This window comes from Neofelis nebulosa, chromosome 2 (genome assembly GCF_028018385.1).
Source record: "Neofelis nebulosa isolate mNeoNeb1 chromosome 2, mNeoNeb1.pri, whole genome shotgun sequence".
In the NCBI taxonomy this organism is placed as follows: Eukaryota; Metazoa; Chordata; class Mammalia; order Carnivora; family Felidae; genus Neofelis; species Neofelis nebulosa.
In genome coordinates this window covers 61,744,708-61,995,162 of record NC_080783.1, presented here as the reverse complement: position 1 = coordinate 61,995,162, position 250,455 = coordinate 61,744,708, and the positions used below count along the sequence as shown (strand labels likewise).

The following is a 250,455-nucleotide window of genomic DNA, read 5'->3' as shown; positions in this document are numbered from 1 at the left end:
GACTGCTCTATAATATTTTTTCCTACTTTTTTGATTCATACTTTTTGATTGCAACGTATGACACCAAGTTAGAAGTTCATTTTCTATAGGGATTAGAAAGATAGTTCATGCTTTTCTCCAAAATAGTTGATCAATAAGTTTTCTATTACTGGTAATTTTATTTTATTACTAAAATTTTTTTTTAACATTTCCTTATTTTTGAGAGACAGAGAGAGAGAGAGAGAGAGAGAGAGAGAGAGAGAGAGAATGAGAGGGCAAGGGGCAGAGAGAGAGGGAGACACAGAATCTGAAGCAGGCTCCAGGCTCTGTGCTGACAGCTCAGCACAGACATGGGGCTTGAACCCACCAACCATGAGATCATGACCTGGGTTGAAGCTGGATGCTTAACTGACTGAGCCACCCAGGCACCCCTCTATTACTGGTTATTTAAAAAAGTATCTTTCAGTTTCCCAACTCATTACTGACAAGTCATGTACATTTCTAGGAATGTTGTCTAATTTGGGAAAACCTCTTAACCAGGTTTCTCTCATATATAGGCTGATATTTCAGGGCACTTCAAGTTTCATTTTGCAGTCACTAATCTTTTTTGTTTTTTAAAGTCTATTTTCATTTTGAGACAGACTTAGAGAGCAAGCAGGGGAGGGGCAGAGAGAGAGGGAGACAGAACACCAAGCAAGCTCTACGCTGTCAGCTGTCAGCGCAGAGCCCAATGGGTGGCTCAAACCTAAGAATCATGAGATCACGATCTGAGCTGAAATCAAGAGTCAGACGCTTAACTGACTGAGCCACCCAGGCACCCTGTATACTGACTAATCTTAAATATTGTTTGAATTGACCATGCTCTCATTTACCAGTGGATGTATCATCAATGGTCCCGCACCTTCAGGTCACAACAATGGTGAGTTGGCATAGTGAAGGGTAGGAGTATTCCTACAAGGCATTCCTCAGCTGGGATGGCCAGCAACAACTGAACTATTCACAGAAATGACTGCCAACCACATAAACATATCCCACTGAACCCAAACAAAATGTATTCCTAACTTAACTTCCCTTAAATGGGTCCTTAAAGTGACCACGGACTTTATCCAAGGCCATCAGACAAAAGGGAAAATTGTGATAGAGGGTATGTCAGACTTGAAAGAGATAACAGCCCTAATCAATTGTGGTTAAAATATTTCACTTCTGCAAATTCTGTAAAAACCTATGACCACATGAATATATTGCTAGGTGCCACATGAAATAGCGAGTCCCTGAAGATCGAGCTTTTTGGGCTTCATATCAAATTCTCCTCTGCCTAGCACAGTGCCAGGCACAAAATAGGTCCTTAATAAGCACTTGAAGAGTGCATAAGTGAGAGAGGTCATCTGTGTGCTGCCTGTCAAAGGGAAGTAACTACACACGAGTGGGGAAGGAGGAAGGAAGCACTCTGAGTTCATTATTCTAAGTCAGGGACTGTCTGAGCTTTCCTGTTAAATGTTTGTTTCAATGTAGTAAAAGTAATAATAGGTTCCTCTGGTTGAAAACAGTGAAGTGATTACATCCCAATAGCTCTGAAAATAACTTTTGTAGCACATACCTCATGGTCTCTTCTTGCTACGTAAAAGCGAAGAGAGGGCTGGCAAATCCACTGGGGGATAAGAAGTTTTTCCAGTTCCTTGCTGCCTTGATTCTGAATATTCCTCTAGTCACTTAGTCTCATCGCCCTGGTGAGCATAACCATAATTTGGGGAAAAGTTCTTTAAAAACTTTGATATGATAAATTGTTTCTCATCATCAGATTAGGGCTTACATTTTATATTCGTCAAATAAAAATGTGAAAACAAACTTTAAAAAATTTAATTGGCACTCATAGGCACCATCAGGAAAATGCCTTCACAAACTGCTTAGGGAACATTTCTGATCATGAAAATAACAAACATTTCCAAAGTTTGAAAAAATAATGTTAGAAGTTCATAGAAAATTATACCCCATCCTAATTATTTGGGCCATTAATATTCTAGCTGAAAAATGAGCTATGTGCTAATATTATGGAATACATTAAAGGTCTATATTGCTGTGTAGCTTATTGTTTCTTTTATAGTCTCAATTCTGGGTTGTGCTCTAACCTGTGACTTATGGGGGCAAACAGTTGTGACCTTGTTGGGAGTCAGACAAGTCCAAAGTTGGAGAAAAGTAAAGCTAATAAAAATGAAAATAAAAATAGGCTATGTAAAGGATAAGGGCTCACAGACAGGCACACTGGGAACATACCCAGGTTAGAGGCCGATCCTTTGGATGTGTGCTTGTAGTTTGTCCAACACTAGGTAGTCAATCCTCTTTAAAGACTCTACATAGGAGATATTTACTATCGTTGGGGTGCTACTCAGCATCGGACACCCCCTCCTATGTTTGGGGATTGAATGTCCTTTTGTGAGTCTTAGAGGGAAACAGTGCCTACTTCTCACTTTAGAGACAGAAAATTCCAGATGCTCACGTCCCAGCTTCCATACCGGAAGACTGTGTCACAAAGTGGGCAAAGCCAATGAGAAATACCTTATACTTTGAATCAGTGGTGGAGAACATACAGATTGCAGAGAATCTTTGTGTGTGTGTGTGTGTGTGTGTGTGTGTGTGTGTGTATGTGTGTGTTGGGGGTTAGAGAGTGACAGTGTCACCACCTAGACCCCAAGACCTGGCTTTTACAGTCCACCTGCTTGTACTTGCTAACCTTTGTCTTACGTTTTCCCCTAAACTCTTCTTTCCCACTTTCCTCTTTAACTCAGGCAAATGAAACCGGAAACCACCCCCAGATGATGGCAAGTGCTCTAACAAAAATCTCTGGCCGGCCCAGACCTCCCAGATGGGTGCCTAAACTAGTGCCTGTGCAGATAGACCACGAAGTGACCTCTGGGATGCCCTTGAATTACCTTTACCTGATTATAGTACAAAAATCTCTGCCCAAGGAGGAGCACAAGCCTCACTTACATAACATACAATGTATGTACAGAGGCATATTTCCTTAAGGTGCATGTGTGACATTATGCCTGCCTCCACATAGGATGACAAGGCTTCCCTGTCTAAATAGTTGCCCTGGGCTGCCTGAGTGGCTCCGTCTCTTGATTTCAGCTCCAGTCATGATCTTGTGCTTCATGGGTTTGAGCCCAACATCAGGCTCTGCACTGACAGTGTGGAGTCTGCTTGGGATTCTCTGTCTCCCTCTCTCTCTCTGCCCCTCCCTCTCTCTCTTTCAAAGATAAATAAATAAAAAGTATACAAAGTATAAATAAATAAATAAATAAATAAATAAATAAATAAAAAAAATATTTGCCTTAACCCTAAACAAAAGCAACTCATCCACTCACCCACTCTCAGGGAGTCATGGCTTTGGAAGTCATTGTCTGTGATCTCCTTATTGTTTTCAATACAAGTTTTCTTTGTGTCACAGCTCAACCTGGTACAGTTTCTGACTCACCAAGGGGCCAACCCACGTTAGTTTGGTTACAGCACCACTGAGGCGGGGACAGTGTTGGGTGACATGGTTTTGGCCACGGTCCTGGCTGCTTTGTGCCCTCCTTGTTCTTACCCATTTTTCAAGCCTGGAAATTGTAGGAGTTACTCAAAATGGTTTCCAATTACTTTTTTCTGTCGCGCTTTCTTAAAAAAAAAATTGTTTTTTGCTTAAATCAGCCAGAATTAATTTCTGTCGTGTGACATGTGTGACCAAATTGTAGCTCTGACAGCTTGGTCACAAGTAAATTGTTATTTTAGTGGGCTTGAAGGGCACTTTGAAAATTTGAGTAGTCTCTTTAAGTACAGTAGAACCTTGGATTGAGAGTAACTTGTTCTGCGAATGTTCTGAAAGACAAGCAAACATTTCTGATAAATTTTAACTTGGTAAACAAGTGATGCCTTGCAATAGCTACTAGTACGTGATGCCAAAGGCACATGATCACAACTGAGTCAATGGGTCTTGAAATTCACTATGATACACAAGTGCTTTGGATTACAAGCATGTTTCTGGAATGAATAATGCTCACAAACCAAGGTTTTCCTGTATTTAAATATAACTTTGTCCTGAATTTTAACCTTAAAAAAAATGGCAACATCTATTATGATCACTGACCCTCATGGTGACTAATTGGGGCACATATTGTGAATACAACTTTACAGCTTTGGAAACTGAGGCACAGAGAATTAAGTGCTCTGCCCAAGTAAAAAAGCCCATTTAATAGCAAACCTGAGAATGCTGAAATCCAGTCTTAGATCCTCTTTTTTCTTTCTTTCTTTCTCTTTCTTTCTTTCTTTCTTTCTTTCTTTCTTTCATAATCTTTTTTAAAAGTTTTTATTTATTTTGAGAGAGAGAGAAAGTGAAGGTGGGAGAGGGGCAGAGAGAGGGGCAGAGAAGGTGGGAGAGGGGCAGATTGAGTACCCACACTGTCAGTGCAGAGCCCAATGTGGGGCCCCAACTCACAAACTCACAACTCACAAACTCAGGTCATGGCCTGAGCCGAAGTCCAACACTGAACTGACTGAATCACCAAAGCACCCCACTTTCATAATCTTTATTGTGAAAGCAAAAGAAAAGCAAAGAGAAAGGTGCAGTAACAGAACTCAATTCATATAAAGAGCAGAAAGATGAAGATCAGCATATCTGGAGGTAGCTGATAACTTGAGGTAGCTCCTTCTGTCAAGGCAGCCCCCAAACTCTGAAACCAGGATCTGAAGGCAGCAGAAAGGGGATTGCAAGTCCCTCACTCGTTTTGCCGCTAAAGAGGCAAATCCAGAGATTCCTCCTTTCTCTGTGGCCGGGTGATGTAGACTGTGACCAATTGGCGGAGGACAGTCTCAAGATAATCAATCATCAGTTCTCTCTGTTCAAGAATGACCTCTGTAAGGTTATGTTAAGTGGAGCAATCACTTCTAAAAACACAGCCATGGAGTAGCAATCAGAAAGGTTTTCTCTCGCACAATTCCCAAAGGAGATATTTGTACCGTATAACATATTTAAAACAAACCTACTCTGAAGAATACATTTTGGTTCCCTCCTAATGCTTCTGCTTTATATAAAACTCAACTCTGTACAGGGTAACGTGAACACTCATCGCTCCCAGGATATCAACCCCCAAACGGTAATGTGCATTTAATGAGAATTTCAAGGAACGTTCCTTAATTTGGAAGAGGTGCTGTCTACAGGCAATGGTTGTAGTTATTGCAGACAACCACTGAGAGTTCAGCTGTTGTGTTAAAAATAAAAGGTCGGATTCCATCTTGGAGTTTCTCACAGATGATGTTCTATTCACACTGACACACAACAAAATGGTTTGGGAAGTTATTCTTTTGTGTACACTGCTCTAATTCCGGTTTTTGTCTAGATGTAGTTTAAAAATGTACGGCTGCTCATTTATATCCTCCATTATCTAGCTGCAGATGATGAATGGCAGATTGAACGCCACGTCAATACAACTGCTGTCTCTGCTTGTGGCTGCAGGGCCGGGGAAGAAGTCTGGCGAAAGGGAAAGCCTACTGTTTTCTTTTGAATAAGCTTTTTATTTTAGAATAGTTTTACATGTACAGAATTGTTGTGAAGAAGGTACTAAGAGTTCCCATATCCCCCCCCCCCCACATAGTTTCTCCTCGTGCTAACATTTTATGTTAGTACATTTGTTACAATTAATGACCCAATATTGACATATGATTGTGAACTAAAGTCCATAGTTTACTCAGACTTCCTCAGTTTTTCCCTAATGTCCTTTTTTCTGTTCTAGGATCCCATCTAGGACACCACATACTTAATTGTCATGTCTCCTTAGGCTCTTGGCTCTGAGAGTCCCTCACCCTTTCCTTGCTTTTGATGACCTTTTGAGGAGTACTAGTCAGGTATTTCATAGAATGCTCCTTGAGTGAGATTTGTCTCATGTTTCTCTCACGATGAGACTGGGGTTATGGGTTTGGGGGAGGAAGACCACAGAGGTAAAGTGAAATTCTCATCCAGTCACATCAAGGGTACATGCTATTAACATGACTTCTCATGTTAAATGTTAGGGAAGGCCTACTCTCTCTCCCACGCTTTGGTACTTTTTTCCAGGCCCCCAAATAACACTGACTTGATTTCTCTCCTGATTACTTAATTATTGTAATTTAGAAAGTAAAATTGAAGATCTAATATTCAAAGGTAGAGAGAGTCCCTAATGCAGGCAGGAAGTCTATAAATTCCAAACCTGCACCCGAGGAGAAGGCAGGGAGAGGCTTTTTTGTCTGAGCCTTTGTCTTCTCATTGTTCCCCTGACAAATCAAATCACCCCAGACTGATGAGACTCTTCTCACATCAGAATATGAACCAGGCGATACTTGTCAGTAAAGGACAAGAGGAATTGCCAATTGTGTCAATCATATTGTCCAGTAGATTTTTATACAGCTTTGGTCTAGCTAAATATAGTTGTAATCCATTTCTGTTGCTAAGCGTCATATTTTTATTAGACAAGTTTCTCTATTTGAAAATGCAAACAGAGTCTGGGTTTTGTAGTGAGGTGCCTGGAAAAAAAAAAAAGGACTAAATGTCAATGACTTTGGTTAGTTGGGCTTCCAGAATGGCGTGGTACAGTTTCCTAAATCCACCTTACAAACGAGTCCAGGGAATGACCTGCTTTCATCTTGCAGCCTACTTTATTTTATTGCCATCTCTGTATGTCTTATTTCACATATCTTTCCTGTCAGCTACAGAAAGGCTGAGCTACGGCTATGGCTGCTGAGCTCTGTCTATCCACAGTCATGTGGTTCAGGTGACAACGGAAGAAATAGCTCACTCAGATGAGCGAGGGCTCTCCAGAGCAGAGTAATCTATAGGAGAGGGAAACAAAAAGCTATTTAAAATCCTTCCTCATGAGGAGACTCTGGAAATATATTAGACAGTGCAAGGAGTCTATGGGTTGCTAAAAATTGCAGCAGGTGACCCACGGAGGTTTATGTAGAAAATTCTTCTTTGGCAGTTGAAGAAAAGCAGAGTGGGTATTTGTCTATCTCAGTGGCTTAAGAATAAGCTTCTCTTAAAGCAAGCATAGACTAAATGTATTAGTCAGTGTTCTCAGTTGCAAATGAGAAACCAATGGTAGGTTGTTTAAGCGGAAAAGGAATGTTTTTACAGAGGTCAACAAACGTGACCTGCCATTTCTTTCTGTGGCCCACAAACCAAGAATAATTAAAAAATTTTTGAAGAGTATTTCATGACCCGTGAAAATGATATGAAATTCAAACTTTAATGCCACAAGTAAATTGTTACTGGAAAACAGCCACACTCATTTGTTTATCTATAGCTGCTCTCATGCTATCGTGGCAAAGCTGAATAGTTGTGACAAAGACTGTATGTCCCATAAAGCCTAAAATATTTACTAATGTCTTAGCCAGTTTGGCTGCCATAACAAAATACCACAGACTGACTGTCTTAATAACAGAAATTTATCATCTCACATTCTGGACATTAGAAGTCCAAGATCAAGGTGCCAGCATGGTTGGTTTCTGAGGCGTGCTTTCTCCTTGGATTGCAGATGGCTGCCTTCTTGCTGGTCCACGCATAGAAAGAAAGAAAAAAAGAGCAAGCTCTCTGCTATCTCTGATTATAAGGGCACTGATATGGGCCCCACTCTCACCACCTCATCTAAACCTAATTACCTCCCCAATTCCCAATTTGAAATATCATCACATTGGGGGTTAGGGCCTCAACATATGAATTTGGGGGTGGGAGACATAATTTAGTCCATAGCCCATTCTGTAAACTATCCCTTTACAGAAAAGTTTTGCTAATCCCTGTATTAAATGATACTAGGACACACACGGATTGTCCAAGAGGGCCAGAGTATCATGCTACACACTGTTGGTGTCAACACAGCCAGGAAATTCACAAAATCACACTGTAAACTTGTTCAGGGAGACTCCATTTCCACCACCCCAAGGTACGCTAATACTTCCAAACCCAGGCACTGGACGGAACTCTAGGATCCTTGGCAGTGCTGCCTCTGTGAACTGGAATGTTGCTCTTAGCACCTCATCAAAACAGATGCAGCCAGTGCCTGCTACTGGCCCACAGACATTTGATTTAAAGTCTGGTGTGAGTGGGGGTACCTGGCTGGCTAAGTCAGAGGAACATGTGACTCTTGATCTTGGAGTCATGAGTCTGAGCCCCACATTGGATGTGGAGATTACTTTTTTTTTTTTTTAATGTTTATTTATTTTTGAGAGAGACCGAGACAGAATGCGAGTGGGTTAGGGGCAGAAAGAGAGGGAGACACAGAATCCCAAGTGGGCTCCAGGTTCTGAGCTGTCAGCACAGAGCCCGACGCAGGGCTCGAACCCACGAGCTGTGAGATCATGACGTGAGCTGAAGTCAGATGCTCCACCGACTGAGCCACCCAGGCGCCCCTGGGTGTGGAGATTACTTAAATAAATGAACAAACAAACAAGCTTTAAATAAATAAATATTTAAAGTCTGGTATGGGTAGATCTGATTAGTGTATTCCAGATCACATGTCTATGTTGCCCACAGCTGCAAGGGAGGCTGAGACAATGAGTGTCTGGTTTTTGCAATGATGGGGGTAGGGAACTCATAATGTGGGGAATTTCCTAAATACCTTATGATACTATCTAATAGCAGCACATAGTGTTAAAATGACTTGTTTCCCTTCCCTTCACATTGTTTCCCTTCACATTGTTTCCCTTCATTTGTTTCCCTTGTCATTTCCCCTGACAATTGTTACCTCTTAGATGAGCTCCTGTTCTCTTTGGGAAGTATCCCCATGTGGTATCCCAATAGGACAAGTCTTCGTGGATCCAGAGATTGTTCTTGACAAGATGAGAAATGGAATAAAATGGGGACTTGGTGATTAGGAACCCCTCAGCTGCGGCATGACACGCTTGTGTCTCTCCTTCCTTTCCTTTCTAAATTCTCTTCACCGCAGATGAGCTGCTATCAGTCTTTCCCACTTTGGAATTAGGATTTTCTCCCTCATTCTGGGCCAGAATTTACTTTGATTCTTTTTGATCAAAACAACATGGACATTTGGGAATAACTAGAAAGGAAAAAAATCAGAGGACCTCTTTAAAATCCCATGTCAGGTGAATTTCCACTTTTAGCCAAGGTAGGGTAACTAACAGACCAGCTTTGCCTTTGTGCCCAGAACAACCAAATCTACCCCTCCACCAAAACAAGAACAACAGCAACAATGACAACAAACAAAACCTCAAACCACAAAACCCCACATGAAATATATAAAACAATAGGTTTCAAAAACTGGACATCAGGCATTGTAAGACACAAGATGAGCCCTATAATCTACCTAGCTTACTGCCTTGGGAGAGTTTCTAGGTAACAGTGCAGGAAGGGGGCCCTGGGAGGACTCTGGCCCACTCTTGGTGTTGAGGACGGCCAGCTGAGAGTCCTGGGTGATCAAGAAGTCTAGTATTCCAGGGACGAAAGAGCTGCACAGCCAGAGGACTCTGGCAATCTGCAAAGAGTACCACATGAGCACTAAGCAGAGTACTTGTCAGCCCAGATGAGCAAGAGAAGTGTCCCAGGCCAGAGAAAGAGCAGTCTTAATGATTTGAAAGAACGGTGCCCATTGGTAACACAGGCTCAGGAATACTGCCTGCTCCCACCAGCTATACTGGTAAACCTCAAAGTTCACAGGGCATTTAAGAGAGTATGCAGTAAGGTCTTAGTGGGGAACTGGTCTCACCTAACAAAACTTAAAAGCAAGATAAAAAATGTTTAATCTGTTTCCAAGTAATTTAACTGTATCCCAGAACAAAGCTCAAAAATATTTATAAGAATACAAAAATATCCAGCACCTAATAGAGTAAAAATCACAATATTTGCCTCTATTGTTAAATAGTTAAATAGTTAAAACCTACTAGGCATACAAAGAAGCAGGAAAATACAGCCCCTGATAAGGAGAAAAATCAACCAATTGAAACTGATACAAAATTGACACAGATAAAGGAATTAGCGATAAGGACATTAAAACAGTTATTATTATATTCCAGATGTTCAAGAAGTTAAGCAGATACATGGGGGAAAAATGAAATTTCTAGAGATAAAGACTATAATATCTGAGATGAAAATTACACTGATGGGATTAGTGGCAGAAGAAAAGATTAATGAACTTGAGACACAGCAATAGAAACGAAACAGAGAAAAGAGGATTACAAAAAAAAGTGGAAAGAGAATCAGTGAGACAACTTCAAGCTTCCTCATATACCTGTAATCAGTGTTCCCAAGTGGGGGAGGGACAGAAAAACTATTTGAAGAAATGATAGCAGAAAACATTCCAGTTTATTCAAAAACTATAAACCCAATAGATCCAAGAAATTCATTGAATTCTAAGCCCAAGAAACATGAAGAAAACTACACTAAGACACCTCAGAACCAAATTGCTCAAAATCAGCAACAAAGAGAAAATCTTAATAGCAGCCAGAGAAGAAAAGATACATTTTATATAGAAAATCAAAGATGGGGTGCCTGGGTGGCTCAGCTGGTTAAGTGTCCAACTCTTGATTTCAGCTCAGGTCATCATCTCATGGTTCATGAGATCAAGCCCCACATCAGGCTCTATGCTGATAGCACAGAGCCTGATTAAGATTCTCACTCTCTCCTTCTCTCTCTTCCCCTCCCTCACTCTCTCTCTCTCTCAAAACAAATAAATAAAACTTAAAAAAAAATAAACTCAAAGAGAAGAATGACAGAAACTTCATGGGAAACAATACAAGGATAAGATAGTGGAGCAAAATCTTTAAACTGTGGAAAAAAACCCACTAAACCATGACTTAGAAATTTATACCCAGAGAAAATATTTTTCAAAGAGGAAAGTAGAACAAACACTTGTTCATATATACAAAAACTGAAAGACTTTATCACTAATGGACAATAAATTATCACTACAATAAATTTTAAAGGAAACCTTTCAGGCAGAGGGAAAATAACACCACACGGAATTATGGACATACATAAGAATGCAGAGCAACAAAAATGGTAACTACATGAGCAAATATGTAAAATTTGCTTTTTTTTTTTTTTTTTTTTTTCAGTAGGCTCAATGTTCAGCATGGAGATTGAACTCAGGACCCCAAGATCAAGAGTTGCATGCTGTATGTACTGAGTCAGCAAGGTGCCCCCTAAGATTATTTTTTAATGATTTGAATATCTTTAAAAGACAAAAATAGGGGCGCCTGGGTGGCGCAGTCAGTTAAGCGTCCGACTTCAGCCAGGTCACGATCTCGCGGTCCGTGAGTTCGAGCCCCGCGTCAGGCTCTGGGCTGATGGCTCGGAGCCTGGAGCCTGTTTCCGATTCTGTGTCTCCCTCTCTCTCTGCCCCTCCCCCGTTCATGCTCTGTCTCTCTCTGTCCCCCCCCCCAAAAAAAAAAAAAAAAAAGACAAAAATAATTCGGGGTGCCTGGGTGGCTCAGTCGGTTAAGCGTCCGACTTCAACTCAGGTCACGATCTCGCGGTCCGTGAGTTTGAGCCCTGCGTTGGGCTCTGGGCTGATGGCTCAGAGCCTGGAGCCTGCTTCCGATTCTGTGTCTCCCTCTCTCTCTGCCCCTCCCCCGTTCATGCTCTGTCTCTCTCTGTCTCAAAAATAAATAAACGTTAAAAAAAAATTAAAAAAAAAAAGACAAAAATATTCAATGTATTGTGGGGAATTATAACATATGCATGAGTAAAACATGAAAACAATAGCATAAGTGTTGGGAGGGAGACATGGAAGTATACCATTATAAAATTCTTAAAGCATATGTGAAGTGTTATAATATCACTTGAAAGTCAACTGTGATACACCTCCTATCTATCAAAATGGCTAAAATCAACAACACAAAAAACAACAGCTGTTGGTGAGGAACTGGAGAAAAAGGAATTCTCTTGCACTGTTGGTGGGAATGTAAACTGGTGCAGCCACTGTGGAAAACAGTGTGGAGGTTCCTCAAAAAAGTTAAAAATAGAACTTCCCAACAATCCAGCAATCGCACTTCTAGCTATTTACCCAAAGAATATAAAAACACTATTTCAAAGGGAGACATGCACTCCTATGTTTATAGCACCATTATTTACAGTAGCCAAGATATGGACCAAGTGTCCATTGGTTGATGAATAGATATTCATCATATCATGATGGATATGGATGGATGGATGTCATATATATGGAATATTATTCAGCCATAAAAAAGAATGAAATCTTGCTATTTGCAGTGATATGGATGGGGCTAGAGAGTATAATAAATGAAATAAGTCAGTCAGAGAAAGACAAACACCATATGATTTCACTCATATGTGGAATTTAAGAAACAAAACATGAACGAGGGAAAAAAAAGAGAGACCATAAAACAGACTCTTGGGATGCCTGAGTGGCTCAGTTAGTTAAATGTCCAACACTTTTTTTTTTTTTTAATATTTATTTATTTGGGGGAGAGTACAAATGGGGAGGGGCAGAGAGAAAGGGATAGGCTGACAGCAGTGAGCCCAGTGTGGGGCTCAAACCCACGAACCACAAGATCATGACCTGAGCCAAAGTCAGATGCTCAACTGACTGCATCCAACTCTTGATTGCAGCTCAGGTCATAATCCCAGGGTCATGGGATCAAGCCCCGAGTTGGGCTCTGTGCTGGGTGTGGAGCCTTCTCAAGATTCTCTCTCTCCCTCTCCCTCTGCCCCTTCCCTGCTCTCTCTCTCTCTCTCTCTCTCTCTCTCTCTCTCAATAAATAAATAAATAAATAAATAAATAAATAAATAAATAAAACAGATTCTTAACTATAGAGAACAAACAGATGTTGGCTGGATGGGTGGTGGGTGGGGGATGGGTGAAATAGGTGAAGGGGATTAAGGAGTGTATTAGTTGTGATGAGAAATAGGTATTGTATAGAAGTTCTGAATCACTATAACATATATCTGAAATTAATGTAACACTGTATGTTAACTAAGTGGAATTAAAATAAAAACTTAAAAAAAAGACTGATACGTTAAACATATACTGACAACCCTAAAACAGCCACTAAAATAACAAAACAAAAAGTTATAGCTAATAAGTCAACAAAGGAGATAAAATGAAATCAAAATACACTCAATCCAAAAGAAGACCAAAAAAAAAGAGGAATCAAGAATATAGGGGTCAAATAGAAAACAAGTGGCGAAATGATAGATTTAAACCTAACCAGGCAATAGTCACATTAAATATGATGGACTAAACACCCTAATGAAAAGTCAGAGATTGTCAGGTTGGATAAAAAGGCAAGACCTTCCTTTACGCTGCCTAAAAGGAATCCATATTACATATAATGGACACAAATAGGTTAAAAGAAAAAGGAGGGGAAAGTATATACCTTATTAGCCCTAGTGAAAGAAAGCTGGAGAGCCTGTATAAATAAATGAAAAAGAAAATTTCAGAACAAAGAATATCACCAAAGATAAAGATTATTTCATAATGATAAAGGGATCAATTCATCAACAGACCAAAATGATGAGCTGCAAGGAGAAATCAACAATTACGTCCAGAGATTTCGATAGTCCCCTTTCAATAATTGATAGAGCAATACTAGCATCCAAGACTTAACTGGTTCAACAACCATCAGCAAAATAACATTCTTTTTAATTTCATACAAAATATTTACCAAGAAAGAACTTGGTATACATCTATATAACAGGTCTCAATAAATTTAATAATTTAAATATATTTTCTCTGACCACAGGGAAATTATAGTAGAAATCAAAAAGTTCCCAAATATCTGGAAATTAAATAACCACCTCTAAGTAACCCATGGGTCAGAAAAAAAAAAGAGTCAAAAGAGAAATTAGCATTTTGACTTGGATGTAAATCCAAGCATTTTGACTTGGATGTAAATACAACACATCAAAATTTGTACAGTGCTGTTAAAGATGTACTTAGAAGACAATTTATGGCTCCAAATGCCTATATTAGAAGAGAAAAAAAAGACCCAAATTAATAACTTCACTTTCCACCTTAAGAAACTAGGAAAAGAATGGGGCTCAGAGCCTGGAGCCTCCTTCGGATTCTGTGTCTCTCTCTCTCTCTGCCCTTCCCCTGCTTGTGCTTTGTCTCTCTGTCTCTCAAAAATAAACAATTAAAAAATTTTTTAAAAAATTTAAAAAGAGAAACTAGGAAAAGAAGAGCAAATGAAACTCAAAGCAGGAAGAAAAATGGGAATAATAAAGATAAGAGTGGAAATCAATGAAATAGAAAATCAATGAAACCCAATACTGGTTTATTATCCTTATTCGGAAATAGAGTCTTGCAAATGGGATTTGCAAGGCTTATATCTGATAAAGGACTTGCATCTAGAATATATATATTTTTTAATAATTTTTTTTTTTTTACGTTTATTTATTTTTGAGACAGAGAGAGACACAGCATGAACGGGGGAGGGGCAGAGAGAGAGGGAGACACAGAATCGGAAGCAAGCTCCAGGCTCTGAGCCATCAGTCCAGAGCCCAACGCGGGGCTCGAACTCGCAGACTGTGAGATCGTGACCTGAGCTGAAGTCGGACACTTAACCGACTGAGCCACCCGGGCGCCCCTAGGATATATTTTTAAAAAGACTTCAAAGCTCAACAATAGGAAAATAACCCAATTAAAAAAAAAAAAAAGGGCAACAGATTTGAAAAGACATGGATGGCAAATAAGCATATGAAAAGACAGCATCATTAGTTATTAGGAAAATTCTAATTAAAACCACATTTAGGGACACCTGGGTGACTCAGTCAGTTGAGTGTCTGACTTTGGCTCAGTTCATGATCTCATGTTTCATGAGCTCGAGTCCCACATCCGGCTCACTGCTGTCAGGGCAGAACCCACTTCTGATTCTCTTCTGATCCTCTCTGTCCCCCTCTCCCCTGCTTTTGCTCTTTCTCTCTCTCTCAAAAGTAAATAAAACATTTAAAAAACACAATTAAATATCAGTATACACTTACTGAATGGCTAAAATTAGAAAGACTGACCATACCAAGTGTTGGTGGGAAAATAAAATCGTACAACCACTTTGGAAAGCAGTTTGTCAGATCCTAAAAAGTTGAACATACACCTACCATATGATCCAGACATTCATTCCTAGGTATTTACCAAAGAGAAAACAAAACATACATCTACAAAAATGTATGCATGAATGTTAATAGCACCTTCATGTGTAATGACTCCAACTGAAAACAACCCAAATGTCCATCTATAGATGAGTGGCTAAACTGTGGTATATTTACCCAATGGAATACTCCCTGGCAATAAAAAGGAATCTACTATTGACACATGGATGAATCCCCAAATGATTATGCTGAGCAAAAGAACCAGACAAAAAAGACTACATACTGTATGAGTTCACTTATATAACATTCTAGAAAATTCATACTAGTGTATGAATTCACTTACATAACATTCTAGAAAATTCATACTAATGTATGAGTTTACTTATATAACATTCTAGAAAATTCATACTAAATTCAAACTAATGTAGATCAGTGGTTTCCTGGTGGATGAGGAGATGGGAAGGTACAAGAGGAAGAGATTACAAAAGAGCATGAGGAAACTTTTGGAGTTTATGGATATTTAAACTATCTTGATTGTGGTGATGATTTCATGGGTGTATTCATGTCAAATTGTGCACATCAAGCATATGTTATTTATTTTATGTCAACTATACCTAATAAAAAATGAAGTATAAAAATAATAAATATCAGTTATGAAAAAAATCAGTGTTAGGCATTGCCCATACCGTGTTTGACCTCTTAGCTCTTTGAAGCTGGGATTTTTAATCATCATAATGGTTCAAGCCCCAAACTGGTAGTTCTTTTGTGGAGTTTTGTCTGTTCTCTTACAGCCATGTCGCTACAAGCCATCCAAGGTGATAGGAAGGGGTGGGGGGCTATAGTGTTGAGCTTTTGTATTTCTCTCTTCAAGGCAGAAATTAAGGTCTCTTAGGGTCTTCCGATCACAATTCTCTTATCTCATTCAAGTCACTGCAGTCAGGTTTCTTTGTTTTATTTTATAGAAACATAAAGAGTGAGCATGATTCCTAAACAAAGTAGTATATTTGTAGATGTTCTTGTCCCTTGATGCAGATATAAAGCCTATCTTGTGAGAAAGGACAAAAAGATTCATATGTGCCTTGCTTGAGAACAATAGACAAATGTCACAGCCTGTTAATTCCATCTGCTTTCCAAGAGAAGAAAGAATTTGTACAATGAGGTGTCAGAGGGTCTTCAGGCCCCATGGTGGAGATTTTCCTGAGGGGATCCCTTAACAACCTTTTCTGTGTATTTAAGCCAATATGCTCTACCTCCTAGGGTAGTTTGCCTTATCTCTAACTATGGAATAAAAGGCTTTGTCTTATTAAGAGAATTTGAGGCATGGGGAGAATGGAAAGTATTTTGGTTGGTGGGGGGGCGGGGGTGAAGTCACATGGTTGCATACTTCACCCGGCCATGATGAAATCATTCGTGTAGGGAAGAAACATTCAAAGTACCATCATCTACCATATTCCACAGATCATTAGCTTTCCTGAGGCATTCAGTGACTGGAGCAGATAAATTGCTAGCAGAAGATAGTAAGGATAAAAAAAAAAAAAAAAAAAAAAAAAAGCAGACAGGTTCAACTTTATAGGCCATACTTCTCCATTCTTTCTTTTCTGGATTTGTGGGGATATGTCTGCATAGCAAGGGGTGCCCCTTTCCTCCCTTGCCTAGCAAAATTTCCCAAGCCTCAGCTGCTTCCCAGTCTCCAGGATCTCTATCTCAGCAGGTCAATAGGCAGGCTACTCTGCAATGTGATGTGTGGGTGTCCAAAGGGCTCCCACCCAACAAACTCTATTCCTTCGGGATGATTCTAGCATTTTTTCTAGTCTGCTGCCCATGTGGAGTGTGTCAGAGGGATCCTCGAAGGGGAGTCAGGACTGCAGACCCTACTCCTGGCAAGTTTTCCTGACAGGGAATTGGGCTTTGGTCCCAATCAGCTGGATGGGGCTGGGATGCATTTTGTATGCCCAGGCCCCCAGGATATGGGTTCTTGCTTCATGAGACTACAGAACTGAGGGTCAGTTCCATGGCTGGGGATATGTGTGAAAAGTAGTGTGGGGATTTCGTATTATGCCTGAAAATGACTATGGAACTCTAGGGAGAGCCTCAATAATGAATAAAAATAAAAATATTATTTCAGCAATGTAAGTTCTCCTCAGAGGAAGCACCTCAGAGAATATTTTCAAAGGTAAGATGGTAAGATCAGAATAAAGTGAAAAGTGTTACTTTTATCTCTGTTACTTGATGGGCAACATTAAGCTATTCCATTCTTTAAGGCCTAGTCATCAGTCCCAGAAATCTACTGAGTACAGGAAAACTGTCAGTGGACATAAAACATTAAAATAAACCATATTGTTCAACCTTCAATAAAACTCAACTCTACATTTTGTTCCCCTTTAAAAAGTACCTAGTGAATTAGTTTGAACAGAAACGAACCCAAAACGTAATTCAATTGAGAAATAAATACACAAACGTGAAAAATATTCAACAATAAAAAAGGAGACTACAATGAAAGTAGTTTCTCGTCTAATCTCTGTCCCTTGTTCTCCTGTCTCCTCCATGGAGCCTTGTTAACAATGACTTAATCTATACATAATCTATACCTGATATTTATGTATACATTGTGTGCATACATGTATACATACACATACGCAGAGCACATAGAGCACTAGGTAGATATACAGATATCTCCTATGTCCTTTTTATGGTTGTCAATTTCTTGACAAATATATATAATGTATAAATGATGGACAAAGATTATGACTAACATGAAGAGCCATGGTACTGCAAACAGATGGCATGCTTAAATGGGGAAGTCACCGTAGACTTGAATAAAATAAGTATTTACAAAATTGCAAGCAGGTTTAGGGAAACCAATAAAGGATAATGCAGTACTCAATGGTCTATACAGGTTTTGTGTGATTTTGTGTCTAAGGCATACTCAATTTTTAAAACCTTTAAGAAAAAGAAGACAAAATCATTGATACAAAAAAAAATGTAGAGTTTAAGATGAGAAAGAAAGCATATCAAATCACAAATCTATAAGACTATAAATACCACATGTCATAAAATCTAGGTAATACTATCCTCTCATATCACTATTAAATGTATCACATCTCTTTAATACTCTTTGCCTACTTTTTTGTTTTTGTTTTTATTTTGCTACATATTTTGTTTTTATTTTGCTATTTTGCTCTTTTTTTTTTAAATATATGAAATTTAGTGTCAAATTGGTTTCCATACAACACCCAGTTCTCATCCCAACAGATGCCCTCCTCAATACCCATCACCCATCCTCCCCTGCCTCCCACCCCCCATCAGCCCTCAGTTTGTTCTCAGTTTTTGTTTTTTAAAAAAAAATTTTTTTTAACGTTTATTTATTTTTGAGAAAGAGAGAGACAGAGCATGAACGGGGGAGGGGCAGAGAGAGAGGGAGACACAAGATCAGAAGCAGGCTCCAGGCTCCGAGCCATCAGCCGAGAGCCTGACATGGGGCTTGAACTCACAGACCGAGAGATCGTGACCTGAGCCGAAGTCGGACACTCAACTGACTGAGCCACCCAGGCGCCCCTATTCTCAGTTTTTAAGAGTCTCTTATGCTTTGGCTCTCTCCCACCCTAACCTCTTTTTTTTTTTTTTTCCTTCCCCTCCCCCATGGGTTCCTGTTAAGTTTCTTAGGATCCACATAAGAGTGAACACATATGGTATCTCTCTTTCTCTGTATGGCTTATTTCACTTAGCATCACACTCTCCAGTTCCATCCACGTTGCTACAAAAGGCTATATTTCATTCTTTCTTATTGCCACGTAGTACTCCATTGTGTATATAAACCACAGTTTCTTTATCCATTCATCAGTTGATGGACATTTAGGCTCTTTCCATAATTTGGCTATTGTTGAGAGTGCTGCTATAAACATTGCTCTTTGATCACCACTTCACATGGCATTGACATTATCCTCCATGGAAAGGATAGAAAGTTAAATTAGTCTTTCCTCTCACATAGTCTCTTTCTGGATCAATTGGTCCATGAGTTCCTCCCTACAAAAATGAAGAGAGTCTGGTGTCACAGTTAGAAAAACAAATCATAGCACATGTCCTGCCAAGCACTGGTCAGAGACACCGTTTTTTTTTTTGTTTTTTGTTTTTGTTTTGTTTTGTTTTTTTAGAGAGAGATACCTTTTATTTTAAGTGCAAAGGCCAAGGCATTTTACAAAACTGGGGAAACTCAGTCCACCTTCCATGCCTAAGAATGGTTTTGTCACTTCCTTCTGCCAAGTACTTCAGTTGCTCCTTATCCCTTCAGGATAAAATCTAAAATTCTCTGCACCACAAGGAAGCTCTGCATCCTCCTATTCCTTCTCACCAGCCTGGCCTCACCCCTTACCACCTTCCTTGCACCACCTCCGCCCGTTCTGTACAGGTTTAAATAATTTGCCTATGGCTACTTCAACCTGGTTCTGATGCCAGAAATTCGTGTTTTTTACCACATTATGCTATTCTCCTCGCAGGTAAATTGTGTAGTTTGGGTAGCACTCAAGCCAGCTGCATATGGCATGCTGATCTAACTTTTTCTGAAATAATGTACTGGTCTTCATTTCTTGACAGATCAAAACGCCATTATGTTTCTGACTCATCCCCACCCCCCTCCCCCACTGAAATTGCTCTTTTTCAAGGTCACAAGTGATCTCTTTGCTGCCAAATCTATTGGCCACTTTAATCTTTTTGACTCTCAAAAGTTTTCCACAAAGTTGGCTGTCTGTTCATTCTGGAAATAATTTTCTCTCTCTTCTTTTGTGACAAACCATCCTCTCAGGTTTTTTTCTTGCCTCACTGGGCACTCACTCGGTCTCAGTTCCCTTTTCTGACTCTTTCTCCTCTTACCTACCTAAATACTGACCTTTTTCAGAATGAGGTTTTGAACTAGACTCTGCTTACCCCCTGCCCTGAGTGAACTCACCCAGTCCCAGGAAAGTAGATAGGATCCATATGCTGTTTGCCGATTAGCATGTCTCCGGCTCAGTTGTCTGCTTACGCTCATGTGTCCAACAAACTACTTGATCTCTCTACTCAATTGCTTCACTTTTATGCCCTCAGTTTTCACTGGCGTCTCTTCATTTCTCCCTTCAAATATTTCATTTCCTCTTCTAGTGGTCCAGTTTGTGTGACAAACCACTTCAAATCTTAATAGGTCAGGAATTCAGACAGGGCATAGCGGGAATGATTTATCTCTGCATCAAGATATCTTGGGTCTTCACCTGGGAAGACTCAGGGACTGGGGGGTGACCTAATAATGAGGGGCTAGAATTTTCTGGAGACATCTTCTATCACACATCTGACGGTTGATGCTGGCTGTCGACTTGGACCTCAGCTGGGGCTGTTGACCCGAAAATTTACACAGGGACGATTTATGTGCCCAGGCTCCTTCATAGCCTAGGGAAGCCTCAGGATAGGTGGACTTCTGACATGGTGGATCAAGCAAAGTTCCCACAGAGACTGTATGGCTTTCTGTGGTCTAAAGGCAGAAGTCCCAGGGTCAACTCCAGTGTTACTCTATTGGTAGAAGTAGTCACAAGCCTGCCCAAACTCAGGAGAAAGGGATGTAGATCCTACTTCTTAGTGGGATATATCTATCTATCCCTCATACAATTTACTATTACCTTGCACCTCCTAACTGGTCTCCCTGCTTCCATTTTGTTCCATTCCAATACACTTTCCAATATCACAAAGTGATCTTACTAAAATGTCAAATTTTTTTCTCTTGCTTGAAAGCCATCAATTTCCCAGTGCACTCAGAATAAGATCTTAACTTCCTGTCTCTCCAACCTCATCTAATATCACTCTTCCCTTGACTCATCATACTACACCAGATGTATGCTCCTTCTTTTCTACTTTATGGCCTTTGTACTTGCTGTTACCTCTGCCTGAGACATTCTTTGCTTCCCTGTTGTTGTTTACATATGGCTAGCTCCTTCTCATCCATCAAGACTTGGCTCTATGTGACCTAACCACTAATTATAGTGAACTTTATTCGCTTTAGTGACCTTTTTGTTCACTCTCTTATCACCCTGCTTATTTTCCTCAGAGCTCATTTACAATATTTAAGTATAATATTTATTTGTGTTATTGTTTATTTGGGGACTTCTCCACTAGAATGTAAGCTCCATGAGGGTCTCTTTAACTGTTTTATCTTCAGCACCCACAGTGCCTGGCACATAGTAGATACTGAGAAAATATTTGTTGAATATAATAAATAGATAGATGATGGATGGATGGGTGGATGGATGAATGGATGAATGATCTATTTATCCAATGGCAGCAAAAGAAGACACACTTCCTCCTGAGTGCCTTTTTAGCCAAGAAGAAAAACAGTTTCCTTAAGAAGTCCTTCCCCCATGAGATCCCAGGTCCATTTCCCAGCCTTCTTAAGATTCCCAGTCTTGAGATTCTAGACATCAGATCCAGGACCTCGAATGGACCTGCCATCTTGGATCACACTCTGTCCCTGGAGGAGGTATACTTATCAAATGATCAAAGCAATAGGTTACCTGCTCTCTCTTAGAGGCAGTGACATTAAACCATGCTGGTTTCTGGAGCTCAGAGAGGTCTTTAATGGGTTTCCTAACATCCTCATTTTCATTCAGGCAGCCATTTGAGGCCAGTCCTGACCATCTACTTTTAGATCATCATCTTTGTAAACATCTTGCAATTCCAATCATTCAAAAACACAGACACAATGATTTCCAAATACTTTGAGCTCATTACAACACCTCATTTATGCTTTTAATTCCCGCTCATGTAAGAGCTATTGGCATCTATTTGATTTTCTCAAACAAAAGAGAATCAGAATGAAGTAATTTCAAAAGCATTTTTTGAGACTTTGGGTATTTCCTTAAATTTAGTAAACACCTTCAGGTGTCAAAAGACCAGCACTCCAAATCACTCATCTAAAGGCTTTTTTTTTTAATGTTTATTTATTTTTGAGAGAGAAAGAGCACGAGCAGGGGAGGTACAGAGAGAGAAGACACAGAATCCAAAGCAGGCTCCAGGCTCTGATTTGTTGGCACAGAACCCATTGCGGGGCTCAAATTCATGGACCACAAGATCATGACCTGAGCTGAAGTTGGACGCTCAACCGACTGAGCCACCCAGGTGCCCCTACAGGCTTCTTGACAATCTCATCAGTACTGAAGGTTGGTTTACCCTTCCATTTGGCCTTATCAAGATGTTATTTTTTTCTCTTTTATTCACACTGGGTGTTCAGCCAAGGAAATGTATTTCCAGTTTCCCTTCAAGGAAAGTTTTGTTTTTATTGTTTTCACTGCACTTCTTTTTCTTTATTTTTTTCTTACTTTATGATAGCTTGCCATGTTCTCTCTATAGTTTATTCTTAAAACAGCATTTAAGCTTTTTACAACTTGCTACCTTTACTGATAACAAAATGGAAGCTTATTTGTCTTCTTCCCTTTGAAACTCAGGGTGGATTTGTCAAGTGTGATGTTTAAAAAAAAAAAAAACCAACAAACCAACTGTATCTGTTTGGCAAAGATTCACTGCTGCATTTGGGATTCTCCTCTCTAGTACATTTCCTGGGACTGACAGTTTTTTGGTCTATTTCACTGGCTGCTGTTAACATGTTCCCTTACACTGTCTCATTCCCAATGGTTTGGTAGCGATGTCTGCGATGAATGAGTTCTGGTGAACTGGAAAATAGATTTAACACCTGGAACTCTCCACACTGTCCCTCAGCCCTTGCATAAGCCACTTCTCATCCTTTACCTGTTGCAAAGAGCCAGGCAACTTACTCTACTACCAATTCAACTGTCTACAAGTGGAGATTGTGAAACGTTTACGAGCGCAAAGCATGGCTGCTGTGTATGGGATTTTTCTCTGCTACGTTTTCCCCTTGGAAAGTTTAAAATTTAACTTTTCTGATCGGGAAAAGTTTTATGGTAAGGGATAGTGTTATGGTAAGGAAAAAGAGAGTGAATGTTAACGAGCAACATTTTTATCAGTTCTCTCAGGCTTTACCCAAACTATTCAACTATCTTATTTCTAAGAAGAATTCTACAAATCCTTTTCAGATGGAAATCCTTTGGACAGGTGCCTTATAGACCAACCTTGAGAACAATTTAATGTGACTGGGCTTTTATTGTTTTCAGTTCCTTCAAAGAAAGACAAATATTTACTACATCTGATACCTTGTCTCTAGTCAACTGATTTTCTAAAAAGACAAGGTCTTTTTGAGCACTTTATTTTCTCCTAAGTACTCTGAAAAGTATTCTGTTTTGCAGTGCTCTTCATAATGTTCCATCTGTTCTGATTTTTCAGAAGCTTTTTTTTTTTTTAAATCTCCTCAGAAAATTCAATGAAAAAAGGTAAAGGCTTTACTGCCAGTAAATTTTTGTTTCTCTTCTTTCTGGGAAAGAGCCAGTGTGAGTTTAAAAATAGACCTGAGAAATGTCTACAGCTTGAGATTCATTCAATCCACTAATATTTGCTCTAGAATAATAAGGATATTTGATACATCTGAACTAAAATGATCCCCATATTTGTCACCTTTCCATTTCGCATCAGATAAAACACCATAGCAGCCTTCTGTCAAAGCAAATTCCATTATGTTAACCACCCCCTCTCTCTTATTTTTAATTTATCCTGAAAAATGTGAAGCTGGTAGTTTAGGTCATTCTAAGCACCCTATGTTAAACATTTGCCCATTGATGCTGTTTATTATTAATTTCCAATAGCAGTTACTGTGGTCCTAATATCAGATACCCACTAGGATAAAAATATTGGGGCAATAAAAAGAATAACTTAATTTTAAAGTTTTTTTTTAATCAGCAGTATTGAGCAATAATTTACTACAGTAAAATTCACAAAAGTTGAGTGTACAATTAATGAATTCTCATAAGTGCATATATTTGTTTAACAACCCTCACAGTTATGGTATAGAACATTTCTGTCAAACCTAAAAGATTCCCTTCTGCCCCTTTGCAATTCTCTTCCTATCTTTGGCACCAAGGAACCACTAATCTGCTTTCAGTAACTCTAGCTTTGACTTTTCCAGTATGTTACATAAACGAAATCACACAGTGTGTGGTCTTTCATGTCTGTCTTCTTTTACTTAGCATAACACTTTTGGATTCATCCATGGTGTTGTGTATATGAATAGTATGTTCCTTTTTATTGCTGAGTAGTATTCCACTGTATGGACATGGCAGACATTGTCTATTCAGTCATCAGTTGGTGAACATTCAGGTGATTCCAGTTTTTGACGATTATAAATAAAGTTGTTAGGAATATTCAAGTACGAGTGAAGTATATTTTCATTTCTCTTGAGTGACTGTCTACGAGTGAGACTGCTGGATCGTATGGTAAGTGCACGTTTCATTTTATAAGAAATAGCCACATTGTTTTCTATAATGGATGCACAATTTTGCATTCCCACTGGCAATGTACAAACATTGTGTCTGTTCCACATTCTTGCCAACACTTGGTATTGTCAGTGTTTTGGAATTTTAGCCATTTTACTGCCTGTGTAGTGGTATTTTATTGCCATTTTAATTTGCACTTCCCTAATGACTAATGATATTAAACATCTTTTTATGCACTTGCTATGTTCTTCTTTGGTGACATGTCCTCAAATCTTTTGCCTTTATTTTATGTATTTTTAAAAAGATTTTTTTTAACATTTATTCATTTTTGAGACAGAGAGAGACAGAGCATGAACGGGGGAAGGTCAGAGAGAGAGGGAGACACAGAATCTGAAACAGGCTTCAGGCTCTGGGCTGTCAGCACAGAGCCCGACGCGGGGCTCGAACTCACAGACCGCTAGATCATGACCTGAGCCGAAGTCAGACGCCCAACCGACTGAGCCACCCAGGTGCCCCGTATTTTATATATTTTTTAAAAACATCTATTTATTTATTTTCAGAGAGAGGGAGTAGGGTACAGCTCAGAGCATCAGCACAGAGCCTGACGTGGGGCTCAATCTCACAAATTATGAGATCATGACCTGAGCTGAAACCAAGAGTCAGAAGCTCAACCAGCTGAGCCACCCAGGTGCCCCTCAAATCTTTTGTCTTAAAAAATAAATCAGGTTATCCCCTTGGTACTGAGGTTTAAGAGTTCTTTGTTTTGGATATAAGAGCTTTATCAGATTTGTGTTTTAGAAATACTTTCTTCCAAAAGAATGATGTAGGTTAGCCAAAAACCAGAGGATTTCTGATAAGTTGGTAAACCTAAAATTGCAGCTACTTGGGGCGCCTGGGTGACTACTTGGTTAAGCATTTGACTTCGTTTCAGGTCAGATCATGATCTCAAGGTTTGTGGGTTTGAGCCCTGCATTGGGCTCCATGCTGACAATGTGGAGCCTACTTGGGATTCTCCCTCTTCCTCTCTCTGACACCCACCCCTCCACACTCGTGCTTGCACTCTCTCTCTCTCAAAATAAATAAATAAAATTGTGGCTTCTTGAATTTCTAATGTCAAATTAGGGTTCTATATATTAATACACTGATACTTTGATGTAGACTTAGGAACAATGTCGAAAGACCTCTATAAAAAGATGATTTGGATGCTTTGCCCTTGAAGCAGTTCATCTATGCATACAAAATCAGTTCTAAAGGAGCTGTAGGTAAATTCCCATATAAAATGCTTCCAGACTGAAGTAAATATTCCCCACAGTGGGGATGGATTTAAATTATGGCAGCTCTAATGCTTACAGGAAAAGCAGAGTATACTCTAGGAAGGGAGGGAGATAAAGGACACTTAGGTAGGCAAGCTCCTGTGTGTCCTCTTCTGGTTTTTCTCTTACTCTCCTTAAAATACATTTTTTCTCTTTTTCTTGGTAGCTTTTAAGTTTTACATAATTTCAAACTTACAGAAAAGCTGAAAGAAAAATACAAGGAACTCCTAAATACTCTTTATTTAAATTCACCAATGTTTACATTTTACCCTAACTTAAATGCATTTTACATTTAATTTTTTAAATATTTCATAGAGAAATTATGGTCTAGTTCTTTTTTTAGTGTTAATTTATCTATTTTTGAAAGAGAGAGAGAGAAAACATGCATATGTGGGGGAGGAGCAGAGAGAGAGGGAGACAGAGACAGAGATTCCTTGCTGTCAGCACAGAGACTGACTCAGGGCTTGAACTCATGAACCGTGAGATTATGATCTGAGCCAAAATCAAGACTTGGACACTTAACCAACTGAGCCACACAGGTGCCCCAAGGCCTAGTTCTTTTTGAAGTTTTTATTTCCATTCGTCTCTAGCCTAAGTGGTAGAAAAAGTAGCAATTAACACCCTAATTTTTTTTTTTAATTTTTTTTTCAACGTTTTTAATTTATTTTTGGGACAGAGAGAGACAGAGCATGAACGGGAGAGGGGCAGAGAGAGAGAGAGACACAGAATCGGAAACAGGCTCCAGGCTCCGAGCCATCAGCCCAGAGCCTGACGCGGGGCTCGAACTCACAGACCGCGAGATCGTGACCTGGCTGAAGTCGGACGCTTAACCGACTGCGCCACCCAGGCGCCCCAATTAACACCCTAATTAAAATCCTGAAAGACAGAGACACAAAGAATCCTGTCACAGAACGCTGGAGACCCAGCACTATCCATAGCCACCGTCATGAAGCCAACCACCATTCAGCCGTGTAGTCTAGCTTTGCAGCCCGTTTCCTGACCTCTTCCTGGTATGGTTGGCTCCTACTACAGGCCATTGTACTTGACTTTTAGTTTTGATGACTGATATTGCTTTTAACAACCTAATCTTTGGTGTGTTCTCAACCATTGGTAATTCTGGGAAACGGCCAACCCAGTTGAGCTCACCAGGGACCTTAACCTGGTACCCTGCTTTGCCTAAGCCCTAGCAGCAGGCAACTTAGCAAGCAGCAGTATTTGCAAGTAGGCACAACTAGTGATACTAGGTATCCCAGCACTGAGAACCAGAGAACCAAGACATACGAGTGCTGAAAGGACCTTGAAATCATTCAATACAAACTTTCATCTTCAGATGAGGACACTGAGACCCCAAGAGATTTAATACTTTATCCAAGGTCACAAGTAAGTTGGTAGCCAAGGCATGACTAAAATTCTAGTTTCGTGCTTTTTCTACAATATAATGCTGCCTCTAATAGTTATTACTACTAATAATTAATTTTCAGCTGAAAAACTCATGTGTTCACTCATGCAGTTAACATATATCTATTGAGCATTTACAAAGTTCGACGTACAAGGTATACAAGATATTTAATCTGCCTTCCCAGATCTTACTTTCTGGCAGAGAAATAGATGATTAAAAAGTGATTATGCACAGCAGAAAACAGTAGAGAAGTTCCTCAAAAAATTCAAAGAAGTTCCACTTCTGGAACTGAAAGCGGGGACTCGAACAGATACCTTTATACAGTATTAGTTCAAACTGCCATAAAAAATACCACAGACTGGGTGCCTTACACAACATAAATTTATTTTCTCACAGTTTTGGAGAAGTCCAAGCCCAATGTGGTATCAGGGTGTGTTTCTGATGAGGTCTGTCTTCCTAGCTTGCAGACAGCTGCCTTCTTGTGTCCTCACCTAGCCTCTTCTCTGTGCATGCAGACAAATCAATCTCTGGTGTCTTTCCTCTTCTCTTAAGGACATCAGTCGTATCAGATTAGGGTCCCACACTTATGATGTCATTTAACTTTAATTACCTCACTAAAGGCCTTATCTCTAAATATAGTCATAATGCGGGCTAGAGCTTTAACATGAATTTTATGGAGACACAATTTAGTCCATAACATATACCAATATTCAGAGCAGCACTAATCATAGACAAAAGGTGGAAACATCTAAATGTCCAGTGATAGGTGAAGGGATAATCAAAATGTGATATATACCTACAATGGAATATTATTCAGCCTTCAAGAAGACATATTCTGACACATGCTACAACACGGATGAGGCTTAAGGCTATGACGCTAAGTGAAATAAGTCAGACACAATAGGATACATATATGATTCTACATACATGAGGTACCTAGAATAGTCAAATTCATGGAGACAGAGAGCAGAACAGTAGTTTTCAAAGACTGAGGAGAAGGGGAAATGGGAGTTATTGTTTGATGGGTACTGGATTTCAGTTTGGGATGATGGAAAAGTTGTGGAGGAGGATGATGGTGATGGTGGCACAACAATGTAGATTTACTTAATGCCACTGAACTGTACAATTGAAACAGTTAAATGTAAGTTTTGTGATATGCCTATTTTACTATGATAAAACAAAAATGTAATTTTGACTTCAGTATGTGGCCATAATACTGAGAAACTGGATTTACTCTCCACTTAAAATTGAGAAGCAAGTGTTTGCTTCAGCAGCACATACACAAAAATTGGAATGATACAGAGAAGATTAGCATGGCCACTTTTGCAGGGATGACACCCAAATTCACGAAGCATTCCATTAAAAAGAAAAATTAAGGGGCACCTGTGTGGCTCAGTCAGTTGAGCATCCAACTCTTGGTTTTGGCTCAGGTCATGATCCCGGGGTCATGGGATCCAGTCCTATCTCAGGTTCCATGCTGAGCATGGAGTCTGCTTGGAATTCTTTCTCTCTCTCCCTCCTCCCTCTGCCCCTTCCCCTGCCCACCCCTCCTCTTTTTCTCTCTAAAATAAAATTAAGAAACAAGACAAAATATGAAGCAATGGTTTTTAGATACTGGACACTCAAAACCTAGGACAATAATCCCTCAGAGAAAAGAAATAGATGAGGTGGCCCTACGATAGCTAGTTTAATGCCTACAGAGTTTCCAGGCTATAGCACAGGGAGGAAAATCCCAAACAGAGCCCAGAAATCTCCCTGAGTTGAGTAGCCAGGGTTGTGGATTTGGAGGAACCAAGGTATACAGAATTCACAGGGTAGGGCCAGAGAAGAGAGAGCTGCACAGAGAGAGAGAGCAAGGGCTTCAGAAAACTGTGGTTCCTTTTTAGTCTTCAGGCAAGAACTAACTGGACATGTGAATGAAGAATGTACCCAAATAAGGGAAAAGACCCACTGGAAAGGAGCACACAGACAATCATCAGACTTCACACACGGCCTGGAATAATTTATGTTCCCAGCACCCTGAGTGGACCCTGAGTGGACAAATCTTGTGCTACACTGGTCATCGAGAAGAATGCTCATAAGTGTATTGGTATTTGTATGGCCAAACTCAAAACCCTAATCTAATCATTTAAAAAATCAGGAAATCTAATAAAGGAGCATCCTGTTATAACCTAACCAGTGTCTCTGAAAACCTCAAAGGTCATCAAAAACAAGGAAATTCTAAAAAACTGTCAGCCAAGAGGAGCCTAAGGAGACATGACAAATAAATTTAATTTGATATACTAGGAGGATCCTGAAAAAAAAGTATGTTATGGGAAGGTTAAAGGAATCTGAATAAACTTTAGCTGATAATAATATATCAATATTGTATCAATATTGGTTCATTAATTATAACAAAAATACCATACTAATGTAAGATGTTTATAATAGGGGAAACTGGATGTCAGGTGGGAGTGAGTGCCATGGTTAATATGAGAACTTTTTATACTGTTATATCAGTCTTCTATAGTTATAACAAAATACCATAGATTGGGGGCTTAAACCACAGAAACTTATTTTCTCACAGCTCTGGAGGCAGGAAGTCTAAGATCATGGTGCCTTCAGGGTTGGTTTCTAGTGAGATCTCTTTTTGGCTTGTAGACAGTTGCCTTCTTACTGTGTCCTCACTTGGACTTTCCTCTGTGCATGCATGTGGAGAGAGATTGATCTCTGGTGTCTCTTCCTCTTCCTACAAGGACACATGCTATGGCCTCACCCTTACGACATCACTTAACCTTAACTATCTTCCTAAATGCCCTATTTCCAAATACAGTCACATCGGAGTTAGAGCTTCATATGAATTTTGAAGGGACAATTCAGGCCATAACAGAAGAAAGAGATGGGTGGGGTGCCTGGGTGGCTCAGTTGGTTAAGTGTCTGACTATTGATTTTGACTCAGGTCATGATTTCACGGTTCATGAGATCCAGCCCCACATTGGGCTCTGTGCTGACAGCACGGATCCTGCTTGAGATTCTCTTTCTTCCTCTTTATCTGCCCCTCCCCGACTTGTGCTCTCTTCTCTCTCTCTCTCTCTCTCTCTCTCTCAAAATAAATAAATAAACTTAAAAAAAAGAGACAGAGAAAAAGAGATGGGAGTACAAGACATTTTGAAGAAATAATGGCTGAAAAATTTCCAAATTTAATGAAAATCCTAAACCCATAGATCTAAGAAGCTCAACAAACCCAAGTGTAAGAAACAAGAGAGAAGTACACCAAAGTACACATCCGAATCAACCTGTTCAAAACCAGCAAAAAGAGAAAAATCTTAGAAACTGCCAGAAAAACAAAGATAAGAATGACAGTAAACCAGTAAAGTTCTTGTCTGAAAAAATGCAAACAAGAAGACAATGAAGCAACATGTTTAAAGTACTGACAGAGGGGCTCCTGGGTGGCTCAGTCCATTAAGCATAGGACTTTTGATTTTGGCTCAGGTCATGATCTCACAGTTTGTGAAATCGAGCCCTGAGTCAGGCTCTGTGCTGACAGCATGGAGCCTGCTTGGGATTCTCTCTCTCTCCCTCTCTCTCTGCCCTTCCTTCCCTTGCATGCACATGCACCCTCTCTTTCTCTCTCAAAATAAATAAATTTATTTAAAAAAGTACTGAAAGAAAACAAAAAACGACCAAAAAGCAAACAAAAAAACCCTGTCATCCTAGAATTTTATACCCAGTGAAAACATCTTTCAAAGCTAAAGGACAAATAAAGATTTCTTCAGGTATACAAAAGCTGAAAAGATTTGCACCAGTGGATCTGTACTACAAGAAATGCTAAAGGACATTCAGGAAGAAGGAAAATTATACCGGTTGAAAATCAGGATTGCACAAAGGAAACAAGACCACCAGTAATGGTAACTCTATGGGAGGATATAAAAGACTGTTTCTGGCTGTTCTTTTTAAACATCTCTTTAAAATACAATTGATTATTTAAAGTAAACATAACAGGTTATGGTAAATAATTACAATAAAAGTGAGTTCAGAGTGATGCTATGGGAATGACCTGAAGCTATGAAATAGCAAGAGATATAGGAATTTTAAATAAATCTGCTCACTTATTCCGTCAGCTTACCAAAAAAGCCATTTCTAAGCTCTTTCAGCATGAGTTTTATCACAAAGTAAGATGATTACATTTCATCTGATCTTTTTACCACTTCATACCCTTAGTGATCCCTAGGCTCACAGTTCCTCTGGGAATAAAGTCTCTTTTAATAAATAAAAAATAAAGTGTCCTCCCTTTTAATAAAGTCTGTGTGGGAAAACTGGGGCAGCTCAGAGTCCTTTCTTCATTGATTTCAACTCAGTCATTTAAAAACTAAACGTAGGCTTAGTTTCTAGTACAAACGTTCTTTCTTTCTTTCTTTCTTTCTTTCTTTCTTTCTTTCTTTCTTTCTTTCTTTCTTTCTTTCTTTCTTCCTTGAATAAATTAAGAAAGGGAGGTAGAAGTATCTCTTTAAAAAACTAGAGGCAGACATTTGATCGGGGGATTGTACATGGCACAGCTAACTGCACTCTTTTTCAAGCAACTTGAGGCAATGGAGAGATGGAGGGGAAAATTGGACACAATATTCTGGGTTAAAGATAGGATAGAGGAAGGGTGCCTGGGTGGCTCAGTTGTTAAGCATCTGACTTTGGCTCAGGTCATGATGTCACGGTTTGTGAGTTTGAGACCCATATTGGATAAGCTCGAGCCCTGCTTGGGGTGAGCAGGAGCCCCACTAGGGGTGAGCATGAGTCCCATTTGGGGTAAGCTCAAGTCTCATTTGGGGTGAGCCCCACTTTTCTCTCTCTCTCTCTCTCCCTCTGCCCCTCCTGGGATTCTTTCTCTCTTTGCCCCTTGCTCACTTGTGCCCTCTCTTTCTCAAAAAGATAGAGAGAGGGTCTGGATTTGTAAAATGATCTGTATTTCCCTTATTCCCACATATGTCCTTATTGGAAGCACCACTTTGGATCACTTTTTTATAGCCTTATCTTTTTGTCTTTTTTCCAAGAATGTGGGTCTTACTTCCGCAAGCAGAAGGCAGACTCCTTGATGGTAGGGGCCCTACTCTAAACGTAGAGCACTCTAAAAGTACTCCTTCATGGTAGGTTTGGCAAAATGAAGAAGGAGAAAAAAAATGCTTCAAATTTATATAAAAATAAATGAGTTAAAAAGTGATTTTCTGTATGGATCAGCCCTCTGGGTTGGATGAGGTTTGAGAAGAAAGCAGTTACTATTTGGTAGCTGTTTGTTTTTTCCAGCTTTATTGAGGTATTATTCACAAATCAAATTGTAAGATATTTAAAGTGTACATCGTGATGACTTCATATATGTATACATTATGAAAAATGTAACATGCTACTTAATAAAATAAGCAGGTTGCAAGATAGTGTATAGTGCAGAAAGAGAAATATTCATCAAACCGAGTGGTGAGATTTTAGATCTTTTCTTCCTTGTTTACTCATGTGTACATTCTACTTTCTTCATAAGATATATGTTTTATTTACAAAACTAGGAAGAAATTACACAGAGTGTTTTTTTAATTGAATGAAATTCTGGACTCTTATTGAGAATTTGGATGCTCTCAATTCTCACCTGTTTTCAATGGTTCAAGGGCGTTCTTACCTGGGAGAAGTATGTGAGCACATTCCCTTCATTGGAAGATAAGCTGCTCATCCAATAGCCCAGGCAGCTCTTGAAAATGTGAGGCTAAGGAATCCTTAACAAACCAACAGAGAAGTCTCAGAGAAGTCCCAGGAACATTGGAAACAACCTAATGGTCCAGTGGTATGAGATTTTAAAAGTAAATCATGATACCTCCAGATAATTGGAATATTTGCAGGCATCTATGTTCCTAAGAACATTTAGTAACATGGGAAGATGCTCAAATTTTAACATTAAATTTAAAAATTTATATGCAGCATTATGCTATTTGAAATGAGTATTATATATGTAATTTAATTTCTTAAAGGAAATAGACCCAAATATTAATAAACCTTATCCCTGGGTGATAAAAATATGAATAATTTTGCCTTCTTTACTCCTCTGTTCTCAAAATTTTCTACCATGACTTACTTTTATAATTAGAACACATACAATGTTATTATTATAATTATTTTTAAAGAAGTTGGCTTATAGGGTTGGAGAGTGGTTCATTACATGGGCCTTGAAGCCCATCTATGAATGTAAGTCCTGGTTCTGCCAGGCAGGCAAGCCACTGTCCCTTTCTGTGCCTCAATTTCCTTACCTTAAAATAGATATGAAAGATAGCACCTACATTATAGGGTAATTGTAAGACTAAATTAGTTAACTCATAATAAAGTGCTTAACACAATGCCCGGTGTATAGTAAGCACCCTCAGATTAATCTGTTATTATTATTATTATTATTATTATTATTGCAGGTTAAAAGTTCTAGCCTCCTACCTATTTACCCGTTCAGTTGTTTCAATAAAGACTATTTTCTGAATATAATCACAGCCCTCCAAGACTCAGCAGGACCTGAAGACACTACTTATTGCAAAAAACCCTAACAATTTTCTTGAGGATCAGGTATTTAGAGCAAACTAGTTAGAGACCAGCCTCTGGCTGCTTTTTCTCTTTCTCGATGGCTTTAATGCTGCAGTTGTGGTCACTGAGTTGCACCTATTTATTCATAGAAGGATAAAGGAGCCCTCTTTGAATTTTTCTTTGGTGGGCTCCAAATTTAGAACTGTATCTCCACTTCTCAGAGTTTGATTCGATCTTGTGATCCAAATTTGAAGAGATTCCATGTCCAACATCACCCAGCTAATAAGGGGCAGATAATAGGATTTGAACTTAGGTCTACCTGGCTCCACACTTCAGCATTTAACTTGTGTCTTATAATACCTTCCAACTAAAAGAAGAAAAGCTTAAAGAAGGCCATTTTATCCATCAAAACCAAAGAGTGGGACATAGAGAAGATCAGTTTGCTTCCCATTTCTTATTTCTAAGTGTCATCAACATAAAATAAATCAAGATCCAGCGTGGCATCGGCGCAAAGATCAGTTTCTGACTCTAAAACAGAGCACAGAGCAGAAGAGACCTACTTCCTTCATAAAACGGAGCATGAATTATAAAAAAGGCCCCATGTGCACCATGAATTGGGCTAGAAATCTGTGTCCCAGCATCATTCTCTCAGGGAAATCAATTTTCTCAGTTGAGGCAACAACTCTAGGTGAACCCATAGGAAGGGAGGGGTAACTCGGTGCTCTGAGAGCCTGGAGTTTCCCTAGCTTCTGCAGCACTTATAGTCCATGTTATCAACCCCTATCTGTCTGTTGTCTGTATCCCTGCCTGCTCAGTAGTATCTCTTTGACGTGTTTGATTTCTGCTTTAAAACTAGAATGCCGTCACCTCTGCACCCACTCTCTCAGGACACCTAAACTATTCCCCCCTGTACTGAGCTTACCAGCCCTGGGCCTGTTCCTTCCTGACATTGCTTCTCACACTGTGTATGGTTGTTTTCTGTCCTGTCATACCCCAGCTAACTCTTTGAGGTCAAAGATTACAACTTAATTTTTAGGGTTGATGGGAGAATAAATCGAGATGATGTAGGTAAAGTGATAGATCGTGTCTGGTACGTAATAGATGTTCAGTAAATATTCTCCTGCTTTGTTGGTTCTCTCATTTGTAGACCCAGGACTCAGTGCAATTCCTTCAAGGCCATGGTTACTAAACAGATTTTTCTTGAATGAGTGAATGAGTAAATTAACAAATGATTCCACCTCTTGCCTCCAGGGATGGTGTCACATCTTACACTGATCCATATCCCCTCAATATCCTCTTTTATTTATATCCTCTGAAATATCTGTAACAACACTGGCCACATGGCTGGCTACAGTAAATAATTTGATCGATTTTCTCTTGTTGTAAAGGATATTGATAGATGGACCATTTACCGCTGGGGCAGCTACAGGAAACATGTCCTCTATTGTCTGTTTCATCTTGAATAGAGTGAAATTGCCAGGGGTCTTATAGAAAGAGCTTTCAGTCTCTCTAGTAAAACTTTAGCTTAACTCACTTGCCAAGGGCTGTTTTCTTTTTTCTAAACAGTAAAGAGCCAACATAAACTCTAGAAGAATAAGCCCTCCAAAGCAAGAACCCTGCTGAAATCCAACTATTTATTGTTATGATCCTAAGTAAGGCCTGGAGAGTCTCATTTATTTCTATATCCCTAGCGCCAGCCTAGTATTTAATACATAGTAGGTACTCAAAAAGCATTTCTTTAATAAATGAAGTCCCTTTTAAAGAAATAAAGGGAAGTTATGAGCTCTGTGGTACAATTTTGTGATGGTCTGTGGCTTTAAAGCCATACAGTACAGAGAAGAGATGAAAAACTAATTCACCTATCTGGATAGCATTATGCAAGCATAAAAGCATTTTCCCACATGTTATATAATATTATTTACATAGCGTTAATTGAACCCCTACTGTATAATAAGTGATTTACATACCATTGTGTCAAATCCTAACAGATCTTGAATTATGATAATTCCCGCTTTATAGCTGGAAAAAATAAGCTGAGATGAGCTAAATGATTTGCTAGTGACACAGACTAATAGTGATCCCCTCCACACCAAGTGCCTCTCTACTGCCTAGAACAGTACGTGGCATAGAGTAGATGCTAAATAAATATCTGTTGAGGAACTGTTGAGGTTGGATGACTCCAAAGCTTTCGCTCTTTCCATAACATTGCCTGCTACCCCGGAAAATGGTCTTTTGAATCATCCAGAGAAAGTAGTACATCTTTTCACACCCATGAGGAACTGAGGTTATGGGAGATGAAGTTAATTTGCTTCCAGCTCACAAGGGTGGCTGGGCCAGCACTAGGACTCAAGGGTCCAGTTTCCTAGTAGTATTTCCTGTTGGCCATTCCACAGAGAGGCCATAAGGCAGGGACAGGTTGTGGTCCACTTCCTTTCCCCAGGAAAATCCAGGGAGCCTGGCCTAGAGGTACATCCAAGACTTTCTGCCTAAAACACCAACAGGCATGCTAATGTTGGAAGAAAGTGATGTTCCCCAGTAGATGGGTGGCGATTTTAGGGTTACTTTTGATTATACCAGAATCTGATGTTTTCAGATAGGGCTAAGTCTTGTGGTGATGTCCAACCAGGCAGCTGCAACCCGACAGTAGCTACTTCATCACGCAATTGTTTTTTCCTCTTAATCATAACATTATTTTTTCTCAAGATTTTAAGTAATCTCTACACCCAGAGTGGGGCTTGAACTCACAACCCTAAGATCAAGAGTCCCATGCTCTACTGACTGAGCCAGCCAGGTGCCCCAATCGTATCATTTTAAATAGTCGTGGGCCTTGAACTTGACAAGGAAGAGATGTGTATTTAATTAAACATCTTAAGGTTATACACACCTCTTATATATATGTTTTGGCCAAATAACTTTTTTCTACTCTTTTTCAAACTATTTATTTCTTTTGAGAGAGAGAGTGCAAGCACGATAGCAGGGGAGGGTCAGAGAGAGGGAGGGAGGGAGAGAGAGAGAGAGAGAGAGAGAGAGAGAGAGAGAGAGAGAGTCCCAAGTAGGCTCCATGCTGTCAGCGCAGAGCCTGATGCGGGGCTTAAACTCACAAACCATGAGATCATGACCTGAGCGAAAATCAAGAGCTGGGTGCTTTACTGACTGTCTTCTCTTTCTTTCATTTTATTTTCAACACCAAAGAAAATGTCTATGCATATCCTACTGTTAATGTAAGTTAGAGGCTATGGCAACCCCTATATCTATTTGTTAAGTGCCCAACTGGGTATGACCCAATGCTGGGTATAGTATAAAGTCAGTAAGTAAATATATACATAAATAAGTAAATGTGTACAATATTCCATATAGCATTAAAGAGGCCATGTAAAAATAGGCAAACATATATCAAGCCCACAGACAACCAAATAAACCTATTATTATCTGATATAATGAACAATGAGGTTTTTATAGATACAGTCAAGGCAATAGCTCATCTCAATGTCATTTCTTCTTTGCTTTGTTTATCTTTCCTCTTTTCTTCTTCTTCTCCTTCTTGTTTTAATCTCCAAGTATTTTGCCCATTAATCTTATCAAAGCATCAGAATCCATGGAGACAAACCAGAGCATATTCTGGTCACATTCATCTCTGGAATCCCCAAACTGAAGTTTCTCGCCACAGTTTGCAGAAGAACCACACAAACTACTCCTGGTGGGGAAGGAAGTCATTGACCTCCTCAGAAGCTCATGTGCTGACAAAGGCACGAAAGGGGAGATTATATATGTGGTTATCATAGCACACAGACATACCATTTGTAGCCGACGCATCGGCCCCTGTATTCTCACACCGTTTCTGTCATATGCCCTGGCAAAGCTAACTCTGAGGACGCCATGGAGTACTGGATCCATGTTTTCTTTGGCTATTGTTCCATTCCTCATCTCCACACTTAATAACTCCGCATTGTACAGTGAAATACTTGGCAATGCAAGAAAGAAATCAAGCCTGGGTGCCAGGGGCATCTCTTATCATTGAAAAGGATCTGTGACTAGCTCTTGCCCTTCTCGCTCCTCCTCCGTGCACTTTTGCTCTCCTCTAATTTTTCCATCTTATACATCTTTTATTGTTTTCTAAATATAGACATGCTAAAACCTCAGTGGAAAGACCATCTATTGAAACCAGAGTGATAGCAAGTAATGTGCCCAGCAGGCAAATCGCAAAACAAATAGAGGGTGCACTCAGCACTTTTGCTTCTGCTGCACAAAAGAACCCAAATAAGGCTCCTGGAAACATGGGTTGAGTAATCAAGTCCTTTTCCTGGTTGTACAACAGCACAGCTTTGGGAGATAACGAATTCAGCTCGTGTAATTGTACACCCGCCTAAAAGAGTAAAAGGAAGCACAAAAAGAGAAAAAGAGGCGAGTGGGCCAAACTCTTAACTGCTTGCCCTCCTTCTGCACCTGCCATGACTTGCAAACATAATATCGTGTCCCAGCTGGCCACTTGTCCTGAATTCTGAGACCCCAAGACACCCATTGCCCTTGGAATTAAAGAATTACAAATGGAATTTTTGCACCTGCAAATAAAAAAAAAAGATAGTGAGAGAACTTAGAAAAGATCCTTTGAAACATTTCTATCACCCTTGTCAGGCTGTTTTCTGCCCCCGGTGAATACTAACCAGACATATGAGCAAGGACTCCGGAGGACCATTTGGCTGTTTCACTGAAATTAATTTTGGTTCCTACACATTAACCATAAAGACACGCACTGGCTGCAGGTGTGCCAAAGCCAGCATCAGAAGCAAACCCAGCATATTTTGCAGAGATGGTTAATGACTCCTGCAAAATTAATTTAAATTGAAATAGGATAAGAACATATGGAAAAAATCAATCATTCCCTATTTTGAGTGAATATTATTTTAGCATGCATAGATTTGATATAATTTTCTTTCTTTCCCTTAAGGGTCAGGATGGACTCACACCCTAAGTCTTTTTGCAAAAGAGGTTTTTTTCCTCCCCAGGAAAGAGGAGATATGTATTTCATAAATCTTTTTCCATGTCTAATGCTGAAACATTCATCTGGGGCTCCACACACTCTGATAAAAGCCCTTCCAGAAAACCTAACTCTGTTCTTGGGGTAATTATGCTTTCCTAGTGTCTGGACGCTGGTTCTGGCTTCCATTTAGAATAAGATCTGGGCCCACTTATTATGCATGTCCACATTAACTGGACAGTTTACAGAATTTAAATGTAAAATGAGGAGAAAGCACAGAGGCAATGGCAATAGGATGGAAAATATAAAAGAAAAATATTTTTCAAGTGTTTGGAAGGAAATGACTACATTAACAAAAACCCCACAGCCACATGTTCACACTCTTATACTCCCATTTCATGTGCAAAGCCATCTCCGAAGTTCAGCTCCAGTTTCTTTGGGAGGAAAAGAAACAGAAGTAGGCACACCCATTCTAAGGGATGGGTTCCCAGAGCAGGAGTTACACCAATGTAGTCTCATCTCCATAGACATTCTTCTAATGATATTTATAGTTTATTTACCTAGGTTACTTATACCTTGTTCCAGGGAATATTCCAGGTAATATTATTAATATAAATCCTCATCTATATCATCCACAGATATTTACTGATATTTATTTAATGATATTTATTCATTCTTTATTCAACAATGTAAATTAAGATCTGTTCTGTACCAGATATTGTGTTAGGCACGAGGTAGCAGATGATACAAAGAAGAACAAAAACCAGTCCCTATTCTTTTTTTTTTTTTTGTCTTAATGTTTATTTATTTTTGAGAAGGAGAGAGAGCACATGAGCAAGGGAGGGACAGAGAGACGGGGAGACAGAGGATCTGAAGCAGGCTCTGCTCTCTCAGCACAGAGCCCGATGCAGGGCTCAAACTCACAAACCGGGAGATCATGACCTGAGCCGAAGTTGGGCGCTTAACCCACTGAACCACCCAGGTGCCCCAAGACTCGTCCCTATTCTTGAGGACCAGGTAATTTAGGAATAAAACCTATACGTAACCCCCTCAATTTAAATATAGCAACACTCTTCATGCAAAAATGATATACTGATTTTTTTTCTCTTTTTTCACTTTGGATTTATTTTCACATATACTTACACATGTACTTATCAGACATCTATTATGTACCAGGCAGTATGCAAGGAATTGGGGATATAAATTGGGCCAAACCAAAGAAGAATTTCAAAACAACATTCCATAACTCTAGAGATAGCAGAAAAGAAGTCAGAAGACATCTATTTGTAAATATGTGTGTCAGTGGAAGTGGAGCAGAGAACTAAGAAAATACCAAAAAAAGATTATATATATATATATATATAGTTCCTATGTGGCTTTGGAAGAGATCCTAAATTTTGTGGCGCATAGCGGGGAATAGGGAATAGTGAAGAACTAATGATTGTCTAATTCAACTTTCCTCAGGCTAATGTTACAACTAATCCCTGAGTATTCATTAGCTAGGGGCAGGAGGTGGGAATCTGGAGGGGAAGTTTAAATCCAGATTCCACTATTTGGTTCAAACATTAATTGCACAAAATCCACAAGAGATAATCTTGAATTAGCTGTAATTATTTATAAATAATAACACACAGGGGAAAAAAGTGGACACAAGACAGCTAGAAAAGGTAGTCCTCAAGAGAGAAGGAAAGCTGGAGGAGAGTAAAATAAAAGACAAAATCAGATAGTAACAGACCAAAAGAATAGCACCCTTTTTCCAGTCTTGCTGATTAGAATCCCGGTGTAAGGGGGGCGCCTGGGTGGCTCAGTCGGTTAAGCGTCCGACTTCGGCTCAGGTCATGATCTCTCGGTCCGTGAGTTCGAGCCCCGCGTCAGGCTCTGTACTGACAGCTCAGAGCCTGGAGCCTGTTTCACATTCTCTGTCTCCCTCTCTCTGACCCTCCCCTGTTCATGTTCTGTCTCTCCCTGTCTCAAACATAAATAAAACGTTAGAAAAAAAAAAATTTAGAATCCCAGTGTAAGCAAGCTTTAACTAATTGGTGTCATCAGTTTATGTACTCTATCTGCCTAGCTAATCCCTATGGAGCTGTGACGGTGTTCTGATCCTCGTATCCCCAAACCTAAGCACCGCACCTGGCCCAGAATTGACCTTCAGTAAGTGTTGGTTAAATAGATAAGAAAGTGAATCAAGGGGCACCTGGGTGGCTCAGTTGGTTGACTGTCCAACTCTTTTTTTTTTTTTAATGTTTATTTATTTTGAGAGAGAGAGAACAAGTAGGGGAGGGACACAGAGAGAGAGAATCCTAAGTAGGCTCTGTGCTGGCAGTGAAGAGCCTGACAAAAGGCTGGATCTCACAAACTGTAAGATCGTGACCTGAGCCAAAATCAAGAGTTGGACACCTAACTGACTGAGCCACCCAGGTGCTCCCCAAGCATCCAACTCTTGATTCAGCTCAGATCATGATCAGTCGTGGGATTGAGCCCTGAGTCAGGCTCTGTGCTGAGTGTGGAGCCTGCTTAAGTCTCTCTCTCTCTCTCTCTCTCTCTCTCTCTCTCTCTCTCTCACTCTGCCCCTCTCCCCTGTTCATGTTCTTAATCTCTCTAAAATAAATAAATAAAATAATAACAATAATAATAATGTGAATCAAATGAAGAAGATAGAAATAAACATGCACATGTGTTCATAGGAGGCTCTAATTGTATCTCCTAAGTTTCGGGATACTGTATCCTCATTTTCATCATCTTATTTCTCATTTCTTCCGTGACCTATTGGTTATTAAGGCACAAGGTTGTTTAATTTCCACACATTTGTGAGTCTCCCAGATTTTCCATAGGGAAATGATAATGTTAAACATCAGTTTGGGGAGCCCAAGATGAACACAATTTGGAGAGGACATGAAAACACAGATTAAACACAAAGTTTCCTGGTGATCTCTACTCAGAATGAACTCGTCTATATAAACCTGCCCTCCAGCTCTCCATCCGGAGAACACATATGAGCTCAGCAAGTACATATTCTTCCAAAGTACAGCTGAGAAATATATGTCCAATTTATACATGGTACCAGACACAGTGAGGTGGGGCATGTGGCAGAATCAGGATTCTGAGCAGGATTCCAGGCAGGATTCCAAGCTTAGGTTCAAATTCCTATTCTGCCATTTTTTGGCTGCATGAGCGTTGGAAAGGTACTTAATCTCCTTAGGTTTCGATTTCCTTCTTTATAGAATGGGGATAATAGTAGTACCTATCTTATAAGGTTATTGTAATAATAATAAGAATTCCTATAAAACACTATAGTAACACCATTGAAACACCATTGAAAGCGCCATAGTAAGCTTTCAATAAATGTTAGCCAGTATTATTTTACTTATTTATTTTGAGAGAGACAGAGACAGCACAAGTGGGGGAGGGCAGAGAGAGAGAGAGAGAGAGAGAGACAGAGAGAGAGAGAATCCCAAGCAGGCTTCTCCATGTCTGCACAGAGCTGGACGCAGGGCTTGAACTCATGAAACCATGAGATCATGACCCGAGCTGAAAGCCAGAGTTGGATGCTTAACCGACAGAGCCACCCAGGCGCCCCAGCCAGTATTATTGTCATCAGTTTGGGCCCTGAAATCTGAAGCTTGTAATATCAACTGTGCTGCTGTACCTCTGGGTTCCCACTGAGTAGAACTGGAGCCAGATTTCTGGTCTTGACTCCTGGTTCTCCCGTGTAATGGCTACGTGACCTTCATCAGATTATTCATCTCTCTCTCTCAGTGTCTTCATCTCTAAAAGGGGGTTCAGAAGGACTCTCACAAGGATTCTATGAGCAGACGGATTAATATAGGTACATGTCTCTACAGTAGAGCCCACTCATGCTAAGGAGGAACCCCGTCCTAGCAGTGATGAGATTTAAATTTTTGCTAAGGAGGCACACAAAAACCAAATGAGGAGGAAATGAAACAAAACAGTTACAAATTGTGAAAAGTACTATGTGAACAATAAAACAGGGCTGAAATAGAGAATGGAGGGGAGGGGGAACTAATTAAAATATTAGGTGACTAAGGAAGCCTTTCCTGAGGAGGAAACATTTGAGAGAGCTAAAGGAAAAAAGGATGAAAAGGACCAAAAATATCCTAATCTCAACGTTGCTGAGAACTGAAGGAATAACTTTCCAGGAATAGGGAATGGGAGGCGCAAATGGCCAGAAGTGCATTTCAAATGGAATTCCTAACAATATTTGTAATTGTGTAATTCTTTTTTTTAATGTATATATGTTTGTTTATTTTAAGAGAGAGAGAGAGAGAGAGGGAGGGGCAGAGAGAGGGAGACACAGAATCTGAAGCAGGCTCCAGGCTCCAAGCTGTCAACACAGAGCCCGACCAGGGGCTGGAACTCAGAAGCCATGAGATCATGACCTGAGCTGAAGTCGGCCACTTAACCGACTGAGCTACCCAGGTGGCCCTGCAATTGTGTAATTCTTTGATAAATATATCATATTTACAGAAACATGATATAAAATGATATAACATGACTAGACATGAGAACATGGGCAGATACATCTGCCTGAAACTTGGCATTTCACTGAGCTCTGCACATGTGCTACACTGGCATACTAATGTGTACAATTTTATGTAAGGGGACATGTGTAGACCTGAATTTTCATAGAAGACTAATGCAGACCTAAATCTTCCTAATTAATGATACATTTGAGATATTCAAACAAGATATAGATATAGATATATAGATATGTAAAATCACACGAAGAAATGTCTGTGAAGTCCTGAAATAATTTCACTAAACTCTCAGTGCCACAGAATCGTATGAAAAGCACCGCTGCAAAAAGATCCCAGGTGGGAAAATATTATCACTGTCCGCCATTCTCTCCCCACTGGCTGGTTTTGTTTCATTCAGTCATTCAACATTTACTGAGCCCTATGCTGGTTATTCTTCATCTCCTGCCCCCTTCTTGCTCTGATCAATTCTCTACTCTGCTCCACACTGCTTAGTGCCCTGGAAGGTGAGAGGTGACCTCTAAGGACGGCATCATTCAGGATCCTTTGCCCTCTGGCTTTTGATTCTCTACGGCCAGTGGAGCGCAGAAGAAGATGAAAGGCAGGTGGTCTCCCTGCTTGGCTCCACAGTTCTGGCGGTGACTGGCTCCCTCTATAAGTAGAGCTCTTCCTAGCTGATCCTCTAACGTGCCTGTAGTGCTCACCAGCTCTGGTGACATCATCTCCTTCCCTTGTTTAGGCTGAGTGTTAACTGCTCCCCTCTGTTGCTAGTCTCTTGATGCTTCAGCATCTTTTGTGGATTTCCTGCCCATACTTCTATAAATCCTCCCTTTGTTAAAATTTCTTCAAAGTCTAAACCGAGTAGATTTTCTTTTTGCTGCTAAGACACCGACTTGGACAAGCCTCTACGATGTTCGAAACCAGTCCTTTCCAATAAAAAACATAAAGGGCGTCACATATATAATTTTAAACTTTCTAGTAAGTAAAAAAAAAGCAGAAAAAATGAATTTTAAAAGGTTTAACTCAGTGTCTCCAAAGTATTTATCATTTTAATGTAAAATTAATTAATGTGATCAATATAAAACTTTATCAATGACATATTTTACATTCTCTTATTCCTATGTCAAACTCTGTATTTTACACTCAAAGCTTGTCTCAATTTGAACTAGTCACATTTCAAATGCTCAATAGCCGCAGTTCTAGATACCGTGTTAGGGCTGGATATATAGAGATGAAGGATACTGTCCCTATATCACAGAGTTGATGGTCCAGTAAGAATGATGGACAAGCAAATCACCCCCAAACAATGTAGTAAATGCTTAATTAGTGCTATGAACAAGATCCTATGGAAGTAGAGCTCTTTCTAAACACCAGTGGTGCTGAGAGAGGAGACAATTGTAATACGAGTGGCTCTTGCATGCTGATTAGGATTCCACCAAGAAAATGAGAGTGAAGAGGGCAATACAAGCAGAGGAAGAATCCTTGCCTTTCCATCTTCTCTAGCTATGTCAACTCTTCTTTGCCTCTACACCAAAGATGGGTATCCTGACCACCTAGGGTACACTTGGGTCTCCCTTGCTATCCTGGTCTGGATTTGGGTAGATCTCCACAGACTCAGCACAGGCTCTGGAATGAGGAGTTTTTGAAGGGAACTCAACCAGGACATAATGGAGAGGGTGCTGGTGAGACATGTGTGAGGAGAACGCCTATAAACAGACATGTTGAGAAAACCTGGATCCATTTTCCTATGGTAATGTAAATCTGGCCACTGACAGGTTCAGTTGGTGCAGGTTCCTGGGCACAAAGCAGAGCTATAATTTCATCTCATCTGTTTGCTCTGCTATTCAATAAGTATTGTCACTGGACTGATATTAGAACTTATTTGTTGCAATCCTTTGGAGATGCTTCATTTGTTGTTGTTTTTCATCTATTGTCCTTAGATGAACCTCATTTCTCTAGTGGTTCTGAGGATTTAAGGACCAAAACTGACCTTCTCAAAGTCTGTCTCTCTTACATGAAAATTCTACTGTCTATGTCCGTCTTCCCATTTCAAAACACAGATTCCCTATAGGACAGCTCAAGAAGTTCTTATCTCTTGTCTGAGAGACACTGGTGGTTCTCTGCCCTTTGAACGGAGAGTAGAACTTAAATGACATTAAAGGAATGGTCACATCTTTCATGCCTCACGTTACCTTCTCCACCTACGTTGTTAGATATCTTTGGAAGATTCATCTGACTCTCCTGAATCCCCTGACTTCTGTTTCCTAGCATAAAAGCATTTCACACATATAACATTAACAAAATAGAGCCCCCACCTTTCAAACCCAGGGCCTCAAGTGAAGTTCCTCTTTAGGATAGTAGGAAATGATGCTCCTCAGGAAGCATCTGATGCTCTTTAGGAAGTAAAGTACCTACTGATCTCTTCAGGTGACTCCATAGTGCTTAAAAGCTGGTGATATCAGCTTAATAGGTTGCTTTTTGAAGGATACCCAAACAGTAACGGGAGAGAAAAGGAGGATGAGGCACTATTCTTAGATACTAAAAAAGAAGTATGCACTTAACTCAGACAAACATTCTGGCGCCTTTCTGTATGAGCAGAGCTCTGATTTCCAGGAGGTTGGAAAGCTACAGCTGTTTACATCCTTTGTCTGCCACAGTCAGATGGTATACACTGTAGCCTTATTTTCCTTGTCTCCTTAAATCAACCATAAATCATTTTCAGTGCTGAGCTTTCCACAAAAATTCCCTGTGGTTTCTTTCGGTCTCTCACTCCAACTATCATATTGCGATTCCCATTGGCAATAATGTCAGCATCTGTTCTCCATACCAGCACTATTTGCAAATACTTTGAGACCAAGTCCTTGATTACCACTCAAAAGTTCAACTTCTGTTTTCTCAGAGCCAAAACACATACTGTAATATCCAGTTTAAACAGTTTCCAATCCTCATCTGGGCAGCGGACTTCTTCAGTCCTCCCATTACTCATATACATTTTTTTTTTTATTGCTCTTTATCCTTTTCCTTCAAGTTGCTCATTGTATAGATGATTAACTTTTGTCTTGAGCATCACTAACTCTGCCATTCTGAGCTTTGCTTCCTTCCCTCCCTAAGGATCTCTTCCATCCATGATGTTGTAGAATCTAAGATGTTCTTTTACGCCCAAAGGCAATTTATTTATTTAAAATGTCCTTCATTTTAAGTAATCTCTACACCCGGTGTGGGGCTCCAACTCATGACCCTAAGATTAAGAGCCGCATGCTCTTCTGACGGAACCAGCCGGGCACCCCCCAAAGGCAGTTTATTGATGCCACCTTTTTGTTTTTCTTTTGAGTGGTCTAAGACCTCAGCATGCCAGGAATCGGGGCACAGTTGCACACAAAGAATCAATTACTCTTAAAGAGAAATCTCCATGGCTTACATCTGCCTCCCTTTCATTTTTCTGGCTTAAAACAGCCACCGTTTTGTTTGTTTGTAATGTGCGTGTAGGTACATGGCTTGTTTTTGGTTTGGGTTTTGTGGGTGAGTGTATGTGTGCGGTTTGCTTTTGCTTTTGTTTATTTGTTATTTTTCTAAATGACTTGGTTGAACCATTTCTTCCGCAGAGCTGGGCGTGCCCTCCTGAGAACTGGCCACAGCCAACATTTTTGTTTTGAGCTGCCCCTTTTGCATAGACACTGTGTTTCTGGACTTCTGAGAAAACACTCATATGCTCATGTGTGCCTATGTACAAACACACCCAAAACTAATATGGAAATTGAAACAATGATCTGGGATTAAATACTTCACCAAACCCAGCAGACCAAAGGGATCACATCTATATTATATAAAGAGCTCTTTTATAAAAGTTAATCAAAGATATGTATGTATTTATGCAAGAACTAGAAGAAATCATGTAAACTGTAAAGAAAACCACTACTATCCTATTGTATAACTAATACCGATGCTACTAACGCTAATACCAACATTTTTTGAAGATTTTCCATGTGCCAGATCCTGTTCTATATGCTTTACATTTAGAAATCTATTTAATCCTGGGGCGCCTCAGTGGCTCAGTCGGTTAAGCATCGGACTTCAGCTCAGGTCACGATCTCGCAGTCCGTGAGTTCGAGCCCCGCATCGGGCTCTGGGTTGATGGCTCAGAGCCTGGAGCCTGCTTCCGATTCTGTGTCTCCCTCTCTCTCTGCCCCTCCCCCGTTCATGCTCTGTCTCTCTCTGTCTCAAAAATAAATAAACGTTAAAAAAAAATTAAAAAAAAATATTTAATCCTTACAACAACTCTATAGGCAGGTACTATTATTATCCTGTGTACCGATGAGAAAATGGAGCCACAGAGAGGTTGAGCGACTCACCCATGGTTACACAGCCAGATAGATGGCAGAAGGAAAAATGGGACAATTCACAGAAGATAAACTGCGATCACAAATGGAAAAATATTCAAGATTTCCAGTAATCAGAGAAATGTGCATTAAGACAGTAAGTGTAATTTCATACCTCATTTTTGGTGAGGCTGTGGTTAAGCTGTCACTCTCAGATATGGTGGCAACCATGTAAATCAGTGCAAGCTTTTAGGAAAGCCATTTGTCAACACTTTCAAACAACCATAAAGAGGCTCCCTTTAACTCAGTTATGATACACCTAAAAATTTATTCTTAGAAAGTTATTCAAATGACAGTCATGCTAATAGAAAGTTTGCTGCAGCATTCTCGGTTATCAAATATTGAAAGCAATCTAAATGTCCAAATACAAGAAATAACTTAGGTAAACTATGGTACATTAACGAAATGGGATATTATGCAGCCATTTAAACTATAATTATGAGCCATAATGGTAAAATAAAAATGTTATGTAACATCAAGTAAAGTGAGCCAGATATAAAATTTTACCTATTTTATGGTTACAACTATGTAAAATTATGTATACATATGTTCAAGGACCAGAACGGAATATAAAATGATAATAATTAAGATGTTAGGATGGCACCTTAAATCCATTTAATCATGTTTATTTATTTTTGAAAGAGAGAGAGAGTATAAGTAGGGGAGGGGCAGAGAGAGAGGGAGGCACAGAATCCAAAGCAGGCTCCAGGCTTGATGTAGGGCTCAAACCCAGAAACCATAAGATCATGACCTGAGATGAAGTTGGATGCCCAACCCACTGAGCCACCCTGGCGCCTCTTAAATCCATTTTTTAATCTAATTTTAATTGCCTTTATTTCTGTTGTTTTCCATATGTTGGCAAAGCCCAAAGTTGGGAAAAAATAAAAGATGATGTTTTTGCCCTTTGATAATGCATAATTTAGCTGAGAATTCAAAGAATCATTGACTTTTAGAGCTGGAAGGGACCTTATCAAACTCTTGGTACAACTTCCTAATTTTGCAGCTAAATATTCTGAGGCAGGAAAAGACTGACTTACTCAATGACACATATTGAATTTGGAGCCAGAACTTACAACCCAAAAATGCAAATCAGCCTTGCGTATATTTAGGGTACAATTTTCAATGAGAAATTAAATTGTGAGGACCCTATCCTGAAATATATCATGTCAATAAAAAAAAGACGATTTTTATCTAACTTTACTTTCTTACTACACTATCAGCTGCTTCCTTTCCCCACCTAAAACAAGCTTTATGCCAAAGCAAGATCCCTGTCTAATTCTTGACTATACAGTACACATCATGCATATTTTTGGCATTTAAAAAATGTCAAAATATTTATAAAGAAGATGAGTATTTCAGTAACAATGGGAAAGCTGCTAGTCATTCTCCTGTGATGGTAACAGCAGGAATTCAATTGAGATTGATAAATCAATTAAATTGAATTTCACTTTCAAACATTAAAACAAAGTTTTTTTTCAACAGTGACTAAAAAAATCTATCCAAACCTCTTCAAAACTAGTTTCTGGGATAGAAATGAAGAATATGAGTGAATATATAAATGTTTACTAAGCCTTGCTGAGAGGCCCTCATCTACTCACCTGCGACCACAGAAGGAAAGTATGTCTTCAGGAAGCGACCCATCTGTCAGGTGAAGCTTTTTACTCTTAAACCCATTTAGATTATGATAGATTTTGGCTGAGCTCTTTGAAAGGGCACGTGGAAAACAATAAACACGGGAAAAGCCTAAAGAAAATTTGGAAGTTGCAGACTGGTGTGGGGGATACTAAAGTTGTTCTAGTTTGGGGGTGGGTGTGGTTTACATGGTATCTAAATGGGATGTGGTTTACGAGGTATCATTTGGATGGGGGCTGCCAAATGTGTGGCGGTGATTGGATGGAAGCTGGTGGTGCAGGCGGTGAAAGAATTCATCTGAGGTGAAACAAAGGAGATGGAAGTTTATTGAACACACCGCAAGGAGTGGCGGGCAGGCCAACAGAGGAGAGGCTATCTACAAGGAGCCCTGGGCGGGGGCTGTTTTTAGAGGTGGAAGATGAGGAGGTATAGGGACAAATGGAATCTTCCCCTTTTTTGGTAACTGTACCTGGTTGTAAGTAGCCCATTGGCAGGTAGGGCCTGTGGATACTTTGGGGTGGGTCCCCTGGTGGGCTTGTCTGTAGTCAGCCAGGAGGTTGCTGTGGCCCTTGCTACCTTCCATTGATCAAGCCTATTTGCCTAAAAGCAGCCTCTGTGGTTTATACGAAGCCCACAAGGCTGATTGGGAAAGGAAATCTTGAGGCTACGGTGTGTTCACTAATGGGATTCAAACATGTTTAGGTGGACTGGCTTATAGCACAGTGAGCTCTGGGGCATCGACCCAATAACGCCAGTGATAGTGATGGTTGCTTCCACCAGTAGCCTGTACCTGAGCCTCAGCAGCAGTAGGAACCTGCACTGGCTTTGGGGACTGGGACTGGAGGGAGGCCCTCTCACTGAGTTTGGTGGAAAACGCTGGATGCCATTTAACACAGGTTAAGAGAGCTGTTGAGACCCCTTTAAGGTCTAAGGAAAGAGAAAGTAGAGAAAACTAAGGAATAAGAAAGGAAGACTTTTTTTTTTTTTAAATATTTATTTTGAGAGCTAGAGAGAGAGAGAGAGAAAAAGAAAGAGCCCGTGCATGTTCGAGCAGGGAAGGGGCAGAGAGAGAATTCCAAGCAGGCTCCATGCTGAGTGTGGAGCCGGACTCTTAGCTTGGCTCTCAACACCTGGAGATCATGACCTGAGCTGAAATCAAGAATCAGATGCTTAACCAACTTGAGCCACCCAGGCCCCCCAAAAAAGGAAGACTTTTTTTTTTAATGTTTATTTACTTTTGAGAGAGAGAGAGCATGAGCAAGAGAGGGCCAGAGGAGACACAAAATCTGAAGCAGGCTCCAAGGCTTTGAGCTGTCAGCACAGAACCAGATGTGGGGCTTGAACTTACGAACTGTGAGATCATGACCTGAGCCGGAGTCAGATGCCCAACCGACTGAGCTACCCAGGCGCCTCAAGAGAGGAAGACTTTTAAGGAGAAACTACTTATACATACAATCTGTAGTTTCAAGTTAATATTCACATATTTATGTTAAGAAATCTATTCAAATTTAACAATTTTACTTTGCTTTTTTACAACTCTAAGCCAGTTGAAAATTCATGGAATTCTCTGGGATATTTTTCTTTCAGTTACACTCTAACCCAGTGGTTCTCAACTCTGGCTAAATAACAAAATCTCTGAGAGAATAAAAAACAACCATCCAGGTCGCCTGGCTGGCTCAGTCAGCAGAGTGAGTAACTCTTGATCTCTGGGTTTTGAGTTGGAACCCCACATTGGGTGCAGAGATTACTTAAAAATGAAATCTTTTGGGGTGCCTGGGTGGCTTAGTTGGTTAAGTGTACGACTTCAGCTCAGGTCATGATCTCTCAGTTCGTGAGTTCAAGCCCCACATCTGGCTCTCTGCTGTCAGCAGGAGCCTACTTTGGATCCTCTGTTCCCCTCTTTCTCTGCCCCTCCCCCACTCAGTCTCCCTCTCTGTCAAAAATAAAATAAACATTAAAAAAAAGTAAAATATTTCAAAAAACCCACAACAACCAATCAATGCAGATGCATGAAATCAGAATCTGGTGGTGGAACCTCGGGATCAGTAATTTTAAGAGCTCCCAGATGTTTCTAATGAACAGCTAAGGTAGAGATCAATTTGCTCCAATGGGAACAGATAGAAATTTTCTAGAACACTGGGGTGCTTGAATGGCTCAGTCGGTTGAGCATCTGACTCTTGATTTTAGCTCAGGTCATGATCTCACGGTTTGTGAATTCAAGCCCCACATCAGGCTCTGTGCTGACAGCGCAGAGCCTGCTTGGGATTCTCTCTCTCTCTGCCCTTCCTGTGTGCGGCTGTCTCTCTCTCTCTCAAAATAAATAAACTTAAAAAAAAAGGCAAAACAGGGGTGCCTGGGTGGCTCAGTCGGTTGAGTGTCAGACTGTTGTTTTTGGCTCAGGTCATGATTTCAGGGTCATAGGATCTGACACTAAGCATGGAGCCTGCCTGGGATTCTCTCTCTCCCTCTCCCCCCCTAGCACATGTGCAAATGCACTTTCTCTCTCTCTCTCAAAAATGAAAAAGAATGAGGGGTGCCTGGATGGCTTAGTTGGCTAAGCATCCGAGGCTTGATTTTGTGAGATCGATTTTTCTCATCAGCACAGAGCCTCCTCGGCATTCTCTCTCTCCCTATATTTCTGCCCCTCCCCCACGCTGTTTCAAAATAAATAAAAACTTCTATTAAAAAAAGATAAGCATGAACTCTGAAGGGAGATGCAAGGTCAGAAAAAGGAAAATGAATACTCTGGTCAGAAGGCAGGAGGCTGGAAGTTGGAAGAAACGTAGTGCCTAAAATTCCAAACAAAGGCCCTCAACAAATGCTGGAGTTCTTATGTCATGCCAGCACGCTGTGTGGGGAAGTCAGATGTTAACAGCTTTGCTTCAGGCCCTCTCCACTTACCCATCACTTCCAACCATGAGGATTTGTGGAAGGCCTGAAAGGTTCCCACGTTTGCTTGGTGAAGGGTTTTGATGATCCATACTTAGGGGTGGAAGCTTATGAGAAAGTCATGCAGTGGGGGAAGCCCAGCATCTCCCGTCCTTAAGTCCTCTCTCCTGGACCAGGCAATGAATGTGTACGGAAACTGCCAGGCCAAGTCCAAGTGGGCGGGCATAGTGAGGAATAGCAGGAGGCAGGGTGGTGTGTGTGGAAAGCAGGTGGGAAGGGCCAAGAGCTAGAGCCAGAAGGCGGCAAGTTCAAGATTTTGGAAGGCTGAGCTGAACATAAGGGCTGATTTTCTTTTTCCTTTTTAAAAATTGTAGTAAAATATACCTAACACAAAATTTACCATCTTAAACATTTTTAGTATGTAGCTCAGTGACATTAAGTGCATTCATTCACGCTGTTGTGTTACCATCACTACCAGCCATCCACAGAACTCTTTTCATCTTGCAAAACTACGACTTTACCATTAAATGCTAACTCCCCATTTTCCCAGTCCCTTGCAACCACAATTCGACTTTCTGTCTCTATGAATTTGACCATTCCAGGTACCTCAAATGGAGGTGGGATGGAATCATACCATATTTGTCCTTTCGTGATTGGCCGATTTTACTTAGCATAATGCCCTCAAGGTTCACCCATGTTGTAGCATGTGTCAGAATTTTTAATTGTTAATTTTTTTTTTTAATTTGAGAGAGAGAACATGAACAGGGGAGAAGGACAGAGGGAGAGAGAAAAAGAATCTTCAGCAGGCTCCATACTCATGGAGCCTGAAGTGGGGCAAGATCCTATGACACTTATATCGTGACCTGAGCCGAAATCAAGAGTCAGACTCTCAACTGAATGAGACACCCTTCTTCCTTTTTAAGGCTTAATAATATTCCTTTGTGTGTATGTATCATGTTTTGTTTACCCATTCATCTGTTGATGGACACGTGCGTTGTTTCCATCTTTTGCGAATAATGCTGCTATACACATGGATGTACAAATATCATTTTGGGTCCCTGCTTTCAATTATTTTGGGTATATAACAAGAGGTGGGATTTCTGGTCATATGGTAATTCTATCTTTCATTTTTTGAGACACCACCATCCACCATGATGTTTCCATAAGTGCTGCACCATTTTACCTTCCCATCAATAGTGTATAAGCATTCTAATTTCTCCATATCCTTGCCAACATTTATTTTCTGCTTCTTGGTGGTCTTCATCCTAATAGGTGTGAGGTGCCATCCCACTGCTTTTTTAATTAGTGATGTCCAACACCTACCTGCCATCTGAGTGCCTTCTCCAAAGAAATGTCTATTTAAGTCCTCTGCTTATTTTATAATAGGGTAGTTTTGGTTTTTGTTGTTGAGTTGTAGGAGTTCTTTATATATTCTGGATATTAACCCCTTATCAAATACACAATTTGTGAACATTTTCTCCCATTCTGTGGATCACCCTTTCACTATGTTGAGTGTGTCCTTTGATGTACAGATTTTTTTATTTTGATGTAGCCCAGTTGATCTTTTTGGATTACAAAAAGATTCTTTTGTTGTTTGTGCTTTTGGTGTCATTTTCCAAGTAATCACTGTAAAACTTGTGTTATGAAGCTTTTCTCTTGTTTTCTTCTAAGAGTTTTATAGTTTTAGGGCTTACGTTAAGTTTTGTTTTTTTTTTTAATCCATTTTGAGTTCATTTTTCTGTTTTACAAATGAAGGGTCCAACTTAATCCTTTTGCAAGTGGATATTCAGTTTTCCCAACATAATTTATTGAGAAGATTGTCCTTTCCCTATTGAATGGTGTTGGCACCCTTTAAAAAAATCATTTGATCATATATATGCAAGGTTTATTTCTGGGCTCCACAGGGGCTAATTTTTGAGTTTGTGTGAGACTCAGGTGATAAATGTGACCAAAGGTAAGCCAGACCGGGTTCCCTGCTTGGAGGATCAGGTGAATGGTGTACGTGCAAGGAGTGGGGCTTTGTAGCACTATTACTAGGGAGAGTCTTGTAGATCTCTTGAAGGCAGCCCAGATATCATCTCAGTCGTGACCAGTTAGATGGATTGTGGTGATGCTGAATGGTGCTGAGAGATACGGTGAGTGGAAGCCCTAAATGCTGTGAAGGAGGTGGTCTGTGTAGAGTTATGGGTAGTATTATTAAAAGTGATCTTGGACAACAGAGGGTATATGGTACAGGGGCTACATCTTGAGGACTTTTTTTCACATGCTTTGTTTGTCTTTCACTGGGTATCACACGACTAGATTTGTTCATGGAGGGCCTTGGAAAGGGTCTCAAACATGAGGATGTCAACTGATATGGTACAGTAGGGTAGACTGTGGCAGTGCTGGCCAGTGGAGCCAAGAGGTTTAAGTAGGTGCCTGGAGCTAGGCAATTTACGTGAGAGATAGTTGCCACAACTCAGACAAATGGGCATCCGGCCTAAGTTGCAGGCATCTAAGAAGCAAGGGCCCAGGACTTATTCACCCTAGTATTGTCAGTGTCCAACACAGTTTCTGGAACACAGTGGGTGCTTAATAAATGTTTGAACGGAATTGAATCTAAGCCAAGGAAACAGAAATGACTTTCTGAAATAAAAAACTCAACTCTTCATAGTTAGGAACAGTTTCTTATGGCTAATTTATTTATATTGCAGAAAGAGTCCATTTCTCCTCCTCTCCCCAAAAGAGACAAAGACTTGATCACCATCCTTTGTTAAAAAAAAAAAAAACACACAACTATTAGTGATAGATTAATAATGATCACTTATTAAGCACCAATCATCTCCAGGCACCATGCCTTACATTTGATGTGCTTTGTATTTTGTATTTGCAACAATCTTCAGGTCAGCAATATTGTCTCCAATTTATAGTTTAGGACACTGAGGCTCAGATACCCAGATGGGTCCCGTGTTTCTTCTCTGAGAACCCTTTTTGCCTGTTCCTCCCTGGGAACTATCATTCTCATCTTCTAGTGTGCTCTTCTAGGACAAATCAACATTTTCTTTAGCTTCTAAACACAGCCTTATAAATAAACTATTAATAATCTTATCTATCTCCGGCCTTCCCCAAGTTCCCCACGTTCTTTGAGTTTGGCATCAACTCTGTCTTTAAAACACCATTCAGTGGGGGGAAAAAAATCGCAAGTTTTGACTTCAACACAAGAATAATAGAATCATCTCCCTTCCCTTTTAAATCGGGATAGAAACTATTAAGCACCTGTTCACATATTCACAAAAAGCTATTTTTTAAAAAAGGAACAAGTAAAAGGAACAATAATCACCAGAAATCCTGGTGAGAGCTGGGTGGTGTGGTGTGGTTTTGGGTGCTTAATACAACCAAGTGTGTAAAAAGGATACCAGGCAACAGCACTGAGCACCTGAACTACACATTTTCTAGGTGCACAAGCCGGGTCCTGGTGCTGTACACCCAAAGGTGAAGGGACACAGGGTTCAGGAGGTGAAGCAGAACAAATAACGTGATGTGGGTTTAGTCGTCTCCCGTGGTCTAGAGTAGGGCAGCTCAAGGTGTGGGCTGTGGGCAGATGCTAGTCTGTTTTATTGCCAGCCTGTGTCAAGGTAAGTAGAGAAACTGAATAAATTTACGTCTGTTGAATCTAATAAAAATCTTGGGCTTGTATATTACCCATCTTTATTTTCTCCTGTTCATCCCTTTATTTCCAAACACCAGAGCAGCGCTTGACATGTAGCTGGTATACACTGGCTGTCTGGGAGATAATAAGGAGAGATTGCTGGGGAGAGGGCAGAGACTAGGAAACACAATGCCAGGAACTGGAGGACGTCTTTTTTTTTTTTTTTCCTAGTAATTTATCTTTGAAAAGTATTGGTCTATGACAGGTTGCAAATAGGCAAAACAAAACAAAAGGCAACAACTCATCCTTTACCTCAGATAGTTTGAGAAGTGCTGGGCTAGAGCCATTTATTTGTTTTGCAAGTCAATATAGAAGCGGGGCTTGGCAGAGTTGTTAGATCTCCTGACCATTTATTTAGCAGTCTAGTAAAGATTTAAGTGTAGTAGGGTTTCCAGAATAATTCACTGGTAATACCTTTGGAAACTCACTTTTAGTTCCCAGCATTCCAACCGTCTACATGTGTCAGTGCATACCCTGAAGATTCCATCCATCACCAAGGCAGGTGCTCATAGACCTCGTCCACTGCCGCAAGATTATAGGTAAATGCTGAACAACTAGTGAAGGGGTAGCTCTCTAAGCCTACTACTCAGCAAGTCACAAAGGGCATAGTAGAGTCCACTCCACATTGCTCTAGCCTCAGTAGATGTGGCATAAGTTTACTAGGCACTTATAAACATTTCAGGTAACGCCCACTCCTGTTGTTTCTCGCCATGTGGAGGGACCCACCTGGTTTCTTTAATCCTGCTTTCTTCATTCCTGAGAGAGGTAGAGTACCTTATACAGGTGAATTTGGGAAACGAATTAGGCATGCTTAACCTAGTCCTCCTCCTCTCTCTCTCTCGGAAACTGGCTACTCTGTAAGAGGCTGTACAGGGGCAGACCCCCATGAGCACAGTCAATCTGTGGGTCTTGATTCCTGGATTGAATAGTAGGAAGCCAATTTTTCCCATGTACCCTGGGCCATTTTTCTCCAGTATCAGCTTCTCTCAGCTGGTTTGAAGTTTGGGCAGGAACACAGAGATATTTTGGGGGCTTCTCTCAAACCTAACTAAATGGTGGTGACTATACATTGAGGCCTTGTCTCATAGGCTATGCTGGCCTGCATTCTTCACGTGCCTTCCATTAGTCTTCTCGCAGAGGGTCAGAAGATCATGAATTACTTGGTGACTACATCATATTGATATGTAATCTGTACCTTCCTCTGTCATACTGGTGAATGAGGGCAATCTTCTGGCTCAATGTCCCCTTCTGCCTGCACTTCTCTGGGTGTGTTTCTCCTAAAGCTGTGTCCCATCTTTCCAGGTTTTTGAAGATCAATAAATTCATACTTTGTGACACATCATGATGGAAAACATAAGGGTCCTGGAATCAAAAGGAAGAATCAGATAAAAGGGAGTCTTTGCTCTTCCAAAAGGTATCAAGAACAAAATGTCTTACTAGCTGTTTCTATGGTATAATTTAGGTAAACAGGAAAAAGCTCATGGCCTCTCCAGCCTTTCCATTTCCAAAGCCAACTTAGGGCTCTTTTTTGGCTCTTTCTGAGCTAGGCCAGGGGGCATTTAAGTTTACAGCCCATTTCTCTGAGATTCAGTTACAAGTCACTCTTGCTATAATTTTCTCTGCCCTTGCATTTTTCTTTGGGTCACTGGAGCAGTATTTGGTCAATCTGCCTGTGAACACTGCTTACTTTCTCTAAGCCAGAGTGTGGCTTGCTTCTTCTGGTAGCCCTTCCTAGTGATGACTAGCTATGCCTGGCTGAGGTTGAGAAATGACTGACCCTAGATTCCTTGTCACCATATTGACTCTGTCAACTAGACCCTATTTATGCCCATGGCTTTGTATTTCTTTTCCCCACCCCCAATTATGGCCTTATTACTTTGTATTACAGATTAAGTCCTTAGGGGTGCCTGAGTGACTTAGTCCAACTGTCTGACTCTTGGTTTTGGCTCATGGTTCATGAGTTTGAGCCCCACATCGGGCTCTGCGATGACAGCCTGGAGCCTGCTTGGGATTCTCTGTCTCTCTCCTTCTCTCTCTGCCCCTTCCATGCTTGTGCTCACTCTCAAAATAAATAAGTACACTTAAAAAAAGAAAAGACAGTACCCACCCCCTTGATGTAGTTCTTTGTCAGTGTTTTCTATTTTTATCATTCAACTTTGCTAGTCCAAACATATTTTAATGTAAAAATGCATTAATATAGAAAAGCATAGGCTTCAGGTTTGGAAAGTGGTCCCTTTGGAAAGTTACTGACCTCATAGAACTATAAACAAATTCCCCAAGGTAGGATGAACCGAAAGTAACTTATATTCATATACAAACATAATTAAGTATAGATACAGTTGCATAAGTAAAATAAGATTTAATGTAAATGTGCCAAAGAGAAGAAAGAACCAAAAAAAAAAAAATGCATAAAACTTGAAATAAGAAAATGTCCAGAGGCACCTGGGTGGCTCAGTTGGGTGAGTGGCTGACTCTTGGTTTTGGCTCAGGTCATAATCTTACAGTTTGTGAGTTCAAGCCCCACGTCTTGTTCTTCACTGAGCATGGAGCCTGCTTGGGATTCTCTCTCTCCCTCTCTCTGCTCCTCCCCTGCTCACTGGCTCTTGAAATAAATAAACAAACATTAAAAGAAAATGTCCAACTGGATAATAACCAAAGCTTCATTAACTTAGCAGTCTTGGGGACCCAGAAAGTGAGGCAGCCCAAGCCAAATTCCTCTGGTGTTGCAGGTCCTTCTATACCAGCCCAGGCAACTGGCGATGGAACCAGAGCAGGGGCAAATGTTGTGCAGCACACTGTATTGTAGGTAAAAACCAGCAAACAGGGAATTCATTATTCTTGAAAGTTTCCCTGTGTACATGATCAGCTTCTGCGTGCACTTGGAGGAGAGACAACCCTATTAAAATGCCTTTTAAAAAGTCAGAGCTAAATGACTATAAACATTAAAACTTTGAGGAATGGGGGTAAAATCTATGAGGAAAACATCAGCTTATGTATCCAGGGAATGAGCAGAACTTAATTCCCATTCCAGCATGGGGCTGCTGGGCACCAGGCTCCTTCCACTCTGGGTAGAAAACAAATCCCCAAGTTGCTACTGAGCCAAACTTTAAAGGCCAGTCAGGAAATGAGCAGCACTCCCGAATGGGAAAGACTGGATCAGTGTTTTTTCTAAAGTAAACAAAAGATCTGCAAAAGTATTTCCTTGCACTATTTGGCAAGAGAAAGAAGCACCTGGAGAGTGAGTTAGGATGAGAAACCATATAAGACATGGGAGTAAAACAAGGATGGTTATAATGAAGCTTTGTCTCACTAATCTCCAGAGCCCAAGTGTTCTATTAGGAAACAAAGCTGAAAATGAAGAGACACTCAGAAAGACTAGTTGATTAAGAATATATTCAGGGAAAGGATAAATAGAATAAATGCTTTTCTGGATCTCGAATTGCATCCTTCATTTGGATTTCTTAAAAACTTTAAAAATATCTTCTAGAGAGTCAAAGTGGAATATATACATTAAAATAAATGAGGGCTGTGAAGGAAGAAGTATGAGCAATGAAAAAAGCAATTATCCTTGGAGACAGAAATTTCCTTGCTTCAATGCAGCATGTGACGCTGGCAATTTCAGCCATTCTCTTTCAGGTGCTTTTCAGTGTGAGTTCCAAATGCTGCTTGAGGGGACTCGGTCTCAGTTACCTGAGGGACTGGGGCATAACTAAAGATGTATGGAGAGCTATCACATTCTTTACGCCAAACATTCTGTTCAGTAGGATAGCCTCAGGAGGAAGATAAGTCACCCTTGGGAGACAGGTAAGAGAAATGAGGCAGCAATTGCATAGCGTTGACTGTGGTAAGTACATAGCATTAAAACAAAACAGAACAACAACAAAAACCCCAAAAAACCTCAAAGGCATCTCATCATTAATTTTACGAAGTCACACAGTTTTGGCTCTTTTTCCCAATGAAAAAGGCTGAAAGACTTGAAGTGTGATTGCCATTCCTCAATGATTCTGAAACAACCAATAATCAATACATAAAGATTAACGGAGAAAGAAAATTCATTTCTGCTCTTTGTGCAAGGAGCTAGGAAGTGTCACATAAGGGAGCAATGGATTGAAAAAACTGCCAAAAAACTTGTATAAGCCTAACAAAACTTACAATTTTCCTGGACCAAACCCATCAGCCCAAGTAGGAGAGATGGTGCTTGGGGCTTTTAAGGAGGCAATCAATGGCTCACTTCATTTGATAGGCAACATCTGATAGAAAAACATGTATTTTCTGGGGCCCAGGCTCAACTTGGTGCCTACCTGCTGGAGAAAATCAAAGATAAGATGCAAATCCCTGGGAAGCCAGGGACACAGCTAACTGGACGCTTTTTGTGACTCTCTGAAGTCCATGTGCTCCTAAAGTATTGATTTTTTTTTTCTCCTTATGAAATGTTAACATGTATTTTTATTCATTCACCTGCCTCTAGCTGTTCCTTACTAAAGGTTAAGTGGTTGTGAAACCACATGCACTAGAGAATCCAAAGCAGCTGTTTCAAGCTCTTGAACAAGTAGTGGTGCCTTGTAGTTCCAGGGGAAGAGGCCGGGGGCTCTCTTTGACCACCTGCAGGTTTTACTGTGCTCCATCCATCTCATGCCAACCTGGCTTGCCAGTGTTAGGGTCACTGTGCTCTGAGACACTTCAGAATGGTGCTCTGGGGAGCTCTGTTCTGCAGCCTCCTGGGCCTCTCCGGCAGGTGCACTTGCATTTTCAATTTGATGCTGTTTTTCTTACCCTCTGCCTGCACTCATACACAGAACTATTATTACTTGTTACTGCATGTTGCTGATTCATACTCGGAGGAAAAAGTAATTTTGTCTTCAACACCTCTTCCCTGTCATTTAAGGCATATGTTAATGAAAGACAGATTTTGGCATCCATTCTCTTTTGCAGCTTTGAAGCCACAATATAAGATTCATTGTAACTGAAGATGCAACTGTTATTTTACTTCTATTTATAACAACACCAAAGTCATCTTGCAGGTACCTTTGTGCCTCTCAAATCCCAAACCATATTCCAAGAAATGCTCAACATTTTAGGCTTCAATTGGCATTAATGTACATACAATGTTTTAAATAAAGATGTTTCCACTTGTATTTTATTACTGACAATCCCTGAATTCACATATTTTAGATTATACAAAAGCTGAATCCCTTTGAAGACATGTTAAGGGCTTTTTCAAACTGATTTTTTTTTTCTTTAAGTGAGGAGTACGCAAGTGATGGGTGCTCTGCTCACTCGGAGGGGAGCCAAATGGAAGCCTGAAGCCTGAAGCCTGAAGCCTGAAGGGGGTGGGGTGAGAACAGAAGTAAACATATGCAGAATGCTGAAAAGAACTGATTGAAAGCTTTTGCTCTGTCATTCCTCTCTTTCCTTTCCTGCTTTTCCTTCCCAGTTTGTGACTGTGGACCAAATGCAACCTACTTATTTCAAAGAATCACTGGATCTGGAATGAGCTGTCACCTTGTAGATTGTCTCATCCAAACTCCTACCCATTGCTATAATTCTCCGCTTGATTCAGGAGCACTTTTTCTCCTCCAGCAGCTTTCCCAGCAGCATTTGAGCCTATCAATTAAAAGTGTGCTGAGGAGACTAGAGGTTTTGCAATCAGTTCTGGGTCCAAACTGTGGCTCTCTCACTGACTTGTGATATCCAGGGCAAGTTATCCCAAATCTCAGGGCCCCTGTCTTATCTGTTAAATGGTTATAATAGAAATGAATTCACAGCAGTCTGAAAATTAAATGAAGTAATAGTTTAATATATAAAACTGTAGTCTATAAAAGACTCAGCACTCAGAGCTAAATTAAGAGTAGCTAAGTGTTGGGGCGCCTGGGTGGCTCAGTCGGTTGGGCGTCCGACTTTGGCTCAGGTCATGATCTCGTGACTTGTCACGCGATTTGTGAGTTCGAGCCCCGTGTCAGGCTCTGTGCTGACAGGAGCCTGGAGCCTGCTTCAGATTCTGTGTCTCCCCCTCTCTTCGTCCCTCCCATGCTCTTACTCTGTCTCTCTATAATAAATAAATGTTAAAAAATTTTTTTTAATAAAAAAAAGAGTAGCTAAGTGTTTCAAAAGGAACTAAGACCCAAGCTTTCTGTTGACTCCAAGGCAATATTTTTCCACGGCATCTTACTGTCTTTCTCACAAGGTCTCATGAAACCGCTGAAAAAGTTTCTGTTGCTGGAATACTCTGTATACTGTCTTATAGACTGTAAATGTTGTTACTAATCACAATACCTCACACATATTCAGTGCTTTAGAATTTACAATGCACTTTCACATGTGGGGAGGGAAAATCCACGCCAACATGTCGTCTACGGATGACTAATAGAGGCAGGAAGCAGAAGGAGCAGAGGCTCTGAAAGAGGTCTATTAGTGATGCAAATGTGAAGTTATCTGCACTTGTGAGGAGCATAATAAACATTAAAACCAATTAGAAGTAACAACGAGTGATAAGTTCCAGTTTCAGAATTCGGCTTTGATGAGTTAGAAAACCATAGGAAGACAGCATAAGAGTTTGGGGGCAAGAATTTAGCTAACCTGAAGTTTCAGTCTAAATGATTCAGATGCCCAGGGGGACATCTCTTTGCCTATGGGTGAGGTTTCACAAACTAAAGTAACTATTTAGATTGCATAATGGTAGAAACCTCCGTGTGTTCATAATTCAGAGACAAAGCTTATGGACCAGAGTCAAGCAACACAAATAATTTCTCAGAAGTCAACATTAACTTGGTGTTTCAATACAACAAATGTGTCATACTGAATGCAAAACTTTTAATAACAGAAACCGTTACCTTGGCTTTTTTGCAAACTTCTGAGAACAGTTTGTGTAGGAGAGTTTTTACATTTGGAAAATACTCAAAAGCGAATTTTTAGAAGTGTGGAAAAATAGAGGGTGCATTTTTAAATACAGAATATTTCATTGTTTCTATCTTGCAAGAAGATGAAGGAACATCTTTTTCGATTAGAAAGAAAACTGTCCTTTTGAAATTCAGCTCCCTCAGAAGAATTTTTAAATATCAAACTCTGCCTAACTGGTCCTAGCTTTATGTTTATGAAGAAAAAATTAGAATTTCATGCAGTTATCAAATATTTTAAGCTAATACCCAAGCAGATATATTTGCAACACTTCATGATTTTAAAACAACTCAAACTTATTACTTTCTGGAGGTCAGAACTCTGAAATGGGTCTCACTAATCTAAAATCAAGGTATCGGCAGGGCTGCTTTCCTTCTGGAAAGGCTCCAGGGAAGAATACATTTCCTGTCTTTTTTTTTTTTCCTTTTAATTTATTTAAATCCAAGTTAGCTAACATATGGTGTAATAATGATTTCAGGAATAGAATTTAGTGATTCATCACTTACAACATTCATTCACCGAGTGCTCGTTCCCACAAGTGCCCTCTTTAATGCCCCCTGTCCATTTAGCCCATCCTCCCACCCAACACCCCTCCAGCAACCCTCAGTTCATTCTCTGTATTTAAGAGTCTCTTATGGTTTGTCTCCCTCTCTGTTTTTATATTATTTTTGCTTCTCTTCCCTTATGTGCATCTATTTTGTATTTTAAATTCTACACGAGTGAAATCATATGATATCTGTCTTTCTCTGACTTATTTGGCTTAACATAATACACTCTAGTTCTATCCACATTGTGGATTGGATTGGAAAGAATTTCATTCTTTTTGATCACTGAATAATATTCTATTGTATATATGCCACATCTTCTGTATCTATTCATCATGAACATGTGGGCTCTTTCCATACTTTGGCTATTGTCGATAGTGCTGCTATAAACATTGGGGGGCATGTGCCCCTTTGAAACAGCACTCCTGTATCCTTTGGATAAATACCTAGTAGTGCAATTGCTGGGTTGTAGAGTAGTTCTATTTTTAATTTTTTGAGGAATCCCCACACTGTTTTCCAGAGTGGCTACACCAGTTTGCATTCCCACCAGCAGTGCAAAAGGGTTCCTCTTTCTTTGCATCCTCACCAACATCTGTTGTTGCCTGAGTTAATTTTAGCCATTCTGACAGGTGTGAGGTGGTATACCTCATTATGGTTTTGATTGATATTTCCCTGATGATGAGTGATGTTGAGCATCTTTTCATGAGTCTATTAGCCATCTGGATGTCTTCTTTGGAAAAGTGTCTATTCATGTCTTTTGACCATTTCTCCACTGGATTGTTTTTTTGAGTGTTGATTTTGATAAGTTCTTTATAGATTTTGGATACTAACCCTTTATCTGATATGTCATTTGCAAATATCTTCTCCCATTCCATTGACTGCCTTTTAGTTTTGCTGATTGTTTCCTTCACTGTGCAGAAGTTTTTATCTTGATGAGGTCCCAATAGTTCATTTTTGCTTTTGTTTCCCTTGCCTCCAGAGACATGTCAAGTAAGAAATTGCTGCAGCCAAAGTCAAAGAGATTGTTGCCTGCTTTCTCCTCAAGGATTTTGATGGCTTCCTGTCTTACATTTAGGTCCTTCATCCATTTTGAGTTTATTTTTGTGTACGGTGTAAGAAAGTGGTCCAGGTTCATTCTTCTGCATGTTGCTGTCCAGTTCTCCCAGCACCATTTGCTGAAGAGATTGTCTTTTTTCCATTGGATATCCTTTCCCGCTTTGTCAAAGATTTGTTGGCCATACATTTGTGGGGCCATTTCTGGGTTCTCTATTCTGTTCCACTGATCTGAGTGTCTGTTTTTGTGCCAGTACCATACTGTCTTGATGATTACAGCTTTGTAATACAGCTTGAAGTATTGTGATGCCTCCAGCTTTGGTTTTCTTTTTCAGGACTGCTTTGGCTATTTGGGGTCTTTTCTGGTTCTATATGAATTTTAGGATTGTTTGTTCTAGCTCTGTGAAGAATGCTGGTAGTATTTTATAGGGATTGCCACATGATTTTTTATTATCTATAGGCAAAAGGTTACCCCCCCCACTCCTTTTTTTTTTCCCCTCTGCCAAAAATCTGTTATTTTGTCTAGCAGCAACTTTAAGTAGGGGGCTGATTTAGGTGGGCTAAGCAAGAGAAAGACTGACCAGACAAGCAGAAGACACTGGTAGAAATGACCTATTGAGCAGCCATGTGGATTAAGAGGTCTATGCTAGACGGAGCCCAAAAGAGCCCAGTTTGTGTCTCACAGTCCAAATTTGGTTGATGTATTTTTGAAGTTTCTAAAGGTTAACTACATGCTATAATACATTATAGAAAGACACAAAGCTGAATTTTACTGTGCCAGTCAAAAGCCTGGCTTGAATCTGCTATTTAGGACTGAGAGAGAGAGAGAGAGAGAGAGAGAGAGAGAGAATGATTTACATGTGTGAGGATGTGAGAATGATTTTATCTTCTGTTGTTTTTAAAACCACCTTAGGCCATGATTTTTAAATTGAGACACAAGAAGATCTACTGGGGTTCCCATAGCAACATTAACTTATCTAACTGCCCTTGTTGTATGTAATACGTTCATTAGTTTGGCTTTAAATGTACACTTTAATTATGAAATACAACAGAGTGAAGAGTCTCAGGCAAATTTCAACTTTTGGATTATTGACGTAAGCATATTTAAACAGAAACCTTAATATTGTACTTCTGAGGAATTGCTACCAAGGCAAGTATATGCAAAAAGCTTGTGATCCTCCTTGCTCCCACGTCTGACCTCACTGCATTCCATTCTACATAAGATGCCCTAATCTCTCTAAATATATTCATAACATGCTATCAGTAGGATAAAACAGAAACAAAGAAACAAACTTCAGATTGCTCCAATCCAGAGACTAGAACCCAATGTGTCCCCCCCTTTTTTTCAAAATTTATTTATTTTGAGAGAGACAGAGAGTGAGTGCAAGCAGGGGAGGGGCAGAAAGAGAGAATCTCAAGCAGGCTCCGTGCTGTCAGCACAGAGCCCGACGTGGGGCCTCCATCCCACAAACCGTGAGATCATAACCTGAGTAGAAATCAAGAGTTGGATGCTTAACTGACTGAGCCACCCAAGCGACCCCCCAAAATGTGCTCTTCTATTCAAAGCTGTCTATAAGCTGACCTCCCTATCTTCTGTCCATGATTCCTCATCTCGAATGGTCCATACCAAACACACTTGTTTTTCATCATCTTCTGAGAGCACATGTTCAAGGACTAGCCTCACACCCACCTCCCCCAGAATGCTGATACTTCCCCTTTCCTTCCCACCAGCTAATCTTTCTCTCTCTTTGGAACCACTATTGCTGCTGCTACCACTACTATGTGACATGTTTATGACTAGGCAGCATCCCTCTTCTCTTTTTTTGATAACAGGGTCTTCATTCTCCTTTGAGGAACTTTTCTCCACTCCATACATTCAGTCGCATCGTCAATGAAGCCACCCTGCCCCAACCTGTCAAGAGATGAATCCATGACCCAAGTGGGACCAATCACATTCTTACAGAAAACTGAATTTTAAGTGAATTCAAAAAGGAAAAAACAGTGGGAACTAAATTTTTCCCATGGTGGTCCTTCAAGAGACTATCCATTTCTTCCAGATTTCTGTGGCTCATAACCAAAGTCCACTAGCTGATAAGTTCCCTATTTGAGTACCTGTTCATATATTATCAGAGATTGTGATTGAGAGGCTTGGGATGTGCACATTTTTCTTTGCCAGCCAGATCCTATTTATGCTCCCTGAAGACAGGACTGAGTCTTTGTTGTATTACTCCATATAATTTCACACAATGTAAGTACCCAGTAGATGTTGTATAACAAACGAAAAACCAATCTTAGAAACTCTGTTTTTACAAAGTACAATTTGAAAGCCAACTTATACCCTTTTTGAGGCAAGGTGGTAAATAAATTTTTAATTGCTACAATTTAAGAATTTTCTCGTGTATAGCAGTTGTCTTAAAGAGAGATTACAACTTGTATGCCTAAGAATAGCCTGAAAATAATGTCAGCTTGGGTCATACTTCCCCAATTTTAGGAAAGGAAAGAGAAACTAACATTCTATTTCAGACATTAGTTTCTGAATCAAAAAAAAAAAAAAAAGAGTTTTGGGAAAAAACAGACAACAACAAAACAAACACCTTAGTCTTGGTTTTGTGACTGGCCAAGGAAACGAGGAGAGCTGCCTTTCCGCTATCAGATAAGAGAGGAAGAGAATTTAACTGTGTTAGACTAATGTATAAATAGATGTTTTTTTCCCACTTCTAAAAAATGGCAGGGTATAGTTTCTCAGAATCATCTGACTTATATCAGTCATTTAACTGAATGCTTATAAAATTCAAAGAACAAACAAAATGGTTAGACACAATAAACCCAAACAAGCTTGAGCACAGAATATGGTATACTCTTCCAAATCATTTACAAGTGCTTAAAATGAACAAAAGAGCTCACCCATGATAAACAGCAGGATATACAAATTCTCTTGTCTTCCCTTTCAAAAATGAAAGATTTACAGAAGTCTTTGAATAGTGTAATCCTCTGGTTTGTACCTTAACATGATACATAACTCAGCCATGAGAAAGGAGTGGTGATACCAATTTGGAGGGTTTTTGAGTCAAGTGTAATGGTTTCTGGAATTTGCCTTGAACCCACACTCGGTGCATTTTCACTTGTTTTTTCCTATTAACTTGTAAGCGACGATCAACCAGATTTTGCTTCTCATCTAACCCAGCCTTGCAGAACATAGTGTGGACTTCCCCTGTTGAGACAAAAGTGGCAATCAAATGTATATGTGACTGGGGCTTGGTGGGGGGAAAAGGAGACAGTCAAGAACAATGGAATGACTGACCATCTAAATTGCATTTAAACCAAGAAACTCTCTAGTACAAATTAGTTAAGGAAACCTTTGAAACCAAATAGGTTTCTTCTACTTCACAGAAATATACCAATATACACAGTTTAACATAGCAGGCATAAATAGATATACATTACTTACTACTGGTTGCAAATTTAAATATTTTGAAAGGTGCCCTCTGTTCTGAGTTTTTGTTAGTTTGCAGAGACCCCAAATGGCACATTTTAAAAGTGCTCACATAAGTTTGGAGAAAATCCTTGCATGCAGAATTCATTTTAAAAGTTTTTTTTTTTTTTTTAAAGGAGAAATTGACAAGAGACAAGTAATTTTCTATGGACTCTTAAAATCAAATTCCCTCCTTTGGCTGTGGTATGTCATCAGCTTCTTCATATCTGGGCTAACAGTACTTCCAAAATGGAACAGACTACATCTTCATTTGGGTATAAGATGAAACAAGTGATTCTTTTAAAGTAGTTTCAGCTGGGAAAAGATTAAAAGGCAAAAAGGCCATTTTCAAGCTTTCATGTAGAACAGCTACAGTGTGGTGACAGACTAACCAAAGAGTTTTTTTCTTTTTTTTTTACAGCTAATTATTTCCCCTTATAGATAAGCATACCTTTCGTAAAGAAATATGCTCTGGTACCATCTCCTCGCACATAAAAATTTTCAGATAAGCAATGACCTAAAAAAAATAATTGCGATCAGAGAAACCTAGTATTCCTTCAAACAAAACAAACAAAACCTTGAAATAAAATATAAACAAAGCATTCTTTAAAACACATGAAAATAACTCCAAGCTGAATATACCCCTTTTAAAACGAAGCTGAGTCTTATCATATCTTCCATAGTCCCGAAATAGCAGCATTCCCCCAGGCTTCAGTAACTTGGACAGTCGGTTTATAACACCTTGCATCCTTTGAAAACAAAGCAAGACACTGTTTACAGAAATCTTGTTTTACATGCCACATCCTAACCTTCTTAGAGATAAAATAAGGAAAGCTCGATGGGGCCAAAAAATCTAACCCACAAAAATAAGGGCAACAAAAATATATATATTTTGTATAGAAAGGAAAAAGGGTACCAACTTGCTAAATGATAAGAATCAAAAGGCCTAGAGTATCAAGTAATCACCCAAATGACAAGAGTGGTGACTTCAGAGAGCTTGATATATGATGTCAAAGCTGCCCTGCAAAACCACAGATGGCTCCTGATATTTACATCAAGTTAAGGTAGTTCCAAGGCAGATAAACACTGAAGTTGCTTCATTTTCCTTGAAGATAAAAAAATATTGTAGAGCTATTCCAAATTGCACATATCTAAACAGAGATCATCTTTCCTCCCAGACTAGCTCCTTCTATTTAGTTCAAAGGTACCATCATTCATCAAAGTGTTAACACCTCAGAGACATCCTTAACCCCTTTCCTTTTTCTCCTCTTCCACTAACCTCCCCATAACCATCTAGTCATCCAATTCTAGGTGTTCTTTTTTTAACTGATGGCTTTTTTCTCTTTTTTGTTTCCCTTTGGTGCTCCTTTAGTACAAACTTCTACCTCCTTAGGCCTGAAAACACACTATTTAACATGCTTTATTATTCCCCTTGTTAAGTCTTCCTGTATATTACTGATGAATTATTCTGCTTAAAATGATGGTTTTGTCAAATCATCCCTTTGCTCAAAAATGTTCATGATTTTAATCCATAGGATAAAATCTTAATTTCTTAGTTGGGCCCTTCAGATCTCCTACAACTGGTCTCAATCTCTCTAACATCTTTACCATTACTTCTCAATGTGAAGCATCAACTCTCGCCAAACTGTTATATGCTTGGCTCTGAAGCAGTCCATGCCTTCGTTCACATGGTTTCCCCTCAAAGAATTCTCTCCTTCTTACTTTCTGCCTATTTAAATTCTATTCACACTCCACCCCCAGCTCAATACTGGGAAGCCTTTACTTTCTTTCTTTTATTATTTATTCTTTTCATTTGGCTCTCAATCAAATATGACCCCTTGTGACTGCTCTTGACTTAATGTTTTTGGTTAAGTTTATGTTTATGGTCTTATGTGTGATTATGGGCCAGAGATGGCAAAGATTTCAGATCTCATATTAATGCCAAGTGACTGACACTGGCTGCCTACAGAGCTCTATTGAGAAGGGCTCTTAGGGCTCACTGGGAATGACAATCAGGGTACAAAATCAGTTATCAGTGTCTGCCCTGAGCAGAGAATGGTAAATGGCAGCCTGTGTGCTAAGTCCTCCCCATCTCTGCTTCATCCATGCTACTTAAAGCTTCTAGATTTTTCTTACTTTAAAAATGAGGGTTTTAGATTAGATAATCTGTAAATCCTTCCAGTTAAAACACTGTTCAGTGGAATAATGGAGTGAAAAGCCAGATTTATGTCAGGTTTTGAAGGAAGTAGTGAAGAAATTAAAGTAACTATGAAAACAAGACAGAAATATAACAGAAAGAGGTGGCATAATTAGATGAAATGCTCTTTTAAAAAACTGGAACATAAGTACATGAAAGGGAAAAAAGAAAAATATTTTTCCTTGTTTATTTTATTACAGGTTATTTTCACACTGTGCTTATGGCCTTAGGCTTTGGCAATTAAAGAAAACTGTATCTAATCCTTAAAATATCCACTTTCAGAAGAAATGTTTTATGTACTGAGAAAAATATCTTTCTGCAACGATTACTAAAACAAGCATGAAACAAAGATGCAGAAAAACAAAGGGCCAAATACAGCCATCTCCGTCTGCAAATCCTTTCTTCCCAATTATCCTTTAATGTCTGGGGTTGTGAGTAAAGGCAAGGGTGGGGAGCTGCTTTTCTTCATCATCCCATCTTGCTTGGCTCAGCGCCAACTTCCAGAGCCACTTCCTGAGAACTGTCGGTGGGAGAGGGCTGGGGGAGATGGACAAGACAATAATGGGTGAAGGCTCCTTTTCTTTCTTTATTCCACTCAGGCCAACTCTGCTATCCTCATCTGCCTCTAGTTGGAGGGTGAGGAAAAGGAAGAAGAGATTTTAAAAAGGAGTGTTTATTGACTACCTACTCTCTGCTTGGATCTGTGGTAAACATATTATACTGTATTTTATTTTAATGATAAGGACAGTTAGTTCTTCTTTTGTAGCCTCCTGTGGTTTATTCCCATTTAGGCTAGGATGCCCAGACTCAAGGTCTAGCAGAACCGCTTGCCATTCGTTTGTGCATGGATTTTCCAAGCTGTCAAGAAGACACTTTTCCAAAACTTTCACGGGGCTAAATATATCACTGTCCCAAATGACTCTAAAGATACTGTCCTGCCTTTTCACTTACTACTGCCCTCCTTCTACGCATTCACCCTTTTTTTAGGTCATTTAGACCATTTTAGGCAAGAAAATGGCTAGGGACATGATACATGTAAATTTATTTTATAATAATTACATAGAATAAACATACTATAGAATGACAGTAATCCTTCCAAGACATCTGCTTCCCCTTCTTTTTAACATTCAGTTCAAATCATAAGAAAATACATTATCTAAACTAATTTCAAGTAGTGGTTTTGTGGTCTTATTTGGAATTTAAACACTTCCTGTTACAGGTGTCAAATAGAAAATCTTGTTCTCTATCCACCTACTCCATCCTTTTAACTATTCATTCTTTTAACTATGAGACAAAATACATAGATGACATCTTTCTACCAGTACCTGAATGATGCCAATATTCTACCCAGATTAGTAGAAAGACATAGATTATAGAAACTGGGAGGAAATGTAGCTTCATGGAATGTGATATATCTCACCAGGTACAAATATGTTTCATTTAGATTTATTTGAAAATTTAATTTGTCTTTCAAAAAGCAACCAAAAAGCTCATCTCTGAATGAGAAGTAAAAGGACCGTAAAGGGTCTTAATGATTTTATAATTGCAAAGGAAAACGCACATATTAACCCACTTTCTTTGGGAAAGTGTCACACTCATCAAAGAGTGGTTGATATCAAGTCTGTATCTACCAGCAGAGGAACATTCCTGGAGCTAAATCTACTACCAGAGCAGAAAACCCAATTTTAAGAAAACTTACAAATGCACAACCCTTGACACCACACATGTCTTAATATACATGAGGTGGCAAAATTCTAAGAGAAGTGATCATTTTAATAGCTGGTAATATGTCTTTCTACTTCCTCTCTGAACAAAAGCTATGTTTACTGTTTCAAAACATTGTGTGAACAGGGCACCTGAGTGGCTCAGTCAGTTAAGCGTCCAACTCTTAGTTTCAGCTCAGGTCATGATGTCGCAGTTCATGGGATCAAGCCCTGTGTCAGGCTCTGCACTGACAGTGTGGGGCCTGCTTGGGATTCTCTCTCTCCTCTCTCTCTCTCTCTCTGCCCCTCTCCCACTCCCACTCCGACTCTCTGTCCCTCTCAAAATAAATAAATGAACTTTAAAAAAAAAAAAAACACTATGTGAACAAAAAATCTAAGTCATAAATATTTAAATGACAGCATTAGGCCAACCTTAGATTATAAAGGTCCAAGGTTAATCTGGCAAATCTTGAGTACCCCTAATTCCCTAGAGGGCTTCTTTAAAACACATTCTTTTTTATTAGTTTTCTTTATTTTTGAGAGGCAGAGAGAGACAGAGCATGTGTAGGGGAGGGGCAGAGAGAGAGGGAGACACAGAATCCCAAGCAGGCTCCAGGCTCTGAGCTGTCAGCCCAGAGCCTGATGCAAGACCCGAACTCACGAACCGAACTGTGAGATCATGACCTGAGCTGAAGTCAGACGCTTAACCGACTGAGCCACCCAGGCGCCCCTAAAACACGTTTTTTTAAAGTCTTGTGACAGACTGGTATGAAGCCAAACAGATTCACAACCCACCTCTTCACGAACATTCAGTAAGATGCTAAATCAAAGAAAGATGTTTGTTTCTGATCACCAAGTACAATTTCCCTCTTGGGAGTCTATTAGGCTGTTCTGAATTTGTAATCTCCTTAAAGCACTGTCACTTTTAATAGGTATGTGTCTTGCCAGAATATGCTCACTTCACTCTGACAGTGATAGAAAGCTCACTAATGAAGCAGTTTGACCGGTTTCTTTCTAAAAGTCTGAAGAAAGGAAAAACTGCACTTAAAAGGCTGCATGTTATATATGGTATAGTTCACTAAATAATAAAGTCAAGAATTGTCACTTTTGATAGTTCTGAAAACCATGATTGATAAAGGTGCTTTACACATTTGCTTTGCCCTTTCTCGTGTCTTCAGTTACCTGTCAGGATGAATAGAAGAGAGCACAAAGACAAGGAGAATGACGTCCAGGATCCCATCTGGAAAAGGGTACGGTGAATCTTCATCACAAACATCATGAACAAAGGCACAACACTGAGCTGCTCTGTAGGATGAGTGCAACTATCATGATAAAGGAACAATAATAATAAAAAAGCAGTTAGCAGACTTTTAGCATTTTTCTTAAAATAAAGAGATCAAATTTTATATTTCTCCCCAGTGCCTTCCCTCTGTAAATATGAATGCATTTTATTTCAGATTCCATATTCTGTTAGCTTATTTCAAGCTGCTATAAAAAAATTAAGTCTAGCACTTGGACTCAACAACAAGTATTCTTCACAATCCCTTTTTAATTTTAAAAGTGGAATAGGGCAGGCTTTTGAGGCAGCGTTGCTGGAAGCCTACCCTATGTGATTTTGGAGGCACTGAGATCATCCTGTTTTCTCTCCCACTGCTTGTCCATGCCTCCTTTGGCTTAAGATACAAATATTCTCTAATACACAATCAGATAATAGTAATGACTGTACAACTCTGTAAATATACTAAAAATCACTGGATTGTATACTTTATTTTTTGAAAGAGATAGAGAGAGAGTGAGCGTACAAGCTGGAGAGGGGGCAGAGGGAGGGAGAGAGAGGGATAGGGAGAGAGAGACAGAGAGAGAGACAGAGAGTCTTAAGTAGGCTCCGAGCCCAATTCGGGGCTTGATCCCACAACCTGGGATCATGACCTGAGCTGAAATCAAAAGAGTTGGATGCTCAACTGACTGAGCCACCCTGGTGCCTCTGAACTGTATAACTTTAAAATGGTTAATTTCATGGTCTGTGAACTATATCTCAATAAAGCTGTTATTTTCAAAAAATTAGAGCAGGGGTGCCTTGGCTGGCTCAGTTGGTGGAGCATGTGGCTCTTGATCTCAGGGTCATGAGTTCGAGCCCCATGTTGGGTATAGAGATTACTTAAATAAATAAACTTAAAAAAAATAAATAATGAAAAAATTAGAGTACACACACACACACAGACACACACACATACACAAATGCACATGCACACAGTTTGAGTACAAAACAACACTAGAAGCATATATACCAAAACAGTAACCTCAATTCACCATAGGACTCTAGGAAGTGTGATTATAGGTGAATTTTATCTTTCTCTTTAGGTTTTTTAGTATTTTAGAAAATGTCTACCATGAATAACTATTACTCTTGTTATCAGAAATTAAGTTCCATCTATTGACTACACATTTCTGTTAGCAGAATTTCCTTTCCTTTCCCATTTCCTAAAAGTACTTTTTGCTAAGGTAATGCTTACTAGCTTTTGGGGATTGGTCAAACAAACCCAGGCTCCCCACTGTTTTCCAAATAGTCTAGGACATTTTACATTTGTATCATATACTTTCTCAAAATTTGTTTTACTTTCAATAGTTTCAATTTAACTAGTGCCTACTATGTATCAGTCTGTGCATAGGGCTCTAGGGACATAAATATGAATAAGATCACCTCATAGGACCTGCTGACCTTTCTAGGTGTACCAGTCCCTTCATTTTTATTTCATTTTATTTTCCTTTTTTTTCCCAGCTTTATTTTGAATTCAAAATAACTTCTATCATTTTAGGGTAATATCTTAGGCATCAGGTGATGATGTGATTCCCAGAATTAGTAAAAGCTCAGTTAAACATGGTTACAGATAACACTGAAACATTTAAAAAATATCACTTCAACAACAAATAAATTATATCCTTACATGGCTCTCTTTAAAGAAAATATGAGGCATACCTTTACTAGTTCCACAGCTCCGGAAGCAAAATCACAACAATAAAGAAAGGACTCTGGAGCATTCCTATGAAAATGGAAGAAATATTTAAATTTAGAGTTCACATATGCTCAGGTTACAAAAGAAAGGAAACTGTAGGCTTGAACTTGTTAAAAGGTATTTCTTTAATAAAATTTTGGATGACACCTGGCTTACTGTTTCTCCTTTTAGATGGTGTTCTCTATAATGGTGTATGGGTGCCTTCATGTTACTTCTGAAACAGCATTGTCTCAAATACTTATTAACTACAAGGTAACTTTCAAATTCCTGTCCTGGTTTTTTTTGTGTTTTTTTTTTGTTTTGTTTTGTTTTTTAATTTTAGAGAGAGTGTACATGAGTGAGGGAGAGGGACGGAGGGGGAGAGAGAGAGAGAGACTCTTAAGCAGGCTCCATGCTCAGCACAGAGCTCGACACAGGGCTCCATCCCAGGACTTGAGCCAAAATCAAGAGTTGGACGCTCAACAGACTAAGCCACCCAGGTGCCCCTTCCTGTCCTGGTTTTAAAGCTCTCCGTTGCTTGGGCCTACCTGCCTTACGTCCTATCACACTCTCACACAGGAACCCTCCAACGCCATCCATCATCATTGCTCCATCTTCCTCCCCCCGAGTCTTTCTTCTGTGCCTCCAGCCAGCAGGGCCTATAGTTCCTTGTTGCCTAGTCAAGTGCTACCCTTGTGCAAGGATGCTCAGACCCTTGTGTTCTTTGGTGCTTCAGTCCCCTTTCTGTGTGTACAACTCATTTGGTTCTTGAGTTTCTCACAGAGGCTCTGATGCCCTAATGGGACAGGAATACATATTTATTTTAATAGCATGTAAATACAACTTCTAAAAAAGAGTAAAAAAATACTAATATATTAACTCCTAGTTATCTTTTCAAGTTTTTTCAAACATTTATTAAGACTCATGTATGTATCAAGAATTAGAATACAAGTTAGTAAATGAAATTGTCCAATAAAATAGTAAGAGTATGGATTTTGAAGCCAAACAGACCTGCGTTTAAGTCCTGAATTTGCCATTTATTAACTCTGTGAATTTGACTCATCCTCTCTAAGACTCAGTTACTTTATTTACAGATGTAAATAAATACAGTTATTTTTTGGTTGGAGGATGTTTATTCATATAAAAGTCTTGAGTAATCTTAATTGGCCTCCACTGAACTTAGACAAGTTCTATTTGGCTTTTTACCTGAAATTCAGTAACAATGTCTGGACCATGGTTACTCATGGGCATGCATATACTTTGAATTTTGTGGGTCAGTACTCTTCCCGGTCATCCCTCATATGCTTGTATCAAATAATTACTGCATCATGTTGCTTAGCACCATGCCTGAATCACAGAGACTGGCATGTTATGAAACAACAATTATAACAATTATAACTATAGTTCTGGCTCCTGTGGGTTTTATAGCCTAGTTGGGGATATGATCGGTTTTATCTAGCTTCTACAGGGTTATGGATAGGGCAGACTTCCTAAGTCTTACCTAAGGTGTAAGTTTTAACAATTCTGAAGAAGGGGGATAGCAATGCTGAATGGGGAGAAGGATAAATGGTATAGGGCTTAAAGGTGGGAGTCATGTGCCAAGGATGAGAAGCAGAGTTGATCCTGAGAGCTCAAACCAGTATGTGGCAGGATATATAAGTGGGCCTTGAAACACATAATTAGAACTTTGATTCAGGAGACATTTCAAGCAAGGAGAACTACTAAATAAATATGGGATACAAGCACAAATATGAATTCCACAAATAAAATCTCACCCAGGCTCAGATAATACTCTTAAATGCTACTCATGGATGAGTACTGTGAGGAGTCCTTCATTCTGTGGCATTTGGAGATTTGCGTTCAATTTAAGATCTGTCCAAATAAGTTAAAGTATAATGAACAGGATTTGGTTATGACTTGCACTGCTTGTTTTTTTTTTCGTCTGTCCCAAATAAAAACAGTATTTAGGGGCACCTGGGTGGCTCAGTCGGTTGAGCGTCTGACTTCGGCTCAAGTCATGACCTCACAGCTCGTGAGTTTGAGCCCCACGTCGGGCTCTGTGTTGACAGCTTGGAGCCTAGAGCCTGCTTCAGACTCTGTGCCTCCCTCTCTCTCTCTGCCCCTAACCCACTCGCATTCTGTCTCTGTCTCTCTCAAAAATAAATAAACATTGAAAAAAAACCAACAGTGATTTATTGCAGCCTGTACCCCTACTGCTTCCTATGAAATCCATATATTCATACTCTTAATTTGCTGGGTGGTCATATGTGTTTGAAAACTTTCCGTAAGCACTCAGATGCACGATGTAATATGATGGCTAAGGGCAAGGGCTCTGGAACCAAACTGTCTATGGTTTGAATCCTGGCTATACCACTTAGTTGTGTGACCTTGGAATAGTTACTTAATCTCTTTGTAATCCTGTTTCCTCATCTATAAAGTAGAGATAAATATGGCATCTAAGGTCACTGTGAGGATTGAAGGGATTCTTAGAAGTTTCTAGGAAGGTTCCTAACTCAGAGTAAGCACCTAATAAATGTTAGTCATTATTATAATTGTTGTTGCTATTACTATTATTACTATTATCATATTATAGGAAGATCTGCCTTTGCCTTCTAGGAACTTAAAAACTTAAGAAATTATCATGGTTCTATAAAAACTTCCATATAACTCAAAATGCTTCTCTGGACACTGGCACATCTAGCTCATTATAAAAGGTATGCAGTCAACCTTTGGGCAGTGGTTACTAAACACCCACAAGATATAGAACAGTCTAGCAGTTAAAGAAAGTATGTGCTATTTGCCATGTGGTCCTACCAGGACAGCAGCATGACCTCTGAGACTGAATTCCCATGCATCAGCAGCCCAAGTTGAAGTCTTGTGACCACCCAATGACTTTCCAGAGCTTTTCTATAAAATCAGCTGACTGCCTTGGCCCTTCTCCCAGCAAGCAGGTGTAAATATCACTACTAACACCACACCACAAAGCACTCCCTTGGCAGGGGGTTTAAGAATTAAATGATCCTTGGAGAATGATATGACCTCTCAATTCCAGAGGTCTAATTATGGTAAAATATTCTGAAAATGTAAAACACTAATCCTGTACTCTCCAAAAGTAATAAAACATAATTTCTTAGGTGGGAAAAAAAAGTCTAATCCTCCCTTTGGAAGGCTAATCACTGATTGCCTTTTAATGATGAATTAATTATCTTGCGTTATCGAACTACAATGACTTTTTAAAAAAAGACAGAGCCACAAAGAATCAGGGAGCAAGGAAGCAAAAGATTGCAATTATTAGCTGGCGGGAGAAGTAAAAAGGGAAAAATATTACTAACAAGTGGGGATTCAGAGATATTAGTCAATATGTATTGAGCTCTAACTATCTGTATTATACTGTTGGGCTACCTGGAAAATCAGATTAGGGTAAAATATGCTTTCTACCTCAAGGAATACAAGCAGTGGCTGGAGACACAAGACATAAAGAAATGACATGCTAAATAATACCTTGGGATGAGTCATAAAGTAACACATTATCAACTGCCAAGGTAGTAAATTTCTGTGTACCGTAAGCTCAGAGATAACTCGGGTGAAGGAAACTGGCTACGTGGTATAATAAAACAGGAAACATTGGACCAGAAATGAGGAAAAGGGAAAACAAAGAGAATAAAGACAAAAGGAGAAAGGCCATTCAGACCTGCAAATGTGCAGTTCTATCACTTCTGCCTGGCCACTTTAACTGGTAATCTGATGGTATTTGGAAATTACTATTTACTATGTTAGTAATGAAGAATATCCTGATTTTTTTGGCGCTACATCATAAGTATTTAAAAATAGTGTCCTGGGGGCACCTGGTGGCTCAGTTGGTTAACTGTCCAACTAATGATCTCAGTTCAGATCTTGATCTCAGGGTCATGAGTTCAAGCTCCATGTAGGGCTCCACACTGGGTGTGAAGCCTACTTACTTACTTACTTACTTACTTACTTACTTACTTTATTTATTTATTTATTTATTTATTTATTTATTTATTTATTTTTAACATTTATCTATTATTGAGACACACAGAGAGACAGAGCATGAGCATGGGAAGGGCTGAGACAGGGAGACACAGAATCCAAAGCAGACTCCAGGCCCGGAGCTGTCAGCACAGAGCCTGACGTGGGGCTTGAACTCACAAACTGAGAGATCATGACCTGAGCCAAAGTCAGATGCTTAACCGACTGAGCCACCCAGGTGCCCCTGTGTGAAGACTACTTTAAAAAAATAAAATAAGGGGCACCTGGGTGGCTCAGTTGGTTGAGCATTTGACTCTTGATTTTGAGTCAGGTCATGATCCCAGGGTTGGGCTTCATACTGAGCGTGGAAGCCTACTTAGGATTCTTTCTCTTTCTTCCTCTGTCCCTTCCCCCTGCTCACAAGTTCTCTCAATAAAAATAAAAATAAAAATAAAAATAAAAATAAAGAAAGAAAAAAAAAGTGTCATAATGTTGGCATTGTGTTAACTGTTAAATTGAGGTGGTGGGTATATGAGAATTCATTGTATTACAAGGAAACACTAAAAAAATAGCATCATTAGAATTTAAAATACACATAAAGACTGACAGGAATTATAACAAACAGTAGCTATGTTAGGATGATGGGTGATTCCCACCCCTCTGTCCTCTAATGGAAATGTTCTGCAATGTGCTCATGTTGATTTTATAATGGAAAAAATAATGTGAAAGTTATTGTATCAACTTAAAAAAAAAAAAACAACAGAGGGGCGCCTGGGTGGCTCAGTCAGTTGAGCATCCGACTTCAGCTCAGGTCACGATCTCACAGTTTGTGAGTTCGAGCCTTGCATCGGGCTCTGTGCTGACAGTGCAGAGCCTGGAGCCTGCTTCAGATTCTGTGTTTCCTTGTATCTCTGCTCCTCCCCCACTTGTGCTGTCTTTCTCTGTCTCTCAAAAATAAATAAAATGTAAAAAAAGAAAAAAAAAACTAAAAAAAAAAAAAAACAGAATAGGTAAAAGGTGCTAGAAAAGCTTTGTAAGAAGTGTCTTCATCATGGAAATACCACAACATATACGTGAAGCAGTGAACAGGAAGGATGTGTCAGGAAAACACCTCTGTCCCTATCATCTCTGTCTGCTTTTTTGAGTTTTAGTCTAGTCTTAGACTAGTTGCTGTTACCTTCAAACATTTTCAAGTTATTTGACAAAAGAAGGTCTTCTACTGGGTGTGGCTCCAGAAGTGATGACAAAATGAGGGTTAAGAATAAGCTTTAAACTCAATTCTGTGTGTGTAAAATGGCACCTACATACCTGGAGGAACAAACAGATTTCTGAAGTTAGCAATTCACAGCTTAGTGGAAGGGTCAAATCCCTTGCTCTTTTCTTATTCTCTCATCCATGCAAACACAAGCTTTAAAAATTACTTTGACCCATGGTGGACAACCCATGGGTCATTCTTTTCATAGTAATTCCTAGTTTACGTGAAATTAGACACTGAAACAATTCTTTGAAATTTGCTTCAGTGATTGTTTATATGAGAATAAGAACACTACCAGCATACACGTGACATTTTCCCAGAATTTCTCAACACCCCATACATATGTAAAATTTTGTAGGAGAAAACTTTAAAACTCACTGTAAAGTGTTCAAAATTGGAAAAACACTATTTCCGGCACCACAGCCAACCTAAAAAATTGAAAGAATAAACAAATATCATGAAAAGAAGGTTAAATTTTCTTCACCAATGTTAGATTTTTTTCATTAAAAAAAAAACTAGAATAAATTTACTGGATCTCTAGGTGTAGGAGAGTTTTCTAAACTCAAAAGCAAAGGAATAAGCCACAAGAATAACACTGATTAATTTAACTATGTGAAATTAATTAAACATTAATTCATTAATTAAACATGTGAAATTTTTATACACCAAAACTCAAACCAAATTAAAAGGTGACCAATGCACTATGAAAAAAAATTGGCAATAAATATGATAAAAGGGTAGAATTCATTAAAAAAACAGTAACAGATAAATTAGCAAAGGAAATAAATAGAACACAAAAGAAATACAACTGTCTTCTAAACATCTGAAGAACTGTCTGACCTAGTTAGCAATCAAAGAAATGCAAATTAAAACAAGGTGTAATTTTCATCTGTCAAAAAGGAAAGCACTTAAGTAAGAATATTCTAACCAATGAGAGTGTGATGAAACAGACATATATTGCCGTGAATTGGTATTAATACAGCTTCTTAGAAAATTATTTGGCAATATATTTTAAGAGCACTAAATTTATTATTTTATTATTTTTTTAAGTTTATGTATTTATTTTGAGAGAGAGAGAGAGAGAGAGAGAGAGAGAGAGAATGAATTACAAGCAGTCTCCACGCTGTCAGCACAGAGCCAGATGCAGGGCTCGATCCCACAAACCATGAGATCATGACCTGAAATGAGGAGTCGAATTCTCAAATGACTGAGACACCCAGGTACCACTAAGAGCATTACATTTTTAAAATAAATTACGAATTAGTAAATCTGACCCAAGATAATAAAAGAAATACAGAAAAGTCTATACCCAAAGATATTTTCTGTAGAAAACTGAAAACAATTTAAATGCTCAGTACTGTAAAAACAGATAAGCAGAATTAAAGTACTCCACATAATAAAATATTTTGCAGCCACAAAAATGTTTATAGAGAATTTTTAAGATAGAAAAAACTGCTTATGATATAATGTTAAATAGAAAAAAACCAAAACCTCAAAATACAGGTACAGTATAGCTCAACTATATAAAATAGTATAAATGAAAAAAAAAAAGTTAGTAAAATGTGAAGAGTGGTTAAATCCCTTGTATAGATACCTTTATAACCCAAAGGAGGAGATTTACTTTTAAAAACAGAAAGTCAAGGGGCACCTGGTGGCTCAGTTGGTTAAGCGTCCAACTTCGGCTCAGGTCATTCTCTCACAGTCCTTGAGTTCGAGCCCCATTTTGGGCTCTGTGCTGACAGCTCGGAGCCTGGAGTCTGCTTCAGATTCTGTGTCTCCCTCTCTTTCTGCCCCTCCCCTGCTTGTGCTCTTGCTCTCACTCTCTCTCAAAAAGAAATAAATACATTAAAAAAAGAAAGAAAGAAAGAAAGAAAGAAAGAAAGAAAGAAAGAAAGAAAGAAAGAAAGAAAGAAAGAAAGAAAGAAAGAAAGAAAGAAAGAAAGAAAGAAAGTAAGTCAAGGTCTACACTGGATTATAGCTAATTATATCTCACTTATTTCTATTTCACTTAAAAAGGGGTAATAACAGAAAGAGACAGAAATTAAGGCCAAAACTTTACTGGTATTTAAAACTGCCTTCAAATTAGAAATGAAAACAAATTAAAAAAAAATTAAAATCACAAACTTAGAGCCTGATTATACATGTGAGTCCCTTCAATATTTTTTATGCACAAAGGCATACTGAACCCTTTTCTAGTTAGATTTGATCATTATTCCCCCTAAAAAATCTGGATCATTAATAAAGTAATATGCAATATACATTTTAAAATTATTTGCCACCTCCCATCTTTGCCCCTGCAGGACAGTACCTCAAGGATTCTGAAAGTGGCACTGCTACCAGGAAACAATTCGGTCTTCAGAGGTCCTTCGCTGTGTTCTTCAGAGTCTAGGTTGGAAAAATGAGATCTTGCTCTGCTTGGACCATCTGATGAACCACACCTTTTCATACCAAGATTTTTTTCCTCAGGCATAATAGGGCAGTGCATTCTTGAGAAACAATTTGCAGCACCAGTTTTCACATTATCCCATGATGATTCTTGTGTCTTCTCTTCAGTTTTTTGATCAACTGGAATAATTTCAGGAAATTCCCTCAACAGCCAATTACGATCCTTGAAAAACTTATTCTTATGAATCTTATAAAATGTATCCCAATATTGACTAGCTTCATTCTCATACTTAACTAAAATAAAGAGAAAAAAAAAGATTTATTTTACTATAAATGATGTTTACTATTAGTTACTACTTTAATAACTAAATATATTTAATAATTAAATACTGTTGAATATATTACATACATTTATAACAATTACATTTACTACTGAATAACTTTAATATTATAATTTTTATTTATCTGATTTTTTTTTTGGCCTCTTACAGGTTAAAACTACAGAGTATTATTTTTCTCAAAATGTATCAGTGTATGGGGTATTTAGTTCTATCCCCTACAAATCTGCTTGTGTCTTAATAGTTTGGCCGATACATTTTTGTGAGGAATATAATCATTGCAAACTACTTTTTATAGTTTATATCTTGAATTTATTTTTATTTATTTTTTTAAGGAAGATAGATTTAAAAAAGTTTTTTAATGTTTATTTTTGTAAGAGAGAGCGCATGTGTGCACACAGGCACAAAGGGAGGAGGGGCAGAGAGAGGGGGAGACAGAGGATCTCAGGAAGGCTCTACATTGACAGCACAGAGCCTGATGAGGGGCTTGAACTCATGAATCAAGAGATCATGATCTGAGCCAAAGTTGGAGGCTTAACCAACTGAGCCACCCAGGCGCCCAGATTTTTTTTTTTAAAGTTTATTTATTTCTTTTGAGAGAGAGAGAGAGAGCACACACACAAGCAGAGAAGGGGGAGAGAGAAAGAATCCCAAGCAACCTCTGTGCTGTCAGTGTGGAGCCCAATGGGGGGCTTGAACCCACGAACCATGAGATCATGATCTGAGCTGAAATCAAGAGTCAGACACCAAATGAGCCACTCATTTAGGCACCCCTAAATCTTGGATTCTTAATACTCACATTTTTACCAATAACTTGTAGGACTCTTAGAGAAAGGACACCATTTTTTATGTCTCTGTATATGCAGTTTCAACACAATGAATATCTTGGTAATCAGACAGGAAATTGCAGAATTATAAATTACACAATCTTAGAGCCAGAATGGCCCATTGAAATAATCTACTCCCAACTCCCTTGTTTTGCGTTTGAACAGAAGATAGCACGGATATGAACCTACTTGTTCTAGGCCCCAGAGCCCAGTCACAGCAGAGCTAGGACCACCTATCTTAACCCCTGGAGCTAAGAGCCATCCCATTCTCCCCCTACCTCCAGAGGAATCTCTTCCTATTGACATCTCCTACTATGAAACCTTAAAGAGATATGCCTTTTTAAAGGAAATTTGCGTTTCATGATGTTATCCCTTGGATTTCCCTCTGTCCAGTGTCAGCATTAGTTCAACCATCTCAGAACTTCAGACAATTCTTAGCTTTCCGCCTCTTTTTTTTCTTAGCCTTATTTATTTATTTTTTGAGAGAGACAGAGTGAGCGGGGGAAGGACAGAGAGAGAGAGGGAGTGAAAGAATGTCAAGCAGGCTCCATGCTGTGGAGAGTCTGTGTGAACATGCACTGCAGAGTCTGATGTGGGGCTCAAACCCACAAACCATGAGATCACGACCTGAGCGGAAACCAAGAGTCGGACGCTTGACCAACTGAGCCACCCAGGTGCCCCAGCTTTCTGCCTCTTTTTATTTGTACCTTAAATTAATAAAATAATTCACTCACTCCTTCACTCAACAAACATTTCTTGGACACTGTTATGCATGTACCAGGCCTAATCCCTGGGTTAAGAATTATTCTCACCTGGGGCACCTGGGTGGCTCAGTCGGTTAAGTGTCCAACTTCGGCTCAGGTCATGATCTCATGGCTTGTGGGTTCTAGCCCCACATTGGGCTCTGTGCTGACAGCTCAGAGCCTGGAGCCTGCTTTAGAGTCTGTGCCTCCCTCTCCCTCTGCCCCTCCCCTGTTCATGCTTTCTCTCAAAAATAAAATAAACATTAAAAAAAAAGAATTATTCTCACCCAATATAGACACATGACCTTTTTTTTTTATTTTATTTTATTTTATTTTTTTATTTATTAAAAAAAATTTGTTTTAATGTTTATTTTTGACAGAGAGAGAGACAGAGCATGAGCGGGGGAGGGGCAGAGAGAGAGAGGGAGACAAAGAATCTGAAGCAGGCTCCAGGCTCCCAAGTTGTCAGCACAGAGCCCGATGCAGGGCTGGAACTCACAGACCACGAGATCACGACCTGAGCCAAAGTTGGTTGCTCAACCGACTGAGCCACGTAGGTGCCCCGACACATGACCTTTTTAAAGTGCTTTCAAAGAATAAAAAAGATCTTCTATTGATATAATTTCCAAGATCTAATGTTGGGCAAAAAAGCAAAGTGTAGCACAGTGTGTATACGATACAATCATTTGTTAGGAAAAATGAAGATAAAGAACACGTGTGTGCATACACAGAAACACAATGCATACACACACACATATTTGCTTGTATATGTACAGAATACCTCTGGAAGGATAATCATATAACTAGTAATACTGGTTGCCTCTAGAAAGGGGAACTGGGTTGGCTGGGGCCAGGAATAGAAAAAGAATTTTCATTTGGGGGTGCCTGGGGAGGCTGAGTCGGTTAAGTGTCCAACTTCAGCTCAGGTCATGATCTCATGGTTCGGTTAGTGAGTTCAAGCCCTGCACTGGGCTTTCTGCTGTCAGCATAGAGCCTGCTTTGGATCCTAAAGCCTGCATCAGATCGTCTGTCCCCCTTGCTCTCTGCCCCTCCCCGCTTGTGCTCTCTCAATATCTCTCTCAAAATAAATAAATAAACAAACAAACAAAGGCTAGGAAAGAAGAAATTAAAAAGAAAGAATTTTCATTTGAATTTTGATCTGTATGAAATTACTATCCCCTAAATAAAGTTACAAATAAAAATAATGGAATCATTTCTTTCATAATTGTAAAGAAGCCCCAACCCTCAGAACAAGCAGTTGCCAGCAGTTGCCAGTTCATCTTTGTTGTAGAACCCTGTCCTGAAGCCTTTATAGTTTTCCTTTTCTTTCCATTTTTATCTTTATGGCCTTGTACATGGATCTCCACCCATCTGGCCACAAGACTTCCTTCCCATCAAGGCTGAATTGTATCTGGCAGCAGGACTTGCTATAAAGACAGAAACTCCCATCTGTATTTAAGGTCTGAGAAATGAAAGTAGATCTCTGTAACAAAAGAATTATATGATGCTGAAGTCCAAAACATGTTCACATCTGCACTAATGGAAGGAAGCCCATTTGTGGTTAATCTGAAAATTTTATATATTATCTTTAAAATAGTTCTATCTCTACTTTTAAGAACTGGAGTGTGCCTGGTATACTGTGTGAGGAAATAAAACAACATTCTGAAAATCAGATTCAGGAGGAATTAGGAAACTATCAAATTTCCCCAGGGTTTTCTCACACCTCCCCTGTTCCTTTTTCCTTAAAAACTCTCTTTGTAACTCACTCTGTGCTGGTAAAAAATGTTTCAGTTTAATAAAAAGCAACCACCTAAGAAGACCTACATTTAGTAAAATCTCTAGTATCTGAGTTTTCATTGCCAAGCTACTTGTGAAGTGAGTTTGAACCTAACTATCAGTAACTAGAATGTAACACTACATCTCAATTAATCTGTGGAAATATTCCCCTCGGAATTAATTGGGAGGAAGGAGGTAAATAGCAGGACAGCAGCTTGGAAGAAAAAATGTTCATAGTAGTGCTATTTAAAATAGGGAGAAGGGGGCAGCTCCTGGGTGGCTCAATTGGTTGAGTGTCTGACTCTTGATTTTGGCTCAGGTCATCATCTCATGGTTCATGGGTTTGAGCCCCAAGTTGGGCTCTATGCTCTCAGCATGGAGTTTGCTTAGGGTTCTCTCTCTCTCCCTCTCTCTGCCCCTCCCATTTGTACTCTCTCTCTCCCTCTCTCTCTCAAATATAAATAATTTTTTTAAAACATTAATATTTATTATATACTCATTTATAATAATCAGATGAATATTTAGAGTGATGGCAACAATTTAATGATTATTAAGTAGTTCTTTCTTTTTGTAAAGTTTTATCTATATCATATACACAAAACAAGAATTTTAGATGAATTCTTCATTCAACTTGCCGACAGTTTCCTCATTTGATGAGGGGTTGAATTAGTGTTTCTCTATGTTCAAGGTCTAAAAGTCTATGTACTTTTCTTATTAAACCCCATGAATTTATGGAGAACATTAAACATTGTCAGTTCTACAAACTACAAAACCTTGGGTCAGATTGCTGTCTTAAATATGAACTTGTACTACTACTGTTTTAATTTCTACAGTTTATAAAGATGAATCTTCAGTAAGGTGACTGGAATCTGGTTCATTGCAAATACATCAAGCATCTAAATTCAACCCTAGATTATGCAATCTTTAAAAAGGATATGATTACTATGAGAAGACTACAGTCAAGGTCTGCTAATACGTACACTTCCAAGCCTTTTTCAAGTATTTCCCACTATTCAGGAATTAAGAGAAAAAAACATAAATCATTATATCATTAACAGCAATAACACATACTGAGTGTTTGTTATGTGCTAGGCACTATGTCAAATGCTTTATTTGGATTTTTTCCCATTTTAATCCTGATGATACCAATCAGACATATTATTACTCCAATCTACAGACAAAGAAATTCAAGGTCAGAGGGGATAAAAAATTTTCCAAGGTCATCCAGCTAGAGCCAGGATCTGGACCAAGTCTACTGGACTTTTTTTTTTAATATTTATTTATGAGAGAGAGAGAGTGTGTGAGCACAAGTGCACACAAGCACGCATGAGTGGGGAAGGGGCAGAGAGAGAGAGGGACAGAGGATCTGAGTTGGGATCTGTACTGACAGCAGACAGTGCAATGCGGGGCTCAAACTTATGAACCATGAAATCATGACCTGAGCTGAAGTCGGACGCTTAACCAACTGAGCCACCCAGGCACCCCCCAAGTCTATTGGACTTTAAAGCTCATGCTCTGGGGTATCTGACTGGCTCAGTCAGAAGAGCATATGACTCTTGATCTTGGTGTTGTGAGTTCGAGCCCCACTTTGGGTGTAGGGATTACTAAAAAATATAAATTTAAAAAAGAATAAATAAATGAAGCTCATGCTCTTAACCATTACACTATATTGCCTTCCTAACACAAAATCAGAAAAATTTTAAAGTTTATTTATTTTGAGAGAGAGAGAGAGAGAGAGAGAGAGAAAACACCAGCAGGGGAAGGGCAGAGTGAGAGGGAGAGAGAGAATCCCAAGTGGGCTCTGCATTGTCAACACAGAGCCCAACCCGGAGCTCCATCTTAAGAATCCTGAGGTCATGACTTGAGCCGAAAATCAAGAGTTGGATGCTTAAATCAACTGAACCACCCAGGCATCACAACACAAAATCAGTAACAACCCCTCCAAAATATCTCTGAAAATAACCTGTTTTTCTGATTTTGTACTTTCCTCTCATTATAAAGCATCCAATTGAAATTAAAACTTCAGTATGACATAATCAGTATAAATTGTAAAAATGCTAATTGGAGTGAACCTTCATAAAAACAGACAAAAAAAATACAGAATTAAACACCATTTGATTTATATAAAATATAAACTATGCAAAATTATATGATGAAATTATGATGAGCAATGGAAACATAAAATGTTCTATGAGAATAGGTGGGTTTGTGGGATAGAAACAAAACAGAAACAGCACCCAGCATGGGCTGGGGTAAAGGCTAATGGGCTGGAACTTTCTTGTTCTTTGTTTTTTAAAGTTGTGCTTTCAGCAGTATCTCAATCAAGGCTGGCAATTCATAGTTCCCAGTTATGTGTGATGGCTTCTGAGACCCCACCAGAAGCTCATTCACACTCACAGATCTGGTTAGAAGCAAGGTAAACACCTTCAGCATACGATTTAATTTCCTGAACATTAAAGGTCTCTGATAACAGGGAAGTGGAAGAGCTATTTTTCCTGACCATGAGTGAAAAATTTAGTTTCAACCTCCTATTAACTCATCTCAAGTTCAGGCCAATAATGATAAATATAGTGTGGAGAATCTGCCCTTTCTTAATCTTGTCCAAAATACATACATAATGTATGACCCTGAGATCAAGAGTCACATGCTCTCCTGACTAAACCAGCCAGATGCCCCAACCAACTGATTTTTTTTTTTTTTTTTAACCAACTGATTTTCTAAAGAGGTATATTAATGATCAGTTTTTCTTGGAGAAGCAGTTTTTCCTTTCATATTCCTAGGCTGTGGACTCAGAGTTAATTGCTCAGTGCCAATGGCAGTAAAAGGGATGTAGTGATGTGCTTAACCACAGACAGATGAAGCAAATTCTCAATTATTCATTTATTAAATTTAATACTGCTGAGGGGAAGAAGGAATATGACATACTAACTATACTTAAATATTCAGAACTCACCCTGAATCACACTGAATATCACAACTAAGAAACTGAATTAAACCATTTATGTATCTGACATATGAGATATGATTAGTATGAATTATGAAAATTTATCCTGTTACAGTGAAACAAAAGGCAATTTAGAATTATTTTTGCACATCATTTACACAAACACCTGAGCTCTCAAAGTTAGAAATTTCCATATACCACTGATAAAGTTCATTCTCTAATTAAGAAAAAACTCTTACGAAAAGTATATATATGTATATATATATATACTATATATATATATATATATATATATATATATATATACACTATATACAAACACACACACACACATATTTTAAGATTTTATTTTTTATTTTTTTGAGAGACAGAGCATGCAGATGGGGGAGAGAAGCATAGGGAGAGACAGAGAATCTTAAGCAGGCTCCATGCTCATGTGGAGCTCATGTGGATCCCACAACCCTGAGATCATGACCTGAACCACAATCAAGAGTCAGAAGCTCAACTGACTAAGCCACCCAGGTGCCCCAAGATTTTATGTTTAGGTAATCTCTACACCCAAAGTGGGGTTCAAACTTACAACCCTGAGATCAGGAGTTGCATGATCTACTGACTGAGCCAGCCAGGCGCCCCATGAAAAGTGTATTTCTAAGAGCACAGCATGAACTTTTAAAAAAACAAAGCTGATTTAAAAATAAGTACCCTATGGGCACCTGGGTGGCTCAGTCGGTAAAGCATCTGACTTCAGCTCAGGTCATGATCTCACAGTCTGTGAGTTCAAGCCCCACATCGGGCTCTGTGCTGACAGCTCAGAGCCTGGAGCCTGCTTTGGATTCTATGTCTCCTTCTTTCTCTGCCCTTCCCCAGCTGGCGCTCTCTCTCTCTCTCTCTCTCTCTCTCTCTCTCAACTATAAATAGACATTTAAAAAAAAAAAGTACCCTAAATTTATCAGCACACGAAACTTTTAGCTACTCTTTTTTTTCACACAGGACACTTTCAAGTGGTAAAGGTATTCACAAGTGACAAAGTTATTCTTTTACTATTTTGCTTAACATAGATAACTCACCCTAGATAGGTAGTTATTTGAAAGTATATTTTAAAGTAAAAATAGCAGCTGCTTTCGTTATTGAGTTTTAAAAGCCCATTACATTTGCTAAATGATCAGCTAAGATATAACACACTGGAGATGTTTTTAGGAAATTATAAAATATAAACATGTTAACTCAAAAACTGCCAAATGTGTTTTTCTTATTTCTCTGAATTAATCTGCTTTTAAAAGAAATATGAACTATTGTAATATTTAAAATAAATTACCAAAAGGAAACGTGGAATTAAAACTATTAATCTGGGCACCTAAGTGGAAGAAATATTGCTAATGAGAGCTTGGAGGTTATACACTTTAATCACAGACATGAAATGTCAACCATCTCTCAGCAAAAAACTACACTATTTGTGATGCTTAAGTTCCTATTTTTAGAACTGTGAGGGTGTTTCCTGACTTCAGTTCTCACAACATCTGAGACAATAGGTGAGAAATGAGAAATGGGAGTGACAGGAGGGAGTGACACACACAAGACCAAAAGAAGTGTGCTAGAGAGTAGGTCAGCATGGCAGAACAACTAGTATTTCCTCCCAGGGACATTAAAATAAGTGAGATAAGATCAATAAATAGTCCTTATGCTATATAATGATCTGCCAATGGAATCCTCTGTGATGGGAGAAAACAGGCTCTTTCAGAGACTTAGGGCTCTCCTGGAAAAGGAGGGATAGTGGTTAACAGAAGCACCAGAATAAGAACCGGGTCAGAGCCTCCTTTGGGTTTTTACAAAGTTTACGAGCAGAGCTTTAAATGGATCCATTCACCTTGACCTGTATTCATCAGAGACGCTAGATATCAAATTAGAAGCTTCCCCCCGGACTTCTGCAGGCTAGCAGGACCTGGCAGAGACCTGGCTGATTCCTGGCAGAGACTGGCTGGGTGGCTGAGAAGGTATTTAGTCTCACTGTAATGTCTTGTCACTGAACATAGCTCCTCAGAACAGAAGTTCTCTTTCTTTGCCATCCCCACAGCAGCCTCAATTGCTGCTCTATGCAATCTTACTTAAATGGCATAAATGGCCACTCTCCCTGTGTGGTCCCCTCCTTGTGGCAATTCCCTGACATGTATGCAGTCCACCGCACCATGTTCTATTCCAGGGTGGGGAAACCTCAATCACTTTGAGTCATTTTATTTCATTTTACTTTTATTACTTAAAACAAAATTTTAAGTTTATTTATTTTGAGAGAGACAGAGACAGCACGAGTGGGGGAGGGGCAGAGAGGGAGAGGGAGAGAGAGAAACCCAAGCAGGCTCTGTGATGTCAGCATGGAGCCCAGCACGGGGTTTGAACCCATGAACTATGAGATCATGACCTGAGCTGAAATCAAGAGTCAGAGGCTTAACCGAACGAGCTCCCCAGGCTCCCCATTTTGAGTCATTTTAAAATGGAGTCTTTAGTTCTGGGTCTCCACAGCAGCCAGAAAACTTGCTCAGAAAGAGACTGTATGCGCTAATAAGCAAACCAAATGCTTCAAAGCAGTATCATCAGTCCTCTCCAGCCTGCTTTTCCTGCTTCTGTAGAGAGAGGCCAGTCACCACCTTTCTATTTCAGTCACACTATGGTTCTGTGGGAACTGTCATTTTCCTTTACTGCGGTTTCCAAGCCCTAAAATAACCTTCTCATTAGCTTCACTCAAGTTCATTGTTAACGTAAATAGGCCAAAATAGGCAGCCTCAGTACAGAGCACTTTAAGGGAACATTATCAGCACTGCTCATCTATTTATGTCCTAAACAAATATTCAAGAGAGCATGAAAAAAATTCTTGGTTTTTCATATCAGGAAATATACTGTAGATAATTTTTAACTTCCTGGAAACGAATTAAGATGACTGATAACTTTTAATTCTGTTTAGGCTTGACTCTCTCTGTCACATCCAGGTGGCCACTAGCAGAAGCTTGAGTAATGTGGAAAATATGTCTGTGCAGCTGCTGGCAAAGAAGCAAAATTATACTTCCTCAGAAACAGTGTGACAGAGTTCCTGCAAAGGAATGCAATGTTGGCTGATTTGTAAGCAGAACTGCCACTGGTATGCACCCTCAAATCCAGCCCCAACACTCCCTGGCTACATCCCACTCTGGGACTGCATGGCTGGAGCTCATAAAAATAGAATGGTTCCATCGTGGATCAGGTGCTCTTCTATCCTGCCCACCCTCCAGGACATATTCATGCTTAAGATAAGGAAGGAGAACTAGCTCTAAGGAGTACCAAACAGTGCCAGAGGATAAAGTAAGTCATTAATGGTGGCAGAGAATAAGATACGGAAGAAATGCCCCCTTCACTGGTTAAAAGCTGTCTCATTAGCTCAGTTTTCAAACCTTAGCTACAATTGTATACTAAAGTCACTAGAATAATAGTTGACTATTGGTGAGATTAGTGATTTTCACCATGTTTGGCTTGCACAGAGGAATTAAAACATCTTTCCCTGGGGGGTTTCAGAACATAGGATTGATCTGGAAACCAAATTCTATCTCAGGAGTTGGCAAACTTTTCTGTAAAGGGTCGGACAGTAAGTAGTCTTTGTGGGCTATGTACAGTCTCTATTACAACTATTCAACTCTGTGTATATAGCTCAAAAGCAACCATAGACAATATGTAAATAAATGATTATGTCTGTGTTCCAATAAAACTTTATTTATAAAAACCGGCAGTAGATTGGATTTGCCCCTGGCCATAGTCTGCTGACACTTGCTCCATCTATCAGGTACTCTGATACTGCTACAAGAATGATTGAGAAATCATCATGACCAAAACCAAGCTGTTCTGGCAAAATTAATCTAGGGTATTAGAAGCCAGAATAGTGGTTGCTCTTTGTGGAGTCGGAGGGGTTGGAAAAGTATTGTTATTCGTTCAGAAAATGAGGAGGTTTTGGGGTTAATGGTAATAATCTGTTTCTTGACATGGATATTGGGGAAATTCAATGAGCTTTGGGACAATTCATTTAAGAGTTGTGAAAATTTCTCTATGTATTTGGTACTTCAAACAACTTTTTTTTTTTTTTTTTTTTAAAGAAAACAAACCTGTTTTATTTTTATTTTTTTATTTTTTTTTTATTTTTTTTTATTTATTTTTGGGACAGAGAGAGACAGAGCATGAACGGGGGAGGGGCAGAGAGAGAGGGAGACACAGAATCGGAAACAGGCTCCAGGCTCCGAGCCATCAGCCCAGAGCCTGACGCGGGGCTCGAACTCACGGACCGCGAGATCGTGACCTGGCTGAAGTCGGACGCTTAACCGACTGCGCCACCCAGGCGCCCCAGAACAAACCTGTTTTAAAGGAGAAATCACTTTAGGAAAAACAAGGTAGAAAGTCTTCTCGAGAGTACATGGGTTGGTCAAAGTGTATATGGGTTGGTCAAATTGTATATGGGTTCCTAGCTATGAAGTGAGAATGACACAGACCAAGTTTTTTCTAGTGTGGTTTAAAAAAAAATATGGTAAAAGACACATCACATAAAATTTATCATCTTAACAATTTTTTAGTGTACAGTCCAGTAGTGTTAAGTATATTCACTTTGTTGTGAAACAGAGGTCCAGAACTTTTTTATCTTGCAAATCTGAAACTCTGTATGTTTTAAAACAACAACTCTGTGTTTCCTCCTCCCCCCAGCCCCTGGTAGCCACCATTCTACTTTTTGTTTCTATGAATTTGACTACTTAAGGTATCTCATATAAGTGGAATTATATAGTATTTGCCTTTTTTGTGACTGACTTATTTCACTTAGCATAATATTCTCAAGGTTCATCCATGTTGTAGCATGTGATGGGATTTTCTTCCTTTCTGAGGCTGAGTAATATCCTCTTGTGTGTATACCACATTTTGTTTATCCATTTATCCGTCGAGGGACATGTGGATTGCTTCTACCATTTGCCTATTGTGACTAGTGTTGCTATGAACATGGATGTGTGAATATACCTTCAAAACCCTGTTTTTAATTTTTGGCTATATATCTAGAGGTGGGATTGCTAGGTCATATGGTACTTCCATTTTTAACTTTCTAAAGAACTTCTATACTGTTTTCCATAGAGGCGGCACCATTTTACAATTTCACCAATTCCACAGTGCATAAGGGTTCCATTTCTCCACATCCTTACCAATGCTTGTTATTTTCTGTTTTTGTAATAGTAGCACTAGCCAATTTTTTTAGAAGCCAGATTCGAAGGTTGGCAAGGTCTTACCTCAATTAAATTCTGAATATCAAAAGGCCTCCAAGAAAAATACCTTGATGTTTAGCCTAAAAGGTCACAACATTTTAATACTTTACCTTTTTTGCTCAAAGTTTCTGAATTTATTAAATATTCCTGGCCAGTAAAATGCACAACAGCATACTAAAAGATGCATAGTGAGGCACCTGGGTAGCACAGTCAGTTAAGCATCTGGCTCTTGATTTTGGCTCAGGTCATGATCTTACGGTTCATGAGATCAAGCCCTGGGTCTGGCTCTGCACCGACAGCATGGAGCCTGCTTGGGATTCTCTCTCTCCCTCTCTCTCTGCCCCTCCCTAGCTTGTGAGCTCTGTCTCTCTCTCAAAATAAATAAATAAACAACAAAAACAACTAAATAAATAAAAGATGCATAGCAAGAGGGAAATTTCAAAATTTCCTTTTGTGTATCTCTCAGAAAAATGTAATATTATGATTACCAAAAAAGCAAGTAAAGAGTCAATACATGATTTATTTCACTGACTTTGTCCCACTACACTAGAATAATGGAATTCTCCCAAATGGAACAAGTGGATTGGCGTAGGTAAAAGCTAAGAACTCTCCAAAGTAATGACACAGGAGGAAAACAGACTAACATGTGAACTGAATCAGCGGAAGGTCAAAGAGAAAAACCAGGCTCCAAAAGCTACTACATGTAGTTGCCGACCTTGTTCTTCCAGAAGGACTCGCACAGCTGAGTTTTCCTCTACTCTTTTTCTGGCTGCTGCTTCTTCTTCTTTTGACCACTGCATGTGATCCCTACCAAAAAATGAAAAGATTGTAAAACCTGCTTTATAATTAAAATCAGAAAAAGAGTGACAAAGGATACATCTTTCATTCTAGCAGAGTCAAAGACAAATGATACAAACTAATTCTGTGTTGAATGAATATATTTTGTGTCAGATGTTTCTTCTGATAGTGCTGGTACAATCCTGGAACTCCTATAGCTCTTGTGTTTAAATCTGGCTGTGTTGCAAGCCCTAGCCACCTTTTGGAAATGACTGAGAAGTAATGTCCCAGGAGCACTATGGTACATGACTGAGTGCTAGTATGGTTTGCTCTATTTTACTCTAAGGCTAAATTTATTTGCCCTTTTGTTTATGAATATGGCATTCTTTAACAGTTTTAAAATCTCTTTTATAATAATTGTATTCTAATACTTCACTGTCAAAGAGATATAAGTTTTAAAATATTTTGCACTTACCTTCAGTCTTTTAAGTAATTTTATATTTTTCTTATTAGTTGCCTTAATTTCTGTAAATGGATTCTTTTACATTTAAATGATAGAATAATTCACATAGTATATGAAGGTCAGCTTTTCAAGATCTTGCGCTTTCTATAAGTATTTTCAGTTTCAGAATTTATACTTCCTATATGAGAAGATATTTTCCACTGCTAAAATGTTTTCATGGAATAGAAGCAACATCTTTATACACAAAAGGTGAGTTTTTTGGTTTTTTTTGGGTTTTTTTGTTTGGTTTTTACAAAGTTTGCAATGCTTTTTCACAATTGGTAAGACTACGAATGAGTGATGTAATTTTCAGGAATAAACCGTTTTTCTAAACAACAAAGAAACTACATACCTAAAATTCAAGTTCCATGTAGCTTATTGATAATTGTAAGAAAAATTAACATTAATATCATATGATATTTGTAGCTACCTCATTGATTATAAAGGGGCAAAATATCAACATTTTGACATGCATCATAATGGTGGCTGATAAACATTAACTGAGCACTTAGCCTGGTCATAATTATTATACTGATAAGCTACTATTATTTATTATGTGCTAAGCATTGTGCTAGTAAGCACATTACATACATATATGTCTTACTTAATTCTCTCAAAAACCCTATGAGGGGGTTATAATCATGCTCATTTCTCATAAGAGGAAAGAGAAATTTAGTAACTTAATCAAGGTAAGATAGCCATTAAGTGACAGAACCAGAATTCAAATCCAAGTCCGTCCTCTTGGCAAGTAAGTAGTCTATTAATGTCTACCAAGACAGTGGGGGATACTGAGAGATTTAAGACTTATCTTTGGCCATAATGGGGTTTATATTCTCCTGAAGCAGGCAGATTAACAGAAGTAAATGAGAATACAAGGTAGTCTACTTGGTTAGCATCTACTGTATGCAAATATAGCCAATTAATGCTAGCTGGGGCAAATAGGAAGGCTTGAGAGGGAGGGGAGTTTGGGCCCAGGTTAGAGGGAAAGGAGGTGGGGCAATTATTCATGTCATTATGAAGCTGGGAATATGGACAGTATATACAGGAAACAATAAAAAAATCCATTTTGATTGGTTCTCTTGGGTAACGGCAGATGAAGTTGGCAGCTGGGTCATGGTCAGATTTCAGAGGATCTTAAGTGTGAACAGTTTAGTAGTGTACAAGAGAAAATGACGTGGGGAGGTGGAAGGGAGACCAGTGAGAAGTCTGTTCAGTGGTCTAGGAATAAGTCCCGGGACTAAGGCGGTGGCAACAAACAGAAAGGCAGAGCAGAGGGAGAGACACCGACAAAACCTGTAGCTGTGACCTAGAGGTTAACTAGCTGCAGGGAGGAGAAGAACGACAGAGTCAAGAATGATTCTAAGGTCTCAAAACTGAATATTAATCAAGTAGGGGTAACCAAGACAGAATAAGGAGTTACTTGGGGTGAAATGATAAGCTTGGTCCTATTTTAAGTCATGTTTATGCAATCAGATATGAGAAGGTATATTCCAGTGACCTGGCTATAAATACACCACTGGAAGGTGAGAAACTGCTTTCCTTTAAGTAGGATCAAAACTGGTCTACTGAAATTCTCAAGAAAAGTAAATGATAATGCAAAAAAAATCAGAGTTCCAAAGATGAAAATTTAACCACTGTCGTTTCAAATAAAACCCAGTCATTCACAGCCCAAATAATCATTCAGCAGCTTTGTTCACTTGCTTCAATGAATGAAATTAGAACAGATTTTTGTTTTGACTTAACTTATGTGAGCAATCGCATACATAACTTGGACCTGGCAATTATACTTTATATTCTGTATATATAAATCCATATAGAGCATTATTAAATGATAGTTATGATATTAAAGGCAACAGGTCATTTATTGAAAAAATAGGTTTACTAAGTCTGGGTACAAGCTTCTCATCTATGAATTTCTACAGCATGTAAGAAAGAAAATAGAACAATCCATTTCCCTGTAACAAAAATCAAGCTCTGAGACAATGAGAGTCTTTAGCTTTAGCTTTAAGCATTTGTTTTAAACTGTTAGTTTAACTTGCTTCTTCCTGAGTATTTAATAGATTTAGTTATTTCTTAAATTGCTCTAACTTCCTTACACTGTTCTTTATGTTGCTTCATTTTCTTAACTGCTAAGTGAGGGGAATATTATACCCTAAGCCCCGGCAGAACAGATTTTCCACTGTACAGTTACCAAATCCCCACAGAAACCTATAAGATATTTCTACTGTATTTATGAGAACTTCCTCCAGACCTGCTGCTTTATGGCATTTCTTTATATTAGAAGAGTCTGATTCACATATACTAAAACCCAACAGACGGCAATAAGAATCATTCAGGTTTGTAAGTAATAAATACAATTACAATAGAATTTAAGCATAGAGACAAATAACAAACAAGCTGAAAATAGTCAGGTATTACAACCACCATCATTAACAACAAAGGAAAAAAGTGTTCCATACTGTTTGACCTATGAATTGCGCTTCTGGGAATTTATTGTAATAAAGTAACTCAAAAGAACAGAGAAATACCTATAAAATGATATTCACTAGAATACCAAATATAATACCAAAAAATTGGAAATAATCTCAGTGATAGGGTAATGAAAAAAAATATGGTAACTTAAAGGAATATTATGCAGATATTTAAAATTATAAATATAAAGTTTACATAGCAACGTGGAAAAGTATTTATGACACATGAGGTTAAAACAGCAGATCCCAAAATTGTATATGTATTATAATCAGAACTAAATAAAGTTATAAAGATATTGGATGAATAAAAACAATTGTGTTCAAATAAGAGAACTGAGATTACTGTTTTAAAATTTCCTTGGGGCGCCTGGATGGCTCAGTTGGTTAAGCATCCAACTACTGATAGTGGCTCAGGTCACGATCTTGCCCCACGTCAGGCTCTGCACTGACAGTGCAGAACCTGCTTGAGATTCATCTCCCTCTTTCTTTGCCCTGCTTGTGTGCTCTCCCTCTCTCTGTGTCTCTCTCCCAAAAATAAACAAACTTAAAAAAAGAGAGAGAGAGAATTAAGCAGAAAATACAAAATACACTTAACATTTTTCCTGGAAAGTTGAATTTGAGAAAAAGAAATCTCAAAAATAGGGGTACCTGGGTGGCTCAGTCGGTTGGGCATCTGACTTTGGCTCAGGTCATGATTTCATGGGTTTGTGAGTTCAAGCCCCGCGTTGGGCTCTGTGCGGATAGAGCCTGCTTTGGATTCTGTGTCTCCCTCTCTCTCTGCCCCTCCCCACTCATGCACTGTCTCTCTCTCCTTCAGCTATAAATAAACATTAAAAACATTAAAAAAAAGAAATATCAAAAATAAAAGAATTTTTGAGTAATAAATTTTTACAATATGGCTGGTAGAATTTGTCTTATAATTTTGTAGTAGTCATAAGTCTTATGACCTCAGTTCATGAATGTGCATATGTCCATACTTCTTATTCCTTCTATACGTAAAGTGTAATCAAATGATGATTCCTTGCTTCAGCTTTAAGTTGATTGCAGTTAACAGTCTAAATAATTGTGTATTTGGTTTGGAAAAGTTAAACACAGACACACACACACACACACACACATACACAGACCTCAATAATTTAGCTTGGGTACTAACATTTTTGGGGATCCTGCCTATTGAAAATTCTGCTAAATGTGGTGCCACTATTATAATTTTTAATAATCAGATATAAACTAAAGTACCCAGTATAAGCTATATGAATAGAATGCTTTTCTGTCTTTGTTACTTGTTGGTATATAAAAGCCTCATCATAAGACAAAATTTAAAGACAAATTTAACAAATTTACTAGGTGACTGGTGAATTAAAAATAAAATATTCTTCCAAAAATGAATAAACGTTGAAAAAAAATAAAATATTCTTAGGTAAAAAGGAAGAAATGGAGGGTATTAGTTTCAGCTTAAAATTATATTAATAATCCTTAATTCCATGACAAAATCATATGTATTACAGTTATCATTATAATAATAGAAAATTTTAAAGAGAAAAAGTCTTTCCTTTCATTTAAATATCCTAACAGATTAATAGTTCTTAAGTTCCCTTCCTGTATTTGTATATATACATATACACAAACATTTTTCTATAAAGCTAAAAAAATCTTCATAATTATGACTTAAAATTGCTGAATAGGACTTGTAATTTTGGCCATGACACAGTACGTAGTAATGGGCTTACCCTTCTACCATAAACAATGATAAAACTGGATAAAATATATGAAGGAATTGTTTTTAGGCACTGTATTACACCTCAGACAGTGCAAGACTGTGATCCCTAAGAGAAGAGAAACACAAAAGGTCAGTCCCCACATTTCACCCTGGCCTTCTGTCTAGGTCATGTTCTAGACTATAGTACAGAGGTACAGCCCATCAGAGAGTGGCTGTCTTACTAAGTGGCACTTTTGTAAGCTGAGAAGGCAGAGATCAGGGTTCAGAGTTCCTGAGGTGGTGCAACTTTGTGCAGCAGAATAATGAAGAGAAGACTGGACAGAAGGGTAGGCTCCTGAAATCTGCAAGGAGTTCTCCTAGTGTTTAATTAGTTCTGGCTATTCACTAACAGGACAGACTCCACAGGTCCTGATGGATTCTGGAGGTGAAGGCAGAGAAAAAAAAAAAAAAAAAACCTGACTGGACATAGGCAGTGCAGTACTCAGAGTTATTGGAATTTTGGCTAAGCCAGAGTGGAAAGACCACTCTGAACACCTTCATTATTCAGTTAAGACCCTAGAAATGCCATGCGATAGGAATAAGACCCAAACTGGATTCAGGACAATATCAAAACAGTCTCACCCTAACAACACTTAAAATTAAATCTCACCTGGGGTGCCTGGGTGGCTCAGTCAGTTAAGTGTCTGACTTCGGTTTAGGTCATGATCTCACAGTTCGTGGGTTCAAGCCCCAGATCAGCTCTATGCTGATGGCTCAGAGCCTGGAGCCTGCTTCGGATTCTGTGTCTCTCTCTCTCTCTGCCCCTCCCCCGCTCATGCTCTGTTTCTCTCTCTCTCTCTCTCTCTCTCTCTCTTTCTCTCCTTCAAAAATAATTAAATATTAAAAAACAATTTTTTAAAGTTAAATCTTACCTGACCAGAGAGATTTGGCAGTAATTCAACCACTTGCCAGAAAAAAAAATCCAACACCTTTAAAGTTAGAAATAATCCAGGGGCGCCTGGGTGGCTTGGTCGGTTAAGCGTCCGACTTCGGCTCAGGTCATGATCTCATGGTCCATGAGTTCGAGCCCTGCGTCGGGCTCTGTGCTGACAGCTCAGAGCCTGGAGCCTGTTTCAGATTCTGTGTCTCCCTCTCTCTCTGCCCCTCCCCTGTTCGTGCTCTGTCTCTCTCTGTCTCAAAAATAAATAAACGTTAAAAAAAAAAATTAAAAACATAAAAAAAAAAAAAGAAAGAATCCAGATCCCATAAAAGATATCATCCGCAATGTCCACTACACAATCAAAACTATTTGCATTTGAACAATCAGGAAAACGTGATCCCTAATCAAGAGAAAAGGCAGCCAATAAATACTGACTAAGAAAACTCAAAATGTCAGAATTAGTACACAAGAATTTAAAATAGCTTTTAAAAAAGGTTCAAAGGTTTAGAGGAAAAGATGGACTGAATTGATGAATAGATGGGGATACCTCAGCAAAGAAAGGGAAACTATTAAAGGGAAATGCTTGACCTTAACCCATATACAATATCTGAAATGAAAAATTCACTGGCTAGGCTTAACAGCTAATGGACACTACAGGAAGAAAAGGTCAGTGAACTTAAAGATTTACAGATATGGAAATTATTCAAACTGAGAACAGAGGGAAAAAATTGGAAAAAAAAAAGGTGCAAGTCTTCATAATCTATGGTATAATACAAATTGGGTCTAAGAAACACACAAGTTGAAGTCCCAGTAATAGAAGAGACAGAGTGAATAGGAAAAAAAACTGAAGAAATACTGTCTAAAGTTTTTCCAAATTTGATTAAAAACAAACAAACAAATAGTAACCAATAGTAAATCCAGGAAGCAAAGCAAACCGCAGGCATGTTAAATACACAGAAAAATTCTAAAAAACAAAGGTAAAAAGAAATCTTTAAAAAAATTATAGAGAGGGGAAAAGCACTGCAAACAGCTGACTTCTCATTGGAAACAATGGAGGCCAGAACGCAAATGAACATCTTTAAAGTACTGAAAGAAAAATCTCTGTCAACCTAGAATTCTATATGCAGTGAAAATATCTTTCAAAATTTAAAAATAAAAACATTTTCAGATAAACAAAATTTAAGAGAAATTGTTACTAGCAGAATCTATAATATAAGAAATGTTAAAGTTCTTCAGGCTCAAGGAAAATGGTACTAGATAGAGACACAGAGCCACAGAGTAGAATATAGAGATGAGAAGTGATAAATATGTGGGTAACTATAAGACAATTTTTTTATACTTTGTCTTAATTTCTTAACAAAATTACTAACTGTATGTAGCAAAAATAATAATGAATCATAGAGCTTATAACATACAGAAGTAAACCAAACAGCAACAATATAACACAAGTTGAATACATAAGTAGAATCATATTACTGTAATCTTTTTAACATTTTATATTATGTGGTACAATATTAATTCTAAGTAAACTGTATCAAGTCAAGGAAGCACCTTAAGATAATGACAGTAACACTGTAATCTCTAGGACTATAGTTATCAAAGTGTTGCCCACTGTGTCAGGTGGTTCACTAAGTCAAAACTATATAATACTGCTATTTGCCTTTTTCACTGATTGATGTTTACACTGATAGTATAAAAAACAATGGTAGGTAAAAGTGCAGCTGCCCTAATATGAAATAAGACAGTGGTACCAAAATGTGCTAGTAGTTGTTGATTCTACACCACCATCCAGTGGGTGGTAAAGAATTCACCAGGTTTTGTTCTAAAAAACAGAATTCACTGGAGAATGTGTCTGATAAAGCAATAAAAACTATTTTATAAAATATTGACCCTTGGGTATACATATGTTTAATATTCCATGTGACAAAATGGGAGGCATACATAAAGCATTTCTGCATTGTGAAACGATGACTGACTTATAGAAAAGAATTTGTATGGTTGTTTATGTTGTGAACTGAATTATCTGCTTTTTTGTTTTCAGGGAATCCTATTTTTAGTTGAAAATGCAACTATAGACAAACTTAGTTATTCAGACTTGGGTATCTGACATATCTTAAAAGTAAATGAAATGTGCTTCCACTTTAAGGAAAAGAAATGATAATATTTGCTGCCAAAGATAAATTTTGTGTTTTAAAACAAAAATTAGGATTTTGCAAAAGTTGTGTCCACCCATGAATTTGATAGCTTTCCAATCAATACTTCGAGATTTTACTGATGAGAAAGTGGTGATATTACAAAAGCAATTCTTAAATGTTGTATAATGAAATGTGTCAACATTTGAAAGATTTACATAAGACAGAGAATCAAACTACTCAAAATTATCCACACATAATGTTATAAAATGATGCAGAAATAAAATATCCAAAGTGTAAAATGTATCAATGAATTATAACTAATATGGTTTCATATTCTGTATTGTAACTAAGAAACTACCATTGCTGAGATTTAGTATAATATCAGGAAAAATACCTACAATTATTTTTAAATGCTATGTGAAAACTCCTCTCTTTTACTAGCACATATCTGTGTGTGGCCAAATTCTCTTCATATAATTCAACTGAAACAACATATCACAACAGATGGAATGAAGAAGCAGATATGAGAATCTAGCTTTTTCCATTAAACCAGATATTAAAGAGACTTCCAAACATTTAAAATAATGCCATTCTTTTGGGGGAACAAATAGATATTTTCATTAAAATATGTAATTTATATAACATGTAATGGATTGTTGTTGTTTCAAAATGAATTAAATATTTTTAATGGCTCAGTTTTAATTTCTAACATGGAAAACATCACTAGATATAATTCACATGAATAAAAGTTCTTTTAGTGTCCTCAAAAGATTAGAGTCTAAAGAGGTTCTGAGATGAAAATGTTTGAAACTATTTTCTAGAATAGTATCTAAAAAATAATGTAAAGATGTATAGCCAAAAAGCTAGTAGAGGAAATAAAAGAACAAATGACACAAATAAAAAAAGAAAGATAATTAAACACATCATATTAACTTACAATGCTAACCAGAATTGAGTGTTATCTTAAATTTCTCTCTCCTTTTCTTTTTTGATACTATTTTAATAGATATAAAAAGGTACCTTATTGTTTAATTTTGTATTTCTTTTACTCTTGTGTATTTCCTCATATGCTCACATGGACTTCCTCCTGGATCAACTCTCTATGTCTACTGCCCATTTATCTGTAGAGCAAAAACCTTAATGATTTTTTAACAATGTAACAAGTATTCTATGTGTTCTATATGTTAACTTTGATATATGGTAGTGAAAAGTCATTTAAATTTTCTGTGTCTCTCAGTTTGTGTATTAGTAAAATAAGAGCAATAATTCTCAAAACAATATATAATTAAGATTAACTACTTCGGAATTATAATTATCCTAATTCGTCAAATCTAAGACAGTTATTTTCTGTACCGGTAAGAAAGGAAAAAAAACATTCCAATTATAATTATAAGATGTCATCAGTTGTAAGAAATATCATGATTTCAGAGATGTTAATCAGTGAAACAAATGTGAGCCTCAGATGGATGAAATACAATTATTACAGGTATATCAGCTAATAATTTAACTAATTTCAATTAAATCTTTTCTACTATTGACACTAACTTATACTTATGACTCCTGGCTGCCCACTTGTCTTTTTGGCTATAGTTAAGTATTTCCGTTGATTATTTTTATTAGTAAATCTGTTTCTTCCTTAGGAATGAATGACTTACAAAAGACACACAGAAAGAAGTGATGCCTTCCCACTTCTGCATATTCTGCATATTCTCTATTCCATTAAATAGAGGTCACAGCTGCTGGAAGAAACTAATACCCACTTCCATCATTAGACATTTATTGAGAACCTGTATCTTTCAACCACTGAAATGTGAATTGGAGACATAAAGATGAAGAAGATTTGGTAGAACTCAAAATTTTCATAAGATGAATTCTAATCAGCTTTAAAGAATAAAGAATTTATCAGGTAGAAAGTAAGATGGGAATAGGTGTATGGAGGGCATTCTTTTAAAATTGCAACAGTAACTAATGCATATAAAATGTAAAGTTTAATCTCTACCTCTCATCCTCATGCCCATTCCTGAGATAAACAGTATGATGTAGACATTTCTAGACTTTTCTCTGTGTATATAAAAACAAAGATATATATACACACATAGCACATGCACAAGAATTCCTTACTAAAATGAGACCTGCGATACTTTTCTGCAACTTGCTCTTTTTGTTGTTGATATCTCTTAATATCAACATACGTAGATCTCTCTTTTCTTTAAGTAGGTTTTATGCCCAGTGTAGAGCCCAGTGTGGGACTTGAACTCATGACCGTGGGATTAAGACCTGAGCCGATGACAAGAGTCGGATGCTTAACTGACTGAGCCACCCAGGCACCCCAGATCTCTCTTACTTTTATTAACTACTACATTATTTTCCAATGTATGGATATAACTATATTTTAATGGGTTTATTGAAGTATAAATGACATATGGTAAACTGCACATATTTAAAGTGTACAATTTGAGAAGTTCCGACATATGTTGGCACTCAGGAAACAATCACCACAGTCAAGACAATGAATATGTCCATCACCTTCAAAAGTTTCCTTGTGTGCCTTTAAAATTCCTGTTTTCCAGCCCTCCCCTTCTCATCACCACCCCCAATTCCACTGACAACCACTGATCTACTATCTGTCTCTATATATTAGTTTGCATTTTCTGGTGTAGCACTAAGAATACAATACATAGTCTTCATTTTTAGCTTCTTTCACTCAGCATAATTATTTTGAAATTCATCCATATTGTTATGTTTATCAATATCTCATTCCTTTTTATTACTGAGTAGTATTCTAATATATATATATATATGAAATACACAATTTGTCCATTTACTTATGGACATTTGGGTTGTTTCCAAATTTGGCTACTACAAATAAAGCTGCTATGAATAATCATGTATAAGTATTTGTACGGACATATGCATTCTTTTCTCTTGGGTAAATATCTAGGAATTGAATGGCTGAATCATATTACAGGTTTATGTTTAGTTTTTTAAGAAACTGCTAAGCTGTTTTCCAAAGTGGTTATACCATTTTATATTCCCACCAGTAGTATATGAAAGTTCCAGTTCCTCTACATCCTCTCTAATATTCAGTACAGGATTTTGAATTTTAGTTATTCTAATAAGTTTGTAGTAGTATCTCATTGTGTCTTTAGCTTTTTTTTTTTTTGAAAGCTTTTTATTATTTATTTATTTATTTATTTTTAAAGTAATCTCTACATCCAACATGGGGCTCAAACTCATGATGGGAAGCTCAAAAATCACATGCTCTACTGACTGAGCCAGCCATATGCCCCTCATTGTTAACTTTAATTTTCACTTTCCTAATGACTAATGATGCTGATCATCTTTTCATGTGCTTATTATCCGTGTATCTTCTTTTTTTAATCTGTGAGTCTTCTTTGGTGGAGTATCTGTTCAAATATTTTGCCCATTTTTTGGGGCTCTTGTTGAATTTTGGGAGCTTTTTATATATTCTTATTATGAGCTTTGTTTACTGAATTTTGAGAGCTTGTAAAAAGCTCTCATGAGTCTTTTATCTACAACGAAAATGAGCGAATTATTGATGCATGCAACAACATGGATAAATCTCAAAGTAATTATGCTTAGTGAAAGAAGCCAGGCAAAAAACAGAATACATATTGTGACTTCCTTTAAATACTGGAAAATGCAAACGAATCAATAATGCATGCTATGTTCTTTCTCCCTCTTCTGTCTTTCCTTTCTGTTTTTCTGCAGATAAATTCTCTTGACGCCCAACCTTACTCAGAGACCTCTTTATCTTTCTCTGTAAATTCCCAGTTTGAAGGCTCAGCGTTATAGATTGTATCCACTTTCCTATATTCTGAGGGTCTTAGAATTGAGCGAGATGGAGGAAACTCCACTGGGTAGTGGACAGCCTTTATGAGGGTGTGAAATCCGTTTTCTCTTCCCTCCCCTCCCCATGCCTCCTCTCTCTCTCTCTCTCTCTTTCTTTCTCCCTTCCTTTCCCCTTCCCTTCCCTTTCCTTTCATTAAGTCCTATGCTAGGTTTCACTCATCTAGTTAAGATGTGTCCTATTCCTAAAAGGGTTTCACTTGGGCTTAGGATAGTTCTCCCAATTCAGCATGGAACCCCAGAAAATGGTGAGCCTCAGGATTTTCCCTGCTCTGCTGAGACCTTAAATTCTGCTGCCATAGGCAAAACCATTTATTTTCAAGAGTTCTTTTTCAACCTTTACTGGGCTGCTAATGAGTATTAGTAATGATCTGCCAGCTGATCTTCTTTTCCTGGTACTGCTTCTGAGAGATGAAGGTGAGGTCAGGAACCACTCTGAGCCACATATGAATCTACAGTTTCTTTACTTGATCACTAATTTGCCATGTTTATGGGCTTTTCTGGTTGCTATTGGTAGTTTTGCTTGCTTTTATTACTTTTTATTCATTTTGTTGAAGGAAGAATACTTTGTTTTTCAGATTCATTCCATCTTCTTTATCTGGAGAACTCAGGCTTCTTAGTGAAATGGGCTGGAGGGCAATTCTTTCTCAGGATATCAGAAACTGAATAAAAAGGGGTATATTTATTTTTTCCTCAAAAAATATTTGTAAAAAGTGGGTCACATATAGAGTAAATAGTACTTACTAACTAAATTAGAGGCTAAACAGAAAAATAAACTGTAGACAATTTTACGTCTCTGAGAAAGAACTGACAGGTACAGTAGTTTTCTAAAAACATCTTTTAAAAATCAAAGTTCGGCAAGAGAGGAAACATTCTTAACTACAAAGGAGGAAATGAGGAAGTCAGAACTTTTGGACAGAACCTGGACTTGAAGGAAGGGGAAAGTAAACCAGTCTTCTGGTTTTCAGTTTAATTTACAAATCTTCTCTTTAAGCAAAAAACAAAAACAAAAACAAACAATAAAAACAAACAAAAACCAAAACCCAAAAAACAAACAAAAAAGCAACCACGGCAAAACAGGTACATGAGGAGATGATAGGAAGCAACTACTTTTACTTTCCTCTTTCTTTGGAGGAAATTATTTTTATTATTACAGTATGAATCCACCTTTGGAGAGAGTTCACTACAAGTATCCTGGCATGGGCTGCACAACCTTTTAGGGAGTATGCTGTGGAGAAGGACAGCTGTCGAGACTAGATTAAGGTTTTTCGAACTTCAATGAACAGAACCCTAAGAGGCCATGAGGCTTCTACAGTGAGGGAGGCACGGTGGGAGAGGAAAAGGGAGGTGGAGCTGTTGGTGCCTCAGGCCTCTACATGCTTCATTAAGACCAGGTTTGTTTTTACCGCTTAAATATTGGGATTCCATGATAAGACTTCACCTGGAAAAAAAAATTCCACTGCTAAAGAAAAGTTTGAAATCCACTGGACTGGATCAAAGATTCCTAAACCTGGCTGCTCAACAGAATTACTAAAAGAGCTTTTTCAAATTACAAATTCCTGGGCCATACCTCTAGACCTAGTGAAATAATAACTCCCCAAGGGATTCTTGTACTAGCCCACAATGCTTGAGAGGCATTGACCCAGAGGAACCTTGCTTCCCTGAGAGTCTATGACAAAACAGAACATAAATGGGTAGGCAGGAACCTTGGACAAAAGAGCTGGTGGTAGCAGATGGAAGAAGAGAACATAGACCGCTAAATCACGAGACTCTAATGAAGAATAAAAACTTGGTAAACGAAGATCTTGCCTAGGACCAGAAGTTCCTGTGGAGGTTTAATTGCAATGATCTCACAGCCTACTCTAACTGTCCATACTGGTAATGGCAGGCAAAGTAGTTTAATTCAGCAACTGTGCAAAAAAAATATAATGTCAATCATAGATGTAATTTAAGATTTTCTAGTAGCCATTTTTAAAAAAGCTAAAAGAGGGATGCCTGGGTGGTTTAGTAGTTAAGTGTCTGACTCTTAATTTTGGCTCAGGTTGTGATCTCACGTTTCATGGGATCAAGTCCCACGTTGGGCTCTGTGCTGACAGCACGGAGCCTGCTTGGGATTCTCTCTCCTCCCCCCTTCTGCCCTCCCCACCCCCTACTCATACACATGTGCATGCATACGCTCTCAAGATAAACAAACTTTAAAAAAAGCTAAAAGAAATGAAATTAATTTTAATATATTTTATTTAATTCAATATATCCAAAACAATATCATCTTAACATGTGGCTCAGTATAAAAAATTTTTAATGATATATTTTACCTCTTCTTTTTGCACTTTCTTTTATTTTAATGTTTATTTATTTATTTTGAGAGAAAGTGTACATGAGCAGGGGAGGGGCAGAGACAGACAGAGAGAGAGAGAGAGAGAGAGAGAGAGAGAGAGAGAGAGAGAAAGCCCAAGCTCCACACTATCAGTGCAGAGCCCGATGTGGGGCTTGAACTCACAAACTGTGAGATCATGACCTGAGCCAAAATCATGACTCAGATGCTTAACTGACTGAGACACGCAGGTACCCCTGTACTGTTTTTTTTTCTTCAGCTAAGACAGCAGAAGAGATGATTTACTGTACACATGTTACATTCAGCCACAAATGAAAACAGAATTATTTCTGAAAGTCTCAGGTCCAGGGCAAAGGACCAAAAGGAACTGTTTTGGTATAATAAACAAGGTGGGTCGCTCAAAGGTGGTCCTTGTGATCAGATGGTGATGGACATTCTAGACCCATTGAATCAAGTTCTAGAAAGTTGGTATGCAGTTCAACAATTTGTAACAGCATCCCCGCCTCTGTCTTTCCTTATTTCTGCTCCTGTGGCTTCCATGGGTTCACAAGCTAGTGGTTTCTTTGGACCTCTACCTCATCTTCTTTTACACTTCAGCCTGAACATTTGCTTTTTCCTCCTCATGGTGCAGAAGTTTCCAAAAAGATGGCACTAAGGCTGAGAGAGCCCATACTAAGTCTTCAAAATGTTACAGCACATATCACTTGAGACTAATTAGGTTTCAAGTGCTCAATAACCACATCTGGCTAGTGGCCACATATTGTATAGTGTGGAACTAATTAATAACTTTCAGTCAGTCACCTTGGATCAAAACTTCAGAGTCAAATGCTTTCTTTTCCTTTACTCTACAAAAGCATCAAGTTCTATTTATTCTTCCTTTGAGATCTCTCTTTCATTGGTCCTTTCCTGCTTCTAGTTCTACCTGCTGATCTATCTAGTTAGTATACTGTTAACCAAATAAATATACAATAGTTAATAGCCTATGTATGCTGCCATTTCTCTTTAGTGGCTCTTGGATGCCTTCCACTTCAGCTGTGAATTCCAGAACTCACCCAATCCTGCTCCCACCCCCATACCTGCTCTATATCATTCCAACCTTATCATTTATAAATCTTCTAAGAGTCCTTATTTTAGGAAAACTATCCTGTTAACAGTCTCCTGAATATGTCTAATACTTTTCAATCTCTGTGTTTTATGACTTTTTACACACCTAGAATGCCCTTATTCCAGCTTTAACTATCTAAGTCATTACTTCACAAATATTTATGTGTCAGGGACTGTTCTAGGTACTGGAGACAGAATAAATAATCCTGATCTCAATTTCTCCACTTAAAGAAAGCTTCCTTTATATATCAGTGATACATCAATAAAGCTGAAATGGGGGGGAAGAATCTTCCAGCGTCAAAGGAGAAGTGGTTTTGCACTACTGAGTTGTTCTACTTAGAAGACATACAGTGTATATGTCTTATAAGAACACACTGGGCCCTTACAATCTGCTGCTATGTATTGCATCTATTTTTTTCCTAGAAATATCTATCTTTCCAAACAGAGGCTGGATTTCCTAAAAGCACAGACTAGGGTCATACCAGTGTGTTCTCCCTGCTCAGTAAGCAGCAGATGGTGAATATACAGTTTGCTGACTGACAAGTACTAAGGACCAGAGGTGAGCAGGAAGGGTCTGCAAGAACACCAAAGCTGAGGAAAGCACTTGGGAAGTCATTTTTCCAATTCCATTTGTGAAGAAATTCAGAATTGGCAACACTTAAGTTAGGATGAGTTACCCTGCCTTTGGACCTTAACAACACGGATCAAGTTTAAAAATCCTTTCTTGGCACTAAATGAAAATAATACCACTGTTAATGTTTAACAGGCATATATATTAGACCTTGAAACATAACTCACCACATGTTGTGTTCAAAAACTTTGGCTGGGTCAGTTAAAATCCTTGATCCCAGAGGGGCCGCTGGGTGATTACCACTTTGGTATCTACGTGGCACCTTTCTTATCCTTAGACAGGAAACAGAATTTCTCCAAATCACATTCATCCTAATCAGTACCTGTAAAGTTACAAATGATTAATGAGTCAATATGGATTACACAGTGTATTGTTTTATCTAAGAGCCAAAAACTATTCTAAAAGGTTTGGAATCTAAGACATGAAAACTGATCATTTTTAAATGAAAGATGGGTATGATAGCTTCTCTCCTGAAGTATTTTCAGGCCAAGAGAAGGAAAAAGAATATTTAGGGTTGTACCATTGGCTGGTATTCTTCATAAGTCATAGCCTTGACCAACTTTGCTTTGTTTGGTATTTGTTTATTTAATTTTTAGCACACAGCCAAAGCATATCAGCCCAGAATATGAATTTTGTGTATTAAAAGGTTTTTTTTTTAAGTGATTTTATTATTTTGTTTTGGGGATTCTAAGCAAACATATTTGTAGGGAATATTTCACAACCACTAGACCGAAAACCAAAGTATAGTAGTATCAGAATAAGAAAGCAAACCTACTAAATCTCCTTCCCTGGGCTGAGCTGAATAATATGAAATTTAGTCAAATAATAAGTAAATACTGTAGTAGTAGATAAGCCCAGCAATTCTTAATTATAACAACCCTGTATACATTTATTTGTAAGAATAGTCGGTAATACATTTGCAAAACAGATTTCCCTGTACAAAACATAAATCATAGCTCAAGAGGAGAATCATCAGTTGGTTAGTCAATTCCATCTCCATTTCTGGAAGAATAATTTTAACATTAAAGAGTATGCCATCTTAATTATGTACTGGCAAATATGTTGGCTTACAATCTTTACAGAAAAGTATCAGAAAGAAGCTGTGAAGAGCTTACTTTTTATAATAAAAATCCATTGTTCTACTGCTCAGCATTTCACCCCGACTCAGTTGTTCACCAAAACATTCAGCCTAATGCTATAAGCTGCCAGATAGAAAGAGATGCTAAAAGCTGTGTATACATAATACACATTAGAGACTATCTAAGGTACTATTACGTGTAAAAATGACGTGTATTATATACATCCTTTACCACCTTACTGAAAGGCAATGGATTTTGACTGTGATTTTCAAAATGAACTGCAGAATGTCAAAAACATCTCATTGTGCTTTTAAACATAAAATTCAAGATCTTCTTTTTGGAGGAAAAAGAAAGGCTTAGTTATACACCAAAAAGACTGTAATGGTTCCATTCAAATGTGACTAACAGTGATGAGAAATGAAACATTCAATAGCTACTGCAGATCTCCTGTTTCTTGTTTGTTTTTCCTTCTCTGCTAAATGCAAGCTCTTTGGTGGAGGCAAATGAAATTAAATGCTCTGCCTACCACTACCTTTCCTCTGATGTGCCTTTGTTCTTTTCTCCTGCCTGTGTTCCATGTAAGACTAACAAAACCCTACCTGCACAATTATTTTTAGAGCTCTCTTTCTGCACTGAATATTATTCATAAAATCTGTATGCTGAAGAGTAGAAACTGATTACACCTAGAAAGAGAGGCAATTCATGCTCAAAAGTGTAAAATGATGTAAACGTTTTCCACCCAGGAAAGCCAAATCAAAATGAAATTTCAATCTTCAAAAAATCATGTGATACTTATCGATATCTATCTATATAAAAGAGGAAGACAGGGGAAAAAAGATATGAGTTTCTCTCACTATAAATGATCAAGAATCTCTATAGGCAGCTGTTTAGGCAGCTTGTTTTTCTAATTAACTACATAAACATCTTTACCTCATTTATTTATTATCTGTAACAGTTACACACAGCCTTGTATTGCTCTTTATCTTTCTTATTATATAAATATGATACACTTACATAATACAACATAGAAAAATACATAATAAAATTATATAAATGCCTTAACCAAATTGCAAGCTTCTAAGGGCAGCACCAAGCTGCTCATGAATTAACTGTTTGACTGATAATACAAAAATGATCCTTGTCTGACATAAATTTCATAAGAAGGAAACAACTTCATATCTTCCAGGCTGGCTCCTAAGCAGCATACAGCATGGAAGAAGGACATGACAGAAGAATGTGGCAGTATACAGACAGCTATCCAGTTACATTGATTACAGTGATTTAAAAGTGTGTGTCTTATGTTATAACTATCATGTTAGCTTAATGTCTACTAGGTCTTGGTTTCATTTTGTGATGGGAAAAGAAAAGATGGCCAAGGTCAACCCCAGACAGAATTCCGGTACAGAAAGCTGTACATGCGGGTACATAACAGAGCTTCAAAATACATGAAACTGCATGAATAAGCAGTATTTTTTTTAGTGTTTATTTATTTATTTATTTTGAATGCGAGCAGGGGAGGGGCAGAGAGAGAGTGTAAGAGAGAAATGAGAGAAATGCAAGCAGGCTCCGTGCTGTCAGTGTGGAGCCTGACAGGGGCTCGAACTTATAAACTGTGAGATCATAACCTGAGAGGAAATCAAGAGTGGGATGCTTAACTGACTGAGCTACCCAGGTGCCCCAAGTAGTATTTTTATTTGAAATAAGACAAAGAAGTATAGCTAAAAATATTCCATTCACCCAAAAGAGGCAGGAAAGGAAGCACAGAGAAACTAAAAACAAAAGAGACAATTAGAAAACAAATACTAGGATGGCATATTTATCTTTTTAAATTTATTTTTATTTATTTTTTTGTTTTAGAGAGAGAGAGAGCATGCAAATGGGGGACACAGGCAGAGGGCGACAGAGAATCTTAAGCAGACTCCATGCTCAATGCAGAGCCTGATGCAGGGCTTGATCCCATGACCCCGGGATCATGACCTGAACTGAAATCAAGAGTGTTATGCTTAACCGACTAAGGCACCCAGGCACCCCTAGGATGGCATATTTAAACCCAACTATATCAACAGTTACATTAAATGTAAATGGATTCCCATTAAAAGACATGGATTGTCAATTTGTATGAAAAAGCAAGACTCAACCACATATTGTCTATAAGAAAAGCACTTTCAATATAAAAATACAACTAAATTAAAATAAAAAGAGATACTAAGCAAATGCTGCATGAGAAAACTGGCAGAGCTATATTAATAGTGTTAAAAATAAAACCACAGACCCAAATGGCATCACTTAAGGTAAGGCCCCAAGTCAGTAAAATAAGACTTAATACCTAACCTAACTGTAGTTTTAACCCCCCAGAAATGTAACCTTTAATCAGTCAGCATGAGACTTTTTCCTTGTCAGCACTAGGGACTTTATTGAGACACCCTTTCACTTCTCCTTAGGAGGGCAACCTTGCCTAAAACAATTTGCTAATAATTTGCTAATAATTTCCTTTTTTCTGCTCCCTCTTTACCTTCAAAAACCTTTTCCTTTCTGTAGCCCTTCAGATCTTTCTACCTGCTAGATGGGATGCTGCCTGATTTGTGAATTGGTTAATAAAGCCAACTTGATCTTTATAATTTATTAGTTGAATTTTTGTTATTTAATAACAAAGTAGACTAACACAAAAAAGAGTATTACAGATATAAAAAGGGACATTTAATAATGGTGAGCCAATTTATCAATACATACAATCCTAAATGTGCATGTACATAATAACAGAGCTTCAAAATACATGAAGCAAAAATGAACAAAACTTTTTAAAAGGATAAATTAACAAATTCACAGTAATTCTTCAAGATTTCGATACCCCTCTCCCAGTAATAAAAAGAACATTCAGAAACAAACTATCAAGAAATCAGTAAGTATATGGAAAAATTAACACCTAAATGACACATATAAAGAACACTATACCTAATAACAGCTGAATGCACATTTTTTCTTTTTTTTTTTTTCTTCCTTTCTTTTTTATTAGTGTTTCCCCCCTTGCGGCTAATGATTTCCTCCTACATGGAGTGCTCCTCCTCTTCCTCTTTGTCCTTTGCCCTATCTACTCTCGCGTCTTAATGGATCCCTTATAACCCTGTCCCACCTTCTCTACAGCGTCGTCCTGAGCCAGCCCAATACACAGAGACATCTTCCTCTGACTGTTGGGGGATCTACCAGGCTACACCACTCAGGAGGCATTAACTTGTTAACTTTTGATGTGTATTTGCATGATTTGACCATCTAGATTTTGATGTTTTGAGAGTAAGGATTCTGTTTTATTTTATTTGTATTTTTTAAAGACTGATTATTATTTTTATTATTATAATGATTTTTAATTCAAATCCAAGTTAGTTAACAGATAGTGTAATAATAATTTCAGAATAGAATTTAGTGATTCATCGCTTACATATAACACCCAGTGCTCATCCCAACAAGTGTCCTCCTTAATGCCCCTCACCCCTTCCCAAAACCCCTCAAGCAACCCTCAGTTTGTTCTCTATATTTAAGAGCCTTTTATGGTTTGTCTCCCTCTCTGTTTTTATATTATTTTTGCTTCCCTTCCCCTATGTTCATCTATTTTTTTTCCCAATGTTTATTTACTTCTGAGAGAAAGAGAGAGAGACAGAGGCGTGAGCAGGGGAAGGGCAGAGAGAGGGAGACACAGAATCTGAAGCAGGCTCCAGGCTCTGAGCTGTCAGCACAGAGCCTGATGCGGGGCTCAAACTCACAGACCGTGAGATCATGACCTGAGCTGAAGTCGGGCGCTTAACTGGCTGAGCCACCCAGGCGCCCCATCTGTTTTGTTTCTTAAATTTTACATATGAGTGAAATCATGTATTTGTCTTTCTCTGATTGACTTATTTCACTTAGTGTAATACACTAGTTCTTTCCATGTTGTTGCAAATGGCAAGATTTCATTATTTTTGATCACCAAGTAATATTCCATCATAAATATATACCTCATCTTCTTTATCCATTCATCACTAGATGGAAATTTGGGATCTTTCCATACTTTGGCTATTGTCAATAGTGCTATTAACATTGGGGTGCATGTGCCCCTTTGAAACAGCACTCCTGTATCCTTCAGATAAATACCTAGTAGTGCAATTGCTGGGTTGCAGAGTAGTTCTATTTTTAATTTTTTGAGGAACCCCCACACTGTTTTCCAGAGTGGCTGCACCAGTTTGCATTCCCACCAGCAGTGCAAAAGGGTTCCCCTTTCTCCACATCCTTGCCAACATCTGATGTTGCCTGAGTTGTTAATTTTAGCCATTCTGACTGGTGTGAGGTGGTATCTCATTGTGGTTTTGATTGGTGATTTCCCTGATGATGAGTGATGTTGATGTTGAGCATCTTTTCATGTGTCTATTAGCCATCTGGATGTCTTCTTTGGAAAAGTGTCTATTCATGTCTTTTGCCCATTTCTTCACTGGATTATTTGTTTTTCTGGGGTGTTGATTTTGATAAGTTCTTTATAGATTTTGGATAGTAACCCTTTCTCTGATATGTCATTTGCAAATATCTTCTCCCATTCCATTGATTGCCTTTTAGTTTTGCTGATTTTTTTTTCCTTTGCTGTGCAAAAACCTTTTATCTTGATGAGGTCCCAATGGTTCATTTTTGCTTTTGTTTCCCTTGCCTCCAGAGGCATGTCAAGTAAGAAGTTGCTGCGGCCAAAGTCAAAGAGGTTGTTGTCTGTTTTCTCTAGGATTTTGATGGTTTCCTGTTTTACATTTAGGTCTTTCATCCATTTTGAGTTTATTTTTGTGTATGGTGTAAGAAGGTGGTCCAGGTTCATTCTTCTGCATGCCACTGTCCTTTTCCCAGCACCACTTGCTGAAGAGACTGTCTTTTTTCCACTGGATATTCTTTCCTGCTTTGTCAAAGATTAGCTGGCCATAGATTTGTGGGTCCATTTCTGGGTTCTCTATTCTATTCCAATGATCTATTTGTCTGTTTTTGTGCCAGTACCATACTGTCTTGATAATTACAGCTTTGTAATATAGTTTGAAGTCTGGAATTGTGATGCCTCCAGCTTTGGTTTTCTTTTTCAACATTACTTTGGCTATTTCTTTGGCTTTTCTGGTTCCATACAAATTTTAGGATTGTTTGTTCTAGCTCTGTGAAGAATGCTGGTGTTATTTTCATCAAGATTGCAGTGAATATGTAGATTGCTTTGGGTAGTATCGACATTGTAACAATATTTGTTCTTCCAATCCATGAACGTGGAATGTTTTTCCATTTTTTTGTGTCTTCAATCTCTTTCATAAGTTTTCTATTGTTTTCAGTATATAGATTTTTCACCTCTTTGGTTAGGTTTATTCCTAGGTATTTTATGGTTTTTGGTGAAATTGTTAATGGGATAGATTCCTTGATTTCTCTTCTGCTGCTTCATTATTGGTATATAGAAATGCAACCAACTTTTGAACATTGATTTTATATCTTGTGAATTTGCTGAATTCATGTATCAATTCTAGCAGGGGTTTTTTGGCAGAGTCTTTTGGGTTTTCTACATCGAGTACATGTTATCTGTGAAGAGTGAGCATTTGACTTCCTCCTTGCTGATTTGGATGCCTCTAATTTCTTTGTGTCGTCTGATTGATGAGGCTAGGACTTCTAACACCATGTTGAAAACAGTGGTGAGAGTGGACATCCTTGTCATGTTCCTGTCGTTAGGAGGAAAGCTCTCAGTTTTTCTCCATTATATTAGTGGTGGGCCTTTCATATTTGGCTTTTATGATCTTGAGGTATGATCCTTCTATCCCTCCTCAAATCCCTACTCTATCCCTCAAAAAGAAGGTTTTTAAGAAGAAAGGATGCTGTATTTTGTCAAATGCCTTTCAACATCTATTAAGAGGATCATGTGGTTTTTATCCTTTCTTTTATTAATGTGATGTATCACACTGATTGATTTACGGATATTGAACCAGCCCTGCATCCCAGGAATAAAACCCACTTGATCATGGTGAACAATTCTTTTAATGTATTGTTGGATATGGTTTGCTACTATCTTGTTGAGAATTTTTGTGAATGCACATTTTTGTGAATGTGCATTGGCAAATATCTTCCAAGGCAGACCACATATGGCCATTCTACAAGATAAGTCTCAGTAAATTCCAAAGTATTAAAATCATACAGAGTATGCTTTCTGGCCATTAACAATGTTTAATGTTAATATTTCTGATGAATTGATTCATTAATAAATATTCCTCCTGAGTTTTGGTAATAGTTATTTTCTTGAAGTCTACTTTGTCTAATATTAATATAATCCTACCAGCTATCTTATGCAGTATTTCATATGTTATATATATATATATATACACACACACACACATATACACATATATATACTTACATATATATTTACTTACATATATACATATATACTTATATATACTTACATATATATGTGTATATATACTTATATATGTGTGTATATATACTTACATATATATACTTACATATATATGTGTGTATATGTGTGTGTGTATATATATATATATATATATATACACATTCTAAATGCATTTGTGTGTTTACATTTAAAGTGCATATTGGGGGCGCCTGGGTGGCGCAGTCGGTTAAGCGTCCGACTTCAGCCAGGTCACGATCTCGCGGTCCGTGAGTTCGAGCCCCGCGTCAGGCTCTGGGCCGATGGCTCGGAGCCTGGAGCCTGTTTCCGATTCTGTGTCTCCCTCTCTCTCTGCCCCTCCCCCGTTCATGCTCTGTCTCTCTCTGTCCCAAAAATAAATAAAAAATGTTGAAAAAAAAAAAATTAAAAAAAAAAAAAAATAAAGTGCATATTGTTGGTTCTTGCTTTTTTAATCCAAACTTTAAAGGGTAAGATATCTAGAAATTTTCCCAAATACTTAGAAATTAAGCAACATACATCTAAACAACATATAGGTCAAAGATTTACATGAGTTAGTAAATCTTAAGGTAAATTAGAAAATATGTTGAAGTAAATAACAATGAAATGTTAAAGTATCAAAATTTATAGGATATACCTACGTTTAGAGGAAAATTGATAGTTGTAAATGCTTCTATTAGAAAGAAAGAAAGATCTCAAATCAATGATCCAGTTTCAATCTTAAGAAGCTAGAAAAATAGTAAATGGGATGCAAAGTAAGTGGAAAGAATGAAACAACAGAAACTAAAAGCAGAAATGGGGGCACCTCGGTGGTTGAGTGTCTGACTTCAGCTCAGGTCATGATCTCACAGTTCCTGAGTTCGAGCCCTACATAGCAGCTCTGCTGACAGCTGGGAGCTGGGAGCCTGCTTTGGATTCTGTATCTCCCTCTCTCTCTGCCCTTCCTTTGCTTGCATTATACCTCTCTCTCTCTCTCAAAAATAAATAAAACATTGGGGCGCCTGGATGGCTCAGTCAGTTAAGTGTCTGACTTCGGCTCAGGTAATGATCTCAGGGTTTGTGGGTTTGAGACCCAGTGGCGTTGGCTCTGCACTGACAGCTCAGAGCCTGGAGTCTGCCTCCGATTCTGTCTCCCTCTCTCTCTGCCCCTCCCCTGCTTGTGCTCTCTCCTCTCTCTCAAAAATAAATACTTGAAACAAACACACAAATAAATAAAATATTAAAAAATAAGGGCAGAAATCAATGAAACAGAAAATGGACAAAACAGGGAAAATCAAAGTCAAAGCTGATTCTTTGAAAAGATTAATAAGACTGATAAGCTTCTGGCAAGACTAATCTCCAACACTTGTGTCTCAAAAATGCAAATTTCTGGATCCTTTTGTAGTTCTTAAGTGTAAGGATTGGGTGTTCATGCTGTTGTGTTGTGTGACATGTGCTTCCCTCAAACCTTGTTATGACCTCAGCACATTACTCATCTAATGTGAAAAAAAATGAAAAAAACCCCATAAATTTCCAATAACAGGAATAAAATAGGAGGCATCACCACAGATCCTATAGGCATTGAAAAGCTAATAATGAAGTATTACAAAAAATTATATTCCATTTATTAGATGAGATAAATGCCATCAAAACCACAATTTAGCAATAACTTACCAAAACAGCACAAGAAAAAAAATTCAAATAGCCCTAAATTTATTAAATAAATTTAATTTGTAATTAAAAGCAAAATAAACATCATACCCATTAGGATGGCTATTATTTAAAAAAAAACGATGTGGAGAAACCAGAACCTTTGTGCATTGGTGGTGGGAATATAAAAGGGTGCAGATGCTGTGGAAAATAGTATGGCAATTCCTCAAAATATCAAACATGGTATTACTGTGCAATCCAGCAATTCTACCTCTGGATGTATATCCAAAGTAAGTGCAAGGAAGGACTTGAAGAGATATTTGTACATCATGTTTATAGCAACATTACTCATAATAGACAAAAGGTGGAAAAAAACCTGAGTGTCTACCAAAAGATGAATGGATAAACAAAATAACATATACGTAAAATGGAATATTATTCAGTTTAAAAAGAAGGGAATTTCAATGCATGCTGCAACATGGATGAGCCTTGAAGAAATTATGCTACGTAAAATAAGCCAATCATAAAAGGACAAATGTAGTATCGTTCCTCTTACATGAAGTTCCTAAAATAGTTAAAAATTCATCGAGGCAGAAAGTAGAATGGTGGTGGGCTACCAGGATGAGAGAATGGGAAGTTAAGTATTTAATGGGTATATAGCTTCAGTTGGGGAAAAAGCTCTAGAGATGGATAGTTGTGATATCTGCACAACAACGTGAATATACTTGATGTCACTGAACTGTATACTTGAAAAAGATTAAAATGGGGAGCACCTGGGCAGCTCATATCAGTGAACATCCAACTCTTGATTTCAGCTCAGGTCATGATCTCACAGTTTGTGGGATTGAGCCCCACTTGGGACTCTCTCTGCCCCACCCCACTTGCACACATGTCCGCGTGCATGCTGTCTGTCAAAATGAATAAACTAAAAAAAAAGATTAAAATGTATGTTAAATTTTATATATATTTTACCATGATAAAAAACAAAAAACCTGCCTACAAAGAAAACTGCAAACTCCAATGGCTTCACTAGTGAATATCAAACACTTCAGGAAGAAATAACAAAATCTTACACCGAGTCTTTCAGAAAATAGAGGAGAGAACACTTACCATTTTGTCTTATGAGGCCAGCATAACTCTGATAAGTAGAACAAGTGTATATTTGAATTGTTTGAATATTGGCTACATTGTTACAATGCAGCTTTTCTCATAGACTTAGCGCTTCTCATTGTAGTTTCAAGTTATCAAGTGTTTGTCAGAAATAAAACTTGAGGGTATCTAAAAGGGAGAAGCCTAAGTAAGAGTTTTTTAGACGTGTTTTAGTGTGCTTTAATTGCTAAGGCTGATATTTAGTCTGAGTTCCTTTAGTTCAGAGAAGAGAAAAATGAAGGTAACAAAAATCTTCACAAACCCTTGTTTGGTGTTTAGAAAGTTTTTGTTTATTGTTGGAAGCACCTGAAAGAGTTTTGTGGTCTTCACCCTTCATTTAACTTAGCTCAAACCAATTCTGCCATATCAAATTCTAGTCCATAAAATCATACGGTATTTTATTTACTTTTTACTTTACTTTCTTTTACTTACTTTGCCTATAGGTTCCTACTTGCAGCTCACCATCCCATAGTGGTTCTTCCTATCGAGTCTTGTCAAGGTGAAAGTGAAACAGAATGAGCATGACTTCAGGGCCATGGCCCTCTGAGATTTCAATGCCACGACTCAGTCATGAGTAGTTAATTGGCTAAAGAAATCACTAAGGAACAGATCCAAAAAGGAACTGAAGCTCAGATAAATATCAGAGTGATATCAGAATTTATCAGAGTAAATATCAGAATTTTATTATCTACAACATTATACTTTTTGGTTGTAAGTACACAGAGGTATGCCATGAAATGCTGACAGACTTTCTGCCAGCTTAGATACAGCTAAGTGTGGACCTATTTTAGAATGCAAGGAAAAGCACAAATGTACAAAATGCCTCAGGTTCCACATACAGTATGACAAGCCAAGGAGAAGATGGTTTTAATACCACTCTGCTGGGCTCATCACTTGTGCATAGCAAAAGAAGAAGCCTTGGTATAGAAGGAAGATCTCTGCCCTACCTCCGATTTTGGCAAAAGGCTTTGCTTTCTACTAAAATGGAGCCCTTTTCACAATGACTCACCCATCTGTTTTACCATACCAACAAACTATACCATATTCTACCAGAATATGTAAGATGTACAAGGATATTTCATGTTACAAACATGAAAAAGTGTTTCTTAAACAACTGAAAATTTAATTTTTATAGAATAATAGTTTTAAGTACTTTTTAAGTAAAAAGGATAACTTCAGTTGAAGGAAACACTCCATACTAAATTTTGAAAACTGAAAAAAATATTTGAGGAAGTAAAAGCACTGATCCCAATTTATCTTTCATGTAAATCTCAACTAATAAAAAAGTTAAGTATTTGCCATGTGTGAGACCCTATTCCAAGCACTTTACATGTATTATCTTATTTAACCTCTATTTCCCTATCACAGGGCATTATTTTTATACCCACATTACAAAGGAAAAACCCATACAGGATGACATAAAACTAACATGCTTAATGGTCACCCAACCCATAACTGATGAGGCTTTAATTTGAACTCAAGCAGTCTAACTGGAGAGTCCACGCTCTACCTTTCATTGCATGCTGTTTTTACATCTTTGTTATTCACATACATATAAATCACCCATTTGCCTTCTACTTTTGTACATCATACCTGCAAGCAAGAAGGATTACAGCATTGATTCTCCAGTCTTTACTGGGGTTGCTAATTTGCTCTGACTGATTTAAGGAGGCCTCCTTCATTTTTTGCAATTCTGTTTCTTCTCTTGGGCCTTAATTAAATAGCAAGCAATTCCAGTGGGAGACACTAGTCCCCAGATTTAGGAAAGCATCGTTACACTTTTGCCAATACTCAAATCTCAAGATACAGGCAAAGAGCTCTTGTATCACCTAAATAACGTAACATTTTAATACCCATTTTATTCTTGCTGGTCTTCTACTTTTACACAGCTGAGGGTTAGAGGCAAAGGAGGACCTTACTTGCCTTCTATCTAAGCTTGATCCTAAGATTGCTGTCTCACATCTCAATACTACCAGAAAAACACCAAAGAACTAGAGCAAATAGTACTGCTGTTTGTGTGAATCTGTAACAGTTATCCTTGGAGCATTCAGCTGGCTCTGAGCAAAAACTATTTGTTAGGCTCCCCAAGAATGATTCCCAGTTGTCTCAGCTAACTGAAATCACAGGAAAAGAAACTGCTGTTAATCATACACTAAATGCCTGCCCTCCACTTAAAAGTTAACTCCCCTTTGATGTTTCCTGGGTTCTGAGCATCTTAAAAGATAAATTAGCGAGACATTTGTGTTTTTACCTTTGTCACTGTTTAGCTTTTCTTCTCAGTTGGGAAGCTGGTACAAAGGTTTCATTCAGAGGAACAAACATCATCTAGATAAAACTGCGCTAACATTACCTGAGAGGCTAGCATTAATGAGAGCAAATTAAAGTGCTATTGTTGTACTGTTTTTGGATAGTGAAAGCCGACAGGTAAGAAACACTTAAGTATCAACTACACTGCAGTGAAAACTAAAGCTTCAATTAACCCTGGCAATTTCTAAGAACTCCAAGGGTGACCATCTGTGAGGCAAACAGCTCAGAAAACTTATACATCTTGTTTTAATCTTTCTATGGATGATTATAATTTCAGGGTATAAATAAGGCTATTAGCAAGAACAGAACAACAACAATAATTACAGTAAGTATTTGCAGAGCACTTTGATCACACCATGACATCAGTCACTTTGCAGCTTCAAAATGGAAATCTCATGCTCAGTGTTTGCTCACTATGACTGCCCTTAAAGGGGGCCACACCATGTACTCACGAGGGTCTACTGGGACTCACAAGTTCTTTAAGGGATTTCATGTCAGCCCATCTTAAAGGGGCCTCAATCCTAAACATCTGAAGGATATACCATTCTATTTACACTGGAAGTTGTTTCCAAAATCATTATGCTGGACCAGAATGAAATCTGTTTTAACTCATTCACCTGGCATTTCACATTTGTGTGCACTATGGTAACCTCTGGAGGCATTAATTAGATTTGGTGGGCTGAGAAAGGGTACTAAGTTACATGCATACTTTATGTGCTATCAGTCTCGACAAGTGTTAGTAAAAAATGCACATGGATGAGATTGATGTAGTTCATCTGTTAACGAGACTTCTGCTTTTTGTTCATTGCAAAGGTCTCTATCCCTAGGTGTAGCAGATGGCAGAAGGTACTTGTACACATATACAGGATTTACCCAGTCACATTTTGGACTAATGTATCAATAACGCTCCCCTGTTACAAAATGGAATATTATAAAACCTTTATATCATAAATGGATGTTAGGTATAAAAAGCCTGAAATACAGAATCAGTGAATAAAGGTGTCCAAATGAATGTATTTCTATAATTTCAAAATAACATGGAATTTAGGTAAGCAGAAGCTATAGCACTGTGTAAATTCTACTTTAAAGAACTACAACTAGTTATAACTTGCAAAAAAACAAGGCAAACTGCACCATGGACTATCAGGGAGAATTCTGACTGCAAAAGCACAGAAGGCGTAACAGAAAAGGGGCCAAAGAATAAAAAGTAGGATTCACATGAATGGTACAATTTCTACATGAGAAAAGACAAGATGAAGGTCTCCAGAGAGGAATATTGAATTGTCTAGGATTATAGAGTGGATGGCCAGAGTATGTTAGATTCTACAAAAGATGAACCTGTGCTTTCTACCTGTGCTCCCACTTGGATCACTCATGTTTTTTTCTTGTATTGAAGAGTCTTCTTGGACTGGTTTTCTATCCTTAGACTTTTTATCCAATAGGAAACAGATCCCTGATTTCCTTGTGGTCTTGTGATTACTTGGAGCATCTGTGATTATTCCACCATCTTGTTCTTATTCAAAAGATTAGTCTTCCTAAAAACTCACTTTTCCAGCTTCTCTTACAGCTAGAGGAGACAAGACACCAAGTTCTAGCTGACAGAAACCTGTTAAGGAGCTAATGTCGTTGCTTTCCTACAGAGGAAAAGGGGGCAGAGGATATCCTGCTGGCACAATCTCACCCTACCTCTTTCCTGAACTTAGATGCAATGCTATGTACAAAGGAGGAAAAGGATCTGATTCTTGATGGCAACCCTGAACAGGTAAACCAATGTTAGTTACCACCTTCCCTCTGGACTTCTTGCTAGGTAAGAAAATAAATCCTTATATATTTTAGCCACTACTAGGTTTTCTGTTATTTTTTCATCCAAGAGGATTCTAAGCTACAATATCCACTACTGTTAAGTCCTGGCAATCCAGGGACAAATCCATTTGGTTTCTGACCTTAAGGATCTTACCATCCAGTGAAGAAGAATGAGATGCAAACAAGGAGTCCTGACGCATGTGTGGTAAAAGTGGGTACAAGGTGCTATTAGAGCAGAGAAGAATGAATGATTAAAGGCTATTGGTAGTGGCCAGGAAAGTTTCTGGGTGGAGGCAAAATCTGTGCTGGGTCTAGAAGAATGAGTGGCAATATTCCAAGGAGATAAGGATAAAAGCCAGGACATTTCAGGCAGAGGGACTGGCACAATTAAAGACAAAAAAGTGTGAAAGCATATGGTACGTTCAGGAAATAAAAATTAATTTGGAAAAAGATGCTAATAAGGTAATTTTGAAAATGAATTAGTCTTTAAAACTAAAGGCAAGAAGTATAATAAGCACTGTAATCCAGCTGAAAAAGGGTTAACAATTCTGAAAGCACTATAAAAACCACACTGGAATTGAACAATTAAGAAAAAAATAGTAGATGGTGGGAACCAGGCTTCTCACTGGAATGGAAGGTTACAAACAAAGGGAAGAAGCTTGGAATGATACATGTGGTAATGGATTAGAAATGGAATTATCAGTATGAACTCATGTATAGCTTTATATAAATACAGATGTCACATATAGAAATATTTGTAGATATGTATATACATGTTAGCAAGTTAGGATATATACATATATTTCCTTACTCTGCTGGCTGAGAAGGCCTGGAAGTAACCACATCCCAGTAGCAACAAGCACATGAAGCACCCAGATCTTGGTTTCTACTACTATTCTCTAATAAAAGGAACTAATGCTCCTTGGAGAAATGACTGATGCTAGGACTGGGGCAAGGAATATACAAGATGAGTTTGGAGCATCTAATAAGTGCCAGAAAGTAAGGAAGTGCTCAAAAATAAAATAAAACAAACAAACCCCCAAACCCCACAATGAAAGAGGTATGTTAAAGGGACATGTGAGCCAACTGAAAGAGCTCCTAATGGGGCCAAAGCTGAAACACTATGAGCAACAAAATAGTTTGGGTTATAACCCCCAAATAAAATAAATATCCGTATGTCCATATGGATACAAATGATTGATTAAATAAATAAATGAAGGAAATGAGACAAATTTCCCATGCAGAAGAATTCCAAATAACTTATGTAGATACTCCATCCTCAAGGGGTGGACCATAACTTCTCATTCCTTAAGTGCAGGCTGCACAGAGTGACTTCCTTCTAAAGAGTACAGTATGGAGGGGCACCTGGGTGGCTCAGTTGGGTAAGCGTCCGACTTCAGCTCAGGTCAGGATCTCGAGGTTCCCAAGTTCGAGCCCCGTGTCGGGCTCTGTGCTGACAGCTCAGAGCCCGGAGCCTGCTTCGGATCCTGTGTCTCCCTCTCTCTCTGCCCCCTCTCCCACTCACACTCTGTCTCTCTCTCAAAAATAAATAAAACTATTTTTTAAAAAAAGAGTACAGTATGGAAAGGGGGAGAAAGTTAACTCTGAAGTAGAGAAACTGGACAAACACTAACTCAGGTAATCAAAGTTAACATCAACAGTGATGTCATGTTGATAGTATGTATTCTTTTTTTAATGTTTATTTTGGGAGAGAGAGGAAGAGAAAGAGAGAGAGAGAGAGAGAGAGAGAGAGAGAGAGAATGAGTGGGGAGGGGCAGAGAGAGAGAGGGAGAGAGAGAATCCCAAGTAAGCTCCATGCTGTTAGCACAGAGCCTGACTTGGGGCTCAGTTCCACAACCACGAAATCATGACCTGAGCCAGAATCAAGAGTCAGACACTGAACTGACTGAGCCACCTGGGTGTGTCGATAGTATGTATTCTTGACATGATGTAATGAGAATGGCACTTTGCCTCTGTGTTCTTCTTCCTCTCCCCAAACCCATAACCCCAGTCTAATCGTAAGAAAAACATCAGACAAACCTCATTTGAGGAACATTCTTTAAAATACCTGATAGTACTCTTCAAAACCATCAAGGTTATCAAAAAAAACCACGGTAATCTGAAGGGTGCCTGTGTGGTTTAGTTGGTTAAGCATTGGACTCTTGATTTTGGCTCAGGTCATGATCTCACAGTTTGTGGGATTGAGCCCTGTGTTGGGCTTTGCACTGGCAGAGCCCGTTTAGGATTCTCTCTTTCCTCTCTGCCCTTCCCCTGCTCATGCTCTATTTCTCTCCCAAAGTAAACATTAAAAAAAAAAAAAAAAAAAAAAAAGTTAATCTCAGAAACTGTAAGGGCCAAGAGGAACCTAAGGAGACATGACAACTAAATGCAATGTGGTGTCCTGACTGAGATTCTGGAACAGAAAAAGGATATTAGGTGAAAACTAAGAAAATCCAAGTAAACTATGTACTTTACTGTAAACAGTAATGTATTGACACTGGTTCATTAATTGCGACTAATATACCATACTAATATAAGATGTTAATAATAGGAGAAACTTGGTATGGAATATATGGTAGCTATGCTATTTTCACAATTTTTCTATAAATCTAAAACTGTTCTAAAATGAAAAGTTTATTTAAAAGAATTAACTTTGTGTGCTTACAGTCTATGATGTGAAGGGCAGACAGGGGGTGGGGGTAGGGGTGGGAGGTGTTTATAAGGCTGGAAATTTAGGCCGGAGCTAGATAGGAATCTTTCTACCAAATTAAGCAGTTTCAATGTTTTTCTAAAGGCATTGACAACAACTGAAGAGTTTTAAACAAGGTGAGCAACATGACCAGATTTGTATTCTATAAAGACTATAATGATGGTTTTATACTACCAAACTACCAAAGTCAGACACTTAACTGACTGAGCCACCCAGGAGCCCCTTTGCATGTATAGCTTTTAAAATCTTCATATATGATCCTGGTGCACATCAATGGTTGAGAACCACTCCTACACAGAACTGATTAAATGAGGGCTCCACACAATAAGAATTTGTCAGAGATCATGGGAGCTAGAGAAGACAGTAGCATGAAAATCAAGGAAGGGGCCAAGTCAAGACATATTTTAGAGTCAGAATCAATAGGTTTTTTTTTTGTGTTTTTTTGTTTGTTTGTTTGTTTTTTTAATGACTAGATGTGAAAGCAGGATGAAGCCAAACATGAAACACAACTTCTGGCTTGGGTAGCTGGGTAGAGGATGAGACTATTCACGACAGAATTCAGAAAAAAGGTTACGACAATGGTGGGACAGTGGTAGAGAAGAGAAGATAGATTGTTTGCACATAACAAATTTTAAGGATCCCACAATATATTTAAATGGGTATTGCAATATGAATTTAGGTAGCTGGTAGGCACTAGAGATGTAGATTTGGGAGACAGATCACTGGTTTCCAGGTGGTGGCTGAAGTCATGATGAACTGACCAAGAGAAAAAATGAGACAGATGGAACTCATAGTAATACAACACTTAGGAGACGGGTACAGGAAGAAGAATCAGCTTCTGTGATCAAATACTAAAGAACACTAAAAGAAACTAAAAATAACAGGTTTTGGAAGCAGAGATCAATGATGACCTTTATCAAAGTGTTTTGATCCTGGCTGTGCCAGCAGAAGGCAGAGTTGAGGGATAAGTAGGTCAATATGAGTAGGGGAGGTAGTGAATAGAGAGGAGTCTGATAGGCGGTGGAAAGGAAAAGAGAGAACTTGGCTAAATCTCGAGGTGTCACCTAGATCAAAGAAGAGTTATTTGTTAAGATGCAGAGAATCTTGAGTATCTTTGTAGAATGAGAGAAAACCTAATATTGAAAAAAAAAATAGAATGAAAATACTGGAAAGAGATGGATGGTTGACAAACAAATTTCAAGAAGTGGGAGGAAGGGTGGGGAATTAAGTACACCAAAAACATGTTAACTATGTAAGATGTCAAGAACAATCTCATCCTCTGATGAGTGAGAACAGGTGAGTTTGTGGTGGAAGGGAAAATTGTTCAGTGAGTCCTTTCCCAATACTCTCTTCTTAATAACTTTAAAAAAAATTGTTTTGTTTTTTTTTTTGAGAGAGAGAGCGAGAGTAAGTTGGGGTGAAGGGCAGAGGGAGAGCAAGAATCTTAAGCAGGGCGCATGTCCAGCATAGAACCCGATGTGGGGCTTGATCTCATGACCATGAGATCATGATCTGAGCAGAAAGAGTCAGATGCTTAACCGACCGAGCCACCAGGCACCCCCCACCCGAATCCCTGATGCTCTCTTTGTGAAGAGGCTGCAAGGTAGGGAACTTGAGAAAAGGAGGAACAGAAAAAAATGGAAAAGAAAACTAACAACATTTGAGTAAAGGAATGTTAACAGCTAATTGGTCCATCTGAAGTTGTGACTCACATTAGTGATCATTTATTGGTGGCCTCCTGAGCACTCACTCCCCACTAATAAATAGCTCATGTATTTGAAATCTTTGAGTTTGTAGAGAAGCCACACGAGACCTGGCTGAAACTAGAGGTGAACTGTTTAATCTATGCTAAGCCAATCAGCCACCTTCCAAACCTATGGGTATAGTGATTGGTTTAGAGGTAAGTATGTGACTAAACTTGTCCAACAGAGTACGCCTTAGGTCTACTGCCAGAGATTTTAGGACAAAGATGGTTTCTCATACCTGTTATGGATGAAAGAGGAAACATGATGCCCTGTAGCTGCTGAAAGCTGTTACTAGTTAGCTCAGGCTGCCTTAACAAAATGCCAAGGACTGGATGGTTTAAAAAGTAGAAATTTATTTTCTCACAGTTCTGGCAGCCAGAAGTTCAGTATCAAGGTGGTATCAGAATTGGTGAGGTTCTGGTGAGGTATCTCTTGCTGGCCTGTAGACAGCTGTGTCCTCCATGCATGTTTGGGGAAAGAGATGTCTCTCTAGTGTCTCTCTTCTTATAAGGACACAGTTGTTTGTTTTTAATTTTTTTTAAATGTTTATTTTTGAGAGAGAGAGAGAGACAGAACACAAGTGGGGGAGGGGAAGAGACAGAGGGAGATACAGAATCTGAAACAGGCTCCATCCATCCAGGCTCTGAGCTGTCAGCATGGAGCCAGACAGGAGGTTCAAACTCAGGAATGGAAAGATCATGACCTGTGGTTGAAACTGGATGCTTAACTGAGCCACCCAAGCACCCCAGGACACAGTTTTATTGGATTAGGGCCCCACCATTATGATCTCACTTAACTATTATTACCTCGATAAAGGCCCTATCTCCAATAGTCACACTGGGGGTTGGGGTTTCAACACATGAATTGGGGCAGAGTTGGGGAGACACAATTCAGTACATAACAAAAGCCATCTTGGTCTGGCCTCAGGATGGTACAACTTTAGGGTGAAACTAACTCTGAAAGAAAAATTGAAAGATAAAAAGAAGTTAGATGCCATTGTTAAGTAGCTGGATTAAGTTTCATCTGAAGCCTGTCCCACCTCTGGCTTTTTCAGTTATTAAGCCAATACACTCCCTCAATTATTTAAGCCAATCTGAGCTTTCTGTTATCTGTAACCAAAAGTAACCTGATAGTGGGGCACTTGGGTGGCTTAGTCAGTTGAGCATCCCACTCTTGATTTTGGCTCAGATCATGATCCCAGGGTCATGGGATTGAGCCCTGTGTTGGGCTCCAGGCTGAGCTTGCAGCCTGCTCAAGACTCTCTCTCTCCCTCTGCCCCTCTCCCCGCTTGAACTCTCTCTTTCTCTCTCTCTCTCTTAAAAAAAAAAAAAAAAAAGTAACCTGATAAAGCAGTTATATGATTTCCTCTACCACCCGACAGTCTGGGAGCAATATATTTGTTTTTATCTAGATTAGGCCTGTCCAGGCTGGTAGTACAGAAAGTAGTAGTGACTTAGGACAGTGGAATTGAGGATGAATAGAACTGATGACCATGAAATAAGCCCAAAATGACCAGAAATAAAAAAATAAAGAAGATAGAGGAGAAGGAGGGATGAGGGTGGGGTGCAGCTGATGGACTTCACGGGGCTTAAGTCTGGGTTAAACAGAAATAAGGGAAAGGGGGGGCACCTGATGAAGCATGCAACTCTTGATCTCAGGGTTATAAATCAGAGCCCCATGTTGGGTGTAGAGATTACTTAAAAATAAAATCTTACAAAAGATTTTATTTTCTTTTAGGAAAGAAAAGAAAAGAAAAGAAAAGAAAAAGAAGGGGAAGAGAGATAGAATGTATGGGTTAATAATGAGGCCTTCTGAGTTTATTAACCCATGTCACCTAGTAACAAAAACAGTAACACTGTAACAATGGGAAGGAAATCCTGCTTTCAATGAGAGAAGCTCTTATATGTGGCTAGAAAGAACCACAAGGTTATAAACACCCATGAAAGAGAAACTTTAGCATGGACAGGAGCTAAAAACATGATGGCCATCCACCACCTCATTTTAACCTTCTGAAGGTCATTACAACAGATCTCCATTCCTTGCTCTTCAGGAAAAATCTCCTACTGGACACACCTATTAAAACAGGGTTTGGGGTGCGTGGCTGGCTCAGTCAGTAGAGCATGTGACTCTTGATCTCGGGGTTGTGCGTTGGTATAGAGATGACTTAAAAGAATTAAAAACAAACAAGCAAACTGGGTTTGTCAAACTGAGGTCCTATGACAATTTTTTAAATCGTGTTTTTATTATGACAATCTAAAAACAAAATCAATAGGAGCAAAGGTATAACTGCTACTTGATTTCAGTGCCTGGGTTTGCATTTATGATCTTGTTGGCAACAAGCAGCACAGATATAATATGGAAATGAAGCGTCTGAGTATATAGCACACCGCAAAAGATTCTGCAGTATCTCAAATTGAGAAAAGTGGTAAGGGAATTGAGAAGATACACAGCATGTGATAGCAAAGATGGGCTGAAGTCAAGTGAACCTACGTGGAGGAGGTCAGTACCTAATTAATAATGAGAGCTGCAATTTAGTTTTGGTAACACATCAGCAGTCACATCATGCTGTTAATTTGAATTTTATTGGCCTTGTGATGGTATTTATACTTATTTTGATTTTATAGTTGAAAAAGAGCTCTATGCACAAGGACTTTTACCTAGATTTGTATAACAATATGTCAATTTAAGTCAACCCAGAGATCTGAGAATTTTTTCCCCTTTAAATGGAGGTTTATACATTTTTCAACATTGAGAAATACTGTATTAGGAGATTCTGTTCCAGAGAATTCTCTTATTCCTTTTTTTTTTTTTTTAAGTTTATTTATTTTGAGAGAGAGAGTGGGACAGGCACAGAGAACGAGGGAGAGATAGAATCCCAAGCAGGCTCTGCAATGTCAGTGCAGTTCCCAACCAGGGGCTCAAACTCACCAACCGCGAAATCATGACCTGAGCTGAAGTCAGACACTTAACCGACTGAGCCACACAGGAGCCCCTCTTATTCCTCTTTAATAGCTGAAATATTGCAAAGTAGGACAGAATCACCTCAAGTCTTCTTGGAAAGCAGTTTCAAGTGGAGAGGCAAAGGGTTTGGACTAAGTTGAGTGCAGGCTCTGCCACCGGCTACCACACAACCTCTGACAGGATACTTTGTTAATTTACTCAAAGGTGGCTAATAAGAGTATTCTAAGATATAGGAAGGTCACAGATGGTGATCTATGTAAAATATATATGTAATGTAGTGCTGGATACATGGTAAGTGCTCAGTAAACTTTGGCTGATATTACTGTCATTATCATTAACTTATAACTTCCAGAAGGCTTCATGAACACCACAGAATCAAGCCTTGCACTATACTTCTTAGTTTAAACAGCCCTAAAGTCGTCCCAACTTCCCAAGAAGGTAAGACTAATTTAACAATGAAGTAGGGAAGCAGAGTAGAAAGTGCTAAACTAAGAATATAATAAGCCTCAAGTTCAAGTCCTGGTCCAACCATCTATTATCATGACTTTTAGAAAAGTCACTTACTGGGCCTGAACCTATTGGCTCATTTGCAAAATGGAGATAATTCCTAAGTTACAAAGTTCTTGCACAGAACGTTACAAAATACATCATACCTCACAAATATAAAGTCAAATTATTATTCAGTGAATTCCAGAAACATTTCTATATTGTTGGGATGAACATTGGGTGTTACATGTAAGTGATGAATCAATCACTAAATTCTACTCCTGAAATCATTATTACACTGTATGTTAACTAACTTGCATTTAAATAAAATTAAACAAAAATAAATGGCACCCCTTAAAGTTTGAAAAGGAAAAATCTATCAGATGAAAAATTAGTAAATTATTAGGAACACCATTCCCACCTCCTACTGTTGAGCAATCAGGTACTGAAATGGTAAATTAGGACAACCAGCCAAACTGAAATTAACAGTCGAGCCTTTTGCTTACTGCAACGGTGTAAGCAAGAGGCAACGAGAGGCACCAGCTCTCCAGCATTCCATTTTTCCCTGCGGAATGGCACTCGGTAAGGATCACGTAGATGCAGCACAGATGGGGGAAATTGTCTCCTGCCTTTTTATGGATCCATGGGCAAAGGGGAGTGGGGCTGGGGGAAGAAGAGCTAAGAGGGGAATAGTACTGAGCCACCAAAGTGGAGAAAGTATCTCAGCAGCAGTCCTCATTATTGAGCATGACTGCCCAGGGGAGCCTTGACTGCAATCACTCCAGAAAACTGCAATGCACTGGCTGTACCCCAATTCTTGTGTGGGAATGGTAGCTCTTCCCATGAGGCCTTCCAGGAAAATCTTGTAATTGCCTATGGTCAGGCCTGAAACATCACACATAGGATTCTGACTTGGAGCCAGACTCCTCACCCAAAGAAATAAAGGATACAAACACTCTTTACCGAAACATACAATAAACCTTATTCCAAGAAATTATATAAACTAAAAAAAATCAATAAATTTAGGAATTATTTTTTAAAGCCCATGAATAATAATGCCATAGCAAGTTGCTTAAGAACATTATATATATATATGTATAGATAGATGCATACATACATACATAATGTTATATATGTATATATAAAATATTTTTAAAGACTTATTTTTAAGTAATCTCTACACCTAACATGGGGTTGAACTCACAACCCCAAGATCAAAGTCACATGCTCTACTGAATGAGCCAGCCAGGAGTCCCAAGAAAGAATTATATATTTAACCTCGATCACATCATGTAGAGAAACCTTTGTGATCTTCAATCTATAAAAGGTCTTATTTCTAATATTATCTGTAAGTCAGCTGTTAAAAGCTCAGAACTACATTTTCTTTTTTTTTTTTTTTAAGTTTATTTTGAGAGCGAGAGAGAGACAGCACATGTACATGTGGGCACAGGGGACAGGGTGGGGGGAGGAGAGAGAGAGAGAGAAAGAGAGACAGACAGACAGACAGAATCCCAAGCAGGCTCCATGCTATCAGCACAAGCCTGACCTGGAGCTCGATCCTACCAATCGTGAGATCCTGACCTAAGCCCCTGACCTGAGCAACCCATGCGCCCTAGAACCCTATGTTCTATAGAAACATTTTAAATGGTGATTAAGATACAAGACTAGCCCACACATGCTTTTTAAATCCATAATGTGGATGAAAAGAAATTTGTTTATTTTAAATGATCTTAGAAAACTGGCAAATTTCATTTTCCCAACAGCTGAAACACTACCAATCCATAATGCCTGGGGCAACATGAATCTTATTTAATACAAAAACAATATGATTCTTTTAAAACAACAACAAAACACATAAAACTTGTCAGCCATTTTTTTGCCACCTGATAACATAAGGTGTGTCTAAAAGTGATGTTGTTTAACTAAAAACTAGATGTGGACATCAAAATAAGTGTTGACCCTTCGAGTAAGTCACTTTGAGAGATTACCATTTATTCCAATAATAAACATCTTTGAAATTTTATTTTCAGATAATGTCCTCATAGCAGGCCTATTAATTCTTTTTCATATCCTCAGTGGTGGCAAACTTTTTGCTTGAGGATAATACCCTTAATTTTTTTTTACAGTAAGTTGTTGTTCTTGTTGCTATAACATAACCAGCTTAGAAAGATCATATTCATTGAGATCTAGCTTCTGGTATGTTCTGTTTCCTTAAACAGCCTTAAACAGTCATACCTCATAAATCAAGTTCACACAGTATATACTGTACTGACACAAATGATAGTATCCTGTGCGCTTATTCTTTTTTAAGAAGCCAAAACTATCTGGAAATATAAGCTGAATGTTTTTTTTAACATCAATAGCAAAATAGAAAATATACAGGGGATAAGGTTCCTCTTATGATTATAACAAACATAATATGAAATACGCAGGAATAAACTTAGCCAGAAATGTATAGAACTGATATGAAGAAAGCTATACAACTCTACAGAGGGGCATGGAAGATAATTTTAATAAACAGGAAGACGGTACATGGGTTTCTGAAGCTGAAGATTAATATTGTAAAAATGTAAATTCTCACCAAAATCATCCATAAAATTAAAGAAATTCATTCAAAATTCCAAAAATGTTTTTGAGAAGCTTAAACAAATAATTTAAAAGTTTATCTGGAAGAAGACACATGCAGAAAGTGCCAGGAAAATACTGGAAGGGAAATAGTGATGCTAGTTGCGGTGGCATCGGGGAAAAGGGGGTAGGGAAGTACTCATTTTTCCAGACATTAGAGTACACTATACATCAAGTATGTGTATACTTAGCCATGTCTCTAGTGCTAGGATACATAGTCAAAGCACTGAAAAAGAATAGATAATCCAGAAACTAGTCAAAATGCATGTAAGAATTCTATTTGTAATAAAGCTAGTATTTCAAATCAGTAGGTTATGGTTGGACTATTCAAAAAAGTGTTTGAAGAACATGGGCTACCAGGGAGCCTGGCTGGCTCAGCTGGTGCAACCTGTGACTCTGGATCTTGGGTGTGGTGGGTCCAAGCCCCAACTTGGGTGTAGAAGGAAGGAAGGAAGGAAGGAAGGAAGGAAGGAAGGAAGGAAGGAAGGAAGGAAGGAAGGAAGGAAAGAAAGAAAGAAAGAAAGAAAGAAAGAAAGAAAGAAAGAAAGAAAGAAAGAAAGGAAGAAGAAAGGAAGAGAGAGAGAGAGAGAGAAAGGAAGGGGTGCCTGGCTGGCTCAGTCGGTGAAGCATGGGACTCTTGATCTCGTGATTGTAGGTTCAAACCCCATGTTGGGTATCGAGATTACTTAAAAAAATAAAATCTTTAGGGGAGGTGCCTGGCTGGCTCAGTCAGTAAAGCATGCAACTCTTGGTCTCGGGATCGTGAATTCAAGCCCCATGTTGAGCGTACAGCCTACTAAAAAATAAATAAATAAAATATAAATAAATCAATAAAATCTTTAAAAAAAGAAAAAGAAAATGGCCTACGTATTTGGAAATAATAAATTTATATGCCAATGCTATATCTAACACCAAAATAAATTCCAGGTAATGTAAAAAATACTCCTTAATAGGCCTAAAAAATATATATGCTTACTAAAAAGTAGGGTAGAAAAGACTCTTTTGAACATGACGCCAAAGCTAAAAAGTTAAAAATGAAAGAAAAAGACTAATACATTGTTTATAAAAACTTATGGGAAGATATGCTACAAAAGACTCCAGTGGAGATACTGCAAAACACTACAATGTACTATTGATCTATAAGGAACACTTAGAAAATACTTAGAAATGACCTCAGTAGAAAATGTGCTAATGCCATCAACAAACATTCACCAAAAAAATGCAAATGGCCACCAAACACTTAAAAATATTCATCACACTAACGAAAAATGTCTTTGGGGGGTGCTTTCAACGGCAAGTAACAGAAGATCTTGGCTTAAATAATGAGAGAAAAATATCTCTCATGACTGGAAGTCCAGAGGTTGGGCCAGTTCTAGGTGTGGTTTCATCTTTAGTTCAAGGATGTCATCAAGGACCCACGTTCTTGCCATTTCTCCATCCTGCTCTTTGAGCATCACCTTCACCCTAAGGCTCTTTCCCTTTGCCAGTTATGACATGGCTGCTGCAGCAGGCATCACACTGACACAGCAACATCCAGAGGAAGAAAAGGACTATTTCTTTCTTACGTCTTTTTTTAGGGATGGAGAAATTATCTCACAAGCTCCTCAACAGGCTTGCTCTCGGATTTCTCTGGCCAGAATTGAGAGTCACAAACTATCTCTAAATCGGTCTCTGAAGAGAATGGGTTCCTATGATTACCTTGGACTAGAGGTTCTCAGAGTGTGGTCCAGGGATTCCTAGGGGCCCAAAACACTTTAAGGGGGTCCACAAAAGGTCAAAATTCTTTTCCTAATAATATCAACATATTATTTGTCTTTTTTTTACAGTTGTGACAGGTGCACTGATGATGCACAGGCAATGGTGGATAAAACTGCTGGCACCTTAGTCTGAATCAAGGCAGTGGCACCAAACTGTACTGCAGGTGACTATTTTCTTCACCAACCATGCATCGACAGGAGAAAAAAAAAGAAGTCTTTCACTTCGGCGTATCCTTGATGAAGCGAAACAATTGTTTTCATGGAACACCATTTGTACTTTGGCATTTTCTCAAAAACAAAGTAAGCCTGGCAGGAAAACAACTGACACCATTTGTCGCCATTAATAAAATTTAAGCTTTTAAGCAAAAAGTTAGAATTCTAGAAAACTTGTGTCCACCATGCTTAGCTTAACAGCTTTCTGACACTTCAACACTATTCTGAGGAGAATAAGGTATTTTTGACATGGTATAATAAAATGTGTCAACGTTTGGAAGACATGCACAACTCAGTGAACCAATATTTTCCAGACGACACATACGGTATCACAAAATCATACGTGGGTAAAAGATCCATTCAAAGTGCAAGACGATCAATGGATTTTAATGTAACAGAGTAAGAGAAGTACACTGATATGGTTTCAAGTATTATATTGCAATTCACCTTTAAGAAACTACCACTGGGGCGCCTGGGTGGCTCAGTTGGTTAAGCGGCCGACTTCGGCTCAGGTCACGATCTTGCGGTCCGTGAGTTCGAGCCCCGCGTCGGGCTCTGTGTTAACAGCTCAGAGCCTGGAGCCCGTTTCAGATTCTGTGTCTCCCTCTTTCTCTGACCCTCCCCCGTTCATGCTCTGTCTCTCTCTGTCTCAAAAATAAATAAACGTTAAAAAAAATTTTTTTTAAAGAAAAAAAAAAAGAAACTACCACTTATTGGAATTTGGTATAATATTAAAGAAGAGTATTCACATTCATCCTAAGAGACTATTAAAGTACTCCTCCTCTTTCTAACTACTCACATTTCTCTGTGAGATCAGCTTTTCTTCACATATCTAAAAGAGAACAACAAATCACCACAGACTCAATACAGAAGCAAACATAAGAATCCAGTGTAACAGGTGAGAGGATTAAGAGGTACAAACTTTCAGTCTTAAAATAAGTTGCAGAGACAAAAAGTACAGTGTAAGAAATATAGCCAATACTATCATAATAACATCACATGGTGACAGACAGTGACTTATCACAGTGAGCACTGAGTAATGTACATATTGTTAAATCAATATGTTGTACATCTGAAACTAATATAACACTATGTGTTAAGTATACTTAAAAAAAAAAGAATCTGGTCATCTTCTCTTAGAGGCCAGATATTAAGGAGATTTGCAAAAATGTAAAGCTATGCCATTCTTCTCATTAATTTGTTTCTTTTGGAAAATATTTTTAATAAAAATGGTATTCATGCTAATATGTAGTGGGTTTATTACTGTTATTTTAAATGACTTAATAAATATTTGCATTTTTCTTCGGTTTAATTTCTAACATAGTAAACATTGACAGCTATGATCCATATAAATAAAAGCTCTTGGGGGTATAATTTTTCAGTGTCAAGGAGTCCTGAGACCAAACAGTTGGAGAACTGCTGCCTTTTGGCTTAATTTTCTGGGGTGACCAGGAGAATGGCAGGACCACTACTTTTTTTTAAAAAAGAACATGATGGGGGCACCTGGGTGGCTCAGTCAGTTAAGCGTCTGACTTCGGCTCAGGTCATGATCTCACAGTTCATGAGTTCGAGCCCCGCATTGGGCTCTGTGCTGACCGCTTAGAGCCCGGATGGAGCCTGCTTCTGATTCTGTGTCTCCCTCTGTCTCTGTTCCTCCCCTGCTCATGCTCTGTCTCTCTCTCTCCTTCAAAAATAAATAAAAACATTAAAAAAATTTTAAAAAGAGCATGATGGCTTAATTAAGTATTTGACTTATTGTTTTGGCAAAGTGAAATGTTGTGATCAGTGGTATAGAAAAACAAGCATACTCACACACTGTCAGGGGAGACTGCATTGAGAAACCTTTTCTGAGGAAACTCTGTCAATACAAATGAAAATTCTTTTTTGTCTAAATTTTTTAATGTTTATTTATTTTTGAGAGAGGAAGAGAGAAAGAGGGAAAGAAGAAGCAAGCAGAAGCGGGGAAGGGCATAAAGAAAGGGAGACACAGAACCTGAAGCAGACTCTGCACTGTCAGCATGGAGCCCGATGTGGGGCCTGAACCCACGAATCACAAGACCATGACCTGAGCCGAAGTCAAACATTTAACCGACTGAGCCACCCAGGCGCCCCCATATGAAAATTCTTGAAGAATAAATTTGATGGAAAATTCAATTTCTAGAATTATATCCTAAGAATGTAACCAGAAGAATATATTAAGCATTTGTCACAGCACTGTTGTACATTATCCTGAAAAACTGTACACCATCTAAATAGTCATCTTCAGAAAACTGACTGAATTACTGTATATCCATGTAAGGGAAAATCATGTAGCTACTTAAAAATGTTACTTAGGGACTCCTGGGTGGCTCAGTGGGTTGAGCATCTGGCTCTTGATTTCAGCTCACGTCATGATCTCATGGCTTATGAGATAGAGCCCTGCATCGGGCTCTGTGCTGACTGTGTGGAGCCTGCAAAAATATTGCTTATAAACCTAAATTTACTGATATGGAAAGAAGTTCATGATTTTTTTAGGTGGGGGAAAAAATAGGGTACAAAATCGTACCTTTAGTAAGATCTCATTTTTAAAAATTAATATATATAATAACAAATATACATATGTATAGGAAAAGTCTGGAAGAATTTAGTTTTCTCTGATTGAAACGCTCAAGGAGTTCCTTCTATTTTCTTCTTCACACATCTCAAATGTTCTTTTTCTTTTTAAGTAAACTCAAATAACCTTTATATTCAGGAAACTTATGAAAATATTTTTACAATCGTTATGTATATAAACTCTACACAATATCCACAGGTAGAGGATCCGTGCTTGGGAAGGAAGGAAAAAAAGATGGTATGGGTAGTAGTAATAGTAACACTTGAAAAGTCTCAAAGTCTTTTTTCTAACAGTCACCCATTTACATGAAGGAAAAGATGCCATGGAACCTGTGAGAGCCTTGGTAAGGGGACCCAGACAGGGTGCTGTAGACAGTTGGATCCAGGACCCATTTACCCTAGGGCCATAGAAGTTCAGAGAAAGATCAGTTTGGGTTTTGTTTTGTTTTGTTTTGTTTTAATTTTTAACGTTTATTTATTTTTGAGACAGAGACAGAGCATGAACGGGGGAGGGGCAGAGAGAGAGGGAGACACAGAATTGGAAGCAGGCTCCAGGCTCTGAGCTGTCAGCCCAGAGCCCGACGCGGGGCTCGAACTCACGGACCGCGAGATCATGACCTGAGCTAAAGTCGGACGCTTAACTGACTGAGCCACCCAGGCGCCCCGAAAGATCACTTTTAAAAGACTTCAATTTGTTAGACCACATAAGGCCAACAACTGCAGATGCTCAGACGGTAAGGGCAAAGAATCCAGAAAGAGAAAGAAATTATTGGAAAAGGCAAAGAGTAGCAGGAGGAGGTGGAAAACAAATAACCCATGCTAGAAGACCAAACTCCAATTATTAGAAACTTCCTACTCACCAACTACGGCAGGTACTTGCCACATTGCTAAGTGACATTAAGACTGCTCTCTCTTTCCATTTGGTAACTGTGTTTTTGGTGTGCCAGAACATTTTCATTTATAGAACTTCTTAATCATCAGACAGCAAACACAGATGGCACCAATCAGGTCTGCCCAGCCTAGCCTTTGAAGCCAGCTCCTGGGAAAGCTTGTGCACCCTCTGCTGGCCAGCTCCACTCCAGGACAAGAGGGTCTGTGTCCTACAGAGACAATTTCACAAATCACAGGGATACACTTTTGTGTTCTCTATATAGCTAATTTCAGCGAAGAGCTTGGAAACCATTTCCTCAAACTGCCACCTGAAGGAAACGATTACAGATGAAAACAATGTCTTCCTTTGTTACACCAAAGAGAAACATCATAAAAACTAAAGTACTGTGAGAAAACATACCATAAAAAGCATGTTAAATTTGGGGCGCCTGGGTGGCGCAGTCGGTTAAGCGTCCGACTTCAGCCAGGTCACGATCTCGCGGTCCGTGAGTTCGAGCCCCGCGTCAGGCTCTGGGCTGATGGCTCGGAGCCTGGAGCCTGTTTCCGATTCTGTGTCTCCCTCTCTCTCTGCCCCTCCCCCGTTCATGCTCTGTCTCTCTCTGTCCCAAAAATAAATAAAAAATGTTGAAAAAAAAATTAAAAAAAAAAAAAAGCATGTTAAATTCAAATGATTTCATCTTATTATATAATTAAATAAGTAAAGGCATGCAACACCTAATCTGACTATAAGGCTTCATTAGAGTTTTACTCTGGTCGAAAACCTGAGAATTACTATAACAATAATATCTGCATAGGTTTTATAATTTACAAAAAGCTCTCACATTCACTTTTACAACTCATCCTTACAATAATACAATAAGTAAGGGAAAGAGGCAGGACAAGCATCTTTATCACCATTTCACAGATGTGGGAGACGAGGCTCAAAGAGGTTACATGTGTTGCCTCATTCACACAGCTATCAGACTCCATACCCCAAGCAGGCTTCCTGACTCCAAATGCTATGGTCTATTCAGTACACTATTACACCTAAGCTGCTGATCTATAAGGAGTTTTCGATAGAGCTGGTATGTATTTCAGGCAGAGGAGTAAAAAGCCTAAAACCAATGTTTTTATAATACATTCCATTTTGTTTCAAAAGTCACCAAAACTTCAGATGCTGAACTCTAAATCTGGGGATTTGTACTGTAGGCAGTGCTTTGTGCTAAAATAACATGAGTTTTTTGTTTTTGTTTTTTTTTTGAGAGAGAGAAAGAAAGAGAGAGAGAGAGAAAGAATGAGTGGAGGAGGGGCAGAGAGAGAGGAAGAGAGAGAATCCCAAGCAGGCTCCTTGATATCAGCAGAGCCTGATGTGGGGCTTGATCTCACGAATCATGAGATCATGACCTGAGCTGAAATCAAAAGCCATATGCTAAACCAACTGAGCCACCCATGCGTAACCAAATACCAGTTTAACAAGGGGAGTGGACATTTTAATAAGAAATCTACTGAAAACCAAATAACATTAACTTCGGAATTTCTATATGTGGCATGTCTATGCCCATAAAGGGTATATCCTACCAGGCTTTGTACCTTCTGCATTCACTTGGTCAATTCTATTTATTTGGCTTGAAACGGGGTGGGAATCCTCAAGTTCTGGTCCTTTCTCTTGAATATTTACAATCTTAATAATTTCTCCCTTATGAAAAAAGCATTATGGATACTGTTTTGTTGGACACTTCAGCATGCTGAAGAAGATTCAGTGTAATTCAGCTATAAACACATAGATCCCCAAAACGAAAAATCCAAACAAAGTAGTAATGATAAACAGAATCAAACATTATATAGCACTTGCTATGTGCCAGGCATTACTTTAAATGCTTTACTATGTTACTCATTTAGTCCTCCCAAACAGATAAATAAGTGAGGCATAGACAAGTTAAAGTAATTCTAGTTAAGTGAGATACCCTGGTTGGTAAAGCTAGTACGTTTTGAGGCTGAGATCTACACGCAGGCAGTCTGGTAACTGAGTTCATCTTAAGTTTACTTTTAAAATGCAATAGGGGTACCTAGGTGGCTCAGTTGGTTAAGCATCCAACTCTTGATTTTGGCTCGGGCCATGCTCTCATGGTCTGTGAGATTGAGCTCCGTGTCATGCACTGTGCTGGCAGTGAGGAGCCTGCTTGGGATTCTCTGCCTCTCTCTCTCTCTCTCTCTCTCTCTCTCTCTCTCTCTCTCTCTCTGCCCCTCCCCCACTTGTGTGCACATGCCTATTGCATTTCAAAAGTAAACTTTTAATTTTGGAATAGTCTAAGATTTACAGAAAAGTTGCAGATAGTACAGAAAGCTCCCATATTCTAACCTAGTTTCCTATATTACTAAAATCTTACGCTAGCATGGTAACTTGTTACAATTAATAAGCCAATACTAATACATTACTATAAACCTAAGCCCATACTTTATTCAAATTCCCTTTATCTTCATTCGATGTATTTTTCTCTCATAGAATTCCATCTAGGGCATCATGTTATATTTCGTGATCAGGTCTCCTTAGGCTCCACTTTGGCTCTAATAGTTTCTCAGACTTTCTTTGTTTTTGAAGACCTTGACAATTTTGAGGAATACTGATCAGGTATCTTGTAGAATGTCCCTCAATATTCATGAGATGTTTTCCTCATGATTAGACTGGGGGTTTGGGTTTTAGGGGAAAAAAACTACAGAAGTAAAGTGCCATTCTTATCACATCGTATCAAGGGTATTCATGATATGAATATGACTTATCAGGGTTAACGTTAACCTTGATCACCTGGCTGAGGCAGTGATTGACAAGTTTCTCCACTGTAAACTTATTCCCTTCCTCCTTTCCATACTGCATTCTTTAACTTTTTTTTTTTTCAGTATTTATTTTTGAGAGGAAGAGACAGAGCATAAGCTGGAAAGGGGCAGACAGAGGGAGACACAGAATCCAAAGCAGGCTCCAGGCTCTAAGCTGTCAGCACAGAGCCTGAAGCGAGGCTCGAACTCAAGAGCTGTGAGATCATGACCTGAGCTGAAGTCGGTCGCTTAACCGACAAGCCACCCAGTGGTCCCTCCATACTGTATTCTTTAGAAGGAAGTCACTATGTGCAGCCCACACTTAGGGAGTAGCGAGTTATGCTCCACTTCTTTAAGGGCAGAATAGCTACATAAATTATTTGGAATTCTTTTACATGGGAGATTTGTCTCTTCTCCCCCATTTATTTACTCAATCACTTGTTTCTATCAGTATGGATTCAAAGACATTTCTTTTACACTGTGGGTTATAACCCAATACTATGTTATTTATTGCTCCAACTGTTCCTGTTTTGGCTATTAAGAGTTCTTTCTTCTACAGTTTCTTTCTATAGTTGGCTCCTATGTTCTTTTGACATACTCTCATCATTGTGTTTTTGTTTTGGAGCACTTGCCTTATTTTCTGGCACTACAAGATACTGCAGGCTCATGTTGTATATTCGTTAACCCAATCCTAGAATCAGCTACTTCTCCAAAGAGTGTCTGTTTCTTTTATTGGGGAATGGACCAGGTACTGGGTGTGCTCCTTGCTACAAGATTGCTTCTAGGCCCTCTCAATTGACAAAACAAGGAAATATATGTGGGAATACTAAACCTTGTATAAACACGTTTTTATAAATGCTTCTACATGTATCTACCATTATCTATAGCAAGCTAAACTAGAGTTCATACTTTATCAATTAGAGTACAGTGCTTATGAACAGTTCCTACCGCCTTTAGTTTTAGTCTCATTTTCAAGTTACTTGGCTCCTTTCAGTGAGGTTATTAAATACATTTATAATACAATTAGATTCTTTTATCAGTCTGCCCTCCATCCTGAATCCCATTTCCCCTTATTTATTTTTAAAATTTGCATGTGTCAAGGTTTACTCTTTGTGCTGTAGAGCTCTGTGGGTTTTAACAAATGCACAGTGTCATGTATCCACCATTTCAAAACCATGAAATACGTTTCACCACACAAAAAAGATCCTCTGTGCTACCAAATCAACCCTCTTCTCTCCTTAAACTACCTGTTTTGGTTACATTTTCCTAACAGAGAATGTACTAGACATTATTGGTTCTCATCCTTTCCCCTTACAACAACGAGTTGACATTTATAAACTCATGTAATTCTCACTTCAATCCTGAGTATTTCCTCTTAGCAGGTGATTGAATCAAACTCAGAGAGAATACGTGGCTTGGTTAAGATCCCACTAAGTGGTGGTGCTGGAACTACAACTTGTGCCTCTTGACTCCTGGTATGATGCTCTTTCTACTACATAACACGGCTTCCTTGTTGAGACAAGAAGACAGAAGTGATGGTAAGTGATCATATCTTACATTAACAGAAGTCTTTACACTAAAAATACTAAAGTGGAATTGTAGGGGTGCCTGGGTGGTTCAGTTGGTTAAGTGACTGACTTCGGCTCAAGGATCATGAGGTCAAGCCCCACGTCAGGCTCTCTGCTGTTAGTGCAGAGCCCGCTTCAGTTCCTCTATTTCCCTCTCTGTTCCTGCTCCACTCTCATGGTGTGTGCACTGTCTCTCTCAAAAATAAATACATAAACGTTACAAAAAATAAAGTGGAATTGTAGTTCTGGTAATTTGGTGAACTGACACCCCAAAAACCTTTCTGTTATAAAATACTCCCAAAGGCTGAATAAAAACATTAAAAAAGGGGCGCCTTTTTTTTATTTTTTTTTTTTTATTTTTTTTTTTAAATTTTTTTTTTCAACGTTTTTTTATTTATTTTTGGGACAGAGAGAGACAGAGCATGAATGGGGGAGGGGCAGAGAGAGAGGGAGACACAGAATCGGAAACAGGCTCCAGGCTCCGAGCCATCGGCCCAGAGCCTGACGCGGGGCTCGAACTCACGGACCGCGAGATCGTGACCTGGCTGAAGTCGGACGCTTAACCGACTGCGCCACCCAGGCGCCCCTTGGGGGGCGCCTTTTTTAATGGGTGGCTCAGTCGGTTGAGCATCTGACATTATCAGATTAAAGGGAAAAAATTATATGATTATGTCAGCAGATATAAAGTAGTTGATTAAATTCAACACCCATTCATGATTAAAAATCAAATAAACAAAGGGTGCCTGAGTGGCTCATTAGATTAAGTGTCGGACTCTTGATTTCAGTTCAAGTCTTGATCTCATAGTTGTAGGATCAAGCCCTGAGTAGGGCTCTGAGCTGAGTGTGGAGCCTGCTTATGATACTCTCCCTCTCTCTCTCTCTCTCCCCTACTCCCCTTCTGCCCCTTCGCCCAACTCATGCATGCTGTCTATCTCTCAAAATAAATATTTTTTTAAAAAAATCAAATAAGACTTTTAGCAAATATGGAATGGAAGAGAATTTCATTAATCTGATTAAGAGTAGCTATCAAAAACTTACAATGTTATCCTAATGGTGAACTATTAGAAATATTCTGTTTATAAACATGAATAAAACAAGAATGGCCACCTTCACCAGTTTTATTCATTGTATTAGAAGTCCTGGCCAGCACAGTAAGAAAAGAAAGAGTAATAAATGGTAAGAGTTGAGAAGGAAGTAATAAAGCTGTCACAGTTTCCTGAGGACATGATTATCTACATAGAAAAATCCCCCAAATCTTACAAATGACTTTTTTTTTTACAAATGACAATTATTATTGCTAAAGATAAAGTTTGTCAAGGTTGCTAAATAAAAGACCAATATACAAAAAGAAAATTTGCATTTTTATATGCTAGCAAAAATATAGTTAGAAAATCTAATTTAAAAATTTACCATTTATAACACTGACCAAAAATATAATGTACTTAGGAAGTTTAAAATATGCAAATCCCTTATGAAAAAAATTATAAAACTTCATTGAAAGACACTACAGATCTAAATAAATGGAGAGACATATGGTCTTCATAAGTAGGATAATTTGATATGGTAAAGATGTTAGTTCTCTTCAAGTTGATACACAGATTTAATGCTATTCCAATCAAAATTCCAATAAGGTTTTTTTGTGGAACTGAAGCAGATTTAAAAAGGTATTTGAAAATGCAAAAGGCAAAAAAGAAATAAGATACTCCTGAGAAAAAGGAATAAGGTAGAGGATTTGTCCTACCAGCTCTCAGGCCTTACTATAAAAGTGGTCAGGTATTAGCCCAGTAATAGAAATACAACAATGGAACAGAAAACACAGACTAGAAACAGACCTAATTATAAATGTAAACTTGATATACAATGAAGTTAGCACTGCAGATCAACAGTGCTAAATTCAACAGATTAAATTCAACACCCAATTTGTTTGAGGTTTGAGGGAACCTTCAAAAAAATAGTTCTGGGACAACTGATTTTTCATGTAGGAACAAAAATTAGGAATAATAAATGGGTGTTCATTTAAGCTGTCAAGTTTGTGGTACTTTGCTACACAGCAAGAGAAAAGAAATACATTCTTTAACATGTATACCAGGAGACAGGTTAAGGGATGTCTGTAACAGTACTTTTCTAGGAATAAAAAACTTGAAAGAAACAAAAGCCCAGTCAGTAGAAGATGGATAAATTGTAGTAAATTCATACAATTAAATACTATATAGCAGTAAAAATAAATGAAATGAACTATAGGTACTTTGTCAAGTATAATGTTGAAGAAAAAATAAGTGGGGTGCCTCGCTGGCTCAGTTGGTAGGGCACGTGCGGCTCTTGATCTTGGGATTGTGAGTTCGAGCCTCAGGATGGGTGTAGACATTACTTAGAAATAAAAAAATTTTTTAAAGGGAACTTTTTTTTTTGACAGAATGCAGGTGCAGGGCGTGGGGAGTGGCAGAGGGAGGGAAGGAGGGAGGGAAAGAGACAGAGACAGAGAGAGAGAGAGAGAGAGAGAGAGAAGGAATCTTAAGCAGGTTCCATACCCAGTGTGGAGCCTGACGTGGGCTCAATCTCACAACCATAAGACCATGACCTGAGCTGAAATCAAGAGTCGGACGCTTAACAGACTGAGCAACCCAGGCATTTGAGAAATAAAATCTTCAAAAAAAAAAAAAAAAAGAAAAGAAAAAATAGACAAATTGTAGAAGAGTACACATATATTGTATGATTCAATTTATATATGTTCAAAAACACTTATAAGTTAACAATATTTTATTTATATAAAGAGGAAAGAGGGATCTGGGAACCAGGAGAGGCACCTAGGAGATGTCAAAGTTGCAGGTAATGCTCTAAAGTTTTGTTTTGTTTTTGAAGTAGGCTCCACGTCAGGGTATAAATCATGACCGTGAGATGGAGATCTGAGCTGAGGTCAAGAGTCAGACGCTTTACTGATGGAGCCACCCAGGCACCCCTCTTCTGGGTTTGTTTTTTTTAAGTTGATGATAAATACATGTGCATTCATTTTATATTTTTTATACATTATGCTATGTTATCTATACATGTTCTTTAAATAAAATAATTTTAAAATAAGAATAGTTTATAATCATTACTATCAATCTTTAAACCTAATCTTTCTGGATTTTGTATATGCATGAATGTACTTCATGTTTAAACAAAATGTGAAAATATACAGTGAAAAGGAAACATGAGAACCAAACTTGTGGTCAAAAGCCTCAGTAATTTCAAAATAAATTTCCAAAAGTGATTCTCACCTAAAATACACCAGCTACCTGCTAACTGGCCTATTTCACTCTTGTTGTTAAAGGGAACGTTAGCCTATCACTAGTGATTTTTCCATCACACTATCATGGTCCCACATGCTCTGACCCCTGCCCCTTCTGGGACCTGATTTTACTTCCTTCTTCCCACATTCCTAACCACAGAACAGAACCTAACATTCTTTAGCATCAGTGTGTAAAAAGCTGATATGTACATTTAATAAAATCTAGGTATTGTTTCATAGACACCGCATCATACGTAGTTCCCTGTTTTCCATTTGTTCTGGGGAGTTTGGAGAGGGTTATTGTGGTTCTGCTTTATTATGATTTCACTTGAATCTTTTATTTTCTTCACTGTTAATATCCACTACATTAGGAGTCTTATCAACTCTACTTCCAAGCTATATCCTGAATCTGTTCACTTTTTTCCATTTCTCCTGCTACCACGCCAGTCCAAACACTGCCATCGCTTACCTGGACCAAGTGAACAGCCTGTTCACTTGCATTCTTATCTCCTCACAGTACATTTTCCACACTATAGCCATAAAGATCTTATTATATCACAAATTAGATCATGTCACTCTCCTTCAAAGCCTCCTTTGGCTTTGATTAAAATCCAAAATTCCTTATGCCTGATATAACTTGGTTCTGGCTTACCTCTCCAAGTTCATCTCCCTCACATGCACTAGAGAGTCACACTGGCCTGACAGTTTTAGAATAAGCCAAGGTTGTTATTGCTTTGGGAACCTTGCATTCAAGAGTTTTCTGCCTGGACTACTCTAACCTCAATTCTTTGCAGACTCACTCATCCTCATCATTCAGGTCTCAGCTCAGAAGTCCAATCTGCAAGAGGCCTTCCCTGACCACTCTAGCTAAAATAAAGCAGGGCTTCCAACCATACTCTACCAAGCACATCACCCTGTTTTGTCTTCTTCACGGCCCTTATCACTACCTGAAATTTCATTTTTGTAATCTATGTATTTATCGTCTAACTCCCTCCACACGTAGAGGCCTTGTCTATCCCATTCACTGTTATACCCTATGCCAAAATAGTTCCCAGCACAAAGTACATGAACATAATTACATGCTGAATGAATGACCTCTTGTGGTTTTGTCTCTGAACAATTTATCTCTGAACAAATGTTCAAGTTTAATAACCTGAGTGCTTTACCATGCTTCTTTAAACAAAGAACATGAACAAAAAGCATTTTATTAACTTCTGAATTCATATCTCTTTGTCTTTAAATATCATGATAGGGGTGCCTGGCTGGCTCAGTTGGTAGAGTATGTGACTCTTGATCTTAGGATCATGAGTTTGACCCCACATTGAGTGTAGAGATTACTAACAAAATAAATTTAACAAAATATATATTAAAAAACATCGTGGTAAAGATAGCTAAGTATTCTGTTAAAACACATGACACAGATTGAAAAAGAAAAACAAGAAACAAAAAAACAATGTTTGTTCTAGGTCTTAAATTGAGAAGTCATTTTCAAATCCTAAACTAGGGATATCTGTGCATGCCATTTTACCCTCAACAAATGGAAAAAATATCTACTTATAGGTAGAACTGTTGGGGATTCAAGTTTTTAAAAAGTTATTTCTTCTTATGAACACTGTGGTTTTCTACTGATTTAAAGAAAAAAGGGAGACTAAATCTGCATGTATGTTGAAAGTACTTAGTTGCCAATAATAGATTCTATACAATGTCCTTAGAACAGTCAATTTATTCAACATACATATGCATCCTTTGTATACTGCCTAAAATGTGGTTAATGCATATGTATGTCGAATGAACGAATGGACTACTCTAAAAACAGTATGTTGGGGGGGCACTCAGTACAGCATGCAACTCTTGATCTTGGGGTCCTGAGTTCAAGCCCACACTGGGTGTAGAGCCTATTAAAAAAAAAGCATAAAAACAATGTGTTGGGAAGACCAACAAACAATAATTCTAATACAGTGCTACAACCAATGTATGCAGAGAAACATGTTAGAAGAACCAAGTCTATACCTGAAGTGAAGGGGTCGGGAAAAGTGTGAGTGGAGGTGTGATACCTGGGATAAGTTACAAGATAAAACAGACAAGAGAAGGAAAGGGAGGGAGTTCCAAAGAAAAGTTGAAAGACCCATTGGCTTGAGTAAGTGAGCAACATGTCAGAGCCACAAGAGCAAATGTTAAGTAACGATGGACAAGGAAATAAGGCTGAAAGTGTGGGCAAGATGCAGATAGAAGTGCCCTGTACACTACATTAAGGGATTCAGATTTTGTCCTGTATGGCACCTATTCAGACCCCTAGGGATTTGTACAACTTGATAAAAATCAACAACAAAAACATTTTTTTAAAAAGGATACTCTGGATTATCTGAATGACCCCCTTATAATTGAATACTGTCATAAGATTTCAGTTTACATGTTTGTGTTTAGCATTGCACTGGCAAACAAATGGTACCATTTGTCACTGGCATAGGTTAATGAGAAAGAAATGGGGACTACTTTGTGTAAATCATGTTGTTTGACAAGTGAAGATCAAATGAAATCATGACACATTGAACAAAGGCAGGCTTTGCCGTGGTTTAAAAAAAGAAAAGAGGTGAAGGCACTGAGTAATCTCAACACAAGTACAATATGGACAGGGCTTTTGTAAAGAAGTTATGCTATGGAGGACAGTGAATATTTGCTTTTGGAGCATATCAGGTCCAACAAAAACTGTCTCATTGGTAACAATGAATAAGTATTCATTTGAATTTATTTGTTTCATAATTGTGCTTCATTTAACTTATAACCGGGAGTTATAGTTGTATAAGATATACAACATAAGGAGTGTATATATAGTTTTATATTTGCATATATTTAACATACTAAAAATATTTTAAGTTAACAATGGAGAATCCTGGGTATCCACTCAGGCTTGAGAAATTCTGCTCTGGGTGATTGGGAGCCACTGAAAGATTTTAATAAGGAAATGACAAATTTGTGCTTTAGAAAAATCACTCTGGCAGCAGGATGGAGAATTCGAATTGAAAGTACTTAAGTAAGGCAGAAAGGAGGGTACTTAATATAATAATGTGATGAAGTGGTGGGGCCCTAAATTACGCAGGGGATATAAAAAGGAGATGGAAAAGAGAATCAAAAGGACTTGGTTGTGGGTGAGAAAGGGAGGGTATCCAGGATGACTGCCCTCTGGGTGACTTGGTGGTGAGATAAAGACAACAGGAAGACAAACAAGTGAGGGTGAAGGGGGATGAGAAAAGAGAGATGATGAATTTAAGTCAGCAATGATTTGAATTTCATTTCATCCAAAGAAAATCCAGTTCTCCTTTCTGGGTCCCAGTCTTCTCAGTGACAGCTGCATTCATGAATTACCAAATTAACTATTATAGTGCGCTCTAAAAATATACAAAGCGCTCCACAGTATGCTGTAAATAAGTCATGAAAAATCAGCAAAAGCTCAAGCCCTGAAGGAAATATTTTAAGTTAACAATAGAGAACCCTGGGTATCCGGGACACAATTTTTACCAAACACTTAAATTGTGACCCAATGCACTCACCCAGTACTGCACTCTTTGCTGTCAGTCAAATGCAATCACTCCCTTGCCCACGTATGAAAGAGAGGTGGCATGTCAAGCCCACGTGGGAGACGCAAAGACACGACCCTTAACGGACTTGCAAAGCAATCCCCGGGGGCACATGTAGTGCATGATTACGGAAAATGTAGTGTAGGGGGAACTTTGACCCTATAGGCAGGGGTAGGCGACCAAGTTACCTTCTACTTAGAGGAATCAACGTGGAGTATCTTACAGTCCATTAAGAATGTAAACATTTCATATTTTATTAGCAAAAGAAGAGAAAAAAGAGGCGAGAGGAAGGAAAAGGCAGCAATTATCGCAAAACCAGCCTTGTGTCCCCTCAGGCCACAAAAGGAGAGAGTAAGTCAATCCTAGTTTGGTGGGAATGCCAGCATCTTCCACCACTAACTCCTACTACAACAGCATTGTGCTTCTAGACCCGAAATGTTTAACCGTCAACCTCATCCACAACGTCCAACGTGCGACTGAAGGGAAAGCCGCGGGCCGTACCTTTAGCACAGGACACTGCTTTGGAAAGAGGGGGGTGGCTTTCAACACAGCGCCCCTCCCGGCGCTCGGCCAGGGCCTCCTAGAGCGAAAGTCGGGAGCTGAGAGACTCGAGGGTAACCGGGCGGCAAGGTTTACACAGCGAAGCGAGACCAGGAGGCGGCAACACAGCGCCCCTAGGGTTCTGCCCCGCTCGGTACGCAGACCCGGAAAAGGGGGGCGAGCCCCACGGCGCAGCCTCCGCACTGCCAGAGGAGGAGGGGCTGGGCGGGGTCTCGGCTGGTTGGGGCGGGGCCGGCACCCGAGCTCTCTTCCTGCCGCCTGATGGGAATTGTAGTTCTGGGAAGGAGCCAGGTTCCCTCAAAGGGCTCTGGGAACTACCTCTCCGGGTGAGGAGGGTACGGCTCCGGCAGGACGCGCGTTGCGGGGGCGTCGCACTGTCCGCAGCCCGGTCCAGACTTGCAGAGTGTTTGAGTGGCAGGCCGGGAGGGGTATCTTTTCCTTTACTCTGCGCTCAGACAGCGCCAACCCCTCCTTCCCTCCCCCCACTGCCGTGTGCTCCCTGCCCGGCTCCCCGCGTCAGCTTTTCCTGGGCCCCTGGATGAGCTGGGGCCTGGAGGTTCGAAGGTAACGGCCGCTGCCTGGCGCGGAAGCGAGGGGCGCGCCCCTCTTCAGCCCAGCAAACCCCGCCCCCGGCCCTTGCCTCCATGGGCCCAACTCAGAAACCCAACGTGTGCCGCCAGCTGAGCCGCCGGGCGCTGGGCTTCTTCTCGCGGGACGCAGGCGTGGTGCAGAGGACGAACCTGGGCATCCTGCGGGTGCTGGTGTGCCAGGTGACCGCCGGCTGCTGGGAATGGGGCCAAGGGCAGAGGGGCGACTGGCGGCTAAGCCTCCTGCTGGGGTGCAGTTTTTACTCGTTAGCGCTTCCTTTTAAGAAGATCACAGGTGATGGACAGGGGTATCCAGGCCCTGAACCTGGGGAATTACTAAATAGCTATTAATAGAACCACCGTATGCTTTTAGTTTTAAGCTTCTTATGTCTTCCTGCAAACAGTCTTCCTAAAATTTGGTCACACCGCGTAAAGCGTTGAGGACAGAGTGAGGGAGAAATGAACATGTTTTAAATAACGTACGTGGAATTACTTTGAAAACTGTAGATTTAATTATCGCACTTAATATTGCTGCAGGGTAGAGACTTATGAGTTATTTCCTAAACCAAAATTCCTTGTGTCTTTCAGGAAAGTACTAAATTTAAGAATGTTTGGACAACTCATTCCAAGTCACCTATAGCCTATGAGAGAGGAAGAATATATTTTGACAATTATCGGTGCTGTGTCAGCAGGTATCTTGGTGAACATTTTTCCTGTAATTCACCTCACTGTTGATCTTGACTCATTTTTATAGAACCACGTGCTTTATCAATGTTTAATGAAATAGGAGAATGGAAAAATGAGCCCAAAAGAAGAGTAAGTGGTAAATGGGTATAATTTTAAAATCTTCTTAAACCCAAAGTTAGAGGTTTCATCTTTGCAAGTACCAATTTAAAATGAATTTACTTTATAGTGCAGGCAAAATGATAGGTTGCTCAGAGTATGGTGTAGTGTTTTATTCTGCTTAGAAGATAGCAGAGTCAAGGAAGTCAGGTATCTACTAATTATATGCTGCTTTAGAGAAAAATTTCTTTAAATTAAAAAAAAATTTTAATGTTTATATTTGAGAGAGATAGAAGGACAGTATGCTAGTGGGGAGGGGCAGAGAGAGAGAGACTGAGACTGAATCTGAAGCAGGCTCCAGGCTCTGAGCTGGCGCGACAGAGCCCCAAGCAGGGCTCGAACTCTCAACACTTGAGATCATAACCTGAGCTGAAGCTGGACGCTTAACTGACTGAGCCACCTACGTGCCCTGGGAAGAAGTTCTATGTTTTGTTTTGGAAGTACGTGCCTTTCTTTGCTTTGAGAGAAAATTTTCGAACATGCTTCAGAGAAAACAGTGTAGTGAACACCCATGTACTAATTACCTAAATTCAAAGATGATCCAAATTTTGCTGCATTTGCTTATCTACGCCATTGCTCACTTTTCCTTTATCTTTTTACGAAGTGTTTTAAAGCATATTCTAAACACCATGCTTTGCTTCTATAAAAAATATTAGACATTTTCTTTCTCTTAACAGCTTAATTAAGATATAATTCACACACTGGTGCCTAGGTGACTCAGTTGGTTAAGCACCTGACTCTTGATTTTGGCTCAGGTCACATCTCTCAGTTCCTAGATTCGAGCCCCATGTCAGGCTCTGCACTGACAGTGCGGAGACTGCTTGTGATTCTGTCTCCCTCTCTCTTTGCCTCTCTCTCTCAAAAATAAATAAATAAACATTTTTTAAAAGATATAATTCACATACTATACAATTCGCCAATTTAAAGTATACAATTTGATGATATTTAGTTCGTTGAATGTTCATTCAATGATAGGAATTTTGGTGAACCCTTGCGGTTCATATAGGCAGCCAACACTACAGTTGACTTTAGAACATTTTCATCACCTCAAAAAGAAAGTTTATTGCCTTTAGCTATTGCCCCAATACCCACATCATCCTCAGCAACTGCTAGTCTGTTTTCTGTCTCTATAGATTCATCTGTTCTGGACATTTCATATAAATTGAATCACATAGTATGTGTCTTTTGTGATTGGTTTCTTAGTAGATTACCAGTTGATAATAAAAGATATAATTCAAGAACAGCCAGATGGAAGAGTTGCATAGGCAAGTTACATGCGAAAGGGCATGGAATATCCATGCTCTTTGAGCACACTACTCTCCCTGAATGTCCATGTGTTCACCAACCTAGAAGCTTCTCCCTTTGTTAATATATACATTTCAAGGTGCCTGGTGGCTCAGTTGGCTGAGCATCAGACTCCAGCTTAGGTCATGATCTCGCATTCCTGGGTTCAAGCCCCATATCAGGCTCTGTGCTGACAGCTCAGAGCTTGAAGCCTGAAGATTCTGTGTCTCCCCCTCTCTCTGCCCCTCCCCTGCTCGCACTCTGTCTCTCTCTCTCTCTCAAATACAAGCAGTAAAAATATTTTTTTTAAATAGTAGCTTAATTTTGAAGTACATCAGTTAAAAAAAAGGAAAATATCTATGATCGTATCTCAGTAGTAATCAGAGAAGTATAAATTAAAAATAAGGGACTATTTTTCACCTAAAAATTGTAGTTTCAATACTGGCAGAGGTATAAACTTGTTCAATTTTTCTGAAAGGCAGTTTGGGAATTAAAAAAAAAAAACAACAACACCTTAAAGGTATTTCCTTTTTTAACCTATTAATTTTCATTCTAAAATAAAAGGACTCTTTTTATCTAATTTTCATTTTACAATATTGGAATAACAGTTTTTGAATGCCATGGAATTCAGCAGAGATATTCACTGTAATCATTCAGGGTTAAAGAAAGAAATCAATATGATCCAACTTTGGAAAATAATCTGCAGGTAAGTATATGCATATAAAGAAAAAGCAGAAGAAAATGAACCAAAATGTTAATAATGGTTATTTTTATAATTTTATAGTATTCTAATCTATGTTACTGTATTTTTCAGATGTTTTTCCAGTGAATTTCCTTTTGAATTATGTGATCAGGAAAAAAATGTTAACATTTAGTTAAGAAAAGGAAGACAAAGTAGCAAGTTGTATCTTGGTATTCCAAATCTCTAAATAGAATAAATCACTCAAAGCTGAGCAAACACTGTCTCAATGAATAAGAAGAATAATCATTCATTTTTCTTTTTTTCCAGTGTTGCATCCGAGCCAAGAAAACTTTATGAAATGCCAAAATGTTCCAAATCAGAAAAAATAGAGGATGCTTTATTATGGGAATGCCCAGTGGTAAGATTTATTTTTAGAGTATTTGTTTCTAATGCATTTTTTGCTTAAAAGAACTGATCATTGTTGATATGTAGTATAAAGGAACAAAGCTTTAATATCATAGTGATTCCTGAATCTTGAAAGAAGTCAAGAAGAGAGAGTGTATCCTTTGCTTATTTTTCCTCAGGAAATAACTTATATCTTAAAAAATTATATATTAATATTATGAATGTATTTTAAAATTTTGATGCTATTTGTAAATCTTAAAAATTAGAAAAAAGTTATGAACTGATTAAAAGTTTTGCAAGCAATATAAGCTAGTTTAGAGTTATCCTCAGTGTTTAAGAGATCATTCTACTGATTTAAGAGATCATTCTATCAAAATAAGATATTTATTTAGGACAGCAGTTATGTCACATGGCTCTGTGAAAGTAGACTTATAAGTTTCCTCCGTGAATCTTGTTAGGAAAATACTAAGTCAAAAATAAAAAATAAAATAATAAAAGTAATACAAAATAAAATAATAAGATAAGCTCACTCCATCAGACAGACTAACATTGCCCTGATGTGTATTTTTCAGAACCGTGTTTTCATAAATAGCATCTTCTACTTGCTAGAGGAGTTGAGAGAATTGACTTGTACACAAAATAAGTTTGGAATATTCTGAGTTTAAAAGGCTAAACAAGTTTATTTATAGAATTACTTCTCAGAGCCTTTAATAATACTTAACGATAATACTAATGTTCACAGTGATTATCAAACCGTTTTCTGAAACTCTTGATTATAGGACTTCCTTTTTTGAGGTATATTTCTACATGTTAGTTTTTCATGGGATCAGTGTTTTAAGAACTGTACTTATGACATACTGTAGCAAATTAATCAGGTTTTTGAATCTGGCTGGTTGTTTTTTAGGAAAAATAGAACTTAAAATATGTGACCAAAAATAATGTTTAAAAGAAAAGAAGCTATCCTTTGAATTTACTATTAAAATTCTCTCTTTTGTCAAAGACTACTGTTTTTACATAAAATTGTAGTTTTCCAGAGCTGCTGCTTTCTTTTCCCTTAGACACTTACTCTTTTTAATTTTTTTTTTAACGCTTATTTATTTTTGAGACAGAGAGAGACAGAGCATGAATGGGGGAGGGTCAGAAAGAGAGGGAGACACAGAATCTGTAACAGGCTCCAGGCTCTGGGCTGTCAGCACAGACCCCGATGCGGGGCTCGAACTCACGGATGGTGAGATCATGACCTGAGCCGAAGTCGGACGCTTACCCAACTGAGCCACCCAGGTGCCCCTACACTTATTCTTTTTAAAAAGAGACACGTTTTTAAAAATCAGAAAGTTTTACATCTGTTTTCTTCCCCAATTTCTTACTGAAAGCTGAAAATAACTGTTGTGCCCCCAATATCTAAAGCCTTTTAATCTGTTTTCATTGGTTGGGAGAGGAAGGTGACAGATTTTTTTTTTTTTATGTTTATTGATTTATTTTTTAAAGAGACAGCAGGGAAGGGGGCAGGGAGACAGGGAGAGAGAAATTCCCCAGCAGGCTCCTCACTGTCAGCGCAGAGCCCCACGTGAGGCTCAATCTCACTTAACCCTTGAGAGCATGACCTGAGCTGCAATCAAGAGTGGGTTGCTCAAACAACTGTGCCACCCACGCACCCCAAGGATGACAGATTTCTTAATTGAGAAAAGTTTTGAAGACACAGTATAAAAACACAAAAAATTTAGAGCAATCCTTGAAAAAATAGAGTTTCTAGTAATCTAATTCCTATTCTCACTTCTCTTTAAACATTTTCTTCTCATTTGAAGTTAACCAAGATTTTCCATTAAGAAAAACTAAGAAAGTTATCATTTATTGTTGTTAACATATTGATGTGAAACTACATTTAAATTAGCACCCTTTTAGGGGCACCTGGGTGGCTCAGTCAGTTAAGCATCTGACTTGGGCTCAGGTCATGATCTCCCCATTGGTGGATTCGAGCCTCGCATTGGGCTCTGTGCTGACAGCTCAGAGCCTAGAGCCTGCTTCGGATTCTGTGTCTCCCTCTCTCTATGCTCCTACCCTGCTTGCATTCTCTCTCTCTCTCAAAAATAATATTAAAAAAAAATTTTTTTTAATTAAAAAAAATAAATTAGCACCCTTTTCTGAGACAATGTGTGAAATGCAACTTTTGGTTTAGGAAAATACCTCAAACCTATTATATATGCTCCTTCCAATTCTTTTTTTTTTAAATCTCCAGGAAGTGAGTGGTGCCTGGGTAGCTCAGTCAGTTGAGCATCCAACTCTTGATATTAGCTCAGGTCATGTCACAGTTTGTGAGATCAAGCCCTGCACTGTTAGTGCAGAGCCTGCTTGGAATTTTCTCTCTCTGCCTCTCCTGTGTACACACACACACACACACAAACACACACTCTTCTCTCTCTCTCTCTCTCTCTCTCTCTCTCTCTCTCTCTCTCTCAAAACAAATAAACATTAAAAAAAAATCTCCAGGAGGTGATACTTATGTAAGACGCCACAGACTAAAAATGTTTACATCATTATATGTGATTTTAGTGTAAGACTTCCAGTAGTTAAACTTAAACACACATACACACACAACCAAGAAACAAACACAAAAACTGAAAGGAAAGACAAATCTTTAAAACCATATATAAAATACCTATGCTTTTATTCTTTTCTATTCACTTTTTAGCCAACGCAAATAGTAGATTAATTTTAACTTCCCTATTCTTAACTTTTGTCGTAGAATTTCCTTTTTCTTTTTAATGTTTATTCATTTTTGAGAGCGGGAGAGAGAGAGTGCAAGCCGGAAAGGGGCAAAGAGAGAGGGATTCAGGGGATCTGAAGTGGGCTCTGTGCTAACAGCAGAGAGCCTGATGTGGGCCTCAAACCCACAAACCCTGAGATCATGACCTGAGCTGAAGTGGGAAGCTTAGGAAGCCTAACTGACTGAGCCACCCAGGCGCCCCCCAAGAACTTCCTTTTTATTTTACAAATTAAAGTAGAACTCTTTGCTTCTCTTTCTTTTCCTGCCTTAGACTTCCACCTTGTGGCAGCTGATCAGTGGCAGGTATGCCCAAATAGCCATTACCTCCCTTTTTGGGGGGTAATGCACTAACAACAGAGGGCATCTTTTTTAAAAAAGTTTATTTTATTTATTTTAGAGAGAGAGACCACAGAAGGGGCAGAGAGAGAGGGAGAGAGAGAATCTCAAACAGGCTCCATGCTGTCAGTGCAGAGCCTGACATGGGGTTCAGTCTCATGAACCATGAGATGACCTGAGCCAAAATCAAGAGTCAGACACTTAACCAACCCAGCCACCAACGGAGGATATCTTTAAAACCAGGTCCATCTTCTGTTTTTCTTTGGCTGCCTTGATTCTGCATTCTAGCTTTTCATTTGGGTTAAGAGTAGAGCTGCAGTGAATCATGGAACAATTTGCCCTCTTGCCATTTTGACTTGTGTCAAAAAGACAGTCTTAGAACAAAGAAACATCTATTCTAGCAGATGACTCTTTTTATTGTTTTTTAAAATTTTTTGAAATGTTTATTTTTGAGAGAGAGAGACAGAGCACAAGCAGGGAAAGGGCAGAGAGATGGAGACACAGCATCTGAAGCAAGCTGCAGGCTCTAAGCTGTCAGCAGGGCTCGAACTCATGAGCCAGGAGGTCATGACCTGAGCCTAAGTCATATGCTTAACTGACTGAGCCACCCAGCTGCCCCTTTAGCAGATGACTATTAATTCTTATGGTTTTAAGAACTGTTATTGTTGTTATCATTGTTATCACAACAGCATTGTTAGTAATACTCCTATTGTTATGATGATGATTGGCTTACACTTGTTGAATTACTTAATGATAAATAACAATAAATAATAAATTATTTCAGGTACTGTCTAAGCACTTTATGTGAATAAACTCAATAAGTTATGATGAAAATAATAACCTACAGTCTTTTCTTTCCTTGTCTTAATTCTCTATTTGTACATTTAATATTTCCTCTTTGGTTTTACATAGCTATTTCTTTAAGGTTTTAGCTAGTTTCTTTGGGCATAGATTACTGCAGATTGTTCATGACCAGCCAGTTTCATTTTTACACCTTGATTTCTATTTATTTATTTTTTTAGGGGGAAATACTTCCCAATCCATCAGATTATAAATCCTCACTCATAGCACTGACTGCACATAATTGGCTATTTCGCATATCAGCAACTACTGGAAAAGTCCTTGAGAAAATATATCTTGCTTCATATTGCAAATTCAGGTATTAAATGTGGCTTTATTACTCAAGATCTTATTTATATATGTACATATGTAAATATAAGCCTATGAAATAAATTTGAGACTTGTGGCCCAGGAAATTTCAAGCTTTTTTTTTTTAGTTTACCATTGTATACCTGGATCTCAATTTATAAACCTATTCTATTTTTCTTTCCTCATGAGTACCTTTGAAGGTCTGAGGATAACAGACCTTTTATCATTTATTGTTGTATCACTCTTAAGTAACTAACCTGTAATAGTTGGCAGATATCACCCCCACCCTTTTTTTTTAAGTAGGCTCCATGCCCAACGTGGGGCTTGAACTCACAACCCTGAGATCAAGAGTCACATGCTCTACCAATTGAACCAGCCAGGTACCACCCCTCTCCCGTTTTCATTTCCCATCTTTTTTAAACTTTAAGTGTTTGTTTTTGAGAGAGAGACAGAGACAGAGACAGAGCGCAACCAGGGGAGGGGCAGAAAGAGAGGGAGACACAGAATCCCAATGAAGCAGGCTCCAGGCTCTGAACTGTCAGCCCAGCGCCTGACGCAGGACTCAAACTCATGAACTGTGAGATTATGACCTGAGCAGACACTTAACCCACTGAGTCACCCAGGTGTTCCTAATTTCCCTTCTGCAAATAGTATTTTATATGTAGGTTGTACTTCATGGTTGATTTTCCTGAAGGTTAGTCTGTTTCAGTTAAATATCTGCCTAGTACAATCTAAGAAGTATTTTTGTTGTTTGTTTTTAAGCAATCTCTACATCCAATGTGGGGCTTAAGCTCACAACCCTGAGATCAAGTCACATGCTCTTCTGACTGAGCCAGCCAGATGTCCCTAAAAACTGTTATTTTAACTAGTAGTTTTTAAATTTCATACACACACACACACACACACACACACACACACACACCTATATAGGTGTGTGTGTGTGTGTGTGTGTGTGTGTGTGTGTATATATATATATATATATATATATATTTGGAGTGAATAATGCATGCAGAATGTGAAAGTAACATTTTTAATGCTTTTTGTAACTTCCATTTTAAAGCAGGAATAGTTTTTTGTTTTCTAAGTTTTGAATACTGTTTGATCAAACACAGAGTTTATTCACTGACACTCTAGAAGGATTAAAGTTAAATATATATATATATTTTTAAATAGGAGTTATTGCATAAGGATCTAGAGGGAAATTTTAAGTTGTTTTTGTTTTAAAATAAATTACTTTGTTTTATAATTTAAATAACTAAAGAACTATTTAGAAAATACTATTATATTTTGATTATAAGGAAACTGATCCCAATGAATAACCTTCTCCTCATTCTTTTATAAGATATTTGAGCTGGGACACTCCTCAAGAAGTCATTGCAGTCAAGTCAGCTCAAAACAAATGTTCAGCATTGGCCCGGCAGGTAGACATCTTTAAGTATCAATAAATAAATCTTAAGCATTAATGGAATGAAGAAATTGTCTGCAAATTTGTTGTGAAAGAACTAATGATCTTTGATTTCTGAAAAATGGTATAAAAGTTGTTTATCACGAGCTTAAGAAATACCCTTTAAGCCACTCTGGAGAAATACAACAGATTATTTTACATTCCATAGTGGAAACAAATTGAACCTTGTTCTTCAAAGTAAGGGAGCTATCTTTTCCAAACAGACAAATCATTCAGGCTTTAACTGTTGATAATTTCTTCTCATCTCACGTAGACATGTCAGTGTAATGCTACTTTCAGGTGATACGACCATAACTATGTGTCTTTTGATTAAGGTCTTTATTATTAGAACTCCAACTTACAATATAACTTATACTATATTAATATACCATAATATATGTATAATAATAACAATTTAATTATATGGTATATGGTAGATATTATAAATATATATTTATGCTGTAATTGTAATATGGAAAGTGTATTTTGTTATGCAGTAGATAAAATGTTTTTGTACAGTATGTAAAATATGTTTCATTGTTAAATGTTTACTGTTAGGTTTACTTTTATAGATTTTTGTGTGTATGTGCATGTGTGTTGAAGGGCTAAAGGTTTAATGGACTTATTTTGAACACATATGCCTTCCTGTTTAAGTAACTTTGCAACGTAGACGGAGGTTTTCATGAATTGAAAACATCCACATAACTGTATGCTAGGATAGATGGATGTTTTCAACTCATGAAAACAGTGTTTCTGAAATGCTTTTGAGAGCTGCCTATAATTTAATCTTTCCTTGTAGGCAGGCATTCAACAGCCTATTTTGCTGTACCTTGCAGTGTTCCATGTTTTACCTTTTTCACTCATAGGGATTCTGGAGATCAGCAAGAAGGTAAGAACTTACTTCTGATTTAATTGCAATATTAACTTTAGGTATAGATCTAAAACTTGTTTTATGATACAGAAACAGCCTTATAATTAAATATGTGAGTTTTCCAACTCATTCAGTTTTAGGTTTTATTCTTGTCATTGTTCTTGATTTATAGGCCATGATATGGGAGGAAAGAAAGGACATACTTCCTTTGAGTAAAAGAATCAATAGCCTTCTACTTTCCATTTAAAAATTGTTACTTAGTCTGGGGGGATAATTATTTATTGGTCTATTCTACTAGTCTTTAATTAAGTATTACTGAAGCAGATCTTCAGAGTCCGCTAATAGTCATTAGCAAATAAGATGAACATGTTAAAAAATTTTTGTAAAAGCATAGTATACTAAACTACATAAAGGCAAATGAATAGTATCATTACTTGTTCATTCTTGGCTTTGTGCCAGGCACTTTGAGTAGTTTACAACTTTGTAATGTATGATGTATTCCACTAGGAAATTAACCAAATCCTAAGTGAATGCAGAAACTGGAATTAGAAAGTAGAGTTGACTCCAAAGTATGAACCAAATTTTAAAATAGAGTGGCTACTTTATTATAGCACTCATTATTTGAAAATATGTTTGAATTACACAAGTCTTCTTTTTCAAAGTGGGAAACCAGGATCCGCCAATAAAAAATTATGAGCTAGTCAAGATCAAAGCAAAGAAAGCATAATTATCCTTCTAAGAGATGACAAAAAACATAACTTACGAATTTAATTGTTTTCTTTGTGCTCGTGGATTAAGTAATTGTGTATGCTTATTACAGTCCAAAACAGGAATGAACACTTAGCTAAGTCATAAATTGTTTCTATCTATTTTTACATGCCTACAATAATCATTGGAGGGATTTGGTTTTGATTAGGGTTAGTTGGAATTGAAGCGTATCTTTCACTTACCATGTATAAAAGACTATCCATGGGCTGGCTTAGAATGTACTTTAAGCTATTTATTGGGGTAGTAAATTTTCACTAAGTAATTAGAAACAGAAACAGATTTTCACTTAATTTCTACTTGTTCTTTCATTGCTATGAAAATTTGTCTATGTTGGCTTTTGTAAATATTAAAATAGGCACAGAATCAAGTTCTTTGTCAGAGCTCTGTGGAGGATTATGACAGGATCCGTTGCATAGAACAAAAACAGAAAGGGAACAAAGAACCAAAGCTTTACTCAAGGTTAGCCAGTCTAAATGTCTCTATAGGTGTTGGCTTGGTCTTTAACATGTTTGGGTTTTATATGACTAAAACACCTAGCTGTGTTAGATATTTAAAGAACAAAGTAATAATAAAATTCTGGAATTGGCTGTTTCTCATTAGAAGTACTTTCTCAGAGCCAATCTTTTCCTTTCTAGCTGAAAACTGTCTCTTTATAAGTAACATTTTAGCATGAAGAATAGGTCTCTATATTTACTATGCATATCCTGTATGGTAGAATTAGATGGTCTCAGTGTATGCCTATGTCCATGAAGAATGGGATTTGTTGGGTTTTTTTAATTTTTTTTTAATGTTTATTTATTTTTGACAGAGAGACACAGAGCATGAGCGGGGGAGGGGCAGAGAGTGAGGGAGACACAGAATCCAAAGCAGGCTCCAGGCTCCGAGCTGTCAGCACAGAGCCTGATGCGGGGCTCGAACTCACGGACTGTGAGATCATGACCTGAGCTGAAGTCGGTCGCTCAACCAACTGAGCCACCCAGGCACCCCAGAATAGGATTTGCTATTAAAATTTTTTTTTCAACATTTTTTATTTATTTTTGGGACAGAGAGAGACAGAGCATGAACGGGGGAGGGGCAGAGAGAGAGGGAGACACAGAATCGGAAACAGGCTCCAGGCTCCGAGCCATCAGCCCAGAGCCTGACGCGGGGCTCGAACTCACGGACCGTGAGATCGTGACCTGGCTGAAGTCGGACGCTTAACCGACTGCGCCACCCAGGCGCCCCAGGATTTGCTATTAAAAGATATTGGCAAAACTGTAAAGCAAATGGATGAGGCAAATTAATGCTGCTGAATCATTTTGAAGGTTATATGCTACACTCCCATTAGTGTTCCAGTTTGAGACTCCAGTGGCCTACCACCCTAATGACACCTTAACTTCAGGTCTCTAAATTATAATTAAGTTATAATACTAGGCGGCAGTGATGTCGTGGTGACCTGAATATTAAGCAAAGCACAAACCACTGTGAACACTCAAGAGGATTGGCCTTCTGGTCTTTTCTCAGGTGATATCTACCTTTCCCCTCAGATTTTCGGGAACGTTACAGATGCTACCTTGTCTCATGGGATACTGATTGTGATGTACAGCTCAGGACTGGTCAGACTCTATAGCTTCCAAGCCATCATTGAACAGGTACAGAAGCCTGAAATTTGCCATATTATAATAACTTGAATTTTGGACTGAGGTATGATTTTTTTTTTAATGAGATGCTTTAGAGTAAGGCACTTGTATAGATTTCAACTCTACAAAACTGTGTAAATGCAGAAAGACAAAGTAACCTTTAAAAGAGGGTGGGAGGATAAATAGAAAGTCCCTTTAAATAAAGACATTTTCTCTGTCAGATACATGTGAATTTAATTTTTTCTCTCTCCAGACAGCAAATAAGTGGGTGCTAAAGCCACCGTTTTTGTTTGTTTTGTTTTGTTTTTAGTTCATGCAACAGAAACTTGACTTAGGGTGTGCATGCAGATGGGGTGGGACTGCTGGAACTGTAGGAGAGGCTCCTTTTGGCATTCCTTGTAATATTAAAATCACAGGTATGGCTACTATGTAGCATTTTTTTCACCTTAAAAAATAAGTGGTCATATAAATAGTTATTTATTGTAATCATCCAGTGTTTTCTCATAATTTAATTATAAACTCAATTCATTTTACTTCTATATAGCTTATTCCTTGCTACTGAATAGGTATTGACAAAATCTATCAGTTATTCATTGAACTGAACACCTAGTGATACTGAGTCTTGCTTGGCATTTAACTAGCAGAAGGCAAAGCCCAACATCACTGAGAAGAGAAATGTAAATTAAAATTATCCTAAGATACATCTTTTCAGGTTATCAGCTATCAAAAAGTTACTAATGGGGTTGTTAAAAGTACAGTATAGAAGTATATAAGAATATAAAACTATATAAAACTATAGTCATTTATTGTTGGAGTCATTTGTGGAGGACAGTTTGTCAATATGCAGCAAAGTTTTAAATATATATACTCCTTGGGGCGCCTGGGTGGCGCAGTCGGTTAAGCGTCCGACTTCAGCCAGGTCACGATCTCGCGGTCCGTGAGTTCGAGCCCCGCGTCAGGCTCTGGGCTGATGGCTCGGAGCCTGGAGCCTGCTTCCGATTCTGTGTCTCCCTCTCTCTCTGCCCCTCCCCCGTTCATGCTCTGTCTCTCTCTGTCCCAAAAATAAATAAAAAACGTTGGAAAAAAAAAAAATTTTTTAAAAAAATAAATATATATACTCCTTGAACAATTCCATGTCTAGGAATTTATACCAGATACATTCATATGTGTACAAAAATGACAAATGTACAAGTGTAACATTATTTCTAATAGCAAGTGGTTAGAAACAATGTATAATTGATAGGTGACACTAATATTATTTCATTGTTTGGCCGTATCATAAATTTAAGTGTTACAAAGAAAGAATTTTTTTGTATTGTTGCAGAGCAACTCCCAATATATATTAATAAATGATAAAAAGGAGTGTAAAACTGTACATAAAAAGCTTCATTTGTATAAAGAATTTGTATTCACATGTTAAAAATGTACACATGAGCATATACTTTTAGATTTGCTTGGAATATATGGAAGGACACACAAAAACCTGATAAACAGTAGTTTCCTCTGAGGGATACAGATGAAAGGAAGACTTATTTTTCATTTTGTATCTTGTGATACTTTTTGAATGTGGTGCCTACATTACCTTCACCAAAATGTGGTTCCATGTGTATGCATGTACACCCACACACACAGCTCCTTGAAGTTTTAAGAACTTGACCTGTGTATCATTCTATGGATGAACTTTGAATTTGTTGAACCAGTTCACTGCTTTGGACATTTAGGTTGTTTTTAATTTTCTGTGATTACAGATAACTAGTAATGCTTGAATCGATTATGTCATTGTGGGTGGCAGAATGGCCATTTGAAAAGATTCTGTCATTCCTTCTACCTTTAATAACTGACATTTTTCTGTAAATAAAAACTTTCACTCATCACCTAGGGATGAACTGTAATTCCTCCTAAAAAGTCAAGGTAAATACTTACTCTTTCTCTTTAAGTATCAGTATTCAAGCAAGGATTTGGTGTTAATAGTCACGTCCAAGGTGGCAAAATATTTTAGAGGTCAGCACACATATATAATCACAGTGGACTCATGGATTTTCATCTATCCAAAATTATATAGTTACAGTCATTATTCTTCATGATGTTCAAATTGCCCCAAATTTGGCCAGTGAGAACTCCATTTTGACATACCCCAAGAGTCTTGGGGAATTCCCTTGCTCTTCTGGAACAATAATGTATCCTAGGTTTACCTTTTACTTTCCTTGTCCTCGATGTGACAAGGAGAGAACACCCTCATTGACTGTGTTAGTGTGCTAGGACTGCTGTAACACCACAAACTGATAGCTTTAAGCAACAGAAATTTAATCTCTTACAGCTTTGGAGGCTAGAAGTCTGAAATTAAAGCATTGCCAGAGACCACCTCAGGTCCTCTGAAGGCTCTAGGAAAGAATCCTTCCTTGCTTCTTCTGGCTTCTAGTTGTTGCTGACAATCCTTGGCATTTCTTGGTTTGTGGCAGCATTGCTGCCCACTCTGCCTGTCTTCACATGGCCTTCTTCACTCTGTTGTCTTCAAATCTCTCTCTCTCCTTATAAGAACACCAGTCATGGGTTTTAGGACCCACCCTTATCCAGCATGATCTCTGCAAAGACCCTGTTTCCAAATAAAGTCATATTCACCAATACCAGGGGTTAGGGGTTCGACATATCTTTTTGAGGGGCACATTTCAACCCAAAACATAGACCAAGATCTAGTTGTGCTCAATGCATCTGGGTGTCTTTATTTTTGGTGAACAGAGCTGGGAAATATATTAAAACAAAAACCTTTTAGTTCATTCTCGTATTTCTAAATTTGTTCTTTGATTTTTTTTAACTTTTTTTTTTGAGAGAGAGAGAGAGAGAAAGACAGACACAGAATGCACGTGGAGGAGGGACAGAGAGAGAGGGAGATACAGAATCTGAAGAAGGCTCTAGGCTCTGAGCTGTCAGCACAGAACCCAGTGCGGGGCTCGAACTCATGAGCCGTGAGATCATGACCTGAGCTGAAGTTGGACGCTTAACCGACTGAGCCACCCAGGAGCCCCAATTCTTCTTTGATTTTATATTTGTATTTCTTTTGGCTCCCACTGAACTTCTTGATTCCTAGTGAAACTTTATCCTATAATATATATGTGATAATCTTAAAATTGCCATATCAATGCTACTACTGAAAACTAAAGTACAGTGTGAAGGTTAAGATTTCTCTGCAGTTCCTTTTGTCCTTAGTGTACAGCCCAATAAGTGTACTATCAGAGTAATGTGTTCAAAGATTGCTTGAAATTATTTTTCTGTGTCATTAGGTTACCAATTTTATGTAATTAGGTTCATTTGTTTTAGTTTTTCAATTTTAGGTTTATTTTTTCCCTTTTGACTTTATTCTTGAAGTTGTAAAATGTGTATGTTTTAATGGTCAAAACTATATAAAAAGATATAGTCTGAGAAACTTTGCTGCCATCCATAAAAGTCCTTCCATTCTGTTACTTCCCTCCCCCAATTCCACCCTGCCCCTATAAGTAATCATTATTTTTAGTTTCTAGGTTATGCCTCTGTTGTTTCTTTTCATAAAAATAAGCAAACATGCAGGGGCGCCTGGGTGACTCAGTTAGGTAAGCATCCGACTTCGGCTCAGGTCGTGATCTCATGGTTTGTGGGTTCGAGCCCCGTGTCAGTCTCTGTGCTGACAGCTCAGAGCCTGGAGCCTGTTTCCGATTCTGTGTCTCCCTCTCTCTCTGCCCCTTCCCCCGTTCATGCTCTGTCTCTCTCTGTCTCAAAAATAAATAAATGTTAAAAAAAAAAAATCTTAAAAAAAAATTTTTTTTTTTAAATAAATAAATGCTTCCTTACACCAAATGTAGTATATTGTATACTCTGTTCCGTACCTTGTATTTTCATTAAACATGTAAATGTTAAAGCAAACATTTATTTAACAGAAGAAATATATAAGATTAGTACCTATATTTTATTGAGATAAAGTTGATGTATAGCATTAGATTAGTGTCAGCTGTACTTGCCAGTGATTCCTCATAGAATATTATTAAGGCTAGACGTGAGGCAAAGAGGAACTCTTGATGGTTTTGTTCCTTAGCCATATTTGTCCCAGGAGCCACCTCTATACGTGTAAAATTACAAATAGAGACTGTAGTCAAGCATATGGTAGCCACCTTTCGCCAAACCCGACATGCTGTCACCCACAAATTCAAAAGGTGGCCCTCCAAAGCCTTGATATCCTGACTACAGCTCAAGAAGACACTTATGCTAATATTGAGACTAAATGTTATGTATATATCCCAGATGACTCTAATCTCTATCAAAAGTTTTAGCAGACATGCACACACAAATTAAAGCAATGTCTGACTCTTCTCATTCTCTCAGTGAGTGGGTTTCTTCCTGGTTTAGCGGACATGGATAGTCTTGGTGGAAAACACTTCTACTAGCTATGATAGTAATTATGCTAGTCTTTTTTATTATGGGGACTATTGTTGCTACATGCTCTGTGTAAAGATGTCAGACAAATTATCTCAATGATGACTGTAGGAAACATCCTATTCTTATGATGAGACCTCACGCATGCCTCCAACTCAAAAATATCTGCAACTAGGAGCCCTTCCTGTAGTGAGATAGCTCAGGGTTTTTATGCCTCCCATTAGGTAGGACCTGCAATCCCTTTCAGCCTGAAGAAGCTACAGGAGATGAGAGCTTCACCCTTCAACACCCCTTAAGAATAAGGATGATAAAAATCCCATAGCAGGGAATGAGACAGGGAAACTGAAGGGGACGCCATGAGGGAAAAAGCTGGTTTTTTTCCCCTTTGCTTCTTTTCTGGCTTCTCTTCCTGCTAGGACCTGCATCTCTACCCCACATTACACATGCCTTATAATGAAAACAGCCTAAGCCCTTCTTGTAAGGGACAAGGAGTTGATGACGCTCTAGAATAAATGACATCTAAGGAAGGCCCAGGTGAGAATGACTGGATGAAGCTATCATATGTGCATTGCAGGCCACGAGAGCTAGACATCTCTACACCAAGACCCCCTGGCTCCTAGGAAGAGAACCTGAGCCCTCATCTTTGTTCTAACCATTTCTTGGATGCCTGAGAGGACACATACACGAGACTGCCATCCTCAATAAAAAAAACCCAGACCCCAAGCAGTGATGAGACTCGTGCTTCTTTCCTCTCTCAGTCTCCCAGACAGTTCATCTGTATCTGTTTGCTCTATATCTTCAATAAACTCTGCTTTCACCTAAAAAAAAAAAAGAAAAAAAAATTAAAATTTTTGTGTACACTACAAAGTGACCACTGCAGTAAATCTAGTTACTACTTTCACTATATAGTTGACCCCCTTCCCCTATGATAACCATCAGTCTGTTTTCTGTCTCTAGGAACTCCTATAAATAATGCCCCAATGAACATAGGGGTGCATATATCTTTTCAAATTAGTGATTTTATCTTCTTTGGGTAAATAACCAGTAGTGGAATTGCTGGATCATATGGTAGTTCTGTTTTTAATTTTTTGAGGAACCTCCGTGCTGTTTTCCTTAGTGGCTGCACCAATTTACATTCCCAGCAACAATGCACAAGAGTTCCCTTTACGTTACATCCTCTCCAACTGCTATTGTTTCTTATCTTGTTTTTTTTAATTTTAGAGTGTGAGTGGGGGAGAGGGGTGGCAGGGGGAGAGAGAGAGAGGGAGAGAGAGTATCTTAAGCAGGCTCCACACTCAGCACAGAGCCTGATGCAGGGCTCAATCCCACAACCCTGGGATCATGACCTGAGCTAAAATCAAGAGTCAGATTCTCAACCAACTGAGCCACCCAGGTACCCCTCTTATCTTTTTCATAATAGACATTCTAACAGGTGTGAGGTTTTGATTTGCATTTCCCTGATATATTCCCTATATTTTAAAATTCCAGAAAAATCTTACTATAGCTATTCTTTTATAAACAGTACAACATTTTGTACAATTTATATTAAAACTCTGAAGTATTGCTTGACCTTTCACAGACTCAAAGCATTGTAATCATTATTATTATTTTCTTTTTTCATGCCTCTCTTTTCACAGTCTAGCAAGTAGGAACCCCTTTTGCTGACTCTGTTATTCTTTTAATACTACCATGCCATCCTATAAATATCCTTTATCACAACAACTAGATGGTTCAGAAGGATCTTGAAATTTCCTCATGACAAGACATAGAATCAGCTACTCTCTGAGAACTTCTAGGACTCTAGTTGAAAATAGTACTAGAGATCAAAATTTCAGGTTACTGGGGACCCATCAGAATTGTGATTAGCAGAGTCCCACTGCTACTCTGGGGCCATTTTTAGCAACTGCTGAGAAAAGTATTTCTTTTTAAGTGTATCTTTTTGCATTGATTTTCTTCTGGTGTTAATACCTATTTTATATTCTCTATAACATACCTACTTAAAATTTTAGCCCCAAATTCAAACTCCAATTATATTTTTTCTTTTTTTATAATTTTTTGTCATCCACCATCATTCCATAGCTACTGTATTATCACATATGATGTTTGTATTTCTTTCATAATTTATCTAACATTTTTAGCTGAGTTTTCTGTTGGGTTCATTTTTTCCTCATTAAGAAGACTTCTTTATATATTAAGAATATTACTTTCTTCCTAAAAGCTTTTTTAAAAAAAGCACTTTAAATATATTTGATATGTTCATACCTGTCTCTTCCTCAGCACTGTCAGTTTGTGAATTCACTTTTCATTATTTTTCTCCTATATATAGGAGCCAGTAGTAAAGTGTCTTATGAAGAGGCCTAATAAAGCACACACTTCTTTTTTTTTTTTTTTTAAGATTATTTATTTATTTTGAGAAAGAGAACCCAAGCAAGGGAAGGGCAGAGAGCGGGGGGAGGGGGGGGATGGAGAAAGAAAATCCCAAGGAGATTCCCTGCTGTCAGCTCAGAGCCCAACACAGGGCTTGATCTCACAAAACGATACGATCATGACCTGAGCCCAAATCAAGAGTCGGAAGCTTAAGTGAATGAGCCACCCTGGCAACCCAAAGCACACATTTATATATGTAACTTAGGGCTCTTGAGTGAATGGGTCTTCCTAAGGCAAGCCCCTTTACTGGCAGTGTTGGCCTCATAACCAAAGATTAAACACTAAAAGCAAAAGGGTAAAGAAAGAGTCCCAAGTAACCACTTGCCGAAACAGAACGTTTGGTATATTCTAAAGCTGTAGTCCCTTCCACTTACGCACTTGTGTAAGAGTGCATCTGTTTTACTCTACTTAAAATTAGTTGACCTAAAGACAACTAATGACCTGAGCTAAAATCAACAGTCAGATTCTCAACCAACTGAGCCACCCAGGCACCCCTCTTATCGTTTTCATAATAGACATTCTAACTAAAAGGCACCAACAGATATTTCTTTTATGGTGTTAGTCTCTACAAGACAGTGAATGGCTAGATTTATCTAAACTAGTTAACTTATCTAAAGATAATACTAGTGTTAGTCGCCATCCTTTAATAAAGCTACCACTGTGACAGGACCTGTCCTAAGTGGTTACATTCATTATGACTAATATCACTTATATACTGGAAATCTTAAGACTGCTCGTATAAAATTTGCTAAGTATACCCTGTTAGTCTGGAATATGGAAGATCTCTTCCTCACATCTGAAGGAAATTATTAGACCTAATTATGTTGTAGGATTGTTATGAGAGTTGGAAATCGTGTGTAACTCAGAATCGTATACATAGATGTCTAGTAAATGGTAGCTGTTTTTATTAGGTATACTTTGTCATTTTTTGCTATCATAAGCACCTTGGTCCACTTTTTTATCTCCACTCAGCTGCAGGTCACACATGCCCTAGAAACAGATGTCTAAACTAGTTAACTTACTAAAGAGAATACTAGTGTTAGTCGCCATCCTTTAATAAAGCTACCACTGTGACAGGACTTGTCCTAAGTGGTTACATTCATTATGACTAATATCACTTATATACTGGAAATCTTAAGACTGCTTGTGTAACATAAAGTTGACTTCTTGCATAACATTTGTTGCCTACCAGCTTTCTCTTTTCTTAGCAATCAGCCCTTTCCTGATTATATTTTATTTCTTAAATGTAGTAATTTCTCATTAATGAAAGTTCATAGATGATGCATGCATCATGAATGTTCCAAGGCTACCAGAACAGAGAAACTAATAAATTCCTTTTGCCCATCTCTACAGACTCACCACCACTGCTTTTTGAGGTGTCCTCCCTGGAGAATGCTTTCCAGATTGGAGGCCATCCTTGGCACTATATCATCACACCTAATAAGAAGAAACAGAAAGGAGTTTTCCATATTTGTGCCCTGAAAGATAATTCCTTGGTAAATCATGAGTGATCAGACTTTTTAGTAGCAAATGTATATCAGAAATTCTTTATTTTCTACTTTGTATTAAGAATTCCTAAGAATTTTTGTTTGTGTTAATAATTTGTAAACAATGTTAGGTACAGAAGGATACAAAGAATATAACAAACGCCTGTGTATACTACGAAGAATTTAAAAACATTAACATTTGAAAATGCTTAGTGACCAAAGATTTCTCATGGGATCTCGTGCAGTGCAACACATCTCCCAAGCTCCATAGTGGGAATTATTGTTGCAGTATGTTCAGGCTGCCTCTGAACTTGCTGGTGGAATGTGTAGTTGATTCTGTTTTTTCGTGGTTTGCTGCTATTTGCTTTCCAGAGCAGAACCAGGTAGAACTCTGTTGGTCACAATGTAAGCACTGAAACACTTTGAATTTTCAAGAACTTTAGTTATTTACGGCAGAATAGGAAGAAATGATAAGACATGGTAAGACAATAGAAATTTCTACTCCTTGAATTCATTTTTATTTTCTTTTTGAAAATGATTTAGGCACTGATTTATCATTTAATTTAATTTAATTTAATTTAATTTAATTTAATTTAATGAGTGCCTAATGTGGGCCGGGGACACCTTCCTTCCTTCAAGTTGCTTATGCTCTCTGAAGCACACATGTAGATAAGTAAGATGCAGTCTGTTAACGTACAGTAATTAGGATAAGTGCCAAAGAGTGGATGCACAGTGATGATGGGTAGAGGGGTTCCATCTTTGTTTTCTGTTGCTGAGTTAGTGTAGTTTATTTCTGGAACCTCCTGATATATGAGATGAACTTAATTTTTCTGAAGCAGACTGCACTTATTCCATATCCATCTCTTCCAGGACCGTGCTCAATCAGTCACTGTTCGATTCAGTGGCTTTTAGAGTCACAGGCCTCCTTACACCACACTGAAGATCAACATAGTCTTGGGTCCAGTTATTTATTTCTGTTGATGTCGCCACCAGGGAACACTATGTATAGTGTCTTCTAGTTTCCTTCTGTCGGAACATTGTTCCCTTCCATTTTCTCATTTACCTGTCACATGTGGCAGCTCCAGTGACGTCCTTTTTTACAGTGGCCTCTCTAGATAGAGGCTGTCATGACAAGTCTGTGATTTGATTATTCACCTCTCAGCCAGTGAGCGTTCTTCAACCACCAGGACCTGTCATAGTCCTCTTTCACTTAACTTTTCCATCCTGTCAAACCCCGTACAATTCTAGATATTCTTTTTATATAAGAACAGATAATATATATTATTGTGTGTGTATGCACACACACACACACACACACACACACACACACACACACAAAATGGCTTCCAGCATCTATACCAAGCATGTCTATCAAGTACTGTCCTGTAATAACTGATTATAACATCTAGTCAAATCTGAATTTCAACATATTCATAACTAATTGCCAAATCCAGGGAAAGTTTTCAATCCTTTTGCCAGACAGCTTTCTGGTAAGGACGTTAATTTAAGGATGCATATGCCCTTTACTTCCCCACCTGTCAGTCAAAAGAGTAGATTACCCAAAAACACATGCAGCCAAACTGAAGAATTCAGAAAATGTTTCATAGCTTTCTATTAAACTGAGCTTTAAAATCTAGCATTCAAGCACATAATAAAAACTGCAGAAGCTGGTAATAATGCTGTCTTATATTTAAAAGATAGTATTTTTTTGCATGTTATAGTTATTACAATGAAGAGAATCATCTAAAGAAAGATATGTGTAGTATGTGCATGTTTGATATTAAAGGAATATCTGGAGCTAATGCCATCTTGGATATGTTAATTTTAGTGTTAGCAAACAAGGTATTTAATTCCATTGATTTTCTTATGTATATACAATGTGATAATACCACCATTCCTGTTAGAAATTATTAGGATACTTATAAAAATTCCTTAAAAATTAAAACATTCACTAGTACAGAATATGTGTTAAATTCCATTTTTTTTTTTAAGCATGGAATTCAAAAAAGTAGCCCCCACCTACTTCTCTAGTCTCATGAATGGACACCATGCGTATTTTCTAGGAGCCAGAATTAAAATTTTTATTCATGTGTATGCACACACATGCTGTATGGATTAACATTTTTGTGCTTCAGATTTTGCCATCTCTTGTAGCCATTTTGTACTCATCCTTTAAGGCTTACTTCAAGCTCTTTTTTTCATCCTGAAATTCTGCTCACTTGGGTTGAATGCTTGATAATATCCTGTGTGTGGCTTGATCACTTTGTTTTCTACACCGTCTTATTCTTTTCTGTTCTGTTTGTGTTTCTGCTTCCCTTTTTGATAATGAGATTTTGACGGCAAGGGTTATGTTTAGTTCATGTGTGGTCTGAACACCTAGTGTGATACTTGAGACATAGTATCCTGTCAGTATATGCTAGTGAAATTAGTAGGTTAATATTTCAAAAATATGAGTATCTAATAGGAAAGGTGGTATCACTTCATTTTGTGTTGGAAAAATTAAAGAAATTAAATGAAATTAATGTATCCATGCTGGTATTAGTTCCCAGTGCTCCTTTGTATAAGGTAAAACATTTATGTACATATGTGATCATATATCACGGAGGTAACTTCTCTTTATTTTAATGTCTAAGTGTCCTGCCATGAAATAAATCTCTCCTCGCCTAAAAGGCTAAGCAGACCTAAAAGGCTATTAGACCATTTCCTCATTATTAGAGGTTAACATCTGACTTATCCAAAAAGATTATGTGACCTGTTTCTGAGATTTTAGATTGGGTTGCATATTTATTTGTGTGCTATGCACGCTTTTCAATAGTTTATTAGGGATGGGCAAGGGAAGAAGAAGTTGTAGGGGACTGCGTGTGCATAATTATACAGAGTTATATAATGGAAAGTCCTTGGGCTTTGGAGTCAGAGCTGCTGTTTTGCAGCTGCAAAACATTGAGCAAATGATTTGTCCTCTTTGTGATTTTATCCTCATCAAAATGGGGGTAGTCACATGTGCTTTGAGTATTGTTAAAATCAAATGAAATGGCTCTAAAACATCTACCGCAATGTCTGACACAAAATAGATGCTTGAGATAGGATTACTGTTAGGTTGTTATTTGTGAGGCAAACTGTATGGTACAGAGCAGATGTTCTGGATTTCTCAAGTATGACTGCCCAAATTCAGTTCTTCTGCATATCCCAGTTCAACTGTTGATATTTTCTTTTCCCTGTAGCTTTGATTTACTGATCTATCATTGATGTTAGATTTGAAAACCTATTTTATTCTCCCTTAATCTTTATTTTCAATATTTTTTCCCCAATTTTAGGCAAAAAATGGGATCCAAGAAATGGAATGTTGTTCTCTAGAATCTGACTGGATCTATTTTCATCCTGATGCTTCTGGTAGAATAATACATGTTGGCCCCAATCAGGTCAAGTGAGTATTTTTTTAAATTTTTTTTTAAGTTTACTTATTTATTTTGAGAGAGAGAGAGAGAGGGCAAGCGAGCACAAGTAGGGGAGGAACAGAGAGAGAGAGGGAGAGAGAGAGAGAATCCCAAGCAGGCTCCACACCAGCAGCGCAGAGCCTGATGCAGAGCTTGACTTCATGAACCCTGAGATCATGACCTGAGCTGAAATCAAGAACCAGATGCTTAACCAACTGAGCCACCCAGGTGCCCTTCAAGTGAGTATTTTCATTAGTTGCTTTAAAGCGAAAAGTAGCTTTTGGAAGCATTTATTGGCGTGTTTATTTTTGCCAGCTCACTGCTGACCCAATTACAGAAATAATTAGCTTGTTGTAGGTTGCTTCCTCAGAGAACCTGACTTTATTCTTTCAGCCTCCTCATTACTGTTTGTAGATATTACATTTAAATAAATTCTTTGGTGGATGATATATGGGTAAAAGGAGATTCAGATTGGCTTGTCTTCATCAGGTTTTAATTCTCTAGGATTAATGAGAGATGATTGTTTTTGGTGTAAAAGATAGCTTTAGTGCAGGAGTTGTTTGAAGTGAACCTTGTTTTGTTTTGTTGACCCACATCTACATCCAGGTGACCTTTCCTTCCTTGAAATACTCTTCATTTGGCATCCTCGACACCACAGTTCTCCTGAATATTTCCCTCCCTCTTTGATGTGTCTTTCTTCATGTCCTTTCATGTTCATCCTCTTCTGGAGGAAGTCTTCCAGACTTTAATTACTACATGTCCTCAGGATTTAGACCCTATTTTCTTCTCACTCTTCATTCCCTTTCTGCATGATTCTATTTATTCCTTTGGCTTCAAAGATCATGTGTACACCAAAACTCCAAAATTTATATCCTTGCCCAAATTTCTCATCTAAGCTCAGCCAAAAATCTGGAATTATTCTTAACACTTTGTTACCTTCTTGTCTTTCTTTCATCATATGCATATACTCTTGACTTTTCATATACATATTCTCATGTACATTGCCCCCCATCTCTCTCTCTCTCTCTTTCCCTTTCTCTCTCTCCCTCTTGCTCACCCCCTCCCTGTCCCTTACATACACACACACACACATACATACACACACACACACACCTGCACCATATATCCTGTGAATCCTTTGTTGTTGTTGTATTACTAAATTTTCCTAAATCCTCCTCTTCCTGCCTTTGGCCATTGTCACCATGTTGGTCAGACCATTGTCATCATTAGCCTGGACTATATTAATAGGCTACCTCCTGGACTCCAAGAATTATTTTTGCACTCTTTAAGTCTATTTTCTTCTCAGCAGTAAGAGCGATTTTTAGGAACATTAACAAACACAAGAACCTAACTAAATGGATTCTACTTTAACCTTCTTATGGCTTCTTGTTCCTGAGATAAAGACCAGCATACTTAGTATGGTCTGGAAGATCATCCTCCCACTCAGTTTACTTCAGCAGTGCCGTCATTTTAGAAAGCTGGGGGCTGTTTCCTCTGGAATGTGTTTCCCCTCCCTGTTCTGCCTAATTTCTATTCATATTTCATGCCCCAGCTTAAATATCCGTTTTTGCAGAGTCCTTCCCTGAGACCCCTCGTTAGATTCGCTCCCCCATCACATTTTCATTGCACCCACTGTGTCATGTTCTTCTAACACAGCAATTTTAATTAGTTATTTATGTGATCATCTGTTTAAATATCTAGCTTTAGAATCAGCAACTCCATAATGACAGAGAAAGAGTCTGTTTTGCTGATATTTAGAACCCCAGCACTTGAACATAGTGCTTAGCACAGAGTAGCTGCTCTGTAAGTTTGTTGAATAAGAAAGGTATTGTCTGCCTTATTTATTCCTCATGCTTCATGATAATTAATCTACTTCTCTGGATTGATTATAAAGATGATAAAGGGACTTAAATAAGATGATGAACTTTTATAAAAAGTCTTAAAATCTGTAGTTTAGCTTTATTAAACCATACTTTTAATGTTTGTTGCTACCCACCTTTTTAAAAAAAAAAAATTTATTTCTTTTGAGAGAGAGAAAGCGTGCGTGCGTGCTTGTGTGTGTATGTGTGTGTGCGTGTGAACGAGCAGGGAAGGGGCAGGGAAGGGGCAGAGAGAATCCCAAGCAGGCTCTGTGCTGACGCAGGGCTCCATCTCACAAACTGGTGAGATTGTGACCTGGGCTGAAATCAAGAGTCAGACACTTGCCCCACTGAGCCACCCAGGCACCTCTCCACCCACCTTTTAGTAGTACTTTGAGTTTAAGAAAATAAGAGCCACAGAATGTGTGCCCTTTTGGCAGGTTCTAAAAGATAGGCACTTTTAAATAATTAAGATAATGAATTGAGTAATTTAAAATACAATCTGATTTCTTTGTCTCTGGCAAAGAAAGCCTCCTGGCTCTCTCTGGCCACTGTGGCTGCTACTCCCTGCTATTCTTTTTGCTTGCATTCTAGATTTTATGCTTTAATAACATTGTGCTTTTGAAGCTTGTTAATGCTGTGAACAGATTTATGTGGGTGGTGAGCAAATTATTTTATTTTCTCTTGCTTAATAAGTTTGATCCATAAGGCCATTTGCACTCAGAAAACCCAAATCTTTAAATATAATCCTACAAAAAAAAAAGTATTAAGTAAATTGCAGTTTTCAAATATTACTCTTTTATGAAAACTCTTAGTTTAGGCTTAGTTGCTAATCGAGTCTCTCCCTTTTTTTAATTTTAATGTTTATTTATTTATTTTGAGAGAAAGAGAGAGCCAGGGAGGGCCAGAGGGAGGAGGAAGGGAGGGAGGGAGAGAGAGAGGGACTGTGTGTGTGTGTGTGTGTGTGTGTGTGTGTGTGTGTGTGTGTGGACGAAAGGCAGAAGGGCAGAGAGAGAGAGGGGAGAGAAGGAGGGAGAATCCGAAGCACAGAGCCCGACATGAGTCTCAAACTCACAAACCATGAGACCTTGACCTGAGCCAAAATCAAGTGTCAGACACTTAACTGACTGAGCAACCCCAGGTGCCCCAAATCCAATCTGTCATATAGTTAACTCTGAGTATTGGTCATTAATATCTCATGATAGATTCAGAAGTAAAAAATGCCAATGTCTAGTATAATGCCATTGTTAAAACTGAAACATTAAAGACTTGTTGCAGGACAACAAAGATAAGGTTCTTTAAGAGTAACTTTCAGTAAGCCAGTTTGAAAGATGGCTTAAGCCTGAGGAAGCTGCTTCATTACCTACCTCAGGAGTACCTGTTGTCACAGGTTTTTCTGTCTAACAAAATCTCTGAATTTGAAGGAGTTTCTGGACACTTAAGTGATCAGACATGAACATTTCAGACTACTCAGGAGGAGAGAACTAACTCAGTGTTGTTACTGTACTTTTCATTTGTTAAGTTTTATTTCAGTAGTTCAACTTTACCACTTTGATGGTGTGTTGAGGTCTTAGGTTCTTAGAATCTTTTTTCCTTTTCAGAGTTTTAAAGCTAAATGAAGTAGAAAATAATAGTGCCCAGCATCAGATCTCTGAAGACTTTGTCATTTTGGCCAACAGGGAGAAGAACAAAGTAAGTCAGGAGTAGTTTAAAACTCTTTGTATATCACTGTCTTTCTATTTGAGAATATAGTATGCAAATGTGTTTGTCTTTCGGTGTGGCTGAAAAGAACAGCACAATCCTGTAGAAATCTGAGTGTTTTTGTCTGCATAGGGAGCTAGGCTTAGCCTCATGCACAGTTGAGATTTGAAAAGAGGTGATTATATTAAGCTGTCTTTTGCTAATTTCTGTTTCCTTTCTGGGTTTCTCTTTTAGTTTTTATTGATGAGTTATCGACCTTTGGGTTTAATTAATTGTGCAAACTTGGAGTCAGTTGGGTTAAATATGAATCAGAAATCACATACCATGCTTTAACTCCAGGTAGTTGTTTTCTTTTAGTGTGCAAATTAAGAGCATGAAGAAAATTATGTGGAGAGAATTTCTAAAAGCAGATCCACTACTTTTGGTATTTTATCCATTAATTTATTATAGTAAAGTATTTTTGCTAATTGGAGGATCAGAAATCTGCTTTAGAATTTTCTCAGTAGAAGAAAGAATTATGGGTGTTGGAGAAGGGTTGATTGTTTAACCAAATTTAATACAATTTTGCTATTTGCTGTACATGATAGTACTCATCATATCTTTTTATTTGTCTCCATATGATAGAATGAAAATTTACTAACTGTTACAGCTTCTGGACGGGTGGTGAAAAAAAAATTTAACCTTCTGGATGATGACCCAGAACAAGAGGTATTACTTTAGCCAGACATAGCAAACCAAACGAGTGTGTACTAGCCCTATGGTTTTTAAATTATGCTTCCCAAACTCTGGGGTAGTGGTTCGGGGTGAGCAGTTCCATACAGACTTCGTTGGTAGGATTGTGCGTGCTGTTTCAACCAATGCGTCCCCATCATCTGCTCTTCTCATATTAGAATTATTCATAAGATTTTGTTTGCAGGAAGATTTATAGAGCCAAAATAATTTGAAAACACTACTAGCTTATTGCTTGTTAATATATACAGGGTTTTTTCCTTTTCTTTCTTGTTTTTTTCTTTTTTTTTTTTTTTTTTAACGTGCACACTTTGTAGGGAAATATATCCTGATGACTTTATGGCTTTTCCTTTACAAGACACAGATATGTTTATTAACGATGGTGGGCCAGGGAAGAAGGGTGTGAGGGTGTGGTAAATTAGTTCAGCCTGTGGCCTGAACTTGACATTGCCAGCCACTGAGCTAATACATTTTTATCCTTTTCTTTTAAAGAGGCATTGAAAGTTCTTATGAAATCAACTGGCAGTGATAATGCTTTGAATATATAACCATTGCATGAATACAAAGTCTATTTAGACCAGATAATTGTATTCGTTCTGTGACCATTTCTAGGTAGAAATATTAGAGTAGCCTTCTAAGGATAGTTTTTGAAAATCTTTTTCAAAGGTTAGAGGTTTCCCAGTATGTGGCTGCACTCCAAAAAGTATGTGGCTACATGCCATATATATATGGCAACAATAATTAACAAGGAGAAGGTGGTAGCAAAAAGAGAGACAGTCTCCATCAAGAGCTTAGAAAACAAGGTTTAGCCTGCAAAGGAAAAACCAAAAGGGATTGTAACTAAAAGCTATAAAATCACTGACACCCAGGCAAGAAGTCACTCTTTGAAGTTTGACCAAGGTAATATTAAGGCAAAAAAGTAAATAAAAAGGAACCATGTATAATAAATCTGATAAAGTTTTATGTTATGGGTAGTAAAGGCAGAAAATATAAGTGGATTAAAAAGTAGTTTTACCAAATGTAAGTGAAGGATTAGTATGTGGTGGTTAAAAGAAACTTGTGCCTGCCAAAATGTGCCTTCCTGTAGCCCATCCTCGGATGGCTGGCACAGATCTGCTTCCCCTGTGAGGCTATTGGAGTCCCAGGTTTTCTTCTTTAAACAGAGTTCTGAGGGGTGCCTGGGTGGCGCAGTCAGTTAAGCGTCCGACTTCAGCCAGGTCACGATCTCGCGGTCTGTGAGTTTGAGCCCCGCGTCAGGCTCTGGGCTGATGGCTCAGAGCCTGGAGCCTGTTTCCGATTCTGTGTCTCCCTCTCGCTCTGCCCCTCCCCCGTTCATGCTCTGTCTCTCTCTGTCCCAAAAATAAATAAACGTTGAAAAAAATAAATTAAAAAAAATAAATAAATAAATAAAATAAACAGAGTTCTGAGGTTAGATTTTTCTCTTGTAAGTCTTTACCATCATTAGTCATTTCCAAGAAATATCTCTTATCCCAGTTCTGTTCTGTGGGTTGGATTTCAGTTCCTAGTTAATATTCTTCCTCAAGTGTAAGCAGCCATTTTTACTTTTTTTTAGAGAACCAAAAAGAGTTAAAAAAAAAAAAAAAAAAGATGACAAAGAGAGTCATAAATAGTATGTGATAGGTCATCAGTTCTTCCTGAAATGACTTGTGATTTTCTGGTGTAAGACTCTTCTGACACAGTAGGTAGTTTTTAGGTTTCAGAACTGAGCTGCATATATTTAGTACTATCTGGGAACCAGTGAACACACACGTCAGAAGCAGCAGTTGAACACCTCTTTGGAACTTGGAGAAGTTCTGGGTTGCTGTCATAATAGAGAATTTCAATAATACTTTGGCCAAGATCTGCATAGACTTGAGTCTGTTAGAATCTGTGGGATGCTGCTTAAGTCTTCAGAATCTTGGGACTTTTACTAGGCATAAAAGTAGAGACACATTTCTGCTTATGCTCTCACCCATTCATTCTTCTTTCCACATTTTTAAAATAGAAAGATAATAGAAGAGTTAAACTATGAACAGGAATAATCCTAAGTGGATAACTGGATTCTGCCCCTTTTTCCTCTACCTAACCCATCCGTTCCCTAAGACTTTTAAAATTGTGGACTATGAAGATGAGCTGGATTTGCTTTCTGTGGTAGCTGTTACCCAAATAGATGCTGAAGGAAAAGCTCACCTGGATTTCCACTGTAATGAATATGGAACTTTACTTAAAAGCATTCCACTAGAGGAGTCATGGGATGTGGTGAGTAGAGTCCGTGGAATTCAAAGTTGTAAGAATTTTCTTCATAGGTCACATTCATTGAAACACGTGCTACTGTGTTCATGTCAGTCCAGGCTCGCCTATACCAATGACCACATCAAAGAGGTATCATCCGACCGGACAAAAACGAGTACTTCTTAAACCTTCCTTCCCTGGGAACTAGAGGACGCCTCCTTTCTGGAGGCCCTGAAGATAAAGTTTTATGTTTTATTCTGAGACATGCTGTTTATTTCCTTACCATAGTCTTAGGTTTTCTCACATTTTATAAGTTTGATAACATTTTTAAAAATAGAAGCGTACTGTGTTGAATCCCCCCAGTTATTTAAGAGATGATATCTAAGCATGTAGGGTTTCTAGGCACTCTCAGAAATATCTGTTTACTTTTTTGATTATTATAGAATATAAAAGTTATAAGGAAGAGTAGCTGCCATTTTATCCAATCATTTGTTTTATCAAATATCTGAGAGGTTTAGCAACTTGCCCACTCTCACACAGTGAGATAGAGTACAGGCAATGGAATCCAGGTGTTCCGACTCCTAAGACCAGGGTTCTTTTTATTTTCAACATTTCATGTAATGCCTGCCTCATAAGGAATCTGCATGTTCATAAATAATGACAATAAACTATTTCTAGCAACTGTTTTGCCTCCATGTATATATTTGAAGATCTCTAGCATAGGTGCTATGACATTTTAGTGACACAGTTGTGAATATGGTTGTGTGAAAAGGAGATTTCATTTGGCTGTGTTTTCATTCCAGACATACAGCCATGAAGTCTACTTTGACAGAGACTTGGTACTACACATAGAACAGAAACCCAGCAGGGTCTTCAGCTGCTACGTTTACCAGATGGTATGTGACCCTGGCGAAGAAGAAACAACAAACAGAAGTTGTGAAAAGGAGTGAGATACTTTTAAAACTTGAGATGTAACTCATGAGACTTTTAGCCACATATCCAAGCAACTATGTTCAGTCCTCCTCTCTGTTATCTGTGTAGCAAGTTCTCCAGTATTTTCTAGAAAACATCTTGTATTGACCTCACATGACTGTGACTTCTTTTTTAAATTATTGCCATACAAGTGGTAAGGACTTCATTTTATGGAGAGAGTTTTTTAGAATGACATCCCAAGAAGTCTAGCATTTAGAGCTTTTAGCTAGGTGGTGATGCAAATATCAGGTGTTGGGGAGCACAAAAAAACAAATTGGTGCCAGTTGTTGGGAGAAGGTTACTGATGGAGAAGTGTTAAACATGGTTCTTAAAAGATGGTATGGAATTTTGATTGGTAAGACGACGCAGAAGAGACAAAAAAACAAAAGATGTAAAGGATTCAGAAAGAAATGCTCCATCCTGTATACCAAACTTTGCCTTAGGGTGAGAAATGAGATCCATAATGTGAAATAATACCTTTGAGCCAAAAATGTGTCATCATGTTTTTTAAATCATATATGTGTATATATGTATATGTTTATATTTATATGTAGCATTAGGAATTGGTTCTAGTTCTCAGATGATCTTTTCTTCCATGGTTTTATTCTCTTGGCTTGGTGTTCCCATTGGTTATTTACATTTCTATCACAGACTAATGTAAAAGATTCCAAGCAAACTTTAAGTGAAAATTTTTCCTGATGTGTAGCCTGTTTAGCTCTGAATATATCTAAGAATGTTGTACTCATTTCACCATTCTGTTTATTTGGTAAGTTTCCCAGTTCTGCTTAGGCAGTATTTTCGTACCTATGCAATAAGATAAAAGTATCCTGGATCCCCCCAGTTCTGTTCCTTGTGGAAGAGTAGATAAAGTCTCAATTCCTACTAGCGTGGGGACTGATTAGCTAGAAAAGGCTTTTGACTCTGGCTTAGTTGTGAAACAAGTATTTTTGCTTCTTTGTTAGGACCAATATAGATATAATCCTTGAACTCAGATAATCATTCGTCAGATTGTTAAATAAAAGCGATATAAGTCATGGGAGAAAATTGTTTCTTTTTGCTTCCTGTTTGAGAAATCCGGTTGCTGAGATCCACACGTTCAGCACATTTCTCTGATTCAGCCTCAAAAGAAGAACCAGTAAAAATAGAAGGGGAGGAAACAGCAGTGAAAATCATTGCTGAATCGAATTTAAGGTTAAAATATGGGATTGTAGCTTGGATAATTTGCATTAAAACCCTTTAGTGTTCCCTTTGGTTTTGGCCTGACCCCATGTTAAGAATGATGTGAATTCTGCCCTTTTCTGCCTTTGAAGTTTGCAGATAAATGTCAAGCTAATTATGATCAACAGTGCTGAGGAGAAAAAGGTGTTAACCTATTCCAGAGATCAAGAAATTAGTAGCAGAGTCCATAAATTTAAAAGAAATACAAGGAACAAACCTAAAACTATCTTTTGTGCAATAGGTAAGATTGCTAACGTTTTAGAATAACAGAAAATATTTATATGTGGCCAAAGATAAATCTTTTTGTGTCTGACCTTAAGTGTAATAACCATTTGGGCAAGTAGAAGTGATTACCTTGTGAGCAAGGTATAACTATCTTCATATATTAATTCTAATCCTTGTATCTCTACTAATGGAAAAATCCATTCTTGTTTTATGCATATTTAATATAATATTTGAAGCTTTCAGAGCATTTTAGAGACCTGATTGTGGTTACAGAGCAGTTGAATAATTATGATGTACCGGATATTGCCCCAAACTTCCAATTAGACACTAGCTATATCTAAACAGTCATGCCCAATGAATTTACATCTTGAAAAACAAGTCCAGTAAGAGGGAATAGATTAAAATACCAGAGAAAAGAAAGAAACCAGTGTTGTATGGGTTTCAAAGCAGATGCAGTGCTATGTAAAAGCTGAAAGCCTATTCTCCATTTCCAAGAGTGTTTCAGAAAAGGTTAAGACTTCAGTCCGGTTTGATTTTTTTAAGAAGAGGTTTATTGAGTTTCCCCATCTCCTTTAAGTCACTCTCTTCTTTTAATGAAATGATAGGAACTCATCTGCTCAGAAAGGCATCTGAGAATTAGCTGAGATTCTTGGCTGCTTTTTAGGCTGGGGGCAGGAGTGGGTGGGTGGCTAGAATACTTCTAGTCTAGGTATGAACTGACCACTGAGAAACTCCGCATGTTTCACCACTGCTAAAGTCAGACTAGACCAGGATCCTTATGCCGTATCAGCCGGACACTTTTACCTCAGTGTAAAAGACCACGGGGGGGGGGGGGGGGGGGGGGAAGGTCAGTTGTGGGCACTGTAGCAAAAGAAGGGTTATGCCCCAACTGGAAGGACAAGCTGTTCCTATTTAGGTTCAGCTGATTGTAACATTTTGTGGGAATGTGGGCTGCATGACTTTTAACAAGATGGTTGATAAAAAGATGCCAGATGATACAGAAGATAGTAAAGAATGTGGGAAATTTACAGATAACACACACAGCAGGAGACAGTACAGCACGCTTCCCAAAAAAGTGTGGGTGTCCCAGCCCCCCATAGTGGCATCGCAGCTGTTCATTCCGCCACCTGCCAGCCATGACACCGCCATTCTCTTGGGGTGGAGGGACGTGGTGGTTAATATCCTCCTGGCCCCACCTCAACCCCCACTCTCTGCCTGACTCTTTTAGAGTCTTCAGTGGTGTGGCCCGCCTACCTAACAGGCACTACTGATAGGCATAAAACATTATGGGCAACGTTTCTGAGTGTTTAATGCAAAACTGAGGGAAGCAATTTAGCTTCTTCCAGCAGGTCTAGATATTAAGCTGATGAGAAGCGTATTTCTACATTTCACTCCTTGCGATGCTGTGTTCTCACACTATCGAGGCAGCAAGATTATCCTTCTTTGACTTGAAAATGTTTCTCTCAACTCTGAGAGAAAACAAATCAAATCCTATTGTAGTTGCTGTTTGAACTGCCTAGTGAGGAGATGATGTTCTATTTAAACAAATTAAGGTACTTGACATTCTTCCACCAACTGAATGTTTTGTTTCTTGTACATATTTTTTAAATGGTAACTTACATTTATTGACTGCTTTCTATCTACCAGTCACTATGATAACATGTAAAATGAAATGGTTCACTCAACATTCAGAATAACCATATGAAGTGTGAAACTACTGTTATCCTTCCACATTTTGTAAATGAGTATCATGAGGCTTACAGAAGTTACTTTGCCACAACTAATAAGTGCAGAGATAGGAAACACATCCAGATTCTTTTGACACAAACTTATGCCAGATTTCCTCCAAAGCTCTCAAAAAGCAAATCATGTTACTTTGTCTCATATAAAGCATACCAATAATGATAATATTAGGTACAAGAAAATACTTAGTAAGTGTTTTTTTTAATGATGTCTGGATATCCAAATTTTGGACAAAGTTTGGATGAAATACAGTTGGCCTATTCACATATCTAACTTGACATAAATGATGGTTCTTCATTCAGTAGTTAAAAGTATTTTTTTTTTTTTTTTTTTTTGGGACAGAGAGAGACAGAGCATGAACGGGGGAGGGGCAGAGAGAGAGGGAGACACAGAATCGGAAACAGGCTCCAGGCTCCGAGCCATCAGCCCAGAGCCTGACGCGGGCCTCGAACTCACGGACCGCGAGATCGTGACCTGGCTGAAGCCGGACGCTTAACCGACTGCGCCACCCAGGCGCCCCAAAAGTAATTTTTTAAAAAGGTACAAAATATGGTACTCTCATCCTATTTGTGGTAATAATGAACACCAGTATTGGTAATGATTCATAAGTTAATTTGACTTCCTTTTTAATAATCTTCGTATTTCTTACCTTTCTTAACCATGTCTACATATGTATCTAACTTATAGAATTCTAGGGAAAATTCTGGGGCTAATTTCTGGTCCCTGTGTTGCTACAGAATCTTACAGAAGGAATCATTTATTATAGGCAAAGGATATATATTAGAAAGATAAGACCAACTGAGGGCTTTTCTCCATCATTTTATAATGAAACTTTTCAAACATACAGAAACGTTGATGGAATTTTACAGTAAGTACCCAAATACCAACTTCATGGATTCTAAATTTTACGTGTTGTATTACTATCTATCCCTGTTACTTTTATGATGCATTTCAAAGTAAATTGCAGACCTCGGTATACTTCCCCCTGATACCTCAACATCCATACCACTAAATAGAGTTTAATGTTCAGTTTTTAAAATTTTTGATGTACATTTACATGCAGTGAAATGCACAAATGTTAAATATAAATTTGCTGAGTTCTTGCAAATGCGTACATCTGCGTAACCCAAACCCTTTTCAAAATTTAGAACATAGTACTCATTCCGGAAAGTTTCCTCCCGTTCCTTCCCAGTCAATCCTCACCACACCTATTGCGTGTTAACTCCTGTTTTGGTTATTTTGCTTCACAGATTAAATTTGCCCATTCTAAAACCTTATATGAATGACATCATACAAAGTGGAATGCTTCCTTCATTCACCGTGGTTTTGAAGTTAATTCACTTTGCATGTACCAGTGATTCATCCCTTTTTATTGCTGACTAGTCTTTTGTATGAATGTGTCAATTTGTTTTTTCCAGTTTTCTGTGAATGGACACCTGGGCTGTTTCTGACTTTTTTTCTTTTTTTTACTATTGTGAATAAAGTGCTGCGAACATTCTTGTACACATTTTTTTGCGAACATATTTCTTTATTCCTCTTGGGTAAACATCTAAGAATGGAATTATTGGGTCCTAGGTAGGAGTGTGTTCAGTTTAATAAGCAATCGCCAGATCCCCCCCACCCCCACCCCTAAAGGATTGTATCATTTCACATGCCTGCAACAATATGAAACTTCCAGTTGTTCCACATTTTCTCCAACATTTGTGGTTCTTAGTCTTTTTTATCTTAGCATTTGTGGTGGGTATATAATCATCTCTAGTTGATACCTAGATTGTTTCTACTTGCCTCTAGCAGCCCTTTCTCAGGTCACCCTCTTTATCTTTTTTAACCCCACCCCCACCCCACCAGGAACTGCTGAAAGCATTCTTTCTTTGTGATAATAATTAAGATAACTCAAAAGCCAGCTTGCATTATTCTTTCTCAAACATAGAATACATTCTCATCAAGGAACCCTGTTTCCTTTAATGAGGACTAACAGAACAAACCTGGATTGCTAAAGGCTTATGTTAGACTGTTCTACGTGACTGCTGGAGCTGGACAGGATGGCACCAGAGAAGGGGCTCCATAAAACATTGTAATAAAAGCAGAAAGTGATTTTTTCCTTTAAAGGCTGGGAGTTCATGTTATTTGTAAATCGGATGAATTTTTGCTATAATATGATATTAGTATTAAATATGCTTTATCCTTTCCCTAATAACTACATTGATGTGGGTTATGTATCTTCTTTTGAGAGAGTAGGGGAGGGGCAGAGACAGGGAGAAAGAGAATCCAAAGCAGGCTCCTCACTGTCAGCACAGAGCCCAATGCGGGGCTCCAACCCATGAACCGTGAGATCATGATCTGAGCCAAAAACCAAGAACTGGTTGCTCAACCAATCACTCATCCAGGCACCCCCTCAGTGTGATTTTGATTTATATTTCCTGATAAACTAATGATGATAAGCATATTCAGGTGTGTTTATATGCCATGTGTAAATTTTAAATTTTCTTAACATAGATTTCTTGAGGTATAATGGACATACAATAAACTGCACATATTTCAGTTACACAGTTTGGTAAATTTTTTTTTAACTTTTTTAACATTTATTTATTATTGAGAGACAGAGCATGAGCGGGGGAGAGGCAGAGAGTGAGAGAGACACAGAATCCAAAGCAGGCTCCAGGCTCCGAGCTGTCAGCACAGAGCCCGATACGGGGCTCGAACTCACAGACCACGAGATCATGACCTGAGCTGAAGTTGGATGCCTAACCGACTGAGCCACCCAGGCGCCCCAAGTTTGGTAAATTTTGACATGTCATGTATACACCCATGAAACCATCACTACAATTAAGATATTAAACACATCCATCACTCCAAAAAGTTTCCTCTTGGTTCTTTGTGACACCCCTCTCTTGCCTTTCTCTCCTGCCTTCCCAAAGCAGCCACTAATCTGTTTCTGTTGGTTTAGGTTAGTTTGCATTGTCCAGAATTTTATATAAATGTAGTCGCACAGTAAGTACTCTTCTGTTTTTTTTCTGGCTTCTTTCACTCAGTATAGTTATTTTGAGATCCATCTGTATTACATGTATCATAGTTCATTCCTTTTTGTTACTTAATATTACTCCATTGTGTGGTTATAACCACAATTTTTTACACATTTACCTGTTGATGTACATTTGGGTAGTTTCCAATTTGGGGCTACTGCAAACAAAGCTACTGTGAACATTTAGTACAAATTCTTTGTATGGACATAATGCTTTCTTTCTGTTGGGAAATACCAAAGAGAAGATGGCTGGATCATATGTTAGGTATATGCTTAATTTTTAAAGAAGCTTACAAACTGTTTTACCAAAATGGCTATGTCATTTTATATTCCCATCATCCCATCATCAGTACATGAGAGTTCCAGGTGCTCCATATCCTTGCCAACACTTGTTATGGCCAGTGTTTTTAATTTTAGACATTTAGTTTAGGTTTTACATTACAATTTTTTAAATTTATGTGTATTTTTGAGACCGAGAGAGTGCGTGTGCGCGTGTGAGTGGAGGAGGGGCAGAGAGAGAGGGAGACCGGGAATCTGAAGCAGGCTCCAGGCTCTGAGCGGTCAGCACAGAGCCCAATGCGGGGCTCAAACTCACAGACCACAAGATCATGACCTAAGCCGAAGTCGTATGCCCAACCAACTGAGCCACCCAGGTGCCCCAAGTTTGGGTTTTACATTTAGATCCATAATCCACTTTTTGTTGATTTTTGGGTACGGTGCAAGATATGGATCAAAGTTCTTTTTTTCTATATGGATATCTAATGCATAGTGGGTAGCATTTGGTCTTTCACCATTATGTATGATATTAACTGTTGGTTGTTCATAGCTGCTCCTTATTAATTTGAAGAAGTTCCCTACTATTACTAGTTTTCTGAGTTTTTATTGGATATAGATGTTGGAGTCTGTCAAATACTTACTCTGTTGAGGCAACCATATGGCTTTTAGTCTGTTAATACGGTAAGTTACATTGATTGATTTTTTTTTTTTAACTTTAAACCAGCATTGAATTCTTGGGGTAAACGCACTTGATACCTCTAAGTTCTAATCATATTTTAAGCCAGACAATCTCTGCAGTTCTACTTTGTCACATGTGTCATTTCCACAACAGCAAATTCATAAAATTTACCACTGTGTTGGCACCATGGTACATGGTAATCATTTCAAGTTCATTACATTTAGATGGCTTTCTGCCTTTACAGATAATTTCCAAACACTTTTGGACCCTTTGCCAAATACTTCATTCTCACATAAACAGAATTTAGCAAGTTGGGAGTCAACAGCGTTGGAGAAGCTCTGGGTATGCTGCCAGCCTCTCCCTGTCTTACCTCAGTCCAGAAAGTTCATATACTAAATAAAATTATATCTGAGGTAGAAAAGTCAGTTAATACCTGCTGTGACCCCAATTAATGCTTTGAACCCATTATAGTTCAATATACTTTGAAACCTTGGACCACCGCAGAAGTGATGAAACTTACAGTGAGCTAAATTCACAAAGGTGACAATCCGTGAAATGAGTCATATGGAGGACAATCTACCTTCTCCGGTAATAGGCATCCATAAATTGATCTCTCAAATGAAACTTTCAAAAGAAAATGATTTATCAATAAATTCTTTATCAGTTCTTTCCAGTAAAAGTTTTAAGGCTCAATTAAGGATTTTAAATTTTCTCTTAGGAGGACACCTGCTCAAGCAGACAATCATTTCTGAATCCTATTTTAAACACCATTTTTTCTTTGAAAAATCACAAGCTCCAAGGGCACAGCTTTTCAAGCTTCCTCTGTAAGAGTAATAAGACTGGTTAAAGCATGTTAAAAGAATTACAATTTAAAAGCCATTCTAACACTTAATTTTCCTGTCTGTAATCTGTCTTTCTCTCTGTAGAGAGCAAAGTCAGTGAGAGTTAAAGCATTTCCAGCTCCAACCTCTCCCACATCTAAAACCTCAATTTTACACAGTAATGACACAAGATCTGCTTGAAGATATGCTGACTGACACTATCATGAACTTAAAGAGGTCCTTGAGACCACTACCACATCTAATATAAAGTCCCAAATATCTCAGCATGCCTGGGTGGCACAGTCAGTTGACTGTCTGACTCTTGCTTTCAGCGCAGGTCATGAACTCATGGTTTGTGAGATCGAGCCCCATGCAGGGCTCTGTGCTGACAGTGCAGAGCTTGCTTGGGATTCTCTCTCTCCCTCTCTCTCTCTGCCTCTATCTTTCTCTCTCTCTCTCTCGCAAAATAAATAATTAAACTTAAAAAAAATAAGAATGTCCCAAACGTCTCTTTTTCCAGAGTCTGTCTTGGTTTCCCTTACCGGACTCCTGATCTGATGGTTTCCATTTCAGTTTCTGCCAGAAGGTCTTGGGTGCCTCTGCCACTTTGGCTAGAGTTAGAGTGATTTATTGTGCATATACAGACACTTTTGAGAGTGAAAGGAAACATTACCAATCATTATTGATTGGACCACTAAGAGCAACTAAATGCTTAATCTCACGGACCAGCCTCCAAGAAGCCACAGAAACTGCACCTCAGGGCAGTGTGTGAGGGATAGGTTAGGGAGGAAGGGGGAAGAATTTATCCCCAGCTCTTATCTGCCACTCTCCAAGGATTCCAACATAACTCCCCCGAATTTCCAGATTGCACAAGGGCAGAATTCACCTTGACACCAATGGGCAGGAAGCAAGGGAAACTCAGCAACAGGACATGAATGAGGTCCTCGCACTGGCAGGCTGTGTTGGCATGAAGTTTGCAGGGTCCGCGCAGAGCAGTCTTAGTAGCAGTGACTGAAACAAGAGAGGGGGTGAGGCCAAGAGAATCTGAATTTGTGCAGGATGTCTGCTTAAAGGGAGAATTGGGAAGAATTATATTTATTCCCACGTGTCTGGGTTCTGGTCTGCTTTCTGTCGGGTGGGCACGGCTTAGGCCAGAAAGATGGCAGAGAGCCCTAATCAGCAAACTCCAATCTAAAGAAATAGACCTTAGCCTTACATCCAAGATAGTTAAATGAATGTACCCTTCTATGTTTTAAGGTGGCATATGATCTGGAAACATTTTATTTTTATTCACACACTGTAAAGTTCACCTTTTCAAAGTGTACAATTCAACGATTTTTAGAATGTTCACAAAATTGTGCAGCCATCACCCCTCTCTAATTTCTAGAACATTTTTGTCACCCCAAAGAGAAACCCTGTATACATTAACAGTCGTTCCCATTTCCCTTCCCCCCACCTCCTGGCAACCACTAATCTGTTTCTGTGGATTTGCCTATTCTGCACATTTCACATAAGCGGAATCATGCAAAATGTGGCCTTTTGTGTCTGGTTTCCTTCAGCATGCTGTTTTCAAACTTTAACCCATGTTGTAGCATGTATCAATACTTCATTTCTTTTTGTGGCCAAGTAATATTCTCTTACAAAACTAAACACATTTGTTTATGCACCTGTTGATGGACATCAGGTTGATTCCAGTTTTTAGCTATTGTCAATGATGCTGCTATAAACATTTGTGTGCACATTTTTGTATAGATAGATATTTTCAGTCCTCCTGAGAAATGCCTAGGAGTGGAATTAGTGGGTCACATGGTAACTCTAGGTTTAACTTTTTGAGGAACCGACAAACTGTTTTCCACAGCAGTGGTACCATTTTATATTCCCAGTAGCAATATACAAGAGGTCCAGTTCCTCCGCATACTTGCCAACGCCTGTTATTTTCTATTTTTTATTATAACAATCCTAGTGGGCATGAGGTGGTATTTCATTACAGTTTTGAATTTTATTTCCCTGATGACTAATGATACACATCTTCTTATGTGCTTATTGGCCATTTGTATACTATCTTTGAAGAGACATTTACTCCAATCCTTTACCCATTTTTAATGAGATTGTCTTTTTATTATTGAGTTGTAAAAGTTATTTATATATTTATATATTTCTGTATATATTCTAGATACAAGTCTCTTATCAGGTAATGTGATTTGCAAATATTTTCTCTCATTGTGTGGGTTGTCTTTCCTCTTTCCTGAAGCACAAAAGTGCTTTGAAGCACAAAAGTTTTCAATTTTGATGAAGTCAAATTTTTAATCTATTCTTTCTTTTGTTGTTTGTGCTCTTGATGTCATATCTAAGAAACAGTCGCCTAGTCTAAGATCATAAAAATGTACACTTATGTTTTCTTCTAAGAGTTTCTTAATTAGCTTTTACATTTAAGTTGATGATTTTAATCTATAATCTTGAATGAGGGGCACCTGGGTGGCTCAGTCTGTTAAGCGGCCGACTCCAGCTCAGGTCACGATCTCGCGGTCCGTGAGTTCAAGCCCCACGTCGGGCTCTGTTCTGACAGCTCGGAGCCTGGAGCCTGCTTCGGATTCTGTGTCTCCCTCTCTCTCTGCCCCTCCCCTGCTCACGCTCTGTCTCTCTCACTCTCAAAAATGAATAAATGTTTAAAAAAAATTTATAATCTTGAATGAAATTTAATGTTAACACTAGTTACTCTTTTAGTCCTTCTTCGTATTAACACAGGAAAATAAGTTGTAGTTTGATTCTAAGGTTATTCACAAATGTGAGGCTTGGGATTCTCCTGGGAAGGGTGAGAATGAGGGCTATGGGGGATATTGCTGGGAGTCCATTCCCAGTAAGTGTTGGTGAGAGAAATAAGCACCAGCCACTGAACTCACTAAGAGCTGGAAGAATAAGATTTCATCTGCTCCTAAAAGGAGTGCGAGGGAAACACAAAGATACTGCCAACCTACCAGTCCAGGCCCACTGACAGGAATGATCTCTTCTGTAATTTTTAAAATATTTTTTAATGTTTATTTATTTTTGAGGGGGGGAGGGGCAGAGAGAGGGGGACAGAGGATCTGAAGCGGGCTCTGTGTTGACAGAAGAGAGCTCAATGTGGGGCTCGAACTCACAAACCGCAAGATCATGACCTGAGCTGAAGTCCAACACTTAATGGACTTAGCCACGCAGGTGCTCCTCTTCCCTAATTCTTAATGTTTCCCCTAAATTCAGATGGGTGTGGTTTTTGCATGCTCCTACAATGAGTAAATACGTATGCATTCCATGATCAAGTGAAATTAATACCTGTTATTTTATAAATATTGACAGCAAAATAGTGACTGTGTTACAAGCTTGTATAATTTTCTGAGCAATTACTTTTTCTGTCTCAGAATCTTAGACTTTTTACACTTAATAGATTACACAGAAGTGTCTAAGAGTACTTTCGAGTCATTGCACGGACAGGCTTGCTAAAAACTACTAAAACATTTAGATGCAGCAACCTCTGTAGCTATCTCTTGAGTTTGATCACTAAACTCATTAGGTTCTCTATCTGCAAAGAACAGCATTGTTAATGTTGCCTTTATGACATCAGAATAAAACAAGATGCGTTTTAATAACTAGTGATACCTGCTGCACGACAAGTGGGTTACACAAGGAAGTGCAGCTAATAATAAAATGTTCATGTCAGTGAATACTGTCATTACATACAGATTAAAGAAATAAGACTACTTTTAGTTAATTGCTGGTATTAATCTAAAATTCCAATGAATCAGAAATCCTATATTTAGGTGAGTTCAGAAGTGCATAGTCACTACCGTCATTCTAATAAACTATGTCATTTGGGATATAGTACTACAATCAGTATATTTTTAATACCTAGGACAGTACTTATTTTTGAGGTTTTGAGAAATGTATTGATGAATCAACAGATTCATCAGGTGGGAGGGGAATTTCCAAAGAGGTGTTTTGTTGTTGTTGTTGTTGTTGTTGTTGTTGTTGTTGTTGTTAGCAGAACAGTCCAGACTCATAAAGGACCATGAGGAACAGGGAGATAACCTTAATGCTATAGGGAACCAAGGTGTTGGAAGCAGGTGGAAATGACCCATGTGAGATTGGGCTGTGTCAGGGTATAACTGAGGACAAGAAACTTAGAAACTTGAGAATCAAAGCTCAGTGGAGCTTCTTGGGCTCATAGCTTTTGTCGTAGATGAAGCTTAATTTGAAATGGTTTTTGACAGTGTCTTTGCCAGATTTGGATCTGTATTTTAAGAATGAGGTCTAGATCTCTTCAAAGAACTAGTTACTATGAACTGCCATGTCCGTGTCCCTTAGATGTGCTGTAACACATACCTCACGGCCCCATTGCGGGCACAAAATTCAAAATGTTTGAAAGTGAAAAGTGATCTCTCCCTCACCCTCTTTTTGGGTCTGTTTCTGGGCTCTGTCTTTCTGATCCTTACCTTTTACATTCAGAGGTATACTCCACCTGGAATTGGTTTTTGTTTATGGTTAATTCTCTTTACTCCCTTTTTGTAAAAAAATCTACTCTATCCAGCACCATAAATCCCAGCTTTGTAGTGACACCTTTGTCACCATGTGTCTATATGGACTCTATTCTGTTCCATTGACCTATTTGTCATTATTGTCACCAGTATCACACTACATTGATTACTGTAGATTTATAATATATCTTAATATGCAGTAGAGTATGTCCTCATAAATTGTTCTTTCTCAGGAATGTTATGGCTATTCTTTACCCTTGACATATTCTGTACCTTGGAGTCTAGAATCTTCTTGTCAATCCCACAGAAATTAACTCACTACAATTTTGATCGGGATCAAATTGACTATAGATAAACTTAGGGAGAAATGACATCCTTACTATTTTGAGTCTTCCAATACATTGATGTAATAACATCCTTCCATTTATTTATGTCATTTTCAATTTTTCTAAAAGTGTTTTTAGGTTTTCTGTATAGAAGTGTCATCTTTTTTATTGCTAACTATTTTAAGTTTTGATGCTATTGTAAATGGTATTGTGTTTAAATTTCATTTTTTAAAAATAAATAATAAATTTCATTTTTTAATGGTTTGATGCTCAACCAAAGAAATTCCATTGGTTTCTGCATACTAATCTATATCCTGTAAGCTTATTCAAATCACCTAATAATTCTAATACTATTGTGTAGATTTTATTTTCTAAGAATGCAAAGAATTCTATTATTTTCTCTATCTATAATACTGTTATCTATTTTTCTTGCCTTATTATATTGACCAGGTCCACCAGTATATTTCTGATTTCAGAGTAAACAATATTAACATTTCACCATTAGGTACTATGTTTCCTGTAAGTTTTTTTTCCATAGATACCCTTTAGCAAGTAAAGAATTTTTCTTCTGTCCCTTGCTTACTAAGAGGTGTTTTTTTTTAATGACTACATGTGCAATTTTATCAGTTTACATCTATTAAAGATAATCATGATTTTGTTTATTTCTTCTGATAATGTTGTGAATTACATTGATTTTTATATGTTAAAACCATCATATATTCCTGAAATACACTCAACTTGGTTATGATGTTTCCTTTTATATTTTGTTACATTGTTTGTTATCACTTTAATGAAGACCTTAACTTCTTCTTCTTCTTTTTTTTTTTTTTTTTTTTTTAGTGTTTACTTATTTTTGAAAGAGAGAGGGAGGGGCAGAGAGAGAAAGAGATAGAATCCCAAGCAGGCCCTGCATCAGAGCCTGCTGTGAGATCTGCCAGAACTGTGAGATCATGACCTGAGCTGAATTCAAGAGTCTGATGCTTAACCGACTGAGCCACCAAGACCTTAACTTCTAAGTAAAATATGTTAATTAGCAGTAGTCTAATGCTTTTGCTGCAACAACCAGAAAATGAAATGGATGAATTTTAAAATTATATTTGTGAAGATATCAGAGAGTTGTGGAGCAAGGAGGAATAGACAAACTACAATTCCAGAACAGTAAGAACTCTTCTTAAGTAAGCCAATGATTGGTTTTGTTTGTTTGTTTGTTTGTTTTGTTTTGTTTTGTTTTTCCTGATGGACTTGACTTAGCAGAGAGAATCTCCTAGAGGGAAAAAAAGCCAGCATAATTTTTGACCATTACACAGGGCTGGTGTGACCTATTAGAAACTGGAAGAGCCTGAATGCAAGGCAGGTTTTCCCCCATGAGATATTTTTTGAGTTTTAGGGTGATGTATGAGGCTGGAGGCTGGGCCAGAAAGTCAGACTGTAATCTATTGTTCTGTGGTGCCTGGAGGGGAAATCCTACTAGGGGAAAGGAGCCTTTCACAAACTCATAACTAGACGGTCCCTGAGGCATGTGTACATGGGTGTGTTAGTTTGCTAGGGCTGCTAACAGCAGCAAAGTACCACAGGCTGGGGAGCCTAAACAAAAGAAGTTTATTTACTTATGATTCTGGAGGCTAGCAGTCCAAGATCAAGGTGTCAGCAGGGTTGGTTTCTTCTGAGGCCTCTTTCCATGGCTTGAGAATGATAGTCTTCCCTCCATGTGTGTGTGTCCTGATCTCTTCTTACAAGGACACCAGTCATACTGGATTAGAGCCTACCCTACTGAACGCATGTTAACTTAATTACCTCTTTAAGGATTCTGTCTCCAAATACAGTCCCACTCTGAGGTATTTAGGGTTAAGACTTCAACATATGAATTTGGGGGATACAATTTAGCCCATAATAATGGGGTTGGAGGCTAACGAGCTACACTCAAACCTCTTCTGAAGGACTACAGTAGTTTCAGGCCTGCAGAAATAGAGACATTACAAACTCTCAATTAGGCCCTGACCCAACTAAGTCACTAAGTGGATTGAAATCTGTCTGCCTAACTGAGGAAAAGGGGACTCACTAATGGGAGCTATCAGCTGGAGACTTCTTCTTTTACACATAAGTTGTGTCATATAATAAAGGATTATTAGACATGTAAAGAAGCAGGAAATAAACGGCCTGTGACCAAGAGAAAATACTAATAATAGAAGCAAACCCTTCCTTTCATTGAGAATGGTTTTATTATAATTATAATTATTATTATTATCATTACTAATTTTAAAGAGAGAGCAAGAGTGCACGAGCTGGGGAGAGGAGCAGAGGGAAAGAGAGAGAATCTTAAGTAGGCGCCACACTCAGTGCAGAGCCCAACGCGGGGCTCGATCTCACAACTCTGGGATTATGACCTGAACCAAAATCAAGAGTCAGATGCTGAACCAACTGAGCCACTCAGGTGCCCCTCATTGAGAATCTTTTAAATTAAGAGATTCAATTTATTTAAGAGTTAGTGAATTAATCTGGTTTTTCTTTCTTCTTGTGTCAATCTTGAACAATACGGTCTGGCTAAAAATCTGTCCCTTTCATCACGTTTTTCAAAGCTGTAATCATGAAGTTGTTTATAATATCCTTTTGACATCTTTTAATAGCTAAAGAGTTTGTAATGCTGGTGAGCAGGTGCAAAGCACCTGAAAGCTTGATTCACAGCTGACCCAGGGATTCTCTTTTTCCCATGATCAGTCTCATAGGATGTTTATTATGCTCATTAGCCTTGTTCAAAAAGCTGTCTTTTGGGGGGCGCCTGGGTGGCTCAGTAGGTTAAGTGTCTGACTTCAGCTCAGATCATGATCTCGCCTTTGATGAGTTTGAGCTCCATGTTGGGCTCTGTGCTGACAACTCAGAGCCTGAAGCCTGCTTCGGATTCTGTGTCTCCCTCTCTCTTTGACCCTACCCTGCTTTCTCCTCTCTCTCTCTCTCTCTCTCAAAAATAAACATTAAAAACACAGTCTTTTGGCTGTGTTTTCTCCATCAATGTATTTTTCTCTACTTTTCTAATTTTGTGGATAGAGACTTAGATAATTGGTTTTTTAGTTTTCCTTCTTTTCTAATATATGCACTTTATATGCTAAAAATTTCCTTTTCAGCATGGCTTTTACTATATCTTACAAGTTGTGACAAGTTTTATTTCAATATTAATCTAAAATATTTTCTGACATCCTTAATGATTTCATGTTTGCACGATGGAACTCTGTAAGAGTATATTTCTTAATATACAACAAGTGAATTTTCTACTTTTAATCTTGTATTCATTTCTAGCTTGACTTGACTGTGGCCAGAGAATATACTCAATATCATTTCAGTCCTTTGAAATTTGCCGAGAGTTGCTTTGCGGTCCAACATTTGGTCAATTTTGCTTAATTTTGCGTAAGCACTTGAAAAGTTTTACTTTTGCTCAAAATTTGCCTGTTCATTTCTGGTACTCTCCTGTGGCCTGTTTATCTTAGTGGTGGTTTCTCTTGTTTCCTCTTTACAAAAAAAATTAAACTGTGAAATATAGCATGCGTCCCGGAAAAAGCATAATTCAAAAAATTGCCACAAAACAACCACACAACCCATCGTGCAGGTCAAGAAATAGAATATTATCAGCATCTGAGGAGCCACATATGTATGTCTTTCTGTTTACAGTTTTACCTCTTTTCCAAGATGTCACCATTATCCTGATTTATAATAATTTTCCTGTTTTTCTTCATAAATGTACTACCTCTGCATGCATCTCTACAGGGTTTATTTGTGCCTCTTTATAGAACTACATTGTATATATTGTTTTGCGTCTTGCTTTTTTCCTCAACATTAGGTATGTAAGTTTCATTTATGTTGTTTTATGTATCTCCACTACTGTATAGCATTCAGTCGTATAAAAATTTACTTCTCCATTCTGTTGCTGGTGGGCATTTGGGTTGTCTCCGGTTTGGGGCCAATTATTAACAATACCACCATGAGTGTTCTTGTACATACTTCCAGATGCACATGTGTAGGTATTTCTCGATGGTATATATCTTGGATTAAAATCCTTGGATCAGAGGGTATGTATATGTTCAACTTTATTGGATGCCACACAATTTTGCAGAAGGATCATACCAGTTTATAATCCCACCAGCAGTGTCCGACACTTAATATGGTCAGACCTTTCATTTTCTGCCAATCTGATAGGCATGTGTCCCATTGTGGTTTTAATTTGTGCTTCCCTAATGACTAAAGGTAGAGCTCCTCTTTGTTTATTGGTCATTTGAATATCAACTTTTGTACAGTATCTATTAAAGTCTTTTACCCATTTTTCTATTTGGCTGTTTGTCCCATCAGTTTGTAATAGTAATGCTCACTAGGGTTTGCTAATTATGTGTATTCTAGATATCTTTTCCTATCTTTTTTCTTTTTTTACTCCAATAATTCCTAATAATAATGGAGTCTTTTGAGGAACAGAAGTTCTTCATTTTAATGTGGTTAAATGCACCAGTCTTTTATGGTTGAGATAGTTTTCATCTTTTTTAAACTTTATTTATTTAGAGAGAGAGTGAGAGAACAGGAAAGAGGGGCAGAGGAAGAGAGAGAGAATCTTTAAAAAAATTTTTTTAAATGTTTGTTTATTTGAGAGAGAGAGAGAGAGAGAGAGAGAGAGAGAGAGACAGAGCACGAGTGGGGGAGGGGCAGAGAGCTAGGGAGACACAGAATCTGAAGCTGGCTCCAGGCTCTGAGCTGTCAGCACAGATCCTGATACAGGGCTCAAACCCACGAACCACGAGATCATGACTTGAACCAAAGTCAGACACTTAACCAACTAAGCCACCCAGGTGCCCTGAGAGAAAGAGAATCTTAACCAGGCTCCGTGTTCAGCTTGGGATTGTGATCACCCTGTGATCAGATGACCTGATCTAAAATCAAGAGTCAGATGCTTAACCAACAGAGCCACCCAGGTGGCCTTAATCTTCTTTTATAGATTCTTTACTGTCCTGGACCAGGAAGATACTCTCCTACATTCTTTCCCAAAAGCATTATAGTTTTGACTTGCTTATCTAGATCTACCGAAAACTGATTTTTGTGTTTCTTTATTTCTTAAACATTTTACTCATCCCTTTTCTGTATTTTATTATTGATGCAGAGTCTCACGAATGGTCGCTTGCCTTGCTCCATCATGATCTTGATGATATTGATTGTGTACTTGGTCTTAATCCATGAGATTCCCATAGCCCCCAACTGGGAAAGCTCTCCTCCAGAGAGGATTTGTTTCTATTTCTGCCTATAGCCAAAGCTGCCACCATCCTGGGGCCACTTCAGGGCTTTGGCTCAGTTCATCCTTCCCAACCTTGTGTTGGTCCAAGCCTCCATATCCTGACAGAAGTATCACTAGTGTCATCATTTCCCTCATGACAACTGCGTTTTTGTTTTTGCTTTTGAAGGAGAAAGGTGTGCAGAAACCTCCTGTACCTCTCGAGAGATGAACGATGCCTCAAAGAAGTGGGTTGTAATTAAGGTCCACTTGTTGCTTGGTGGATGGGTGCCTTGGTGCATCTGATTAGCCATAACACCGTACTTGGAAGTCCTTAGTAATAGATTTTGCATAGTGCTCCAGATCCATACATATAGAGCTTCATCATTGTTTTATAAGACTGCACAATGATCTGTTGCACAAATTGGAGAGGAGGGGCAGAGGGAAACACATGGCTTAGTCCCATGAACCCATGAGATCCCAACTGGAGATGAAACCAAGAGTCAGGTTTGTATTTTTGGATTATCTTTTGATGTAGTGTGGGAAATGTGTGGCCTGGGGGAGGTGTGGCAAGAGTAGAAGCCAAGAAAACCTGTTGGGTGGTTGTTTGCTCATCTAGGTTTCATAACAGGGTTGCTGGAATTAAGCAGCACCAGAAAAGATGGAGAGAAATGAGTGGATTTCTCAGGGGGTAGAATGGACCCATGTAGGGTCTAATAAGGGAAGACAACCTCAAAAGACTGCTCTCTCGCTCTCACTCTCTCTCTCTCCAAAATAAATTTAAAACAATTTTTTAAATATAGAACAATAATATTCTTCATTGGCAATGATGTGAAGGAACATGATCATACAGTTCTGGTGAAATCGCTACAATCTTTTGTAGGATAATTAAGCAATTTGGTTAAAAAAAATAATGTGATAGATTCACTTTTAGGAATTTACCCTAAAGAAACAACCAGAAATGTAAAATTATCTATATATAAAGACATTTATGAAGGCAATTTTCTAGTAGTGAAAAACTGTAAACAATATAAATGCCAATTCAACAAATAGGGAATTTGTTAAATAAATCATGGCAGTTTAGCACAGTATCGACGAGTGCAGGTCTGGAGCCAAAATACTTGAGTTTGGATCCCAATACCGCTACCTCCCACTACCTCCTTACTATGGGAACTTGGACAAATTGACTGCTGCACAGCTCAGTTTCCCCATCTGTAAAATGAGGTTGTTGTAAGAATCAAATTATTTAATACACGGAAAGCTCATAGAACTGTGCCTGGAGCATACTAAATTGTCAATAAGCGTTAGTAATTCTCATGATGTCAGTATGATCATCAACCATTAATACTTACCGTGAAAGAGACCTACAATTATTCCATATTGATAGACGGTGAAGGAAGGTTGAATCTCCATCCGGGGACCATGATGGTGGTAGGAAGGTCTGAGTGTTGGACGTTCTCGTACAAAATGTGGGTTCTGGGAAGAACAGCCAAGAGAGGGGAGGAGGAGGGGGCAACAAGACACCCATGACAAAAACGTTCTGTTTGACACTCTTGCCTGGCCTGGCTATGCTTATAGAATACACCTACCAGATCGTCAGTAAATAAAGATTAAACAATCAAGGGACAGACAGGCTTTTATCCTTGAGGAAGTATGACACTCAGGACAATTCAGCATTTAACAATAGCTCTGGATAAAGAGGATACAAGGTTTTTCTAGGTTGGTTTTCCAAGAGATGTATCAAGTTCTTCAAGTGTTGTTTTTTACATTCCTATCACAGCAGGATGGTGACTGCACTTTGTAAGATGTGAGCTGGATTTAGTTCATAGCTCCCCACCCCCCCCCCTTGATTTCTGGGTACAAGTGTTGAAAGTACAGATTTAAAAGGAAAAATAAGCCTTAGAGGTCATTTTACTCAGGCATTCTCAAACTTTTGTGTGCCAGGGACTCCTTCGGCAGGCTAAATAAAACCTATGGACCTCTCCCATGAATATTGTTTTAAAATATATAAAATTTTAAAAATATGTTTACAAATAAAACCAATTATGTTAAAACAGAGTTATGAGAATTTAAAAGAAAATTCTAATATAATAGCATACGTGCTTTGTTATTGATGCATTAATAAGATCTGCTAATAACTGCTGAAAAATGCTGACCATAAATGATATATTGAGATATCCTTAACAAGTCTTTTTCTTTTTTTTCTTTTTCTCTTTCTTTCTCTTTCTTTCTTTCTTTCTTTCTTTCTTTCTTTCTTTCTTTCTTTCTTTCTTTCTTTCTTTTTTTAGAGAAAGAGAGAGCATAAACAGGGGAGAAAGGCAGAGGGAGAGAATCTCAAACAGGCCCCACGCTCAGCACAGAGCCCAACATGGGGCTCAATCCTATAACCCGGGATCATGACCTGGGCCGACATCAAGAGTCGGTGCTCAACCGACTGAGCACCCAGGCGCCCTCCTGTAACAACTCTTAAGGCATAAAAATATCAGTGGTTTTTATTGGTGAAAGAGTATTAGCCACTATAAATACCAGTGGCGTTTGTTGTCTGCATTCATAATTAAAGAAATTGTTAAATTTCAGTTATAACTTAAGGAAATAAAGATGCAGTGCCCCACCCCCGCCACGCCCCCCCATCCAGAGTCTACCCACGGACCAGATCAAGAACCTGGATCTAGTTCCAAGCCGTCCTGTCACTGCAGCCTGGTTTTGGGCCCCTGTAAACTGTCTGATTACATAGCAAGCCAGTAGCAGATTGAGGCCCCAGAGCAATGAATACTTCCTCATTTCAAACTGCTTCCTGTTGACTGGAATCTCAAGGATCTAGTCTTGGAGGCAACATATCAATGACAGACGCCAAACTAAATTATTTTGGAGCAAAAATAAAATTTGGACTTACGCCATTTGCGTTTCTCTTTCAAAAGAACTTCTAACAGGAATTCTAGTCTCTTCCCGAGATCCAGTGAGGTCAGTTTAAGTTGTTTGCAGATAGTTTATTCAGCCAAATATTTGCGTATTGGACCTTCTTGTACAAAATGTGGGTGCTAGAAAGAACAGGCAAGAAAGGGGCTCAATCTCATGACCCTGGGATCACAACCTGAGCCGAAATCAAGAGTCAGGATGCTCAACCAACTGAGGCACCCAGGCACCCCCTTTTCCATATTCTTGCTGCTCTGGCATTTGGGGCCTTGTGGACCCGGGGACTGCCCCTCTCAGGGTTAACTAATTCCTAGAGATAACGATTTGCCTGCCAGCATGCCTCTGATATGCAGATCATCTACTTCAGAGTCCTTTCCCCTATCCAGCTCTTTTTATCCAATTCCCAGTACTGTCTGGGCACTATCCCCTACCCTAATGACTACAGGGCCAGGTACCAGACCAACTGGGGGCCACCCCTATAAACCAGAGCCCATGGAAATTCTTCAAACTATCCAATCATAAGTGTGTTCCACTTGCCGATCTTGCCTTGTCCATTTGTTCCCTGGAAAACCACAATGAAGACTCCTCTTGTGTGGGTGCTTCCCTGTGTGGCCCTGCGTGGCCTTGAAGGGCATACTTGCTGTGCCTCCTGTCCGTAGGGGACCATGAATATAAAAAAGTAACTTCTTCCTTCATGACAGTCCTTTTCATGTCTGTGTCTCGTACTCACACAACACATCTCAACACATTTTTAGAATACACACCCTAAAATTAGAGCAGCAGCAAATAAGGTAGACCAAATCATCACCTCCAAGGAGTTTATAGTTTAATCTAGGGTTTATAAGTGTGTGGGGTGGGGAGGGCTCTAAAGTAAATTGAACTGGGGCACCTGGGTGGCTCAGTCAGTTAAGCGTCCAACTCTTGGTTAATCTCATGGTTTGTGAGTTCAAGCCCTGCATCGGGCTCAATAGCTGGCAGGGTGGACCCTGGCTTGGGATTTTCTCTCTCTCCCTCTCTCTCTTCCCCTCCCCTGCTTGTACTGTCTCTGTTTCTCTCAAAATAAACAAACTTTAAAAAACATAAAAAATAAATTGAACCTAGGTATGATCAAACCCCATTCTTTTCTTCTTCAGCTGGTTAGTTCCTGCTAACCTATAAAGGTGGTAGATAAGAATCGGGGAATCAAAGAATTGAATCCTGTATCTCTTCTGCCTGGACAAAACTCCACCTGCTAATGTGTGGGCTGAGGAGATAGGCCCAGAGTAGGGCCATGGTAATTTTATTTCGCCAGATGATTAAATGATTAGGAAGAGTTATCAATCCTTTTCGCAAGTGCTTCCTGCCTCACCAAACTCTCATGATGATGATGGAAGCAATTTTAAAAAGTAAATGAAGGGTCAGTTAGATCTTACAGAGCAGTGTGGCATGGGTGAACAAAACTAATGCCTTGATCTAACCCCCTCCCCTCTATGTCCCACGGGGAAGAGGCCCTACTGAGTTAAGCCTTTGGCTTGGGCACCTGTTTAGGTGATTTTCTCTCTTCTTCTGTTCTCCCCAGACACCTTCCTCTTCTTGTGTTTGCCTCCCAGGCTGGTGTACCATTCTGCTCCCTCAGGAAGAGAGTTACTTTCTACCTCTTCCCAAACTGGGGTTCCTGAAATGAAGTCTATTCTTACTCCAGCCCTGCCCTCTTGGGGCAGGTAGACTCAGAGAGTCTCTTGAGTTAGGGAGGCAGTAGAGGCTGATTGCACAGCTAGTCTCCCCACAGCCAGAGCTGGAGATAATCTCCTCACCAGTTCCCTCAAAGGAGAAACACCTCAGCAAAGCACACATTTATTTTTTCCCCAAAGACGGCACAGTCTAGCCTCACATAAGGAAGTATATTCCACCCATTAACATGGGTTTTTGTTCTTTTCAAAGTCCTAAACTCTGCTTTATTTTGCTAGGACACTGTGACCACTGCTTGAGCTTGGTTTACATCATGCGTCATGGTGTCAGCTGTGAGTCACTGGGACAGCTTTCTGATCCCCAAATCTCCTGTCCAGTAGAAGGGAGAACAGGAAGATGTGTGAGCTCATTTCTCCTACTTGTGGTTTTTTTCTTGTTTCATATATTCCTCTTTTCATAATATGTCCTAAAAAGGCACAGGCAGTTAGGTGGGGCTAGGGGAAGAGTAGTATTAGGTGAGGTAATTTTTCTACTTGTCTCTGTCAGGGTCCTGCAGGGAACAGTGGGTTTGCACAAAGGTTTAACTGAAGATAGTGTAATAAAGGGAGTAGTTAGAGAGGTGCAAACGGACTTAAGAAAACCCAACAAAGAATGGTGAAAACAAGGGACAAGCAAGGGGGTGCTCAGCACCACATACAGGCCCTATATACGCTAGGAGGCATGGTGTTACTGAACTCTGGGAGAGCTATAGCTATGGAAGAGGGGCCACTCAAACATCGTTGTGGCAAAGGAATGCGACCACTGCAAAAACCATGGCCTAGCAAAGGGGCACAGATGGATAAGTAGGTTGACCTCTCTTTCTTCCTGCCCTCTAATCTCCCTCAGTGTACTGGCCACAGACAATTGGAAGCCAATGGGCAAGGAGCCTGCCAGGGCAGAAGGCAAGCCAAGGAAGGATGGAGAATGGAGGGGCAGAGTCCCCAACACACAGTCAATATTTGAATTAAAAAAAACAGTCCACTTATCCAACAAGGCAAACCACTATGCACAACTTATTATACTTGACATCAGTATAATGGACTTCTGTATGCACCAAGAGAAATGCAACGTTACCTCATGGAAATTCAGTAGATAAATGGCATATAGAACACCTGGTTCCTAATCTCATGACGGATGGGGTTTGGATTTCCTTTCCTCACCCCTTCACATCCTATCTCCTTACTCTGAATTCTATGTTTGTCAGGGACAAACAAAACAAAACAAAACAAAACAAAATCTGTCAATATGTACGTGTTTGCAGCATCACAGGTTTTTAGGAAGGCTATCGTGTTCATTGCCCACCCTCCCTTCTCCCCCTACACACATCAGAAATCCCCTTGAGAGCATTGCTGACAAGTTATCCAGTCAGACTTTGGTGACCAATTGTTTACCATCTCACAAGGGGAACTTCTAGTATTGAACAACTCTTGTTTTAAAAAGTTAATACTAAGCCACAACAATATTTATTAAAAATGTTCTTCTTTCAAGTGACAAGTTTTATCAAAGTTAGGTCTTTAAAGGATGTTAAGAGACAAAGACCAAGCTCGAAAATTCCCCGAGCAAACAAAACCCGTTTAATTATACAGGCAAAGCTTAATTTAGCTCATTTTGCAAGACTGACTTGCCGAAGTCATTTCTTGCTTATGCCTCTGGAAATCATAAGCAAAACTTGAACCGTTTCCTAAGATCGATATAACTACTAATCAATTCCCTATCTTTTAAGAAAATTCTAATATTAAAACCAATCACTGTGGAGTGCCTGTGTGGCTTAGTCTGTTAAGTGTCCAACTCTTGATGTTGGCTCAGGTTGTGATCACGCGGCCCTGAGATCAAGCCCCAAATGGGTCTCTGAGCTGAGCGTGGAGCCTGTTTGGGATTCTCTCCCTCTGCCCCTCCCTCCCTCTCTCTCAGAATAAATAAATTTGAAGAAATACAACCAATCACTGTGAAAAGTAAACAATCACTGTTATCTAACTATATAAGCTGCTTTATTTTTTTTTAATTTTTTTAACGTTTATTTATTTTTGAGACAGAGAGAGACAGAGCATGAATAGGGGAGGAGCAGAGAGAGAGGGAGACACAGAATCTGAAACAGGCTCCAGGCTCTGAGCCGTCAGTACAGAGCCCGACGCGGGGCTCGAACTCACGGACCGTGAGATCATGACCTGAGCCGAAGTCGGACGCTCAACTGACCAAGCCACCCAGGCGCCCCATATATAAGCTGCTTTATAACAATACACCTATACTCCTGAACCTCATTCCATGTTTTGGGTTGAATGCTCCTAGTTTACAAACTGTCTTTTTGGTGTGTGTGCAATAAATACACTTTTACTAATCACTGCTTCCATGATTCATTGGTTTTCTGTTCTTTCTGAACTTTTGAGAAGTTTGAAAGTCTCTCAGTTTAGCTTCTAACTTCAAGATGATTGAATACGATCCATACCATTTGGCCATGTTTTCATTCTCCTGAGAAGTTTTGTTAAATGGAATCTGGAATCCCCCAGATGATTCTTCTTCTTTTCCTTCTCCTTCTCTATAGGTTCCATGCCCCGCATAGAACCCAAAGTGGAGCCCAATGCTTGAACTCACGACCCTGAGATCAAGACCTGAGCTGAGATCAAGGGTCAGACACTTAACCAGCTGAGCAACCCAGGCACCCCTGGAATCCCAGAGATTCTTATTTTCTGCTTCTGTGGAGAAAAATTAACTCATGAGTGAAGTGCAGATGCCGAGTTAAAGGGGTGAAGTTAACTGGGAACAAGGAGTAGACACTTTAAGGAAGAAGAATAGGGACACAAGGACATTGTTAAGGAACTGCTAGTTAAAGATCACAAAGGAAGAGAAGCAGTATAAAGTTAAACAGGAAACGTTTGCAGCACCCAGGAACCAAAAAAATCTGAAAAAATAAAACTGGAAGATTTGGTGATAGTTTGTTTATTCCTACAGGTTTACTTGCACCTTTTCCCCCTCTGTTGTATGTCCTGAGAAGCTAACCCTTACGGACTAGATCAGTTATCCTCTGGCTTCTGGTTAGGGTCAGCCATTTGGGACTCTGGACAGGAGACTGGAGAGGAAGAAAGTACAGCTGGAATATTCATCTTGCCTCTCATTCTCCTTGTGGGGTTGCTGCAGGCTGGCTGTGTCCCTCAACTCAAGGCCATAACCTCAGTCATACTGCCCTCTTTATATAGCTCTGTCTCTGGATTCCAGTAACCCTCTTTCCTTCAGGCCTGGGCACTGCAAAATCCTTGTGGTTTCCCACACCCAGCCCACAACTTTGTAAATAGTCCTGTTCATTGCTAAATTGCCCAGTTGGAGTGTACCACCTGTTTCTTGCCAGGACCCTGGCACACTCAGTTTGATTCATCTCCCCAACAAACTTTACTGAGTATTACATGCCAAGGAAGAATATAATGATAAATTAGACAATACTCTCAAGAGGGCAGTTTGGGGAGCGGAGACAGCCACAGGAACAGATGTTTATATCACATCTTGATAAATGATGCAGCCAGGCATTGGATGGGGAGGTGAGTGGGTGGAGGCATAAAACAGAGGGAGGAGCAGATTCAGGGAAGGTTCTTGGTGGAGATGGGAGTCAGGAAAATTTAGAAGCGAGCATGTGGATAGAGTGGTCATCTGGGTGAGAAGTTTACAACCATGGACATCAGGGGGGTAAGGGTGTGAAAGGATGAATGGAGGGTTAGGTTGGGCCAGACCATTCGAAAACCTTGCCCTGCGGGGAGGCGTCCTTCTTTTCCATTTGCTTATTCTCCCTCTCTTTCTCCACCAAGGGAAAAATGATGACCTAGGTGAAGTCTGCAGCCTCCTACTCTTAACCCTTGATCCTGCCCTACGACCAGGGCTTGACACTCCAACTTCCTGGGCTGAAAACTGGTCTTTTCTGTTGTAAAGGACTTCCATACAGCACCTGCACATTCTCAGGGCTTTCAAAATGGTACAACGACACAATACGGTAAACCAGTCCTTGGAGATGAACTACAGGCGACGGCTAGAAGTGAACGTTCCCGAATGCATTCTAGAAGCCCTAACAGCCAGAGCCACGTTTTCTTTAACAGCAGCAGATGACAACACCACGTCCCTTGTCTAATGGAGAAGGGTGACAATGATGCTGGAAAGAGGGCAAAAGAGTGAAGAAGAAGCTTCACTTCATCAAAGCGGGGCTTTGTTACAAATAGGTTTGTGCAGGTGAGCGCATTTAAGATCCACTATTTCTCACACTATATAGGCAAGTCCAGGGTCCAGACGATGTCTGTCTTCCCTGTCGAAAGCTCAAACCGCGAGTAGTTTGCTTTGCTAGGTAGGGCCTCCTTGGCGCATTCCTGGCATCGAAGACGGCCAATCCTCAGGGCTGGGGCTCTGGAGGCTTCCTTAATCCACATCGACACACAGTCCCATCTCTTCTCATAACCTAGAGCGAGCACCACTGCCTTCGTCTCCCCACAAATAAGAGACGAGGGCAGAGTCAAAAGCAAGCGGCGGGCATGGAAACCTCCGCGCTGTCTCGCTCTCAACAACGAACTGGATCGGTTACCGGATGCTGGGCCAGGGGGCGGCCCGAGATCTCGGGGGTGGGGCGGGTTTCTGAGCGCGAGCTGCCCACCCTCTGGAGGCCCCACACTCCCGCAGGCCCGCGAGGAAGCCCCTCCTCCCGGGCGGAGACGGCTCCCAGGAGTGCCCGGAGGCCGCCGCCGCCGCCTGGCAGAATTTCTGTCGCTGCCGAGGCGCGGAGTATGGGGCTCTGATGGCCATGGACGGCTACAGGGGCTTTCTGGGGCTGCTGGTGTCGGCGCTGCTCGTCGGCTTCCTGTCCGTGCTCTTCACCCTCATCTGGGTCCTCCACTACCGGGAGGGACTCGGCTGGGATGGGACCGCGCTCGAGTTTAACTGGCACCCGGTGCTCGTGGTCACTGGCTTCGTCTTCATCCAGGGCATCGGTACTGGGCACCTCCTGGGAGGCAGCGGGGAGGGACGCGCCGGCCGGGCTCCCCGACCGATCCCAGCCGAGTGCGGCTGACGTGGGCGAGCGAGGGGGTGCGAGGGGGAGCTCGGCGAGCGCGGGGGGCCGGGGGCCGGGGCGCGGAGACGGCCGGGCGTGGCGGCGGGACGGAGCCGGGAGCCGCGGGCGCGCGGAGCCTGCCCCGGGCCGACGTGGGCGAGCGGGGAGGGGCGGCGCGGCGGCGGCGCGCGAGGCGCGGGCACCGCCACGAGATGCTTCGCGGGGGGCGGCTGGGCACGGCTGCGGCGGAGCGGGTGGCCCGGCGCGCGGGCCCCACTTGGTTAACTCTTTGCTGCGAGGGGCGCGGGGCGCACGTGAGGCAGCCGCGTGACGCCAGAAAGCGGAGCGGAGGAGGGAGGGCGGAGTGCGGAGCGTCCCTGGCCCCGAAATTTGCCCCCCGTGGACGGAGCCTGCGCAATCAGGGGTGCCGAAACGCTCTTTAGGCGAGGCCTTCCTCTGAACTTTCTTCCCGGCTGCAGATTAGGAGAGGAAGGCGGAAAGGGTAGGGCGAGAATTGGTCTCCTGTTGCCCCATCCTCAGGCCTGCGTGAAGGTGGTCGGGGTGAGCGAAGCATCAGCTCTAGTCTCGCGTCTCCTAGAGCGTTCATTTCAGTCCAGCCCAGGAAGCTGCCAGGACTCAAAAGGGGGTTAGGCTGCCCTGCCTTCCCAGACTTGTTTTTGTGGCTCCCGACCAGCGAAAGTTCTCCCGCGGGGCTTCCTGTTGGGCGCTGGCCTTGAAGTGGGGCGGGAGCTGGCAGGTGGGGCTTGCGGCTGCCTGGCTCCCGGAGATGCTTGTGCTTGAGACATCCCTGGGGTTTGCTGTGTCCACGTTTGGCCCCACGAGAGTGCAGCTCCGGGCGTGTACTCACGCTCTGGGATGAGGCTAGCCCAGAGGGAGGGTTCAGTGGATGACATATTTCGTTTTTGTTTTTGTTTTGAGCTAAAACTGACATACAACATGTTTCACGTGTATAACGTGGTCATGTGTAAGATTATATAGGTGTGTCGTAGACTCTTAAGTCTAGAGTTCTCTTTTGGCCAGCAGAAGAGCAGACACAGGATGAAAGCAAGAGATGGCTAATGTCCAGGAAAAAGACAAGAGCCCGGAATAAGGGTCCTTGCCCCGTATTTATTCAGATCAGAAGGCTTGCAAACGTGATGGGCGTGCACAAAGAGACAAAGAAACTAGGAACTTTAACTTGGGGATGTGAGAGAAAAGGGGGGTTTTGAAGAAATACAGTTTTTGGGGTTTGGGGTTTGGGTCAATATAAAATAAAATCCGGGCACCGGGCAGATGGGTAGATGGTTGTTAACAGCAGACAGGAGGCACAGTGCCTGTTTATCTTAACTAGACTAGGGGATGAGACAGATAGGGGGAATAGCCTCAGGGTGAATAAGGCACCTTTCTTGTTGTTAACCATCTCTGCTTCCTGCTGCTTTGCCTGCAGCACAGCAGTCCATAGTCCAGTTCACCAATTTACCTAACCTGGCCCTATTCTCCTGTGAAAGCAACTTTTCTGCTATAGTACTAAATTGGGGGTGCTTTCACCCTGAACATCTAATCTTGTTTATTTCCTATACCTATGTATCAGGCACCTTTGCACCGTTTCTGTCTCAGGCCTTTGCCTCTCCCTCTCTATTTTGGGGACTCTGCGCCCCCTCTCTCTTTTGGGGTGTCTTTGCACCTCCCTACTCCTGGCACCTTTGTGCCTCCCTATTCTTGGGGTGTCTTTGCATTCACCTATTCTTGGAGTGCCAATCTGGTTTACCCAAACTCAGGTGTGAGCATTTTATGACTTTGTATGTCATTATGCCTTGTTAACCCATTGGTGTAAGCCCGGGGGATTCCTAAGTTTATCCCCCACACATGTGATTTATAAATCGAAGTGGTCACCCCAGTAAGTCTCGTTAACTTCCAACAGCTCACGTAGCTACGCGTTTTTTTTCTTGTGATGAGAACTTTTAAGATGTACCCCCTGAGCAACCTTTAAGATCTACTTTCTTAGCAATGGCTCAAATATACAATATAATAGTATTAATGTATTCACTATGCTGTACCTTATATACCCTGGACTTATAACTGGAAGTCAAGTTTTTTGACCACCTTCACCCATTTCGCTTGTCCACCCCCCTCCTCCTTCAATCCATGGCAGTTTTTATTGTGGTTGTGTGTGGTATTGTGTGTGTGTGTGTGTGGTATTGTGTCCTGACAGTTTCCTTCCTCCGCTGTTTGGCTGGAGGAACCTCCAGCCAGTGGCGCAAGTGCCATTTCTTTGTAGGCACTTTTCGAAAAGTGAAGTAAAGGCCTTGCAGACAAAGTATTTAGAAGAAGGTAGAAAATGGTGAGCTGAGGTTATACCTCAGAAAATAATGGACAGACGGGGCGCCTGGGTGACTCAGTCAGTTGAGCGTCCGACTTCGGCTAAGGTCATGATCTCGCGGTCCGTGGGTTCGAGCCCCGCGTCGGGCTCTGTGCTGACAGCTCAGAGCCTGGAGCCTGTTTCAGATTCTGTGTCTCCCTCTTTCTCTGACCCTCCCCTGTTCATGCTCTCTCTCTCTCTCTGTCTCAAAAAGAAATAAAATGTTAAAAAAAAATTTTTAAATAAAAAAGAAAATAATGGACAGAAGTGTAAAGGCTTCAGAAAGAGGTGCCACTGGCCGAAACCTCTAGCTCTGTCTCCGAGCGGGCTGCCTTTTCTCCAGCCATATCTGGCTCCCCGAATCAAACAAGCTAACAGAAAAGCTCCGACCTCATTCCTGAAGAAAAGATTTTTGTTTCCATTTAAAGCTCGTGCTGCAGCCTTCAGCAGGTGTGGCCAGCATTCTCCCACTCTGGGATGTAGTGGCAGACAAGTTGCTAATGCTTCCCTTACCTGGGTTGTGACAGGCATGCGGGTGAGCCTGCCATTGGCCAGCCAAGTTATTTCGTTACATAAGTCCCAGTTATTTTGCCACTGACCTAAAACGAGAAAAACAGACTGAAGTCCCAAAGTCACTGTCATCAAAAACACTCTTTCCTTCGTGGTGGAGCCCTTCAGTTTGGCCAGAGCTGTGAACATCTCCTGTTTGCTCCAAGTAGTGGCAACGGTCTGTTCATCTTTTCCAACCAGCCCTTCAGAGCAGCTCCTAATACCAGGAAACTTTCCAGAGTCTTCTCATAGTTGAGGGTAAGGGAAACACAGATGATATTAGCTGTTTCCTGACTTACGAGAGAGGAGACAATCACCAAACAATCGCTGGTATTTATTGAATGCTTCCTGTATGCCCACTGAGTGCGCTCTTTCACAGTCATGTAAGAATAAACCAAGACACAGAGCAGTTAAGTACCTTACCCAGGGAAGTAGTATGTTTCCAGTGGCTCTATTTTCAAGGTTCATTTCTCTGCTTTTATGGCAGTATGCTTATTTTCTGCAAAGTATTCTTAAGAGAAGCAAAAAAAGGTTCATCTCAAATACACTTTGAAATGGTTTATTCGTGTTAGAGTCCATTAGAGTTTTCCTAAAAGTTTAGTTTCTTGAAACTTCGGACTTTTCTTAATCTGTTCATACTCACCTTTGAGCAAAAACGTGTGAATGGATATTTTGGAAATGGTCATCTGTTGCTTTTATGCAAACCTTGTTTCCCCTAAGCTAAGTTACGGGGTTTGTGTTAGTTCTAGAATGTTTGTTCTGTCAACATTCCCCGTCCTGTTTACTATTTGGATTCCAGACTTGGAAAGCACTTTAATCAGATAATGTATTTCATTGACATAAACATAAGCTTTTTCATACATACAGGCACATGCATTGTATAACTGAGTTCTTACGAATCTTGGTCACCCCGCGCTTGCTCCTATCCAGTAGTACGAGGGCTCTAGTTGCAGGGCCAGCATTAAAGAGTTGGCTTTGTGAGCCAGGAGGGAGACACACGTTACAGACGAGCCATGTTAAAACAGACTTTTTTACTGGTTCAGTGAGGAAATTTTTAGGTTTTGCTCTTTCAGATCCCTAGTAAGGAACACAATGAAATGGAGTTTGTCTGTGATGCACAAATATTTAGAGATGAGGAGGGGAAGGCTGAAATCCAGTTATTACTCTGAGCATAAAATGCCTTACAAATATAATACACAGACAGTAGACAACATTTAAAACCATTTGAGAACAAGTAAAGAGTCCTGTGAAGCACCTTTAAGAAGTAAGCTCTGGAGTAAGCACAAAAGTTACAAAATAAATGCCCGTGTGTGTGTGTGTGTGTGTGTGTGTGTGTGTGTTGCAGTGATGGGGAGGGGGGCGGGTACATGCATACCTAAACGCACCTAGTCCAAATACATTTTGGGAAATCTATGTATTCTAAAATAGAATATAACAGACAATAGGACATCTAAAACTGAAATAACATTTTAAACTAGTGGGAAACCTAGCGAACATGAATGAGGAAGAATTTCAAAGAGAACTTGAGAAGATGCTTTGTACTTCTCTTAAAAGGAATGTTTGCCATGAAATAAGTACACTGCCAGGAAATCAGAGAAACAGCCCTTGAAAAGAAGGCCACAGAAAAGATTGAAACAAACCCTCTCAAAGTGGCAGTTGACCTTTTAAAAGGTTCAGCAGGGTGGAATATGTTATTTGGTAAAAGGTAGAAAATTCAAGTATATAAATTGGGTGAATAGAAGCCTCAGCAATTCTATACTCCTTCCCTTTCCACATGCAGAACTCTGCTGACTGTATAAACTGAAGGAAGAGAAATGGAATAGTATGGTGATCTCAAGTTGGCTTTGTGAGAGAATCTAACTACATTTAAGTAACATTTAAAAGACGAAGAAAAAGAAATTGAGTAGGCCTTAAATTAAGGCAGTTGGCATAGCCTAATAATGTATCTCAAAATGACCAAATCCAAGTCCACTTAAATATGATTTGAAAAGGCCCTTGGCAGACTGTTAAAAACTGGGAACAAACTGAGGGTTGATGGGGGGTGGGGGTGGGGGGGGAGGGTGGGTGATGGGTATTGAGGAGGGCACCTTTTGGGATGAGCACTGGGTGTTGTATGGAAACCAATTTGACAATAAATTTCATATATTAAAAAAAAAAAAAATGAAAAGGCTCTTGGCGTAGAACCTGGCAAAGAAGATGGTGGAGAAAATGCCCCAGAGAAAATGCCTACTCTAAACCCAGCCTTGAGGACACTATTAATAATAATACCTACCAATTTTAGGGAAATGAGGGTTTTTACAAAGCATGAAGACACAATTCAAGGCAACCCAAAACACATTTTTTGCTATAAATACATGCAGATCTCTTTGTAATGTAACTAATAGAAATGTTTTAGAAATGATTACTTTCCTCACTGTTGTATATCTGGCACCTAGAATAACAACTAGACCTGGCAACTGGTAGGCCAATAAATAGCAATTGAATGACTGAGTGATTAGTTCTGTAACAAAATGCAATTTTACTCATTTTATAATGATAATAATAACATCTAAAGTAAATGTGCTCTCCCTCCCCCCTCAGTGATTATCCTGTTCAGCCAGTTTGGCAGTACTGGTTTATTAGGGAAGAATGGGCGTCATATTATATTGGAAATGCATCTTTATTCTAAAGGCCTCAGGGTCATTAGAATGTTGCTAAGTACGACCTGTGCCTCCTCTTGCCTACCTAAAGACATCATCACTTCAGTTCTCCCCTTTTCCTTCTGCATCACTAAGTTTCTCCCCCCGATGGATTATTTCCAACATGTTACCATTTCTATCATCTTAAAAACAACCATACTCTTAACCCCATCCTTCTGGATGTTCATTCAGTCATCCTGGATTCCTCTTTCCCTATCACACTTCTCACCCAGTCCTTCAGATAATTATATAGATGCCAAACTTAAAATACAGTATTACCCAGATTCTGACCATTGACTATTTTAGTTATTTATTCACTCATTGGCTTCTCCTACTAAAATGTAAGTTCCCTTGTCTGTTTTCCTCACTGACGTAGTGTAGAACACTACATGGTGTGTAGAACATTACCTAGCATGCAGTCAGAATTCAATAAATATTTACTAAATTAATGAAAGTTTGGGCAGTCCTCTAAACCAGGGGCCATACCTACAAGGATGGTTTATAAAGTAAATATGTGAAGTGGATTAGGTGTGTAGCACCCACGAGAATGTCTTTCTGTGTTCAACTAAACATTCAGACACACAAGACTGCCAAGACCACACTGGGCACCAGCCCACTTAGGAGGATGTAGGATAGGAACCAGAGCTTGCTAGCGTGACCGCATCGGGTATCCTTTTTCTTTTCTTTTCTTTCTTTTTTTTTTTAAGTGATTTAAAAAAATATATTTATTTATCTTGAGAGGGAGAGAGAGAGTGTGTTTGGGGAGGGGCAGAGAGAGAGGGAGAGAGAGAGAATCCCAAACAGGCTCTGAACTGTCAGTGCAGAGCCCGATGTGGGGCTCGATCCCACGAACCATGAGATCATGACCTGAGCGGAAAGCAAGAGTCTGGTGCTTAACCAACGGAGCCACCCAGGTGCCCCAAACAGGCATCCTTTCCTGCAGTGGTTCATGTAGCAACCATATATCCCCCCATAAACTAGCCTCTCTGCAGGTGACAGTTTACTCACCAGGAGAAGAGATCTGCATTGGTGGGATCAGAGCTTTAGGTCTCCATGCCCCAAAGCAGCCAGTATCTCTTGCAATACTCTATAGATCTGGCTTCCAGTGTTCCTGCAGGGGATATATAGTGAGTTGAACAGTGTCCCCCAAAAAGATATGTCCAAGTCCTATTCTTAAGGACCTGTGGATGTGACCATAGTGTCTTTACAGAAGTAAAGTTATGGGTCTCAAGATGAGATCATCCTGATCTAGAGTGGGCCCTAAATCCAATGACTTGTGTCCTCAGAAGGGAGAAGATTGGAGACACAGACACAGAGAGGGGAAGGCAATATGAAGATAGAGGCAGAGATTGGAATGATGTGTCAACAAGCCAAGCAACACCATGAGTTGCCAGCAGCCTCCAGAAGCTAGGAGAGAGGTATGGACTGGATTCTCCCTCAGAGCCTCCAGAAGGAACTAGTCCAGCCAACACCATGATTTTGGGCTTCTGGCCTTCAGAACGATGAGAGAATACATTTATTGTTACTGGAAGCCACTCAGTTTTTGGTAATTTGTTATGATAGCCCTAGGAAAGCAACATAGGGTATAACAGTTATCATTGCACTCTGGGAAGCCCAGAGTTTGGCATTCTTATCAGGTATTTATAGATTTTTCATTACTTTTCCCAGTCTAGACACAGTTTACCAATCAGGGGGTCATTTTATTGTGAGCAATGTTTCCTAATAACATTAGTGTGAAGCTACTTTATCTGTTAACTAAGACCATTAACAAAAGGTCAGATCCTCATACAGCTGAGGGGAAATGCCTTCTGTGTGTGCATGTTGAGGGTGGAGGGAGGACTGTAAAGAACTGGAGAGTGTCTACTTTTGACAAAATAGGAAACCTCTTAGCTGCAGCAGATTGTGGCTCTATGGGGATGCCAGCCCCGAGTGGCTAGAGCTTCCCATTATCCAGGAGAATACAGATTTTAAAAAACTGGTTCAGTCTAAAAGTAAACCAGCCACACAGCCAAAACAAAACCCCCCAAATATTGTGCTGATCAAACAAAACACATCTACGGACCAAATCCACTCCATACCTCCCAGTTTACAAGTGACTTTCTGTCTTGACTTTGTGGGATTTAAATTTTTCCCTTAAAAAGAATAATCTTCTCTGTCGAGAAAATAGACCAGAAATGTTTTTTTTATAACTTTTTTTTTTCTTCCAGGAGAAACTTTCTTAAAAGGTAAAAATAGGCTTTGAAAGAACTGTACAGACTTTGGCTGTACTTTTCTAAGTTTGTTCATTCATCCAGTTTTCATATATCATCCTATTTAATTAGCATACATTTATTAAACACTTACTGCATGCCAGACACTGTGTAAAACAAATAAGTAAAATGTAGCCCTGTCTACAAGCTGTTCCCATTTAAGTTTGTTAGAGCTGAGTTACAGTTTTCTTCTAGAAAACCTGAGCCCTAGATGTTTAGAGCTGGCTAAGATTTGACGTTCAGCTCCTAAGTTTAGAGATTGTCTGACTAGGGTCAAAGAGGTGATATCAGAGCCAGTACTATTTCTAATTTGTTACATAATATCGATGTGAAGCATAAGAAAATATAGTTTATGTTTCTGCACTGCAGAGTTTCTGGGTATTTAAATATCTAGCAATTAATTGAATTTTCCTCTCTTCACACACTCTTCGATACCAGGTAGCCACCTGTGTGATGATTTCAGTCACTTTAAAGAGATGCTTCAGTGCCAAGATACTAAAACAAATCTACCAAATCATCCAAATCACTTCCTACATTTTGACTCTCTAAAGGTCGAGACGGTTTGAATACACAGGCATGTTCCAAAGCTCAGATTCTTTTTTTTTTTTTTTTTTTTTTTTTTTTTGCAGTGGCAGGTAGATTTTTTTGGACTGGGACACACTGGGGACCCTCACCCATGGCAGGGAGTGGGGGTGAGGTTGAAGACAAAAGTCTGATGGTCACTTGTGGTAGAATGGCGAGTTCTGGCTGTGCTGGATGAAGATGGAGCCGAGGGCCAGGCTGGCTGGTAGCTGCAAAGCCCGACTCTCCTGCCAGTTACATCTGCACAGGGAGCTGGGGAGAGGCAAAGAGGGCAGGGGCTGGACGCAGAGCTTGGGGGTGCATGCGGTGCAGGGAGGAAGAGTCAGAAAATAAGTCCATTGGTTAGTATGTTGCATCTGCTTTTGCAAGGGCTTTTGTCAGGCCAGGTCACCACCAGGCTGGAGGAACCCTATCTGGGTGGGCTGACGGTGGCTGTGCACTGCACAGGGCTGTGGCCGTGACAGGTACCGCACTGCCGGAAACGCCGAAGGTGTTCTGAGCGCAGCCTAGGGCCGGCTAAGGGGGTCCACAGCGAGGTGGGCGGTCCCGTAAGCACAGCCTTGGTATTGGCCGACCTCTGGGGTCCCTGCGAAAGCTGCTGCTGAGCCCGCCTCCTGCAGGGTTGTAAGGACTTGGGGTGGGAACATCTGTTTGGCCCTGCCAGCAGCCACTATGAGGGTGCCTGGGCGACTGTGTCCTCCGGGGCTCTTCTGCATGCTGAGGAGGGGAGCTCCTGTGTGCCTGTGTGAACAATCAGGCTCTGCTGTTGCGCAGCTGACGTCAGCCTGGTCAGGTCACTGTGCTCCCTAAGCCTCCGTTTCTCACTCTCAGGTAAAACTTTCTTGAGCTGTCGGAAAAACTGGTGCTTCTCTTCCTGTAGGGCCCCAAGCTTCTCCTGCAACTTCAGGATTTGTTCCTTGTTCTCCTCTAGCGACATTCTCTCTGCCTGTAAGGGTTAAATTGTAGTGTAGGGCTAACGCTTAGCTTGAAAAATAACAGCTTTGTGTTGACACTGAAGGTTAAGAGATAACAGTCTTGCTTTGCTCTTGTAAACTACGCCTCATACTCTTGTAAATTAGGCTTCACCAATTAAGGAAACAAAAATTCAAAGAAAAGAGCATCAGAGACAGGGTCAAGGAGATCCACTGGTTGCAACTTAGAGGCAGAAAGTCTAAAATAAATACCTCGTTAGGCAACTGTTTCTAACTCATCTGGAAACTGTTTCTAACTCATCTGGAAACTGTTTCTTTGTTCTGTTCCCAGGTGAAGATAAAACGATGTGATCGGTTATAGAAACTCTGTACCCCGGCTGTTTGGGGCCGCACTCTTATCAAGAGTGCTGGTCCCGATCGGTTGGCCTTGCCTCTCATTGTAATAAACTTTGTTGTGACTGTCACTGGTGCCCATAGCATTGTTTCAGGAGCCCTGTGGATGCAACATGCCATGTCCTTTTTCTCCCTTCTCCCTGCTCTTCCTTCATCTTCTGTTCCATCGTCTTGTCCACCTCTTCTTACTCCGCTGGCCGCTTGCGCTCCCGCTCCATTTTGTGTGCTGGTGCAACACCCAGCCACAGCGTTGGAAAGCTTGGGGTGCTCCAGGAGCGCAGGCATGGTGCTTTTGAGGACGCTCGGGCCGGGGGTGCCCGGCTCTGCCACTGACTGCCAGACCTCGGACTGGGCCTACCCGGAGGCGGGCGCCCGGGTGGGGGGGGAGGGGAGGTGCGCTGGGGCCGCCCAGGCGGAAGCCCGCCGCAGCCCGGGTCACGTGCCCACCCCCGCCTGTCCAGCCTCCGGTGCTCAGCTAAGCGCAGCTCTAGCGGGCCAGGGTTTCAGGCATTCGTGCTTCAAAGCTCAGGTTCTCTTTGACAGCTACCGTAGGAATCTTTCCAAGAAGATTATTTTAAAGGATTCTCTGCTTTTACGTTTAAACTGGAGATCTTTGCATAGAGTCTGGTACATTCTTGGGTGCATGGGGAAATTAGTAAATCCTGCTCTGAGTGTATACCAAGGATGTCAAAATAATACTTCATTCAAAGGGTTAAGGAAAGTGTAACGCATACGCCATATTTAAATAGAATTTATAAGTGTTTTAAAATTCCACTGTACTTCAAACAATTACTCCTATTTTATTTGGGGGTTCATTTAAAGCATACGTCAAGCTGTTAAGTGGGCCCAGGTGTAGACTACCTTTTACTTGCTTGAAAGGACCACTTGGTCTTACACTTGGATCAGCAGTACAGATTGTCTTGAGTTTTTGATTTGTGCATTTTCAAAGAGGATCTGCTCATTTGCTGGGAAACAATGAATTACTGTACTTTTTAATTTTTTTATTTTTAAGTGTTTATTTATTTTTGAGAGAGAGAGAGCACACGTTGGGGAGGGGCAGAGGGAGACACAGAATCTGAAGCAGGCTCCAGGCTCTGAGCTGCCAGCACAAAGCCGGATGTGGGGCTTGAACCCACATACGGTGAGATCATGACCTGAGCCCAAGACAGATGGGTAACTGACTGAGCCACCCAGGCGCCCCTACTGTACTTTAAAAAATTTATTTATTCAACAAACACTTAATGAAGTCCTACTATGTACCAGGCTGTGTGCTAACTGCTGAGATATGACACTGAACAAAGTAGACATGCCCCTACCTTCATGAATCACAAGATTTAAACACGGAAGAACTAGAGTCAAATTGTTTTCTATGTTTGGGGACATTTCTCCCTCCAAGTTCCTCTCTCTTCACACACGCTTTGACAGATCTAAAATTTGTATTGCCTATAGATAGTTTATGGATGGAAAGCTGGTGTCAAACCAGAGATTACATCTTAGAGAATGTATATTTTCACACATTCCTGAATTGATCATGCAGCTAGGAGCTGAGAAATTTTCTAATTAAATTCAGTTCAAGTTACTATATTTTCACCTTCATTTGTCCGAGAAATAATTATACACAGGTGTTGATTTCCTTTTCCCTTTCCTTCTTTGCCTTCTTTTCTCTTTTCTTTCTTCTTTCTTCCTGGTGTGTTCCACTACCAATAATTTTTCTTCTAAAGAAGATTTAAAATGTATTTCTCACATATATATGTGTTCATGTTTCCCTTCGTTTTCTGCGAGGATATGGTCTTGCCAACTCGGGCCTCTAACAGAAAACCCTTGTTTCAGTTACAAGTAGCCATTTGATGCCGTTTCCCCTCCTCATGGGCTTATGAGACGTTTTTCTTCCTTCTCACTGAACCTCAGGAATGGTGTCTAGGTAAATGCCAAGCCAGAAAAGCAAGAAATATTTAAATTCTGCTCTCCAGGCAGTTTTTATAGCTGTTGAGAGTAGCTTCTTGTTTAAGAAATGTGGTTTGCTTTGTTAAGATTGCCCTTTTCTCTGGGAGTCCACCGTATTTTTGTTATTTATACATCTTTAAAAACATGTAAACACTTTATGCAAATGTAACATTTTGCAGTTATCCTTCATTTATCTAAAGAACACTCTGAATGGTAGTCAACTATTTACATTTGGCAGAATTTCCACATACCCAAGAGAGGCAGAAACTCCAGGCCTCACTCACATGAGAGCCCCCTCCAGTTTCCGAGGGCTGCCGACTTAGTGGCTGAGATTAATTCGCTATTGGGTTTGTGAACTTACAAAAATATTGTTTTAACTTGAAAAATAGTAAGAATTTTTTCAGTCATACGGAAAGTAACATAACATCCCCATGTATCCATCACCCTGATTTAACAGAGGTTCTGATTTTTGTCAACATAAAAAGGTATAAACTAGAACTCAGAGGTGGTAGGAATAAAAGATTATACAGGATGATGGAAGAGGGTAAGCACCCTAACCTAAGCAAGAAACTAAAAGAGGAGATTGAAGAACTCTAAACTAGACCCAGGGGCTGAAACATCGTAACTGCCTGGGCTTATGCAGATGGGAGGGAAGCACCTCTCCAGCTCTAGAAGCCCCTTAGGATTTTCTCCACTGGTAATAGGACAGTATGTTTTATTGGTAACCCCAAATCATCAATAAAAGATTACATTGTGTCCATTCATGCTACTGCTGGAGAAGGAAAGCTTGTGTGCAACCAGTCTGAAAGCATTTGAGTAAATGTGCAAGGTTCAAAAATCCAGTTTTAACACTCAAGGAGCAAAGATTTTAGTTTTGCAGGAAATTCAACACATTCCTCTATGATGCCTGTAGTATTTAGAAGAGTAAAAATTCTTCACTGAACATTTTTTTTAGGCAAGTGTTTTATTGAAGAACCACACACATGCAGAGAAGTACCTAAATCATAAGTTACATGTTTTTATAAGGAACACACTCACGTACCTGGATGGTGAAACAACATCCCAGGCACCGAAGAATCTTCCTGGTAACCATCGTAACTTCTCTCGGTCATGATAATTACTCCTGACTTCTAATATCAGAGGTTAGTTTTGATTTTGGAAATTTTTGACACAACAGGATCCAGATCAGGGAGAAAAAGCTGTTGTGATTTATTGTTCATAATTTGCTTTTCAAGCAAACATAGTCCACGTATTTCCTTTTCATACATAGATGTTCAAGTTCCCTCATCTAAGATAAGGGCAGTGCCTGGATGATAGGATGATGATGATAGCAACAATAATAATTATTTTTAAAATGCGAATTGAGATTAACATCTCTCTGCCTTAGCTTTCTCCTCTGTATAATGGTAATAGTAATCATACCTTTTTTACAGAGTTGAGGTAAAAATTATGATGTAAACATATAGAGCACTTAGCATGGTGTGTAAGGGTTCAGGTGTGTGTGTGTGTGTGTGTGTGTGTGTGTGTGTGTGTGTGTGTAATAAATCATGTTAACCCAGAAGAGGGTGAGATGTATTATTAGATTTTCATATTATCCACATTTTTATTTTACTAATGCCTGATCACACAGATTGCAAAAGGCTCCACTGTGTGGATGAAAGGTCACAAATTCATGGGTAAAGAGACATTTGCTTTCCTTAAAAACTTGAGAATCATATATGTTTCATATGATTTATATGAAAACTTGAGAATCACATGTACATAGGGATATGTATATCCACTAATTCCAAGGAGAAAAAGCATAAGGAGGGGAAACCATGTGTCTGAGTTGACTTCAGTTTGACTTCTCGACTTTGATCAGCCTGAAGAAAGTATCTTACATTTATTTAAAAAACACTCAAAAGTCACACACACAAATAAAATTAGTGAAATCTGAATTAGGTCAGTGGATTATATTGATGTCTGTTTCTTAGTTGTGATGTTGTACTATGGTTATGTAGGATGTTACCATTGGTAATATCAGATGTTATCATTTGTGTGAGGAGTAGATGGTATCTGTCTGTATTATTTCTTACAACTGCATGTAAATCTACAATTATCTCAAAATAAGAGTTAAAAATCATACTTATGGAGCTACATGCTTTGAGCCCAGGGCTGTTCTAGGCTCAGGATACAAGGAGAAACAGCAAAATGCATTCCTTCCTTCAGAGAGGATGAAGTAAGGATGAGAAGGGACATTGAGCTAGATTTTAAAAGTACAGTTGACTCTTGAACAACATGGGTTTGAACTGTGCAGGTCCACTTACGGGTGGATTTTTTTTTTTTGGATAAACACACGACAGTACTGTAAATGTATTGTCCTTATGATTTTCTTAACATTTTCTTTTCTCTAGCTTACTTCATTCTAAGAATACAGTATATAATGCATATACAAAATATGTGTTAATCAACTGTTTATGTTATCAGTAAGGGTTCCAGTGAACAGTAGGCTATTAGTAGTGAAGTTTTGGGGGAGTCAAAAGTTATATGTGGATTTTCAACTTAGTTGGGGTCATTGCCCCTAACGTTGTTTAAGGGTCAACTGGTATACCCGGTTGCACTAAATGGCTTGAAAAGATTCATTGAATATAGAAATGATTATCCAAAAAGTCCCCATGTCCTCGAGGAAATATAATCGATCAACATTTATAAGGTATCCATATGTACACTAAAATTAGTAAGTAGCAATCCTTCAGAGTTTGGACTAGATGAAAAGAAGACTGTCTTAATGGTGAGGGCTGTCAAGTGTTAAGGAATGGAACCAAAGAATACGAAGATTGACATCTTTTGCTGTAGGCTTTAAAGAGGCTGAACCCACATCTGTCTTTGTAGGTTTATGCATTTGTGACTGAGAATGGACTAGATAATGCCATAAATTTCTGTGATCCTATGAAGTTCTATATATTTGAATTATAAACGTCTGTAGTGGGAATATGTTTTTTTTTTTTTTTTTCGTGCTGGAACTAAGCAATATACACTGCTGTTATAATGGAATCCACCTTCCAGAGGAAGTATTCTTCAGACTTTATCCACCTGTCATACATTTTCAGACCTCTAAAGTTTTCCTGACATGGACTGGAGGGGTGAGAATGAGGGTGGGTAGGGGCAGGATATTGTCTTCAGAACAAAAATTGCAGGCTGCTTAACGTGGCTATATAATCTATTGCTTAAACCAGCACATTTAAAAAAATGCTATTCAAAAATGTTTTTGTTGAAGTTTAATCTATGTGCAGAAAAATGTACATATGGTGTGTAGCTTGGTGAAATCTTCCCTCCGTGAACACCTATGTAACCAGCATTCAGACTGAGAAACAGAACATTAGCAGAAAGCTAGAAATCTCTTGCATGTTCCTTTTCAGTTACTATACCACTTCCTCACAAGGGCAACCATTATCCTGACTTTTCTTATTGCAGAGATGAGTTTTGCCTGTTTTTATAGTTCGTATAAATTGTCTATAACTGTTTATGTCTGGTTTCTTGGCACCCACATTATAGGTTGATCCATATCATTGGGTGATGTTCTAGTTATAGATCATTCATTCTCTTTGCTGTATATTATTCCATGGTGTAAATATATCACAGTTTATTTATTCATTCTATTAACGATGGGCATTTGGGGAGTTTCTAGTTTGGGGCCACTACAAATAGTGATGCTAACAATATTCTAGTGCATGTCTTTTGGTGAACATATGTACATATTCCTTTGGGGCATATACCCAGGAGTAGAATTGCTGGATCATAAGTTATGCATAAGTTTAGCTTGAGTGAATACTGCTACTTTGCCACAGTGTTTGTTCCCATTTAAACTCCCATCAGCAGAACATGAGAGCTGTGATTGCTTTACATCCTCTGCAATACTTGGCATTTTTCATGTTTAGCCATTCAGATATGTGGTAGACATATTCTCATTTGATTTTAATTTGCATTTCTCTGTTGACTAGTGAAATTGACATCTTTCTTATGTTTATCTATATTTGGATATACCTTTTTGTAAAATATGTGGATATACTCTTTTGTTTGGTTAAATCTTTGTGCATATATGTGTGTGTGTGTGTGTGTGTGTGTATATATATACATATATATGGAATATATATATATTCCTTAGTCTGTCTTTTCTTATCAAACTATGACTATATGAAGAAACCAGGTCATAAGATTAATAATTTAGTTTTGGATGTGTTGAGTTTGAGATATTTGGAGGCATCTCTATAGAGATGTAAAGAAGCTGTTGGATTTTGTGGGTCTGGAGGTAAGAAGAAAGTTCTGGGCTTAAGGGGCTCCTGGGTGGCTCAGTTGGTTAAGCGTCTGACTCTTGATCTCAGCTCAGGTCTTGATCTCGGCGTTGTGAGTTCAAGCCCCATGTTGGCCTCCATGCTGGGCATGGAGCCTACTTTAAAAAGGTATGAACTGGAGGTGAGAATTTGGGAGTCCCTGCCATGTAGGTAGCATCTCAGTGAAAGAGTGAATGAGATCACCCACAGAGAGTGTAGAGGGAGGAAAAAGTCTTAGAATTGACCCTGAGAGCCACCAGAGTTTGTTCATAAGTCGGAAATAAAGAAGATGCCGGCAAAAGAGCCCAAGAATGAACCCCTGAGAGGCAGGGAAGAGGGGAGAAGCAGAAGCCAGGTGAAAAGGGTTTCATGGAAGGGAGTGTTCAGCGCGTCAAACTGTTCAACTTGTGTTAATTAAAAACAACAATGCCACGTTCTGTCCCCTTTTGCTTCTTTCTAGCCATCATCGTATACAGACTGCCATGGACCTGGAAATGCAGCAAGCTCCTGATGAAATCCATCCATGCAGGTTTACACGCTGTTGCTGCCATTCTTGCAATTATCTCTCTGGTGGCTGTTTTTGATTTCCACAATGCCAAGAATATCCCCAACATGTACAGTCTACACAGCTGGGTCGGACTGACGGTCGTCATACTCTACATCTTACAGGTCAATGTCTCAGTGTATTTGTAAGCATGATATGAAAAGCAAAACAGTTCAGATACTGTAGATGTTTTCTACACATTCATATTTCTTGGAAATAATCTTCTCATTCCCTTTAGGCCCTGTTCCATTTTGTTTCCATTATAAGTATTCTTCTCTGAAGGGCCACCAGAACTGCAGAATTCAGTCTTTAAGCTTGAGCATGAGATTTAAAAAAATTTTTTTAATGTTTATTTATTTTTGGAAGAGAGAGAGAGAGAGAGAGAGAGAGAGAGAGAGAACGAGCGGGGGAGGAGCAGAGAGAGAGGGAGACACAGAATCCGAAACAGGCTCCAGGCTCTGAGCTGTCAGCACAGAGCCCAATGCGGGGCTCGAACTCACAAACTGTGAGATCATGACCTGAGCTGAAGCTGGACACTCAACCAGCTGAGCTATCCAGGCACCCTGAGCATGAGATTTTAAATATGGACATATCCATGTAGGGAAATTACTGTCTCCATAACACCTAGACTGCCATTATCTGGACTTCAAGTTCCATGTGCTGAATAAACAAGCATAGGCAAGATTTCTTTCCCATATTCCTCTATCATTTTTCTTCTCTTTTTTGTTTTATAAAAGTTTATTTTCATGTTTATTTACTTTTGAGAGAGAGTGTACGCACATGAGCAGAGGAGGGACAGAGAAAGAATTAGAGGATCCAAAGTGAGCTCCATGCTATCAGCACGGAGCCCAGTGCAGGGCTCGAACTCACAAACTGTGAGATCATGACCTGAGCAAAAGTTGGGCGCTTAACCAACTGAGCCACCCAGGCGCCCCTCCTTTTTTTTTTTTTTTTAAGTTTATTTATTTATTTACTTATTTATGAGAGTGAAAGAGAGAGAGGGAGAGGGGGTAGAGAGAGAAATGGAGAGAGAGAATCTCAAGCAGGCTCCACATTGTCAGCACAGAACCTGATGCCGGACTCATGACCTGAACCAAAATCAAGAGTCGGGTGCTTAACTGACTGAGCCACCCAGTTGCTCCTGTCATTTCTATTTCCTAACTTTATGAGTGAAGACATGAATTTTACTTCTTTGTTAGATTTTGAAGGCTCAGGGATTAGTTTAGTTTTCCCCTGTCTTCTCTTCACTTATTAAAAACACATACATTTGAGAGCAGTGTATATGAACAAAAGTTAATGGAGTGTGATAAGGATTTGGCTATTCTAGGACACTAAAGTAAAAGGTGAATTTTTAAAATCTTTTTGGTGGTAACCATTTTGTTGAAAAATCTTTGTGAACTATGGCAATTCACTTCCCTTCCTTAGGACAGTATATAGCCAGCTATCTAATTGGGATATCAATGTGAACTTCACTTTTCTGTGAATATAGGAGAAGTAAGAAACTGAAGTGAATAAAAAATAGAAGAAATTATAAATGAAATGAAAAGCTGGTTCTTTAAAAAAAAATAAAATAAAAGAGATAAACCATTGCAAACCTGAGAAAAAACAAAATATACAACCTTCAGAATAAGAAAAAAATTAATCATAGATACAGATATTATTTTAAAATTAGGACAGATTGTTAAATTTTAATATATCATAATATACTTAAAAATCTTTAAGAAATAAGGATTCTTTTCTTGCCAAATATAGACTACCAGATTTGATCCAAGAGGAATTAGAAAACCTAAACAGGATTGGGGCACCTGGGTGGCTCAATCGGTTAAGCGCTCGACTTAGGCTCAGGTCATGATCTCAGGTTCCCGGTTTCGAGTCCCACGTTGGGCTCTGTTGCTGAAAGCTCAGAGCCTGGAGCCTGCTTCAGATTCTGTGTCTCCCTCTATCTCTCTGCCCCTTTCCTGCTCACACTCTGTCTCTGTCCCTCTCTCAAAAATAAATAAACATAAAAAAAAAAAAAAACTAAACAGGACAATAAAATATTAGATGAAATTGGTAAGATCTTTTGAAATCTATCTCTAAAAAAGGCACTGGTCCAGACTGTTTTGTATCTTTGGCTTTCTAGGAATGGATACTTTAAACTTTTCTAGCACACTGGGAGAAAACAAACTCCTCTTAGATGTGGAGCGACTGTGTACTACATCTTGACATCCAAGATGGCGGCCCCGATGATAAACACCTTTACTAACATCCAACAGCAAACACCAGCTTACAGTGTGAAATATTGAAGGCATTTCCATTATATTAATAAGACATTGGTGCTTGCTACCTTGGTCATTCAAATTTATTTTAGAGGTTTTAGCTACAAGATAATGAAAAAATCTGAATAAGTAATAGAGAATTTGTGACTTTTTTTCAGTTTGCAAAAACAAATACATAGAATGTATGTCTAGTAACCCAGAGATGGTTAGAGTAATGAGTATTTGGGAAGGTGCCTGGATCTAAGATAGCCATGCAGGGGCACCTGGGTGGCTCAGTCGGTTAAGCATCCAACTTCGGCTCAGGTCATGATCCGACAGTTTGTGGGTTCGAGCCCCACATCAGGCTCTGTGCTGACAGCTCAGAGCCTGGAGCCTGCTTTGGATTCTACGTCTCCCTCTTTCTCTGCCCCTCCCCCCCTCAAAAATAAATAAACATTTAAAAATACTAAAAAAAAAAGAAGATAGCCATGCATAATTCAATAACTTTTGCGTAAACTAGAAATAACCACTTAGAATAAGAAGTAGAATTCATTTATAATGTGAATATAAAATTATCAAATATGTAGGAATAAATTGAACAACGAAAGTATAAAATCTATATGTAGAATATGTAAAATACTATAAAATTTTATTGAAAAACAGAAAACATGGTATAATTAGAGAGATACCATGTTACTAAAAGAGAACAATTAATATAGAAATATCTTTCCCTCTTCAACTATATTTATGTATAATATAATTCTCATTTTAAGCCCAATAGTAGTTTTAAACTTGCAGAGCAAATATCCAAGGATAATCAAACAAATGTTGAAAAAGAGGTGAAGGGAGACCTGCCTTCAAAACAAGCTATTAATACAAGAGTAAGCAAAATATAGTCATGGAAAGAACAGAGAGGACAGAAACAGTCCAAGTAGTACACGGTTTTTTTTCTTCGGCACTTTGGTATTTCAATTTAGTGGAGAAAGAATGCTTATTTAATAAATGTTACCATCATAATTTGTTATCCATTTGGAAGAGACCAAACAAACAAGCGAAAGGACTCTGTATATAACACAAAGGAAAAAAGATTCCTAAAAACCCAATGAAAAGAGAAAAAGAAAATTAAGAAGCAAATAATCTATATAATTTGAAGTTGGGGAGTCCACAGGTTGACAAGAAATCCAGAAGTCATAAAGGAAAAAAAAAGACATATTTGATTATATAAAAAAATTTTTTAAAGTATATGGAGGGGGGCACCTGGGTGGCTCAGTTAGTTAAGCGTCCAACTCTTGATTTCGGCTCAGGTAATGATCTCACTATTTGAGATCGAGCCCCACATCTGGCTCTGTGCTGACAATGTGGAGCCTGCTTGGGATTCTCTCTCTCCCTCTGTCTCTGCCCCTCCCCTGCTCATGCTCTCTCTCTCTCTCAAAATAAATAAATAAGCATTAAAAAAGAAAAAAAAATTTAATAAAAAATTATGTGGGGGAAAACATACCAAAGTCAACAGAAACTGCACAAAGGGATATGGGGATAGTCATGTCATATATTAAGGCTTAATGTGTTTAATATGTAATATAAAAAAACTCCTAAAAATTAATGACAAAAAGGCAACCTCACAGAAAAATAAACAGAAGATTTGAACAGGCAGGTCACAGAAGAAAAACTTAAATCACCAATCAACATATAAAATGTCCAACCTCACTAAGAAGTTAGGGGAATATAAAATAAAACAACAATAAAATGTCATTTTCCCCCACAAGACTAACAGGACAACAGTGGTGATGTTCCTTGCTGCCAAGGGTGTGAGTGGTCAAAGGTGCTCTCCACTTTTGCTTTTCCACTAGTGACAGGAAAATGAGTTGTCACCAAATTTTAGGGAAGTAGTGTGTTAATATCTACTAAATTAAAAAAATATATATATGCTTACCCTTTAACCTAGCAATCCCACATTTGGAGAGAGTAGAAATAAAATACTGTAATGTAAGGAACTCTAAAAAGGATTTTTTTTTTTTAATATTTATTTTTGAGAGAGAGGGAGTGAGAGAGAGAGGGAGAGAGCATGAGCAGGGGATGGGCAGAGAGAGAGGGAGACACAGACTTCAAAGCAGGCTCCGGGCTCTGAGCTGTCAGCACAGAACCCGACGCGGGGCTGGAACTATGAGATCATGACCTGAGCTGAATTTGGATGTCCAACCAACTGAGCCAGCCAGGTGCCCCTAAAAAGGATTTTTAGCGCAACATTGTTTATGCAAGCAGGAAACCAGAACCACTAGATATCCATCAATAGGGAATGGTTAAATAATTTTTGGTAAATCCATGGTGGATATCATACAGCCATTACAAGGAATGTAGCCATGTCTACTGACCAAGAGTGAAATCATGATATTCTTCAGTATAAAAAATACTGGAGAATAAGTAATATGTTTAGTAAAATGTTATTTAAAATAAAAAAGGAAAGAGAAAAAAAGCATGTATGTGTTTATGTGTAAAGAAAGGTATGGGAGAATACACCAACCCACTGCCACATTGTGGGAGTGCGTGGGATTGGTTTGGGGGCTTATTAAATTTTTAAATGTGTCTTGTTTGACTTGCTTGAACCTGTGGCTCTTTTGTTTCAAATACAAGTAAATCTTATGTTATATACAAAGCATATATACATAATTTTTAAAACCAAACAAGCAGACAGGTGTCCCCTCACCACAGATTGTGAATACTCACGTTGTGCTTGGTGCCTGTGGTTGTTCAGGAACCAGGTGAACAGTTTCTTATCAGGAAAAGTTGACGACATTCCAACTTTATTCCTTTGCTGCATAAAAGCTATTTTCAAGTTACTTGCATTGCTTCTCCATACAAGTGACAGAACAGATCACCCAGATGTGCTCAGGGAGAAATTAAGTGAAAGCACATTTCCTTTCCCAGTGGAAAGAAATGAATTCTAGGCTTTTGGTAGGAGCTAAGCTCCCTACTTATTATGATTTACAAAGATTCCTGCCTCCGTATTCTTAGTTGCAAAAATTCATGAGCCACAAAAATATGCTTTGACAGAGACATACTTCTGTCAGATTTTTTAAGTTAAAAGTAAAAAAGGGAGGGGTGCCTGGGTGGCTCAGTCTAGTGACTCTTCCTTTCAGCTCAGGTCATGATCCCAAAGGTTGTGGGATCGAGCCCCGAGTCAGGCTCCGAGCAGAGCGCGGAACCTGCTTAAGATTGTCTCTCTCTACCTCTGCCCCTCTCTCACGCTCGTGCTCTCTCTCTAACGTAAAATAAAATAAAATAAAATAAAAATTTTTTAAAGTAAAAAGGGGAAGCAGTTTCTCTTTCTGAATCAAGACGAATTCTAGATCCTTGGAGCTGCCGCTTGTGGTTGGAGAACAGGAAGTTTCCACTTTCCTGGAGCGGATGCAGGCGCTGGCTTGCTGCTGGCTTATGCGGTCACGACTGCCTGCACTTCAGTCTCCAAGTTTAACTGCGTGCAGACCATTCACCCGAGTTTGTGAAGTCAGTTTGTGCTCCCCTCCCCTTCAAAGAACAATTCAAGAAGCAATCCTACCAATGTGTGAAGAGCGTGGGAGAGAATGTCAGGTTCATATCTTCTTACCTTAGCACTGTTGGGGTTTGGCTTAGCTCCTTTGTTTAAAGTCAGGATTTACCTGCCAAGGGAAGCTAGTGTCCGGGTGCGTTCAGTAAATAGAGTAAGACGGAAGGACGGAGGTAAGCAACAAAGAATACAACCAAAAAAGGCTGAAAGGTCTTCTTTCTTCCTCATGTTTACCTATGGGTTGTAAAGCATTTCAAGTATAGAATTCTTTTCTGCTTGTGAAATCTAGCCTCTGGGGCATTTAAAAAAAATAACAAATTATCTGGGGCTCAAAGTGTGCTCTTCACTGGGCTGTTTTCTCTGTATGTCTGACTTCTGCTTCCCTCATTCTGTTGTCAGGACAGGATTGCTGAGAACCTTGAGCCTACCCCTAAAAGTAGAGAGCCCACCTTTCCTGAGTCCATAGATTAAACTCAGTAAAAATGTGTTTGGGTCCACTTGTGTCTTAGGTGTTCTCTTGAAGAGGCACTTTTACAGAGGGTTGGACCGACCCGGATCACCTACTCCCCTCCCACCCCCCCCACCCCCAAACCCCAGCCCTGAAAACAGAATCACAGCAATGATTCCCCTGCAAAGCAGAGATCCTTTATTTACTCTTTTGAATTGGAAATTAAGCTGAAATTTCTTTGTGACATTCTTCCACCAAATTTTGCTGACACATATTTTCTTATTCTTTCATTTCATCTCTCTGAGATATTCCTTCTCTCTGCTTCCGAGGCATCCTCTTAGAGTAGTTCTCAAAATCTAGTCCAGAGAACTCTGAAACGGGGAGTGGGGAGTGGTAACCAAGATTTTCAGGTGGTTCTTTCTGTTCAAAGCTCTTTTCATAATACTAAGATGGTATTTATCTTTGTGTCAGTTTCTCAAAAGTGTTACATGGCCTTTTCCAGAGACTACATTATATGTGATATCACATAAGCCTGAATGTGGAGACAAATAGAGGAATCCAATTATCTACTACTGAATCAGAACTTAAAGTGATTTGCAAATATGTAAAACATGCCACTTGGCATGTTTTTTGTTTCACATAATATAGTTATTTTTCGTAAGACATGCTATTTATGTAAATATGTACTGAATTTATTATCATTGTTAAATGAATAAATATTTTTAGAAGTTTCAGCTTTAATTTCTAATATGGTAAATATCAATAGATGTATAATATAATAAAAGCTCTTTGGGGTTCTCAATATTGTATGTATTTAGAAGTAATGAATCATGATAAAATTAACTCTTAGGATTCTACTATCCAATCTAATTTAGAAAACATAGAACCCCCACCCACTTCTACTTCAATCCCATATCTGTCTAACTACCCCAACTTCTAATGGTAACCATTCTCTGGAAGTTTTTCTGCCATTCCCTGTTTTTCTTTACAATTTTTCTACATACTGTGAATCCCCAAACAATATGTTGTTTAGTTTTGCTTTTTTAATAAATTTTGAAAAACACAGTATCATAATATAAGTATTCTATTGCAACTTTTTTTCATTCTACTGATTCAACTATCTTGATTCCTTAGCTATAGTTTATTCATTTTTACTTTTGTATTCCATTGTTTAAATATACCGTGAATTTATTTATCCAATCTCTTGCCATTAGACATTTGGGCTATTTTTAGTTTTCTGCTATAAACAATACTATATTGAACATTCATATACATATCTCCTGGCCCTCATATGCAAAGATTACTCTGGGCGTATACTTAGGAGTGGAATTATACTCAGACGAAAAAAGAAATGCCAAACTGTTTTCCAAATTGGTTGATCCCAGTGTGTTCCTGCCAGCAGCATGTAAGAGTACCCATAAGGCACATCCTTGCCAACATGCATCGTCTTCAAACTTTTAATTATTGCCAAACTAGTGGGTATAAAATGATGTCTTCTTGTGGTTTTAATGTTTATTTCACTGATCACTCATGTTTCCTTTCTAAGAAAGAGAAATATCTTTTGTCCACTTGAAAAATGAGGGTTTTTTTTTCTTTTCCTTGAAGATTTGTAGGAGTTCTGTGTCAGATTCCTTTTCATTTATATGTATTGCTTATATCTTCCAGTTTGAAGCTTAAATTTTCTCTTTTGTTAGTATTTGTTGATAAACAGAAATTCTTCATTTTAATGAAACAAATTAATCATCTTTCCCTTTAAGGCTATTATTTTTTATTTCGTTTTGGAAACTTGTTTGGAAATCTTTCCCTCCCCTGAGGGCCAAACAAACTATATTCTTAGGTTCTGCCTCGGAACTGTTGGATCAGAAACTCTAGGTGAGGGGCCCAGAAATATGTGCTCACAGGCCTTCCAGGTGGTTCAGAAGCATGTGGTTTGAGATCAGTTAACCTAGGAGAAAAGCTTTTCTTCTGTAATCTGTTAATGTAGTCAGTTACATCAGTAGATTTTTCTAATATTAAACTTAGGTGAATTAAAAACATTTTAAATTGTCTCAAGATTCTCTTTTGCTCTCTGAAGTATTTGAATTCTTACCTTTCGTTGTTTTACTTGTGTGCTAACTAGGCTTCTCAGAAAGGTCATTTCACAGCTTCGTGACTTATGTTTAGCAGGAGGAAATCTGATCCCTGACTACCTTCCTGCTCAGATCCAGAGAGCAAGTAGTGTTTAAGAACACAGGACATGCAATCAGGGAGACCTCAATTTGTATCAGGTTCATCCATTTGTAGCTCGTGACCTTAAGATAAATTATTGAACTTTTCTGAACTTAGTTTGCTCACCTGTAAATTAAGGCTTTTGATACATCCTTCACAGCATCATGCTCAAAGCCAAATAATGCATGGAAATGCTCAGCCTAGGGCTTAGTGTACTAGAATTACACAAGTCAGCCATTGTATAAGTCTTATGGAAGGCTCCTTTATGACCTATAGATGGAATTTTTTATTTCTATTCTAGATCGTAGGCACCTTTATGGTTGAGAGCATACATTTTATGTCAATGAAATTTTGTTCATTAATCCATCCGTTTATTCAACAGAGCCAAATGCCCATTGTGTATGAGATTCCTCACCAGGCTGTGGGGGATGCATTGTTCCATAAAAAAAGCATGGGTCCAAAGAGACATGCTCTCTGCCCTCATGTAGTTTACAAGACAGGTCTTTGAGTATTTGGTAGACAAGGTGGGTATGGAACATTCTGGGAGAGCTCTCATATGGTATGGGGGGGTAAAGGAAGTCAGACCAAAACCTGAACTCATGAGGTTGGTGGTGAAAGGGGAGAGAGTATTCTAGGTGAATAGAAGAGTAGGTGGGTGCAGTTTTCTTTGTTTCAGAAGCAAGAAGGAGGTCAGGCATCCTGGAGTGGAGTATGGAAGATGAATTGGAGGTTGGGCAGAAGTAAATATAGATAGACTAGCTGCAAGGTGTTTACAGAGGTTCAGATGAGAAACGATGGTGGCCTGGAGGTGTAGCAGTAGCAGTGAGCAAAATGGATGGTTTCTAAAGATATTTCAAAGGTGGAATTAATGAGATTTGGAAAGTTAACCGTAAAGGGATGAGAAAGGGAACATTAGAGGAGGAAGAGAGGGTTTGAGGAGTGTCAGGTGCTATAAGAAGCGAGGAGAATATGGTCTGAAAACCGTCCTTTGGATTTAGTGACCTGGAAGTTACTGATGACACTAGAGAGCCGTTTTCTTTTCTTTTTTTTTTTTTTTCAACGTTTTTAATTTATTTTTGGGACAGAGAGAGACAGAGCATGAACGGGGGAGGGGCAGAGAGAGAGGGAGACACAGAATCGGAAACAGGCTCCAGGCTCCGAGCCATCAGCCCAGAGCCTGACGCGGGGCTCAAACTCACGGACCGCGAGATCGTGACCTGGCTGAAGTCGGACGCTTAACCGACTGCGCCACCCAGGCGCCCCGAGAGCCGTTTTCTTAAAGGGGAGAATCCAGATTTCAGTGGATTGAGGAAGGAGTGGAAGGTAAGAAAATAGTTCAGTCAAGAGGTTTGGGTAAGGGAAGAAGAGGGTGGTAACTGGACAGGGATAGGAGTCAAGGCAGGTGTTTGGTTGAGGGTTTTTTGTTTCTTTGCTTCTTTTCATTGTGAGAAGCTTGGGCATGTTAAAATGCTCCCAGGATGGCACCAGTAGAGAAGGAGAGGCTGTGAATAGTGGAGTGAATCTACAGCTATGCCTTCAGGAAGCAGGTTGCAGGGCGCAGCTGGGAGCTCCAACACCAACTCTATTGTAATTGAAGAAAGGAAGGAATTGTTGGCTTGGCTTTTTTGGTTTGTTTGAAGTTCAGCAGCAGAAAAGTGAAGCTCTGTTTTTCCCATGAGATGGTACTAAAATCATCTGCTAATAGTGAGGAGGCACACAGGACAGCCACTAGTTTGAGGAAGAGAGAACATGGAGGACCAGTTGATAAACCAGACAATAGTAGAAGGATTGTTGAGCAGTGTTGAAGTGCTCATAACTGTGAGCATCATAACCATGAATTTATAGTGCCGCTGGTCTCCTTGGCTGTGTGACTTAACTCTAGTAGCACCTAGCAGACCAGAGGTAGTCCTGAAGATGGCTGAGCCAGTGTTGGAATGTTGCCAGGTAGATTTGATGCAAGACAGTGCAGCAAGGAGATGTAGAATATTGACAGAGGAATTTAGTGTTCATTTGTGTGTCCTCTCTCTCTATAAAAAACTGTGGACATATTCTAGTTGGTGCTGATTAGATGTTTTAATCCCTGGAAGAAACATGCTTTTACACTTGAAGAATGCAACTTGGAAATGACCTAATACAGAGCTTCTCAAAGTGTGGCCTCTAGAACAGCATCATTAGCATCACCAGGGAAATCAGAAATACGGATTCTTAGGTTCTATTCCAGACCTACTGAATCAGAAATTCGAGGGATGGGGCCCAGCAATATGTACTTTAAATGAAGGAATGATTGAGTATAGGAAATAGCAGGAAAATGAAGAGGATTTCCATGTATTAATCTGTAAATCACTTGATTGCTCATTAAATCCACCTCTATAGTTAAAAAAAGAAAAAGGAAATCATACCTAATACAAAAGCTAGATAGGCAGATATTTCCTGGTTTCATTAATGGTTTGCAAATAAAAGCTTTTGTTGGGTCTCGAAGTTCACACATATCTTTTTTTAAAAACTCTTGTTTCATAAAAGGAGATAAGACTGGCATAGTAAAATACATTTGTTAGTGAGCAAATAATAATAATAATTAAGTGAGAAAGTCCAGATACTTAACACAGGAACTGTAAAAGTAAAATTTTATTGTTTATTTCCAGTTATAAAAGTAATATACATTAATTTTAACATTTATAAAAATGTTAAAAAACATTTAACATTTCTGTATTTATAAAATACAGAAAAAAGAAAAAAACAAAAACCATTGGTAATGCCATAATCTAGAGGTATCATTACACTTTGGCTTACTTCCTTTGGGCTTTAATTGTGCCTATGAACATTTAAGGGAAGTTCAATTGCCTGGGGTCCTCTAAGCAAATTTCTGGCACCCCAACTACTTAGCTCATTGAGCCCTACAGGATTACAAGAGGCACACATGATAAATCCTGAAAGAAATGAGAGAAAACAGAGTATCAGGAATGAAGTCAAGAGAGCAGAAATATGGGAAATGCATATTTCTATGGGCAAGTCACAGAAAAGATGTGGTATGAGTACATAGAAGTATATATGTGCTAAATCCTTGATGGCCATTTACCTGAGCCCTGTTTCCATATAGAAATCACAATCTGTACATCGGGATGCTTGCCCTTTGATACTAATAGAATCACTAAACTTCACTGAAGGAGAATTAGCAACATTCTCAACCACCAAAGGGGACCCTCTGAACCATTTCTCATACATCCAGGCATTTGTGGCATTAGGTGGACAGTAAAATATGCAGACTAGCCTATTGAATGCATTTTTTTTAATTAACTTCCATTCATTACCATTTCCCAGAAACTGATTCTAAATATATTTTAGGGTCTCAGACCCATTCTGCCTTCAGTCTTCTGGTGTCCCCCATTAGTCCTTTGATCCCATTCAGGAAAGATGAACAGTGATGTTGTGTTTCTCCCTATTCTCCCTTCTTCTCATCGTTGTTTTGTTGGGGGGGGGGGGGGGCGCGGGACGGGGAGGGTAGATCCAAAGTAGGTACCTGGAAAAAATGCCCTTTAAATTCAGTAGCTCAGCAGTCACTAAGAAATCTTTATTCTCTTGAGGAGAAGAGAATAGGTAAGGGGTAGGAGGTGTGGGGCCACAACACAAATGGAAAGTGTCACTAGACTTCAGTTACTTAGGAATCTTGCTATCCTCTGCAGAGAAGCATCCCACTAGGGGTTTAATTATCAAAGAAATGGCAATAACCTCTCTGTTTTTCCTCATAAAACAAAATTGTAAACTTCTTAACATGTAACTTTTTTTTTAAGTTTATTTATTTATTTTGAGAGAGAGAGAGAGAGCGAGCAGGACAGGAGCAGAGAGAGAGGGAGAGAGAATCCCAAGCAGGCTCTATGCTGTCAGTACAGAGCCCGATGTGGGGCTCGAACTCGTGAACCATGAGATCATGACCTGAGCTGAAATCAAGAGTTGGACACTTAACTGACTGAGCCACCCAGGTGCCCCTCAGTGCTCACTTTTGTGTAGGCTTTAGGTAACTGGATTCAGGTTTATCTAGAATCTTGTACATATAAGACTAGAGTCACTGTCAGCGCAGAGCCCTATGTGGGGCTCAAACTCACGAACCACAAGAACCTGGCCAAAGTCAGATGCTTTACCAACTGAGCCACCCAGGCACCCTAACACACAATGTTTTTGATTGAACTGTCTAAATGTGTCCTATCATATATGGTTTTAGGGACTTGAAAATCTTTTATTTCCTTTTCTACTTGGCAACCTTAAGGAAATAGATAAAAACAAACAAGAAGTTCACTGAAGCTTTGTTAATGATCGAAAAAAACTAGAAACAGGAACATCCATAGATAGAAAACTGAGTAAATTATGTTACATCCTTAAAATAGAACATTAGCGGGGCGCCTGGGTGGCTCAGTCGGTTAAGCGCCGACTTTGGCTCAGGTCGCGATCTCGCGGTATGTGAGTTCGAGCCCCGCATCGGGCTCTGTGCTGACTGCTCAGAGCCTGGAGCCCGTTTCAGATTCTGTGTCTCCCTCTCTCTCTGACCCTCCCCCGTTCATGCTCTGTCTCTCTCTGTCTCAAAAATAAATAAATGTTAAAAAAAAAAAAAAATTAAAAAAAAAAAAAAAATAGAACATTAGCCATTAAAAAGAATAAACCAGGGGCGCCTGGGTGGCGCAGTCGGTTAAGCGTCCGACTTCAGCCAGGTCACGATCTCGCGGTCCGTGAGTTCGAGCCCCGCGTCAGGCTCTGGGCTGATGGCTCGGAGCCTGGAGCCTGTTTCCGATTCTGTGTCTCCCTCTCTCTCTGCCCCTCCCCCGTTCATGCTCTGTCTCTCTCTGTCCCAAAAATAAATAAAAAACGTTTAAAAAAAAATAAAAAATAAAAAAATAAAAAGAATAAACCAGATGCACGTATGTTGATACGAAAAGATCTCCAAGATATATTATTAAAAATTTTTAAATGTTTATTTATTTTTGAGACAGAGCACATGCAGGGGAGGGGCAGAGAGAGAGAGATAGGGAAACAGAATCGAGGCAGGCTCCAGGCTCTGAGCTGTCAGCACAGAGCCCAATGCAGGGCTTGAATTCACAAACTGTGAGATCATGACCTGAGCTGAAGTCGGACACTTAACCGACTGAGCCACCCAAGTGCCCCATCTCCAAGATATATTATTAAGGGAAAAAAAGCAATATGCAGATGCAGAACAAATACGTATAGTAAGATACCATTTATACTTTAAAAATTCTCTTTCTCTCTCTCCACACACACACACACACACACACACATGCTTGCATAGGCATACAAATTTTCTGGAAGGATACTTGAGAAAGTGATAATAGGTGTTGCCTTTGAGTAGTGGAACTGGAGTGGGGGAAATTTTCATCTTATGCCCTTGGTTCTGTATGAAGGTTTTCTCATTTTGCGTACAATTGCTTTTATAATAATACTTTTAAAATTGGTTGACTCTTAAAATTAAATGATAACCTTTGTACTTGTTGATGTTTAGCTTCTCCTAGGTGTTTCCATCTTTCTGCTTCCTTGGGCTCCACTTTCTCTCCGAGCACTTGTCATGCCCATACATGTTTACTCCGGACTGCTCATCTTTGGAACAGTGATCGCAACGGTACTTATGGGAGTGACTGAGAAATTGTTCTTTGCCCTGTAAGTTATATAGTTTTCCTAATTGTAATATTTAAGCTATAAAATGTTAAATACTTACCCATTGGGGGAAAATGTAACCAAATTTTTAATATTAAAAATAAACAATTTAAAAATTTATTTTTAACAAATGTATTATACATGTAGTATAGCATTAATAATGCTTGGAAGAAGGACCAAAAAGTTCAAAAAACTGTACCACTCTTACAACTATTGAGGTTACACGTGCCCTCTTAATCTTTTTGATGTGCATATCTTTATATTAATTGTAATTATAGTGTATATACATTTTGTATCATCCGTTTTTCAATTTTTAAGTGCTACTGGTGTTCCAGGTGCTACATTATTTTCATACTTATAATTTTTAACGTCATACTATTTCATTGAGTTATTTTAGCATAACTTAAATTTCTCTTTAATATCAAACTTTAAGGGAATTTACATAGAAGCTCTACCAGTGGGTATTTTTTTAAATTCAAGACTGTTTGACACGCTGCTGCGTCACCCTATTTGTAATTGGACATACTCTCTCTTTCTTGTAGGAATAGTTCTGGGTACAGTACATCTCCACCAGAAGGTGTTTTCACAAATACCCTGGGCCTTCTGATTGTGGTATTTGGGGCCCTCATTTTTTGGATAGTCACCAGACCACAATGGCAGCGTCCTAAGGAACCAAATTCGATCTTTCTTCAGCCAAATGGAGGTGCTCAAGAGGGAGTGGAAGGCTCAGCAATAAACTTTAGCAACGTGGACAAATCAGATTCAGAATTAAACAATGAAGCGGCAGCAAGGAAAAGAAACTTCATCGTTGACGAGGCTGGTCAGAGATCCACCATGTAAAGGGTTGTAGAGATGTGGCCATATCACTTCACTTTTACAAACTAGCTCTACAGTTTATCGCTTCTTCTCTCTAGCCCCAAGGTGATTGGGCCACAGAGTCAATATTTATTTTAATCATAAAGTAGGATTCCTTGGAAGAGTTTGTATTGATTGAGGCCTATGAACTTACCTGAATTGGAAAGGAGATGATCGTGTAAATAATAGCAGATATAAATTGTGGTTATGTTACCTCTTTCTTGTTGAGGACCAAAACATTTAGCACAGTGCCTTGCATAAAACGGTCGATCAAAATGGGTCTCTCAAAAACAAACAAACAAACAAAAAATAAAAATGTGTCCCTCGGTTGGTAAATTTCATCAGCTGGTGGCATCTCTGGCCTCTTGTCATTTCCTGTTAATTCTGGGAGTCCAGTTCTAACACTTTAGAATTAGATCTGGGGCAGGGTTTATGCTACACAGATAATGTGAGCAGAGTACAGAAAAAAATTTAGGAAACTAACTGGTTCCCTTTTCTCAGCGCTCTCTCCCCAACTAGTTTGAGCTCAGACTGGCCCTAGAGACCAGGGTTATATTAGAGCATTTTGAGGCAATGACTGAACCAAATGTAGCTAAAGAGGTCTTCTCTCGTCAGACCTAGAAGTTTTTCTAAAATTCCACTTCATCCCAAAGCTCTCCCTGGGGTTTGGCGTATTTTATAACCCCAGATTCCAAACCAAATTAGAACGGAATATCCCTGAAAGCTTACGTAGCATAAACTGCTCTACAAACCTCAAAGAGCATTTTTTCCCCACTTTCCTTTTTCATTTTAGAAAGTACTTACGTGGCACATACTATCTGCCAGACACTATTCTAAGCACTTTATAAATATTGACTTGTTCAATCCTTAAACTTTTCTCGGTAGGTACTATTATTATCTCCATTTTACAGATGGGAGATCTGAAGCTCAGAATGGCTAGTGACTTGCCCCAAGGTCACACAGCTCATCAATGGTAGAACTGAGATTCGTCACTTGGCCATCTGACTCCTTCGTCCGTGACCCTAACCACTTCTCTATGCTGTATCTTCTATTATATACTAGTTTGTACACTGCTGGAGTGCAGTGGACTTGTTAAAGTTTAACTTCTGGCTCTCTTGTCCAAGGCAGATTCCTCAAATAACCAAGGAAAGAGGCCCACCCATACCTGGAAATAGATCATGGCACCCTGATGCAGCCAACAAGCCATGGCCTACCTCAATGCCTCTTTGATCTTAAAATTGTGTCTTGGTCACAAAGAAAGATTTGGGCAAGAATATATGTAACTTTCAAGATGAATCAATTACAAGTTTTTTTCTTCAGGACCTTAGCTGCTGTATAGCTTTGGGTTTGGGGATAGGAGAGACTCACCTCGTGGTCTGCCCTTCCTGGTGGCAAGAGCTAAGGTCCTTCCTGATTTTGGTGGAATTTTAGGTGATATCTAGAGCTTTGAGTTCTTGGTAGTGAGTTGAGAGACTCAGAGGTGACATCTTTCATGCATGGAGATCTCTGTCTTGACTCTAGCTGACTTGAATTAAGACCTAGAGTAGTGCCTTTGCTGAAAGGATGCTTTTCATTTTGGGATTGATTTTTGGTTTCCCTGCAGTTTTAAAGTGGGGCATTTTGATGTGGGTGGAAACCCTACAGTTTATACCAAATACACTTTTTTTTTTTTTTTAAGTAGGCTCCCTGCCCATTTCGTGGAGCCCAGTGTGGGGCTTGAACTCACAACCCTGAGATCAAGACCTGAGCTGAGATCAAGGGTCAGACACTTAACCAACTGAGCCACGCAGACACCCCTGCACCAAACACACTTAACTTTTTTGGTGCTTCATAAAGTTCCTTTTAATTTAAGTGGTAATTACCTCCATAGACTGAATATGAGCTTCTCTCCATCATGTTCCTTAAGCTTCATGCCTAACCATTCAAGATTCCCTTGCCAAAACACTGTTTTCTTCTTATTTAATTCTCCTTCCAAAATTGGTAATGGTGTCTTAAGTATCCCCAGTACCCAGCCTAATGCCTGGCCCGCTGTGAGCACAGTCAAATTCAATATGGACAGAGCACGCTACAAATTTTGGTGTTACGTGGAAGAGTAATTGCGTTGTCACACACAAACATATTTTCGATAAATGGATGTTTCATTACAAGGAGGTGCCCCAAATTCCAGGAGTGTTTTGGGGGAAGGCGATAGTCCCAATGACCGAAGCTGCTGTTCCATTTTATGTAGGCCAAGGAAGAGGTTACTGGTGAAAAGTTAACTATGGATTTGGCATGAGAATATTCTATTCCATTGCAAAGTCTTTGAGCACACATCATCTCAGCCCTTTATTTTCTCTCTCATGGGCTAATGCGAGGGCAATCTTACAGATATTATAAGAACTTCTTTCTTTCTCAACCTTTATGAAAACAATGCATAGTAAAATATATCTAGAAAACCTTTCTGAGACTCTTCTTTTAACGGGATTTTTATTCTAATGGTAATTGTACCTTTATCTTTCAAAAGCTGGTATTTCCTACCTAAAGCCATCTCTCCCCAAAATATCTCATTAAAGAGTCCACAAAAAGAAAAGGGGAGAAGAAAGCCTTAGGTATCATTTCCAAAACAGTGATTGAAATCTTCCCAAATAATTATAGCTTATATCATCTGCAGAGATAGTCTGGCTTGGCTTACCCCATAATCTAATTTCAGAAAGAAAAAAAAAAAAAGCTTTTATTTTAGCACTCATCTAAATCAACACTAAAGCCTTTTCTCTGGGTGGGTTTTATTGAGAAACTCAAATGAATATACTTGTTGAATTAATGTTCTCAGATGCATACAGCTTTCTGTGCTTCTTGTGTCAGACTGATTTCACCCTCCAGAATACTTTCCTTTCCATTCCTTGTGTGGTTTCATTTAAGCCGTGCTGGTTAGAAACAGCATCTCAGACCTTACAATCAAATGACAAAGAAGCAATTGCACTTTTTAAGGGATACTGACAAGTGGCTCCTATTTTCTAAAGAACAAAAGAAAGAGAATGTCTTGTTTTTAATTAGGCTCTTTTCCCCGCTGAGTTGAAAATTGCAGTGCAATACCGATTGACCACAACGCCAGATCTAAAACCTCAGAGAAAGAAGTAAAGTGTTATGCTAATTTTATTGCAATATGATAGAATTTTTATCCTGTTACGTCCTTCTTGTGATAACTCTGACAGAAAACTGTTAACTGCTATGTCTTAGAGGTGCACATAGGAAAGTATAGAAAAAAAGAAAACTATTATTCTTTATCCCTTAGAAGATGCCTGAACATTTTCAAGTGGAAAAGATTACTATGTTTAAATTTGCCTTCTTATGGGAAAATATTAAATAGCCTGAATATTTTATAATTTTGTAGAAAAAAGATGCATCTATTTTTTCTTGACTTGTTTTTATATAGTAATAAATGTTATTTTGGAAGCGATTTGTGTGTTATCCATTTGTCCAGGCTGGATGGTGTAGGCATTGTTCTGAAAGTTTCTGTTCTATGGTTGTTTGTTTCGTGGAAAAAAGTATTTTAAGTTTCTTTATTAAAAATGCTGTCAGGGTACCACACCATTTCCATTGCTGGAAGGATCAGAGGATTGTTTCAAAACTGCCAGGGTATCCTCCTCCGTGCAGGATCTGAACTGGAGCCATCCTTGTAGTGCAGAAGGGAGCCATCGGTGTAGGCAACTAAAGCAGACACAGTGTAAGTGGGAAAAGCATGGAAGGAGAGCCTATTAAAAGAGTTGGTTATTACAGAACTCTGTTTACAGGAACTTGTCCTTGAGAAAGTATATAACTCATTATGGATGAATTGTCGACTAGTCGCATCCGAGTAATCAGTACTCCTCCTGTCTTAATCACTCATTTAGCCTTTTTTTGCCTCCTGAGAAATTGTCTAGCTATAATAACATCGTTAATATTATATATACAATATGCAATAGAGCTATAATATTGCATGTGAATTGAATTTTTATGTTCCATCATATTTTGTATTCTTATTTTCAGAGAACTGTATATTATTTTAAATTTATTTTAATTGGCAAGTACTTTTGATACTTTATGACTATATGGCTCAAACACATTAACACGTAATTTTACATATATTAGCTCATTTAATTTAATTTGCGGTTGTACTGGACATTTACATTGTCCGCCATGCCCAGCCTTACGAACATAGCTGTGTTTTTTTGACCACCCGCATTTCCTCAGCCACAGCTAACTGGATGCTAGTGGGAGAAAACACATCACCCATATGTAGACTTTTCACAGCTCACCAACATACTATGAAGTAGCCTGGTATGAAATGAAAATATCCTCTTTCATTTCCTTTCAGATTGAGGAATGAGGACTTCAGAGGATTTGGGCTCTCTCCTTTCCAAGAATTTGAATTGGGAAATACTTCAAGAATAAGTCAGAACAGAAGTTAAATGAATGCCTGGTTACAGGAGCCATGAGGAAATCTAGACCAGAGAAAAGGAAATTGTCTATAAAGAGCCAAATAGGTTTAGTGGACCGCATGGTTTCTGTGGCAAATACTCAACGAATGCCATTGTAGTCAAAAGAGACCACAGACGATAGTAAATGGAGGGGTATGGCTATGTTCCAATAAAACTTTATTTACAAAAAACAGTGGCAGCCCACATTTGTCCCACAGGCCAAAGTTTGCCAATCCCTGGTCTAGACCATTAGGTGGGGCCATGAGAGTTCATGACAGGCTAAAATGATAAGAAATCAAGAACTATGTGGTGAAGAGAAAATACTGATGATAGAGAGGAAGGATTGGCAGGTCATAATAGGAAACACAAGTGGGCAGTGGAGTAGTCTTGGAGAGGGTGGCCAACTCAAATTAATGGCAGGTACTAGAGTGAAGATCCATGAAATGCTGCTGAGTGTTCCTCAAGGTTGCTATGGATTCAGTTCCAGTTCCCTTGGAGACTGCTCCTCAGAATCATGGGAGATCTCAGTCTCTTTTTTGGCACTAAATAAAATTCAGTGAGTTAAATACCATTAATCCTGTTTTACGAACAAGGAAACTTAGGTTCAGAAAGGTTAGGTGTTTGCCCAAGTCACCCCGCTGCTGAGCAGTAGTCAGGGTATACACATAGGTCTTCTGACTCTTAAATTTAGAATGATTTTCACTATACCCTCAAACCAATACTCCAGTGCACTTCAAAATTGCTACCTAACAAAACTCTGTAATCCAGAAAACAAAGACTGAAACTGTAATGTAAACAACCATCTATTCCCTTATAAATTTTAAGTGTCTTTAATAAGGCAGCGTGGAAATTTTGGTATGCCACCGTGATAGATAATATCCAAAGATGACCACATCAGTTCCTCTTCTCCTCATATACACACACACTGCTCCTTATACCGGGAGATAGTTTATTTCCTCTTCCCTTGAATCTAGGCTGGCCTTTTGGCTTCCTTTAACCAATGGAATGTAGAAGCAACATTCTGAGAATCTGAGCCCACGCCTTAAGAGAACTCACATTCTATTTCCTCCCACTGGAACCCATCCAGTATGCTGTTGAGGGAGTCTGGACTAGGCCACCTAAAGTCCACCCAAAGAGAGACCCTAGAGAATAAGAAGTCATCTTAGGTGTTCCAGCCCCAGATGAGCTCACATGCATGAGATTCCAAATGAGATCAGCAGAACTACCCGGCTGAACTCCGGTCAACTCACAGAATCATGAGAAATAATAGATAAGCCTTATTTAAGCCACTGTGTTTGGAGGAGGGGGGGGGTTGTTATGCAACAATGGATGTGATACACTACTCTTATTTTAAAAACTTAATTGGGTGTAGACTAAATCCAAATAGGAAGTATTTTCCAGAATGTGTTCTGTAGGGTTTATTACATTTTCCTTAAGGATTTTGTTTCTTTTGCTGAAAAAAGAAGTTTGGGAAACACAGAATTAAACAAAGTTTAAACAGTTTGTTTTTTTTAAGGTGGGACTTTGCACCAATAACTTTTTCCAATAACTTATGAGTATTTTCAAGCATACAGAAAAGCTGAAAGAATTATAGAGTGAACATATAGGTACCCACCACCTAGAGTCTATAATTAGCAATTTGCCATGTTTGCTTTATCCCATTTCTATTTATTCATCCCTTTCTTCATCAAATACCCCATCTTAAATTTTTATACATTTCAAAATGTTACAAACATCAGTAAATTGGCATGGGTAGACATTCTTAGTTTGTTCACTATCATAGAGGGAAAGCATTCAATATTTTATCATTAAGTATGTCATAGGTCCCTTCATCAGGTTGAAAATGTTCATTTGCAGAATTCTTTTTAAAGCCATGAATTGGTTAAATTCTGTCAAAAGGTTTGTCTGCATCTACTGAAATAATCATATTGTTTTTCTCCTTAGGTCTGTTAATATAACGGTGAAATACACTGGTTTATGAACGTTGAACCAATTTTGTACTCTTGTCATGTGTGTTACAGCTACATATATTATAAACCAATAACAGAGTTAAAAGTTTTGCTTTATATAATCGTATGTAATTTAAAGAAATAAAGAAGTACTGTATCCATGTTGCTCAGGCTATATTTCAAATTTAGAAAGTCTTCTTACCAAAACAATAAAAAAGGGAAAGAAAGAAATGAAGAAATTAAAAAAAAATAGCCTTCTAAAAGTTATC

General features: G+C 38.9%; 3 protein-coding genes, 1 long non-coding RNA gene, 2 other non-coding genes and 1 pseudogene across 18 annotated transcripts; 4 read left to right on the top strand and 3 right to left on the bottom strand.

The window, feature by feature from the left end:
• Positions 1-28,372: 28,372 nt before the first annotated feature.
• On the top strand, positions 28,373-28,480 carry LOC131505823 (U6 spliceosomal RNA). Its single transcript, XR_009258592.1, has one exon. It is a non-coding gene; the product is annotated as a U6 spliceosomal RNA (small nuclear RNA).
• Positions 28,481-54,650: 26,170 nt separating this feature from the next.
• Positions 54,651-152,913, bottom strand: METTL8 (methyltransferase 8, tRNA N3-cytidine). Of its 9 annotated transcripts, XR_009257280.1 has the most exons (12): positions 152,570-152,593; positions 133,296-133,354; positions 110,691-110,845; positions 94,775-94,866; positions 82,103-82,473; positions 80,173-80,222; positions 74,534-74,597; positions 72,739-72,878; positions 68,299-68,405; positions 68,108-68,173; positions 67,089-67,395; positions 54,651-57,054 (listed from the first exon to the last, which is right to left on the bottom strand). XR_009257280.1 is itself a non-coding variant. In XM_058714254.1 (11 exons), exons 2-11 carry the CDS (start codon positions 133,341-133,343, stop codon positions 67,205-67,207), a joined length of 1,170 nt encoding a protein of 389 aa, XP_058570237.1. In that variant the 5' UTR covers positions 133,344-133,354; positions 152,570-152,602; the 3' UTR covers positions 67,021-67,204. The 9 variants fall into 9 exon arrangements, 8 of the variants coding, with proteins under 8 accessions (XP_058570237.1, XP_058570210.1, XP_058570249.1 ...); XM_058714254.1 differs by lacking the exon at positions 54,651-57,054 and having other exon boundaries at positions 67,021-67,395; positions 82,103-82,359; positions 152,570-152,602; XM_058714227.1 differs by lacking the exon at positions 54,651-57,054 and having other exon boundaries at positions 67,021-67,395.
• Positions 119,372-119,480, top strand: LOC131505925 (small nucleolar RNA U13). Its single transcript, XR_009258676.1, has one exon. It is a non-coding gene; the product is annotated as a small nucleolar RNA U13 (small nucleolar RNA).
• Positions 152,914-152,921: 8 nt separating the features above from the next.
• On the top strand, positions 152,922-198,607 carry DCAF17 (DDB1 and CUL4 associated factor 17). Of its 5 annotated transcripts, XR_009257268.1 has the most exons (16): positions 152,922-153,399; positions 153,805-153,908; positions 156,353-156,443; positions 160,553-160,689; positions 162,022-162,100; positions 162,923-163,012; positions 165,289-165,393; positions 165,692-165,797; positions 173,563-173,705; positions 177,011-177,120; positions 180,591-180,681; positions 181,315-181,398; positions 183,523-183,678; positions 184,455-184,547; positions 185,934-186,082; positions 198,282-198,299. XR_009257268.1 is itself a non-coding variant. In XM_058714188.1 (15 exons), the coding sequence occupies exons 1-15, from the start codon at positions 153,274-153,276 to the stop codon at positions 198,393-198,395; spliced, it is 1,629 nt and encodes a 542-aa protein (XP_058570171.1). In that variant the 5' UTR covers positions 152,922-153,273; the 3' UTR covers positions 198,396-198,607. The 5 variants fall into 5 exon arrangements, 4 of the variants coding, with proteins under 4 accessions (XP_058570171.1, XP_058570187.1, XP_058570178.1 ...); XM_058714188.1 differs by lacking the exon at positions 185,934-186,082 and having other exon boundaries at positions 198,282-198,607; XM_058714204.1 differs by lacking the exon at positions 198,282-198,299 and having other exon boundaries at positions 185,934-188,130.
• Positions 198,608-211,955: 13,348 nt separating this feature from the next.
• LOC131502924 (plasma membrane ascorbate-dependent reductase CYBRD1) lies at positions 211,956-247,237 on the top strand. Its single transcript, XM_058714155.1, has 4 exons — positions 211,956-212,255; positions 228,774-228,982; positions 242,795-242,949; positions 243,489-247,237. The coding sequence occupies exons 1-4, from the start codon at positions 212,063-212,065 to the stop codon at positions 243,784-243,786; spliced, it is 855 nt and encodes a 284-aa protein (XP_058570138.1). The 5' UTR covers positions 211,956-212,062; the 3' UTR covers positions 243,787-247,237.
• On the bottom strand, positions 220,746-222,344 carry LOC131502927 (G protein pathway suppressor 2-like; annotated as a pseudogene).
• LOC131502933 (uncharacterized) lies at positions 235,254-237,531 on the bottom strand. Its single transcript, XR_009257262.1, has 2 exons — positions 237,418-237,531; positions 235,254-235,615 (listed from the first exon to the last, which is right to left on the bottom strand). It is a non-coding gene; the product is annotated as an uncharacterized LOC131502933 (long non-coding RNA).
• Positions 247,238-250,455: the final 3,218 nt, after the last annotated feature.

Bases quoted from the DNA above. Each gene is read 5' to 3' on its own strand.
- DCAF17 (XM_058714188.1), top strand. From the start codon at position 153,274: ATGGGCCCAACTCAGAAACCCAACGTGTGCCGCCAGCTGAGCCGCCGG. The intron at 153,400-153,804 runs GTGACCGCCGGC...TGTGTCTTTCAG, and splicing joins TGCGGGTGCTGGTGTGCCAG to GAAAGTACTAAATTTAAGAA. The intron at 173,706-177,010 runs GTAAATCATGAG...CCCCAATTTTAG, and splicing joins CCCTGAAAGATAATTCCTTG to GCAAAAAATGGGATCCAAGA.
- LOC131502924 (XM_058714155.1), top strand. From the start codon at position 212,063: ATGGCCATGGACGGCTACAGGGGCTTTCTGGGGCTGCTGGTGTCGGCG. The intron at 228,983-242,794 runs GTCAATGTCTCA...GTTGATGTTTAG, and splicing joins TCATACTCTACATCTTACAG to CTTCTCCTAGGTGTTTCCAT. The intron at 242,950-243,488 runs GTAAGTTATATA...TCTTTCTTGTAG, and splicing joins GAGAAATTGTTCTTTGCCCT to GAATAGTTCTGGGTACAGTA.
- METTL8 (XM_058714227.1), bottom strand. From the start codon at position 133,343: ATGCTGGAGAGCTGGTGCCTCTCGTTGCCTCTTGCTTACACCGTTGCA. The intron at 94,867-110,690 runs GTGAGTTATGTT...ATTTTTTGGTAG, and splicing joins GTTTTTGAACACAACATGTG to GGATCACATGCAGTGGTCAA. The intron at 67,396-68,107 runs GTATGCTTATCT...TTGTCTCAACAG, and splicing joins AGCATATTTCTTTACGAAAG to GGGAAGTCCACACTATGTTC.